This window comes from Thamnophis elegans, chromosome 1 (assembly GCF_009769535.1).
Source record: "Thamnophis elegans isolate rThaEle1 chromosome 1, rThaEle1.pri, whole genome shotgun sequence".
NCBI classification, from domain to species: domain Eukaryota; kingdom Metazoa; phylum Chordata; class Lepidosauria; order Squamata; family Colubridae; genus Thamnophis; species Thamnophis elegans.
Genome location: NC_045541.1, coordinates 32,920,523 through 33,133,794, shown reverse-complemented (window position 1 = coordinate 33,133,794; position 213,272 = coordinate 32,920,523). Strand labels below are relative to the sequence as shown.

The following is a 213,272-nucleotide window of genomic DNA, read 5'->3' as shown; positions in this document are numbered from 1 at the left end:
CGCCATTTATAATCTGTCAAATCTTCCAGGCATTTTTGCATGTATAATTTAAAGCCATCTGTTCTATGTGCTTTTAACTATTTCAACGTTTTCATCTACCTAAGATCCACATAACTGGCAGCCATTCAATTCAACCAAGCTTTCTGAAGTGGATTATTTTCAAAGAAATAAAGAAAAAAAAGGGCAGGCAAGAAAGGAAAAGACATATTAACATAAATAGTTTAATTTTGTAAACATGAAAGTATACTTCCAAACCAAGCACAAAAATACCCTAAAATCTGTCGTTCAGTTTTAATTGTATTGAAGAAAACAACTTCTTGACATACTAAAAAGGTTCCTTTTAATTTTCATTTAACAGTAGTAAATGGTAGGGTTTTTCTTTTCTTCTACCCACAAAAACAATGGAAATACACATTAAACACAAGGAATGTAGTGAGATGTTAATGTAGATGTTACTGAGATGTTAGAGTAAATAAAAACAAATGCAAGAAGCAGGAAAGTAGAAGCCCGCTTAATGATTTTATTATTTATGAAGTGCTCAATGTTTCATTAAGTTCTGCCCTATGATCAGAGTAACTTTATAAAATGAAAAGGGGTGTCTGTTGAGAAATAAATTCAATAATACTTTTTCTGGTCTCCCTTTTCACAAGCAAAGGCATCAAGGTGAGATGATGCAATTAAGATGTTTTATGCTCTAATCTTGTTAGGGAGCAATTGGGAACTTAGCATACTAATAGTATTTTGATAGCCTTAGCATCTGGGACACAATCCACAGGTCCTTTCCAAAATGGGGGCAAGTTATGGTATTGGTAAATGTAAGAATAACAATCCACAAACTTTTTAAAAATATGTAGCTGCAGCCTGATATACTTTTTGTGCCCTCAATTATGCCAGGAAGATTATTAAGCATTTTCCTCACATACGGTTCACGCACAAAAGTACAGTATTTTCAAATGAAAATACTTATTTTTCACTGGTCTTATCCTTTATGTAGTATTATCATTTAATCCTGGTAATTAACAAAAAAAAATCTATGGGTGAAAACTGAAACACCACAAAGAATATAGTCTGCCCTATAGAAAATCAATTCTTTCTCCACCTGTCCTAAAGATTCAGGCCCTACAACTCCTTCAGTGCATTTTATAAATGTAAATTACAACCTTCAATCGCATCTTAAAACTTGCTCGACCAGAAATCCTTTGAAAGAAAACAAACATCCAAGAACGCAACGTTGTAGTAGGGAAAAAGAGAGGGAGGGGGAAAAATCCCTTTTAAACTTTACATGACGTCACTCTCCGTCCTTGTAAGATTGCCTAAACTTTGTGGGTTATTCACCAGGACTTGAACCATTTCATCCTCTTATCCTTTAAAAGACACACACAGACACACACACGCAGACCCGGACTTGATTTTTTTTAAAGCCCAAGATGGCGAAAGGCTTGTTGTTTAGAGGGCAGAAAAATGGAGGATATTGTAATATACACAAAGGGATAAATTTCAACAACTCGGCTAAAGGCAGCAGCTGCGTCTCCGGCTTTATAAGGAAGCAACACACACAAAAGACCGGAGCGGGGGGGGTGGGGGAGAGGGGTTACTGGAGAAAAGAAAGAAGCAAATGCCCCGAGAAGCAGCGACGACTCCCGCCCGTCGTCCCCCCACATCCTTCTTAAGCTTTTACCCACACCCCGCTTTTTGCAAAGCGGCCGCAGCCTCGGATTCAACGCGTTTTAAAAAAAGAAAAAAAAGCATTGAGGGCGGGAGGGGGAGTTGACTGGGAAAGCGGAGGGGAGGGGAAAAAGAGACGGGCACGGCCGGGGACCTCGAGGCGGGCGACAGAGCCGCGGACTCCCCCGTGCCCTCCTTCCCCGGGGAGGAAGGGAAGGAGGGGGGTGCGCCTTCTCCCACTCTTTGGGGGTGGGTGGGAAGCCAGAGAGAGAGAGAGAGAGAGAGAGAGAGAGAGAGAGCAACCGCCCCATAGCCGAGGCTGGCTGTCACGCTCAAAGTCGCCCTCAGCAGACGGAGGAGGAGGAAGAAGAAGCGGTTCGAGCACCAGGCGGGCGAGGGGGGCACAAAAGCGCAGCGGCAGAGCTGAAGCAAGGAGGAAGGTCCCTGGTGGGCGGGCGGGCACTGAAAAAGCCTCCCGACTCAGAGACTTTTATTGCGAGCCACGGGGGTGGGCTGAGGGGTGTGTGTGGAAGGGTGTTGCAAATTTAAAAAAAAAGCCTGGCACCAAAGGTGTCGTCCCCCCCCCCGCGCCTCCAACCCCCCCCCCCTCCAGCCTGTGTGAATCCACCCGCCCCTCCTGCCTCTCGGGCACAAGGTCAGTTTCACTTCGCTCTACTAGTTGAGCCGCCGCTACGGCAGACGCACCGAGCCGGCGACTGGCAGTCCCTCCGTGTGTGTCTGTGTAGCGGTCTGTGAATGAACGTGCGAGGAGACCGAAAGATAGGACGGGCACCCAAGCGAACGCCCCTCGGATGCACAAGCCAGCAAGCGCCCCGGCAACAAAGAACGGCCACGGAGGACCGCCAGATACTTCCCAAGCTGCCTGGAGCTTCTCCCCACCCACCCCCCTCACCCAACGCCATCCTCCGTTTCTCTCCGTCCCTTTTTTTTCCCCTCTGCCGTTCCCCCGGCTTGGAAGCCCGAGCTCGGGGCGCCTCGGCCGGCAGCACAACTTGCGCTTCCCCCCCCTTTGGAAGCCACCTTTCCCCCCTCCTCCTGTGGAATCGATTCCAACTCACCTTTGCAACTGAGACGCGAAGCGAGGGCTTCCAACACACACGCGCGCGCACCGCTCCGCTTGTGTGTGATCTGGATGCTGGGAACGCTGCCTTCCTCCAAACAGGCTGGAGAAGGGAGTGAAGAAAGACCGGGCCGGGGAAGGAGGGGAAGGGGGGGGAGGTTGGAAGAGAGAGAGAGAGAAGGAGGGGGGTTGAATCTAACTAGAAGGATTCGTGGTAGATAACACGCCTCGTTCCCGCTCCGTCTCTGCTTCTTTTTAGTTCGTTCCAGCGGCGGCAGCTTGAAGCTGATTTCCCCTTCTCTCAAGGTTTATTCAGCTTCACTTCCACAGCGAAGGCTTCGCCGACCCAAAGTGACGTCAACCAACTCGCTCCTCTCTTTTCTAACAATGAAAGTTGCTGTTAAAGAGACCGGGTTTTTTGTGGGGGGGACAGAAGAGAGAGACAAAAAAGACAATTGTTTTATCTCATTTCAGCTCCGCCAATACATGACCTATCGGGCCAGAGAAGCCGCAACAGCAGGCTTTTTTAGGGGAGGGGGCGGACCCGTTGCTGCTCAAAGTTCGCCCTCTTGCTTTGCTCGCGTTTCGGACCCCTCGAGGAGCGTCCTCTCAAGTTTGAAAGAAAGTTGAGCCGCTTTATTTTGGGGGCAGGGGGCACCGCTCGGTCGCCCACTCCAAAAAGGCCAGACGCGGATCTCTCAGGCGGGGTCCCGAAGCGAATGCATCCTGGGCAGCACGCCGGAAAATGGTCACTAACATTTTTAGGGAAGTGTAAATTGGGGGGGGGGGTTGTAAACGATCGGCGCAGAAGGGAGGAGATCCTCCAATTCCCTCCGGAGTAGGAGTGTGCAGGCTACCCAGTGATGCAGGCACACTCGAAGTAAGAGGAAAGGGGGAGCTGGCCATTCCCCCCCCCCCCAACAAGCCGATAAATGTTAACTAACTTCCCTCGGCCAATAATCTCCTTTAAACGAAAGAATGTCAAAAAGATGCCCCAAACATTCTTTTAAATAGCCTTTTGCATCCTCATTAAGACCACAGCAAGATGGCAAAATGTGTTTTCAGTATCCAAATCATCAGCCCTTGGCCTTTTTTTCTATTTATAAACATATTCTAATAGATGGGGAAGTGGTAGTTATTGTAGGCGCAAATAATTACATCTTTCTCTATTGTTTTCCGGGAGGGGAGGGAGACAGAGAAATGCAAAATACTTCTTTAAAAATTAATCAGTTTTCTGTTTCAGTAGTTTCTAAAACCTCTCCTGGCATTGGATTAAACTCATGCTAAGTCAGGGTTAAAGTACACTGCAAGCAGAGCATTGCTTCCTGTAAACTATAAAATATATAACCTTAAACCTACAACGGAGAAAGATTTTGACTAGAAATAGCAAAGTGCAAGCGGATATTATTGGTTTTGGCACTCTGAAATTGGAGCATGTAAATTGCTAACAATTGTTTGCATTGAGTAGGACCCTCTAAAATCTGCAGGTTTTTTTAACATCAGTTCTGAACAAAAGCTGGTTGCAACATCAAAATGATATGCATATGTAGATACCATTGTCCTGGGTTTCCTCTCCAGACCCTGGCTGTGATTTTAATTGTGCTGGAGGATCTTCATTAGTATTAGCGCATAGAGAGATTTCACAAAGCTGCTTCATTAGGAGAAAAAAAAACAACTCTTGGCAGGCTAGGTCTTTTTGCATGCAATGAGAATGTCAGCCTTACCTCGGTCATTTGTAACATAATAAGTGCAAGCACAATGATTGCAATGCAAGAACCACTGGGGGAAGGGCTAAATATCCTGCCCATCTAACAAGGCTATCTGAAAAGCTCCTCATTACATAGGAAAATGTATTCCAAAAGGGGGAAAAATGTCGAAATAATGTCTTAGCAAGTTGATGACAAAATCTCAGTTAATGACCTACAATTTTAATTGTGCAATTGGTGGTAGTTTGTTTCATTCCTAGTATTCACTTTCAGCAGCAAAATTGTGCTAGCATTTATTGATTTTGTGTGTGTGTGTGCTACCACATTCCCTGAATACAGATTTTAATCATTTCACTATTCCACACTCAGTAATTTCATTAAAAAACTGGAGCCTTCCATCCTCAGAAAAGCATTTAATTTCAGTGACACACAATTTCTCTTAGCAGTGAACTGCCTGAACAGTAAAAGCTGGCCTATAGTTCAAATGCATAATTTAATCCTGAGTTTCTCCATGCTCTGCATTCCTTTGAAGCTATAATTTGAGTAACTACCTAATAACAGTAATAAGAACAATGATTTCCTTATAATATATTATTAACCCACATTTAATTAACTCAAAGGCCAAAGTCTGTACATGTTTGATTGGGTCACTAGTTCCATAACCTCAAAATTTACTAATAATATTCTTGGAGTTAAAATATGGCATAAGAATACTGTTATAAATATAGACAATCAGATATCTCACTTAGAAAGTTGTGGATTAAAAGCTAAAAGCTTTCTTAGAAGATCATTTTTTGCCTCTCCTTTAAAAGACAACTGGGTTTTAAAATACACAAAAGTAAACAAGGTATTTAGATAATGCACAGAGTAAATGGTAAGAGTTTTCAGACATTGTTGGAAGAAAAATCTCAGCTAATAATGTCAGGATAAAAACTGTCAACCACATGTAATAAAAGGGGTAAAGGAAAATCATTTTGTTGTATTGGATAGTACAGAATAAAATGTTTATAGTGCAGCAATCCTAAAAATTGCATTGTTGCAAATCTAACTATAGATAAAGGAACAACAACTGCCATCTTAGCCAGCATCAACATTTTTGGCATTGTTGAATTGTCATCTGGAACAAAACGCCTTGTCATCTTGATACACAGGAATAAAGTAGTTGCTAATAACTATCATATACCTGAGAATATCATAAAATGCCATCCCATCCAGAAGAACATTACAGGCAAGCCTCCATCTTTCTCAGGCTTTGCTTTTCCAAATGTTATATTTACAAGTCATTGAAATAATATTTGCTTCAATTCACTGGGTAACAGTACTGGAATTGGGGATGGAGGCTTCAATTTGCATTTTAAAATATAATAAAATCCACTAATGGTATTTGTAGTCAAAATCAAATGGAATTCCCAGACAAGAAGGGATAAGCATCTTTAGCTTTCAGTTCTTGGGGTCTCAGAACCAATGGTCCCCATGGAAAATTTTTGATTCATATCAAAATGTCTGTTATATGATATGATATCCATAATCCATAGGTTTCTTTGTTGTATATGACTGCATATGAGTATAACACACACAAACACACACACCATATTCCTAAATATCACTTCCTCATCATAATCTGGGCCTTATTTTTTTGCAAAAGTTGTGGGAAAGTATCTGGCGCGGATGAATTAAGTTTAAAATCATTTCCATCTTTCCAAATTTTCACCCTTTGTGAAAACACCACTGATGTGCCACTTCCTATTTTGGTCCCGTGTTCTTTGCTGTCTTTGCCTTCCTTCTCCAGGAGATGTTTTGACATGCTTCCGTCAATTTTCTGCCATCTACCTAACAGTTACTGACTGTATGGAAATAACTGGGAGAAGACACCTGCTGCAATCATAGAAAAGGAAATTCTTGGAATGTTACCTAGGCTTGGCATATGTAAATGAACCTGCTTTGGTATGTATTTGGGCTGTGCAAAGCATTCATAGCAAGATTGTTTTTTTCCATATTAAATATATTATTTAAGTTTTGTGTGCTGGCAAAATAATATTTAATTAATTAATTGTGGTGTAACTCTTAAAGACCATTGCTTTATTTGAAGTAAGGATCCCTCAAAATCAACATTACTATTTGGCACTGCTTATTTTTGCAGGAACATAATACGGAATTGAGCAGCTGACTCCGATGAGTCGTCTTGTCCATCATTATTAATTTTCTAGTTAAACTTCCAGGGAGCTAGACATTTTCTGGATGCCCGGTCTAAAAACAACAATGAATTCACTGGCTTTAGGAAACAAGAACCCCAAAGTGTGCAATTATGTCAACAGGCAAGGAGAGGCCTGTATCTGCAAGATTATTTCCAATTTGTGTGACCTGCTGCTGAAATCTGCCACATTTTGATGTGTTTTGCAATGCTCACAATGCTCATGGTGAGAGCAGTTGCATGATAACAATGAAGAAGCTATTGGAAAGTATATATTATGTGCAGTAGGGCTGCAAAGCGAGGCATAGTTACCCAGAGGTTAGATCCACTGAACTCAGCGGGGTTTATTTCTTATTAGACCCCTATGGGATTTCCCTGCGAGAACATAACATCAGGAAAAAAAATGCCTGCAAAGTGTGCATCGACCATGTTTCTAGTAAAAGATGGAAGCATTTGTAGGAAGGACGTGCTATGAATTGGAAAGAAAAAGCACTATAGTAGGTTTATTAAAAAAGCTAAATATTTCATTCAATTATGGTGCAATCTATGCCTTAAAATATTATACTTATAAGTAAGACCTCAGTGGAAAGCCCTAAAAGCATAACTTTTGTGCTCAGAAAATTTACTCTGGATTTAAGAGCTTTACTCTTATCTCAGATACTTGTTGGCACAGAAGAGCTTATGCTCTCTCAGGGCTATTTATACAGTTTAACATGCCTAAGTACTCCTGCCTTTATGCTGTTACACTCCCTGGTTTATGATGTCACCCTAGAGTAGTCAAATGAATGCGGAGCTACTTCATTTCCCTATAATCAGAGTACAGAAGGACAAGAAAGCTCGTGAATACGTAAAACACAACTTTAATAGCTTTGCAGCTAGATTGATCTGTTGTTGATCACCGTGACTTGCCTGTTCTGAAATAATTATCCTGCTAGAAATGAGCCTGAAAGAAATTCTACAGGAAAGTCAAGCCCCATAAACGGGTTTCGTGATTTACAGAACATGAAGGGTGGGCTTTTCAGAGGTGGGAGTGTAGAAATTGGATCCACATCTGAGAGACAAAATCAGCTTTTCTTTCCAAGGATTGCATTTTGAGCAGAGGCAATCTTTCATTGTGCCATTGTGGAAAAAGAGTACAAACATACCTTTAGGAGAATGAAATCAAGGCAAGGTTCATATCTTGCATAAATAAAATTGACAACAGTGTTGATACAATCCCTTTTTAGGTTTTAGACCTAATTTTTTAAAAAGGCTTTCTACACCACCAGTTGTGGGACTCTTCTGGTTAGATGATCTGAGTTGATTTTGGAAATACTACATTGTTATAGGAATGATTAATTCAAAACCCAGTACTTAAGAGAGAGTGGTTCTACCTAATGGTTCTACAAAGTTCAAATTTTTGAAGTACTTACATGAAACCAGGAAGTCGGGCTACCTGGAAATGTGGGTTAAAATTTCACTGATATAAGATGACATCTGTTCTGTTCATGTGGTCCAAATAAAGCAATGGATGGTCTGAGCAATTCTGCAGGAAGATAAATGAGCTAAAAGCCAATATACTGAAATTCCATGAGAAAAAGATGCTTGCTCTTCGAGAGAGAGGGTAGTGCCGAGGAAACTTCCACAACTCCAAAATGGGGCAGCAGGTGCTCACTCCATTATGATTTTATTACAGTATCTATGATCCATATTGGGTTCTGGTCCTTTCCCTGCCTAAATTCAAGCTACTGTTTTTCACTTTGGACGTCCCAATCGGTTTATGACCAATTACCTGAAGGAGTTTCTCTTCCTATTGCTGCCTTTGGGAGCCTCTACCAAATGAAGTACTGTAATGCAACTGGTTCCTAAAGAGTAGCTCTGGTAAATTAATCTGCAGTGCTTTTCCCGTCTGTCTGATGCTAAACGGGAGTCTTTTCAGTGCCATCCAAAAATCTTTTTTTTAAATTCTTCCAGGTTTCTCAAAAACAATACTTTGATATACACAGGTATACTATAAAAAAGGTATTTGCAGCATGACAGCATTGTCCTTGCTGCAATTCCTTGTTTTAGATTGCACCTTTTTTTCTTTTTTTAAAAAATGATGTATTTTACAGTTTAAACAGATTTACTAATTTGAACAAATATGTTAATCCTATCAAAACTTCAAAAGCCATAATGGGATGAGACTGGAAAATGGCACCCTTTTTAAGGAGCATCAGTGGAGTGTGGTTTTGAGACAGTACTAGTTTCTCTACCACAGAGATTGCACTTAAAAATAAGATGTCTGTACTTCCATTGCAGCTTAAAAACCACCATGATTTCTAAAAAGAGGCTTAGCTTAACAACTTCATTTCTCAAGAGGAGACTCCTGAGCCAGGTAGTCATTAAGGAATTGCCTACTATTTGTTGATTGACTGATTATTGAATTTATATAGAAAAATAGTTCCAGCAGTGAATTGCTGATGTGTATTATTTGTTAAATTTTTGAATTGGCCTTTTTTTATTCCTACAGAAAACCAAGATAGAGGCCTTGTCAATTTTTCTTTACACAATTCACTGTTAATTCAGACCACGCAGTTTGTTAGTAATTGTATAACAGTAATAGAAAATGTAATATTTCTATTAAATATTATAATAGAATAAAACATTAGTTACATATTAAAGATATTATTTCCTATTATTGTCACTACCAATGTTTTTAAAGGTAATAATGTAATAAAGTATACATGCACACAAACACAATATACTCGCTTTATTAAATTAACATTAAAATTATACATAATTAGAATAATATAAACTACAATATAATTATAATTAAAATATTATACATACACTCAAACTATAGAAGTATAAAAATACAGGTTGAATGTATTCCATCCACTACAGTAGTCTCTGGAAAAGAATTTGCATTGTTTCCTTATCCCATTTTCCCAAAGAGCAGGCAGCCATTCCTAGAGAGTGGAAACGCTAACATTGCGCTCTGTTAATCCACTACTCACCATCAAAGAAAGTAAGTGCACTTTTTTCCTGCAGTTTTCTATATTATATCACTTGGACAGATCTGCTCATTTGAAATGACACACTTCCATTTGTTGCAAGCTACACCAGCAATTCATTGACTATTTTGCAGAAAAAAGCACACTTGTATAACTGAGATACTGCTTACCATTACTTCTAGTATTTATTAGATTTCTCTTTTACCTTGAATATTAATAATAGCACAATGAGTATATTTGCCTTCCAAATAGAAGATTGCTGCATAATTTTTAAAACTATTTTCTTTCTGTAAACTGCCTACTTTTACCTCTACTTTCTTTAAAACAACTAAACAAAAGACTTCTGTAAAATTTGGGGTAAAATTCTTATACTTGAAGTAATTGGGAAAATGATGATACGATATATCATTGGAGCTTCATTTTAAAAGAAATCACACAGAAGAATAATAGGCTTGGGGAAAGAAAAAATAAACCTACATTTTTTTGCCACATTTTGAATGTAAATCTTATGTTTATCAAACAAGAATTATAGCTTTTGTGTTAAGTAGCACAAACACATCAGTGAGATTTTGCTACATGTAGAGATACCCACATGCACACAAATATACTGTATGTCTAAATCTGCCTGCAGGAAAGAAAGTGATTGGTTTCCTAAAACAAAAGATGGGAGAGTATAGCAGGAGTGGAATCATCCAATGGGAAGCTATGGTAACCTGCTAGCTTATTGAATACTTTACAATCTGTTGTTGAAATGTGACAATCCAGGGAAAACTTTACAATACAATACAATACAATACAATACAATACAATACAATACAATACAACAGCAGAGTTGGAAGGGACCTTGGAGGTCTTCTAGTCCAACCCCCTGCCTAGGCAGGAAACCCTATACTGTTTCAGACAAATGACTGAAATGGCTTTCTTAAACTGGCTTAGAGCATGAACACAGGACAGGAGAAGTATAAAAGATAAGCCCAATTATGATATTATTCCAACCTTATATAACATTACAAACTAAATAATAACATTTGGCATCACTGTAACCAAAGGTCTGTGAAACATCCTCAGAAATAGTTCCACCTACCGCATACAATGGTACAATGCAATAGACTAAGATTACAAAGGCATGCATCATCGTCATCAGGCTTTACTGGTTCAGAAAGGTATGAATTCCTCACTAAAGACGTCTTGAGAAAATAGGACCCACCACATTCAGGTTAATGTACGATACTCATTGTCTCTGCTGGCATCTGATTTCTGGGCAGACTTGTTTCATTATTTTCCCCTTCATTTTCTGAGGGAAAATTTCATCAGGCACCAGCCCAAGAATCAAATTTTTGCTATTTCTCTCATATCTGTTCCTGACCATCATAAACACTGAAGGTAGTATAATGCTCTGCATGCTCTGAAGACTTATGATTATTTTACAATGGGTCACAACTAAAATTCCATTTTAATCTGCTCATCTGCATCTATTCCACATTAGAATTTTGATCACATGAGCAGGGAGATGCTGCAACAGTCATAAGTCACTTTTTTCAGTGCCATTATAACTTTGAATGGTCATTAAATGAATGATTGTAAGTTAAGAACTATCTGTACTTAAGAGACCAGAAACAACCTGACAAAATAGAGAAGGCTGTATATGTACTGTAGTGCACTTCACAGTGATATAAAGTCAGTTTTGGACTTGACTTCCAGGATACTAAGCACAATAATTGGCCACTACTACTTCAGACAACATACATGAATTGTCTGAGCAGTTCTTATAATAGTCCTGCTATAATACTGGTAGATCAGTGGTGGGATTCAAAAATTTTTACTACCGGTTTTGTGGGCGTGGCTTGGTGGGCGTGGCAGGGGAAGGATACTGCAAAATCTCAGTGACCCGTCAAAAGCACATTCCACAAAAGCGCGGTTGACGAAATCGCGTATGTGACATCACAACGCGACGAAAAAGATCGAAAAATTGAAATAAAAATTAAATTACAGCAAGCCGATTCACATAAAGGTAAGGGTTAGGTTAAGGGTTAGGGTTAGGGTTAGGTTAAGGGTTAGGGTTAGAGCGTTAGCGTTACGTTTAGCGTTAGGTTAAGGGTTAGCGTTAGGTTTTTCGTTACGTTAAGGGTTAGGTTTAGGGTTAGGTTTAGGGTTAGTTAAGGGTTAGGTTTAGGGTTAGGTTTAGGGTTAGGTTTGGGGGAGTTAGGGGAAGGTTTTAGCTTTATTTTTACATTTTTCGATCTTTTTCGTCGTGCTGTGATGACGTCACATACGCGCTTTCGTCGACCGCGATTTTGTCGTCCGCGGTTTTGTGGTAGAACCCAAAATCTCTATTCCCTCCCCACTCCAGGGAAAGGTTACTGCAAAATCCCCATTTCCTCCTGATCATCTGGGACTCGGGAAGCAGAGAATAGATGGGGCGGGGCCAGTCACAGGTGGTATTTACTGGTTCTCCGAGCTACTCAAAATTTGTGCTACCGGTTCTCCAGAACTAGTCAGAACCTGCTGAATTCTACCTCTGTGGTAAATTAATACAAGTAGTTCTAAACTTATGACCACAATTGAGCTCAAAATTTCTGTTGTTAAGTAAAACATTTGTTAAGTGAATTTTGCCCCATTTTAAGACCTTTCTTGTCACAATTGTTAAATGAAACACCGCAGTTATTAAGATAGTAACAGAGTTGTTAAATGAATCTGGTTTCCCCACTGACGTTGCTTATCAGGAGGTCACAAAAGATGAACATAGGATCAGAGGACACTGTAACTGTCATAAACATCAGTTGCCAAGCATCTGAATTTTAATCACATGACCATGGGGATGCCGCAACAGTCATGTGTGAAAAACAGCCATAAGTCACGCTTTTCAGTGCCATTGCAACTTCAAACGGTCATAAACAAATGGTTGAAAATTGAAGATGACTTGCATTCTTATTTTAGGATTGCAGAAAGATTAATTCAAAAGTATCTTTCCACTCGGTCTTTCCTTAAGGTTTGTTTAAAGCCTCTGTAGCTAAGGAAAGCTTACACAAAAGACTTCCAGGCATTCATGGCTGCAACATCATTAGTGGTTTAAAAAAAAAAGCTTATGTTTGAATAATGTTCCAAATGGTATCATGCTTTGGCTCATGTTTCAGGTAAGATGACAAATGAAGATTATAAGAAGAGCAGCAAAGAGGCGCAGGATTATACACTTCTCCTTCTCATCTCCTTCCTTTCCCATGGAGTGAAAGACAAGGTTGCACATTTTCTTCACAGCAAATCATATTTTTCTTATTCCCTTCAATGAGGCAAACAATCCATGACTTGTGTTGACCGTACTGAACCACATCAAGAAGAAACCAGAGTATGACTCTAACCTCTTTTTTAAACTAAGCAATGGAGACAGGAAACGGGAATTGTAGCTTATAGTAGATCATGGCCAAGATGATAAATCCTAATTTGTTAATGTATCAGATATAAGCTTCCAATTTTTTGTTTCGGTACTTGAAGAGTCTAAATTAGGATTTCTCAACTTCAGCAACTTTAAAATGTGTGGACTTCAATTTCCAGAATTCCTCAGCCAGTACGGTTTATTTGTTTGCTTATATCCTGCCTTTATTATGTTTACAAATAACTCAAGGCAGCAAATGTATTCAACATACTTTATTTTTCCAATTTTCTCCACAACAACCCTGTGAGTTGATCTGAGATAGGGTAACTGGCCCAAAGTCACCGAAGCCAGTTTTCACGCCTAAGGTAGGACTTGTGCTCACAATCTCCTGCCTTCTAGCCTGAAATCTGCCCCTGAAGAGTGTCCGAAGACTACAGCTGGTCCAGAATGCAGCCGCGTGAGCGATAATGGGTGTACCGAGGTACACCCATGTTACACCTATCCTCCGCGAGCTGGACTGGCTTCCTATCGGTCTCTGGACTGGCTTCAAGGTGCTAGTCGTTACTTTTAAAGCCCTACATAGTGTCGGACCTGGCTACCTAAGAGACCGCCTCCTGCCATTTACCTCAAGAAGCAATGGGTGGAAACTAATCAAGGAGAGAAGCAACTTAGAACTAAGGAGAAATTGCTCCAACACTGGAAGTTTTTAAGAAGAGCATGGACAACCATTTGCCTGAAATGGTATAGGGTTCCTTGCCTGAGCAAGGGTTGGACTAGAAGACCTCCAAATACCATTCCAACTCTGTTATTCTATATTCTACATCCGTGAAGTTTTTCAGAATGTTTTCCAACTTCTTAGTCCAAGGCTGAATGCCAGCTGGGTGACTGACCTAAAGTCACCCTGCTGGCATTCATCACTATGGGATGCCTAGAACCTAAGTCTCTCTCCTCCTAGGCCAGCACATTTAAGCACTACACCAACTGACTCTCAGGATCTCAATATACAAGGAATAGCACTCCCTGGTGGCACAGTGGTTAGAATGCAATATTGCAGGCTAACTCTGCTGACTGCCAATAGTTTGATCATGACTAGCTCAAGCTTGACTTAGCCTTCCATCCTTCCAAGGTCAGTAAAATGAATAAGCAGATTATTGGAGGCAATTATTGGTGACTCACTTAACAACCATCTTGCTTAACAACAGAAATTCTGATCCCAATTGTGCTCCTAAGTCAAGAATCACCGATAACCAGTGGTGGGTTTCAAAAATTGTTTGAACCTACTCTGTGGGTGTGGCTTCCTTTGTGGGAGTGGCTTGCTGCCCATGTGACCGGATATGAAGATGCCAACGACACTTGTCAGAACCATTTTAAATTACCTCACACACAGCACTGGCATGCATAAGAATATGATGTAAACTTGTTTTTTAAAAGGCATCTTTGGTTTGCGTTAAAACAACTTCAACACACGCAATGTTCTGATTGCACCACAAACGCAGTAGTCATCCTTACCTTTCACAGAGGCACTGAGTTTTATAAATATGAGCATGATAGTCAGTGGTGGGTTTCAAAACATTTTGGAATCTCTTCTGTAGGTGTGGCCTGCTTTCCGTGTCCACTGGTGGAACCTCTTCTAACTGGTTCGGTAAATTTGACGAACCGGTTCTACCGAATAGGTGCCTATAACCAGATGTGATTCAATCAGTTCTGACAGATTCTGGAGAACCGGTAGCAGAAAATTTGAGAGTGGGGAGGGAATGGAGATTTTGCAGTATCCTTCCCCTGTCACGCCCACAAAGCAGAGGTGGGTTGCTCCCAGTTCGACCCGGTTTGGCTGAACGGGTAGTGGAATTCAGGCCTGGGTTGCAGAACTGGCAGCGACTCAGGCCTGCCACACCTCCGAACGTGTTCCCTCGCTGCCACTGGGCCACCGTCATTTTGGTTTTTAGTGACTGCATGTGCGCAGTTCACTATAAATTGTTCTGTGCATGCGCGAAGAACAATTTTAATTGAACAGTGCATGTGCGAAATTGTGCGCGGGTTGCGAACTAGTAGTAAAACTGGCAGCAACCCACCCCTGCCACAAAGCCACGCCCATAGAATCAGTAGTACAATTTTTTGAACACATATATTTTGAACACATATCCACAATTCCTCCTTGTCAGGGATTTAAAAGACCACCAACACTGCCAAAAACCTCTGATTAGATTTAGATATCGTTGAACATCTCAAAAAGCTATTTCCAGCAATGCCCTGGTAAAAGTAGCATATAATCTACACAGAGATTAGTTGTCCTGTCTGCATGCATGTCTTTTCTTTCCTCTTCATCTGATTCCCACAACTTCTTTTAATTAACTCCCCTTTGTTTCAAGTTGTATTTAAGCCACCTAAGTTCACTACTATCCACTAGAGAGAATTTTTGGCAAGACTCAGGGAAAGAAAAAAAAATGCCTAAAGCACTTTCTGGCATTGAGTAACAACTAATCTGTGACTGTGTGTGAAGTCACAGGAATCCTCACATGTGAGAAAATTTATGTTGTGCTTGAGCTTTATTGTGTGCATTATCTACATTGCCTTCTTGAAAATTACTTTGCTCCAATCCCAATGTTGGCTCCTTAAAAATCAAATAAAAATTAATCTTTCATAGAATAGTTGGACTGAAAGGAAATAAAGGCCTACCCCTGGGACTTGTGTAATAATTGTAATGCAATTATTAATAGAAACAAAGTAAGAAATGTATCCAAAAGGAAGTAAAAGCGGGAAAATCGTGTCTAAATTAAGCCATGTTCAATTGTAAAAAGAAAAGGATTATATAATTTGCAGTGGACAAAGTTAAATGTGGAAGCTGTGGACACCAAATGCAATGATGGCAACCATTTTAGACTGTTTTTAAAATTTAGGAGAAATCCAACATTTTAGAGGTTTCTTTGTGGACATGAGAGTATATGCTATCTAATTGTTAAGGCACAGGGTAGAAAGCAGGAGACTGAGTTTTAGTCCCTTACCGATGAAAGTTGACTGGGTGACCTTCAACCAGACTCTCTCTCAGCCCATTCTACCTCACAGGATTGTTGTTGTGGGGAAAATAGAAGGAGGAAACATACTGGATATGCCTGCCACTTTACATTATTTGTAAAAATAATTAATGCAAGATATAAATAAAATCTTCAGAATACAACATAGCGTATCCTAAATACTGGTTGCCAGGTAGCAACCATTAAAAAGTGCAGTTGCACCGGGAGCAACTCAAGGGCGCTGAAACAACCCCAAGACACTCTATTGCAGGGGTCACCCAGGCCACAGACCAGTACCAGTCCACAGCGCATTAGGAACCAGTCTGTGCAAGTGAGCAAAACTTCATCTGTGCATGCGCAGGATCTAGGTAGCATGCAAAACCACACATCCACGGTCCATGGAAAAATTGTTTCAACCACTGAAAAATGCAGTTGCACGGGGCGCACCCTTCCCAAAGTCACATGATCTTACTCTGGGTGCCTTGGCAACATGTGCAAACTTACAACCAGTTGCTAAATGCCCCACAATCAAGTGATCAGCATTTACAATATTCTCTGCCATCTCCCCAGTCAATGAGAAAGATGGCAGGGAAGTTTGCAATCTTCTGCCAACTGCCAAAGGATTTCCCCTCCCCTCCATATATGGGGAGGAGAGCTTGGAGGCAGAAGTCCTTATCAGGCTGCAGAAAGGAAGCTCTGATCTCTCTATCCCAGCGCAGGAATTTCCTTCCACACCAGAGGTGGGTTGCTCCTGGTTTGGCCCAGATCGGGCGAACCAATAGTGGCAGTGGTGGGAGGCTCCACCCACCCACCCAGCCGGATGCATCTGTGCATGCGCAGAAGGGTTGCGTGCACGAACAAGCACATGTGCAAGCACGCATGTGAGCACAAGCGAACCGGTAGCACTGGGATTTGCAACCCACCTCTGTTCCACACACAGAAAGGGGAGAATAATTCCTATACAAGGCTGGAGAGATGAAGTGGGGATCCTGAATATCATCTCTCCAGTCCATTAACGAGTTCCCTTCCTCACACAGTGGGGAGAGGAACTCCTACACTGAGCTGGAAAAACAAAACAGGGATCTTTGCAAGTTTTTTGCCTCTTTTCCGAAAGTATGCCCCTGATTTCTAATAATAATTGAAATGCTGGTGTTGACTCAGAACAAAGCTTCTTTTGAGTTCAGTTAGACTTACGCCAATGTAAATAAGTATAAGATTACAGGCCATATTATTTCTATTTCACAAATCTTTTTAATTGCTTCCAATCCCACTGTGCCAGTAAGGCTGGAAGCTATGCCCATCATTAGGATTATCATCTGCTTTTGCATTTTGACAAATATATCCAGCATATCAAACCAAGGAACAATAACATAGGAGCTATAACAGGGCAGATAAAATATACTTTTCTCAGGCTGTACAAGCATGTAACAGGAATACCATCTAACTCAAGGAAATCTTTAAACTAACACTTTAAACAGTGAAGTGACCATGGGGAAGACTTAAGTCTGATTTGGACTCCTGTGCCACTGCACGTCAGAGAACATATGTGTCAGAGAACATACGGAGATGGCTGCATAGCTGTTAACATTTATATTTCTGCAAATGTTAATTTCCTGGCTAGGGGGCACAGGAAAACTACTCTCACAGTTGCTTCCACTTTTCTTTGCGTCTGGATCTCCTTCCGCCGAACTATTTCCAATTTCCCTCCATGAATGGGCTGTTGCCTCCAGGGTTTTCTCATTTTTATCCATTACATCATACAAATGTTTATATCTCCTCAGTTTGCCAGCAAGTCTCTCCTCTAGCTGCTCCATTTTGTCATTTCAATGTGCCTTGCCTTCAGCCCGCCTCTCAACAGGAAGTCAGGTCAACCAATCAGCATGCAAGACACTCATATCCACACAATGCATAGCTGAGATTTGGGAGGTATATGCATTGATCCGTCTGTAACCACCTGCAAATACCCTACCCATCAACCCCTTCACAGCGTAGGTATCCGTCAATTCCCATGCGCAGTTGTGAACAAGTCTAAATCAAGTTTTAGCATCCAAGCATATGCAGGCCTTTCCACTAGTTTCAGTAGAAAGATCAGATGATCACGTACCAGAAACTGCCCTATAATCAGTAGTACAATAGATTACTTCAAGTAGGCCTTAGGGCCGCAATTCAGTGTCCCTCAACTAAAGGATCCCATAAAACAATACCCTATAACATTGATGCCAAACCTTTTGGGACCGAGTGTGCCCAAACCGGAATGTACGTACATGCGCTTCTGACTCCATACCTGAATGTATGTTGCATCCAGCTACAAGGAGAAAGTTGAACTTGTTGCTAACTCTGCCATTTCTTTGCAGCCAGGAGAGAACTTACTTAGTACAGTATTATTGATCATTCACTGCTTCCTATGCCTGAAACATTTGAGCTGGCCTATTTTTGAATACATGTTTACTTTTCTTTCATAAGAACACTAAATCCATGTTGAGAAATAGCCCAATGGACCAGTTTCATTCAGGTGTACCTCTGCATGTGCCATCTATTAATTGGGCAACCTACTGATTCATAAACACATCTACACACAGTTATCCATTCCCATCCCACCACACATTATGGGAAGTTATTGTTTTCCCCGTCGGTAAGCAACGCTTGTTAAAAGAAACAAAACCAGGGGAATTAATTCATTGGTTTGAAAAATGTGTCTTGCATGAAAACAATAAGCACACCTCACATAATTGAGACTAGTAAGTAAAATCTTTATTACGGTCAAAAACCAGTAATACACATTAGTTTTTACACTATATTAAAAAATACTAACATTAAAATATAATTAAAAAGTATTGACATTAAAAGTGGATAATAACATAATGGTCCAAAGATTGTTAGGGGTATGTCCAGATAATTGGTACAAGATGGTACTATACTTCTGCACGTTACTGAGACAGAATAGGGCTGAACAACTGTAGCTACACCAGCATACTCTTTTGTTGACTCTAAAACTGATGGATATCTCTTTAACTCAGCTGATTGCCTGTGCCTATCTTTTTCTGAGCTTGGGTGTTGATCCAATCTACTCAATAGCCATTGGGGCATCTTTTCAAGAGTCAAAGAACTGAGGCTTACACAAGGCTGAATTTTTGGGGTTGCAATATAAAAAAAGTACGTAGTATCATGTTCCTGTCATAGTTCTTATAGTAGAAGAGAATGAAGGAAAGGGTAGGAAAAACCAGTTCTGCCAGAAGCAACTGCAACAACATAAATAACAAACCTGAGCAAACAAGACAGAACTCTACAAGAAGTTAAAAAGCTTTCTTTATAATGCTTGTGCTATTTGCTTAGAAGCTGATCTCAGGTGTTCCTCTGGGCAATTCAAACAGGCAGGTGGAAGAGAGAGAGAGGCTGGATTCACACGGTATATATTATGCTTGATATAAAAAGAAAAACATACCAAATGGACAATTTATTCAATTGCCATTTCATTGTTACTAGTTGACTATTGGGCAAGGAATTAGTTTAGCATGATAATGAGGATTTAAGCCCAAAGCACAGGACTCACAGAGGGACTGAGACGCTTAATATTGTCACACATGTTTTAACTAGATTTTGGCCAAAGGCCACATTTAATTTTTGAATAAAAAGCTGGAGATCACATGCCAAGAAGGAATGGAGGCCAGGACAAAAGCTGTGATGAATTTAATTTAAATCAGTATAAATTGAAATTAAAGGCAATTGAAGTCAATATAAAACCTCCATTTATTCAATACTTTTTTTCTTCTGAGTGATTAAACACTGAGGCAACTTTTGGAATGGTTCTTAACCTGAGGCCAGTGACCCAAGGCACTGAGAAGGGCAGATTATTTGATGCTTCAGTCTAAGGAATGTCTGGCAGCCAAGATTACAAAAGTTCTTGCCATTATATAATGCAATACAGATTACACCGTACAAGGCTGCAATCAAATTTGCCAGCAAACCGTCACTTGGTAGAATTGTTATTTACCAACAGTGAGACCTCTAGGGGAAATTCTTGAAAATTCCTGACCATTTTCAGATCTAACCAGAAGAACTTTTCCTAAATTGCATAAACCTACCATTTTAATTATGTTGGACTTACTGTTTTAGTAACTGCTTCCAATCAAACTCAGCTTTTTCTGTACATCACCTCTTAAGAACAGACAAGGATTAATAGTCATGCCAGGAACAGGCCTTTCTTAGTTCCCCTCAATCTTTATTAAAAGAAGATTGAGGCTCAATCAAATTGAGTGGTCTGTTAGAAATATCTATGGAAATTCCCTTTGTTTTCTTACACAGTCTTTTAAGAAGTACACATTTTGCAAGCCTCATTTAATTTCCTAGGTCTCACTTCTCAATCCCCATCTTGGATTCCACCTCTGCCAAGGAGGAAGAACAAGAAACATGGTGACAGCTGGCCCTGTTTCCCTGTTGGGCTAAACAGTATCTTGATTGCAAATGCTGGGTTGAGATTAATGTTATTAAACTAATGGAAAACAGCTGCTACCTGTTATATGCTTTGCCTCTCAGCACAATCTGTGTCCTCAGGTGGGTCTGCCAGCCTTTTTTTGTCTTAGTTTCGGGCCTGATGCCCTTATTTTGGCCTTCCTTCCTAGGCACTGAAATGCTATCCTGTCTCTAGAAAGCATAGCACATTGCCTGCTGTATTGCTGTTATTGTGTAAAAGTATATCCCATCTTAGATCAAGGTAACACGCCTAATACTTCAGCCTCCAATTTATCCTCACAAGCACAGTTCTGTCAGGTAGACTGCCTATGAGAGTCCTGTCTGGCCAAAAGTCTCCCGGTGCGCTTCCATGCTTTAGAATGGATTTGAGCCTATTGCCGTAATCCAGTATTTTAACCTTTAGACGCCACTGACTCTGAAATAATAGAAAATATTTCTTTGAAATTAGTTTCTGAACATTTTATTACCAGACTAGGTAACATTATCAGCAGGATTTTCTTGAGCTATTCTCCTTAGCTTATATATGTCTTGTGTGCCAGTGTGGTCTCTGTACAACATTTTAGCCCATGAAATTTGTCTCCTCCATCCTTTTGGGTTGTGTTCCTATGTTTCCTCAGGCCATCTTGGTTTATTAGGGTAGCCTGGTCGATTAGCAGCATTTCCTGGTCTGCTGCCTGGTTGGGGCCTTGCTTCTGGAATTGGGACAGCAAGAGGTTCTAGAGGAAATCTCTGGAAAATGTAGTCCCCAGTAAAGAGAATTAAATCTGGGAGTAAAATAACAGATTCTAGCAGTTCAGAAAAAAAGAATGCGAAAAGCGAAAAGAATGAAGTGGCTGCAAGAAAAAGAGGTTGGACTTTTTGGAAAGAGAGAGAAATTATCCCCCTTCAAGGGAGAGAGGATGGCTATATCTCGGCCTGGCGACTGTATCCTATCTGTCACGGGAGGTGGGCTCCATAGAAGTGGTGGGATTCAAAAATTTTTACTACTGGTTCTGTGGGCATGGCTTGGTAGGCGTGGCTTGGTGGGTGTGGCAGGGAAGGATACTGCAAAATCCTCATTCCCTCCTGATCAGCTGGGATTCGGGAGGCAGAGAATAGATGGGGACAGGGCCAGTCAGAGGTGGTATTTACCGGTTCTCTGAACAACTCAAAATTTCCGCTACCGGTTCTCCAGAACTTCTCAGAACCTGCTGAATACCACCTCTGCTCCATTGGGTTCTCACTGGGTCTTCAGAGGACGTGTATATGGGGCAACAGGTTTGGTGAGGAGCCATTTTATGAAAAAGAAGAGTCTTTGGGATATTTTTATCTTTTTTTTTTTTATTAAATGTTTTTTAGTTTTAGTTTAAAACGGGTACAGCATCTTTCTTAATATATCAATCAATTACAGATAATACAAAAAAAAGACAAAAACAACAATCAGAAAAACAAAACACAGATGTCTATTATGAAAAAATAAGAAGTATATCAACTGGTTACAACATGTTTTGATGCTTCTCTTCCGTTAGCTCCTATTAATTCAGATATCTTAACTCGAATATTTACCATATCAACATCATTATACCTCCAGTTTTAATTATTATGGTTATTTAAACATCCTTCATCCTTAGCTATGCTAAGGAATTAGTCCATAACACATGCTGGCAGTTCATTTACTTATTTGAAAAATCCTCTATTATCATCAAATCCTCATATTCTATTTTAGCTAAACATCCATAATATTCAATTATATCATATATCATAACATTTTCCCAGTATTGATTAACATTTGATTGTATGGATTTTATTTAGTTTTTTAATAGTGCTAATTATTATAGTTAATACTCTTTATGTATAATCTAAAGGTATTTTCTCATATCCAATTGTTAGTTATCATATCAACTCCACATTATATACATTACTATCAATATCAATTATTATTCAGCAATATCTGTTACACGAAAAAGCAATTAGATTTAACTAGTTTTCAATTATATTCATCAATCTATCAGCCAGTTCCAAATTATATATATTGCTATCCATATCAGTCATTATTCAGCTATATCTATTACAAATTGAAGTAATCCGATCTAGCTAATTTTAAATTGTATTGTCCCATCTGTCAGCCTGTGTCCCTCCAACGAGATTTCCTCCGTCCGATAGCCATTCGTTGGATAAATTTACCAAATGTTTCCATAAGCAAATCCAAACAAAAATATTTCGGCACCTTTGGATTCTGAATGTCGGTGATGAAGTAATAACGTTGTCCTAGGCTTATAAAATTTCCCAAATTAACTTTAATTCTCAAGGGTGGATTCTCCATTCCTCCTGCACACTGTCTCTTTAAATGAATCGTCTTTATAGCTTCCCCCCTCCTTTCTTCCTCTGAGATAGACCAGACACCATTTCTCACATTTTCCATTTGTGTTTCAGGAACATTTAAGCATTCAACGATCTCAGTTTTAACTTCATATTTTAGAATCAATTGATCCAGTTTTCTTTCCAGTTTTTGGTAAGAATCAAAGAGTCCTCTACACGCAGAGAAAAGAGTCTGAAATGAAATCTTAGAGGTATTTTGGGACGCCATGATGTGTCGTAGTTAAAATAGAAGCTCTCTTTTTTTTCCTTACAGGCTTCGAAGCACTTTTTTTTTTAGTCTCTTACAGGCTGTCAATCTTATCTAGTTGTAAACAGAACTAGATAGTAAAGTAATAAAAATGTCGAATCGTGACGGGCTAATTAGTAGGAGATAAGTTTTACGATCCACTTAGGGAGATTCAGAGGGGGGAGGGTGTCGCGGAGTTTCTTGAAGCATTTAAAAAGTAAAGTAACCACCAGTCATAAATCCATTAGAAAGAGCCAATTCGCCGCTAAATCTTCCTGTTCTTTGGATTCAGTTAGCTTAATTTTTTAACACGAACAGTCTCTCTTGGATAATAAAATCAGCTTACCAGATGACATCACTTCTTCCATTCTTAGGGGCAACCTGCAGTTTCAGTTAGCACGCAGCTAATCCAAAAAGGAATTGGCACGAGGAGTTAATACCCCCCCCCCCGAGATTTGCGGATATCTCTGGGGTCCTGGGTCCCTCCCCACCTTCACTGTCGTCTCCGGGACAGCTAGGGTTCAAAGAACCCGTCCAAAAATCCTTTGGTATAGAGGAATTTCAGGAGTAGCCTAAAACTCCATCTTCTCACTGCTAAGCCCCGCCTTCTTCCTGGATATTTTTATCTTGAGCAACATTGCCCCTCATAAGATTTAATCTTTTATAATATAGGTTGTCCTCGACTTACAATAGTTCATTTAGTGACTATTCAACGCCACTGGGGGGGGGGAAGTGACATGACCATTTTTCACATTTACGACCGTTGCAGCATCCCCCATGGTCACATGATCAAAATTCAGATTCTTGGCAACTGTTTCACATGTATGACGTTTGCTGTGTCTTGGGGTCATATGATTGGTTTTTGCAACTTTCTGACAAGCAAAGTTAACGGGAAAGCCAGATTCACTTAACAACCCTGCTACTAACTTGAAATGATTCACTTAACAACAATGGTAAGAGAAGTTGTAAAATGAGGCAAAACTCACTTAATAAATGTTTCACTTAGTTTAGCAACCTAAGTTTTGAGGTCAATTGTGGTTGTAAATTGAGGAATACCAGTATTGTGTTGTTTGATTTTTATCTTAATGGCCATTATGTTGACCCTGAAGATGACATATGTGCAGCCATTTTTTATTGTAGCCTTTGACTATTCTTTTCTTAGATTTTCAGTTTTCTAGTAAAGGAATTTAGTATTACTTCAGGCTCGCTACTCTCTAACTATTGAAAGTGGGGTTATAGATATAAAGGGGAAATGTTATGTCTAGGTGGCATTCCTTCCTGTGAGAACAGAGAAGATGGCTGCAGCTGGAGGAAGGTGGAGTTTGGAGTCACTGGACTGATGGCCTGAGAATTGATTGGAGTTTGTGAGTCAGATGGTATGTTTTTGTCTTTTGCTTTTTATTGGGTGTAATTCTGGATTCGGGTTGTAAAATGGGCCAAAACAAATGTCTCACTTAACAACAGACATTCTGGGCTCAATTGTGACCGTAAGTTGAGGACTACCTGTATTACATTTATCTATTCTATTTTATATAACTAAGTACAGTACACATGGCGACTACACATCAATACTACTACTACAAACTGCAGTCAAAGATCAAATCAAAGTTGGAAATAAGTAACCTTTATATCAGGGGTGTCAAACTCGATTTCATTGAGGCCTGCAGCAGAGTTGTGTTTGACCTCAGGGGGCTGGGGTGAGCGTGGCCAGGCTGGGCATGGCCAGATGTACGTCACTTGTGTCAGGGGCGCCTGTGGTGGCCAGAGTGCTCTGCCAGCAAAATGGGCTCCCGAGCTCCATTTCCTGCTGCGAGGGCCTCCTGCCACCCTCTGCCAGTGAAAGTGGAGCTCACAAGGACTGCACACAGCCCTCCTGAGCTCCATTTTCACTGACAGAGGCATCTCAGGCCAGTCCTTCGCTGTTTCCAGGGTGACAGATCTAAGCACCTTGAAATTGACACCCCTGCTTTATACTAAAAGGCCCATAATATACAGTATCAATGTCTATGTGTTAATAGGTTTAAAACAAAAGTTAAATAATTAATGGAAAATATGCTTTTTTGATGCTTAATTAAACATTGGCTCAAACCCCAAATCTGAAAATTATTTACATGGGAGGAGAGTCAGTGAAGACAAGGTGCTCAGCAGTGACATGACTATTCTAAAACCTGGGAGAACTAGTTGACCTTGGCTGATAAACAGATCAAATATATCAAAGTATTGATTTATTTAACAAATTTATATGGCTGCCCAAAATGTGACTCTGGGTGTCATAGAATACATAAAAACAATATCATAGAATACTAAAATAGAAAAACAAAAAGATAAAAATTCAAATGATATTGTCTCTTCTGCTATCTTAATATTAAAGGACATTGTGCCAGCTTGTGATCCCTAAGATAGATGGAAAACTATGTCTTGAATGTTTTCTGAAAGGCAAGTAGAGGTGGGGCCAACATTGCCTCAAGAAGAATGATATTTCAGATAGTGTGGGCCATAGCAGAAAAGGCATACTGCTTGGGTACCACCAGATAGAAGTCCTTAGTAGAAAGGACACATGGCATACACCTACTGCTTGACCTGATGAGACAGGACGGGTAATCTGGAAGTAATCTCAAATAATCTGGTCTCATGCCCTATTCACAACTGATGAAACACACAGCAGGTCTTTCAAATGATCATATGCATATGGGTCACAAAGAGATCAAATTGTCCTGATCAAATGGTTGGATTAGGTTTACTGTGTGTATTGTGTACTAGGACCGTGGGCTATGGCCGGAATGACTGAGGCGGAGACAGGAATAAAGAGGCTAACAAGTTTATTCCTCAATGTAACAAGCTAACAGTGTGGAACCGGCTTCAGACAGGAACAGCGGCTTCTCATCTGACAGCTCCCTTTTTATACTCGGAGCTGTCAGATGGTAAGCCAATCAGCTGTCGAATAACTCCCGCTTAAACACAACTTTATTGAGCGTGCTCAGAATGTGACACTCCTCTCTCTTATGCTTGCGCAAGCATAGTCCTGGAGGTAGGCTGGACGCCGCCTAACGCGGCTGGAAGAGCAAGGCCCTCTGTCACCGCCTGGGGATGATGGCCGATCTTCCGAGGACTCTGCTTCGCAGGATGGCAATTGCACGGGCCGCAGAGGAACCCAGGACTGGGCTGGCCCACCAGGTAAGTCGCCGCTTCGGGCTTCGGCATCGACTTCCCGACCGGTTGCGGCAGCTGCGTTTCGGGGCTCTGCGGTGTCCTCCCTTGGTTGCAGGACAGGCTGGTCAGTTGGTTGGCTTCTCCTAGTCCGCAACTGGTTGCAATGGCGCTTCCAGGTCCTCCCGTCATCCAGGTTCACCCTGTAGGAACAGGGTCCGGTCTGGTCAGTCACAACACCCGGTAGCCACAAAGGATGCCCTACATAGTTCCTGGCATACACCGCCTCCCTCGTGGCGAAGGAACGGGCACCCCCATGTGAGTCAACAGGTGTCGGGGAAGTATAGTTGGGATGCAAACGGTCAAGTGGGGTCCGGATGCGGCAACCCATTAAGAGCTCCGTGGGGCTAGTGTTGGTCTCAGGGGATGGGGTGGCATGATGTGCCATCAGGAAAGCATCGATGCGCTCTTGCCAACTCAGGTGCCCCATTTTGGCAAGGGCTTCCTTGACGGAGCGCACCATGCACTCAGCCAGACCATTGCTGGCCGGGTGGAATGGGGAGATGAGGGCATGTCTGACCACCAACGAAGCTAGGTAAGCCTTGAACTTGGCGGACGTGAGCTGGGGTCCGTTGTCGGACACCAGCACGTTTGGAAGCCCATGGGTGGCGAACAGCTTCCTGAGAGCCCCTATGAGCGTGTCAGAGGTGGTGGTGGGCATTTTGACGACCTCCAGCCATTTGGAGAAGCCATCAACGACAATGAGGAACATTTGACTCTGAATCGGGGCCGTGAAGTCCACGTGCAACCGGGACCAAGGCGCGGAGGGCCGTTCCCAAACACGGGGCTCAGCCTTGGGGGGGATGTCTGGGCTCCCTGGCACTGAGGGCACCCGGCAAAATGGGCAGAGATGTCCTGATCTAGGCTAGGCCACCATGTAATGGCAAAACTACGCCCGAGCGCTTTCATCCGCACAATGCCGGGATGAGCGCTATGCAGCTGCCCCAAGACAGTAGTCCTCAGTGAGGCCGGAACAACAACGCAATGGCCCCACAAGAGGCAGCTGTGTTGCAGGGAGAGTTCCGTTAGCCGCGTTTTGTAAGGGAGGAACTCAGGTCCTACAGTGTCTTTGGGCCACCCCCATGTAACCCAATCTAAGACCCGGGAAATTACCTGATCCTTTGCGGACAGCCGGGCGATGTCAACAGCTGTGACTGGCAGGTTGAGGTCATCCACCAGGAACACAGGGGAGGCAGCAGCAGGGTCGTCCAGGGCCTCGGGCAGGGGGCACCGGCTGAGGGCATCTGTGTGGGCGATCTGCTTGCCGGGACAGTGGTTCAGAACATAGTCATAGGCAGCGAGGAAGACAAACCAGCGGGTCATGCGAGGGGACATGACCTGCGGAGCATGCCAGTCACCGGCCAGTAACCCAAGGAGCAGCTTGTGGTCGGTGACGATGAGGAACCGGCGGCCATAGACGTAGTGATGGAACCAGCGCACCCCGGCCACAATGGCGAGGGCCTCTTTGTCAATTTGCACATAGTTGCGTTCAGCAGGGGAAAGGGTGCAGGAGAAAAATGCCACTGGAACCTCTGCGCCGCTGGGCAGCTGTTGGCACAGGACAGCGCCAACCCCGTAGGAGGAAGCGTCGCAGGCCAGAACAAGAGGCAAATGTTCGCTGTACTGTGCAAGCATAGCATTGGAAACTAGCAAGTGCTTGACAGCTCAGAAGGCGGCAGCTTTACGGCGGCCTCACAGCCAGGGCGCATTAGTGTCCAAGAGTCGGTGGAGCGGCTCAGCCACGGAGGCTTTGTGGGGCAAGAAAAATGCATAAAAATTCAGGAGGAGCTGTAACTCAGCTCTGTTTTTCGGAGGAGGGGCCTCCACAATGGCTTTGGTTTTGGCAGCAGTTGGGGGGATACCTTGGGCATCGACCAGGAACCCCAGGAACTCCACCTGGCAGACGGCGACTTGGCACTTGTCTCTTTTGACCTTAAGGCCAACTTGCTGGAAACGGTGCAGGACAGCCCATAGCCGTGTCATCAGCTCTTTGTGGGTGGATGCAGAGATGAGGACATCGTCAAAGTAGGGGAAGACGGCTCGAAGTCCGTGGAGCAACCGCTCAACCATCAAGCTTTGAAATAGTCCTGGGGTGATGCTGACCCCAAATTGTAACCGGTGGCACTTGAAAGCATCCCGGTGTGTGATGATGGTTTGAGCTTCAGCCGCGGCATCATTGACTACTAGCTGCTGGTAGGCTTGGGCGAGGTCCAGCTTAGCGAAGATGGAGCCTTCGCCCAAGGTGTGGAGCAGGTGTTGGACCACTGGGTAGGCGTTGGCTGGCACGGCACGGTTGATGGAGCAGAGGTAGTCAGCGCAGATCCTGACGCTGCCATCCGGCTTGATGGGCAAGACGATGGAGGTTTCCCAATGCGCATGGTCCACTGGCTCCAGGACCCCTTGCGCCACGAGCTTGTCGAGCTCAGTGTCCACTTTTGGTTTGAGAGCGATTGGCACCCGCCGAGGCTTCATTCATACGGGCAGTACGAACGGGTTGAGGTTGAATGACACCGGTGTGCCAGTGTAGTGGCTCAGCTGGCCATCGAACACAGCAGAGAACTCGTTAACAAGGCAGTCCAGATCAGAGTTCCCAAGGTGATGGATGCCACTGATCTGCAGGTCAAGAGACTCAAACCAGTCCAGGCCAAGCAGACTGGGAAGATGTCCCTCAACAATGATGAGCGGCAGCTGGCCTTCAAACCCCTTGAACTGCACTTTAAACTTGCTAGTGCCGATCACAGGAATCAGATTGCCTTGATAGTCTCTAAGAGTCAAATTGCAACTGTAGACGGCGCTTAGAGAGATGTGGAATGAATCTTTTTATGGTGCTCCAAGACACAAGAGAAATCGCAGAGCCGGTATCTAATTCCATCTGGCATGGGCTGCCTTCAATGTGAACGGTTAGTTGAATCTTCTTGTGGAGGCTGTGGCAGGATTGCCAGTTGATCAGGTCACAGTTAGTTGGCTTCCGTATAATGGCATGGCAATCCACTCTCGGCTTCTTGGGACCGTCTTGCCTGCCACGGAATTGCCATGACCTGTCAGCCTGGGTCCCCGGAAGGGACATGGGTTGGGCAGCCCGGCACACTCTGGCAATGTGGCCCTTTCTGCTGCAACGCTGTCAGAGGGCTTGCCTAAATCTGCACTCAGCTCTTTCGTGGTTGCCTCCGCACCCATTACATGCAGATTTAGGGTCGCCTCTGCTTCTTGGGAAGCTCTTTTTGTTTGCCTCGTGAAGGCGGTTAATGTCCTCCACCCCGTTGGGATCTGAATCTTTGCTCTCCTCCCCTTGGGAAGTGGCAGCCATGTTAAAAGTCCCTGAGGGATGAGATGCCACAACAGCCTGGCTTTGAGTGATAGCGGCTAGGGAAGATGCAGCCAGTTCAGCGGCACGAGCTTCATCAAATGCGGATTGAAAAGACAGGTCAGCCTTTGCCAGAAGGCCTCTCTGAAGGCTTAGATAGCGAATGCCGCAGACCAAACGGTCGAGAAGGGCTTCGTCAAGGTCCCTAAACTCGCAATGAAGGGCTGCTGACCTCAGCACGGCTACATAGTTATTGGCGGATTCTCCTTCCTTCTGGTTCCACTGATGGAAAGCGTGCTGACGGGCAATTTTGGATGGCAATGGGGCGTAATGGCTCTTCAGCTTGGCCATCAGCGTCTGCCATGGAACCGCCTTGATGGGGTCAGGGGCTGTGAGAGCCCTGGCTGTGTGGAACACATCAGATCCACATACTGACAGGAAGAACACACATTGTGTGGAACACATCAGATCCATATACTGACAGGAAGAACGCACATTTCCGCTCATCTGTCAACTCGGTGAGGTCGTATGCGACCAGAAAACATTCAAAACAGCCCCTATAGGACTCCCATGTCTCAGAGCCCTGGCTGAAAGGCGCGAACATTAAGGTGGCCATTCCTGTCAGCTTGGTAGTGACGTCTTGTTGCGCCGGAGAAGCTCAGTTCCTAAGTGACTTCAGCTAGTGACTTCAGCAGTAGTGACCAGCTCACTCGCGCCTCAGTTTGACGATCCCACCTTCGTCGCCAGTATTGTGTACTAGGACCGTGGGCTATGGCCGGAATGACTGAGGCGGAGACAGGAATAAAGAGGCTAATGAGTTTATTCCTCAATGTAACAAGCTAACAGTGTGGAACTGGCTTCAGACAGGAACAGCGGCTTCTCATCTGACAGCTCCCTTTTTATTCTGGGAGCTGTCAGATGGTAAGCCAATCAGCTGTCGAATAACTCCCGCTTAAACACAATTTTATTGAGCATGCTCAGAACGTGACAGTATGCATATTTTTAATCTCATCACAACACTAAAAGTTTTTCCGTGCCTGGTTTATATCTTAACCTTAAGTGTGAATCTAGCCATTTTAGTTTATGTAACACAACCTGTTACAATAGTGATGTGTGAATCAGTGCAACATAAACAGTGAAAGTGTGAAGATGAGGAGAAAAGCATACAAAAGGGGAATTGTAGCATCCCCCCCATCCCCAGCATGAAACTGGGAAAGGATTAAACTAACCAATCAGATTGGAATTGAACTACCTAAGAGGAAACTCTTGGAAAACTTGAAATCCAAAAATGAGGAACTAGAGAACTACTGCCAAGAAGGAACATAGGATGTTATGCAAATCCATCTGCTTTCCAGAAAAAATTACCATGGCTGAACAAACTCATTCTCCCTGAATTCTCTTGCAACCCCAGTTTTGCTCTAGAGATCTGGGGAACCACACTGGGGCAGAAGGTAGAGGGCAACAGAAGGTCTTATTAGGTAAAATGAAGTCTGCTTGTGCAATTTATAGCAAGCTATGTATGCTAAACAAACCAATGAACCATTGCTTCTTCTCATTGAATATGGTTTAATATACAGAATTCTAACCAACTGTGCCTCCTCAAATTTCAGAAAGGGAGTTTAATCCAGATCTGGATGGAGGTATCTGGGATTAAATCTGAGGCTTGTTGCATACAAAAGAGGGGAATAGGCAATACATCTTAAGGGAACAAATATTAATTATGCAATGTGCACAGAAACTCCTCTTTGTCCTGAATCTCAATAACAAAAATTATTGTGGTGAAACTAATTATTTTTATTAAAATAGTATTAATTTATTCTTGTGTACTATTCCTTTTAAATACTTAGTGATCATTAGAAAGCATAATGTAATAACCAATGGCTACTAAATTCACTCAGAAAACATCAGCAAGGCCTTTTTCCAATTTTTCAAAAAATGTGCTACAATATTTGATTGGTTGATTCAATATGTGCCATGAATTTGGTACTGACTCTTAGTGACCACATAGAATTCTACCAGAGTATATATTTGTCCTGTTTTACAACCTAATCGGTGCACAAAATATCTTATAAAATAATGTAGCTATATAACCAAGAACAATTAATAAACACATTGAACAATAAAACAACACAATCAAAAATTATTTGTGTGTGTACTGTGCATTTACACAAACACTCATCAGTACATGTGTGTATGCAAAGAGAAAAGAGAAAGGGATTGTGTTCCAAATGTTCTTTAAAATTAAATTTTTTCATTATCTGAAAATTCAGTTTTTTGTATGAAATAAATTTTATATCCCTGGTGCTGGTACTGAACTGTTGTTAGTTAAAATGCTCCATAGTTGCAATGTTCTGTGATGCAATAGCACCAAATATTTGGGGATTATTTAAAGCAGCAGCCCCCAATCTTTTGGGCACCAGGGACCAGTTCTATGGAGAGAGGTTTTACCAAGGACCGGAGGGAAAGTGATTTCAGTGCTGCCTGCATCTCACGGATGGGGCTTCGCTTGTTTGTGCTGCCCAGTTTCTGGCATGCCGCAGCTTGGTGCCAGTCCACAAACCCCGGGTTGAAGACCCCTGATTTAAAGTATGCATAGGTTTATTTGGGAAGATTTTGGATCTCCATGATCTCTATATTTGCCCAGCTGATTAACAAGATTAATTAGTTTTTGATTTTCTGGTTTTTTCCTACATTTCCTTATGTAGTCAGATTATTTTATATTGGCTAATTTCAGCTTTATGGTAAGAAGGCTGATTTTAGGAAAAAGCTGAATAATGTAGGTCTGCTCTTTCAATCTTTGATATATAGCATAATAGCTGTAACTTTTTTAATTTTAGTTCATCAATTTGTTCTAGAAAGCATTTTCTCTTTATCTGTCAGTGTAGTTCAGGCACTTGAATTTTTCCAGGAAAGATTCACACAGATACTTCATTCAATTACTCTGCATCTCTTTCTCCTCTCAGAAATTATTTTGCACTTTTATCACTGAGCTTTCTTATATTATAGGTAGTGTCTAAACCCAGACATTTATCTGCTGTCAGTGAAGGATGTCAGCAACAGTTAAAAGAATGTTGGATTCTGTTGAAATAACAATGTAGACAAGGGCAAACTGTCAGCAGTTTGCCATTTTCACACCATTAGAACCATCTTCAAAGAACTAGATTCAGCAGATCTGTCTTTTGTTCAGTAGGGAAGACATTAGTAATCTGGAGCCAAGGACTAGGAGAATAAAGAAAACCTCAGACAGAGAAAAGAAACTAGCAGTTGTTACTGTAAGTACCTGTAGGGCACTGTTAGGAGACTCAAATTAGCAGATCGAAAAGAAATTGCTGTGGAGCTTCTGTTTTACCTTTGCACAGTCTTGTCAGTCAACAAGATTTTTGAACCAGTCTCTTCAAGTTATTTTTTTTTCACACCCCTTTTGTTTTGGAAAATGCATAATTAAAAAAAAAAACCAATGCATTCAGATTCTTGTGGCTGACAGTTTTCCAGAGTAACTTTAGATGTCAGTGGATAGATGTGGGCAGCTTTCAGAATCAGGAGCTTTTGATTTCCACAGTGATAAAGTATACAGAGGAAACATTTTTGTTACAAAAATGATCAAAATTCTAGAGTGTGTTTTACAGTTGAGAACTCTATTAAAGTTACCTGAATCATACTGTCCTATCTTTTTAAACCTACTGAAATCAGGGTGAGTGAAGAGGAAATGTAATAAATCAGCAGCTATAGTATTTTAAAAAGGAGATCAAAATGAATGATGAACATTTCTCAGTACTAAACATTCCTTTCTGATGGCTATATCTCAAAGGCTAGAAGGATTTCTGAATTCTAAACCCCAAGTTATCCAAGATCTATTTGTTGTAATGAACTGTCAAATTAGAAACCGACAAGTCATAGAACCCCTCCAAATTTTGTGCACCAGTTGAACACTGCGCATGCTAAAATTATATAGCCAACAGAATTGAGCTGTTCTTGCCTAGCAAGATAAGTAATTAGCAAGTAGGAATTGATAATTGATAATTTGATGCATTTGACAATGTAGCAAAAGTCAGTGCAAATAAGCTTTGATGGACCCCAGAATTGTTTGGAATCAGCTACACAGCTGCCCATTCTTTACACGATACTTGACAAATGATACACTTCAGGACACTACTCCCCCATTGCAGGGAGGTGGAACCGATTAAGTGGTTCCGCCCCAGGCGCCTGATGGACCCGATGGGATTTCAGAGGGAGCTTGGAGAGATACCTGACTCCCTTGCCCGCAATCCGACCGAATCCTTAGTCGCTGCCTGGAATGTTGCGGCGATTGAGGCACTGGATCGGATTGCGCCTTTGAGGCCTCCCCGCGGCAGTGGATCCAGGAGGGCACCTTGGTTTACCGAGGAACTCCGGGTGATGAAGCGCCAAAAGAGACGCCTAGAGCGACGTTGGAGGACTAGTAACTCCGAATCTGATTGAACACTATTAAGAGCCTTTATTAGGACTTACTTAGTGGCAATACGGGCGGCAAAATACACACATTTTTCCGCTCTTATTGCGTCCGCGAAATCTTGCCCAGCCGCCCTGTTTAGGGTGACCCACTCCCTTCTGAAAAGTGAGGAGGTAGGGGAACCCCTGCAGGGAAGAGCTGAGGAATTTGTTCAGTTTCTGTCGGATAAAATCACTCAGTTTCGGACAGACCTTGACTCCGCTTGGACAATACCAGCCGAGATGCCGAGGGTAAGTCAAAATCGGATTTCCTGGGATGAGTTCAAATTTGTCACCCCGAGGAAGTGGACAAGGCCATGGGAGCGATGAGCACCTCCACCTGTTTACTGGACCCGTGCCCCTCCTGGCTGGTTTCGACCAGCAGGGAGGTGACACGAGGCTGGCTCCAGGCGATTACCAACGCATCTTTGCAGGAGTGGTCTTTCTCGCAACCATTGAAGGAAGCGGTGGTGAGGCCCCTCCTCAAGAAGCCTTCCCTAGATCCAGCCGTCTTGAAAAATTACCATCCTGTCTCCAACCTTCCTTTTCTGGGGAAGGTTGTTGAGAAGGTGGTGGTGCTTCAACTCCGACGGACCTTGAATGAAGCAGATTATCTAGATTCCTTTCAGTCTGGTTTCAGGCCTGGGTACAGCACGGAAACCACTTTGGTCGCACTGATCGATGATCTCTGGTGGGCTAGGGATAGAGGGCATTCCTCTATCCTGGTGCTTCTTGAACTCTCAGCGGCTTTTGATACCATCGACCATGGTATCCTTCTGCGACGTCTGGAGGAGGTGGGAGTGAGAGGCACCGTTTTACGGTGGTTCTCCTCCTACCTCTCCGGCAGGTCGCAGTCAGTGTTGGTCGGGGGACAGAGGTCGACCCCTAGGCCCCTCAAATATGGGATGCTGCAGGGTTCGGTCCTGTCCCCCCTCCTATTTAACATCTACATGAAACCGCTGGGTGAGATCATACCACAGCACGGGATAAAGTACCATCAATATGCAGATGATACTCAACTGTATCTATCTGCCCCATGCCAGCTCAGTGTAGCGGCGGATGTGATGTGCCGATGCTTGGAAGCTGTCAGGATCTGAATGGGGATGAACAAATTGGTGCTCAATCCCGATAAGACCGAGTGGCTTTGGATGTTGCCCCCGAAAGACAGTACAGACAGTCCGTCCTTGATCCTGGGGGGGTGAAAACTTACACCTCTCAGAGAGGGCCCGCAATTTGGGGGTCCTCCTGGATTCTCAGCTGACACTGGAACACCATTTGTCAGCTGTGACCAGGGGGGCCTTTGCCCAGGTTCACCTGGTACACCAATTGTGACCCGATTTGGACCAGGGGGTACTTCAAACAGTCACTCACGCCCTGGTCACCTCAAGGCTGGATTATTGCAATGCGCTCTACATGGGGCTACCCTTGAAAAGCGTTCAGAGACTACAGCTAGTCCAGAATGCAGCCGCGTGAGCGATACTGGGTATACCGAGATACACCCATATTACACCTGTCCTCCGCGAGCTGCACTGGCTGCCAATTGGTCTCCGGACGCAATTCAAGGTGTTGGTTATTACCTTTAAAGCCCTACATGGCTTAGGACCAGCGTATCTGCAAGACCGCTTACTGCCACACACCTCCCAACAGCCGATAAGATCCCACAGATTGGGCCTCCTTCAGATGCCATCAGCCGGACAGTGTCGGCTGGCGGGCCCCCGGAGGAGAGCCTTCTCTGTGGCTGCTCCGACCCTGTGGAATCAGCTACCCCCAGAGGTCCAGACCTTACCCACTCTCATGGCCTTCAGGAAAGCTGTTAAAACCTGGCTGTTCCGGCAGGTCTGGGGCTGTTGACCTTATTGTTAAGGTCCAGCCCCGATCAGATCAAATGCGTGTTGTGAATTTTAAACTATTTTTTATTTTTATTTTCTTTTTCTTTCTCTTTGTAAGCCGCCCGGAGTCCTTCGGGATTGGGCGGCCTATAAATTCAATAAATAAATAAATAAATACAGGAAAAAAATATTAAGTAATGATGGGTTGGATAATAGCATACCTGTTTCTGATGTCACCCTGTTTGTAAATTTTATAGGAACCCATATATATTTCACTGTGGAAAACGGAGGTATTGAAGATGATGTAATGACTTATTATAATATAAATGAACCCATATTTAGAATACCTTGTTTAAAATGAAGAAATAATAGTGACAGTCAAACAAATGAAGTACTATAATAATAATGTATACAAATATACGATTGACAATATGTGACTTTATATAAAATTTAAGGGATGACTATGGAAAGGATGCACAAAAACCTTGTAACCAATCGACGCACTATACGGAATTGAAGATGTTTTTATGTTACGTGTTTTGTTTGTTTATGTTTGTTTAAAAAATAACAACATACATACATACATACATACATACATACATACATACATACATATATGTGTGTGTGTGTGTTTATTTATATATAAATATAACAAAAGGCAACAGTAATAATATTGGGTTTCTGTCGTGATGGACTCTTGTGACGAGCCGATTGACAGATGTTGGAAGCAGTTAGCTTCCTCCCATAATTGGGGCTTACCAGGGGTTGTGACACACACACACACACACAGACACACACACACACACACACAGACACACATATATACATACATACATACATACATACATACATACATACATACATACATATATATATATATATATATATATATATATAAAACGGAGGTACAAAATAGCACAATCTCAACCATGAGAACCTCATAAGGGCTCCTGAGTGCTAAATGGCTTGCCTGAAGGGACCAGTTCTAAAGATCTTATAGCCCCTTTCATTAATAACTGATGGAGTACCTTATTATATAAAAATGTGTATTCCATTAATACCCCCTCTCTAGTTTCCATCACTAGTCTAACTTCTAATTATGCCACTATTATATTTAAAAATATTCCCTTTCTATCCATTGTGCCTTGCCCATTTTAAAGCTTTAATTGTTCGTTTCTTAGCTTGCCTCCCATAGTCCTCTCTTGGATCTTTATCTCTATCTGCTTCCACATCTTGACCAATCATTTTCAATATTTCTCCCTTCTCTGCCCTATTCCATTGTCTAATTTTCAAAATATCTATCTTGCCCCTATCTCTCTTCCAAAAAAGTCTTTCTGCAACTCCAGTTCCTTTTTTAATTCCCTTAAAATACTCTCCCCTGGGCTTCTTTCATCAGTCATTATTATTTTTGTTGTTATCTCCTTCTTGTCATCTTGTTTTATTTGTTGGTTTATCTGTTCTGTTTTTTTCATCTATTCTTTCAATTGGTTCCTCCTCTTCCTGGGTGGTCTTGGTCACTCCTTGTCCTTTGTATCGTTTTCCAGCTCTCCATCTATGCTCTGCATTTTATTCATAATCCCCTTGTAGCTTCTTGTCAAAGTATCCATAATACTTTGAGTTATCAATGCTGTTTCTTCCACTTATTTCTTGCTGGTGGAGCATCTCATTTAGTTTTATTTTGTCCCTCTTTTGTCCAATAATCCAATAATCATATATTCAAACGTAAAGTCACCTCAAAAAGTTCAATATTCATGAATCTTTATATCCGAAAGCTAATAGACCTGTTCCTCTGGATAGCCCCTCCCCCCCAGAACCTTCTTAAATCCCTCTATAAATTAAGTCTTGTATTGTAGTCTTCAGGGGTCACTTTAATAATAATGTCTTTCTTATTCTCATGTTTAAATCTCCAATAGCCAAGTATTTCCAGGATTTGGGGAATGTATTATGCCTTCCTTTTGTCAGCATGTGGCATTCTTAACACAAATTTCAATATTACCCAGTTTTATCCAATGTTAATAGTTACAATCCAGAATATAAAGGTGATGTTAGTTTTTTTAAGTAAATAATTCCAGCATTTTGAAATCCCTATCCAAAACAACACATGTCCAATTTAGAAATCCAATTTTCAGTATTTTAAAAGATTTTTTGCCTTCTCCCTTTGATTCTTTTTTCTTCAATTTTGAAATTCTTCTCAAAATGTTAAATTGCTGCTTTTAAAAATAGCAGTGAGCCTTTCTTTTCCTGGATATTTTTTGGGGGTTGAGTTTTAAATAAAAAGAATTCTTCTCTCCCAGTTCCAGACACCATTCACTGACTCTGCACCAGTACAGTTCTTAGGTGCTTCTCGGCTGTCCCAGCTTTGTTTTTTTTATTGAAAATTTTTTAAAAGCTTTACAAATATTTACCTCCCCTCCCCCACCCTCCCCACCTGAACCCAACCCCCTCTTCCCTCCCCCAACTTCCCAGAGCAAATACAGGGTATAAATCTTTAACAAACATATTCTAAAATAAACTAAAAAAAAGTTAGTATCATCTTTCATTTGTGCTTTAACTCCTCTTTTGTTAGGCTAACTCTAAACAGATTTATATCATTCCTTGCTTTTTCAGTCATAAACTATCTGGAATTTCTTAGTCCCGTATTTATTTTGAATATAGTCAATCCATCTTCTCCACTCCAGTTTATATTTCTCATCTGAGTGATCCTTAAGATATGCTGATATTTTAGCCATCTCTGCTAAGTTTGTTACTTTTAATGTCCATTCTTGAATAGTAGGCAAATCTTCCTTCTTCCAGTATTGCGCCACCAACAGTCTTGCTGCCATTATTAAGTACAAAATCAAGTTAGTCTCTATAACAGTACAATCAGTAGTTATACTTAACAGGAATAACTGAGGGGTAAACTTTATCCTCTTTTTAAAAATATTTTGCATAATTCACCATATTTTTATCCAGAATGCTTTAACCTTTTTACAAGTCCACCATATATGGTAATATGTAGCATCAACACAATCACATCTCCAGCATTTAGGTTGTAAATTCGGATACATACAAACCAGTTTTTTAGGATTTAAATGCCATCTATAAAACATCTTATAAAAATTCTCTCTCAGATTTTGGGCTTGCGTGAATTTTACATTTCTTACCCATATCTTTTTCCATGTATCCAGCATTATTGGTTCTTCAAAATTTTGTGCCCACTTTATCATACAGTCTTTAACTAATTCTGTATCAGAGTCCATTTCTATTAGTACATTATATAACCTGTTTATATGCATTTGACTTTGATCCCTAATTTGTTTTAGTAGATTGTCCTCATTTTGCATAATACCAATTTTCTGATCTTTTTTCCCTCTGGCCTGTAACTGTCCATACTGAAACCATGTTTGGATTACCTTTTCCTCTTTTAGTACATTCAAGGTTTTTATCTGTAATACACCTTTTTCTATAGTAAGAAGCTGTCTATATGTAATTACATCCTGTTTTTGTGCTATACTTATGTTCTCTATTGCATGTCTGGGAAGTGTGGCAGCCATCTTTAGGCTGCCTCCTCTCCTCGCTGTGGCATAGAGGAAAAAAAAGCCCAGGGTTCAGCGGAAGAGTTGCAATCTTGCCTGCAACCTTTCAGGGTGCCCCTACTTAGCTTTGCCTCCCCTAAAAGGTGGTTTTGACTCCTCTCCGAGCCCACAAATATGGAGAACTCAGCACAGGGAATGCAGAAACCCGTTCTTGTGTCTGATATCGCCGCGACGTCAGCCACATCAGGTGAAGTAATAACAAGAGGGGAAATCAGAACTTGAACGATGGTATTATTAAGCATGCTTGAATAATATGTTGGTTGGCATAAAAATAGCATATTGAAATATTGAATAACTAAATAATGGAAGATTATAATTTAACATAAATATGGGTATTATTATTAGAACCATATAAGCATTTGAAATGTAACTAATATGATTATTAATATTTTATTTGTAGTAAAAGGAATGACACTCAGAATATGGTGATTGCCATAAAATAACATATTGAAATATTGAATAACTAAATAATGAAAGATTATAACTCAATAAAAATAGGTGTACTATTACCAGAATTATGTAAGCTTGTCAAATGTAGTAAATATGGTGAGTATTATTTTATTGGTACTAAAATGTAAGACACTCAGGCGCCACACTGTTCACACACATTGATATGTTTATAAAAAAATAAAAAATAAAAAACTTGGGAAAAAATTAATAGCTGAAGGAGCAGACCAGACACATTTATCTTTTTTCACTTTGGAATATTTCAAGGTTATCTAGTGCTTATGCTGATATAAAATAGATTTCAAATACCTCTTTATTCTCTTTTTTCTTTTATTTACTTTTTAAAAGAGCAAAGTGGTGTTTTTTTTACTGAATTTAATGGAACAGTGCACCAATATAAAACACTGCTTATGTTTTAAACAAACCTTAAATACAAGACTGTATAAATACAGTTTGCTTCTCTGGGAACTCACTGGAGGTGAATGTTGAATGGAAAAAAAGATATCCAATCTCCTTTGAAAAATAGATTTACAGTATTCTGGTTTTTTTTAGTGAAAATGTAAAAGATAAAAGTCATAGAAATAACAGCTAAATATATATGACTGTTAATGGAAGCCAGAATTGTTAGTTTTTGTTAAATTTAAGGAAGAAATAGAGTTCCCAGTTTTGACATAAAACTCCAGCAACTTGACCATATGACACAAATGAGTCACGATGGTGCAGTGGTTAGAGTATAGTACTGCAAGCTACGTCAGCTGACTGCAATTTGGCAGTTCAAATCTTACCAGGCTCAAGGTTGACTCAACTTTTCATCCTTCTGAGGTGGGTAAAATGAGGATCCAAATTGTTGGGGGCAATATGCTGACTCTGTAAACCGCTTAGAAAGGGCTGTAAAACACTGTAAAGTGGTATATAAGTCTAAGTACTATTGCTAATGCTGTATGATACTCCTTGATTTATGACTGCAATTGAGCATGCAATTACGGTCATAATTTGTCATGTCAAGTCATTAAGTGGGTCATCATGTGACCATGCTTGATTTTACAACCTTTTTTGACTTTACCAAGGGGGAAAACAGTTTATTGGGAATTCTATGAGAGAACAAAACAAGAAAACAAAATCGAACAAAACCTGGGAACATAAAAAGGAACTCTGTCTCATCTTAGGCTACAGAATGTTTCTTAACCTTTTGTTTGTATTTAAATCTGCTCTTTAGCTGCTACCCCAAAAGAGGAGGATATGCCAGATTTTCTTTTGGAGGTACAAGACTTTTCTTTTTAAAATATGTTTTTCTTTTCTCAAAAACAATATTTCTCTTAACTCTCTCTGTAGTCCAACTTTTCTGTCTTGAGAATTATTATGGAAACCTCATGGAACCTTTTTGGGATATTGTCTGATCCCAGAGCTGTTGATGTTGGGGTGTAAAACCTTTGAGGGGCAGGGAGAAAGAGGGAAGGGAGCAGTCTTGAGTGTTGACCAGATTGTCTTCTCCATTGATAGTCTTGGATCTGGTAGAAGTTCTATTATGTGCAGTGTATGACCATTTTTCAGATCTAAATATTGGTAAGTGGCTAAATATTTGGGAGGTGAGGATTGCATAGAAATTCATGATAGCTTCCCTGGCTGTAAACTGTTCGACATGATGGAGTACAGTAGGCAATCTGGGAAATTTGCCAGTAAGTAATGGATTATGTCTGATTTTTGGTTATCAACTGATTTACAAAGCAAGGATGATTCCACTGAATCAGAACTCTCTAGGGTGGTACCTGTAGATAGGTACTCTTAAATAAATCCATACCATGACACTTGAGGGAGATGGAGAAGGAGAGTGGATGGGTGGGAAGAGAGAGAGATATGAATTAGTGCATGGGTGTGGTAGAAGCAAGGATAGTTTGCAAAGATAAAAATGTATGAATATAGCAGATTCGATTTACTGTAGTTAATTTCCTTTTCTTTGCATTTATTGCCTGGCTTTGATTTCTTCAACTTACTATTTCATATTCCTTTTCTGTATTCTGTATATTGTGCCTTGATGTCCTTGAAGCTTGAACTGATATTGGGAAGCTGTGAGGATCTGAATTGGCTGATACAAATGCAGATAAAAACTTACCAGTACCTGCACAGAGTTGTTTGTGGTCAGCAGAAAATAGATATTCCAATAATAATTGTTCCCAATAGCTGCCATGCAGTGGCTCATGGGTTTCTGCTGGTCTCACAACTTTTGTTCAAGTCATAGGTAGAAGGCGCAGCTGGGAAGCCACTAGCCAGCTGTGGCTGGTGCAATTGTTATGACCTTACCTGGACCAGGATGGCTAGACTTCAATCATGCATGGCTGGATCCTATCTTAGCTGAACTACTGCAACAAGCTCTATGTGAGGCTGCCTTTGGAGCACAGAAGTTATAGCTGAATGTTGAGTTTATGTTTGCTTAGGATATAATAGGCAATGCTTTGTCAAAATTGAATCTGTCTATCTGGTCCTCTCAATATGACAAGCTATGGAACATGAGAGCGTTAAGGCATGGCAGACCTTCTTGGTAGTAGCCCGTACCCAATGAAATACTCCTCGCCTCAACACGCAGCCCTACTTTGCTACACTATCATAAGCAGTTTAAAACTGTTTTATTTCAATGAGTTTTTAATCCCAGCTGACTGGGACTATCCTGGGTTTTATTTGGGGTTTATCTTCAGTATCTGTGATTATTTTTATTTTGTTTTAATAGCTATTTGTTGTTTTCTTTTTGTTGGTATTGTACACCATCAGAATACGCTGGGATTCAGGTGAATTAGAGAAATTATAAATAAACAGTGCCTTTCTTCCAACAAGGGAAATAATGAGTATGTATGTATATATAGAATGTAGGTCAGTTAAATTCACATTGCTAACATTTTTGGTATGTAACCTATGTCGGACCAAAAATAGATGTAAGATTAATTTCGTTAATATCATTTGCATTTTGGGAAAAGGTGGGAGAAGAAATCCATGATCAGGTATTACTTTTATACCCTTTTGAGTTTTTCAGAATTCAATATATTACAATATATTGGCAATATATTACAAAAAGCAGGGGATGGAGAAAAAGCACAGAGAACCCAACATTAGGCTTATTAAATCAACTTTGAGATCTGTGGTATCCTATCAGTCTGAAAACAGAGATTGTATGTGGAATGTCACAGTGTTAATGGGCCCACCAACTGTTTGTTTGTTGTTGTGGAATGTGTTCCTTGTCAGAAAAAAAAGCTAATGTAGCCATCTCTATGATAATCTGATCCTATTTGGATGTAACTGGAAAAAAAATCTACTGGTTGTATAGAATTTGGGTTGGAATACCAAGTATATGTCCATTGTTCCCATAATTGGAATGATGGATTTGACAGGGGTTATTAAAACATTCCCTACCTTTTAGTTCAATTATAAGCTAATAATAGTGCCATCCCACTGTGGTTAATGTAAAATAAAGAGACAAAACTGGAGGGGAAAAATGAATATTAAAGCAAATGTACATTTATGTATATAAATAGCGTACTGGAGGCTAGTAAGACTTTGATTTATTTTCTACTTCTCTGCAATATTAGGGATCTTGGTGGGAAATTATGGGATTTATAGTTCATGCAAGCATCATGTCCTGTGCTGAAGAAAAGGTGGACTGGAGTTTTTCCATTAAATAGTTTACCTTACAAACAACTTTAAAACATATGGCTTGAAAGATCAGGTGCAGATCCGCCTTTCATTCAGATTATGGGTGCACATCTTATTCGGGTAAGGTGAAAGAGCAGGCTAGACCTGAATGCCAACAAATTGTTTCTTCAATTGACTCTTTCTTTCTATTTCTCTGATTATCAAGTAAATGTTTATCAGGGCATTCCCACAACTTCCTCTTAGAGAGAAATCAGATCAAAATAATAATTGTGCCATCGATAATGTGGAAAAATGTATCCCCCCCCCCCAGATCATAGTTTCAGTATTGGAAAATCCTGATGTGGACAGAGTAGAAATGTTGGGAAGCCATCTGGATTCTATACAGCAAATTTATGCATTTGTCATTAAATCAAAAGTCAAATCACATTTTAAAATGGAAATGTCATTTACTCTCAGCAATGATCTGTTCTATTCATATCTTTATTATTAGTGTTGACATTTTGAACATTTTATGGCCTTGAATTAGCCTACTAATGATATTGCTCTAATATGAATTGTAGAAATATTTTTTTGCATAACAGATTTTTGAGTAAACTATATACCATGCACCTGAAACTTCTTTTCAGGATAACAAGAAATAAGTAATGCATGAAAATGATTCACAAACTAGATAAATTTCTATGATGTACTTTAAAAAAAGGCCTTTGTGAATATCATAAATCTGTTGAGAGTTGACTATCAATAGATTTCCCAACCCAGATCAAAAGATTAAGGGCTTTTTAAAACAAGCTTGAAGTCCAGTAGCTCTCTAAGGTCACTATCCCAATTGACTTCAAGTGGATGAAAGGCCAACATTCACTTATTCACAAGGCTGAATGCTACAATACTATGAGACAAAAGTACCTGTTATAGCACCTGCACTTTGACTATTCACCTCCCTAGATGCACTGTCATTATATCTCTGATTCATCAATTTACATTTCTCTATTTCTTCCTTTTAAGCTTGTACTTTGTACAGCTACCCATAGTGACTGAAGTTATTATTCACTTCTTAACTAGGTGAACTCAGTACACAATAATTGGCAAATCTCGCACAAGCCATAAACCACAGTTTTCAATAAATAAAGATTGCGTTCACAAAGTGAAAACTAAAACACACCCATTCTCACATCTTATGGCATAGATGAATCAAATAATAATGTTTAAAGCAGTTGTTGGTTGTTATTCAGGAATGCATGCATTATACACTATATCTAGCTAAGCTTCACAGTCATCTTCAGCTATTATTTTGCTTATGCTAAAATATATTTGACCCAGGGTCTTAAACTTCACAGATAAGCAATAATCCACAATTTGATATAGCTGCACTTAAACATATAAAGATTTCTCCCCTTACTGTATAATACATTATTTAAATTCAGGACAAATATTCCTTGTTCAGCATTATGCTAAGTCTTCTATTACAACCTTAGCTGAGGAAGAGTGATGATCTTGAGTAAGAATCCATGGACAAGTGAAAAGCCTTGACGGATTTCAAACCTAGCAAGGGCCTAATTGATTAGGACCAAGCAGGGGTGGGGAGAGAATGTCACCCATTACAATTCTTGCTTAATACCAAGTATTTTTCTGAGCTGCAAAGACAATCTTCAACATTGGTGATGGCATACAAAATAATGAATCTGGTGTCCATGTTTTATATATGCAAGGCAATTTGGGAGGGGGGGATTGTGTATTGAGAGAAGAGACCATCTAGATTTATTAAAAGACGAAAGCCTGGACATTCAGGAAAGAAAGAGAGTCCCTTAACCCCAGAATATGTACTCAATCATTCAAGTGATGTAAAAAGTGACCTTGTTCTCCTTACATTACTCTGGGAAAGAATGCATAAATTACACAACACAGCAGTATGATATTTTTGCACAACAAAGCAATTTCTTAGCAAGGTACTTAAAGTCAGATTCAGATAACTAGAAATAGCTTGGTATGCTTTGTAGCTTGGTCAGCTCTTTTTTAGGTTAATGTGACATTAAAAAGAAAATACACAACATTGTGCATTTAGCTGTATGTGGAATGGGAACCCTCAGAATTAAGCTTTAGGGTAGGCAGACTAGTAAAATCTAGCACTCAAAGTATTAAAGTATTAAATGGTTTTCATTCATAGTTACCTGAAATTCCTGATATCCCTCATTGTTTTTCTCAGTCAAGTGTGGGCTGATATACCATTCAGGAAAAGGAGAAATACATCATCACAAGAAGAAAAAGAGTTATGAGACAGACAAAAAAGGAGAAGAATTAAAAGCCAAGGATGATAATGTAATCAGTTCAACTCTAAGAAAAAATAATTTATTACAATAAATATATTTTACAAAGAATAAGAATATTTTTAAACTATAAAAGCCACATTTGTGTATGACTGATTCTCCATTGTTTCCTTTCACATTTTTGGCAAAATGATGCAGCTTTAACAAAGCAAAGGAAAAGCAACAAGCACTATGTTGTTTACAACTCCACCTAGTGGTCTCCTATTTCGTGTTTTCAGAATAAGTCTAGGTGCTATTATGTATCTAAGCATATTTACACTTAATGTAACGATTAATGTTTTTAAAAATCGAGTCGTTTGGGTGCTGGGAGAAAAAAATTACTGATGCTGGGGATTAGGGATGTGGAGGCCAGGAAGCCAAAAAATAATAAAAAATAAATTTCCACCCGAATTCAAAAACGGATGCCAGGATAACATTCAGGGTGGAATTTCAGGCTTAAAAATGTTGCTGTTTCCTGTTTTTAAAAATCAAGAGTCTTTTGTGCCTGGGGAAGAAAATTCCTGATGCCCAGATCAGGACGCAGGTTACCAGGAGGCCAACAATATTTTTAACCCAAATGCAAAAAACAGATGCCAAAATTAGATTCCCGGTTGAATTTCATGCTTAAAAGTAATGTTGCTTTCTGTTTTTAAAAAATGAGTGTTTTTGGTTGCTGGGTAAAGGAAATTCATGATGCTGAGGTTGGGGTCACGGAGGTCTAGGAGGCAAAAATTATTTTCAGCATGAATGCAAAAAGGGACGCCAGGCCAAGATTCATGGTGGAATTTCATGCTTAAAAATGGTGCTATTTTTTTTTAAGTCTTTTGCGTGCCGGAAGAATATTTTTGATGCCAAGGTCAGGGCTGTGGGGGTCTGGGAGGGCAACATTTTTTCAACCCAAATGCCCAAAGGGATGTTGGGATGAGATTCAGAATGGAATTTCTTCTGGGGTGGGCTTCCAAAATTTTGAACTTCTGGTAGCCTCCTGGAGCTTCTGCACATCCCATACATTTACCTGCATCCAAAAAGGGCTGTGGGGGGATTTCTGGGAGGGGATGGGTGGGCGGGACAAGGCAGGAGTGAGATTTAGAAGTTCTCTGAAATGCACAGAATCTTAGCTAGAGGTTCTCCTGAACCCGTGCAAACCCTCAGCAGCCCACCCTTAAATTCCATGATTGAAAATGGTATTACTTGCTGTTTTTAAAAATCGAGGCTTTTCGGTGGACAGAAAGCAACTTTTTTTTCAAATCAAATGCAAAAATGGATACCAGTACTGGATTCTGGGTGAAATTACATCCTTGAAAATGATGGTACTTGCTGTTTTTAAAAATCAGGGCTTTTTGCTGCCTGGGGAAGAAAATGTGTGAGGCCACGGTCGGGAAAACCGGTGGCCAGGAAGCAATTTTTTCAAGCCAATTGCAAAAATGGATGCCAGTATGGGATTTGGGGTGCAATTCCATGCTTGAAAATGGTGTTACTTGCTGTTTTTAAAAAGCAAGGCTTTTTGGTGACTGTGGAAGAAAAGGCATGATGCAGCGGTCAGGAAAACCGGTGGCCAGGAAAGAAAAAAAAAATTGACCCAAATGCAAAAACGGATGCCAGTACGGGATTTGGGGTGCAATTCCATGCTTAAAAATGCTGTTATTTGCTGATTTTCAAAATTGAGGCTTTTTAGTGCCTGGACAAAGAAATCGTGTGATGCAATAGTCAGGAAAACTAGTGGCTTTTTTTCCCCAAGCCAAGTGCAAAAACAAATGCTGGCACGGGATTTGGGGTGGAATTCCATGCTTGAAAATGGTGTTGTTTGCTGTTTTAAAAAACCGAGGCCTTTTGGTGACTGGAAGAAAACACCGGATCCCGCAGTCAGGAAAACCGGTGGCCAGGAAAGAATTTTTTTTTTTGACCCAAATGCAAAAACGGATGCTTGTATGGGATTTAGTGTACAATTCCATGCTTGAAAATGGTGTTACTTGCTATTTTTAAAATCGAGGCTTTTTGGTGCCTGGGGAAAAAAACGTGTAATGCAGCGGTCAGAAAAAACGGTGACCAGAAAAGAAAAAAAATTCAACTTTTTAGCTTACAGGCAGGTATACTGTAAGTTATAATTATAGAGACATACGTTTAGCTTAGCCATATCATGAGCAGGTAGAATTTAAGATTTTGGAGTTTTCATGCTGGGGAGCTAGCCAAAAACTTTGTGAAGTTTTCATGCTGGAAAGCTGGCCAAAAGTAATATGATACAATATTGGAGGATAAATGTAGCAATGGATTGCTGATTTCTATGGTTTGTCAATTGGAATGCAGAGCCCTCTCTGCGGGCATGCCAATCGTCGTCCCAGCCCAGCTCCACCGCGCATGTGTGCATGCCTCCCACCAGCCAACTGTTCTTCAGGTCTATGCTGCACATGCACTCTGTGGGGGGGGGGCGCTCACATTGCATTTTGGGGGTACACATGTGTGCTCCCCCCACCCCATTTTGGGCCTGAGAATCCTCTTGCACCAACTTGGAAGCCAAAAATGGGCATGGGGAGCACATGCACGGGGAAGCGCATGCATGTGTGTGGTGTGCTCGCATTGCATTTTGGGGGGGTTGCGTGCACGCGTTTTGGGCACTCAACACCAAAAAGGTTAGCTATCACTGTCATCATACCTCATAAGCTTTTCCTAAGTCTGAATGAATTTCACAGAAAATATATTGAAAATAAAAAATTACAAATTGATATTACAAGCTCTTGATTACCCGATGGCTGCATCACACCATTTACATCAATAGTGGTAACTTTTAAGTTATAATACGTTAGCAATATTTTGTTTGCTTATTTAAAACAAGCTTTGCAATAGCAATGACTCGGCACATTTCCAAACAAAAATTGATTGTATTATTCCAACCAACTGCCAACGGACAAAAAGTGAACGGCTTCTGGTCTTCTTTTTTCAGTAGTTGACAGTAGTTGACTGGGTTTGTGATTCAATCCCATTGATATGCCAGTCTTTGTTAACAGCAGTAAATACTTCAGGGTTGCCAGGAATACCTTATTTTGAATGAGTCCTGCCTAGTCTTGGCAGTGCGGATTCCTTCTGTGCATAAAGAAAGTGAAAAATAATATATTGCAGTTTCTGGGGATCCTGCTCTCTGACCTTTTTCTGCATTTAACAACAGCTTAAATGCCACGTTTTCTCAGCAAAAGCAATCACACAAAAGTTGCTAAATAGCCAGCCCCCCTCTCCCCAAGAGGCTGCTATTCAGACCCTGAGCACTGGTCCCATTGTAAGCCTTTGCTTGTTGTAGGAATAAAGTGTTACAGCATCTCCAGCTTTATTCTATTGAAATTCTTGTTTCTCTTTCAGATCATTTAATGGGGGGGGGGGTACAAATGCAAGAAGCCTGTCCTACTTTTATTCTCTTGGCTATTTCCCCCCCAGTAAAGAAAGTCAGTTGTTTCAACAGCAACAATTTCTGCTTTACAAGTAGTCCTTAACTTACAACAGTTCATTTAGTCACCATTCAAAGCTACATCACAGAAAAAAAGTGATTTATGATTATTTTCCACACTTATGATCATTGCAGCATCCCCCCATTGTCACATGATCAAAATTCAGTTGGCAACTGACTCATATTTATGACGGTTGCAGTGTCCCGGGGATCACCTTATAACAGGCAATGTCCATGGGAAAAATCAGATTCACTTAACTATGTTAAGAACTTAGAAATTGCCATGATTCATGGCACAACTGTGACAAGAAAGGTCGTAAAGTTAACTATGTTAAGAACTTAGAAATTGCCATGATTCATGGAACAACTGTGACAAGAAAGGTCGTAAAGTTTAACAAATGTCTCGCTTTGCAACATAAATTTTGGGGTCAATTGTGGTCACAAGTCGAGGACTACCTGTATTTATAGCAAGAAGATTTTTAAGTGAGCATATGTGCACACATGTGTATTTAAACACACTGCTATAGATTATGATTTTACAAAATAAACTGAATATGTATAATATACCTTAAGCAGATTCTGGAGAAAGCAGTGAAATTAGCACTTGAACTACATGATTTACTCTAGAAATTACTGATATCTGATATTAAATTACTGATATCTGAAGTATTTTTTTTTAGCTAGTAAGTTTCAGAAATCCACTGGCTATTCCAGTGTTCTATTTAACACTTTAAAAACTCTTAAGGACTATGCTATTCATATGTAAATGTCAAAGACAACTGATCTTTAATGAAAGTACAAAGGTTATTCTTATTTCTACCTCCTGTCTTGAAAATTCTCTCCTGGTATTTATAAATGTTCTCTCCCACCTAATTGCTACATTACTCTAAATCAGGAAGTCTCTTCAATCTATGTCAGATACCCCCCATCTCAGGGGAGTTAAACTGGCGGCCCATATGCGTCATGCCCAGGCCACACCCACCCCACCTCCGTGAATGGGAAAGCATCACAAAACACATGACGGCAACGTGATGTGGCGAGTGACACCCATGCTCTATTTCATTGCCTCAAAAAAGTAAATCTTTGCTATCTCTCCCATACCCAACTGTTGTAGCATGAATTTGCACGAGGCAATACCATGTTCTGTTGATAGAATATTCTTGATTAAAAGCCCCAGCTTTTCACTAAATACAGGTAGCCCTCGACTTACAACACTTCGTTTAGTGACCGTTCAAAGTTACAATGGCACTGAAAAAGTTACTTATGACTGTTTTTCAGTGTTACGACCTTTGGAGCATCCCCATGATTAAAATGTGATCAAAATTCTGTTTTTGCCAACTGGTTCGTATTTATGATGGCCGCAGTGCCTCGGAGTCATGTGACCCCCTATTGCAACCTTCTGACAAGCAAAATCAATGGGTTAGCCAGATTCACTTAACAACCGGGTTAGTAATTTATCAGCTGCAATGATTCACTCAACAACTGAGGCAAGAAAGGTTGTAAAGTGGGGCAAAACTTATATAGCAAATGAAATTTTAGGTTCAATTGTGGTCTTAAGTCAAGAACTCCGTGTATGACACAGCAAAAAGTCTCATCTTTGTGCAGGAGTGTGTAAAAAATAATAATGGTGCTATTGCCAAGCGATAAAACTCAGTTCCTTGTTGCATAAGAAAGCTGAGGGGGGGGGGGGGAGAAGAAACAGGGATTAGCCAGCAAGAAAACAGAATGTGTGTTTTATTTTATTTTATTTTTATTTAATTTTTTTAAATTTCTATGCTGCCCATCATAGTAACACAGTGACTCCAGGCAGGTTACAATATAATGAAAAGTTAAAATGTGCTAAAAAAAATTCAAATTAGAATAAAAAAGATGAAACGTTAAGAAAAAGGTTGATGAGCAACTTGAGGTGAGATTCTGTCTGGGAAACAGCAGTTAGTCTAGACCGGTATCTCCTAACTTTGGAAACTTTGTGTGGACTTCAAGTCCCAGAATTCCCCAGCGGGCTTTCCATACCATCGGAAGATGCCATAATTAAAAAGATTTATGAGTGTGCAGAAATGGACAGAATGATGGGTTGGCTGAGGGGGAGGGACAAAGGAGAAATGGAACATTATCTTAGCTGGAACCTATGGTATATGTGAGCAACAAGGAGAACAGCAGGGACTTAAAACGGGGAAAGTTAAATAGCAGTTGTTAACAATGGGAACTAAAAGTGGGTTTTGTACTAGATCCTTGAACTTTGTAACAAAAAGATGCTGGTTAAAGACTAAACAATGAGGAAGAAGAAAAAAAAAGGCTGTGAATGACTGTCACCATGGGGGAGGGGGGTTTGTATGTTTAAAGTTGTATTTGTATGTCTTATTTTTAAAAAAATAATGTATAACCAATAAAGATTTTTTTTTTTTAAAAGTCCCAGAATTCCCCAGCGGGCTTTACTGCCTGGGGATTTCTGGGACTCAAAGTCCACACGTTTTAAAGTTCCCAAGGTTGAGAAACGCTGGCCTAGAACACGGTTGGGAAACTTGCAGGGCTGAATTAAGACCTGGTAAGGCCCCAAACTGGTGCTCTGAGGTCATTTGTCAGCCTTAGTGTGCAGCCTGCATCTCAGTTACAAACAGGAAAGTGTAGCTGGAAGCAGATCAGCACCTTACTGATTCCTCCCAAAGCTAACAAGAAAGCTTGTTAGGAATCTGAAATGCATTCACTGGGCAAGGATGGCTGCAGGGTAGCCACACCTCCCACCACATCACCATAACACCTTTTTGCTCTAAGATCTCCTGTCTTGCCAGACGGCTTTGGGAGAGCAAAGGAGTAAAGCCAGGATCCCATCCTTCCACAGAACTACATTTTCCCAATTAAAAACTAATTATCTAACAAAACCATTGATTTTGCAGACTTTGTTAGAAGAAATATCCATCTGGGTTTTTTTGGAAATGGTTCCTTTTAGAGCCGTATTTTTCTTGGACATGGAGGGGCCTTCCCCTATGTTGCACCCAGTTTATTGAACCCACTCCCTTGAGAATGGGACTTTTCATATTGACTCCAGGCTACAACACATCTCTTTTCTCGGGTTTTCAGTGGTTAGTTAAGGGGAGTGGTGAAATCTAATTTTTTTTCCTACCGTTCTGTGGGCGTGGCTTGGTGGTGGGGTCATGGGACTGGGTGGGTGTGGCTATGTAGTCATGTGACTGGGTGGGTCAAAAGACAAAAACTCACTTTAACAATGTCCTGCTGGAGCAGGGGGTTGAACTAGATGATCTCCAGGTCCCTTCCAGCCCTGGATTGCTGTGCTTTTTCAAGGTATCCTCTGAAGCTGCATCTAGTGCCAGGTTTGTGGTCCTCCCTCCCTCTCCTTTTTCCCTCCCTCCCTTTCTCTCTTTCGAAGCACCTCCCCCCCACCGCTTTTTAAAGCATTTTTTCCCTGCCTATTTGCCCAAACCGACAGGAAAAAAATACTTTAAAAAGCGGGGGAAAGCTTCCAACAATTGCACGGCTCACAGCTGAACCGTGCAATCCTCAAAAGCTTTTTTTTTTTTTTTTTTTTTTTTTACTACTGGTTCGCAGAACCAAGGACAATCATCCCTACCGGTTCCATCGGACTGGGAGGATTTCACCCCTGGTTAAGGGTTTACTTTAATGCAAATGTTACTTTTTATTAACTTGTAATATTCATTGTTCTTAAATCAATTAACCACTTTGTGTGCCCACCAAAGGTGCAGGGAGCAACTAAATGAATAAATAAGTACATTACAGCACATCATGATTGCTCTCACAAAAATAAATTCCAGGACACTCAAAATGAATATCATGTGAATTTGACTAATCATAGAGCCTTCCTTGACTACAAGGGAGTGCGTAACACAGGAATTTGTGTTGTGAGTGTATTCCTGACCTGATTTCATTGGCTACCTCTATGTATAGGTTACAATTAGGTGTCTGCTGACACAGCCTCACATTTCTGACTTTGGTATGTTTGGAAACACAGGTATTATATGAGGGAATAGAAGGGTAACTCATCAAATTTGCAAATGACACTAAGCTGGCAGGATAGCCAGTGGCGGATTAAGGGTTACTGGTACCCGAAGCACTGACAAATATGGGTGCCACCCTCCTTTGTACATGCTGTAAAAATCTTCATTGTTTTTACTTTCTTTCTCAACTTTGTGGTTCCTCCTTTGGGCCTGGTGCCCTACGCATGTACCTAGTCTGCTTAATGGTTAATACACCACTGGGAATAGCAAATAACACAAGAGACAAGCTCAGGAGCCAAAAAGATTTTGACAGACTTGAACAATGTGCCCTATCCAACAAATTGAAATTTAATGTGGAGAAAAGCAAGGTTTTACACCTGGGCAGGAAGAACCAAAGGTACAAGTTCAGATTAAGCAAAACCTGGGTCAAAAACAGTAACTATGAGAGGGAGCTTAGGGTCTTAAACATTAATCAGCAGTGTGTATTAGTACGTGAAGTATTAGTACCACTTTATAAAGCCTTAGTAAGACCACACCTGGAATACTGCATCCAGTTTTGGTTACCCCATTACAAAAAAGATGTTGAGGCTTTGGAAAAAATACAAAGAAGAGCAATTAAGACAATTAAAGGCCTGGAGACTAAAACATGAAAAACAGTTACAGGATTTGGGTCTGACTAGTCTAGAGAAAAGAAGGACTGGGAATGGGGGGATACTGATTGCAGTATTCTAGTTAGAGGTGGGTTCCTCCTGGTCCTGTCCGGTATGCCAGAAAAGGTAGTGAAAATCTGGTGTATCGGATAGGGCCAGTAGTAAAAATGGTGGCTTGGCCATGAACCTGTTCTCCCGTCAGAAGCTTTGTCAGAAGCTTTCTTAAAAAAAGATCCCCTGCCAATTCAGGCAAGGGGGAAAAAAGCTTTAAAAAGTAAGAGAGGGTGGGGGGAGGAAGGGAGAAAGAAAGAGAAAGAAAGAAAGAAAGAAAGAAAGAAAGAAAGAAAGAAAGAAAGAAAGAAAGAAAGAAAGAAGGAAGGAAGGAAGGAAACTCACAGGAGATTCCGCAAAGGAGAAAAACAAATGCTGTCACTTTAAATTGGAACTGAGCACACCTGTCTGTGGAATTCTGAGAGTTAAAGTCCACAAGTCTTAACGCTGCAACCTTTGGAATCCTGCTTTAAATGGAAAAACTGCTTGGGGTGCGGCGGGTTGCTTCCCACAGAGGAAAGGGAGAAAGGAAGGAAGGAAGGAAGGAAGGAAGGAAGGAAGGAAGGAAGGAATGAAGGAAGGAAGGAAGGAAGGAAGGAAGGAAAGAAAGAAAAACAGCACAGGGGCTTCCTGAAGGAAATCTTACATTGAAATCTTGCCTTTCAATTTGCTCAAAGACTGTAGAAAGCTATTACAGTTATAACCAGTAGGTGCAGAGACAATTTTTGCTTTTGGAAGAAGACCAACAATAGAAGTGGCAATCCAAATGGATTCCATTTCCACTTTTAATCCTCCCATGCAATAATAATCCCAAATTATGTAATTTTTTAGCAAAATATCTGAATGTTAACCCTAGACTTTGACTAGGGAAAGATTCTGGGAGATGAATTAAGAGGGAATTAAAAAGTCTTTCTCTTTTAATCTCAGACATTTTTTTTAAAAAAAGGATTATGAAAATCTGTCATTTTGTCACTGAATTCTCAGTGGCACCATCTCAGAGTTACTGGAGCTGCAGGCAGCTCAAAGGTTTGCCCTAAAGTGAGTGAAGTAGAATCAGTAACAAGATGGAATGGAATTCTTTTAAGTAATTGACTACATTAAAAAAAAAAACATACAATGAATACCTTGCCTGAGAACAAACAATTTGACCCACTGTATCTTTTAATACCCCCCCACCATGCCAATTTTCTGTCTGATGTGGTAAATCTCTTAATAGTTTTCATCATGGTAACTCCTCCTCCTCCTCCTGTACATTGATCAACAACCCAATAAGAAGATGGAATGTGAATTAGCAGAACAATTTTGAAGTAAAGAACATTTTAATTATTCCCCCAACTATACAGGAACAGCTAGTCTAATCTGTAGTAAACATGGTGTAGGTAAAAAGCTGGGAGTGCCAAAGATTTTTTTGAAACTTCAGTTCTTCTGTTCTCTATTAAACTTTAGCCAGATTTTTTGAGTCTTTCTAATATTGAGGATGCTGCAAGAAGAATACAGCAGTGGAAAAAGATGAAGGAGATGGTTCGGCAGTAGTTTTCTTTTTTCACTTTAATCTCAGAGGCAGAAAGATGAGCAATCTATTTTATAAATGTCTAAGGGGCCAAAGTATTAATTATTAACCACATTTTGAGGAGGCACATTAAAATCAAGGGTCAATTAAAAATGCTTAATTTAAGTCACAGTTCTAAATTGAATTGCTTTAAATATGATTAAATCTAGCTTTAACCACTGCCATTTAGCAGCTGAATATTTTCATGATTTAAAGAAATTTATGTGCACAAAGTTAATTTAACCAAATGAAGGAACGAGATCTGTCATTGAAGCCCACAGGTTATTGAGGGCATGCCAAAAACTTCAGGGATATATTTGGTTTCTGAAAATCTTGGATATAGATTATAGAGGCCTAAAAAAAAGGCAGATTTTGTTTTTTATGAAACAAATGACCATCAAAATATATTAACTATAATTTTAAATAAATGAAACTGTAAACAAAATTGAACTTTGTTGTCTTGGCCCCATTACTTGTGGACTGAGAAAATTTTCTACCCTAAAAATAGATGAAAATCTCCAAGAAAGGGAATAGCAAGGAAATTTCCTTGAACCAGCACCCACCAACTCATATAGTTTTATTTTTCCACTTCAATAGTCAGGATAATCATATTGTTATTTACAATGTACTTTGAGATTGCTCACCTATTTTAATTTCAAATTACAGTCAATTTTGTCTATTATAATATTACCTCAGGATAAGATGCCATTCTTTAGAATCTTGGTATTTAATATTAAAGTATATGTTGATATGCTGAAAAGCAGCAAGTGATCAGGGATACATCAGGATAGATTTTGAGTGAATGAATGAATGAATGACTGGAAAATGTTACTAAACCAGTATCTCAAAGATGTGAATTCAACTTCAAACAGTGTTGTGATATACTTAATAGAGGACTGTGTTAACCTGATTAGGAACCTTGAAATGAATTTGTATTAACTCAGAGTTTCTGTTGAATCAGTTGCCATGGAACTCAGTTCTAGAAAACTTAGTTTGGTAGTAGGACTAGAGAAAATATAAATAAAGGAGAAAAATATGGCTGATTGCTGTTATAATACAGAGTAGGTTTCTGAAATGAGAATTCTGGAATGAGAAAATATTCAATGTTATAAATATGATTCAGATGTTTTACATAATAGGATGCATTCCAAATATCTTGCTCCAGGAGGCTACCACTGGAAATTAAAACTAAAGTCATTACAGTTAGTCCTTGGCTTACAACCATTCATTTAGTGACTCGTCTAAGTTATAATGGCACTGACAAAAGTGACATAACTGTTTTTCACATTTATGACTGTTGCAGCATCCCCACAGTCACATGATCAAAATTCAGCCGCCTGGCAAATGGCATGTATTTGCAACAGTCACAGAAGATCTCAAGGTCATTGTGATTTTCATTGACAAACAGCCAATGAAAAAGCCAGGTTCACTTAACAACTGTGTTACTAACTCAACTCAGCGCTTCACTTAATTGTGACAAGAAAGATAGCAAAATGGGGCAAAACAACTATCTTCTTTAGCAATGGAAATTTTGGGCTCAACTGTGGTCATAAATCAAGGACAACCTGTACCAAATGGTTCCTGAGGAATTTATTATTAGCAGGGCTATTTTATGGAACACTGAGGCATGCCCTTTCATGTAAAGACATAGGCAGAGATATTTCTCTTATTGTCCCCAAGTTATATTTCAGTAGTTTAGACAATTTTATTTATCTGCATTGTGGTGAGATGGTAGTTTTTATACACTTTTTTTTTGGATTGCAGTAGGGGAAGGCTAGGAAAGTGGGTATGAAAAAGGCAGAAAGAAGTATTTTCATGATTAAAGTTGAACAGGATTCCATACATGGTCCTGTGACCTCCTCCTTTTACCCTAACCCACATCATGACCCATTTCACTTGGCATGGTTCCTAGCCCTGAAGGGATAATATTTGCATGGGAGTGGGATCAGAGAAGCAAGTAGTCCAGGGATCATGGAACTTAACCAACATCTTTCAAAATACCTGTTTAGATCCAAATCAATATAATTAGTAAATTATCACACAATTTTATTCAATAAAACAACAGTTTTTTGGCTTTATGCAACACTGCATCTTGCGGTTGCTTTAAAAGCAGAAACAAAAGTTTCTGATTTGATCTTAAGTGGTTCTGGAATGTAGATGAGACCAAATCTACCCCACATTAAAACTAAAACTATTTTTTAAAAAAAATTAAGATTCACTATGGTAAAAGAAACGTGCAAGTCTGACTATGCTTTATCTCCTTCCTCTTATACTGCTGTGAATTAGGGAAGTACTTACTGGAGACATTTTTGCATGTGTCTGCTGCATGACTTAGGCTTAAGCCATGTTTTCTGTCTTGCTGATTTGGTAAAGAATCTTGACTCTTTATGCAAAGGTCACTTTTTGTACTCCCTATACTATATCCTATAGTAGAGGACAAGAAGAGAGGGACATCTTTGATGATTTTCAAGAGTTGTTGGAACAGGTGGTCTGTTATTTTATCAGAAAGGGAAGTGAGGTTCTAGGATCTTTTAGAGTTAATCTTCTGCTGAAGTTGCATACTGTTTGCTGAGGTTAAAAGTCATGAAGCTACAGCAGCTAATGGAAGGTACAAAATAGAAGCCTGAAGAAATAAGCCTAGATTTAGAATTAACAGATACTCCTGTGCGCATGTATAATCCACAAATACACTTTCAGCACTGTATTATAGTAAGCTCAGTAAGCTCTGTTTCTTCAAGATATCTTCAACAGTCCAATTCAGGAGAAAAGAAATATATGACTTATTTTCAATTGTATTAAAAATTTGTATTTATGACCAATGCAGTATGATCATCTTTTGCAAACTTCTGAAAAGCAAAGTCAATGGTCATAAAGTGGGGCAAAACTCGCTTAACAAATATCTCGCTTAGCAACATAAATTTTGGGATCAATTGTGGTTGTAAGAACAACCTATGTATTACGATTTGAGGAATTTTAAATACAGATGTTAAAGCATCCATGGTCGAAAAGCCTTTCCTGTACATAGAACAGAAGATGAGAACCTCTGAAGATTCTTCCGGGATAGGACAAAGGTGTAAGTAATCCTGCTAATGCAATACTATAGATACAAATATGTTGTGGCCCAGCAGGAGCTGTTGGAGCTGCCGATGGACTCTGATAGCGAGGGACCCTATGAGTCTGCTATGGAAGATGTGGAGGACCCTGGGCAGGGTTCAGACTCCGAGCAGGGACCAGAGAGGCTGGTTGGTCACCAGGAGGCGCCTAAGGCATGGAGCAGTGGTGAAGATCAAAGGGAGGTTGTCCCTGACGCCAGGCAAAGAAGGGCAGAGAAACAGAGGCAACAGTTACGGAGACAGACTCATAAGAGATAATCAAGCCCAGGTGGTTGTGGCTTGGCTCCTCCCAAGAGAGCATGTAAGAAGAGACTTTGGGAGGAGACTTTTTGCAGGACACAACCGTTCATACCAAGCCGGAGAAGCTCTTGTTTGTCTTGTATCTCTTGTCTGTGGGAGTCTGGGTTGCTGCCAACGCCTTGCCAGTGAGTCATGTTGGGCTTTCAGCCAACAGGATGGTAATTGTGTAAGGAAAGAGTGGCAAATTACTAAGCCGGTGTCGGCGTAAATCACCGGATGGAGGGGAGTCAGAACACTATATATATTTATTTATGAGCACAAATACAACACAAATGTAACAAAGTCAACAGTAAAAATATTGGGTTTCTGTCTGGATGGTCTCTTGTGATGAGCCGATGGCAGAGAGTGGAAGCAGTGGGCTTCCTCCCATATTTGGGCATACCAGGGGTTGTAACACTTAATACATACCTATCTCCCTGGCTCAGCTGATAACGGAGAAGGACCTTGTGGTTTAGTGGTTAACACATCTGCCTAAGATGTAATACAGCACAAGTTCTAATCCCAGTAAGGGTATGGCTAGCTGATGAGAGCTAAATAACTTGAAATAGATCTATACTAGTCTCCCTTTATTTATCAGCACAAATACAACACACACAAACACACACACAGACACAGACATATATATATATATATATGTGTATGTGTGTGTGTGTGTGTCTGCCCGTGTGTCCGCAGATATATATATCTGCCATGTTTAATAAACTTACCAAGGAATATGCAACACTTCAGATTTGAAGCTGAAGTTGCTTTGCAGCAGGTGTAGCATGTGCTATACATCTGTCAGCATCTCATTAAAAAGCTGCCTCATCTCCTTGGCTCATAATGCCATCCTGGGGAAAATGCATTTGAATTAAGGCAACAAAAGCTTGCCCATTCCTGCTTTGAAGCACCTTCTTGCATCCGGTTGATGCTTACTTTATTCAAACATATACGGTATTTTTCTGGGATTGAATGGCTAGTTCAGGTTTACACCAAGAGTTTCCTCCTGCTTTATTCTCTGCTTCTGTACCTGCCACCCGTCATCCAGGCTGCTTTGGACGCTGGTTTAGTATTCTTTTGAAATAGTTCTTGACCCAGTTCAAAAATAGTTCAGCATAATAGTCACAAGCCAAGCATAGGCCACGGCCATGCCTGAAACATGTTTAGGACGACAATTTGACAGGCAGTTATACCTGCTATTCAAAATACCCAACTATGCTCACCTGGCTTCATTCTACTCCAAATTAAGTAACTGATTATTGTTTTACCCAGTGGCAGGTGACACTTCATGAGAAACAATGTCAAGGGAATGCACTTTCATTAAGGGGTTTTTTGCCTTTAAACCAAAACAACAGCAGTACCACTGGTTATAGCCTTCTTGATGAGACAGAAGGCTGAGCCATCACTGGCAGCCTGTTTTTGGGATTGATGGGTTGCAGATCAACACTTATATAGCATAGATTAACAGAGTTGGAAGGGACCTTGTAAATCATCTAGTCCACCCCCCCCAAGCAAGAGACCCTACACCACTACATCATAAATAAAGTAAACAAAGCTCATGAACACCGTTTGCAATTTCTTTTCGGATTGCAGCTTCTTTGATGCAATCAGTTCCTCTTGTGTAGTGTGAAGCGTACACGGGTAAGATCCCTAAATTTTGCAAAAAGGTCTCTTTCCCTTTATTCCCGGCCACGCCTGCACCTTTCCCTCTCTGAGAGCCCCGAGACTCCCCATCCACCGCACAATATGTAATGCCGCCCAGTGACGTAAGACATACGTCAGAAGCCACCGAAGACCAGCGCCAGGCGAGCTCAGAGCAACTAACGCAACTCCACCGCTTCCGCTTTCCCGGCAGCCTCCGGGTGAGCCGTTCGCCTCACCCCACGACGTCTTGTGGGGGAGAGGCCGAGATCCACACTTCCGTATAAAAGCTTCGGGCTGGGTTAGAGGGCCGGTCTTCTCGCGAGAGTTGAAGGGACGGGTTGTCCGTTGACTCCGCGGTGATTGGCAGGCGGCGCTGGGGTAGCTTCCTCCTCAGGACAGACCGTACGGTAGTCGGACGGCAGCCATTGTCGGCTCGGCGAGCGGTTGGGGAGGGGGGGGAGCCCGTGAAGGCGGCGAGCGGCGCTGGGGCAGACGGCGGCCAACGCAAGCAGGTGATGCCTTGCGGAGGAGGGAGAAAGCGAAGCCGAAGAGGCGGGCGGAGGCCCCTGACTTCGCGGGAGGGAAGTGCCACGGTTTTGGGAGCGGAGGAAGGTCTCCATTTTGTGGGGCTTTGGGGCGGCGAAGTTCTTGGCCCCGTTTCCTTCCCCTTCCCCGTTCGCCTTGTACGGTTCGGAAAGAGAGCTCTGACTCGGCAAACGGACCCAGGGCTTGCACGCCTGCTCTGGGCGCGTCCGCAGGAGGGACGAAGAGACGCCTTCCTCCATGGGGCTTTCGTTGTGCAATCGAATCCGGGAAAGAGAAACCTTCCGCTGTTCTTAATGTCGGCTAGCGTAGAAGGGGTTTTGGGGAGGAAAGCGGTTTTTTTATTCCGTGGTAATCCAGTTTCAGAGAGGTCAGGAGCCAACCTTCTCCATATATTCAGGTGGTTAAATTAATGTCGGAACCCGGGGTTGCCTGGTCTGTCTCCAGTATGAGGTCATTGGGGTGTTTATTATAGAGTGCTTAAGTCAGCTTGGCATTCAGGTTATATGACTAATCCTTTACAAGTCTCTTCCCCCCCCCCCCCAGCTTTTTAGGATGGCCTTTAAAAAAAAATCATCTGATTAAAAAGGAATGCCAATAACAGTTCGGTTTGCTGCTTCTCCCTTGGTGCTGCTTAGCTTCGATTTGAATTTCGTATTTAAATAGAATCAATTTGAATTTCTTATTCAAATAGAATCTATTTGAATTCAATGGTTCCCAACTCTTTTTTGGCCATCTAAGGATCTCTAAAATCTTGATGCCCCACCCTGTGATCACCCTGTGATTCTTACTTACTCAAAAAGTGAACTCTGTTTCCTCCAGCCTAAAAGGCCATTAACTTTGGTTTAAACAAGGTTCAAATTGCCCCCATTAAAAATCAAATTGCTTCCCTGTGGGGCCTGGGTCCCACTTTGGAAACCACTGAAATAGATGGATTGAGGTGGTTTTTTTTTTTTTTTTTTTTTAGTATTTAGAACAGACTGTTAAAAAAAAACCCCAGCAATTATTGCAGTTTTGAGAGTATCCGATTTTTAGAGGACTTGTTCATTTGCCTTCACTAACTGGGTATGATTTATCTCCAGTGAAAAATATTGTATTTAGTTGCAACCCTATGACCATATCAATATTATATTAGTTACTGATCAAGTAGGAAGTACTACATGGCCACTCCTGACTTTATTGGGTCTCTTCAAGGGATAAGTAAGTATCCCCCATACTACATAGTCTTTAGTTCTTTAAAGTCCATTATGGAGGATGCCTCCATCTGGAAACACTCAATAAGGACAAAACCAGTTGTGTAGTGCCTCCTACTGGTCACCAGCAAATACACGTAAGCCATATAAGACCCCTTTGAAAGGAAGCAATTTTGAGGCCTCTAGCATGAGGCCTAGACTAATATCACAACTAATTTGAGCATATGTGTATATGAGGCATATGTGTAACTTCTATAAATAAGAATTCTCTAGCTATGGTTTTTACAGTGAAATTGGCTATGTAGTAGATGGAGAACATGGAGGCTGGATGTTATCTATTGAATAACAAATGTGCTAACTTGCCCTAAATTGGATTTGTCTAAAACCTGTGAATTGATATATTGCTCTTTCTATATCAGCAGGAGTTTGATACAGCTAAATTCTGTGGATTGAATAGGACAAAGATGTTTATGTTTGCTGGTTCCTTCTGTCTTTGCCTTTGCTTGTATCCTTCCTCTTCATCTGCTTCAAAGATCTGAGAGACACTCTTCTGCCTATCCCAGAAGGTCTCAGACGAGCACAATGATTTTAACACATTACAATAGCCAATTCATTAGATTTTTATAACTATTTTCATATGTACCAACCCATTCTCCTTCCTCATGTCCCATTTTAATTTAAATCTGTTAACCATTCCATATATGTGTTAAAGTGAGCTACAATTCCTGAAAGTTTATATGTTTTAATAAAATTGTTAGTCTAAAAAATGCTACCAAACTCTAATTTCCTGGAACAGTTAAGAAAATAGTACTTAACTGCTTCTCTCTTCCTTCCTCTAATTGGGATGTTGTAAGCACAGCACCAGTCAGGAGCCCTCCTATTACTGAAATACACACCTGGAATGCATTTCCTTTTGTTTAATGCAGTTTTGCCATTTAAAACTAGTACTTAGAACAATCCAGTAAGACTTGTCTGGTTCATCTTAAAGTGACCTGGAGTTACAATATTTCAAATTCTGTGGCTGATCTTGAATCATATTTGAAATTTTCTGGACTATTTTATTTTTTTATAAAATAAGACTGGTAAATGACTAGCTGCTATAAAAATGTTGAGACATGGTACATGACTATTAACTCTTTTACAGAGACTTTATCTTCTATTTTAGTTTTGATTTTGCTGTGGCCAAAATAGTCAAAAGTAGGACAATAGGGCACAACTTTGATTATATTTGAATTCAGGCTGTGAGAAGAGTAGCAACATTAATAACATTCAAAGTAATTATATTGGCTGTTTTAGGTCTGGTTTGATATTGAATTTGCTAGCTTACAGGTGTGCAGAAATGAAACAATATATAGTACTTTGATTCATTCTCCTTTATCAATATAATTGGCTTGTATTGGATTTTAAAAAAAAATGCAATATGTTTTTGATAATGAAATCTAAGATCCTAAGGATTTAAGATATATAGATATCTAATATATAGGTATGCTTCCAGTATTGGTAAGAATGTATTTTTAGCTAACCATCCCATGATCTAAGTTATATTTTTCAATGTTTTAATATTCCAAAATCAATCCATATGTATAATAGTAGAAAACCAGAGATTGACAGAACAGGTTCTCACGCAAAATAATATTGAATACTTGATTAAATACAGAGATACATTATATGCATTAAAATAAGATAAAGTTCTATTTGCCTGCAAGACTTATGTTTACTTCTAGGCCATGTGTCTAAATAATTGTTTCTAAACCAGTGTTTAATGAATTGCATATTCTTTATATTCCACAGTCAGTTTTCGGGGGGGGGGACAATATGAATTGTAAAATAAGGTATAATAATATCTACTAAACTAAATTTTTAGAAGTGTATGAATGCTGTACTACAAATTTATTAAGAGTACATGATTGTGTAAAGATGCAATAAAAATTCATTGAAAAGTGATGTTTAATGGTGACTTTTGTCCAATTTGATTATAATGTAATGTAAATAATGTACATGTACGAGGTATCTATGCTTTACTCACACCTAATGCACATTTCATAAATGTTTAGCCAATTGATGTCCTTTCTTTAGATTTTATGGATTTGGGGTTTGCAGATTTTACAGATTAGTGGTCTCTAGAAAGTGATACTAGATTTTAGGTGGAATTGATGACATTTAAAGCTATGCAAAGGCCTTCCTAGCCACAGTTGCAACCTGCTTCTCAGGCAAGAACTGCAAGTTCAAGAAGACCCAGATTGTGCTCTCTGTCTGTCTGTCGCAGTGCTACCACATCAGAACCAAAAATGACAACTCTCTAGAATCAGATAGTCCAAAAAACTCAAAGCCCACTTGGTCTTGTTAGGTTGAATTCTGTTGTGTCCTATCCAGGTACTATCACATCCTCTAGGCACTGAGATTGAACCTCCATGGCATCTCTCAGGTGTCCTGGCACCCTAACCCTGGCTAAATATCATCAGCAACTTATAAGATTTATCTTTTTGATGCTTATATCTCATTTGTAGTATTTAAAATATTGATCAGTGGTTTAGTGTACAAACATAGGGGCAAAATTAACCACTGATTAGTATCTAAATTATAAACCTCTAGCTTTTCCTATATTTTAAACAGTTCATTAACTAGCAAAGTTGAATATTTGTTTTAATATAGTGCACACAAAATGGAATCAAAGCCATCAAGAATCCCACGGAGGTTATCTGTTCAGCCATCTGGTTCTCGAAGTGCTAGGATAGGAGCTGGAAGTGGTGGAACAAGTTTAACTGATTCATACCGTACGAGAGAGTCTTCAGTAAGACTTGATTCTGGACGCCAGGTAACTCTTATGATGGTATATTCTCCATCTTTCTCTAGTTGATGAGTTCAAATTGTTTGAGGTTTTTGGGCCAAAACGGGCATGTGGAGGCTGAAAATGGGGTGTGTGGAAGCGGTTATAGGCAACGAACCTGGCAGCCTGAAACAACTGATTGTTGGTATTCCAGGAAGCCGATCAAACCCCCAATCAGCTGCTTGTGCTAAATCAGGCTATGCTGAGACTGACCAGGCTGTTTGCTGTTTGCTAGAAGGAGTTCATGGAAGTGCATAACTTTATTTCCTATAATAAACATGAAGATACATCCCCCACCCTTCTCTTTCTATTGCTCTCTTCATTGTAATGATAACTGTATAGCTATTGAAAAAAACTTACAGAGAAAATATAACACTAGTATCTATTTGGGATTTAGTTTCAATTGGGATTTTGTTATATTTACTGCTATGTCCTAAGTATGATCACCTAGACAAGTATTGTTGACACCAACAGTGGCTTTTCAAGCAATTTTTTTCTAACATGACTGAAAATTATAGGTGTTGAGCCTGGGAATTCTGCATGTATTCTGCCACTTATTTTTGGCTGTTACCACAGTTCATTCTGCAGCCTACAGTATATGCTGCTTTATCCCTGGAAACAGGATTTGCTGGTACAGAATTAATTGATTATAAATTAATAAGAAATTATTTCTATTTTAGAAATATATACACTTCTGTTTTTTTTCTTTTCATTTCCACTTTTGTCTGTTTAGTACTTTATTTTCTTAAAACTAGTTAAATGTTCCCTTAAATAAGTAGACATGATTTGGTTTTGGCTAAAAGAAGTATATGAATAATTTGTGAGGTATGAGTTAATTTGTATTTTAGAGGGTTAGCAAAATTCAGTGCCTGAAAATAGAAAATCTTCACATGACTCCTTGCATTTGCTTCAAATGTTGCCAGTATAGCAGAATCTCAGTCGTTCTCTTCAGTGAGAATAGAATAGTAATGCTTGGTCCTACTTAGGAAATAATTTAATGGAAGCTGAATTTTTAACAAAGTAAGCCTTACAGTTATGACCCACTTAGGATGAGGTAAACTTATTTTTGAGATGGGATAGGAACAGTTGATTTATAGAAAATATTTAAATGTGATTATTTAAAAAGTGCAGATGTTATAGATTTTATTTTCTTGTGTGGAATGATGGCCCAAGCAAGGCATTAAGTAATAAACATATTTTTTGTAGGAATCTGGCAGGTTGCATAGTTCCAATAGAAACTGGTCTGTTGAAGAACGAGAAGCATATGAAAGTTCATGGAAGCTTCCAGCTTCTTCTCCAACTCACTACTCAGGAACACTTGATCGTCCCTGGTCTGGAAGATTTTTGGGAAGCAGAAATAGATTGGTAAGAATTGCATAGTTAATCTGTTGAAGATAAAATTGTGTCTTTATGTTATGTGTGTGTAAAAACATTTAGTTTATTGGAAAAAAATTAAAATACAAAATATATTAAAAAAAAAAACCTAAAGCAAACTCGATTGCTGAACTGAAACTGCTTTTCTTCTCTGCCTGTGTTTTGCCTGTAACTACTATCACTTCGGAAGAATCAGTTACTGGGATTGTACATCTACTCATGAGGTGTTATGTATATAAATAAATTAATGAATCCTGCTGAATCATTTATCTATGTGTGCTTTCTGAAAGCGATTTCTGCAACAAACTCTGACACATCTTGTTAGCCAGAGTCTATTTTCCCCTTTGGGTGTCTCTGTTTTTCTCTGTAATCTGATGTTGGCTCAAAGCAGGGAGGGAGCTGGGAGGCAGTGAAAGAGACAGGGAAGATATTTTCTGAGCATTTAATCCAAAATGTGGAACCTGCTTCCCCCACTGACTTTGCTTGTTGGAGTGTCTGCCCCCCCACCAAAAAAGAATGTCACAAATAGCAATCTTGGGACACTGTAACCATTGTAAATGTATGCTGGTTGGCAAGCACCCAATTTTGATAATGTGACTGCAGGGACTTTGCAAAAATTGTAAGTGAAAGGAATGGCCATTAGTCACTTTTTTCAGTGCTTTTGTAACTTCAAACTGTTGTTAAAAGAATGGTCATAAATCAAGGACTACCTGTATTTTGTAACACCTTATTTGGCAGAAATACCAGTTTCCAAATATTTTCTGTAGCCAACTAAAAGGTTTTTTTGTTTTTGCTTTTGGAATTTTTTCCACAATGCTCATTATGGAACTTGTTTAGCTCAGAAATATTCTTCAGTGTCTTTCCATGTACTGCACTTTTGAGGTTTCTTCCACAGATTTCAATAATACAAACATCTTATGATTGTGAATGCCATTTTAACCTTTTCTGTAAGTATTTTATGGTTGTTTAGAGATAAACCTCGATCCTACATCTTTTCAGCATCAGTTTTCACTGATTGTGGGAAATTAGCTTCCGGGATGTATCGATATGTCATTGAATCTCTCTCAATATTGGCTATGTATTGTTGCATGCACAAACATACACCACTTAATAGTTGGAATGGTATTTTTTATGCTTCATAGTTTTTCCCATAAATGTATTTTGTGTAGTTGGTGCTGGATAAGTTCATTTTTTGCTGAATGAGTCTCAATATTTTATTTCAGTGTTACAATCTGATTAAGGTTTTCTTTATGGATATCAGGCAATAATGTGTGATGAAGAAAGGGTTTTCTTCTGAGAATTCTCCAGGATTATTGATGTATAAGCAATGCTATAATGATCTAATCTTTTAAGCAGGTCATTTGCTGTGGCCTGTAAGTTTTGTTTTGCAAATCTGCCAAGTTTGGGGGCAATTCCAGCAGATATTTTTCTTGGTCTTTCAAATCTTGCCTTGACTTTAAATAGTTCCATGTAACTTCTATTTCTTAATAGTATTTCTAATAGTTTAAATTGCTATCTAGTAACAATTTAAAGAGGTTTTTTATTAGCTTTGCCTTGCTGGGAAAAGGGCAGACTCAGTGTGTTTTGGGGCCTTTCAATTGATCTATCAAGACCTAGGAAGCATGCATTCTCTGCATCCTGCCTACTCTTTGGAACATTATTCCCTAGAGATCCCTGGGACTTTCATCTTAATGATCTTGCAGAAATCTTTGAAAAGCTAACTGTTCTGTCTGGCCTTTAAGTGTACTATAAGATATTTATGGAACCTTGTTGATTATATTTTTTGTGTATTGGCTCTCTTACTGTTTTTTATTCTCCATATAGACTATGCAGAGTTGCATTGGAGTCAGAGTCTCCAAATTTTGTAAATTAAAGAAAATGTAAATAAATTAGTTTTAGTTTTTTAGATGTTCAGACAGTTACTGATATAGATCTAAATTTCATCACAGAGTACGAATGCAAGTTGTAAATAACATTATTATTTTAAACTTAAAAGTTTCTTTTAAAGTAATAGGTACTTCCAAATCATAATTATATGTAGTTGAATACTGTTTCAATTAAAAAAATATACTGCATAAATTTGTTCTTCCAACTGATTCTGTGCTTATTTTTTAATCAGACAGTAACATTATTATGAAAAATAATCAATGCTAAACTCTGTAATTTGCTTTACTATTGCTTGTAAAAATAAAAAGATATAGTAAACATAAAATCATACATTGAAAACACTCATGGCAAAATATCCTAAACCAATAATTTTAAAGCCCAGAAAAGTAAATGCACCACTAAAATTCCTCTGCTTTATTGGAATTAATATTGTCTCCGGTATTGGTACCTTTATTTAATCCCATACATTATTTTAATGGAGTTTGGGTAGGGCAATATATGGACAAAGATTTTGGGATAAACTTATGCAGATTACATTTTTGTGTTGGAATCCGCTTCTGTAAGATTGTGGGAATTATTTCTGAATTAGATAAAATGACTAGGATTACACTGTTGGAATTTTGAAGGTCAGGATAGATTTAGTCTGAAATAGAATTGGCAGCCAGTTCAAATTTTAAAAAAACGCAGGTATTGATACATTTCACATGCAGTTCCAACTGAGAAACTGCTATACAATTTATGCTAAGTTTCTCAACTATTTTCAAGACTGCCCTAACATGCAATTCAGTTAATTGAGCAGCTGCCTGAGTGTGGAAGATAAATTCTTGTGTAATATGAAAATAAATAGTGGGATAACAACTTTAAAGGATTGTACATATTTAAATGAGTTTTGCATGAAATCTGAGTAAAAAGAGAGCTTGCAAATATTCATATGAAACAAAACATTGATTTACATTTCAGACAGGTTTTCCAAATACTAAGAAAATACCATAATTAGAGTTTATAATGCTAAACTGTTTTGACAGAACTGTTCCAAAAAGAACAATTTTTACCTTGTTTCCAGGACTACGATGCATTGGTATATTATCTCTAGTGTAATGCAATTTGTTATTTTTAATACATTTATCATAATGTTTGAATAATAGCTTATTAGACTATTCTTTTAAAATTGTTCTCATTTACTGGTTCTCTTGGTTGTTTTATCCAAGCCTTTTCAGCATAATAGTTTTGGTTGAATCTTCTTCTTGTTTACTATTAAAGAACAAGTCATTTATCAGTATATTAATAACCTTCTCAAACCCCAATTGGTAGGTTACATCATCATCATCATCATCACTTCCTGCACCATCTTGGTTGAGTGAATCTGAAAGAACTCAGGGAGCATATTCTTCAAGACTGCATAGCCAACAACAAGATATTGATTCAAAAAGACCTAAACTTTCTTATACATCTACCTCTAGTATGAGAAGTAGTGGTTTAAGCACAGTTTCAGGTAAGTTGTATGTTAAATAGTAAAAAAATGTATAATAAGGCTTATTAGCACTCCAAACTGCCACTCCATTCTCCAAAGGGAAAATAAATAGAAGGTGTAAAAAACAAGAGTGCCATATTCAATCAAAATTAAAACACCAGTCCTCATCAGAGTAATAATGACATTCTTGTTACTTGTGGCCTGATGGCAAACTATATTTTAATTGATTTTCTAAAAACCATGAAGGATAGACCCTTTCTGATGTCCACGTCAAGCTATTTCAGAGAAGAGGAACAGCCATTGAAAGGGTATGGTTTTGAAGTTTCTGCAGATAGCAGTACCTAATAGGAAGTGGATTTGCCTTAAATGTAGAATTTCTAAAGCAAATAACGAGGCTGGAAAATAAAAATAGTTTTAACTTGTCTTTAGATTCCCAATGGAGGTACAGTGATGTGCCCAGATCTTCATCTATGGTACTTGGATCATTAACAACTGAACTTGTGAGAGAGAGAAGAGAGCTAGAAAGGACAGAGCCATCTGTTAGTTTTGTGGATTGTAGTCAAAGGAATGGTGATTTCCCTCCATCAGCATGTATGTATTGGAAAGCTGAGCATGTTTAGTTACATGTTGTTCCTTAAACTTGCCTGGGATATTTATATTGCTCTCGTAATGTCTGACTATTGATTAGTTGCTTCATATATACAACTTGCTGTCTACTAGCAAGTTAATTTTTAATTGTTTAAATATCTGTAGGACTCTACTGTGCCTTTTAAATAAAAATTATTTTGAAATATAAGGAACATGGTGGCTCACATAGTTAGGATGCTGCTTGACAAACAGCAGGCCCATGTTCAAGACTCAAGTGCTGCAGTGGGGCAGGTGAGCTCCTGTCCTTTGCTCCAGCTCCTGCCAGGGACATGAAAGCCCCCATTTGGGCGATTTTGAAATATGATATTTGGTCTAATTTTAATGAATAATTAAACTGTAATCACATAAAGTACTATTGATCAGTCTTTCCATTTACAGTATGTCAGTAACGAATTAGCTCAGAAGCTGATAACAAACACATTGGAAATTCAAGACCTTTGGTATATTTCCAATGCCAAAAAAGTAATGTGTTTGCTGTTCCCTTTGCTCAATGAATTGACATTTTTAGAGACAGAGTGTCCACGTTTTAATACATAATTCAGATGTACATTTATGCCTTTACACTGTATATAATATATATAGATAGATAGATAGAGATAGAGATAGAGATATTACTGTAGTCTTAGGAATTTTAAACTAAAATAAAACAATAGTGGCCCCATACCTTTTGAATAAATGTACATTATCCATTTTCAACATAAGTGAGGTTGACAGCCAAACATTTTAAACATGTTTTGAAATATCCAACAAATATGAAAAGTATCTTACATTTGTATGATTTATATTTATATTAAATTGTTTCATGGTAAAATAACATAATATTCTGTAAGATTCTTAGCCATTGATTTATTAATTGTAAATAACTACCATTTACCTTAGCAATATTCTTTAACAGTTTATAAAATACCGTAGATTTAGAACATTTAAAACTCATTTCAGTACTGATGATAATATGGGAAATGTAGATTCTGTTAATGCATCTGGACTACACAGTGAAATTAGGATATGTTTTGAATATTCTGCCATTTTCAAATCTTAGGCAATTCAAACTCCTCTTATAGTAGATTGTTTAAAAAATGTTTGGCAGTAAGTAGCTTTAAGGTATTAAGTCTCATGATTTGTTCCCATCCAAGAGATTTACTTGCAATTTTCAAATTTAAATTATTCCAGAGTGTAAATTTGTCATGCGAATAAGAGTAAAAATTACCACATCTTAGCTTTTCCAATTGTGCCTTTAATGCAGAAACTATAATAGACTTTGGCTGAAAATGGAATTGTCTTGCTATTATGTCAGCAAGGTCAAATTCTTTCTAACTCTGCCAACAATATGTTTGACTTTATCACTTACAATCCATAGGCACATTGAACTCAAAATATGTGTTCAGTGATAAAGCAGAGAATCAGGAAAGATAAACTTCCATTATCATATGATAGCTATAATTTAAATAAAGAAAATCCAGCAGTTTAGAAATATTACAGCACTAAATGGAAAGGACGTTCATGAAATTAGCAAGGAATATATCTTAAGTATATCAGCGTCGAAGTGATATGTATCTTTATGTTTATCTTCCCTTATATGCTTGATGGGATTTTAATGTCAACTTTATCTATTGTGTTAAAACATTTGAAATATTTATATACATATGTGAAGAAAGTTTCCTTGGAATGGTTGTTCCCAAATTTTCCAAATAATGTAATTAAAATCCATAGAAGTCTTTAAATTGTATATGAACTTCAGTCACAGCTGTTTGAAGCAAGCTATATGCTAAAAAGAAAGTAAGCAGTACAAATCTCATGATTTTAATTTTATTTTTTAATTTTAATTTTAAAGAGATCAAATTGTAAAAGTTCTTGATTTTGAGCTACACAAATAACAGCGATTACATGTACCTAAATTTGATTTTTTAAAATGGTTCAGTGTATCTCTTAATCTCATGGTACATAAAATAGCTTTGATATCCTTTCAACTTAAAATATTTAAATCTAGAAAAAATGGGGCAACTCTTTAAAATAATTGATATAAGTCAGGAACAGACCGATATGCATTTTTAAAAATGAAAAAAACAAAGCAAAGCACAACAAAAAGAGCACACAAGAACAAGTAATAAATGTACATGAAGAAAAAGTTTTTTAAAAAAATAAAAAGCCAGAAGTAAATACTGGAATAAAAACTAAAAGAAAGCTAAACCCACAAGTATTCCTAAATAGGATGTTCAGAAATTATAATACAGAAACTCCACCTCCAGGGCCCATTGTAAATAGTAGATTAAAAAAAAAAGTTATTTAAGTTTATTACCTGTTTAATTCACATCCTGAAATTTTTAAAAAGTTGGAAAAAGAAAAAATATTTAGTCTCTTTTTGTATACTAGATCATTTTCAGTTCTGAACCATCAGTGGAAGAATATCTGGATCTATCATCTTTTCATTCGGGGGTTTTACTTGGTGTAACAGATAAAGAATATAGTCCTGTATTGTAGATTTCAGATATCTCACAACAGTGAGATTTAGTTTTGGGGTCAAATAGAAATGAAAACCCATCCAATAAGCAGATTCAATTTCAAATGTATACATATCTGCCAGAATAAAATCCGATACAGATAGTCTTCGACTTACCACCACAATTGAGCCCAAAATTTTGATTGTTAAATGAGACATTTGTTAAGTGAGTTTTCCCTTTTTTTACAACCTTTCTTGCCACAGTTGTTAAATGAAGCACTGTTGTTGTTAAATTACTAATCCTTTAATAATTCAGTGAATCTGGCTTTCCCATTGACTTAGCTTGTCAGAAAGTTGCAAAAAAGGACACTGCAACCATCATAAATACCAACCAATTGCCAAGCATCTGAATTTTGATCACATGATGGTGGGGATACTGCAAAGGTTGTAACTCTGAAAAACAGTCATGACACTTTTTTCAGTGTGTCGTAACTGAATAGTCACTAAATGAGCTGTTACAAGTCAAGGACTGCCTGTATTATCATGAAATGTATTCTAGTCTGATCTTGCTCAGTAATATATGGAATGTTTAAAAATATACCTGGTTTCCTGTATGTAATGTAATATGCTTTGTTTATTCCTTTTTTTCTCTTTTTTTCCCTTGCTTCCTTTTATGTGGGTTTACCCTATTTTTCCTCATTTTTTATACATTAAAGCAGTTAGAAAAAACATATTGGACCAGTAATTTTCAATAGCCTTCATCACTCTTAGAACTAGTTTCACCTAATGAAAAGCAGTGTAACTACCAGAACATACTTGATCATTAAGTCAATTCAAACAGCCAAAAATGTCTCATTCTATGACACCTGGTGTTTTAATTGTTCTTCAAAGAATAATTACTGCTTTTAGCTAGCTTTACTATAGGATTGAAATTAACAATTTACATGATTCATAAATTCATTTAAAACTTTTTTCTTTTTCATTTTTATTTAAAGCCCAAATAGAGTAAAATCTGAATAAAAGTGTTAATGAATATACCTTGCTTCTTTGCCCCTGTAAACATTTAGGAAAGTTTAGCAATTGAAACGAAGATAAAACTGTAAAACATGAATTTAACATTACTGCAATTAAAATAAATTAACAATTGATGTTTGCAAAATAACATATTGTTTTCCTAAATACTGAGAAAATGAAGACCAAATCCATCTCCCTGTAGAATGTTGCAAGTCCATTGCCTGGGAACACCAGAAAAGACACTCTCCCACATACCAAAAAGCTGAGATTTCAGCAGCAGGGGCATCTTCAGAATAGTATCTCCTGCTGATCTGGGCAGGTTCATAGCAAGAGAAGTCTTCTGTGAAATAGATAGATCCTGAGTCACTTACAGCTTTAAAGATCAGATGTTAAATTGTGTTTACTCAGCAGTTGGGCCTATTTGGCAACTGAAAGCCAGCCTTGTCAGGTGCTAGGAATGGGGAAAGCTGAGTTTCTCTAGCCCTACCATAGATAGTCGGAGAACAAAATGTATGTAGCCTAACAACCAAGCTCAGAGATCACCAAGGACTCCTCAGATAGAGCTATGTTGTAAGAAGTATATTTCCTTAATTTGATTAAATCTGGAGATGGGGTCTAATTTTAATTTTCTTTTATTCTTCTTAGATTTGCAGGAAAGACCTGCTTCTTCATATGCACAGGGAGCTAGACCAAAGGAAAACTCATTGAGTTCTTTAAGGCTGAACACATCCATGAACCGCCAGTTGCCTTCTGAACATGAATCTTCATTTCTCTCTAGAGAGCATAGCTGGAATTCAAGATCTAACTATGTCCCAAGAGAAGTAGAGACTTCTGAAAGGAATATACAGCCAGAGTTTACCCAAGATACCATGAGAAGTGGGACCAGAACCTCAAACCTTTCTGAAGGAGTTTTGCCAACCCAAAGGTCATTAAGTGAGCCTTCTGCTGATACTGAAGGAAGGCGTTCAACAAGGCAGTTACTATCTCGCTTGGCATCTAGTATGTCATCCACCTTTTTCCCAAGAAGGTCTGGCCAAGACACTTTGTCGTCTTCAAGATCATTAGGTTCTAGAGATATAAGTGCTCTAAGAGCTCAAGCTCCTGCCCAGGCGACTTCTTCTAACCCACTTACAACTTCTGAAGGTACAGAAGCTCAAACACCTGATCCTGGTCCTCAGGGATTTAGCTTCCTTAGAAGACGCTGGGGTTTGGCAGGTATTTCACCAAATCCAAGTGCTGAGACAGAACCTGGAAATTACAGACATAATTCTGAAAGTAGAAATGCAGGTTCCTGGCTGTCATCATCTTTGAGGAACAGATGTACACCTTTGTTTTCAAGAAGGAGAAGAGAAGGAAGAGATGAAACTGCAAGAACTTCTGCCTCTGAAACATCTGCTAGGTCACTGCATCTTTTTAGGAGAAGAGAATCTGCTGGGGATGGACCTCTTGAGACACAAAGGGAGTCCCTCAGGCCGAGGCCATCGATACCTGCAGTACCCAGTGGTACTGTATCTGTTCCTTCAGGGTCAGAGTCAGTGCCTCCTAGAAGAAATTCAGGAATATCAGGAATGTTTCCCGGCTCTCTTTTTCGGTTTGCAATGCCGCCAACTTTGGAAAATAACTTGTCCGACAATGTTATGATAACTGTAGATATTATTCCATCGAATTGGAGTCAGTCTAATGGACAAGATAGTGACAAATCTAAAATATCTTCAAGAGATCCAGAAAAGCTTCAGAAAATTAAAGAGAGGTAAACAGCTATTTTTATCATTTGAATGATGTTTTAATTATAAATTTTGTTGGGCAAGTCCTATACTTATTGCAACAAATAATATCTTGGAAATGCTGATGTATCTGATTAATGTCATAATATGCAAACAATTTAATTCAACATCGTAAATTTTCTCATCTCTGTTCAGTCTTCTTTCAGAAGAAGAGGAAGAAGAGGAAGAAGACATATGTAGGATTTGTCAAATGTCCTCTACATCTGTCACTAATCTCTTAATCGAGCCATGTAAATGTGCTGGAAGTCTGCAGTATGTTCACCAGGAGTGTATGAAAAAGTGGCTACAATCCAAGATTAACTCAGGTAAGAATTTTTAAGATCACAATTCAGGAAAAATAGACTAATTTGAAAGTTGATCACAAAAGGGGATTGTTAAAGTGTAGTTGGAAAATGAATGAAACTGGCTGGATGCATGTAAGCGTGAGGGTCCTTGGTGCTCTCTGAGCTTGGTTGTTTTCTTGCAGATGTTTCATTATCCAAACTAGGCAACATCATCAATGCATGCAACATCATTGTCTGAAAGAAAACAACCAAGCTGAGAAAGCACCAAAGACCCCTCATTTCAACCCTGAGCTACAAATATTTTCCTTTATTGGTACAAGTAAGAGTCCATATTAGGAATTGCATCATGGCAATAAGAACAGCAAAACAACATTATTTTTTTGCTCTTAACAAATTCCCAGATGATTGCTCGGTAGGCCTATTTAAAGTGACCTGTTCCCTGCCAGGAAGGAACAACTTGCTGCCCCTCCAGTCTATTATGGGGAATACTGAAAGCATCTAGCACGGGGGTACCAACTCAAGGCCCGCAGAGTGCTTAAATCTGGCCCATGGGGCTGGCCTGGAAATATCAAAGGACTGGCCCATGGTGTCTCTACCAGCCAAAACTGGGCCCGTTTTTGTTCTCCACAGCCTCCTGCAGTGCTCTGCCAGCCAAAAATGGGCTGCGAGGGGCCCTGAGAAGCCCCCCCTCGCATCCTGTTTTGGCTGGCAAAGTACTGCAGGAGGCATCCATGCTGTCTTCCCCCTCTTCTCCTCCCCTCCCGCCAGCCCTGGCTATGATTATGACATCAAAGCACCACGGGGTTACCATTTGCAACCTTCTTTGCTGACTTCTGACAAGTGAATGAATGGGAAATCCAGTAGGAAGTCAGAAATAGCAACTATGTTTCAACATGAGTTTTATTCAAAAATATTTCAAAATTCATTTAGAATTTTACTCATTAGAAGAAACACACACACACACACATGCACTCACACACACACATACTGAGATTATATGTGGTTTGAAAAACCTGTGAAATTCATATTTTAATGCAAATCTTTTTTTGAAAAATAATGTATAGAAACAATAGAATGGACAGCTATAAAATGTTTAGCATTTTGATCTTAACTATCATAATAATAATATAGCCTTAATACATAATCTGTGAAAAGAATCAACAGGGACACTTGAATTTTAGATGATTGTCCTGATTTCTCTACTCTTACCTATTTCTCTTAGAATCACAGTTGTATATATAGTAGTGAATATAGTTTTCTGTTTAATGATGTACTTTTCTCAACATGATTGCTGACTGTTTCTGAATGTTTTCAATGCCAAGGCTAAATAAAATAAAAGGTATAACATCCCCCCCGCCAGGTTCTTCATTGGAAGATGTAACTACCTGTGAATTGTGTAAAGAGAAGCTTCAGCTCAATCTTGACAATTTTGATATCCATGAACTCCATAGAGCACATGCAAATGAACAAGTTAGTATATTTTGGCTAATTTGGTAAGTGTCAGTTTAGTGCTTGTGACTCAGGATAGGTTTTTTTTTCCAACTGTGGAAGAAATAATCTGTTTATGACAGACAATTTATGTTGCTTGTATTTTGTACTCTGTAAAATACTTCAAGAAACTTCATATACATAAAACACCTCCCTTTTTACAACCGTGTAATCCCTTAATTCTGGGTAGAGTCGGGGCGACTACATGGAGCTGAGCGCTTGATGGGCGGATGCCCTTCCTGATGCCGCATGGAGTTCACAGCATATATTTTTTCTTTGCGCCCTAGAAGAGAAACAGCTTTAGCTATCTAGGATTGAATTCTCAACATTCTGAGTGGGAGGCGAGCATATTTATCACTAGGACATCATACTGCTGAAACACCATATACATAGCAGCATAAAAATATTTTTTAAAAACTCCATATACATATAAGCATAAAAATAAAAGAACAAGCAGCAACAAATACCAATACCATATACCAACAAACATACCTCCTGGTCAAAGGGCACTCCTAAGCAAAATAGAACAGAATTGATTCTGAAATTCAAAGTTTTTCTGACACATAGGAGGGATGAGGCTGATAGAATTCCTATTAGGAGACAGTTTCAAAGAGTGGAAGCATCCATTGAGAATGCCTGTCTGCATCCTTTGCCCTTTTGGATAACAATTTCATAGGGACACCTTGTAAGAAGTATATATGATCTGGTTGGAGTAGGCAAGTAAATATGGAAAAAAGTGATCCTTCAGATAATCAGGTCTAGAGCCATCTAGGACCTCAATTCAGCACTTTGCATTGCACCTGGATTGGGTTTGGTAATTAGCACAACTTCTAAAGTTGTGTGGTCACATAAGAATATCAATATACAGGTGAAACTCAAAAAATTAGAATATCGTGCAAAAGTTCATTTATTTCAGTAATGCAACTTAAAAGGTGAAACTAATATATGAGATAAGACTCATTACATGCAAAGCAAGATAGTTCAAGCCGTGATTTGTCATAATTGTGATGATTATGGCGTACAGCTCATGAAAACCCCAAATCCACCATCTCAGAAAATTAGAATATGAAATCAATAAAACAAGGATTGTATATAGAACTATATCGGACCTCTGAAAAGTATAAGCATGCATATGTACTCAGTACTTGGTTTGGGCCCCTTTTGCAGCAATTACTGCCTCAATGCGGCGTGGCATGGAAGCTATCAGCCTGTGGCACTGCTGAGGTGTTATGGAAGACCAAGATGCTTCAATAGTGGCCTTCAGCTCTTCTGCATTGTTCGGTCTCATGTCTCTCATCTTTTTCTTGGCAATGCCCCATAGATTCTCTATGGGGTTCAGGTCAGGTGAGTTTGCTGGCCAATCAAGCACAGTAATCCAACAGTCATTGAACCAGGTTTTGGTGCTTTTGGCAGTGTGGGCAGCTGGAAAATGAAGTCAGCATCCCCATAAATCTTGTCTGCAGAAGCAAGCATGAAGTGCTCCAAAATCTCCTGGTAGACAGCTGCGTTGACCCTGGTCTTAATGAAGCACAGTGGTCCAAAGTCTTCTTTTCTGATGAGAGCAACTTTTGCATCTTATTTGGAACCAATAGCAATAGCAATAGCAGTAGACTTATATACCGCTTCATAGGCCTTTCAGGCCTCTCTAAGCGGTTTACAGAGAGTCAGCATATTGCCCCCAACAATCTGGGTCCTCATTTTACCCACCTCGGAAGGATGGAAGGCTGAGTCAACCCTGAGCCGGTGAGATTTGAACCGCTGACCTGCTGATCTAGCAGTAGCCTGCAGTGCTGCATTTAACCACTGCGCCACCTTGGCTCAAGAACTCAGAGTATGGAGGAAGAATGGAGAGGCCAATCAAGCGCAGTAATCCTATGGTCATTGAACCAGTTTTTGGTGCTTTTGGCAAAAGTTGCTCTTTTGAGAAGGATGAGAGACATGAGACCGAACAATGCAGAAGAGCTGAAGGCTGTTATTGAAGCATCCTGGTCTTCCATAACACCTCAGCAGTGCCACAGGCTGATAGCTTTCATGCCACGCTGCATTGAGGCAGTAATTTCTGCAAAAGGGGCCCAAACCAAGTATTGAGTACATATGCATGCTTATACTTTTCAGAGGTCCGATATTGTTCTATGTACAATCCTTGTTTTGTTGATTGCATGTAATATTCTAATTTTCTGAGATGGTGGATTTGGGGTTTTCATGAGCTGTACGCCATAATCATCACAATTATGACAAATGGCTTGAACTATCTTGCTTTGCATGTAATGAGTCATCTCATATATTAGCTTTTAAGTTGAATTACTGAAATAAATGAACTTTTGCACGATATTCTAATTTTTCGAGTTTCATCTGTATGCCTATCACTGCTTGGGCCACTGCATTCTGCATCTGCTGTAGCTTCTAGGATACTTCATAGTCAGCCCCATGTAGAGTGTGTATACACACACAAAAGCTGTAACTACAAATGTCTTCCTAGCTAAAGCTACTTGTTTCTCAAACAGGAACTCTTAAGTCTAGGAAGACTCTCAAATTGCAAAGTACAACCTGTTCAGAATAAAATATGGTGTATCCTTGATATTATTCAGGCCACAAACTCAAATCCATCTTGGAGGGGTTGAAATCTTTCATCCCAAGCCAGACCCTGATAATCTCTAGTCACCAGGTCAGCACTTCTATTGTATCAGGAATGGGGCATATATTTCAGTATGATCAGAATATGGATACCAAACCCACAGAAGACCACCTCCAATGATTTCATGTAAATGTTAAAAAGGAATGGAGAGTGCAGAGAGGCGCTCCACAAAACCTTCCCACAGACCTCTCCTACTAACCCAATTGGAACTGGGCTTTGTGGAAGGAGCAAACCATTCCAAAATAGGTCCTTCTATTCCAGTCCCTTGGAGATAGTTCCTGAATGCCATGGTCAGTAGTATCAAAGCTGCTGACCGATCAAGAAAGGGAGGAGGGTTGAATTCCCAAATCCCAGTCTCTTCAGAGATCATCTACAAGGACAACCAGTACCATTTCCGTGCTGTAACCCAGCTTGAATTCTGACTGCCAAGAGTCCAAACAATCTGCTCCCTCAGTCTAGGGTGTTTTTCATTTGTAGGTCACCACTTATTTTTAAGAAGAGGAAGGTTGGGAACAAGTTTATAATTGTCTATGTCAGTTGGATCAAATAAAGATATATTTTTTTTAAGTAAGGGCATCTTCAGAGATGTCAGTAACAGCCCCTCATTCAGAGAATTACTGATTACTCAGATTCAACCTTCTGCCATCTCACAGGAGGCTTTATTAAACTGAAGGAACCAACAAATGGAGAAATAATGGAACTAAATGCATAGGATCCTATCTACGTACTTGGGACTCAAAAACTTATGATTCCAGATCACAAGACGTCCAGTTATCTTCACTGGCAGACAACAATTCAGTTTGCATCTGAGCAGTTGGATCTGTCTTGCAAAGTTGAGTTGCTACTGAATAGCATGGGAAGCAGCCTACTCAACTGACCCCTCCAATCTACATGCACAAAGAAAGCATCCCTTTTGGTTTTCATGATTTAATAGACAGTTATGCTATTAATAGGTTTTAGAGTATCTGGGCTCCAAAGATCTGAACCCTGGCTCCTGCTAGGAGCCCTGGGAACTGGACAAGGGTTTTTGTATTCAATTTGTATACCATTTATTAGACTTTCTGTGGCTTTTTCTTGAGCATGTGTGAGAGAGTGACGGAGAATGAAGGACATCTTAGAATCTTGTAACTTGCTTGTGCTGTGTTATGTGTTCTCAAATTCATTTGCCTGGGGTTTTGGAAGACTAGAATTTGAAAATGATACAAGTAGGAAGTGAGAATGAACTTTAATAAACCCATTTCATTTGCTAATACTGCTGAAATAAGGATCCTTGGGATTAAGGATCATGCATAAATCTTTCAAGACACTGGGTTTCTTTGGCAGTGACAATTGGTTTTCCTTTCCAAAAAGTACTGCAGTGTAAACACACTTTACTAAATTTGAGCCTATACTATTTTGCCCAGTTGACCACTGGGAAAAGTCTGTAGGAGAATTGGAATCCAATGGTCTTTTTCTGATTGGTTCCCCAGATCTTTTCTTTTCTTAATTACTTTCTTATATACCAAAGATAGGGTTTTATTTCTCATAAATGCTAAACAGTATTAATTTTCCAATTAGAATAGTTGAAATGTACTGTCTAATATTTGGTTCTCAGTTTTTATAACTGTTTAAACTTGAACGTCAGATTGTGAACTTTGGGTATTAAAGGCATTGTTTGTTTAGCAACAAGGACTTCAAAACAGTTGATGTAAATTATATGGCTCTCAACCCTCCCCTTACTCAAAATGATTTGTCACAATAATTACTGGAATGGAGAGCTAGGCAGTAAATTGAAATGAAGAATCATCAGGAAGTGTGATTAGATGAGTTATTTCTTCAAATGTTCAAGAAAGTTCAGATCCAAGTCTGAAGTTGTACCCCTGCAATCAAGGGGAACATGATCATGAAAACACAGTATATATTTTGGAAAGCTTGAATATCTGACTTCTAATGCCTTCTTTTTCCAGGCAGACTATGAATTTATCAGTTCTGGGCTTTACCTTGTAGTATTGTTACATTTGTGTGAACAACGCTTTTCAGATATGCTGGGAACTACAAGTGAGGCCAACACACGTATCCGGGTAAGGGATATGACTTGTTTCTGTAATAGAACCAGTTTGTTACTACAATTAAAGCACATTAGATCTCTTTCAAATATTATATGTCCAGAACCAAAAGAGACTAATTTCAAATGTGTGCTTTTTGCTCTTCTTCCTGATGTTCTGTACAGCTCCCCAAAAGACATTCAAGAAGGTCAGGGGTTCCATTTAAAACCATAGAATGAAAGGAACGTGGCCAGAGAGTAGCTAGACGTACGCTGTGTTGATAACGCAGCCTTTCCGCTTTAGGGTTTACATAGCTAAGGTAACACCTGCTTTAAAAAGTATGCTGGGAAAGACAACAAAGCAGAATATATTTTGGGTATCTTACTATAATCTGGCAACTATCTTATTGGCTGATTTACTGGCCTTCTGAAAAGGAAAGGCTGCCTTCCATTAATTTGTTTTAGTCTTCATTTTCTAAGTCCATTTCCCAAAATGGGAACATCCTAGTTTTTCTTTGTAGGGAAAATACTTCAGTTGTCCAGTTAAGTCTTTGACTTAACAGTTCATTTAGTGACTGTTCAAAGTTACAACAGTACTGAAAAAAGTGACACGACCATTTCCCATACTTGTGACCATTGCATATTTATGATGGTTGCAATGTCCCAGGAACATGTGATCATTTTTTGAAAACTTCTGATAAGCAAAGACAATGAGGAAGCCAGATTCACTTAACTGCGTTATTATCGTAACCAGTATAGTGATTAATTTAACAGCTGTGGCAAAAAGATCATAAAATGAGGTAAAGCTCACTCAACAAATGTCTCACTTAGCAACAGAAATTGTGGTCGTAACTTACTGACTAATATTTTTACTGTCTTTCTCATTTTCTAGCTTATACATATCTATTTTGAACAAATCTTAAATATATTTTAGGAAAACGTTATGTGGGGATATTCTTTTATTTATATTCTGTTCTTTTTAATATAATGTATATCCCAATCTGCAACTAAATTGTTAAGCACTTAGTTGTATCAGAAATGATGAAATATGCAAGTGGATTTATACGTATATTTAACGGACTCTTCTTTGTAATGCTTTGGACTAATAGAACTGCAGCAGTTTAACAGCTTTCTTGAATTCTTGATAATTTAGAAAGTGCCCTTAATATTTAGACTCTGTTCTTAAATAGTTCTTTTTTATAAGGTGGAGATTTAAATACCCTATGTTTAACTGAATGGCAGTGTTGCTGATTTTGCCCATTCATCAGCTCAGGCTAAAACCTCCAGAATTTAAATTCAAAACATGCTCAAATCATGCACCATTTTTGCTTTTACATTCCAGCAGCATTGACTCAGTTGCATGCAGCCTTACGTTTCTTAACAGAAAAATGTAAAAAGTGAACCACTGGGTCACAGCCATTCTCATTGTTACATGCAATTTTCTCTACTTTAGAGGGTCTAAATGCATTTATAATCCACCAGTTCACATGTTTTTACGTAAGATGTGTTCCTGGAGACAGTAGGCACTTTTCACGTATATGAGAAATGAGGAATTCTTGAAAAATTTACTTGTGGTATTGGATTTTTAATGGTGTAAGGTCCTGTGGTGAGTTGCATTTTTAAAACTGCCTTTTTGCATTGCTTCTAGTTTATTAATCTTGCAAGAACTCTTCAGGCACACATGGATGATATTGAAAGTAGGTGATTTTACTACTAAGTTTAAAAAGGGATAAAGTACAGTCTATTCTTATATGTAATATTAAGTACCAAAATATCTGAGTTGATCTGCAGTTTTCAGATAGAATTAGAAGAAATTGTAAGGGCACCTGAAGAACTCAAATCTCAAAATCCGGTTCCTGAGGAAACACAATCTGTTTACTTGTTTCAAAGTCCCCTGCACTTTCTTCTCAGAGAAATTTTGAATGGCAAAAACTAAACTAAACTTGCCATAGTATGCATATACTTAACATTTATAATTGAAAGAAACAAAGTCCATCCACTGAAATTACTAGAACCTGGTTAGTCTTGATCAGTTTTTATATACCTAAGAAAGGCTGATCTTGCTGACTCAAACATGTGATCATAGACTTGCTTTCAGGTAGGCATTGGGAGGGTTCAGCTAAAGATCTTTGAAGAATAGTCTTTCTCTAATAGGACTCTAATTATCTTTTGGGGAATGTATACTTTTAATAAAACATCTTATGGGGTGATGTCTGTTTGAGGTAGTTCCATTTAAGATACGGTTGCTGATACAGCAGTTGTAATGAACCCTTGTTATTGCCAACCCATTTTTCTCCTGCATCTTTAGATCGTGTGTACATTTGATGTCTTTTTTCTATAGATCTCTATGCCTAAAGGCCCCACTTACATATCCTACCGTCCATTACATACAGGTGAAACTCAAAAAATTAGAATATCGTGCAAAAGTTCATTTATTTCAGTAATGCAACTTAAATATATGAGATAAGACTCATTACATGCAAAGCAAGATAGTTCAAGTCATGATTTGTCATAATTGTGAAGATTATGGCATACAGCTCATGAAAACCCCAAATCCACCATCTCAGAAAATTAGAATATTATATGCAATCAATAAAACAAACAACTTTTGCCAAAAGCACCAAAACCTGGTTCAATGACCATGGAATTACTGTGCTTGATTGGCCTCTCCATTCTTCCTCCATACTCTGGGTCCTTGGTTTCCAAATGAGATGAAAAAGTTGCTCTCATCAGAAAAGAGGACTTTGGACCACTGAGCAACAAGACTTTGGATCACTGTGCTTCATTAAGACCAGGGTCAATGCAGCTGTCTACCAGGAGATTTTGGAGCACTTCATGCTTCCTTCCGCATACGAGCTTTAAAGGGATGCTGACTTCATTTTCCTGCTTCCCACACTGCCAAAAGCACCAAAACCTGGTTCAGTAACCGTGGGATTACTGTGTTTGATTGGCCAGCAAACTCACCTGACCTGAACCCCATAGAGAATCTATGGGGCATTGCCAAGAGAAAGAAGAGAGACATGTGACTGAACAATGCAGAAGAGCTGAAGGCCGCTATTGAAGCATCCTGTCTTCCATAACATCCCAGCAGTGCCACAGGCTGATAGTCTCCATGCCATGCTGCATTGAGGCAGTAATTTCTGCAAAAGGGGCCCAAACCAAGTATTGAGTACATATGCATGCTTATACTTTTCAGAGGTCCAGTATTGTTCTATGTACAATCCTTGTTTTATTGATTGCATGTAATAATCTAATTTTCTGAGATGGTGGATTTGGGGTTTTCATGAGCTGTACGCCATAATCATCACAATCACGACAAATCACGGCTTGAACTATCTTGCTTTGCATGTAATGAGTCTTATCTCATATATTAGTTTTTAAGTTGCATTACTGAAATAAATGAACTTTTGCACGATATTCTAATTTTTCAAATTTCACCTGTAGGTTAGGGTGATGATAAAAGAAACTAAAATTATATTCTGTGAATGAATGTTATTTGTGTCCATAAAAGTTTTCCTTGTTCCCTGTTCATACATATATAGGTATTTAATACAAACCTCATTTATTTATTTGGTATTATTTACTTCATTTACAAATTTAGGCTTCCTGTTAAGGACATTTTGGATTTTGACCATTCATTTACGCTAGCTACATCTGGATTTTTGCTTTAAAAGGGCTTTTACTCCTTAACACATTTATTTCATAATAATCTTAACCATGTAATTTAATCATACTCTTTTTGGGAAAAGAAATCCTTTGTTAGTCTTTTTGGTATTTAAGATGCCTGCTAAAGTTCTGTACTTGCACATTAAAACCAAAGCAAAATCATATATGATGTGAAACACTTTATTGCATTGATAAAAATCTGGCCCTTTATCATTCTTAAATTGTCCAGCTGTAAAAAAACAAAACAAAACACCACAAACCATTCCTATAGGTTCCTAACATGTTAAATTGAAATGATGGGCAGAACAGTATTGTGAGAGTTGGCAAGTAAGTATCTACATTTTTATAGAATTATAGTTGTTAGAAAGTATACAAGAATTTCGTTAGTGGGCTCCCATTGAGAATTATTGAAATGGTACCTAAAGATAGTTGCTTTACATATTTTTACTAAATTTTCCAAATTTTATCCTTCTCCTTTCTCAAATTACTTTTTAAACAAAGTTTGATATCCTTTTACATTCATGTGCTTACTAAAAGCAATATACTTTAGCATAAGTATACATAGGTGCATTTTGATTTTTAGTTTCAGAGATGTTAAGTTAAAGTTGTACATAGATATTAATTTAGGGAAGCACTCCATTACGAAGCGCCAAGTTCAAACATACATAAATGTGTTACTAGATGTTCTATGTCACATTAAAAATAATGTCCTTGAAAAGTTTCTGATTATATTCTGTACTTCCAGCAGCTTCAGATGATGATGATTCTGAAGATGGTGATCTCGATAGGACCCTTGATGCTGCATAGATGGAGTGAAAGGGCTGAATGCTCAGCTGACACAAGTATCACCAGTGCACATTTATTTAGTAAACCATGCTGAATTCTATTAGATTTCTGAAGAACTGCTGAGTCAAGCAGAAAATCTGCTGTTGCACACTGGTATCCATAGATACTGGATATTGCTCATTCAGTCTGCAAGAGTATCTTTCTTTTTTCAGAGTATGACGATGTATGCCTTCTTCTCAAGGGTGTGATTTTTATCTGTAAGGAAGAGTTCTTTTTGTATAAACTTCTTACAGAAATCGGTTATAAATTCTGGGAAATGTTTCTCATGTTTTGCTCTTCTGCCGGCACTAAGTGGAACTGTTAAATGAGTTTGCAAGTTCAAGTCGCGGGGAGGGGATAATTCTTTGTTAACTTACCACTTAAAAATATCTATTGGGAAGTCTCATCATTTTGGTTCCAGTGTGAACAACCTAGATTGAATGAGGGAGTGAATGGGTTCTGTAATTAGTGTTAAGTTTCTCTACGTTTTTCTGGAGGAGTGTTTAACTCAAAGCAATAAACTTGCAAGGGGCTACTAATAAGTGTTAATTAAGGCTTTTATAAGTATTGATTTCAAAACTGCAGATTATATTTGATAATATTATGTACAAATTCCAATGAGGAATTACAGCAGTAAACACAAACATTTCAGCATTTCTGGAAGGAATAAAACTTATGGTTTAGAATCTTAACCAAGCTATTTATCTGAATGAACATTTTTTAGAACCCACATTCACTGATAAGGCACTGGTTATCAATGTGTTTTCTAGTGTTGTCACTTGTTTGTTAAATAAAAATTGCAATCCTATGGTTTGTCTATACCTCTTTAAAATAAGGTAACATTTAGAGTCTAAGCCATACCCACATAGGAATTTTGTTTGGTTTAAGAATGTCAGTGCTGATTGAATCTGTTGGGGTGAAACCATAATAGGGATATGTTTTCTGTGTTGCTCATAAGGCTAATGTCTCCTCCTAGGTCAGCTCTAGGATTTCAAGTTGCATCCATACAAGTTTCCTGGCAACCATTCAGAAACTACTTGCCATTTTTTCCAGGAAAGCACTTTCTGAGAATGATCCCTTTACAGAGAGCATCATTTTCCCCTTATATGAATGCAGGTAGTCCTCGACCTCCAAAAGTTTGTTTACTGACTATTCAAAGTTGCAATGGCATTGAAAAACGTGATCACCTTTTGCGACTTCTGATAAGCAAAGTCAATGGGGAAGCCAGATTTACTTAACAGTTGGACTAATTTAACAATTACAGTGATTCAGTGAACAACTGTGGCCAGAAAGATTGTAAAATGGGGCAAACTCACTTAACAAATGTTTCACTTAGCAACATAAATTTTGGGCTCAATTGTGGTCGTAAGTCAAGGAATACCTGTAGAACATAGTCTATTTACTCCAAATCAGCAGCGTCCATTTTAAACTTCAGAATATTGTCTTTGCAGATACATTCATATAAAATACATTCATATTGCTTAACTTATCCTTTTGACCACTTCAAAATGAGTTGCTTGAGATTCAAAGAGGGAGTGGGAGAAGGGGCAATGCAATCCAGGGTCCTGATCCAACTAAAGTCGTAAAGCTGTCATCCAAAGTACATTGTGCTACCTTGTTCCTTCCACATGATAATCCCACTTAGAATTAAGGATTCCCATTAGAGTTTCAGCTCACACAGAATTCTTTGCATCTAAAAAAACCTTTGTTGCACTCAAACAGTTGTTCCATATTACTTCTGTGTAGTTGAATATTTCTTCCTAACACAAAGTCCTTGACTTACAACCATTCATCTAGTGACCGTTTGAGGTTATGATGGCACTGAAAAAAGTGACAACCAGTCCTTGCATTTGCAACCATCATAGTATCTTTATAGTCATATAATCAAATTTGGGCATTTGGCAACTAATAGATATTTATGACATTTGGTCATATGATCGTCACTTGGGGCCTTCCTAGCCAGCTTCTGACAAGCAAAGTCAGTGGGGGAACCCGAATCACTTAACAACTGAAGTGATTTGTTTAACAATTGTGGCAAAAAGGTTGCAAAATCAAGCACGACTCATTTAACAACTGCCTTGCTTAGCAACAGAAATTCTGGTCCCAATTATGATAGTAAACCAAGGACTACCTCTATGAATCTTAGTTGATAGAACACAGCTGGATATTCATTGGTGGGCAACTTTGCCCAATTGTAAATAGAGCACAGGTGGTCCTTGTTTAGCGACTACATTAAGAACTGGCAACTTGTTAAATAAAGTGATTGCCGAATGAAACTGCAAGTCTGCTTCTGATCTTATTTCAGCTTTCCTTTGCTTTACAGAGCTGCAAAGATTGTATATACAAGGATTGGTTGAAAAGTTGTTTCTTCATAACACAATATGCCCTGTGCAATCATTAAGCAAGGACTGTCTATGTAGAGGTTCTATATTCTAAGATACCCTTAGCCCAATGGATCGCTACAGTACAGTTTTTGTAGGAAAACAGGTTTTTGTTTTACTTCAAGAAAGATTAACAGCCTGGCCAAAAATATCAACTTTTCCAAGTCCATATAGGGATTCTACACATATTCAATGCTTTAAAACTGCAGTCCAGAGTTTGTGTATCTTCTACTGTTAACTGCTGCTTTTTGAAATACTGGAATAGAGATATGAAGGCCAATCTTAAGGAAAAGTTAAAAAGGAGAGCAAGTAATGTAAAGAATTTTTTTACTTATTTTGAGTCTTCATATTTTGTTCTATAGAAAATTTTTGTATTTGCTGTTTCGAGCTGTAATCTGAAAAGTGCTGCCTATGAAGGCTAGTACCTCATTTTGGGGAAAAAGGCGATTAGAGAAAAAATAATAATTACAATGATATGAGCTACATTCTTCTAAATTATCTTCCCTTTTGTTTATGAAAAAATTGACTAAAATTAATTTAGGAGAGATGGGGGGATGGGACATTAGACCTGTTTAAAAAATATGGCCTTTTCTCTGGCACCAAGAGGCATGTAATTATCTAAATTATAAAAGTCAGCTAGTGTAGTAAAGATGTGATACACATATTCAACCATCCAAATGATTATTTTGATATAACGCTCATTCATACAGAAATGTATGTATATTTTAGCCTAATTGTGACCAATGCTAACATGAGGCAACCATTGAATAATGTTGTTTAAGCAATTTCTTATTCAGTCTCTGGTATGATAAGCTGTAATTCCCAAACACCATGTGCTTATCAGTAATTGATAGCCTAATTGTAAATACTGAATTGCTTTATGTATGCAATTCTAGACAGGGCCGTTTTAGTTATTGCTTTTATTCGAGCTCCAAAAACTGCAAATATTAATAATCAAATTTTTATTTCAAAGAACAGAGTATTAAAATAGACATATATAAAAAGATTGGGATTATGTTGAAGGTCCTTGCCATAGTTCCATATTTTGTTAATATTAAAAAAAAGTTGACATTCACTAGGAGAGTAAGCAGACTTCATGATAAAGATACAAGGTTTTAATAAATTGTCCTGTCCATTGTTCATAATTGCAGTTGCTCCACATTTCTTAAAGATAATATTTAAAGTCCTGCACTTTAAAATTTTGGTAATGATATAAAGAGTTTTTGATTGTTAGTCCACAATTGGAATTTTGAACTTCATAAACAAATGGGTGCTGTGAGACTATTGGCAATGTCTCACCAGAATAAATGTAGCATAATGTTGGTGAAGGGAGGAGCTTCTTCCTTCCAAAGGATCTTTGGGCGTTTTGGATAAAAATGATTTCTAAACTATGATATTATTAAAAGGGTATCAAGCATGTTGAAAAATGGACATTTAGATAGAAAATCATTTCATATGTAAAACAATTTAAGAAACATTATTTGCTTTATATTTCATTAGAATAGAGGATAGTGGTTTTGAAGATTGCTTTTGTGCCAGTGTCTCTTTCTATAACAGTATCTAAATGAAAACAGTTTAAGCAGAATATTCATCTTCATCTATGAAAAATGTTTCATTGTCACATGGAATTTGAGTGATGGAATTATGTATGCTACAACCTGGTCTGGAAGATATCCTTTGATAAAGAAACCAGAGAAATGCTGCAGAGATTGCCACAGTTATTGTTGATATTATGACTATGATGCTCATCCAAGCAGTTTCTGAAACGACAGAGATTACAAGAAAAGTACATAATCAGATATGTTGTTTTCTGCAACTGCAAATATTTTTCAGCTGTTTAACATTCTGATATTATTGGACCATTTCCCTGATTGGATTATGCACAGCTTTTTATTTACCCATTAAATCTTTTAAGATCTTTTAATTACTGAGAATCTCCAGAGACTTTTAAGATAGTACTAGCACTTAGACTTATATACCACTTCATAGTGCTTTACAGCTCTCTCTAAGCGGTTTAGAGTCAGCATACTGCCCCCAATCATCCAGGTCCTCATTTTACCCACCTCGGAAGGATGGAAGTCTGAGTCAACCTTGAGCCTGGTGAGATTCGACCTGCTTGCTGTCTGCAGAACTAGCCTGCAATACTTCATTCTAACTACTGTGACACCAAGGCTCTTAGATAGAGCAGATACAAGTCAATAGACCACAATCCTAGATCTCTAGGATGTGGGGAATTATCTGAGATAATAAACAGATCTAGAAATGTTTCCTTAATACTTTGATGTTACCATGTCACTTATTACTTTCTATATAGATAGTCCTCAACTTAAAAAAAGAGAAAGGTTTCCCTGTCCCATCGTGTCTGACACTAAGGGGCAGTGTTTATCTCTGTTTCTTAGCCAAGAGAGCCTGCATTGTCCAAAGATTACAATTCATTTAGTGATCATTTGAAATGACAGTGACACTGAACAAAGTGATTTATGATTGGTTTTTACAACTGTTGCAGCATCCACATAGTCATGTGATCAAAGTTTGAGTGTTTGGCAACCCAGTTTGGTTGGGTTGGCATGTACTTAAGACAGTTGCACTATCCCAGGGTCATGGGAGCACCATTTTGTACCCTTCCTAGGTAGCTTCTGACAAGCAAAGTCAATGGGGGAAGCCAGATTTGCTTAATGACTGCATGATTTACTTGACAACTGCAGTGATTCCCTTAACTGTGGCAAAAAAGGCCATAAAATGGAACATAACTCAGCTGTGTTATTTAACAATGAAAATTTTGCATTCAATTGTAAGTTAAGAACTACCTGTATTACTTGGTCTTATGTATGTGGTAAGTAACTTCTACCACTGAAGCATGTTTCATCATGCTGCTTCAAATACAAAACTATCTTCCTTATACTCACATTTTCCATTTTAGAATGCACCAAATATAATTTTATCATTTTCACCCTAACATTTAATTAGTCTAATAAGAATTTTAATAAGCTTGAAAAATGGTTGAGTTACTGCCTTTATGGAGTTCTGATTTTCCATGTCCTGACCGATACAGCTTCCAGTGGACCTGTCCTCATGATATAAAAAAATTCTCCAATATGTACCAGACAAATGGCAACAAAAATGTGGGGAATCAGTGACATTTAACAGTGAATGGATATCTTTAATATGGCTTCTTGCATATCCAAATAGAATACACAACAATAATTCCTTGCTTAGAAAAGGTCTATTAAAATCAGTGGGATGAATTAAATTAGTTATGGCTAAATTACATTGATGGACCTGCTGTTAATGATATCCACACATGGAACCAATCCATGATAACTCTGAATGTTATTTCCAGAAAAAAGGAAACTGAAATAAAAAGACACTATCTTAGCACTGTTTCATTACAATATAAAGAAAAAAAAGCAGATTACTCACCAAATAAGTGTGTCTTTTCATAAAGAACTAGCAACATGCAAAGGAAAAAATAAGAACATTAATTTGGATGTTATATCTATATCTATATCTATCTATCTATATATGTGTGTGTGTGTGTGTGTGTATGTATATATAGTTATATATATATAACTATCTCATAGAGAAGTAGTGAAAAATTACTATCCAATAGTTGGCAATAAGCCACTTACTGACCAAATAACAATAATCAATATAAAACCTGAAAAACCTGCTCATTCAAAAGTGTGTGTGTAAAATCCAGTTGAAGTAATTTCTCTGCGAGGACCTCCTTGGGATTGGAAATTCTGGATGTAAATTAGATGGGTATTCAAATGCAGGTACAGTACTGTTCATCCACAGGGGCCTACTGACTGTAGTTTGATTCTGGTGTTTATATTGGTCATAGATTGAACACCATAATAATGAATAAAGCATCCTCTAAAAATCTCACAAGCAAGAATCCTTCCCAAGTCATTTTTCTAAGAGAATGATTCTGCCCACAGAAAGGAAAAAACAGCATTGCACTGATAACCTGAGAGTATATCACCACCAATAAGAATTTTGATAGATAAGAAAGGCACAGTTCATTTTTATTGACCCAGTTAAAACTTTATAAACCCTAGAATGTGAATCTTGAAGTCTTGGAAGTCTATTCAGTTTCAGTGCTAGAATCAGGAGACCCACAAACCAAATTAATCTCTGGCAACTGCTTTTTAAAAAACAATGCTCATCCTAATTATGCTTGCAGTAGGAATAATCAAAAGAATTTGTTTCCTAAATCTGTTAATGGGAAAGACATTTAGCAATAACCCTACCAGAGTTGGGACTAAGCTCCTTAACAGGGAAGTATGTAGATAATTTTTCCTGTGTATTCTGCTATGTGAAAAGCCCAGTAGCAAGATAGCATATTGTTTCCAGTTTCTCTTGAAGAATTCATTTGCATCTAATTAATGTTATCATAATTACACTGCATATATGACCAGTACAGGAATAAAATGACACTGGGATTAAGTTTAATGACCGTGATGACTGGTAATTGATGAAGGGCCCCAGTGTGTTTTGAAGAGGAGGTAAATAACAGCAGGAGTTTTCTCTACTTGAAAGCCCTTCCACAGCCTGTGAAATTCCTCTCCTATAATAGAAAAACTTCAATACTGTAGCATTTTTGAAGCAATGCAGCATGGCTCTTACATACCAGTAGTTTCACATAGGATCTTAGTCAGTGGAAGGTGTTCACAGGAGACTTTTTTCCATCCACCTGAAGCTGTATGCATAGTAGCACAAGTGTTTAGAAGTTCATTGTTACTGTCTTCCTCTATCCAGTTTGTAAAATTTACTTTGGAATCATCATACCATTTGAAAATATCATCTGTAATAATAGAGCAGGTATCAATTTATTTTTGTTTGCTTCATAAACATGAGCCAAAGTAAAAACCTACATTGACTTGATTATTTGTTAATAAGTGGTTTTAATTTAATTTAATTTAAACAGTAGAATGCTTTAGGGAGGGATTTTTCCCCATTGCCTTAAATATATTAGTTCTGGTACAATGATGGCCAAGGACAGCCCTTTATGAATAGCAGTGATACCCTTGATCAATAGCAGATAAAACTTAGATTCCCTCCCGGTAAAAGTCTGTCATCCTATTTCACTTTTCTTGCACTCATTGAGGAGGCCTCAGTCACTATATTCATTCTGTACCCCTGGTGGTGATCCTCTAGGCTTTGCATTCACAATTCTCTCTGAATTCAATAAGGCCCATTTTTCAAACCCAGAACAAGAGACGTAAAGCTGCTTTTTCAAGAGGCAACTGGACTTTCTGTTTTTTCTTTGAAGACATTTCGCTTCTCATCCAAGAAGCTTCTTCAGCTCTGACTGAATGGCAGGGAAGAGTCAGTCAGAGCTGATGAAGCTTCTTGGGTGAGAAGCGAAACGACTTCAAAGAAAAACCAGAAAGTCCAGTTGCCTCTTGAAAAAGTACTTTTGGGACAACCATGACTTGGATGACTGAGAATCTCCATAGACCAGAACAAGAGAGTTCTTGAAATTACATCTAGAAAGCTTTTTTATCTTAAGAAAGGAAGGATAGTTCTTAATTCAAATGTAGTTCAAAAATCGAGAAAAAGTGGAGCCTATTTGGGACACTTGGGTGTCCTCCTGGACCCGCAGCTGACACTAGAACACCATTTGTCAGCTGTGACCAGGGGAGCTTTTGCCCAGGTTCACCTGGTGCACCAGTTGCGGCCCTACCTGGACCGGGATGCACTTCAAATGCTCACTTACGCCCTCGTCACCTCAAGACTTGACTACTGTAAAATGCTCTATATGGGGCTGCCCCTGAAAAGTGTTCAGAGACTACAACTGGTCCAGAATGCAGCCGCGCGAGCGATACTGGGTGTACCGATACACACCCATGTTACACCCATCCTCCGCGAGCTGCACTGGCTCCCAATCGGTCTCCGAACGCGCTTCAAGGTGCTGGTTATCACCTTTAAAGCCCTACATGGCTTAGGACCTGGATATCTACGAGACCGTCTTCTGCCACATACCTCCCAGCGTCCGATAAGATCTCACAGGATGGGCCTTCTCCGGATGCCGTCGACTAGACAATGTCGTCTGGCGGCTCCTCGGGGGAGGGCCTTCTCTGTAGCTGCCTCGGCCCTATGGAACGATCTACCCCCAGAGATCTGGACCCTCCCCACTCTCTCAGCCTTCCGAAAGTCTACCTGGCTGATCCGGCAGGCCTGGGGCTGTTGACCTCTTGAATGAGGTCCAGCCCCAGTAAGGTTGAGTGCATGTTGTGTCTTTTTAACTTGCCTTGTCTCTCTATTTTAAATTTTTTAGTATTCTTTTAAATTGTTTTTATGTAAGCCACCCGGAGTCTTTGGGGATTGGGCGGCATATAAATTTATTAAACTTTAACTTTATTTCTAACAGGATTTGTTCACTTACCATCTGTGTCAAAAAACATGCCAAGAGATATGTATTCTGGACCATGCCAATTTGAGTGAAAATTACTCTGAATAAAGATATTTTCATCTTTGCTGTTTATAGTAATAATATCCGCTCCAGAAGCTGCGTTTGGGAAATAAAAGACAAAACATTAAGGCTGAATGTCAGTTCCTGTGAATGGGAGTAAATGCTGTAGTTCATTTGGTATATTGTTAGCCTTGATCATCCTGGCTAGTGGTGGGATTCAATTTTTTTTACTACCGATTCTGTGGGCATGGCTTGGTGAGTGTAGTGTGGCTTGGTGGGCATGGCAGGGGAAGGATACTGTAAAATCCCCATTCCCTCCCAAGCAGCTGGGACTCGGGAGGCAGAGAATAGATGGGGGCAGGACCAGTCAGAGGTGGTATTTACTAGTTCTCCAAGCTACTCAAAATTTCCATTACCGGTTCTCCAGAACTGGTCAGAACCTGCTGAATACCACCTCTGATCCTGGCCATATGAAAAGGTGTACATGCATGCACCTGGTGAATATGAACTGAATAGGCAAGTTCAGTTCTTTTATTATACAGTCACTGGCCTGTTTTTGGCTTCCAAAAATACTCTCTGCAGTACTTAAGGGTGCATGTGCATGCATGTACACCCTTGTGCTGCATGGCAGACAATGCCAAAAGATTTTCCTAAAATAAACAGTCTGGAAAATTCTGCGATAGAAATCAGTGAAATAGCATTAGAAATGATTGACAGTATGCAAGCATGCTAGATCAATGCATTTGGGAAAGTCTGCATTCCCCAGAAACAGAATGAAATTGAATGGAATTAACCCTAGAAACCCAAAAGCTTACATTCAGCAGGTAGGTCTCTATCCTGAGGAAGTTATGTAACACGATCTGTTAACTACTGTGAGTACTAACATTCTTCAAAATGGCAAACAGACATTCAGATGTTGAAAGGACCCCCGGTTTCTGCTCATAGTAGGCTCAACTGATTGGTCTCAGTGCATCACACAAGGTTGGGATGAGACTGGACAGAGCAGAGCTGTCTTACCATTGCCTTGGCACAGCTCCCTGGCATCATCCATACCGTAGACCTCTGAGGAGCCCTGAAGTAGAGCATAGCAGCTCTTTTGGAATGGAATCCAAGCAATGGAAGGGCAGGCTACACAAGGAAGAGAACATGGGACCATCTGTTTCTGTTGTCAGTCACAGCTTCACAACATACAAATGAAGTGAAATGAGTTGCCCCAAATATTCATACAACATTCAAGACAAGTTAGACACAACCTAATCAGATTTGAAATAAATGAGATTAACAGCAATATTAAAAATTATGTTGTCCATTTTTTTTTGTGAAGAAGGATTAAGTGTGACATTCAGGCACTTATTTCTTTAGTAGAACAAATAGCTGCTAGAAGAAGGGAAGGGGTTGATTGCAAAAAAGTGACTCTTCCTTTCCCAGACTTAGCAATCCTAACCCAAGGCAACATTTACTTTTTAGCTTTAAAGAACAATCTAACTATAACTGTTTATTCTTGAGACTTTTCCCTTTGGATAAAATACACATAGCTTTTAACATTCACTGCAGCTATTTTGATGTAGGTGTGTTTTATTGCTGTTTTGGCCCATGTTTAATTGCAGCATACTTTTCACATTCATTTTGATTCTAGTTTTCAAATCTACTATTTTGTAATATTAATCTTGCTATTGAAAACTCTTTATGTTATTATATTTAGCATTTAGATACATCTATCTCCAGAATCACTTAGCAGATTTGGCTGATCTTGAAGAATAAAGCAGGATCAAACTGGATGGGAAACCATTAAGAAATCAGGTCCCAGTTGGCTCCAGTCATTAACAACAGAATCAGGATTATGGGGACTTTAACAAAAAATACCAGGTAGGTAAAGGGTAGGTCAAACATTAGAAGGCTAATTTTAACAGAATTAAAGGGACATGGCAGAGATCTGCCTAAAAAAATGGTAAGCCCTAAATTTTGAGGCCTAAAGAGCAATTTGTGAATGTTCTTCTGTCCTCTTTTAAAGATATCAGACACAACAGAGATTCTATCTGAGGAAAAAAGAAAATGGCTAAGAAATAGGTCATGAGCAGGATAAGGAAAATAAACACATATAATAGAAAGAGCAATACTCTGCCTAGCTAAATATCAGATTAATCCTACAACTCTGATAGCTGAAGATATGTGTGTATGTGCTTGGTTCATTCTATGTCACCAAAGTAAAAGGCTTCACCAAATCTTCAGAAAACATGCAGTCATATTTTATGACTTCTTGTCCTTGGAGTTTAGCACTATGCCTTCAAGGATGGGCTAGTAACTCAATAATAACCATGTTGTTCTTAGCATTTCAAGAGGGTACACCCCAGTTTATCAACCAGTTTCACACAGAAGTACAATCTGGGTGCTGGGACATACGAATCTGCTTCTGCAAAACAGGAGGGAGTTAGCACAAGCCAAAGTTCTCCTTAAACACAGATACAGATCTCTCGCTTAGAAAAGACTTGGTAGTGATGACTTTATTATCCTTATCACTATACAAATGATTATCGCAAGATGGTTTACATGGAGATGCCTCTGAAGATCAAGAAGTTTTGCTGGAAATGCCATGGCCAGGAGATTAAGAAAGGAGACCTGTTCTAGAGAAACATCTCTTTTGCCACTGTTGCACTGGCTGCCAATGGGCTTTTGGGCCAAATCCAAAGTCCTATTCAATACCTATACAACCCCTTGTGATGGTGGCAGGCGCAGCTCCAGAGTACATCAGGGATCACTTTATTCAGCACAACCCCCTCCCAGGATGTGGATTGATGAATTTTTATTGCGATATTTTTGTGCTATACACCACTACCCTGTCTTGCTAGAGGGCAGTACTAGCAACAAAGAGTAGTAAGGGCAGTAATAAAAAAGAATGAGGTGGATTGATAATGAACAGAAAAATGACAGTCCTGGGGCTGAAAATGATGTTTTTTAGCACTGAGAGGAGAAATATACCTGATTTGAAAAAAGTCTTTTTTTTTTTCTTTGGTAGCAGAAAAGACTCTGGCAAGTTCACTTCTCTCCACACCAGTGGTGAAATTCCAACTTGTTTTTTACTACCAGTTCTGTGGACATGGTTTGGTGGGCCTGACATGGGAAGGATACTGCAAAATGTCCATTCCCACCCCACTCTGGGACCAGCCAGATGTGGTATTTGCCAGTTCTCTGAGCTACTCAAAATTTCCGCTACTGGTTCTCCAGAACATGTCAGAACCTGCTGGATTTCACCCCTGCTCCACAGCCCTCTATTTCACAAACCGAGTATACAAATTTCAGTATAGTACACTGTTTCTGGATACGCCTCCTTATTACTAAAGTCATGTTGGATGTAACATGGCTCTAGTGGAAATTGAATAAAGATAGTGCCTAGGCAATTAAAACGAACAAAAAAAAAACACCTCCTTCCCTAGTAAATTTTCCCTCCCCCCTTGTTTTTCTTTCTTTCAAACATTGACTAATTTTCCTAAAGCATCCACTTCCACATAATCCAAGTCATCCTCTAATTTCGAAACTGGTTAATCAATCAGATTTTATGCTTAGTCACAACAGGATCTTACCAACCTTGGTTGACCTGGAAGAAGCCTAGTATGTTGAGCATATGCAGTGCTTAGATGGGAGACCATTAGGCTGCAGGCTAGTCCATGAAGTTAAGAGGGGAAAAAAACTTTCCAGAAGAAGACAATGGCGATCCACTTCTGTATTGTTAGGCAGGTCGAGGACCCACGCACAGGAGTCAAGCTCAATTGAACAGAGGCTTCGAATGGATTGAGTGCAGATTCAGCTACATAAATATTTATTTTAGGCCCTCTGGTCTGAAAGCCTTGCTTGCGTTGTTATGTTGCTCAATAACTGTACATCAGCCAAACTGCCTCCTAACCAAATGCAATTTTCTCATCATCTTAAGGACGAAACAGGACACTGTCATTTTACTGAATTAGATTTCTTGTGGCGAATGAAAAACAGGGGGAAGGACCTATTTTTTTCTCCTCTGCAAATCCTGAAGTTTCCCTCCAGTCCAAACAGATCAGCCAGATACTATGTCTATACCTCTCCCTTCCTTTCTCCTATCCCACAGAGTTGTGTGGCTTTTAAATAGGTCTCTAAAAACCATTAAAAAAAGGCCTCGCAGCAGCCCACCCATTTAGAGAACTGACATTGACCCAACGCCAAAAGAGGGGGGGGGGGGAAGCTTTGAGCGCCGGGGTATTTTTCAGACTGCCTTATAACGTTACAGGGGTCCCCAAACTTGGCAACTTTAAGCCTTGTGGTCTTCAACTCCCAGAATTCTCCAGCCAGCTGGCTGGAGAATTCTGGGAGTTGCAGTCCACAAGGCTTAAAGTTGCCAAGTTTGAAGACTTCTGGCATAGAGGAACCCTTCCCAGCGCCGCCCTGAGAGAAAGAGGGCGAGAAAACACAGCGGAAAGGCAGCGGCCGAAGCTCCCTCTCCTCCAGAGTTTCTGCCCGGTGCGCGCAGTTCACTCTGGTTGGCAAAGGCAGCGCCTCGCCCGTTTCCAAAAGGCGGCAGCTATAAGGAGCTTCAGGGCGGGGGATTCCCAAAGCAGCGTCTCGGCGCCGCCCCACCTTCTCTTACCGTCCGCTCCCAAGGAAGGCAAGGCGGCCGCCAGGAGAAAGCCGCCGAGAAAGCAGGCGGAGTAGGACGCGGGCGAAAGGGCGCCCATGGCCGGGCAAGGGAGCTCCTGCCCGACCCACTCGCGTCGCTCGCGGGGGTTTGGGGCCGCCCAGGCGCCGCCCACCCTTTGGGCCAGGACGAGGAAGAAGGGAGGGAAGCGGGAGGAAACGTCCTCCGTGCTCCTAAAGCGCTTTCCCTTCACCCGGAGCAGGCATGAGGCAGGCGTTGCACCGGTGCGGGGCTCCTAAGTCTCCCTTTTTTTGCGCGTCATTCTGCACTTTCAGCGGCGCTTCATCCGAAGAAACGGAAATCCTCCAGTTAAAACAACAGTGAATAAGACTTTGGGAAAGGTTTAAAAAAAACTGCGTTGGAAGAAACGTCCTTCTGGGTTCAGTTCCAAGTGGGGAAAAAGACCCTGGAAACATGGAGGCTGCTTGGAAAGATGGTTTTAATGGTGGACAGGATCACGTGGCTTGAGCTCCTGAACAGAAAAGGGGGATCGCATGCTTCAAGATATTGGGTGAAGAAGAAAAAGAGAGCGAGATGCTGAAAATCCCTGGTTTTATGCCCTCTCTGGGCTTTGAACCTGAGCTTGTATTCTCATTGGTTGTCAGACTCTCATTGGGGGCAACTTTCTAGGCTGTGTTTTGAGTCCAGGTTTGAGCATTGCTTCTTCCCAGGTGCCCTGTGGTAAGATGGGTAAAGGGCTAATACTATCATGCCTTAATCCCATCACCCTGGAGCTGAAGGGGTGGAGATCTTTGTTATGTTGAATAGACTGGCTGAGGCCTTTTAATGGCCCCTTGACAAAGGTGGGGGCTATTAAGAGTGAGTCTGTTTCCTGCCTAAAAACATGTTTCTCCATTTCTTATCCAGGGAAATATAATATTCTGCCTTTTCAATATTTCCCAGGATATTTCATTCTTCTAGGAGAGGTTTTTTTTTAACTTCCTACAATCGCCATTATTATTTTTTATAAATAACACAGAAGGTGGAGAACATACCTAATACTTCCCTGAACTCTGAAAGGCACTGACTTTTTAGCCCACTGCAGTGCATTTCCCACAGCAGCCTTGGAGGGAGGATATTTTTAAAAAATCCAAACCAGCCGAGACTGTCCCTGTGGACAAGGAGCTGTCGAAGCTACAGCTTACGGCCCTGTTATACTGTACCTAATACTGTATTAATACAGTAATACTATAATAATACAGTATAATAATACTATACTATAGCCTAATGCTGGGAAAGACTGAGGGCAAAAGAAGAAAGGGACGATAGAGAATGAGGTGGCTGGATGGAGTCACGGAAGCAGTAGGCGCGAGCTTAAATGGACTCCAGAGGATGTAGATGACAGGAAGGCCTGGTGGAACGTTGCCCATGGGGTCGCAAAGGGCCGGACACGGCTTTGCAACTAACAACAAAATACTATACCTTCCAGTGACGTGCGGTCAGCTTTAGGGCTGGTGAGGCACTTTTTAGACTTGTGGACTTCAACTCCCAGAATTCCACAGCCAGGCATGCTCAGTTCCGATTTAAAGCGACAGCATTTTTCCCCCTTGCAAAATAAGTTTTCCTATTCTTTTTCTTCTTCCTCCCCCTCCTTCCTCCCTCTCTCCCTCCCTCCCCCTTCTCTCAAACAGACACACGCACACAGAGAACTTGGATCCCTCTCATTCACTCACAAACACAAACACAGAAATTGGATTGGATATATTTTCCAAAGGCTTGTAAGCAGCTCCTCTACCATACCCCCCCTTCCCCTGTTGCCTTCCGATCAAACTTTTTGAATTCCTCCCCCCTCCCCACACACGCACCTTTTCCAGCTGTTTCAGAGATGATTTCAACTCTGCTTCTCCCTGCCCTGCCCTGCCCTGCCCTCATGAAAGGCCAGAGCTCTGTCAGACTGAGCTAGTTGCTCCCAGAGAACTCTAAAAAGCCTCTAAAAATGCCCTCTACAGGAGGCGAGAGAATACGTGCCTCATTTGCATAAGGAATTTTTTGCTTGTTAACCCTTGCTTAACTCTTAAAAGGTGAAAAATTCCTTATGCAAAAGAGGCCCCTAGTTCTCTGGCCTCCTCCTATGTTAACACAGTGCACAGCAACTACCTTGGCTTTAATTATTAAAAAAAAAATCTTTAAAATTCTTTCCTTTTCCTCATGACTGGTGAGGCCATGCCTCCCTTGCCTCTAGTGACTGCACGTCCCTGATACCTTCTATAAGGACTCATAACACCTCACCTGATACAATACCCAGGAAAGCCAATTTCACGTATAATTGCTGTTATTGGAGGAGTCTGATGTAGGGCTTTTTTTGCATGGTGCTAAATTTTGATATATCATCAGCAAAATTAGGCAGACTTTGCCCACTGACCATCCATCACTGTCATATACTCTCTTGCCTTTTTATTTTTTAATGCTTCATATTTGTAATGATTGTGATTGTAATAAAAATATTATTTATTACTCAATACTCCCCCCCCCCAATTTTCCCCACAACCAGCAGCACCCTGTGAGGTGGTTTGGACTGAGAGAAAGAATGCCACTTAGCCACTTTCATGGCTAAAATGGGACTTTAATCCAGGATCTCCAATTTTGTAGCCTGGTGCCTTAACCACCAGATCACATTGGCCTCACTGAAAAGTCATTATTGTACACAGCTTTTTAAAAAAGTCTAAACTAGGTTGAGGGTTGTCAGTTCACTTTACTATTTCATACTACTTCTTGAAGTCAAACTATACTCCTAATGCAGTGTTTCTCAACCTTGGCAACTTGAAGACGTCTGGACTTCAACTCTCCCTTGAAGACTTCAACTTCGCTGGCTGGGGAATTCTGGGAGTTGAAGTCCAGACGTCTTCAAGTTGCCAAGGTTGAGAAACACTGTTCTAATGCCTGTTGGGCCTGGAGCACTTTGATCTGCTCTCACATCTATCTATCTTCCCTCCTTCCCTCATCATCATCTATAATCATCTTACACTGTTGGCGTTCTTTTTTTTAAAAAAATCTGAAAATACAATTATTAAGTATTTTTCTCTTGGATCTTACTTGATTCGGAGTTATTGTTTTAAACAGTGCTTCTTCAATTAACAGGTATCTACAGTTTGACCAGCAGAGGGCATCAGACATTTTCTGGAATATAACTGAATATAGTTATTATAATAATTTAGCTCCTTTTTATTGTTCTACGGAAGTCAACAGGACTGGAAAGAGCTTGAATATTTCATGTTGGCCCTGATCCAAATGTAGTCATATTAAAAATGAAATTCTTCCTCACTAGTTTTGCATCTGGATCACATTTACAAAGAATTACACATTAAATGTGGTTTTTCTCTGAGGCTAACAAAAAGATTTGTAAAGGTATGACAACCCCAGAACCACCTGCCATGGATATGGTGAATAACGTCCATCAATATATTTCTGTGCAGTCTAGAATATAATTGTACAGGATGGTAGGGGAGACCCTTATTTTCTATTTATGAAGCATGCAACAGAACACTTTCGTCTCTTGATTCCTCCATCATTGGTTTCCTAATTAAGCTTAAACATGACTATTACATAGGAAAAAAATATTGCAGGATCCAATGCAGAGGTAGGTTTCGGCAGGCATTACTGCCGGTTCGCTCATGGGCGTGCTGCATGCTTGATGTGCGCAATGCCCGCATGCACGGTGCAATAAAAATTGTTCTGCGCATATGTAGAAGCAAAAAACAAGATGGTGGCCTCTATGGCAACACCTGGAGAACTGGTTCAGGGGCTTGGCAGGCCTAGGTCGCTGCCGATTCCAGTGACTCAGGCCACCAAATCATTACCGGTTCGGTCAAACCGGTAGGAACCCACCACTGATCCAATCTGGGTCAGTCACTGGGGCCAGAGGTTTAGTCTTCTGAGCTTTTGGATTTGTGCTGGATCCCATTTCAGGGAACTTCTCTACTGGAATATGTAGAGAATGTGTAGAAATACATATATATTTGCCTTCATTTGAGAGAAAAAAATGTGCCCATTTCCCCCCCTCATGTTTGAAATCACTAGTTTCCTCCACAATTGTAGAGGATTTGATGAAGACATCATTCTGCCACTCTCACATATTGTGGTCGCTTAATTTTGGGTGTTATGGCACTGAATACATTTTATTTACATGTAAATAGACAGGAACAGAAGTTATAGAGTACAATGCTTAGCTATGGTAGCATCATACTGTGTTTCATATCTGCTCCTGGTCATACTTAAATGGATGACTGCTTATAATAGAATTAACAAGTTTCTGAACTGTTGTGTAAAGGCATTAAATATGAACCTCAAATACAGCTTTGATGCTCTGTAGTTCACACTATATTGGCTCCTTCCAAGAGATAACTAGAAGATGGTCTGTCGTCATGCTACCTTAACTCAACCTGGGATAGGGTGATATGCAGAAAGTTGTGTGGTTATAGCTTTGTCAAACTGCCAGGCTCACACAAGCTTAGGGACATCCAGCGATCAGCTGCATATCTTCTGGTGGGCGAATCGACTCTGAACGTTCTTGTGAAGGGAGAATAATGAAATAGGTACAGATGTCTTTGCTTCTTGGACCCAAGTCCCCACGCCACCCTGAGTCCTTGGGAGAAGGGTGGCACCCTAATAAACCTAAACCTAAACCTTCTCATTACTTCTCTTTATCCACGTTCCCACGTAATACTTTTTGCTCTCCATTAGTGAAGTGGCTAATGCCTTGCTCATGAATGTTTAATGTGCATTGCATGGAGGGCTTTTTGCTTTAGACTAAAAGCAATACACTTCCTCCCAAGCTGCTTTTAGTGAGATACCACATGACTGTTCAATGGGATTGGAAGAGACAGCTTATGCTATCAACTCGGGGAAGTAGAATTATAAAATCTGCTCAAACTGAATTAGGTTTAGGAGCTAGTTCGTAGCTGTCTAATGCACAGAATTATACAATTTAAATGGACTTGCTTTCGGAAACGGCCTGATATTCACTGAACTGATGGGGCTACTTACATATTGCTCAAAAGCAAGCCTTTCCCCCAACTTTCTTCCTCACACTGTTCATTAATGGATTTAAATAGCTGAATATTTGCTTTACTGGCCCATGCATATCTTAATAGAAGAATCTCCAGCAAATCCACTGAGGGCTGCAATTTAGGACAGTGGAGAAAAAGATGAGACTTGTTTTTCAACAATATCGAGAACCATCAACAGATCAAGAAGCAGCAGAACAGACGCACTGCTACTATCCTGGTTCCATCACAGATCGTTTACAATCCTGAACGTTGCCTCCGTACTAAATCCCAATCTCAAAGTTTAACTGAAATGAATCCAGATTTCTCCAAGGTTCTCATCAGCTGCAAGCTGACGCCTAACAACTTTCCCCAGAAAGAGTAAAAATTGAGATTCATCAATAGTTATCAAACAGTTGGGTCCAAGGACAGCATCTTGAGAAAGGGGCACCTCACAATCTCTTTCAAGACAGGAAGCAAAACTTCACTAAAAAGGCTGATTTTACAGCATGGGCCCGTCTGTGGGTCATCCGAGGTGGCGCAGTGGCTAGGGTGCAGTACTGCAGGCCACTACAGCTGACTGTTATCTGCAGTTCGGCGGTTCAAATCTCACCGGCTCAAGGTTGACTCAGCCTTCCATCCTTCCGAGGTGGGTGAAATGAGGACCCAGACTGTGGGGGCGATATGCTGACTCTGTAAACCGCTTAGAGAGGGCTGAAAGCCCTATGAAGCGGTATATAAGTCTAACTGCTATTGCTATTGCTATCTCCCTATAACTGCATTCATGACCCAGGAGAGGCCCAGATCAGTGGTGGGTTGCCATTTTTTTTATTACCGGTTTGGGCGTGTGACACTTCTGCACATGTGCAGAAGCATCCTGGCAGGTGGGCGGAGTCTCCTGCTGCCGCTACTATCGATTTGCCCGATCCGGGCCGAACCAGGAGCAACCCACCTCTGGCCCACATCACATCAAAAGTTCATGTTCTGGGTATCTTACTCTAGGTTCGCCTGGCCAATTACAGTCCAAGGCTAGTGGATCTGAGTTACGTTATCTGCAGAGAGCCTGAATATACTCACAAGACCCCAATATTTGAGTGTATAAGGTCTCTGGACAGTTGTCAGTGAACACCATAAGGGAGAATCATTGATGTTTGCTGCCCTTATAGCCATGAGATACTCCCTTATATTTGATTTCACCCATGCCTGCCTGATCAGTCACTTGTGTTTTCCTCTTGATGGTATCCAAGCCTCATTCATGCTGACTTTCCTTAGAACATTAGAAGAAAAAGGAACCTAGTTCCATCAAACATCCTTTATTTTTTTATCTGAAAATATAAATATTATATCTAAGGGGAAAGGTAGCATTTGTGTAGGCAAATAGTCTCCTACCTTCTGAATAAAAATTGTAAAAATTTTGTCTTTGTGATCTGTTTAATGACAACTACCAGATTGGGATTGCACAAATCTGTTATCACCTCTAGATGACAGCAAACAAAAAGGGGAAACTCACACTTTGCTGCCATCTGAGGAGGATTTAGATTTTTGCAGTTCAGATGATAGCCCCAGCTTTAATGTCCTCTTCCCTCTATAAATAAAAACTCATTAATAATGACTTTTTAAACAGTTTTATTGACATAGATTTAAAAAAAAACAATGAAGCATAAAAAATATTTTAATAAGGAGAGAAGAACTCACTCAATGTAATTTTCTTACACTTCCAAATCTAGCAATTATTGAAGCTTTTTATAAATCTTCTGTTTCTTTTATCAACACCACAGGTAAGCTTCACTGCAAACTCCCTCCAAGAGAGCTAATTAGATACATTAAGGCATCTGTATTTGTTCACATATATTTTTCCATTTGTCCAAGTATATTTTTGTATTGAAAAAAAAAATCAAAATCAGAATTAAAACCATTTACAAAATAAGTTTTAGACTGTAAATCCTTTATAGAAACAGAGGAATATTTCGCTCATGTTTATTTCTATGCTGAATGATAGAATAGCCCCATTCTATGTATAGATTCACATTAAAATAGCCTGTGAGTGCAAAATAACCTTCTGTCAGTAGGGTTGCACAAACGTACTAGCAATAGCAATAGCAGTAGACTTATATACCGCTTCATAGGCCTTTCAGGCCTCTCTAAGCGGTTTACAGAGAGTCAGCATATTGCCCCCAACAATCTGGGTCCTCATTTTACCCACCTCGGAAGGATGGAAGGCTGAGTCAACCCTGAGCCGGTGAGATTTGAACCGCTGACCTGCTGATCTAGCAGTAGCCTGCAGTGCTGCATTTAACCACTGCGCCACCTTGGCTCTTGGCTAAACAGAACATCACATACATACACAAAATACTACTTGCTTTTAAACTCTTTATCTCGTACTCTTTATCTCTTGACCATGATAATCAAGCCTTGTGAAAATATGACCTTAACATACTGTTAAATGGCCTGCTTTTCTGTGATTTGCAAGGGTGTGTTATGGGGACTTTTTTTCAGTCCTGCTATTTAGTGGCTGACTGGTCTGACTGAGATGAGATTAACAACTACCTCCTTGGCAAGTTGTTTAAACACTATACAAAAGTAGTTATCAGCTATAAACTTTGATAAAGGCATTTTTTATTTTCTGAACAGGGCTTCCTTACATAGCCTAAGGGTGTCTTCCCCCCTCTGACTGTATCCAGGCTGAACTAGGCTGTTAATTTAAGAACTACATCACAGTCATTTCAGCACTTTTGGTTAGGATTTTCTTCAATGTGGTTCCTTAAAATGGCTCTTGTTGCAAAGTTACATCAATCCTCATGTCCTCAAGGTGCAATATTTGGCAGACTACTCATTCCTAGTTCAGCTAGCAGAAACTAGAAAAGCTCTCTGGAGTGCCCTTGGCACCAGGATAATGCATTATCTATCAGGCATTGCAACAAGAGCAGGGTCACTGGCCTATCTCTCCTTAATGCACTTCTCCTATATCTAGATTTAGGTTAGGGTTCTTGTCCCTTTGACTCCTGACACAGAGCATAAACAAGCATTCAGGCATTTCTTTACAAGTGGTATAAAAAAAATGAACAGCCATCACTTCTTCAGTGCAAACTACCTCTTTTCTTTATTAGGTCCTCACACACATTGTGGTGACATCCCTGGAAAGGTCATAGTAAAATATCCTCGTTGTTAAGTCAAGTGCAAAAATGAACATATAGAAAACAGTGCAATTAACTGCAGAAAAGTTGGCTTTCTGTCCAGATTTTAAAACATTTATATAACCACCCATCTTACAACCAAATCTGGGCTGCTCTCCATCAAGAATTAAAACAGTATCAGTAATAATAGAATAACAGAAAAACATATTAAAACTATAAACATTTAAAAAATTAAAAGCAAATGTTCACCTCTAGAGAAAAGGATATATTTACGTCCTAGTTTATAAAGACCACACAAAATGTCTTGAAAAAGAAGAATTGGAAAGTAAGTTAGTTGTAGGCTTGAGTTTATGTTTTGCTACAAGGCAAGGCAAAAACTGGGCTTATCTTTGTGCATAGAACTGTACATCCATTACATAGGAACCATAAAATATAGCATTCAAGGCACACAAAACATCCTTATTTTCATAAAGGGCACATGCAGCATTTGTTTAATAAATGCTATGGAGTGCATTTCCTCTTGTGTATGAAATAGGAAACATGCTTGATTTTTTAAAAAAAAGATCTGTATATATCACTAATTCCAGGGATGTATATTCACTATCTTTTAAAAGAGCTGACAGCAATAAAAGTGCTAACTTAGCAATAAACCAATATTTTTTCCTTGTAATCTCTGATGGCATTTCTCTGTGTTTTCAGAGGTTGATGCTAATTATCTCTCTGGTGCGTTTCATTAAAGGAAACATTTAAGAAATGCTACAAATCAAATAATAAAACTGAATGTGTTGGCACCTTAAAGGCTAACAAATCTTACTAGTCTTCCTAACGCCACGAAATGCTTTGGCTTTAAAATCAGCTGAACCACCTCTTTGGAAAGTCTATTGAAATCAGAAGGTTTTTATAATGTAACTTTTCTAAAATTTACAAAGGTCTGACAAAATGTCGTGTTTACTCTATGTTGAATTGTTCCATGTTACATGTACCATCAGAAAAAGCCATCCGCAGCAAAGAATGAGGAAGTTGATGGCATGAATGGATAGGAGAAATCACCAATACAGTGCTATGGAATCAGACAAGAACAAAACATTATGGATTTTCTAGTTTAAGCATGAGTAAAGCTTTCTGATCGTGAATAAAACTTTAGATTAATTTTGAATACAAATAAAGAAAATACTTAGTAGTACCTCTTTTGAAAAATATTAAGTTTAGCATAAATAATAAAAAACCACCAATGTGAAAACTTTTACATTACGCAACACGCTTCCATTCGTGAATCTGGGATAGTGAATGGACAGTAGGGTTCTGAAACTTTCATTTAGCCTTTGAACTGAGGTTAACCTGTTCCAGTGTATACGGCAAACTCAGGATAAAAATCTAAGAAACATAAAATCTGACAATAACTTGTTGCTATTCTTTTGTTGTAGCAACAGGAAATATGAGAGTCAAGCTTTAAAAGTTAATACAGTAAATGAATCCAAATCTAATTTGTAACTTTGATCAAAATGAAGAACTCTGGGATTTCCAATACAGCAAGCCAAGCCAATACCTGCAATATCTTTTACTCTGCGTGGATACAGGGGTACTTAGATGAGAGACCCAGACTGTCAAAATTCTCTCTGGAAGAAAGAGAGAGATGGGGATTGCCCATATGTATTTCAGTCAGCTGAATTCTATAGGAACCGTTGTTTTCGTAGCTGCTTGCAAGCAGCTGGGAGTTCTGGCTTCTACCCTCCTTTGAGCTTCAAATGAAACCTTAAGGACGCAAGGCTTGATCAAACCTCATGTTTTTAATCACACTGGAGTTTTACTGCCTCTTTTAAGATTGAAAATACTTCAGAACTACAAAGACTACTATGGTAGTTGCTGGGTAAATGTCCTTTCAGTCTGTTTAAAACCAACAATGATTTTTTTTTTCCAGCTTTGTAAGTCTTCTATTTTATTTTTTGGGGTATCTTTTTGCAATATATACTGAATGATTTTAGAGTTGGTTTGAAACAGTTTTAATGATTAAGGCTTTAAATTGATATAAGAGAGTGAGTTACTATACCTACACACACATACATACATATGTGTGTGTGCATGTGTGTGCTTTTATCTATTTAATATACTGTAATTTTTAATACATTTGTTTTAAAGATGGAAGGAATCTTTGAGAGATTTTATTGAAAATCAGAATGGCCCTAAAAGATCTGAAGGATAATAAAAAGTATCAGAACAGATGGCAATATCTCACTGACCTTGGCTGACCTCAGAAATGGTAAGCAAGTTTGGACCTGCTTATGCTTGGATGAGAAATCCCAGGTTTCCTCATTCTGTTACACATAGCAATCAAAAGCTGAGCTTGACTCAAAGTAATCTTTAACTTTGAAAATATAATGTTTTTAACACCATAAGCTATCACACATTTCATTTTAAATAAGTTATATTTCAAGTAATTCTCTGGCCCTCTGCTATCTTACTTCATTTGGGTAAATGATACAGGATATCCTAATGTCAGAATCGTTCCGTGCACCATACTTCAAACCACGTGCAAATCTCAGGTCACGAAAAGTGCAAAGTTTGATTGTTGTTAAAGATCCCTTTCTCCCCCTAAACTTGAAAAAAGGAAAGGTGTCAATAAACCCCAAGAATGGAAGTCAATAGCATCTTGGGAAGATGCTTCAGGTGCTGATTTGAAAATTGGTTTCAGTACACCAAGCAGAAAATGGTTATCAGTCATTATTTCTAGAAAACATAGAGTCAGTTTCATCGTCATGCATTCCCCTCTCATAGCGAACAGAGGTAAATCCAAATGAGTGTAGTCGCATCCGTCTATACAGGAAGTATGCTAACCCAACAAGGAGTGCTATAACCATTATAACACAAACTGCTATTGCCCCTCTTGAATGATGAGAGACTGTAAGAAAAAGAAGAAAAAGTTATTGAACTAGAGTACTTAAAATACAAGCCACATGTGGTTATGGTTGTTGTATGGTGGTGGTTGTTGTTTCTTCTTCTTCTTCTTCATCATCATCATCTTTTATTAATTAAACATGAAACTCAGTCAACTGAACATTTAAAAATGTGTGACAAACACCATTGGTTGGTGCTAATGGTTGATATGGGTTGCTGCCAGCATCCTAGGTATCATCATCATCATCATCTCTTTTATTCATTAAACATGAAACTCAGTCAACTGAACATTAAAAAACGCATCACAAATACCACTGACTGGTGCTAATGGTTGATAAGGTTTGCTGCCAGGGTCCTACGCATCAAGCAAGTACCTTCTTAAGATGTGCAATGTTCTGAGTAGCGCAGTTTTTTGCACTTCCACTGGTGTTATTGCAGGAAGCTACAATTTCTTGATGTGTTTTATAAAATTCTTGGACATGGTACCAAGTGCCCCGATGACAATGGGTATCACTATATTGTTGTTGTTGTTTTCATATCCTATCTTTTATCAAAGTCAGTCACAACATAAAAGTATTGAATGAACAAAGTAAGTAAGTATTAAAATATTTACCTACCCTTTTAAATCCAACTAAATACTATGAAGATTATCCTGTCATTTAAATGCATGACTTCCTCGCAGCAGCTGGCTGCTTTCTTAGCCACTAACATACTGAGGCTAGACATGAAGACTTTTGTTTCTCTCTAGGGCTCCGTCTCAATCATAGAGAAGAGAAGAGAAACCTTTCTATTGTCTGTCTACTTCTACTGTCAAGAAAAACAAGCAACCCTTCTACTGTATTATACTGCAGTGGCCCCCAATCTTTTGGGTGCTAGGTCCCCGTTATACTATACCATAAAAAGGCTACTCTATTGTGGAATAAACAATTCCCATCCTTGGTCACAGAAAAAGATGATGATGATGATGATGATGATGATATTTTTATTCCACCTTATCTTCAAGACATAGTCTAAAATATTTGAAATGGACCAGATAACTTATCTTCATCTGACTATATTAAATCATCATTTACATACCTTCAGGAGTTTTGCAAACAACTCTGCTTGGTTCATTGTTGCAGTCTGCTTTGGACCATGTCCCATTGGCTGAAAAGATAACACTGCACTGACCATTAGCCTTTTCACTTTCATTGGCCCAATTTGTATATTTAGCCTCAGAGCCATCAAGCCAATTCAAGGACTTAGCTGTAAATAAAAACATTTCTTCTTTAATTTATGAATAAAAATGTCTTTCACTTATTAACACACACACACACACACACACACACACACACACAGAGTTTATTCTACATTTGGCTATGAAGAGTTTGATGTATACTAAATAGTCAGAACTCTACTCTGGTTCAGTATCTAAAAGCTGTCTTAATACTTTATCGATTAGCAATTTGCCATGTTCACAATCCAAAGTAGTGTCAAATTGTTCCCCTAAGTTACAGGCCTTTATTAATAATGCCTTTATTAAATTAAAAACTAGGTCAGGCAAGGAGGAAAGAATCATACCAACCTTGTAAAAACACACTTTGTTTATTCCAGGAAACATCAAAATATCAGCCTGCATAGAGCTAAGTGCATATTCCCTGAGTTGCTTGTGTGGTTGGTGGTAGGAAATCTTAGGGGAAGATTTTCTGATTAGCAGCTGAGGCCAAACAACAGACACAACAAAACATGCCTTAAGAGGCCTCTTTCTGCAACTTCTGACATGGCTGCAATGCAAGGCCTGAGGAAAGCCCACATTACCATTATGATAAAGCAGGCTTGCCAGTGGTAGTTATTACCCAGGCCCCCAACAATTTTTAGGGTGCACTGCCCCAGAATAAAGAGGTTATCACTTAGTAGATGTAAGATTGTCTTTATCTATTAAAGTGATGTACTCTCTTAAAACGTTTCAAAGTTTTAGACCTCATGCAAGTAAAAGTGCTTCTCTGCCATTTGTTAAAGTATGCCTATTTTTTTCAGGCTTTCCCACAAGTCTGAAACTAGATACAACTGCTTTAATGAACTGAATAATTAAAGCAGCATGTCTTTAATTATTGCCTTATTTAATTGCAATAATTAGATTGAATTATTATTCAACAGGGTTCTTTCACACTTGTTTGTAAATGTGTGTGTGTATGGGGGAGTGTGTATTTTAATGAAATGCAGGGAGATGCTGTGCTTATTCTTACATAAGGCCCAGCACATTTCTTTCAAAAAATATTTCAAGTATACTCAACTCTATAGTGTAGTTACTTAACATTAGTCTGCCTGCTGTATTAGTTCATTTGCAAGTTGTTCTTCACAAGATTTCATAGGGCTATTATGAAACAAAAAGGAACTAAAGAGATTACCTTAGAGAAACTATGCAAGCACAACAGAGCATTACTTAAGTCCAAAAGAGGAAAAAACATTAGGAAAAAACTCAAACTACCTCCATCTTTCAAGAAAATGCTGTCAGGCTTTCAGGATTTTGCTACTATAGCCTAAATCAATAGAGTAGCAGGCTTACTTATGGGGTCTGCTCCCTGACCTTGGCCTACTCTAGAGGGCTGACAGAAACCTATTCTTCATCATTCATATTGTACCCATACTGATTGTCTTTGTATCTCTAGAGTAGTGATGGCGAACCTATGAAATGAGAGTCAAAGGTAACATGCTTTGACGTTTGGGGTGACACACCACTGTCCCCCAATACCCAACGACTATTCTTGAAAGCAAGGCCTGTCCTCACACAATTTTTGGAGGCCATGTGAGAATGGAATATGTCCCCCAGAAGAACAGGACATGCTTTTGTGCTGTTTTGCCATGGAAGAACATTTTCCAAAGTCACTTTGAAGGCTTTGTGTGACCTGGAAGCCAATCTCAGGAAGGCCACAGGGACAGAAAGAGAACACTAACTAAAAATGGAACGTGGCAGATCCTAGGAAGAATTGGGCTGTGGGATCAATTGTGTCCTGAGGACCTCTACTTCAGGCCATGCTGCTGTTCAAGGTGGCCTAATGGGAAGGGGGGGAGGTGGAGAATTGTTTGGGGTGTGTGACACCCCAGCAGAGTCAAGTTAGGAATTTTCAAATTTTTGACATGTTGATCCCAAAAGGTTTGTCATCATTGTTCTAGAACCTCTCTCTGATAGGGACTGAATGCTCCAATGGATAGAGCTGAATGTTTATGCAGACTTTGAAATATTTCCTCTTTTTTTTAAAAAAAAAAAACCAACCACTTCCTTATTTTAAGGCTTAATTACAGGTTTCATTCATTTTCCATGGCAAGCTGGAAGGAACTTTTGCTGCCCTTCTTCAGCGAACACTGTCAAGTGGATAGAGAAGTTCCAGGCAGCGCTGAAACCACAACTGTCTTCCTTAGCAGAGAGATAAGATGATTGATCTTTGGGGAGTCATTGGTTGAGCTGGTTTTATCATGTACAACAGGTGTGCGATGTCTGATCCTCCAAATGCTATTGGAACTTCAACTCTCCTCACTCCCCCTCACCACTGCCCATGTGTGTTGTGGTGAGCACGAGTTGGAATTCATGGAGCGACCACATATTGCCCATCCTACTATGAATCCATGCCAGCTGAACTTTATCCAGCAAATTCCTAAGATTCCCTGGATTGAGCTCCACAGGCCAAAAAGACTGGCTAAAGAAGCAGGCCATAAGGAGAGCAGACTCTAATAAGGGTAGTGCCTCAGGTGGGCATCATCTGGGTAGTGGCTTGCCTGGCTTCTTCACTGGCAAAAGCTGAGGACAACTTTTCAAGCCTCAGCTCTGCCATGTTTATCTTATTGGCGGCATGCCTTGAATTCTGAATTCCAAGTTCCCCTGAATTCCACTCCATCCTGTCTTGTGCAGGAAAGCACCAGAAGGGAGAACTGAATTTGAAACTATGGAAGGTAGGGAAAAGGACAATGGAAGGGGGGGGGGGGAATGAGACAAAGATGTTCAGGATGTGAAAAGGTTAAAATTAAAATACTGAATTAACTGGCCAAATATTTTGGCCTTCCATTTCTTTTAACTGCAGCTCTTATACTATGTGTGCTTAAATTTAAATGACTGGACATTTATCAAAAAATAAAAAGTATTACTGCTCTGAAGTCTATTCATTTTTTAAAATTTGCTATGCAGTTGTCCATTCCATGAACACACTGAGAAAAAAGTCAGCTTTATTGTAAGCCTATGCCCTTGTTTTCCATGAACACAAATATAATCTAGACATTTTTACCTAAAACCTGTTCACATACTGTATAATTTTTGTCATTTCCAAACGTTATTTAATATTACATCCAGCTTTTCCTTACCATTAAATTGCATCCCAAGCCATACTTTTCCAGTAATAAAATAATAATCTTTCAAGTGTGTGCTCACAAACTTATTTTCCTCTCCATCCTTGATAGTCAGAAGTTCTGCAGAAGGATCTAGTGAGAAAAAGTTTATCTTAAATGAGGAAAACCTAATTTATTTAAATGTCCAAAAGAAATTATTTAAGACATTGTCTAAAATAATACTGAAAAATAACTCTTTAACCAATAAAAGAAACGTATAATTTGGGCATACCAAGTTTCTTGCAAATTTTCCTAGCTTTGTCTGCAGTATATGTGGAATAATTATAAAATGCCATATCAAATGCGTAGCAATAATTTTTGTAGTAGAGCCATTGCGATGCTCCTTTAGGAGAGTCTGGACACTTTGATGATGTTTCGGTTTGCTTTAATTGCACTTCTGTGAGAACACAAATAGCATAATCAACTTTATTCAAATATCAACATTTTCTGCTCAATCAATTGACGGTTTTAGTGTTGTTGTAACTATTCAAAATATAAATAAAGCAAGGTTCTAAATATGTTTGCTAACAAGTAATCGCACATCTTGGAGCTTTTCCACCTATCATAGAAAAAGTGTTTTAATTCTTAGGAAACAGTAGCTATAGCGAGAAATGAAATGCCTGCATCAGTCCTGACCTTCCTCCCACTTTTTACAAGGCAGATGGTACTGCCCAGAATTGGTTTTTAACTCTTCGGGCTTTCACCCAAATGAATATGTTATATCTACACTCCCAAAGGGGGCGGAGGTCATACCAATAACCCAGAAAATCTTTTCTTAATAGCCATAGCAATAGCAGTTAGACTTATATACCGCTTCATAGGGCTTTCAGCCCTCTCTAAGCGGTTTACAGAGTCAGCATATTGCCCCCAACAACAATCATAAGAGTATTTTTTCCTAAGTGACTTAAAAACAGCAATTTAGGGAACAATCTAACTGGCAGTTAAGGCTGTGCAACCATTTTGACTTAATAAATGCCTGTCCTGAACCCATGAAGTGGATTTACCCAAAAATCTCTGCACAAAAAGGGAATGGAAATTACAACTAAATCTAGCCTGAATCCTTCATGCCTTGAATGTTTTGCATGGCTACAAAAGGCCAACCTGTGAAAATCATGGGAAGATTTGAAAAGATAAGCATTTTAGCAACAGCACTACAAACATTTCCATGAAATCAAATAAACTGTCATATACTTCATACTTAGGAAGAATATGTTGGTTAGTAAACCGACTCTAGGTTAAGCAAACATAGCTAATATGGAATTGCTATCAGGTAAAACTGGGTACTGGTTGTGGTGGTGGCCTACTTGCCAAAAAGGGCTAGAACGGTCCATGCCATTAGCAAGTAATCCTGCAAACAAATTTAACAGTGCCAATAGGCACCTTGGGTGTAATCCCAGAAACAACAGAAATGCTACTTTAACATCATTATCACTGACAAATTCACCACCAGCCAATTGAAAAAGGCAGTTTTACTCAGGCGAGCTTGTATTCTGTGACCATCCCGCTATCACAGGTGTGTCAAACTGGCAGCCCATGGGCTGGATGCGTCACATGCAGGCCACACCTACCCCAGCTCCCCAAAGGGGAAAAACGTCGTGAAATGTTATGTCACGACAACATGATGCCACGAGTTTGACACCTGTGCTCTAACACCACCAAACAACAACATCTGCCAATCTGATGTCCTTGGGAAAGAGTCGATCGGGGGATAAAAATGCCAAATCCAGTCTGAACACCTGGCTGACTGCAATGAACCATAACACCATGAAAACAATGTTACATGAAAGCCTCAGAGGTGACTTTGGAACCCCATCTCCGTACAGAGCACTGCAAGACCATCTCTGAGGAAGAGTAGCAAGAACACCACTATTAAGGAGGAGCAAAAGGAAGCAATTGTCCACTTGAACAATCCACCACCATTGGCAAGTCTCAATAAAAACTAAGTATTAAAGCCAATTATTCCCCCCCCCCCATTTTTAAAATTTTTGTGCCATGTTCTTTTTAGGCAGCCTGAAAACAAGAACCAGCTTATTTTTATTATGCTGTAGGCCACTTTGCAAGCTGAATACTATTATCTTGTTATGTTATCTGGTTAAGATCTGCTTGCCGCCAAGGAATTATATTCAGCACGGGATAGGAAAAGATGCCCATGCTTTTGTTTTATAGTTTCTTAGATGAAAAAGAATCAAGTGATATAGGAATATATGCTTACTTTTTGAAGAAGAGTAGCAGATAGCACCATCGCCTCGAGAGGTGCATTTCCTGCGATTCCAAATTCCTTTAGTGTCGATAGCAAAACAATTTCCAAAAGAATGAGAATGCTGATGTTCCCAAGGATGGTAGTCAAACTGGCTTCCATCAGACCACCCAAAATCAGAATCATTTCCCTAGGGAAGGTGCAACTTTGTTGATCAATACTGATAGTACGCTTGCTTTTAGCAAACACTAGAGAAACACTGGTTATGCGTTGACAAATTCAGACTCTTTTTAAACATTCTTTTCTAGTACACACTGTAACACATGAACTCAATTGTTCTTGGCTGTACTCTGAGAACCAAGATCTCAGGGGCTTAGTTTACTTGGCAATACTAGTGCAATTAGCAATTATGTTAATGAGTAGCATGGAGATTCAAGGTCCCAACCGACCTATATGGGCTGAAAAGCCAACTCATTGCTCTCCTTCCAAAGCAGACAGCAAATAGGAGATGCTTAGCTGAGCTATTGTCTTATGGAGTAGGGCAAAGAATTAACATTTCCTTATCTTACCGATTTAAGTCCTGGGTCAGAAAATGTTTTTTTCCTCCAATTTTTTAATCTCTGCAAAATGGCATAGTAGCTTGAGCAGAGGCATACAAACCTTAGCTTCTCTAGCAGAGATATGCACAGTAGCAAGATGTATTCATTTTAATCATAAAAGATTACAATAACTTTAACACAGCTGTCTATAAATTCTAAGAGTGCTCAAGCAGAATGCCATGTTTTTATGGGCAGAAAAAGTTCATAATGACCCCATTGAATATTAATGTAAGGTAGTATCTATCTTTACCAGCTCCAAGTTGACTCAGCCTTCCATCCTTCCGAAGTTTGTAAAATGATGACCCAGATTGTTGGGAGCAAAATGCTGACTCTGTAAACCGCTTAGAGAGGGCTGTGAAGCGGTATATAAGTCCAAGTGTATTGCTATTCCCTATTTTCTAATAATATCAATTGCTGATTATTCTGGTTTTGAGATTTTAAGTTTAATGACACTTTAAATGATTTTAATGCTATGAAGTCCTTTGAGGATGGATTACTACTATGACTTGTCAAGAGACCTGTGAAGTGAGGAGCATACAAATATTGTAAAATAATTAAGAAAAAAATATTTTCAAATATTGCAAGCCATAGTGAATATACTCCTTTCCAAATGTGGATCAGCGAGTAAAGCTTCCTTTGGAGAACTTACTAACTAGGCAACCCTGTATGGAAGAATTTCTCGGCATAGTCTCCATCTATCAGTCAGATTGATACTTCAGATACAGAACTAAGCAGGTATATATTATTCTCTTCTGATTAAATATACAAAGCCCATGCCATGATTTTTCATTTTTTGAAAAGCAGCAATGAGTTGTCTTCTGCTCATTTCTGTCCTCCCGAGTAAAGCACTCCCTCTCACATGGGTGTGTATCTGTGGGTTTGGATGTTTGTATATGTGTGTTGTCAAGACTGGTGTTGGCAAAGTTAACTCATCCTTCCCCAGATATGACTCCCCGCCCCAATCAGATATGGTTCACCAGAGTGTGGCAAATTTTTGAAAGCTCCCCATTGATCTCAATGGAAGGGGGCAGGTTTAGTAACTTTAATTAGCATATGGAAGAATACTCTTTACGTCAGTGATGGCTAACCTTTTCCTCCATGTGTGCCAAAATTGCACGCACGCACATGACAGTGCATGCGTGCCCACACCCTTAATGCAATGTGCCCTGATCCCCTGCGCATGTGCATGACACCCAGCACCCCGTTTTGGGCCTAGCAGGCCTCCCTGAAGCCTCCTAAAAACAAAAATGGGGCATGGGGGGGCACCACCCCCTCTGTGCTCCCCCCACCCATGTGTGCGCATCTCCTGCATGCACAGCAAAGACCTGAAAATCAGCTGGCTGGCAGGAGGCACATGCGTATCTGTGGAGCTCAGCTAGGCGATGGCTCGCATGCCCACAGAGAGGGCTCCGCATGCCACCTGTGGCAAGCGTGCCATAGGTTCGCCATCACAGCTCTAGGCTCTGGAACACAAATTGAAACTCGAGTTGCATGAGCATAGAATATTAGTTGTGAGAAAAAGTACAGTTTATGAAACATATGTGGGTAGTAACATGAAAAGGATTGGGTAACATTGAATAGATTGAAGCCTGAAGTCAAAATTATTTGGTGGTCTGATTCTATGATAAAAAACCAAATAGAGAAGAAGGAAGCATAAAAGATGGAAGTACAAAAACATAGAATACTATATTTATGCATATATGGTAAACAGATCTAAGACTCTGCCATATGTGAAAAATAAACTAGAAATCTGATTCAACTTACATTATGATTAGATAAGCCAATCCACAATGGAAATCCATCACGCTTTGCAATATTTTCCAGAAAGACTTGTTCGGGAATACTGTGAATGCTGGCTAAGTCGCTTCCTTTCTGTTTGCATTCTTTCCATGCATCATACCAATTGAGCTGTTGCTGAAGAATCCAGTAAACTTTATTTTTGTAGGGCATCTCTTTAGGAAGCGGAGGTTGGCTGATTTTGGGCTCTAAAGACAAGGAATAAATTACGTGTTGCTTTGCTGCACCTGCTACATAAAGAAGACTCAGTGGAATCTGAAATTCACTCCAAGGGATGTTTCTTACCCAGGTTTAGCTTGCAGACCAGGATGCTATGAAAACCAAACTGCCAATATAACCAGTTATTACGCGAATGATCGAAAATGTCCCAGAAGCCATCCTGGTTAACGCCAGCATGAAAGAATTTACTCCTGATGATAGGCCGTCCATTTCTCCAGTTGTTATATGACACGTATGTGCCATCACACCACTTCAGCTGGTTACTTGCAGACCGGCTGGAAAATATAGGTTCTGGAGGGGAAATAAGCAATAAGGGACATCAACTGCATTTGAAAGGGCTGACCCCCCCCCCAAAAAAAACCCCTTACCAACATAATACAACTTGAAAGGGCAAAGGGCAATAAAAATCAGGAGCCTAATCATTTACAGGTAGTCCTCATATTTAAATCATTTGCAGTGCAAGACCTATTTTGCCATCCATAATAACCATCTGTCAAATAGATTGGGCTGAGAGAGTGTACTAGGCCAAAGTCAGCCCCCTCTGACTAATGTGGCACTAGAACCATGATGGCAAGCCTATGACATGCAGAGCCCTCTCTTTGCATGCACTGTTGTGCCAGAAACCCAAAGACCAGCTGGCCAGTGTGCATGCGCGTGCCGGCCACCTAGTCTTTGGGTTTTCAGCGCACACGGGCATTCCAGTTTGGGCACTCGGTGCCGAAAAAGTTCGCCATCACCACACTAGAACCTGGATCTCCTAGTTAACCACTGGCTTAGTGTGAATGAAGGACATTTCTTATTACAGGGAATCCTCAACTTATGACCACAATTGAGCCCCAAAATTTATGTGACTAGGTGAAACATTTGTTTTGCTCCATTTTATGACCTTTTTGTCACAGTTGTTAAGTGAATCATTATGGTGGTTAAGTTAGTAACACTGTTGTTAAGGGAATCTGGCTTGCCCATTGACTTTTCTTGTCAGGTCACAAAAGCCAATCTCCTGACCCCAGGGCACTGCAACTGTTATAGATATGAATCAGTTACCGAGCATCTAAATTTTGATCATGTGACCAAGAGGATGCTACAATAGTCATAAGTGTGAAAAATAGTTGTAAGTCACTGCTGTTGTAACTTTGAACCATCACTAAATGAACTGTTGTAGATTGAGGACTACTCATATTAAGTGCATACTTGCTCAAGGATTTGGAAATAGAGTATTATTACATTTTTAAATTGCACTTCTAATACTCATAGGAATGTTAATTATTTTTAGAAATGCAACTTAATTACTATTTAACCCTAATCCTAACCCCTTTTAGGCCACTATTATAGCATGCAATCAATAAAATAGTCTTAAATAAGGGTAAAACATTTTAAAATAAGTTGATTTTGGAGAATCGTTCCATTCATTCCCAGTTGACAATTTAAACTAAAATAAAATTAACATTTTCTGAATACAATATAATAAAAGAAACACTAAAAAATCTTTTTACACCTCAATGTTCCGCAAATAATATAAAATGATTGTAGTCTCTCTGTAAATTCAGAAAGCAAAGAGGCAATAAACAACTTCCAACATACCATTGGTGTCATTAATCAAACCCAACCACATCCATTGAACGAGACCACTGAAAGACTCAAACTGTTCAAGAAGAAAATCATTTTCATCTTCATCCTTGATACTCAAAAGAGATGCATTTGAATCTGTTGAAACAATTAAAAAAATAAATCATGGGATGAATTTGGAGAGCTTTATAACACTATCTTTTTGGAGATTTAAGCAAAGGATCAGATCCTGAGGAGCACTGTCCATGAGAGAGTTCTTAAAGTCACTTTATTGTATGATGGGAATAGCAAATTCCATGTTAGACCAAGTTAAGAAACAATAACCAGGACTGTCAATATGGGTAACATAGATATGTACAGATGGAAAAGATGGAGACACCTGAGGTGTTTTACAAGAAACATCTGACTAAGAACTTTCCTAAGAAAAATAATAAAACTTCAAGCAATGATTAAAGAGGATTATATTTACAAAACACGAGAAGGAATGTGTTCTGTTCCCAACCTCCACAATTTAATAAAATTCAGTAGGCAAAGAATGGGAGCAACCTCTGTAAGTAATTAATATGTGGAATTCCATGCCAGAAGGTGGAGCAATAGTTCACAGACTTTTAAAAGGCCATTAAGGGGAAATTCACAGAAAAAAGCTGTCAACTTTATTCATTATAGGTAGATATTGCCTCCAGGTGAAAGAAGTGAATCCACAGCAGAGGTGCTGTTGAACTGTGCATAATTTGGCTGCAGGGATTGCCCTGCCAGTCTTGGAAACAGGATGTTGAATTAAATGATTATTCTTACAGTTCAGCAGTTTTGACTTCATTTTTAGTATACAAATATTAAGGTAAAGATAAAGGTTCCCCTCGCATATGTGTGCTAGTCATTCCCGACTCTAGGGGGACGGTGCTCCTCTCCGTTTCAAAGCCAAAGAGCCACAGAGACATCTTCGCTGTTTGAAGACGTCTCCGTGGTCACGTGGCCGGCATGACGAAATACGGACAGCACACAGAACACTGTTACCTTCCCCACCAAGGGTGGTTCTTATTTTTTCTACTTGCATTTTTACATGCTTTCGAACTCCTAGGTTGGCAGAAGCTGGGACAAGTAATGGGAGCTCACTCTGTTACATGGCACTAGGAATTCGAACTGCTGACCTTTCTGAGCGACAAGCTCAGCGTCTTAGCCACTGAGCCACTGTGTCCCCTGCAAATATTACATTTAATATTATAAATATTACATTTCATTAAATATTGCAACTTAGAAACTCTTTTTTAAGAAGTTTCTTTCTTTAGTGAGAGGAAAAATGGGTATTTAAGAAGTCATTTCTTTTAATCATAACCAGCAAGAAAAGGTCTTGATTGGGTTTAATGTTAACAAAATGTATAAGCTGATCAACAATTACTTTTATTATGTCAAAGGATGATCCAATTGGTCACAGGGTATTCTAATATTATACAAATGCATGTTCTCTAAACAGTTACATTAAAAAAATAATATGTATGTATTGCTGAGTTGAAATTGGATAGTTTTGCATGCAGCAAGTTACAAATACAGTAAAATTAAGGTGTCTCAAGTCCAAAAATGTTCTTCATAAAAGTCTTTGAACACAAAGAAATCAGAACTTTAAAGAGAAATAGCTTACTCATTTTTCTGCAGAAACCATTAGCTTCATCTAAATTCAATCCTTCCCATCTATTTTGTGGTACTACAAATGTGTAACAACTGTTTCGATATGCTATCCATGGCGTATTCTTAATCTTGTGTGGACATTTAATTGATTCATAATGTGTTTCTTGGATTTCAGTTTCATCTGAAAAATAAACTCTTTTAAAGGCAGTACTTCATATCTAAAATACATTCAGTATTTAATACTACAATACAACTTTCATCAGCTGAGAATTATTGGATGCTGGTCATTAATGATATCATTTTGTGGTCATGGAAAAAAAACCCAATAAACTTGGCTACAAGGAATATGAATGAGAAATACGAGGATCAGAATGTTAAAATTCATATTATAAAAAATAAAGGTACCATAATCAGTATTATTTACCCTTCTCCAATAGATGGAATGGCATTTGGGCAATGATATAAAAAAAACCAAGGGCATTTTGAGTTGAGACTCACAGATTACTAAATATGATGGTTTGAAAGGGATGAGAGATACACACACATTTTCTCTCCCCCCCCCCCTCACAAACACAAACTCTATCTAATCTCAGGCCAACCCACCTCACAAGACTGTTGTTGTGCGGAAAATAGAAGGAAGGAAATGTTATGTATATTTGTCACCGTGAGTTACTTATAAAGTAATAAGGGTGGGATTTAAAAAACTAATCTGATAAAATAAATCATCTTTACTAAATGTATTCTCATTCTTTTCTATATGTATCTATGGCTTTGCATTCCTCATGCACGGACCGGTCAAAGGAAGTCCACAATCAAGTGGGTGGTGACCAGTGGTGGGATTCAATTGGTTTTACTACCGGTTCTATGGGCATGACTTGGTGGGCGTGGCAGGGGAAGGATACTTAAAATTTCCATTCCCATCTTACTCCAGGAGATGGATACTGTAAAATCTCTATTCCTTCCCATTCCAGGGGAAGGTTACTGCAAAATTCCCATTCCCTCCCAATCAGCTGGGACTCGGGAGGCAGAGAATAGATGGGGATGGGGCCAGTCAGAGGTAGTATTTACCGGTTCTCCAAACTACTCAAAATTTCCGCTTCGGGTTCTCCAGAACTGATCAGAACCTGCTGAATACCACCTTGTGGTGGTGACACCATTGTGATAAAAGCCCAGCTCCTTTTTATGTTCATGTATAAAAGGATGAGCATTGATTGGGCTGCCTTAAGTGCCATCTTGACTTTTATGATATATGCCCAACACACCAAAAGCCACTGTTTTAGTATTTCTCAGGCTAGCTAGCTAGATTTGTTATTTGTTTTCTGCTGTATGCTCACAGACCAAAAGTTAACCCAGAAAGCAAAACAAGTAATTTAACAAAGGCAGGAATTTTAAGAAACAACCTGCCTTGATAAACCAGCATATCTGTCAACACTTAAATTTTTCTAAGCATAAATCAGAGCAAATATTTTCTAATAGCAAGGGCGAGGGTGTAAAATGTTACAACTTTGCCAGATTTTGCTAGACTGATCCCCTTTATAAAAAGCATTTAAGCCCAAACATCTGCTAATAAAGGGAAAGGTTAGTGTTTTGATGTAAATGTACTGGAATCTAACAGTTGGCCAGGTTGGACTTTTTGTATATATTGGAGGATGAGTTCTGTTCTTTTTAGGCATCTATAAAGAGTTAATTGATGTGAGTGGACAAGGGTGCCTGCCCTACTCAGGATTTAGTTTTAGGAGCTTTTGAATAAATCAAATCTCCATCCCCAACCATGGCATTTTGCTATTTCTCAGGTAGGCGATGAGTTTAAGTACATCCACAATTGAGGCCAGAGGCTAGACAGACACACACAGAGACAGACAGACAGACAGACACACAGCACCAGGAAGTGCTAAGCTTAGGTCTGATTCATTGGTCATTATATGAAGTGGCTCACAAATGTGTGTGACCAAGGTCACCAATAAGATCAACTTATCATTTCTGGAGCCTTTGCTTTGGGGTTGTGTGGGAGATGAGAATTGTTTTCCCTGGAACAGTTGCCTCCGCCTTTCGGTTTCCTCCTTCACAGGAGTCCTTTAGACTCCTTTTTAAGGCCTTTAGGGCCTTCTGAGAAGGTTAGAATCAGATTGGCCTTGGCTGGAACACACAGCAGATAAATTATAATCAGTTGTACTGGCTCCTCTTCTCCCCCAAAAGTACATTCTTCCTCTGAGCGTGAATATATTTACAACATGGAGCCTAAAGCTGATAGCAAGCTGAGCTAGTCTCAACACCTTTATCTTGGGAACAAGGAGGCCTGAGCAGAGATGACCTGGCTGGATGAGAGTACACCGTGTTCAAAATATTGAAAAATGATTCACCATTGCAACCCTATCTAACATTAATTCACACATAAACATATTTACAGCATTCAAGATTTTTGAGAAAACCCATGATAAAAAAAAAAAATTGGCAGAGAAGCGGAGTACAGATTTATTTTAGAGAGAGGAAGAAAGAGAAGGTAGATCCCTTAAAATTTATTCTACATTCAAAAGCCAAAAATTGAGTGGTTAGCAGTCACTAAGAATTATGAAAGCACTAGTGGGTAGCTGTGTAATTTTAAGTACAGGTAGTCCTCAACTTATAACCATTCATTTAGTGACCGTTCAAAGTTACAATGGCAGTGAAAAAAGTAAGGTTTCGGAAGCTTAGCAACTGGTTCATATCTATGACAGTTGCATTCTCCCAGGGTCATAAAACTGATCCCCTTTCACGACCTTCTGACAAGCAAGGTCAGACGGTCTTCCAGACTTAAAGACTGGAAGTCTTTAAGATGATGTTGGATAACCATTTGTCTGAAATGGTATAAGGTTTCCTGCCTAGGCAGGGGTTTGGACTAGAAGACCTCCAAGGTCCCTTCCAACTCTGCTATTGTATTGTAAAATCAACGGGAAGCCAGATTCACTTAACAACTGTTTTACCAACTTAATACCCGTAGTGATTCACTTAAGAAGGGAGACAAAAAAGGTCGTAAAATGGAGTAAAACTCACTTATGTTTTGCTTAGAAACAGAAATTTTGGGCTCAGTTGGGGTCGTAAGCCGAGGACTACCTATACATATATAATACATTGTATTTTATTTTCTGTATTTTTGCATAGCTAGATGTATATTTTCATTTCTACTTTAGGGTCCTAAAATATTTTCAAAACCATTTTCAATGCAAAACTGTAGACTCATGACATATAGTAATAAAAGAAATCCTACTTCCGGGTGAGTAGCAAATTGCTCCTGCTTTTTCTGTAAAACAGTCAGATGCTTTCCAAAATCCATCCGTGTCCAAATACACACAGTCACCAACCAAACCTTTGTCTTCTCCAAACCAACGGCTGAAACTAATGTGTTTTTTATCTGACCAGTGATAATGTGTTCCATCCTAGAAATATCAGAAAGCAGAAAGATTAGCTGCATAAAACAATTAACCTGATCCAGAAGCTATGACAAGAAATTATGAACTTAAAATTCAAGCAAGGGGTTTTCAAAATGGACACCAGGAAAAATATAACAAAAATATGGAGGTCAACTTTGCCAAATTGGCTGCTTAGTAAAACAAGTATTCAGGGGTTGTTGGATGCTGCAAACTTAGTAAGAGATTGATTGCTTTTGGAAGTTTTAAAATTTAAGCTGGAATACGATACTTCCTGCATTGTTCAACACACTTTCTCACATAAACTTTTACTGGATAATATGAAAACTGGTTATTTTTTTCCTCTTCCCTATGATCTCTGCCCTTAAAAAAAGGGAGAAATACTTCCAGTACTAAATTAAAACTCTCAAAGTGGTGCAGCATAAACTTTTCCATTTTTAATATAAATGTCTAAGAAGTTGAACATCCCTTTTATTTGCTATGCATTCTGCCCCCAAAAAGGAAGCATATGCAGGACTCTGGCGTTTCTCCATTTTATTCTTTGAGCAGATTTTGAACAGAATCTCAAAACAATTCAAATCAAATAGTGTTGCTTTTTTAAATTTGATTTAAATCCTCTACCACTATCCAATTTTGGAACAAAACCAGATTTTAGCTAATTTACATCTCCTTACTATATACACCACATTGTAATTATTGGTATTTATTTCCATTTAGGCAATGGCTGATATCAAACCAACTCACAGTAAAATATGCACTAAAAATGCAATACGAGACAAAACAAGTTTGGAATCCTGTCGTTTAATACAAAAAGTAGAGTGAAAAGCACATCTGATGACAAGGGTTCCACCAATCTTAACTCAAACCTGGAAGAAGTCTGCAAGAGCTTACAGATTATCAACAGGGTGGAACTCCAAATATTTTTGTGGGATCTCATTCCAGAGGGCAGGTATCACAACAGAGAAGGTGTACTTCCTGGGTCTCTATAGATGGCACTATTTAATCAAAGGAACCCGGAGTGGGCCAATACTGTTTTGGCATCCTGAAGCCAACATAAGAATATGATATTGCCAGGCATCCTTGCAACCATCACAATGCATGAAACAAAAGTATTAAATGGACATAACAAGACATGCCCATCACCGTCCATGCTGTTGCATTCTGGAAAAAGTGAAGCTTCTGAATAGTTTTTAATGGCAGCCCTCTACATAGTGCATTGCAGTAATCAAACCATGAGGTAACTGTCTAAAGGGATTCCTGATCCAGAATAATGAGCACAAGCGGAGTAGCAGTTTGAGCACCGGGGATCTGCTACTTCATTCAAGAGTATAAATAGGAAAGAGGCTTGAGTTTGAGTTTATTGGTCTTGTATGCCGCCCACTCCCGAAGGACTCCGGGCGGCTTACAATAAACAAGGGAAGGGGATAAATAAACAAAACAACACTTTAAAATACGCAACATTCAGTTACCGTGGGGCTGGATATTTCACAAGCCCCCCCGGCCTGCTGGAGCAGCCAGGACTTGGTGGCTTTGCGGAAGGCCGGGAGGGTAGTAAGGATCTCCACGGGGAGGTCATTCCAGAGGGCTGGAGCTGCAACAGAGAAGGCTCTCCCCCGGGGAGTCGCCAGCCGACATTGGCTGGCAGATGGAATCTGGAGGAGACCTAACCTGTGAGATCTAATCGGTCTATGGGAGGTAATCGGCAGGAGGCGGTCTCTCAGGTACCCAGGTCCGATGCCATGTAGGGCTTTATAGGTGACGACCAGCACCTTGAAGCGGGTCCGGAGACTAATGGGTAGCCAGTGCAGCTCGCGGAGGATAGGTGTGACGTGGGTATACCTGGGTGCACCCACAATCGCTCGCGCGGCTGTGTTCTGGACTAACTGAAGTCTTCGAACACTCTTCAAGGGCAGCCCCATGTAGAGCGCATTACAGTAATCCAGTCTTGAGGTCACAAGGGCGTGAGTGACTGTCTGAAGGGCCTCCCGATCCAGGTAGGGTCGCAATTGGTGCACCAGGCGAACCTGGGCAAAGGTCCCCCTGGTCACAGCCGACAAATGGTGTTCTAAAGTCAGCTGGGGATCCAGGAGGACTCCCAAATTGCGGACCCTCTCTGAGGGGCGTATAATTTCACCCCCCAGCCTGAGAGATGGAATACTTGGCCAATCTTTGGGAGGGAACATCAGAAGCCACTCGGTCTTGTCTGGATTGAGTGCTAACTTGTTTGCTCTAATATCCAAGCCATTCAGCCTGTAGGATTGAGTGGGGGGTTTTCTTCTTCCCATCCAGGCCTGAACAGCCTCCAAGCATTTGACATAGGATTCCAACAGTCTCAATTGGCTGATCTGGGGTTGAGGGAGATAACTGGGTACCATAAGCATATTAATGATATTGAACCCCAAACTGGCAGATAACCTCATCCAGCAGCTTCACATAGAAAGGTACACTTCTCTCTACCTGATTATTTATAGTAGTGCTGGATTTCAATCTCCACCCAGGAAGCATAGCCAACAGTTATGCTAGTTGGAAAGCTCAAAATATTAGGGCTTTATGGAGACTTGAGATATGAAGTATTTATTTGACTGGTACCGTTTTGGGTAAAATTGTTCTTGAGCAATGTGGACATTCCCATGATGCTGGATTTGAAAGTGTGTTCTTTTAAAAAACAAACAAACACGCTTTGTAGACACCATTTAAAGGAGCAAAAATAATTTAGTGCCATTGTTGAGACATTCTAAAAAGGTATTCATGAGACATGTATCTGCAACACATTTCAGCACTCTCAGTAGTCACAGTGCTCACATTTTTGCAGGCATTATTTAAAATATATTCAATCATTTTATCACATGTCCAATGTTTTTTATTTCAAGAATAAGTTTGAAAGGGAAAGCAGAACCTTACATCATAGCGAGAGAGCCCAATCCAGAGCTGGTGGTTATGGAGAGCCACCTGGACACCAAGAAAAGCCTGTTGATATTCTTCTGTAATGCTAACCAGACTCATATTGTTCTTCAGACATTCTTCCTGGGCATCAAACCACGTCAGGCTCTTCAAAATTATAGTATAGGTGACATTTAGGTATTTCATGGTGTGTTCAGGCACTTGTATTGTCTGGTTTTCTACATGATCTACAGAAGAAGAATAAACAGTAGAGAATCCTTATGGTTTTATTGATATTATTTCCTGATTTCTTATTTGTACCCTATGAATATCATTAAGTCTTGTACCTTATGTATCTTTTCATGTATTTTTATGTACACTGAGAGCATATGCACCAAAGACAAATTCCTTGTGTGTCCAATCACACTTGGCCAATAAAGAATTCTATTCTATTCTATTCTATTCTGTTCTATTTGGAATGAAGTAATATACAATAAAGAATTTTATTTTCAAAATCAGCATTTTTCCTTCAGGGAATAGATCTTTAACTTCCAAATACATTTTGAAGCACATTGTATTTTGGGCAACTTAATAAAAATGGTGTCTATGGAGATTTTCAGTCATCTAGTCATGGTTGTCCCAAAGGTGCAAAGGCAACTGGTCTTTGTTTTTCTTTGAAGACATTTTGCTTCTCATCCAAGAAGCTTCTTCACTTCTGACTGTAGACTGACTGAATTTTAGTAAGATTAGGACTGCAATGCTGAATCTTAACGAACCACTTAAATTAATCCAACTGATATCCAAAGCCAATGAACCAGATTAATCAATCTGATTTTCCTGGAAACTAATTTAAATACATGTAAAGGATATGTAATGACAAGCATATCCTAAAAAACATTCCTTTTGGGCATAAGAAGAATATTTCTCCTTTCTTCAAGAAGGTGACATTCAAGATTGTATTAGGAAGCTTTCAAAAGTAAAGCATTGTATAGAAAGGCAGTAGTACAGTGTTACATAATAGCTCTTAGCCAAGATAAAATTTAATTTGGGAATTACTTTTAAAGTAATTAAACCTTATCACAGAAAGTGAGCTATTTTTTAAAAAAAAAATTAGATCTTTACCATCCTGCTCCCTAATGCTGATCCAACAAGGTCAAGAGATTTACAAGTGGATCTTCTAATATTAAATATTTCATGTGCTGACTGTGCTCTCTGGTCCTCTAAAATGCCACAGTGAAAAGCTGGTATTTCAAACATGTATTTCTCCACTTCACGTACCTGGATTCCTCTGACATATGGCCAAAGGCAATGTATCAGCACAAGAAGTAAAATTCCAAGTTCCTAGATGAGCTCTGGGATTATTGAGCAAAATACCACACTGGTTACTCTCTTCCTCATTAAATCCCTGGGGGAAAAAGAAATATGACATTGTATTATTAGTGCTGGCATGTCCCATAAACAAATATGATTAAATCCTTGACACAATCATATTAAACAGTGATTTTTGGAGGAATTGCTAAATCATACATCTAGCTCTTGCATGAGTAATACAGGTTTACCTCCTCTAACATAGCTACTGGAATGAGATCAGGGTCTTGTTTTTTTTAAATATTTTAAAGTTATTGCAGTTCTTAATGTTCTACCAATGTTTTCAGTTTTTTTCAGTTGCAATAAATGGCTGTGAAGTTTGGACCATAAGAAAGGCTGAGCGCCAAAGAATTGAGGCCTTTGAACTATGGTGCTGGAGAAGACTCCTGCGAGTCCCTTGGACTGCAAGGTGATCAAACCGGTCAGTCCTAGAGGAGATCAACCCTGACTGCTCTTTAGAAGGCCAGATCCTGAATATGAAACTCAAATAATTTGGCCATCAAAAGAGAAGGAAGGACTCACTGGAGAAGAGCCTAATGCTGGGAAAGATTGAGGGCAAAAGAAGAATGGGACAACAGAGAAGGAGGTGGCTGGATGGAGTCCCCGAAGTAGTAGGCGTGAGCTTGAATGGACTCCAGAGGATGGTAGAGGACAGGAAGGCCTGGAGGAACATTGTCCATGGGGTCCCGATGGGTCGGACACGACTTTGCAACTAACAACAAAAAACAATGTTCTACCTAGTAGCAGTGTGGAAAATATGCTGAAATCAAAACGAACAGCAATTTTGAGTATTGTAAGTTTAAAATAACACATTCCATTTTTTAGAAATGTTCCATCTCCCATTCCATCATTACTGGACAATTTTAACTAATGAATGAAGTAGTATAATGACCTGCCTGCCTGCCTGCTATGGGCAACAATCAGGAAGGAAAAGTTTTGAAGGAGTGAGAATTGGCACCGTTTACCAACTGAAAACCTGAACGGATATGAAACATTGACTGTATAAACTGCATCCCAAGCAGCAAACAGCAGCCAGAGGCCTGGCTCCAACGTTTCTTTATCAAGCAAAAACATATAGCCCCTGCTTCCTCCCCCGGCTCCTTCTCAATGAGAAGAGTAGCATCCATGGTATGTTCTTACAAGCCAAGGGAAATAAGTGAGTACGCAAAAAGTTCCCCTTTTCGCTACACAATGCTACCCAACAATATGTCATGTGCCTGATAAACAGGGTCCCGCATGAGGTTTTGTCTACAACAGCTGATATGTTGGCATCCAGTTGTCCACACTGGACACTAACTTGGTAGAGCAACTGATTTCAAAATCGACTCTCCCACTGCTGGACTTTTCCAACCCAGCCATTGGAAGCTACCTGAAGACTAGCCCCTTTCATCATCCTTGAGATCCTTTAGCTGGCAAGCCCCTTTTGCCTATGAATTTCATTCATTAAAGATTCATTTATTAAAAATAATAATTATTGATTCCAAACCTTCCCTTTTACAATTTTGTTGTAGGGTAGATGGAATATAGCACTAGCGTGGACTATTGCTCCGTCCATTTTTGTGGCTCTGAAATAAAATGAGAGCACAAGAGACCTATTCGGCATTCTCCCACAATGCTACCTCTCAAAAAGTCCTGAGCTTAATTCTGACTTCAGAATAAATTTTTGTTTCCTTCTTGCACAGTTATGGGGTCTGAATCCAAACCTTCAGTCTTAACTCTAATTTACCGAAAGCATCCATCTGACACCATGATTTGTGAAGCTATCTTATCGCAAAAGACAAAAATAAAAATTGACCAGGTGATTTTGTTTGGATTTCAGTTAAACCAGAAATATGAAGTCATAGAAAAGAAATGACTGTTACTTTTGGTTTTTTAAGTTACATTTTCTTCCCTTTCATTATAATGAGATTAAAGTAAAAAGTTCTGATTAAAGGTCCACATGATAACTGGTGAGTATAGGAAAGGTCCACATTACTCTCTCAGTTAAAAATATGGGAGGTTGTGTCATCACCTTCTTTTTCTGATTTTCTTAGCTTAGTCTAATATTCTCTCATTCCACTCAGCAGGGCTGATCCTGGTTAGCTTTCCCAAGATCAGCACCGGTCGACTAGGTCAGTGGTCCCCAAACTTTTCAGCTTGGCGGATCAGTGGGGGGAGGGAGGATGGTTCTATATGAGTGGTGGGTGCATGTGCACATCTACTACTTGCACAAATAGAGCTTTGCATGTGTGCGCATTTGCCCACTGCTTGCGTGGCCCAGTTCCAAATGGGCCATGGCCCAATAATGGGCTGTGGGTTGGGGATCCTTGGACTAAGTGACGCTACCTACAGTGACTTATAATTAAACTTGTTACTAAAATCATATTCCTTATGCTGCTGTCACAATTATATCACATGCAATATTTAACGTAATATAAATGACCCAATCTTATACCTAAATTTCTGAAGAAGCCACCCAACTACAAACAATGTATTCAAAATGGATGGAATATACTATTTTCAACTTCCCATTTCTCCTCTATCTTAAATTAGTAAAAGCAAAACTTTTTTTCTGCTTTAAATAAATTACAGGGAAAACAACAGTGTAAAAATAGTATCAACAACTTACATTAAACTGAATTTCTCTTAGTCTTCCTTGAAGCAAAGGATGGAAATTGATATAATCTAATTCGTTGCCATCAGTCCACCTGCTTACTTGCATATGAATCTGGGAACGTAAACCAATCCAAATCTTTGGGGGCAGACCTGGGAGTAAGCTTGTTATAAAGTCTATTGGGAAGAAGATAAATATTTGCATATTAGGATTAAACAGGTAAAGGAATTCGCTTGCAGATAAGGGCAATCCATAAAGTCAAGACAGCAACAATAACTCAATAGAATATAAATTGGTTTTATTTGTAAATTATATTATTTTGTTTATTTCTAAACCTCCCACTAATATTCCAGGATTAATGCAATTGACAGAGGCATTCAATAAAATAGCAGGATGCTCTATTTATTGGTCCAAATTAGAATTGTTGCCAATTGGTGAAACTGGTGGTACCCAATCATATATCAGTTCAGCATTTGTACCAAATCCTTTCAATATCTAGGTAGGTGCATACCAAAAAATATAACCCAGTTAGTAACATATGATATAAATAAAGTATATAGATTTTCTTAAGATATCAATAGATGGGAATCATTAAATCTCAATCTTTGGAGAAAGGTAAATGCTCTCACAATGAGTATTATTCCCATATTTTGAGAGTTCCTGTTCAAAAATCTGGAAACTATTTTCAGAAAACCAATCCCTTATTTAGGTACTTTTATGGGGCTCTTTGATTACAAGAATTACATTCATAGAAAATGCAATTATCAATTCTTTAGGGAGGATTCAGTTTACCAAATCTGGAGCTATATCATCACACTTAATTATTGTCAAGTATTAAATACTGAAAGCCAACAATTGGTATTAATTTTCTGATTTGGGCAACTTTGGAATATAACATCTTGGTTGGATGTACAATTTTAGGATCAAATATACTAGAACTCTAGTGTCCATGAAAACAATTGTGTCAAGTTAGAAAGTTATGGAAAGTAATGTTGACTAAAAAAAAGATTTGATTTCTTTTTCCATGTTAAAATGACATTATGTGGAAACTCAACTTTAAAAATTGAGAAAAAGATGGATGAAAGCAGGGATATTGACTTTGAAACAATTGATAGATGATGAAGATGATTTTTTTTTTACATATGCTGTGTTAAGAGATAAATTATTTATTTTATGTATTTCCCACCCTTATTACCTTTTTATAAATACAAATATCATCTTTCAGATATAACTCAATGGCAATATTAATAGCTACATTTGTTAGCAATTTTATTGGACCAGCAACATTTTCAACTTCTGAGTCACCTGACATACTAGAACAACTTGTTAAAGTCTTTAAAACTAAATAACCTATTATGAATTTTAATAAACATTTCAATTTGTATTTGAAATTTAATTGTATCATTTCTATGATTTATAGATAAATCAATTTGATATGCAAATGCTAAGAAATTAGTTGAATAAAGAATTAGAGGTTTCTTTATTGCCTAGCGCCGCGTAACAGAGTGAGCTCCCGTTACTTGTCCCAGCTTCTGCCATCCTAGCAGTTTGAAAGCACATAAAAAATGCAAGTAGAAAAATAGGGACCACCTTTGGTGGGAAGGTAGCAGCGTTCCGTGCGCCTTCGGCGTTTAATTATGCCAGCCACATGGCCATGGAGACATCTTCGAACAGTGCTGGTTCTTTGGCTTTGAAACAGAGATGAGTACCGCCCCTAGAGTCAGGAACGACTAGCACATACGTGCGAGGGAAACCTTTACCTTTTATATTGCTTAGCCAATAGTATTAATAGTCTTTACTTCTATAGCAAAAGTGTCAATGGACCTTAAACTACAACTTAAACAACAAAAAATAATATTTAGAATATATTGGACTCTAGTACATTTGTACAGAAAAGGTGTATAAGACAGCATTTTATTGGAGTTGTAATAGAACACCTATTTTTATAATGTTCTACACTAACTAAATCTGGGGAAGTATTGGACTATATAAATATGATAGGCTGTCAAAAGTTAAATTTGTCAGAGTATGTAATTTTTCTCTTGAATTACATACCTACTATGTACATGGAATCTGAAAATTGGACAATGTAAATTGATTCTCTGTGCCAACACTATGGCCAAAAGACTGATATTGTAGTACTGGAAAATAAATGTATGGCCTCATTCACTCAATGTATTGAAAACCTGATTACATTTGCCACTAATGGGGCAACTGCCTATAGATGTATACTTTATATGGATTTTGTATAATGAATTATGGAACTCATTTATACAAATTACATTTATACAATATACAACCTACACTGAAAGTAAGTCCTACCTTGATTTTTACATGTGAGCCCAATATAAGTCCTACCCCCAAAACAGGCCCTAATTAAGACACCGCCCATTCCAGGATACACTGGTAAAAATTAAGCTAGGGTGGGGATGGGGGTGTGGAGCTGCCCTACTACTTGCCTTCAGATAGTTGCAACCAGGCCTCGCACACCTCAGCCCTTTTCTTCTGCTGGCAAGGCTTTCCTGATAACAGAGCTTTGGATCGATCCAAAGCTCTGTTATCGTCTGCAGAGATCTTCAGGAAAACCTTGCTGGCCTTGCCGGACAAAGAAGTTTCACTATTTCTCTGATAGCGAAAAAGAGGCTGGAGGTGATGTATGCAAGTGAGGTGAGTCAGTGGATGACACCCCACCCCCCAAATAAGACCTGGTGCCTTTTTTAGTGACAAAAAATGTATGACATTATTTTAAAAGCAGTTAAAAATAATTTTCAAGATGGAAATCACAACTGTGTAATTGAAGCCATACCCCCTTTAATATGTATCACAAGAAAAAAAAGGGGGGGCAGAGCTTTGACTGCATGATAGGGACCATCATCTTGATTTTTTCGGACCTCCCTCCGTAGCCCTGTGACATACATAACACAATGAATCTTTTGTTGTTGTTGTTGATGATGATTTCTTGATTTTATCAGTCTTCTCATAGACTACATCCTAAGGCTCACTAATGGAATATTAAAACAACATCCATGGAAGAGGACCAGCCAAGTTCCATAGGCTGAATTCACTTACTTGTAAACACTGTCAGTGACATCTGCAACTGCTTCACTTTCAGAAAACAGTCATTTCTATTCTCTCCCATAAAGATACCACTATCATGCTGTGTTTTTTATTTCCTTCAACTCAAAGGGTGCAAACGATTGCTTCCTTTGGTCGGACATTCAGAGATTAGTGCCCTTCTAGTGAGTTTGGGAGGGGAATGTTATTTATCACTGCTGTTCTTATTAGCTATGAAAATGAGGAAATACTCTGCTTTATAGGAATTTATATTGCTCTTGTTTTATTTATTCTAAACCACTTGGAGTCTGCTGTACAAATATTATAATTAATTCATAATTCACAATATTATCATAATAATATGAATTAATCATGATTAATTCATAAATAAGTAACACTAAGAAATACAATGCTTATATCCACATCCAGTTTATAATAATTCTGTTTTAAGTTTAAAAATGAAAACTTCATATGATTTTGAAAGAATAGAAATGATGCCAACTGTAAAATTACAGTGCATTCTTACATAATTAATGGTAATACTCACCATCCCTAATTTTTATCTAGAAAAGGTCTTTTCTACTACACCAAGAGGAAGGGTACATAAGGAGATATGCAAGAAGAGGGGTTTCAGCATAACAACCAGAATGCTCTGTCCCTTATGTTTGTACACGTGATGTTAAAACACATGTGCAAAAAGGGCAGATGCTGGTTTTATCCTTTGTCTTCCCCACAGGGCATGTCCACAAATTATTATCTCATACATAAAGCCTTTCTCAGGAGCAATGTTATTCAATTTGAAGGAATCAAATTAACCATATTTTTCGGGGTATAAGACGCTCCAAGATTTTGAAGAGGTACATTAAAAAAAAAAGTTTTTGCAGACCTCCCAAACCCTCTGCATGCCTAATATTTTGTGAAAAATGGGGCATGCAGAGTTTGAGAGGCCTGAAAAGTGCTCCTGGGGGCTGGGAAGGCAAAATAAGGGCATGCATAGCGTTTAGGAGGCTTGTAGAGTGCTTCTGGGAGCTGGGCACCAAAAAAATGAGCAAAAAACGGCCTTTTTTTTTTACTCGTTTTTGCCCTTCCCACGCCCCGAGAACTTTGCAACCCTCTCAAACCCTCTATATCTCCATTTTTGTGAAGGGGGTCGGGTTTTGGGAGGCCAAAAATGCTGTATTCAGTTTATAAGACACACGCAGATTTTTGCCCTCTTTTTGGGGGGGAAAAGTGCATCTTATACTCTGAAAAATACAGTACAACATGTACATATATATGAAAGAATCGTGTGATACACATCTATGTACGGAATAGCAATAGCACTTAGATTTATACACTGCTTTACAGCACTCTGAGAGGTTTACAATGTCAGCATATTGGCCCCAAAATCTGAGGCCTAATTTTACCGATCTCGGAAGGATGGAAGGCTGAGTCAACCTTGAACTGGTGATGCTAGAACTCCTAGCTGTGGGCAGAGTTAGCCTACACCACTGCATTCTAACCACTGCGCCACCACGGCTCATGTATTTTCTTACCTTGTTCAATCTGGCTTTTGATTGAAGGAAGGTTTCCTCCTAAAGATTGACAATGTTCATCTGCTTTATTAAATGTCATATTCTTAGGAGTCACCTTTTGATAACACTGTAAAAGATTTTTTTAAAAAATATATATAACCTCTGAGGTAGATATTTCACAAATGTTTTGAATTAAACTTTGTTTAAACTATGTTCATATAGTAGCCCAGGTTTGTTACAAATGAAGGTAAATATACATGTTTCAGGATAATGTTGCAGGATCCAATCTGGATCGGTCACCAGGATCAGAGATTTAGTCTTCCGAGCTTTAGGACTTGTGCTGGAGCCCATCTTCAAGGAACTTCTCTGTACCGGAATGTGTAGCATTCTCTCTACCAGAATGTATAGAGAGAAAACCAATATTCTGGTAGAGAGAAGGTCCCTTAGCAGAGGTGGTATTCAGCCAGTTCGGGCTGGTTCAGGTGAACCAGTAGTTCCAACAATCAGCTGTTCCTGCCCACCTGCACCCACCCTATCTTGTCCTTTATTTCCTGTTTTCTAGCTCATCTCAATTGCACAGTACAGCTGATTTCCCCCGCCCCTCGTTATTCTACTTACTGTTGCTGACTTGGAAGGTAAGCAGCTGAGCTTCTAAATGCTCTATTTTCAGTGCGCTGTGCAAGTGCTTTAAGCTTGCATTGCGCACGCTCATTGAACCGGTTGTTAAATTGGCAACATCCCACCACTGTCCCTGAGGATTGGTTCCAGCACGTCTGAAATCTCAAAAGACTAAATCTCTGGTCACAGAGACCGACCCAGATTAGATCCTTCAAGTTTGTTAGTTGCAAGTTATTTCAGATCTTTAAATGTTCATCAAACTAGTTTGATAACCATTTCAAGTCAGCTTCTGTGGACTGAAATATAATATTCAGAATCCAAAATTATTTATGCATTACCTTATTTAGGAAAAAAATCCATCTTTTAGGGCAGCTTTCCTGAGGTGATTTATAGCCTGGTTCTCTTGTCTCCAATAATGATGCATTGTATTTCTCACAAATGAAAGGCAGTTTTGCAGTGCAATCTAATGAATTGCCTGCAGAATAGAGAATAGAGAATTGTTATGCTTATACCCTCTTATGCAGACCTCTCACTAAGTTTAATGTAAGCAATACAATAGTTTTAATTGAAGATTGTTTTTAATACCTTTGGTTTCAAATTTAGTTTTATACTTTTAAACCAAGTATAGCAGTTAGTATAAGTGTAGTCTGAAAGAATATTTTAATTAATCAATAAAGGAGAATATTTGTAGCTCAGGATTGGTGCTCTCTGAGATTGGTTGTTTTCTTTCTGATGTTTCATTATCCAAACTAGGCAACAACATTAGTTTAGCACTGGTGATTTACCTACCATGTTTTCCCCAAAATAAGACAGAGTCTTATTTTCTTTTGACCCCCGAAATACACGCTTGCCCTTATTTTCGGGGAGGTCTTATTATTTTTGAGGTGCAGGAGGCAGCGTGGTCACCTCATGGCTGCTGCTGTGTTGCAATATTTTCGGGGTGGACTTATTTTTAGGAAGGGCTTACTTTAGCGCATGCGCTCAAAAGCCCAATTGGGCTTATTATCCAGGGAGGTCTTATTTTAGGGGAAACAGGGTAGTTTGGATAATGAAACATCTGCAAGAAAACAACCAACCTCAGAGAGCACCAAGAACCCCTCATATTAATGAATGAATGAATGATAAAAATGCCTTCTTGGTTCAAAAGCAAAGCCTATAGATTGTCCCAGATTCAACCAGAGGATTTTTAGTTAAAAGTACTTTAGATAATAGAGTTGGACTGAAAGTTTGAAGAGTTGATATTAATGTTGGACTAGTAAGTTCAATTATTTTATTTAGTTCTGAAACTGCAAGATCAGCAATAAAATGTACAAGAGAAGGATACTAAATATCAGAACAATGCAAATCTGCAGATCCAACAGGATGGAAACAGGGTGTCATGGAGAGGGGATGAACAATGGAAGCTGACAGAATTCCTATAGACCAGGGATGTGAAACTTGCATCCCGCAGGCCACATGCCTCATGTGCAGGCCATGCTCACCGCAGCTCTGCGAAGGGGGAAAAACGCTGCAATATGTCACGTGACGGCAACGTGATGCAGTGAGTGTGACACCCATGTTACAGACGGAAACAAACTTACAGTCTTAGAACAGTTATTTTGAGAATGCAAACTTTAAACTGTTTACCTCCTGTCAATTTCAATCAAGACAAGAATAGAAGCAAAAAGATCCATGAGGGTGAAGAGCAATCACGGACATTTTCTAACTTTGCTGCCTCGAGTTGGCAGAATTTAAGATTAAAAACCACAAAATAGGAAACAAGAATCCCACAAAAAGAAGCCTAAAGGAAAACTAATATACTCTTCTTATTTAGGAGAGAGTCTGAGAACATTTCTAAAACTATAGCTGATTAAAAAAGAAATAGAATTATTACCTCTTAACCAGGATCGATAAGAGATATGCCAACATTTTCTGGGGTAGTGGTCAAAATAGTGTGAAAAAAAGCTTAAGAAAAAACAAAGAGAATATTATTTTTTTATTTTTTTAAAGGAAACATGATCAATCACATTTTTATGCAAATGTTACAACTTACATCGAATATAGTTTTTGATGTAAGCTGTAACATGTATTTATAAAAGCAAATATATTTAAATAATATGAAATGCAAGTACATAATTGCAGTATTTACGGTAAGGTAATATGATAAGCTAATATGGTAAAATTAAGAGGAAGCAGCAGCATAGGTAATTTTTCTTGGCACCTCCTATGCAGAGAACTGCTCTTTCTGTCCATATGTACAAAATTTGAAAAAGAGGATTATGATCCTACAAGTAGTCTCCATTTACAAGTGTTTCTTTAATGATGGTTCAAAGTTAAAAATGACTTATGACCCGTCCTTGAAATTACAACTTTCGCATCACAGGAACATGATCACAATTCGGGTGTTTGGCAACCAGTTCAAGTTTACAGCAGTTGCGGATTCTTGCTATGTTCATTATTTGCAATCTTCCCAACTGGCTTCTGACAATCAGTCAACCAATTTGCTTAATGGCTGTGATTCCCTTAACAACCACATAATATGCTTAACAACCATGGCACTTCAATAAATACCATGGTAAAAATGATCATAAAATAGACCTATGACGACTTGCTCAACAATGTTGCTTTAGCAACCAAACTTCTGGTCCCAATTGTGAATGTAAATTGAGGATTACCTATGTTTCTACCATCTTTCCTCTCAAACTCACCCAGGTGAATGCTATTAGCAAAAAGGCCCAATCCAGGCTGAGACTGATGGGACGGATTAACCGATGCTCCAATTTTAATCCAGATAAAAAAACCGTACACCTTCCATTTTCATGAAATAACATTCCTCTAGACAAGACACTCTTAATTCAATCTATTTTGGAAGGTTTATTTTTGCAAGATATAGTATTACTTCTGGACTTGGAAAGCCTACATAGTTGGGCTTGGTTAGTATTTGAATGGGAGACTTCGGGAGTACCAGCACTGTAGGCTAGTTCTTGGAAAAAGACAATTACTTATTTTATTTATATAATTTCTATAGCTTCCTTCTAATTGCCATGAAAACTGTTCTTGAGGTCACAGAGGTTGAGTTGAACTCCAACAATATTTTACTTTTTATTTTTAAGGTACCAGAGAACCTGGGAGAAGGGGCGCAGTTACAAATATAATTATACTCATTTAGTTATAGATACAAAGACTAATATGATGAACTGCCCCATATAACTATATACACAAAACTTGCTTTAATGTTTTTTTTTCATTTGCATTTTAAAATAAAAATTGAACCTGGTGCAGAGATATGCTCCGACATATATTGAAGGGTTTTTATTAATGTAGCCAAAAAATTAAAAATAAAAATTCAAAGGCAAGCCTTCAAATGCCCAATTTTTTAAAAAAGTGTAAAACATGGGTACTAGTACAATTATTTACACAAAATCTTGCAAAATATTGCCCCCCCGCTAGCTCATATGCAACTGTGTATGGAACAGAGGTAGCAAACCTTTAAATCAATCCATTCTATTATTAAATTTACACTTAAGCCACTGTAAAAATATGTTTTAAGGACAAAATGTAGTGTTAAAATTCCCCGGCTTCCCAAGGTTTACCATTTTGGTATCTGACCTTTGGTCATAAGTGGTAGATTCAGCATTGTACTTTGCTAATAGTTGTCATAACATAAATAATCTTTAGAACAACACAGATGGATGTTTCTACTTACGGCAAACGGTAGTAAGTTGTTGGAATTTTGTATTTGAACCACCAGTTCTGATTCTCGTCCGATAACTGCCAAAAGCAGATTGTGTTAGCATGAAATGCAATATCCAATGTTAATCTCTTCCATGCAATACTGAAAAATGTTTCTCTGTTGCATGAGAGTGTAGCAATCTTTGAGAAAAGCTCAAAAACCCTCATGACAATTGATTTGTTAGAAGATGTTCTGCTCAATTCCTTTTTAGGAAACTCTAATGACCACTGTAAAAGCATTTCTACAACCATAATAATAAAGAAATGCTAAGCACGGTATTTGCAATCAACATTTTTAATACTGCTAGTGCTGTAATACAATGTATTACAATATATAAGAAACTAGTTGATAACCGGTGTTGCCTGGGTATTTATTTAAAGGGGGAAAATGTCCGGACCAAATGTAATTTGTAATGTTGGATTTTCCCCCTTACCAGAGGCAGCCCCCTTGTGGAGTACTGTGAAGCCATTACAATGGCAACTCTAGTGTGCTGTACAGTAGAAGCCATTTTACGGCAGTATAGTTGAAGCCATTTATCCAGGTATCTTATTAAGACTGGCTTTGTGGTAAATGTGATTCATGCTGACTTCACCTATAATTTGACCCATCTAAGAAACCATCTATAATTTCTCAAGTTCTGTAATCTTACTTGGATGATTTAAGTCATTTGCAGTGCAAGTCCTATTTTGCCAGCCATAATAACCATCTGTGAGATAGATTGGGCTGAGAGAATGTACTAGCCCAAAGTCAGCCCTTTGTGGCTAACTAGAACCTGGATCTCTCAGTTAACCACTGGCTCAGTGTGAATGAAGGACATTCTCTTAAGTACAGGTAGTCCTCGACTTATGACCACAATTGAATACAAAATTTCTGTGGCTAAGTGAGACAGTTGTTAAGTGAATTTTTGTCCCATTTTTACAATCTTTCTTGCCTCAGTTAAGTGAATCACTGCAGTTGTTTAGTTAGTTATACGGTCGTTAAGTGATTCTGGATCCCCAATGGACTTTGCTTGTCAGAAAGTTCCAAAAAGTTTGCAGGGACACTGCAGCCATCATAAATATGAGGCAGTTGCCAAGCATCTGAATTTTGATTATGTGACCACATGGATGCAGCAATAGTAGAAAACAATTATAAGTCACTTTTTTTAGTGCTGTTGTAGCTTTGAACGGTCACTTAAAGAATTATTGTAAGCCGAGGATGACCTGTATTCAGAAAAAAAAAAACTCCAGAGAAAGAAGTAGCCATAGTTTCCTTCAATTATGCTCACTGGTTTCATTCTCGGACTTCTTTCAAGTGAACTAAGCCAAATTCCCCATTAAAATATCTTAACAAGTCAATCCAAAATTAACTATTTATTTTTGTATCTATTCATGGATATAGCAGTAGAGGTGCACATGGAATGCCATAAGATGAAGTATGAGCAACCCAAGATTTCACATGATCTCCAAAGTCATCCAGATTTCAGAAGAATTTGAGCAACAAATTACTGAACAACAAATAGCAGCATGATTTCCTGCTCATTTTCATGGGAAAACTAAAGTGAATTAGTCTCTGATAGGTTTAATGTACCTCACTGCCTGCAACTTCTGCATTTCATTTCCTAATGATTTAATAATATCCTCCATCAAAATCCACAAAGAAAAGGGATGTTGGCAATCATTTCATTCAACAGAAATCACCCAAAATAGAAATTAATGCATTACTTTTAAAATTGTGTTTAGAATTCCATTCAGCGCAGTGAAGGAGGTCACATAAGCCAAGTCACTTCCATTCTCAGAACAATACAAGGAAGCTTCTTGATAGCTCAGATGCTTATTTGCCACAAACCAGAATTCTGACCCATCAATATTCACTGTTGCCCCATGAATTCCTTCTTCATCTACAAAGAAAGAAAATTACATATGAAGTTTACATTCAGTACAACCTAACACGAACCAGCAACTCCATGCAATCTGAACTATCATGTAACAGGGAAGCTGTGTGTATCAAAATAAAAAATGCTGGGCGTTTTTGATTTAGAACACAGTTGTGTGCCTACAATGTGGCTCCCACAGAGGCATGTGACATGGTCGGCCCCTCATGTGGCCCAATGGTGATTAGCCTGTGGTCCGGTAGTGCCATGGACCATAGGTTGGAGACCCCTGATTTAAGAGTAAAATGACTGAATTTGACTTCAATTCCTCCAAGTCTGATTTCAAGTAAAGACATTACAACTCATTTCATCACACAATCATTTTCCTGAAGTTAACAAGTTTATTAACGTTCTTTGAGAGTTAAAACAGACTAGTTTTTTTAGTAATTACATATTTTGAAGAACTTTCTAATGCAAGAAAGACTGGGTTACACCTAAAAACTATTTCATGAATGGTCATGTTTGGGAAGGTATTATCAGTCTGTAACTTCTGCATTTCATTTCCTTAGGACTTAATTATTTATAATCAACCCAAAATTGAATGAATAAATGAACAAAGACATCATTCTAGTGATTATGGGCATTTGTGTGGAATAAGAGAAAGTGACATACTGTATGTCTCATGCCGTCCACGTATAAATAATATGATTTATTTGCATCAGGCATCATGACATGAGCGCACCATTTATGCAATGACATCATGATGTGTCAACATTTTGATAGCACAGAATAAGAGTTGGAAGGATCTTTCATAGTTATTCCTGGATATAATTTATATAATTTCAATTATATAAATCTTATTTCAAGTTCAATCACACACACACACACACACACACACACACACACACACACACACACACAACGGAATGCTACTGTATGTTTAGAGTTTTATAAAATATATTATTTATGCAATGCACAAATTCCGGCTATCTGAAATACTTGAACTGGGATTAAGCTAACAATCCCATCTGTTTTACAGCCATGAGGCTGTGGAAAGAAAGGTTCCTGAACTGCAAAATGAAGTGTATGAAAAGTAAGAAATAATCTTACCTGGTTTGTACCATTCAGGTGTCTTTGGAGTACTACCTGTTGATAAAGGAAAAGCCTATCACTGGATGTACTAATATATCCTTGGTTAGAAAAAAGGCTAAGTGTCACCCTTTTTATTGGCAATTGGAAATGTATAACCTTCTAGTAAAAAGCAATGTCCAAACTTGAATTCAACAATAATTTAACATTTTCCATACATATAAAGTCTCTTGAGTCACTTTTAAAAACTGAATCTAACTGAGGCATGAATCCATGTTCTAAGGCAGTTTTCTTTGCTATTAATATTACACTTTCAAACTCAAGTGGTTTAAAAAAACCCCTAATATTTAACTGATCAAAAGTCCATAAAGAGTTCTTGGAAAGAGTTGTATAAAGATGTGATTATTATCATACTCCAAGAGGGTACTGCAAATAGCAGCAAAGGGAATGAAATAGATACGATTATTCAGAGAACAAGTACTTCATACAATGGAATTAATTTTATATCCAATAACAGCCAGAGAGAAAGCAAAGAAATTACCCTATTGCTCTATCAATTGCTATATTTCTCTGGTAAAATCTTGTTCCAAAACGTAAAAAGAATTTATGATTTGAAAACACTGTCTCCCAGCATTTAAGCACCTGAGTTAGGCTGTACTGCACCCCCCCCCCAATGTTTTGAGTCTTGAACCTTTGTGATATTTTTTAACCCTCGGGGAACCCCTGTACATGCAGCCTCAAATATAGACCAGACTTACAAAATTATTATATTCTTTTCATATGTAGGTACTGTGTTTGTAACAGTGTTCATAAACTAAAAATAAAGACATTTTTCCTCTTTCCCATGCTTCCTTCCCCTCACCCTGTCTTTGTGGGTGGCTGCTGCTAATACCTGGACCAGACCAGCCCCAGTGTCAGACCTGGCAGCCCTCTTTTAACATTGGGCCTTCAGGCCTGCCACATTTTCTGCTGTGGGAAAATGAAAAGGGGGGGGGAATTATATGGAGTGTGGGTGATATATAGTCAAAATAACATTCCCTTCTGAGAGAGTCAAGGCCACCTTGCCCTGCAGCTGCGATAGTGTGACTGGGAGGAATCTCCAGTTTTGGATGGTGCCTGATTGGACCCTGTGATGGACACGTGGATGGTGGGCAGGGAGGTGGACTTTCATTTGGGTGAGGAAAACCTGGAAACTTTCAGATTTTGGTTTTCCCAGATGTGTCAATATGACATCTCTAATAAAATGGAACTTTGAGGAAACTCAAGCCTTGGAGTCTTCTTTCATTAGGGGTGTTACTTGGAATCTTGACACACAGATCTCTTGCATCCGCCTGGAGATAGCTCCCCCACCTCCCCAGGCTGCTACACCTGGAGAAAGGCAGGCTGGTGAGCTGGCAAGTAGACCTCCTACAAGGAGTCCTCACTTGTAGGCTCATTCACCAACTGCTGCTTCTCCCTAATTGCTTACTCTTCAGCTGGGCTTTGCTCACCTACCAGCTTCCGTGTGTGTGTGTGTGTGTGTGTGTGTGTGTGTGTGTTTAATTCCTGCCTGAGGGGGCCAATCAGGGGTTGTATGGGTTTTGTTCAGTCTCTCCTTTAAAAAAACAACAAATCATGTTCCCCCAGGGAACTCTTAGTGACCTCTTTCAGAATGCTAGGATTCTGCAGAACTCCAACCTGGGGTGCACACGAAACGAAAACATAATCTTTGAATACCAAACTTGAGAGAGATTCATATTTTGCTATGCTTTTGTTTCGTTTAACAGCATTGTTGGCCCTTTAGTTAAATTGGATGGAAAGTCAAAAAGCAGTTTTAACATCTGGAAAGTATTCGATGTTGTGGCCCGACATCGGCCAGCGGAGCTGCCAGCAGATTCGGACAGTGAGGAGGTTGGGGAGGAACATGGGCCAGTCCTGGAGTCGGGGGAAGGCTCTGATGAGGGCTCTGTGCCAGAGGCAGAGAGGGGGCCATAGCCGTATGCCAGTTATCAGCTGCCTTCAGAGTCAGACATCAGTGAGGCAGATGAACAGCGGGAGCCTGTTCCCAGTGTGTGCATGTGCAGAGTTGCCAGATGAAGGGAACAGCTAAAGAACAGGGGTCAACTTGGGAGTAAGGCAACAGGTGTATGACCCCTCCCAGAGAAAATAAAAGAGGAACGAAAGGAGAATGGAGTTGCAGGAGACAATTAATTCACTTAATTGGCTTAATTGGCTTGTGACTCTCCGAGAATCCTTGCCAAGTTTTGCAGATATTGGCCTGGCAGCTCTTTACAGTCATAGACCTTATGCCAGATAAGGTCTATGACTGTAAATCCTCCCTTGAAAGACTTTGCTATATGTGAATGAGCAGAATTCACAGTAAATTAATAAAAGGGGTTTTAGTTAGGACCAGGAACTTGCTTCATGCTCTTGGGAAGTCTAGGTCAAAACATACGGTGGGCCCATGGTTCTCAGATCAAGAGTTGGCAATTAAGCACATATTCAATAATTGCCCTGCTCAAAGGCATCTTGTGAGTCTGTTGATTTGTAGGAAGAAAAAGCTATGGATCTGAACTACTACAAGAACGAGAGGCATCTGTACTTTTCCATCAATGTTTGTTTGGTTTTGTTGTTGCTGGCACTAAAGTTTCTTATTCAACCAAATCGGATCTGCCAAACTGACTTATGCCAAGCTTGGCCTAGGAAATAAGTTTACTCATGGAAAATCATGACGTCTGGGGGATACATTACCAAATCCTAGCTGGGGGATATGGATACTGGTTAACAGTAGGACAGAAAAAGAAAGAAAACACTTTTATGTAACACCCACATATTCTTGAAATAATGTATGGCAAATATGGACTTCAACATTTGATTCAACCCTTAGTCAGATGGAAACTAACTCAACAGTTGGTGGGGAGGGGCTGATAATATTTTCAGAACTCAGATTTTTTTAGAGTTACAGGAAATTGGCCAATCATAATGCTGGCATATTGAATAAAATGAAGGAAAAGACAATCCTAAATTTTAATGTTTTTATCCTGCAGACTTTTATATAGAATGAGCCATGCTGAATACAATAGATCTCCTTTCTAAACAACACCACCACAATTAAACAATATATGGTTGAAACCCAAATTTACCTTTAGGGATCTGGCATACCCATTCAAGTTTTACATCACAATGGAAAGGTTTTAAGTAGAAATCCTCTTCTCTATATTGATATAGGTAAATGTGCCACAGTGGCCGGCGTTTTCGTCCAAGGGTCTGTATAATTACAAAAGAAAAGCAGTGATAATATGCATTATATTTTTGTAGTAACTCTCAAGTAAGTAAGTGTCCGTAACTAAATTCTGTCAAAAAGATTTTCTCCCTTCTTATTAGTTTGTTTAATTATTAGAAATAAATCTCTGTGTTCAGTGGAATTTGCTTTTAAATATACAAGGGATTCTAGCCACAGGCTAAAAAAATAACAATACCAATTAAACTCATATGCCGCTTCACATTGCTTTATAGCAGTTTACAGAATCATCCTATTGTCCCCAACAATCTGGGTCCTTATTTTACTGATCTCGGAAGAATGGAAGGCTGAGTCAACCTTGACCTGGTAGTGGGCAGAGTTATCCTGCAATACTGCATTCTAACCACTGCACCGCCGCCACCACCACAGCAAATACTGTTGTTAACAGAAGTATACTTCTATATAAGTAAGGGCTAAATGCTCTTTTCCTTAGTTAAGAATAGTCCTATTAAAGCTACTGGGACTTACTTTTTACAGAATTAAACTACTTCCCATGCAATACTTACTCAGAACTGAAGTATGAAATTGCCGTGCTGTGCTTGATATGTTTATAAGGAAATACATTTGAAATATTTGTCAAACTACACATACCTACTTTAAAATAGGTTTTTTCTCCCCAACTAACCAAAACAACCTGCTACTATACTTTCCAAAATAAATTATATTACGGACATGATTGCATTCCAATGTAATATTTACAAACGTAACAGAGTTGAAAAGGGCAACCCTAACCAATTACCGGTAGATAGACAGAGAGATGAATAAGATGGACATGCCAGAGCATTTGCAAGAAGGTTGCAAGCATTCAGGAGATTTTAGTTGTGTCTATGTTCCTGCCAGAAATAAGATTAGGGTGTTCTGGGGATGAGACAGTAAAGCCACAAAAGCAACCTTGGATTCATTCTGTTTAAAAATTCCAGGACTGTTTCTAGCTCCATCTGGAACTGATATATAAATTTCCACCATTCAAAATCAAGGTGACCGTGTCTGAGAAAACAAGAAGGCTAAAATCACCAGAGTAATGCAAACTTGCCTCCTACATATCTCTCTGAGGTTGTTCAAACAGGCAGGCTGTGGAAGCAGTACAGTATTCCCTCACACACACACTTTTTTTTAAAGGATTGTACACTAAGACCTGGTTTCCTGCTAAATGTGATGAAGTAATTCCATAGGAAAAGTAAACAGAGCACAGGCTAAAAAAATCCCTAAGGGCAGTTTAACTGGCTAAATTGCAAAACTTATTGGCAAGCATTAGGTCAACAGAGTTATTTTACAAAAAATAGCACAGGTTCTTCCAGTATTTCCTTCTCCTTAGGAGTTAGTAATAAAAAATGTCACAATACACCTTGATAGCTGCACAATCTCGAAGATCATAGTCATCTTCTCTAAATTCCAGGGGCATAAAAACAGTCGAGACCTAGGGAGGAAGAATGGTTTTAAAGCTGTATGTTGTTCATTTTAATTAGTATGCTTTAGTAACAATAGCCGCAATATTGCAGTACTGTAGGAACACGAAGTTTGAGCAAAATAAAATGAGTACTTTCAATACTCATTAATAGTAAAGGTAAAGGTTCCCCTTGCACATATGTGCTAGTCGTTCCTGACTCTAGGGGGCGGTGCTCATCTCCGTTTCAAAGCCAAAGAGCCAGTGCTGGTCAAAGACATCACCGTGATCATGTGATTGGCATGACTAAATGGCAAAGGCGCATGAAACACTATTACTTCCCCACCAAAGGTGATTCCTATTTTTTCTACTTGCATTTTTGCATGCTTTCAAACTGCTAGGTTGGCAGAAGCTGGGACAAGTAACAGGCGCTCACTCCGTTATGCGTCACTAGGTATTCAAGCCGCCACCCTTTCTGATCAACAAGCTAGTGCCTTAGCCACTAAGCCACCACGTCCCTCATTAATAGATATACTGTATGTTTTTAGTAAACTGAACCAGATTATTTTCTGAAATTTCATTACAAAGCCTTTGCTAATTCCTTAAAGGTCATATTATGAGTTGGTTACTGATCATAATCCAGAACTTTATATTCATTCTATGAAAGCCTGAATTCTATATAGGTATTTCTCTTTTCTCCCTTCCTTCCCCCCCCCCCCCACGAAATGACCATAGGAATGTCCCTAAATGAGGACTTCCAGGTGTGTAATTGTGTTTAAATAAAGCAAATCCTACAGTAATTTTCATATAGAATAATAGTCTAATGGCATAGGTTTTGGTTTTCTAAAGATTTTCATAACCAATTTAAGCTACTGTACATTATTTAAAGTTATTATTTTAAGCCTTTTTTATTTTTCCTGTGCAAAATGTTCTTTAAAAGCTTTTCAATTTCAAAATTTCACCAATATTCTTCCAGCTACAATTGGATCATTTAGTATTCTAAGTATGGCCAGCTTAACTTACCGGCTTATCATCACTCCATTGCCATGAACCCAGAAAGTCAGGATTCCTCTTATTTAGCCCAATCCAGACCCATCTGTCATCGCTGTAAATAAAAAAGTAAAGCAATGTTCAACTTCATTTTTTTATTACTTTAGAGCATTTGGAGATCATTTTCATCATTTTAGACAACTGCTCTGTGAGATGCTCAAATCTGAAAGCATGTAGATGATTATTTTGCCAATCTGCTGTTCAGCGTTGCATATACTTTTCTTTATAAATATTCCCTTGAGAATCTGCACTTATAAAGCCTGTAACATAGGAGTGAAATTCAGCAGGTTCTGACAGGTTCTGGAGAACAGATAGTGTAAATTTTGAGTAGTTTGGAGAACTGGCAAATACCACCTTTGGCTGGCCCCAGAATGGGGTGGGAATGGAGATTTTGCAGTATCCTTCCCCTGCCACGCCCACCAAGCCACACCCATAGAACCAGTGGTAAAAAAAATTTGAATTTCACCACTGCTGTAACACATAATTGATTATAAGTTAGAAAATAAAGAAAGAAGAAATGGGCTTGGCTACTAGTCTGGAATCTGGATCCAGAGGTCACCAAGAAAAAAATAGAAGCAGACTGGTAATTATATAGTGGAAGGCAAAGCCCTTAGGGGGATATAAATGTCAGTAAATAAATAAATACTATATATACTTGCAAATAAATCCATCTGTAATAAACCAACCATGGAATTTTGAAGTAAAATACCATGAAAAATGTGCTAACTGCTGATAGACAACCTGCATTATTTTCATATTTTTAAAAACATTTTGTGGGTCTATTTATTTATAGATGGACTTATCCAGGAGAATATATGGGAATTAGGAATACTTTTTAAAAAGTATTATGTATATACAGAAAAGCCCAGCCTGATTTTTGGCATGTATTTTGACACCTACAATTTTTGGCTTACCCGAAGTATATACAGTAAATAGAAAATACAGTAACTCAGCAGCTCCTTTGGCAGTCACAAATTTTTTGTTTAGCAGATCAACTGCCCTTGAGTTGGGCTCAATAGAGACAAATGTCCTCTAGTTTGTCCGGCCTTGTGGAAACAACCTGCAACTCTTTCAGGGACATTCCAGAAATATCTCTAGTGTCAGGCCTGCAGCGGTTCCTTTAAGAATCTTTGGCCTGCCACACTCTTATTAAGGAGGGGATTTAGCAAAGGGTAGAATGTGTTGTTTTCAAAATAAAAAAATTCCTTTCTAGAAGCTCAAGGTCATCTTTTGTCTCCCAAACCTTTGCACCTGATCGGAAGCAGTTGGGCGTAGACGCCAGCGTGGAAGAAGAAGATTGGACCATGTGATGGACTGTGGGTGTTTGGGGGCAAGATCATGAACTTTTAACTGGGTGGGATTCTGATGTAACTTCCAGAGTCGGAATCCCATAGCACTATGCCAACATGCCTGCTTTATTAAATTGGAACTTTAAGCATAGTTTTGGCTTTGACTCTGATTTAATTTTACATGGTATTTGGAGCGCTTACATCATTCCTACTCTTTACATCTAGTTTTATTCATCAACATTGTTTTCCTCTATGCCCCAAAGTATATCAGTGTCTGCCTGATCTTCATTGTCTTTAACACTCTTTATTTCTTCTGGAAATAATCTCAAATACACACAGTCTCCTTATGCTGATCTTTGACTACATGAAAGATTTCATGATGGTAATGGTGACACACATACTCCTAATGGTAATCAGCATATAAAAGAGATGCTATATAAATGTTGGAAAGAATCAACTCTTGAGTGTTCCTTTAATTGATCCTTGAAACAGTTTTCTCTAGTTCTGTGATGGCGAACCTATAGAATGCATGGCCAAAGTGGCACGTGCAGCCATGTCGTCTGGCATGCGTGGCATTGCCCTTTCCTGTTCCGGGTTTCTGGCATGCATGCACACGTGATGATCAGTTGGCCTTTGCATGTGCAGCTGTGCCACAAACCAGAAGAGCTGGTATTCCATTTTCGCCGTAGGCATGCGCGCCACCAGCTGATTGGCATGTGTGCATGCTTGACAGTAAGTAGAGCACTTGGTGGCCGGCACGCATATGTACACTGGAAACTGTAAGTTCATTTTCCAGCACGTGCATGCCCCCCGGGCAGCTCCTCTTCCTGGTCACAGCCTAGACAAGCACATGTGCGCGAAGTGTTCCCTTTTCGGCACTTGCTTGCGTGCATGCTCCCTTTTCGGCACTCACTGCTCTAGTTTATAATAGAAGGATATGAAACCACACTGTTTTTAGGGGGAAATGAAGCAGAGGATCTTCTCCTTCACCCTGAGAGGAATTGCACAGAAACCATAAGCCTCCCTTACCTCAGTCTCAAGATGCCCCTAAGAGACTGGTTAAGATTGCTTGACTGTTCAAGTATTTTAAAAGCTATAATGGTACTTTATCACATCTGCTGTGGTAAAATACATGAAGATATATTTAGACAATAGTTGAATTCACTAAAATGCTAGACTCTTGAGGATGTTACCTGATGATCTCTCTCAGTATTGTATGGAGTTCCTTAATTTCTTCTGAGTTGCTGAAACTAGGAAGATGTCCTCCAAGAGCTTCACAAAATCTCTCAGCTTCTTCCCAAGTTCTGGTTCTCAGCACTCTTTCCTTATGAAAAAACTTTGTAAGAAAATAGAAAAAAAAATCAATTTTATCTCTGTACAATATTACTATTTTTTCTAAACGTATATGCCTATTACTTTTACAGATTAATGAACTTTCTAATCTAGTTATTACATTTCTGTTTTGCTTCATTTCAAATTTATCAAAATTTCATTTCTTTGGTTGGTTATCAACACCCAAGACTGCTATTCCATTCATTTGATGTTCTAACTGAAGGAAATGGTTTTTCATTTACTTCTTTTTTCCATGCAGCTCTCTGATCTCTGAAGAATCCAAAATAAGGTATGGGAAAGGCAGCTTCAGAAAAAATGGGAACTCCATAGATTTCCTTCAAGTTATGCCAACAGAACCACTCAGAGCATCTCAAAATAATTCAAGATTAAAGTTGCCCAAGGAATTCAACATGGATCTGTATTAGGCAAATTCACAACATTTGATGTAATAGATTTTGTTGCAGTAGAAAGGTTAGCAATGAATGAAGCCCACCAGCACCTATTTTCCTTCGGTCAAAGATCCATAAACACAAATTGATTCGCTTGCAGAAATATTTCTAAAAAAACCAAAACATATGTCCAAAAGTTGCATTCGGGGAAGCCTTCTTTTAAAAAAGCTTATTTTCGTGACTTTAAAATTTTTTAAATACTTTTAAAATCTTGCTTTGGGAAAATATGTAACAAATAATAGTATTTTTTTTAGAAAAACGTTTTAACTTGGGTAGTTAATATTAAAGTTTAGATAGTTTAGGGGATCACAAAATTGATCCCATGTCCAGCATATCTGCCCAACCAGTGAACATTATTCCATCTGAGACAGAGAGCGTGCAAGAGAAGAAAAGAAGGAAGGAAATATATATAATTTTGTTTAATATATAATGGAACTTATGATAGTCGAGGAGAGTACAAAAATATGTTTTCTTAACAACCGAGAGAATGTAATTCAATGGAAAGGATATAATAATTTAATAGACTTGATATAATACCTTATAACAAGCAAGACCTGATCCATTGGCCCACCCTTGTGGGCAAGGGTCAGTGATTTTCGGCAGTATCTTTGCTTCTTTCTTTGGTCCAATGTATTTCTTGCAAATAGAGTAAGCTTTAAAATTTTGGCAATTCTTGACTTTCCACATTCCAAGATAGCTTCCACTTGACATTGCCACACATCCTCCACGGAATTCTAAAAATTTGATGTTTCAATTACTTATGTGATATTTTAAGAAATTAGTTGCCCAAGGCTGTATTATGAAACAAGTATTAGCACTTCACTGTTCAATATTTTACCTGGTTGAAGGGAACCCCAATTTGTGTATGTTAGTAGGTCATTATTTCCATGCAAACTTCCCCATCTATACTCTCCTGTTGAGTTGATATCTTGCAAGCCAGTCCAGAAATACTTTTCTTCAACTTTATTATGCATTCTGATTAAATTATTTATAAATTCTTGTTCAAATCTGTAAAGGTCAGAGATTCAATACAAAGAATAATTGTACTTAGCTAGGATTAAAGAGAACATTTCTACAAGATATAGTACAATATTTTAAAATTTAAACAATTTTACATTCAAAGAATAACACTGCATAATACCTGTTTGCTATAGTAAGATTGCACACACTTCCAAAGAAGACTTCATTCTTGTCAATCCTATAGCAATAATCTCCATGTTTCTTCCATTCCTAATTTAAAGGATGATAATCATTTATTCAAAGGTAAGGGCAACATAATGTGATCACATTAATCATAAGATAGGAATGGCAAGCTAGTGTAAGCAGTCACTCTGCTTCTGTCCTCTTATTGTTCACAAACAGCTTGCTATTTACAGTATCTCATTTTAAGATCCTGTCATACAACCATATTAAGTTTTACTTAACAGTTTACTTAAAACAGAAACTAAATGTAAAATTAAAACACATAGACTATTATGCAGTCCAAATTTCAAGACAGATTTTCAGCTGGAACTTCCAGTGATACAATGTTTGTTCAAATATAGAAAGATAATTTGAAAAAATTGTCAGAGGATGATTTTTCTCCTAGCTTTTTTTTGGGGGGGGGCAGTATCAACATTGATTGATTGTGAATGGTAAAGTTGGTATCGACTCTGAGTGACCAGAAAGATAGATCTTCTCCCTGCTGATCTGCCCCTAATTTGATCCTTTAAGTCTTCCAGTGGTGGCATGGCCATTCCTGTATGTAATACCCATTTCCTGAACGCTCATGTGCATTTCTAAACTAGTGATAATACAAGGCAAAACATGAACACCTATAAAAAATAATGAGAGTAAAAAAAATCACAGAACCATGAAATACAATAAAATAGTTGTTGAAAATATTCCAAGGCTTTGGGGAAATCTCTACATATAAAATCAATGTTAAAAAAAAATACATGAGGTTTAATACAGAAAGAAAATAATTTCCTATGGGAGAATTTGCCTGCCAAATAATAGTTTCTCTGAAATATCTAAGTTGTATGTATAAGAGCCATGGTGTCGTAGTGATTAGAATGCAGTACTGCAGGCTACTTCTGCTGACTGCCGGCTGCCAGCAGTTTGCTTCTCGGCTGCTGAAGATTGACTCAGCCTTCCATCCTTCTGAGGTCTGCAAAATGAGGACACAGATTGTTGAGGACAATATGCTGACTCTGTAAATTGCTTTAGAGCAGAGGTTTCCAACCTGTGGTCCACAGTCCACTACCAGGACACAAGTTAATCACCCCTGGGCTGCATGAGGGGCTGGCCGGTATGAGTAGGCTGCTCATGCAGTCCAGTGATGATTAGCCCCCAGCCTACTATGGGCCCATGAATCAGAGGTTGGGGATCCCTGCTGTAAAGCATTGTGAAGTGGTATATAAGTCTAAGTGCTATTGCTATTTGACAGGAAATAATCAAGAAATATATCAAAATATTTATGTCAAATTATGGACAGAAATTAAAAGAAATCTTGAAAGGTGGAAAAACATAAAGCTTTCTTGGTTGTACAAGAATGGTAAAAAACTGTAAGTAAATTTTTATGGAGCAGAAAAACCCTAGAGTTTAATTTAATTGCTTACAAGATTCTAAAATAGAAGTGGTCTCACTTCCAAATGTTAAACTGTATTACATTGCAAAATATTTGTCATGGCTAACAGGGTGGATAAACTCTGCAAACTGTAGAACATTAGGAGCCTGTCTTCTGAACAGGCTTCATAAAAAGTTATGCTACAAGGTTATGAAAATTTAAAAGGACATAATATAAGATAAAGCTTGATAAAAATACAGAATCACCTCAAAGCGAGATGGATAACAAATCTAATAAATAAAATATTATGAGAAAAATAGTAAGTCCAACAATCTCAGTGTTGGTCTCTCCTTTGAATATTTTCTATTTTGGAGCTAAGTATAATACGAAAAGTGCATTTACAATACAATCCATTTAGATTCCATGAACAGACTAAAGACATACTAATAACTACTTGGCAAAGGCTGGAACATATCAAGGTTGATTTATGGTACTTGCAAATTGTTAGAAAGATAAAAATTGACAGCAAAAATGTTGTTCATTTTTCTAAGAAAAATGAAATAATTTGAAATGCTCATACAGAACCAATATCAACTACAAGGGCTTATATATAAAATTAGTTACCCAGAGACTGAACAAATAAAGAACTGCATGATAAAATGGATGCAAAAGTAAAGAAATAGTCAAAACACAGAAATGAGAATTATGGAACAAATCTACGAAATGTACTCTGAGTTATAACTTATTATTGAACTTGAAGCAGCAAGAATGTTGAATATACAAAATATATTTAATTAAAGTTTAGCTTTCATTTAGAACAGAAATTTTTCTGTCTTTACCTTACTTGGGGAACAGTCTTTATCAGATTTTTGTTCGTCTAAAACTTTCCCTTTTTTCATACACACAAACTTAAGTTTATTGTTACAAGGTAGGATGTTCCATCGGCCAAACTACAAAGAAAAGGAAATCAATAATTTTAGAATTCTCAAAGATATAATCATCCAAATGAATTGTTTTTCAATTGTTCATGTACTTTTGCACTTATTTTTCATAAGTTATAAAAATACATAGAAAAAAAATCTTATTTGCCTACTAAAATTCTTGAAATATAACTGTAGGATATATTTCTCATAGAACTTTGAATTAAAGTAAGATAGCATAAATGAGGTTAATATATAATTCAACTTAATTATTAGTTATTCCTCCTGTTACTCCTGTGAACAAGAGTTATAGAAAATTTCATCTCTTTTTCTGGACTGGGAAACAGCATCAAATTTAAATTTGCAATAATGAATGTTAAGTTCCATTGAAATGAGAGGGGTTTAATTCTGAGTAAACATGGCTAGGATTGCTAAACAGAAAAAAACCCTTCAGCTTTTAAACCAGTGGTGGGTTCCTACCGGTTCAGACTGGTTCAACCAAACTGGTAGTGGTTTGGCAGCCTGGGACACTGGAACAGGTAGCGACCCAGGTCTGCCACAACCCCGAACCGGTTCTCCTGGCGCTGCTGTAGGTACTGCGATCTTGTTTTTCTTTATTGTACTGCACATGCGTGCACGGGCGGCACGCCCACGAGCAAACTAGCAGTAGCGACTGCCAGAATCCACCCGTTTTAAACACTTTTCATTCAATCTCATAAAAGAGCGTTTGAAATTTCTTTCAAAGAAGTAAATCATTTTGGTGAAATTGCAGTAAGTGGAGAGTTGCATCATCACACTCGATTACAAATAACCAAAGAATATATGTGAATGATTTCAAGTTCCCCATCACATCCTCTTTTAGAACTCTGCAGCCTCCCTGTTTAATTAATTAATTGTCATTATTTAATTTTTCAGTGCGAAAGAAATACTAGATCTCTTTGATAAAACGAGTCATATACTTTGCCTTTTATGAAGTTTATAAAACACTTTTAAGTCAAGTCATTATAAAACATCCCAAAAGATCCTTACCTTTCCAGAATAGGAGACACAGTTTGGAAGGCTTTTGAAGGAAACCCTTGGCTCATTCTGATCCCAGTATGTAAATATAACTTTGGAATTATCTGACCATTTAAACAAGGCTGGACTGTCTTTATTTAGTAATCCTGTCCATATTTTGTCTTTTGTATCTACAATTAAAGCAGAAAATCAAGCAGTTCAAAAATCATGAGGCAAAAGTATTAGGCACAGACAACCAGATCCACATGTATAGAGTTCAATTAGCTGCTTTGTTGTTCATGCCTATTTCTTAGGAATCTTTCCAGACTGACAATCTGCACCTGGACCAGATTAGATAAGGTTCAACGCATTGAAGAAGGGAGCAGACCAAGAGTGAAATTCAGCAGGTTCTGCCAGATTCTGGAGAACTGGTAGTGGAAATTTTGAGTAGTTTGGAGAACCGGCAAATACCACTTCTGGCTGGCCCCAGAGTGGGGAGGCAATTGAGATTTTGCAGTATCCTTCCCCTGCCACACCCACCAAGCCACGGCCACAGAACTGGTAGTAAAAAAAAAAAGAATTTCGCCACTGGGGCAGACCTTGCCCTAAGGATTCCAAACTAATTCCTCACTTGACTCCTCCCCTTGAAACAGCCTCTCTCTGAAAAAAATAGAAACCATCTAACAAAAATTAGAACTTTTCCTATAGCCACTTTTCATTTGTGTTATAATAGTAATGGAATGAAAGGCTTGGCTAGCAGACAGACTTTTACCCAAATTAATAGCATATGCTGGTTTTTTGTTGCTGTATTTGCCACACGGAAGGGCAAATAAATACAGATAGTCCTCACTTAACAACTGCCTTATTTAACAATTGTTCAAAATTATGATTGCACTGAAACCTTTGGTTCTTTACATTTGCAACCATTGCAGTATCACTGCAATCACATAATAGCCATTTGATTCACAGCTGGCTTCTGACAAGCAGAGTAAATGGAGAAGATTCCATAAAACTGCAAATCAAAGTCATGTGAAGTCTTGCTTAATGACTGTGGTTGATTTGCTTAATGACTGTGGTGGAAGTGAGACTCTAAGTCTATCATGGTCATGGAATGTCTCTCTTAACAACCATGTTGCTCAGTCAGCGACTGAGTTGCTGATTCCAATTGTCATCATTAAGCAACAACTATCTGTAAGTTAATGAACATGTGGTTATAGATTTAGTAATACCAGAGATTTAGATTAACCTTTAATCAAATTATTTTTACTGTACATTCCAACCTCAAATTGAGAGTAATGTTTAAACAGAAAAAACAAGAGCAACTCCTATCCATGTTTATTCCAACTTACCATTATGGAGTTTTGTAATAATTAATTCAACATCTGCTAAGGAATGTATACTGATCAGGCTACTATTGAGTTCACTGCATAACTGATATGAATCATTCCATGAAGCAATGTTGTTCTTTAGCATATAGCAAAATCCATTGTTCGCATACCAGCCAGATTCACACTGAATCTCAACATTGTTCTGAATATCTAAAAAAAAAAAGATATTGAAAAGAATTTGCTAGAAAACATGGTAATTTGTAAAAGCAGAACTGATACCATAGGGAAAGAATCATAGTTCAAAGGGAACAAACTTTGGATGCAATAGATTTAAATTTTGGCATCTCTGATTTAAAAAAATAAAAAATAATTGGAGTTGTCACAGTACACAATACTGAATCAGATGGACCAAAAGGCTCAGCTGGTAGAAGATAAAATTAGCCTGCATAAATTATCCCTCTTAGAGCATTTGCTTTCAATATTTTTTTTAAAAAATGATGCAGAATAAATTCTATTAATGTCAGAATAGGTTTTATATTCTTGGTTTTTTCTGCAACTGTCCCTACTCACATTCAAGTCAGAAAAGAAACTGTAAGCACCATATTTACACAGGGAACAAGTTTTATTGAACCCTTAAAATAATTTTTTTCTGAGATCCTTTCGAATAGTAATCATAACACTTCACTGAAACCTTCTATGTGTAATTAAAGAAAATTATTATTTTTCTGCAAAACTTCATTTTTCTACCTGAAAAATAGGTAAATGTTCCCCTCGCACATATGTGCTAGTCATTCCTGACTCTAGGGGGTGGTGCTCATCTCCGTTTCAAAGCCAAAGAGCCAGCGCTGTCCAGAGGTCTCCGTAGACATGTGGCCGGCATGACTAAACGCCGAAAGCGCAAGGAACGTTGTTACCTTCCCAGCAAAGGTGGTGCCTATTTTTCTACTTGCATTTTTGCATGCTTTCGAACTGCTAGGTTGGCAGAAGTTGAGTCAAGTAATGGGAGCTCACTCCATTACATGGCACTAGGGATTTGAACCACTGAACTGCCGACCTTTCTGATCAACAAGCTCAGTGTCTTACCTGAAAAATAATTTGGTCCAAATTCTAGTACACATTACTCTCTATAAGCGTAAATACTTGTGTTCATACAGCATTATAAAAGGTATAGGCTACCCATCTTACCTCAAGGTAACATGGTCAGCTTTAAGTATTTAAATAAAAATGAATGGCTGACCCTATGCTGAACTTGTAATTTTAATCTGAGGAAAAAATTATATAAAATTTACAAACATTCTTAATTAGCTCTTATGCTTCAGAGTATAGTGTGAGTCCTAATAAAAAGATTCAATTTAGTAATCACTTTAAGTATGTTGGGTGAACATAACAGTAACTATTTGGAAAGTCAGGAATGGTTCTGCAGTAGCTACAATTTGCCATTATGTAAAGATTTGGCAGACCACAATTAAATTCACAATGCATTTTGGACTCACCTGGGAAATCTGGTTCACTGTCATTAACCTGTTTCTGGCAGACATAAGGAAGTGGAGTGTCACAGGGATAACTCTTCCAATCACCTGTGTCAGCACTCATAGCTGCACAATCATTTCCGTCTAGTGGAGTTATATCCTGCATCTCTGCAGAAGAGCAATGATTCATTATTAGGCTAATGATACATCATATCATGGATTATAATAGGTATTGGAATGCAAAAGATGAGATTACAATCATAGAATCGTATTCTTTTTATTAAAAAAAGTCAACACAGTCAGTTCCATTGTTTATTTTACACTGCATTCTAGACCAGGGGCCTGTTCAGAACTGAGCCGCAGAAATGACAGGCCAGCATTCACTTGTGTGTGAAGCGAATGGGTGAGCACACGTACAGTTCAATTTGTGCAAGAGGTGGGCACATGTGCCAACTGCTTGTGCAAATGGAGTTGTGTATGTGCCCTCCAGCCACTCACGTGGAACCATCTCCTCTGCCCCCCCCCCCCCCACTGGTTCACAAAGCTGGAGAAGTTAGAGACCATGGTTCTAGACCAGGGGTGTCAAACTCAAGGCCCAGGGGCCAGAGGTGGTCCACAGGGTGCTTAAAACTAGCTCGCCGTACTGGTCTGGAAATAACAAAAGACCCCTCCCTTCTCCCCCGCACCTCTTTTTTAGCCTGGACGGTCTCCTGCAGCACTCTGCCGGCCAAAACAGGGAGTGCCATACTGCAGGAAGCTTCTGTCCCCTCCTGCAAAGAACTACAATGCTGATCTGGCCGTCGAAGAAATCCAGTTTGACACCCCTGTTCTAGACTGTGCATTATAAACAAAATTTAAAAAATAGAAGGCCTTGAGAAGAAAGAGAAAAGATTTCCTGGACAGGACAACTAAAACTCTCTAGGAAGGGTGGACAAATGAACACCAGAGAGCAGAAGTGCTGTTGGTAGAAGCAAATACATGGAAGCCTGCCATCCCAACAAACAAGAGGACTGGAAGGTACTCTGTGCCAGAGGAGTCGTTCTTTCTTTAAGGGATAATTCTGAGCACCTGAGCAACCTGGCCATAGAGCACCAAGAGGGAAACCTGAACTCTTGGATTGAAAAACCTATTTTAAGAAAGAAGAAGTAGGTCATGGTGGTAAGTGATTCCCTGCAGAAAGGAACTGAGCTAGCTGTGTAGAGCTGATATGACACACTGTCATATGGGAGGTAGGTTCTCCTCCAGTGCCTATATCCATTGCCTGTCTGAACTGGTTTCAGTATTCCAAGTCATGGTTTGATTTGCCAATACAAACAAACGAACAAAAAAAAGAGCAAACCTGTTCACAGCAAACATAGCTACTGGTTACATTCACAAATAACTGTAGAGACCCATTGCTTGTTTGTTTGCTGTGAGTTACACAATAGCAATAGCACCTGGACTTAGATACTATTTCATAGTGCTTTTACAGCCTTCTCTAGGTGGTTTACAGAGTGCCATATTACCCCCAACCACCTGGGCACTCATTTTACCGACCTTGGAAGGATGAGTCAACCTTGAGCTGGTGGGAATTGAACTGTTGGGAAGTGAGCAGTGAGTTAACCTGCAATTCTGCATTCTAACCAGGGCACCACCACGGCTCATGGTAACTTCTTTTTCCTCTTATTCCAAGTGGGAGGAATCAAATAATGAGGTTATTGGAGTACAGAACGTTACATGGCTGCAGACTGTATATAAACATGTTGGTGGAAAGGGGTAAAATCACTACATGGACAGATATAAAAGAGAAACATCTACCTATTCCCCAGATAATAAGCCCAATCTGGCTTTTGAGTGTGTGTGCTAAAATAAGCCCTCCCCGAAAATAAGACCTCTCCAATAATATTGCAACACAGCAGCAGCCATGAGGCGACTACGCTCACCGCTTCCTGCACCTCAAAAATAATAAGACCTCCCCGAAAATAAGGCCAATAACTTATTTCAGGGGTCAAAAGAAAATAAGAGACTGTCTTATTTTCGGGGAAATATGGTAAACAGATGTCCAATGTCTATGCCAATATATCCAATGTCTCCAATCAAAGACAGTTTGAACTAAAGATATGAGTCAGGGATTTTGCCATCACTTATTTCTTCTTCTGTATCAGCTCCATCTTTTTCTGTCACTTCTTTGTTACAGTTTCCTTCCCTGCTTTGAAGTTAATCAAATATGAATTAATGAGAAGACCGCACAAGAGGAAAAATGCAATTACCTGAATTCCAGTTCACGAAGGTCAATGGAGTATGATCTGACCACTGCCAGCCTCCAGAAACATCCAACTGATTTAATCCAATCCAAAATATTTCTGCAATTCCATCTTTATCTAAAGAATTTTAAACAAAGATGACAATAGAACAGAACATTTTCAGGCCAATTAATTCATAGTTGGGATTTACCTACTACAGTAAAACCAAACAAAAACCAAACAAAACAAATCTTTATCCTTTGTCTCTGAGCCCATCTGCAGTATGCTGGCATTCAACCACAATATTATATTCCAAGACAACAACCTATATTTTTATTGTCTTGTGTATGGTATATGGAATGTGTTTGCACAAAACCACGAGCGTATAGGTGTCTATGAAAAAAGAACAAATGATAAAAAATGCCAGTCCTTTTTAAAAAATAAATAAATCTCTGAATTGTTTTGAATGTGAAGCTACGATATAATGCAGCTCATTTATTTTTGGCTTAGAATGGATATCTAAAATTGCAAATTACTTACTTAACAAACGAATGCTATTCGTGGGGTGGTTGGGGGGACCATGGACATGGGAGTGGGTCGGAGCATAGCGGTCGTGACAGGGAGAGGCAGATACGGCGGGGACCTTAGGGCTGGCCATTACCGGGGAAGGAGGGTTCGCTACATTACAGAGATCCCTCCTTCCGGCCCTAGGAGTCCCACTCCAAGACCAGATGGCGCGAGTAGTCAGGACCCTGGTCTCAGGCTGTTGTCGCTAAATGCCAGGTCTGTTGTTCACAAAGCTCCCCTCGTCCGGGACTTAATTGTTGACGAGAGGGCAGACCTGGCATGTATTACTGAAACCTGGCTGGGCACAGAAGGAGGAGTCCCCCTTGTAGAGATGTGCCCAGAGGGATTTCAGGTGCTTCATCAGCCGAGAGCCCAGGGAAGGGGTGGCGGTGTGGCTATTGTAATCCGGGAGTCTCTGTTACCTCGTAGGGTCCCTGCTCCGGAGCTTGTCGGGTGTGAGTCTCTGCTGATAAAGTTGGACCTCAAGGGTCAAGTGGGTTTGCTGCTAACGTACCTGCCTCCCAACTGCGTTGCAGCATCCCTCCCCTCGCTCCTCGAGTCAGTAGCCGAGCTGGCAGTTGAGTTCCCCAGGCTTATAGTTCTGGGGGATTTCAACTTGCCATCGCTCGGTGAACGCTCTGAAGGGGCGCAGGAGTTCATGGCTTCCATGACAGCCATGGGCTTGACCCAAGTAATTCGGGGCCCAACCCATGCAGCGGGTCACATGCTCGACCTCGTATTTCTCTCGGAGCAGTGGATGTGTGATCTTGGTCTGAGGGGTAATGAGATCATACCCCTGTCGTGGTCAGACCATTGCCTACTGAGGCTTGACTTCCGGAGGCCAAACCCCCACCGTAGGGAGGAGGAACCGACCAGGTGGTTCCGCCCCAGGCGACTTATGGACCCTTTGAGGTTCCAGACGGAGCTTGGGGTTATTCCTGATACCCTCGCCCACAGTTCGGCGGAGACTCTGGCTGCCGCCTGGTACTCGGCAGCGTCGGAGTCTCTCGACCGGATTGCGCCACTACGGCCCCTCCGGGTCAGTGGATCCCGGAGAGTTCCCTGGTTTACCGAGGAACTCCGGGAGAAGAAACGCCGGAGGAGATGCCTAGAGCACCAGTGGAGGTCCGATAGGTCCGAGGCAAACCGAGCACTCTTAACTACCTGCACCAAGGACTATGTCCGAGCATTAAGAACTGCAAAAAGATCATATATTTCTTCCTTGGTTGCGTCCGCCGAGTCACGCCCAGCCGCCCTGTTCAGGATAACCCGCTCCCTCCTTAATAGGAGGGATGCGGGAGACCCCTTGCAGGGTGGGGCTGAGGATTATGCTCAATTCTTGGCGGACAAAGTAGCTCGGTTTCGATCGGACTTGGACTCCACCGCAGTAGATCCAGCTGAGACACAGGAGGATCATTTGCCACATCAGTTCTGGGTTGAGTTCCAGGAAGTTGCCTCTGGGGATGTGGACAAGGCCATCCGAGCTGTAAGTGCCTCCACTTGTATTCTGGACCCGTGTCCCTCCTGGCTGGTGGCCAACAGCAGGGGGGTGACACATGGCTGGATCCAGGCGGTTGTCACCGCCTCCCTTCGGGAGGGGCACTTCCCCGCCGCGCTCAAAACGGCGGTGGTGAGACCCCTCCTAAAGAAACCATCGTTAGATCCAGCCATCTTAAACAACTTTCGTCCTGTCTCCAACCTTCCCTTTATCGGGAAGGTTGTTGAGAAGGTGGTGGCCTTTCAGCTTCGACGGGCCTTGGAGGAAGCTAGTTATCTTGACCCCTTCCAGTCCGGCTTCAGACCTGGTTACAGCACAGAAACCGCTTTGGTCGCATTGACCGATGATCTCTGGAGGGCCAGAGATGGAGGCTATGCGTCCATCCTGGTTCTCCTTGACCTCTCAGCGGCTTTCGATACCATCGACCATGGTATCCTTCTGCGACGACTGCGGGAGGTGGGAGTGGGAGGCACTGTTTTGCGGTGGTTCTCCTCCTACCTCTCGGACAGGTCGCAGTCGGTGTTAGTAGGGGGGCAGAGATCGTCCCTGAGGCCCCTAACATGTGGAGTACCTCAGGGTTCGGTCCTATCCCCCCTACTATTTAACATATACATGAAACCGCTGGGCGAGATCATTCGGAGGCACGGGATAAAATACCATCAATATGCGGACGATACGCAATTGTATCTGTCCGCCCCGTGCCAACTCAATGAAGCGGTGGACGTGATGAACCGGGGTCTGGAGGCCGTTAAGAGCTGGATGAGTGCTAACAAACTGGTGCTCAACCCGGATAAGACCGAGTGGCTGTTGTGTTTCCCCCCCAATAATTTGGCTAATACACCAACGCTTAGGCTGGGGGGTCAAATTTTATACCCCTCAGATAGGGTTCGCAACTTAGGAGTCCTCCTGGATCCACAGCTGACTTTTGACCATCAGCTGTCAGCTGTGACCAGGGGGGCATTTGCCCAGGTTCGCCTGGTCCGCCAGTTGCGGCCCTACCTAGATCGGGGGGCCCTCACAACAGTCACTCGAGCCCTTGTGATCTCTAGACTGGAATACTGCAATGGGCTCTACATGGGGTTGCCCCTGAAGTGCATCCGGCGACTACAGCTAGTCCAAAATGCAGCCGCGCGAGTGATAGTGGGCGCACCTCGGTTCGCCCACGTTACACCTGTCCTCCGCGAGCTGCACTGGCTGCCTGTTGGTCTCCGGGTGCGCTTCAGGATAATGATGACCATCTTTAAAGCACTCCATGGTAGTGGATCTGGGTACTTGAGAGACCGCCTTCTGCCGATTACCTCCCTAAATCGACCAATCAGATCGCACAGACTGGGCCTCCTCCGAATTCCATCTGCCAGTCAATGTCGACTGGCGACCACACGGAGGAGAGCCTTTTCTGTTGCTGCCCCGACCCTATGGAACGAGCTCCCCATGGAGATCCGCACCCTCACCACGATCCAGACCTTCCGCGCAGCCCTCAAGATCTGGCTCTCCCAGCAGGCCTGGGGATAGGCTTCCAATTACCCGCCCGAGTGTTTGATTGCTGAATGAAAGTTGTGTTTTATTATTTTTCTTTTGTTCACAAAGTGTTTGTTTTGACCTTGCACTTCCCCTCCCCTGTGGTTGTAAGCCGCCCTGAGTCCCCTCAGGGAAAAGGGCGGCATATAAATTCCAATAAAACCTCAAAAAAAAAAAAAAATAATCCTGGTTTAATGTTATATGGCAGTGATGGCAAACCTTTTCAGCACTGAGTGCCCAAACCAGAACGTGCACACATGCGTGCACAGGAAACCCGAAGACCAGCAGGCTGGGGCGCATCCGTGCCACAACCAGCTGCTCTTCTGGTTTCCGAGGCACACGTGTGCATTGGCCATCTGGTCTTCACGCAAGCCGGAAACATGAAGACCAGCTGGAGAGGGCACGCGTGCCCACAGAGAGGGCTCTGCGCCATCACGGTTATATGGTATGCAACCAATGTTAATTTTAATTTTATTTAAATATAATCAGTACCATGTACTTCTCCAGTGTAGTCTGAGTGGGGATTAATACCCAGTGGAAATACTAGAACTATAATGGCTCAGATATTACATCTTGAAGACTTATTTTAAATGACATTTTCTTCTTAGAATGCATTATTTCTTCAGAGAAAAGGGAACAATCAAGGAACTAGAAGCTATTGCTTATGAAGAGGGACCGGGAAAGATTGATCTTGCAGAGACCAGGGGGAAGGGAGATATAATAATATTTTTCAAATACCTCCAAGGCTATTATACAGTACAAGGTTATGATCATCTGTTTACCATTCCAGAGGGCAGAACATAGTATAATGGCACAGGAAGTTACAGGAAAACACATTCTAGGGGAATGTTATGAAAGAAATCTTCCTAATTGTGGAAGCAGTTTGGCAGAGATATGCTGGGCTTTGCTTCAGCAAATAGGTTCAAGCAGGGGTTGGACCGCCATTTGTCTTGAATGCTTTAATTAGGATTCATGGACTGATCACAGCTGGACTCAAATCTTAAATGGCCTCTTCCAACCCTGCATTTTGTGGATTTAATATCTACTCAACCTCTGCACTGCTGTTATTCTTCGCAAATTGCAGTTTGCCTAAATATCCTTTCTAAATAATGAAGTATGTGGTGTGGGACAGGAAATGTTTCAACAAGCTGCTTTTAATGTGTATTCCCCATTGTGTGCTAGCTTACTCTTGCAATCCCTTCCATCTGTCTGCTGTCCAAGGGAGGAGGGAAGAAAAAGAACAGGTCAGGCACAGAACAATGCATACGGACTAATGGTGATTAGTGGCATAGGGACACTGCAAAGGTCATAAATGTAGACCAGTGGTCATAAAGTTTTTTCAGTATTGTTGTAATTTTGAATGGTTGCTGAATTAGGCAGTCCATAAAGCAAGGATTATGTATTAGTGTTATTTTGATTGCATACTGTCTGGCTCTCAATGACTAGGCTGATTATTAATATTATGATTTCAGCCAAAGGTTTTTTTTAAATAATCACTCAACAACATATTGAGCATCAAATCTGGAAACCAGGAAAAATGTTCTGTCCTGTAAGCCATGAAATGTGGTAGCCTGATTCAATCTTGAAATATATCCACTTTTTTTTTTCATTTGCTTTCCTCTACAAATCAGTATAAAGTTGTAGATAATTTATTGACTATATCAAAATATAAAACAAAAATAAAATACAGGATAAAATTCCAGGGTAAAATATATAAAGAGAAAATATAGCAATGAAGTACATATGTGGTAAATAGAAAGAAACAGCATTCAGATAAACACATCTTTACATGATACTCCATCTGTTCAATGTAACAGGTTCTAATTGCCTTGAGATAGTCTATAAAACATTCTGCTCACAATATATACATTGGAGCCCAGGAGGGAAATAGGACAAGCAGTGATTCAAGTCCCAATGGGTTTTTCTTTCAAATGGGGATATAAAATATCTAAGCCTAAGAGGGACCCAGAGTTGACAAACACAACATGATCAATATCTTTGATGTATGTATGTATGTATGTATGTATGTATTACTCAAGAACAGGCTTCTTGAGAATTGGGCCAAACTTCCCTGACAAATATTTTTCAAACTGAAAAAGTTTTGTTTTTAACTAACAAACTTAAACATCTATTTACTGTCAAGAACTCCATATCAGTTTCAGCGCTGATATCTAGGACTCCCTGTTAAAAATCTCCCTTACGTAGGACACAGTTGAGAGTAAATATTGGGGAGAAAACCCAGCTGTGAAATAATGTTGGTAAATCGGCATGCACAGGAATTGGGCCGAACCATACTTGTCTGTTCCGCCAAAAGTATTTTCGATAGTCTATCAGGGTCCACTAAATGGATCCTCAGTCAATATGTGATAACTTTAATTATTAATAGGCTACATATGGTTTCTGTTCTGACTGAAGGAGCTGACACCTTATCAGTTCTCAGTATACTTCTTTAAAAATGTGTCTGAACTTGTTCAACTGAAGTAGCTTTTCTAAGACTCATAAGTCAGCATTGGGACCATTTTTCTCTCGAATAAGTAAAGGCGAAGGACTGTGGGAGTGCTTGCAGCAGGCACAACTTTGAAATGGATCACAAGCAGAGGTGGGTTGCTACGGTTTGCACCGGTTCGAGTGAACTGGTAGTGGAAATTGGGATTGGGTTGCCGAACTGGTAGGGAAGGCAGGCTGGCCACACCCATGAACTGGTTCCCCAATCCCCACTGCCGGCTTGTTTTTTAGTCATTTTTTCATGTACTGCGCACATGCGCACAGTGCACATCTGGTGTGCGTGTGAAGCGAGCGCAAAACAAACTGGCAGCAACCCACTCCTGATCACAAGTAATTTTTTTTGGGGGGTGGGAGAGGTCTGTTGTAACTTCAAATGGCTGCTAAGTGGTCAGTTGTTAAATAAGAAATCCCTGTAACTCAGTCTAAGGTCATCCAAGGTAGCCCACCAAGATTAGGCTTGCATCTTACTGCCTCTTGTCTGTCAGCCTCTATTTTATTTCTGTCACTTACAGTTTCTGTACAGTGTCATGTTTTATCAGAGAGAAGAGGGAGTAAGGTAGAAACACCAAGAAGGATTCTTTGTTGTTCTCTTCCACATCTATATCCCATGTTGAAATAGGGCATGAAGCAGCAGACAGTTTCTCAAAATAGGTATTATTTTCATGGGCACTTGGTGTGACCAGTTCTTTTGGAGGTTTAACAGCATTGCAGGGTCGTTGCTAATTCCCTCAGATCACCAAAGCTTTTTTACAATACCCACTTGTTCAGTATCTGACAGAGTACTGAAAGAGTTAATCAAATTTATCTCTAAGGCTTCTTCAGAAAACTGACTTGATATGGGAGGTTCAGATTATTTATTCAGGCTCTCTCTTCTCAAGGACTGTGATAAAACGTCCTTGGAGTTACCAACTTTTATGCTATAATTAAAACTTTAAAGTAGAAGCTCTCTTATTGCCAATATTACTTTAATGGGCCAACTCCCTCAGCGTGAAACACATATAATTGGAAGATCTCAAACCTCCTCAGAAAAGGGTTTATTTTGAACAACATGCTGGCAATTGTGGGGTGTTTGAATGAAAGCATTCAAAGACTCTGGTGGATAGGGGCCATTCAACTTTTGCAGATCAACCAACTGCTTTTCACAATAGAAGCTGACTGCACAGTCCTTTGGATACAGACTTAGATCTCTTAGCTTATTCCTCACTCTCTTTTTAGGTTCCAAATTAGGATCCACCTTTCTGGCACTATTATCTGCTTTTAAGTGGCAATTGTCTCTGCATGAGCTTGTTTTAACAGAGTTGGCAGCATCTATCTTGAAATCAATCCACTTACCGTATTTTCACCCATATAACCCGCCCACGCAAATAACCCGCCCACGTGAATAACCTGCAGATTTTCAAGATCGTGTAAAATGTTTCCCGTATACCCCGCCCACTTATATAACCCGCAACGAGTAAGCCGTCGGCAAACATTACATTAGCGCTATTCCATCGGACCTACCCATTAAAACCAATCGGAGGAGAAAGCCTGGGCGAGCTGGGGAGGGGTTGGAGGAACTCAACTCAAGGGAGAGATCTTGAAATTCAATAGAAAAAAAAATGCTTGGGTTTCGGGACGCCTTCGTGAAAACCCCACCCCTGGCTATGGGCGAAGCGACCAGGAAGAAGCAGGAGGTGGGAGGAAGCCCAGATTCTGCAGCCCCTCGCCTTCTCTGGGCTTGGAAGTCCGGCAGGAAGGGAAGGGGAGCAGGCGGCGCGGCTGTGGCTCCGTTTTCACAAACACACACACCCCTCCCTTCTTCTGCTTTGCTCTGTGAAAGGGCTTCACTGCCGAAGCATTTTGGTTTAAAAAAAAAACACCGTCCCTTTCTCTCTCCAGTTAACAGGGCCAACCCAAGTGGTGCATTTTATCTGGGAGACGCCACGCAACGAGGGAATTTCCTTTTGGGGGGGGTGTGAGACGCTGACAGAAAAAGGGCAAGCAGTGGCCGTGTGAGGCGGCCTTGAGAGCCCCCGGTGCTTCCTCAACCCCCCCACACTTTTTCCTCTTTGGTTCACCCCACCCCCGCCCTCAAGGGCCCGGGACTCTGGGAAAGTGTGCAGCTGGGGGGCTGGGGAGGCACACCGGGGTACGAAAGGAAGACGCCACCAAGCCGCTTCTCCCGGACGAGGCTGGGGAGACTGAAAGGTGGCAGCGGGGAGACGGAGGGGGGCAGGAAGAAGAAGGAAACTCCCGCATCCTTTCCCAGCTTTGCAGAATGGCGAGAAACTGCCCTGCTTTGCCCCCCCCAAAAGGAGATTCCCTCGTTGCGTGGCGTTTGTGGCAGCCGAGAGCGCGGAGGACGCCGCTCCTCCTGCCGCACGTGTCGTGTGTGTGTGTGTGTGTGTGTGTGTGTGTGTGTCGTCTCCCAGATAAAATGCACCACTTGGGTTGGCCCTGTTAACTGGAGAGAGAAAGGGACGGTGTTTTTTTTTGTAAACCAAAATGCTTCGGCAGTGAAGCCCTTTCACAGAGCAAAGCAGAAGAAGGGAGGGGTGTGTGTGTGTGTGAAAACGGAGCCACAGCCGCGCCGCCGCCTGCTCCCCTTCCCTTCCTGCCGGACTTCCAAGCCCAGAGAAGGCGAGGGGCTGCAGAATCCGGGCTTCCTCCCACCTCCTGCTTCTTCCTGGTCGCTTCGCCCATAGCCAGGGGTGGGGTTTTCACGAAGGCGTCCCGAAACCCAAGCAGGAAAAGGGAGAAAAGGAGCCCGAGCCAGAAAGCACCAGATCCTCCCCCCTTCACGAGAGGGAGAAAATATCCGTTTCTCGCTTCTTTTTTCGCTCCTTCCCTCCCTTCCGTGCCTGCCACAGTTTTTCGCAAGTTCACGCATCGTTTTAATGTCGGCGGAAGGCTGTCCCAAGAGAGGACGAGCTGTGGCTTAGGTGAAACGGTTAAACTTCTGGTACCTCTACGCGAGCCCATCTCCTGCCCGGAGTTTGTTCACGCTTCCCTTCTCTTTATAGGAAGAGTACGGTACATTGAAGGGAGGGAAGGAAGGAAGGACGCGGGAGAATCGGGATCGTTTGTAGGTGAAGCGTCGGATGCGGCTTTAACGAGGCGGGGGTCCCTTTTGCTCCGAGCGTTCCCCTCCGAGGAAGGGAAGGGGAGGCGGCAAAATAAATAAAGGCAAAACATGCCCTCAATTTACAGCAAGCCCGTGCAGCCCAGCAGCTTTAAGTTTGCCCACAAAGGATTCTTTTTATGTTTCAAAAACATTTTAACCTTTCTCTCCTCTCCCACACGACGACTAAGAGCCTCTCAGATACGGTGGGGCTCGAAGTGCCTCCCGTGAGGAACGGTAGACGCTCTCTCCTCCCCAGCCCCCCAGCTGCACACTTTCCCAGAGTCCCGGGCCCTTGAGGGCGGGGGTGGGGTGAACCAAAGAGGAAAAAGTGTGGGGGGGTTGAGGAAGCACCGGGGGCTCTGAGGGCGGAAAAAGGGGTTTCCCCGGAGCTTTCAACGGCCTTTAGAGAACTAACCTCGCCAGCCAGTACGGTAGGTCGTTTGGAGCTCTCAAGGCCGCCTCCCACGGCCACTGCTTGCCCTTTTTCTGTCAGCGTCTCACACCCCCCCCCCCAAAAGGAGATTCCCTCGTTGCGTGGCGTCTCCCAGATAAAATGCACCACTTGGGTTGGCCCTGTTAACTGGAGAGAGAAAGGGACGGTGTTTTTTTTTTTAAACCAAAATGCTTCGGCAGTGAAGCCCTTTCACAGAGCAAAGCAGAAGAAGGGAGGGGTGTGTGTGTGTGTGAAAACGGAGCCACAGCCGCGCCGCCTGCTCCCCTTCCCTTCCTGCCGGACTTCCAAGCCCAGAGAAGGCGAGGGGCTGCAGAATCCGGGCTTCCTCTCACCTCCTGCTTCTTCCTGGTCGCTTCGCCCATAGCCAGGGGTGGGGTTTTCACGAAGGCGTCCCGAAACCCAAGCAGGAAAAGGGAGAAAAGGAGCCCGAGCCGCCGAGCCAGCCCACTGCCGCGAGGAAAGTGGTGGTCCCAAGCTCTTCCTTTACCGGTAGTTAATCTGTGTAAAATATTTTACGTATACCCCGCCCACTTTTATACCCCGCAGGGGGCGCTGTGCATGTAAAAAACGCATATAACCCGCAGGTTATATGGGTGAAACTACGGTACTTCTCATTAGCCACCAACAGCTTTCCTCTAGAATGCATTATAAAGTTGTACTTACTTTGGATATCATGTAACTGGAATGCACTTGTGATGCTGACCAAATCACTCCCTTGCTTCTTACATGAGAGGTATGCTGCTTTCCAAGAAAGGGCAGCCTGTGTGTTTAACTGGTAACAATTTCTAGAATCTTTAGACTCTTCCCATGTATTTTGACAGCCATCCTCTGTGGAAGACAAGTATTCATATCTGAGATCTACAGGTACCATAACCATAATCTAGAACGTGTCAACATGTTGCCTTATCTACTTAATCTACTTAATATGAGAGTAAATATACATATACACGTATTATTTTAATCTTCAATATTGGCATTCAATTTCTATTCTCTGTGCCATACAGACTACAAATGAGATAGACTGGGATCTAGATCCAGCCTTCCAATTCCCCGCCTACCCCGCCCACGTTTCTTCTTGTGCTGTCTGCAACATGTTTGTAGAATGCATGAGAAAAACCAGGATCCACTAAAATTGTGAGGGCAAAAACTCACAAGGAAGAAGCATATATCAATTAGGTTCTAGGTTTAAGGTGAAACTACATTTTTTGAACATGTTTTTATAACACAAACTGGAACCTCAGGCAAATAATTTTAATACCTTAATTTATATAATTATGACTGCTTATAATGCAACAATGCTATTTAATCAATAGAAAGCTATTATTAGATGTGAAGCTCTGTTTATCCTTTTTCTCATGAAGTACCAAAATATATAATATGCATTAATACAACATTAATTTTTCAGGATACTATTTTAGGAAAGCGACTTGCCTCTTTTTAAGCAGAAGCCCCATTGTCCGTCTTGATTGAAGTAAGTAGTTGTGGAACACCAATTACCTTCTGGATTCTTCTCATTGTGAATGCAATCATGATACCATGTATTATTAAGTAAGAAAGGAAATGCACAAGGTTTTCCATAAGCATTCCCATCCCTGGTATAACTTTCTGCATCAAAGAAATCAAAACAGATTTTTTAAAATCTGAAAATTAGTGTATTTGGTGTAAAATAAACATATTTTTAAATTATTACTTTAAGACCTGTATGACTGCAGGAAGAATCATGTATTCACAGATCTTAAGTTACATTAGATAGAGCCAACAATACATGGAGCCAGAGGTAATCAATAGTAAAAAAAAAAAAAACCTAGTGTCAAAATCACAAGGTGATGATCTGAATATATACAACTTGAGGAACAATACAAATGGTATCTTCTGGAGACCAGCAGGCTTCCAGTTGAGTACCAGAGTGTTCACACAGGAGGCTTTCTCATGTTTTCCAAAGGAAACATTATTTTCTTCCTAAATTGCCTTGATTTAGCTTCAATTGGCTCAATAACAGGGTAGCAATATAGTGGTGGCTATACTGTGAAAACAGGACTTCAATGAACCATCAGTGGTCCATCTTTGATCTAGGACAGAGGTCTTCAGCCCATGGTCTATGGACTGGCACCGGTCCATGGCATGGCAGCAACCAATCCACACAAACAGGTGAACCCCATCCGCGGGATGCAGGCAGCATGCGAAGCCACACCCCCTCAGGTGAAACATTTTCCATAGAACTAGTTCCTGCTTCCCAAAAGGTTGGGGGCCACCGATCTAGGGTATGAAGCTTGGGTACATGATTTCTTGTCTTAGAAATATAGATTGACGTATATGTGTAAATTTCTACAGATGTTTGAATTGCTGGTTTTAAAAAGATCTTACTTCAAGTTTGTAGGAGAACTTTTATAACCGCCAATGCACAAGCTAATAGATTAACTTTGCAAGGAGACTATGCCTTATTCACAAGGGAAAGTTGAAAAAAAGGAACAGGCTTCAAAATTACTAGCAAAAGCAAGCCATCTCCACATTTTTAATGCCAAAGCAATATGTTGATGCAAACTTCTTGCCTCCTCAGCTTTCATAACTTACTTGCATACCAAGCTTTCAATACTGTTCTCATGCTAATTAGAATATACTGTTGTATTGTAAAGAGCTACCTGTTATTGCAATGAAAATTTTGTGCTGGAAATTCGTTTAAAAAAATGGAAATGAGGTCCCAGTCTAATGCTTGTTTGTTTTCAATATAGTCAATACTTTCGGATATATATTCATTTATCTTTTCTGTATCTTCTTTGCTCAAAGTAATATAAGTAAGAAGTAAAAACATGTAGCCATATTTCTTATCCATGCAGAAAGTGGGGAAACAATCTGCCCAAGAAAAAAAAAGTTTCAAAATCATAGCACTGGGGAGAGCAACCTGAGTCTCTTCAGATGTTGCTAAACTACAGTTCCCAGCAGCTGAAGCTAATTTAGCTACATCTTCATTGATTTGTGTATTATGTTCTTTCTTGTGTTCACTGCCTAGAGCTTCATTAGCAGATGGTATAAATCTGATCACTAGATAGTAGATAACATCTTGGAGGACTAGATAGCTAGGTAATACTATTGATATATAACCTGGTTACATCTGGAGGATCTGAAGTCCCCTTTGGGGTTCAACTTTTAAGGTTGACATGATGCACCAGATTGGCAAATGAGATTGTAACTTTCAGCAAAACAACTTTTGATGGATGCAATCAAAATAAAACGGATCATTGTTACAAGATTTGTTTGGCTATCCTTGCTGGCTTTCTAACAGAAGAAGGGCATTCTTCAGAATTATTAAATACAAAATATAGAAAATATATGATAATTCAGAATGATTTATCTTGAGTGGGGTGTTAGTATTTTAATTGTCCTGATTCTTTTGCTATTACTGTGGTGAATATCGAGCAGATACAGGGCAAACTTTCTGACTCTAAGGGCTGCACATGATACTGATGAAAGCTGTCTTTGTTGGGTTGGAGAACAGGCATCTCTTCATACCAGTCATGAAAAACTGTACAATATTCTCATGTGAAGTGAACGGACAGACCAAATCCCTGAGAAATTAAAGACTGTCCTCTGATAATCCCAGCAGAGATTACTAATTTGGCTTTGTTAATGGCCTAATCCACAAAGCCACAATACCACAGATAAATGTACCGTACCACATTTAATAAAGAAAAATAAAATAAATACATTACTCCACTGCCCTGCTGAAGAAGAAATTGGGGCTGGTTTTGAAAGCTCAGAAAGGAACCAGGAAGAACATTGTACTAAATAATTGTACCAGCAGGACTTCAGCCCCTGTAGATAAAAATAGCTTAAACTGGCTGAGGGTTAGGCTAGATCAGGATAAAAGGCCTGTGAATATGGGATCTCTGGTGACTTTGTTGTAATAATTATAATTGATTTGTACAGCTGTTTAAATCTATTTAGATCTGTTAAACTGAAATCTAAAAAAACCCAAGAATGTTCCTGCCCATGAGCTTATAATTTCATAAACTTTATAATAAAAGGTCTACAGGATGGGTGGAGGAAAGGAAAAAGAGAAAAACAAATACGTTCATTCATAGTTATGTAAACACAAATATGGCTAGAAACAACTGTGTGATACAAACTTCATCAACCAAGTAGCTCCACAGAACAAGGCAGAAATACAAAAGATCCCTTGAGGTAAATTTCCATTTGATTGTTTAGACATGCCCAGTGTTTAGTACAGCGAGAAGAAGACAGAGTGGTTTTGTATTCTAAAGACTAGTGGAGCTCCAAGTTTTCTGTGCAATACTCATAGAGAAAGGATAGCTAAAAATAAGTTTGTAGGACTTCCCCAGAGTTTCTTCAATTTGAAAATAATTTTATTGGCATTCAAATTAGATATAGCGAGAGCGGTGATTTCATTGTTATGGTAATCCCTCATTTCTTAAAAATGATTAAATTTAAAGCTTTATCCTCTGCAAAAGTGGGGGGGGGGGGTAATCAAAAGGGAAGTTCAGAAAATTTCACTTCCACTTTGGATTAACCCTGGTCTCTTACATCACCATTTCACCTGGTCAGTTAAAAAAAAAGAACTCCTACAATTCTGTTCTCCAGCCCAACACTTTTAGTGTTACATGAACTTGAAGGATCTTGAGAAGTAGAGAAATTGGGCAGGGGAGCACTTAAACCAGAGGTGGTATTCAGCAGGTCCTGACCAGTTCTGGAGAACTGGTAGCAGAAATTTTGAGTAGTTTGGAGAACTGGAAAATAGGCTGGCCCCGCACTCACTGCCTCCCAGCTGATCTTCTTTTGTTGCCCTGAACAGGAGAATGGGGATTTTGCAGTATTCTTCCCCTGCCACACCCACAAAGCCATGCCCCCAGAACCAGTACTAAAAAATTTTGAATTCCACCACGGAAGTTAGACCATGGACAGGAATGTCTGAATTCCAGTTCATCACATGAGTGTTAATTAAGATTACTGGTGCTTAGTCGTCATTTGATGCCACATTCAACTGGGGATACCCCCTTTCTTTTGAACGCCTTAGAAGTCAGCATTTAACCATATTCTGGTTAAAACCATTCTTTCCCTTTCTATAAATCAAAGAAAATACATACCGCTATATGGAAATTTACAAATTGTATCACTGGAATTGCTTCTTCTCCAAGCATCAGAAGAGTTTAGGTTTACAGTGAGGATTCCATTCTTCAATGTTAGTTTGTTCTGAGATGTTGAAAGGATGGAGTCACCAACACAGCGCCACCACAGATTGAGATCTGAGTCACAAGCAAACATTTTTAAGGTATTTGTAGACTTGACAGTTTTTAGTCCAAGGCACTTTTGGGATCCCAAATTAAAAAGGCGATGTTGAGAGACCCAGGTCCATAAGTTCTCATCTGTCTCCTCACAATCTCCTAATATTAGACTCTGGCTTTTAACTTGGATGCACTTATTAGAGTTTTCATGCCGGATGGTGAAAAGATTGTTTTCTGCATGGAGAAAAGAACATATTTCAATGATTTTTCTGTTCTAACTTTTAGTAGAAACAAAGATAATACTGAAAGATTATGTAGGAAATACATACACTGAAACGCACTATCAACATTCAGTTCCATAACAGAACATCTTAATAATTACTGAAAATACCTGTGTCTATTTATATACCTACAACAGCATTCTCTAAGCAGCAACAACATTGCGTATAGTTTTTGAAAGATTAAAAAAGCAACATGATCTCAGAAGCAAATAAAGCAATATTTAAAGATAGGCAACATCCATTTTAGTATCACTGTGTGCTCAATGTTTAGGAGGCCTGGAATAAAAACAACATCATCAACAACAAAGAGATTATAAGAAAAGTGTTAGCATCTCTGTGAAAGGTGGGATAACACCTCTGTCCTTTTCCCTTGGAAAAATTCAGATGATCAATAGATGGCAGTAAAGAGGCATCAAACATTTTAGTTGTTTGCCCACTAGATGTAACCTGGATATTTGAAAGCTAAAAGTGGTATAATCTTGTGTAATCTACCCACATATCTGTTGAAAGGAGCATTCAAAGAAGGCCTGTAAATATGACAAGATTTTTCTAATAGCTTAGTGGAAAATTGTTATGAAAACCAAAAAATGGAGTGGAAGCTAGTAAAGATGATAAAATAAAGCTAAGCAGGTGGTCCTCATTTAACAACCCCTCGTTCAATTGACTTTTCAAATTTGTAATTTTGCTGAACGAATAGTCACACCACCACAATCCAGACAATCAGTTTGCAATTATGACTTTGCAGTATCCTGTAATGATGTGATCTCCAGTTGTGGCTTTCTTTGGTGGCTTCCAAAAGTGAAGGGGAAGCTAGCAGGAGATCAAAAATGACAACCATGTGATGTCCTCAATGATTCCTTTAACAGTAGCAATTGAAAATGCTGGTCCAAACTGCTGACATTAAATGGAGACTATGTTCAGCTATGTTCTGGAGTTCTTTGGAAGACGTTCTCAGAAAAAACTCCATGTATAATATATTGTCTAATCCAAACAGAGTTCACATAATGATGTTTAGTGTATCAAGTCAAATAAAAGGAATGAGAGGACACTTGATGCTGTTAGCTTAATAAGACTCCCCAGTGGATTAACCTAGTCCTTTATACTTTAGGTGAATTCATGGCCATGTCCATTTGTTTTTCTTCATAGTAATGCTATGAAGAACTGGTGGACTTTTCTAGTTTAATGCGCAATTTTCTAATACACCCTTTTATTGCATTCCCAGTGTTGTTTAGATTAAACCAGTTTATTAGCCTTTATCCAATCTTTATGGGTGTAATCCTAAATATTTACACTTTAACCTATTAATTAGAAGCATGTTCCATTGAACCAACAGATATTATTGCTATGTAAATGTATCCTCAGTAGAAATATAAGATTTATTATACATCTGGTGCAAGCTTAATTAGTGCATAATTTATTAAAGAAATACTGGAATAAAATTATCTGTAAAATGAATTAAATTTCTGGTTTGAAATTATGATCTATGTTCATATATTTATATGCTAATATTTTTATGCATTTTAAAATTAGAACGCTTTTAAAAATAAATTGAATACTTTTTAGTTAATGAAAATTAGTAAGTTGCGGAATTCTCTATACCAGTTTTCTAGAGCTTAAACCAATTAAAACCTATTTGCTGGTATAGCAAGACCACTGCAGTCTAATCTGATTACTAAACCTGACATCATAAAGCTCTGATGAGAACAATTTTAGTTACTATTTGCATTTCACTTAGGCTAAAATTATATTTTTTTGTTGGAGAAAATAACCTGACATGGCACACTAAGACCACTGAATTGTGCAGAAATTATACAATTGCAGTGCTGTACTGTAGGTTTTCTCTGTAATAGTTATTACTCAGTTAAAATTTATTTTGCAGTGTACAAAATGTTTCTGCTTTATATTCTCCAATGATTAAATTAATAATAGATTTCCAAAAGTCAGAGCAGTGAATTAAGCACCCTGCAAATAGAATGCCCACAGAACTTTATTTGAAACCACCTAAAATATTCTGCTAATCTGGGATTTCAAATATTTATTTACAATTTACTAGCCTGAATACTAGTATGCAAAGCTTCTATCTAAAGTAAGTTTATGCACTTGCAGCCTGCTTGGGGCATTTCCTTGGAGTCATGCCTCAAGTGACCTATGGAAAGAAAACAATTGTGCTATGCTCAATGTATTTAACTGAAATGCACCTTGCAAATTCTGCTTGATTTTGAAAATGTGCCCCATGCATGGGGAAGATTGTTAAGCAATCTGATGAATAAATAAAGGTATTCCCTCAACAATAATCTTGGGGAGGAGTGTTAATAGTGATTCATCTAATGGACATATTTATTGGCACAATGTTCAGGTTTTTAATCAGCAATGCAGTATCTTGGTAATACGTTTCATGTATTATTTCATGCTTTATAAACTTTTTATTATAATTAAACTGAGCCACAATGCTTTAACACAACAAAAACCTTCTGGGATAAATTCCTCTTAATATATGCATTTCTAAAATAGGCAAAAGTTGATTAAAATTTTATCCCTGACATTACATACAACATAAGCTTGCTTTATTAACAGTAAAGAAAAATGCTAAACAAATAAACAAACAAGATAAAATACCCCTCATAGTAATTACAATTTTTGAGCTTAGCAAATGCATCCTGAAAAAATGTTATTGAAAAACAATAAAATGACATTGCAAGATTTACAGGTAGTTCTCCACTTACAACCACAATTGAGCCCAAAATTTATGTTGCTAAGTGAGAAATGTGTTAAGTGAGTTCACGTGATGTTTCACGGTTTTTCTCCTGGGGTGGGCATGGCCTACACATGACGCATCTGGCTCATAGGCTGCCAGTTTGACCCCCTTGTTATAGAGCAACAGTCAGTAAAATCCCAAGCTCTCTGAGACAACTCTGTTGATGTGGTATGCATTGCTTATTGTTCCAAAGCTGATCGGCACTCGCAGGGGTCCTACTGTTATCACCAGCATGGAACAAGAGGTAAGCACTGGGCACCATGCATGGACCTGTGACATAAGCCACAGTGAAGCAAGGCCTGGGATATAAAGCACACGAGCCCAATGTTAAGGACTAATATTCCAGGCCAGGAGCAGGAGATGGAGGACCCCAAAGGGCTCCTCCACCATCTGAGAAAGATGTCCCTCTCCTTCAACCATCTACAACATTCTAAAAACCACCAACTAACAATGGCCACTCTGCTAATACAACCAGCCTTGGTGCCATGTGTGTGTGAGTGGGAGGAGTACATTCATGCAAGATGACATATGTAAAGAATGGGTGGGACCTATGTTGTGACAATCCAACACGTATAATTTTCTCCCCTTACCACCAACCCCTTCACAGATGCCTTATTCCAAGTCAAACGTTAAAAATGTTTAAATATACCAACAATCGCAATAAATTCTAAAACTCTAGGTGTTTAAAGGTTCTGAGAAAAACCTCACCAAAGAAAAGTTGTAGCAGAATGAGGCAACAGATAGATTGTTCCTTTTATGCATTTGATAACTGGTTGCTAGAAGTAAAATGTGAACTAAACCAATAATTTTCCCAATAAATCAATACAACATCGCACAAATATGAATTATAAATTTTGTGGTGCAAGTTATTCACAACTGATCTAGATAAGAAAGACAGAAATACCTGTAGTGAATTTCACTAGCAAGTACACTTCTAAAGATTCTGGAAATGCACACACTGTACCATGTACCAGCCTTTTGAGGAAGATCAGATCAGGAAACAAAACTAAATTTTCCTTAAATATCTTCAATTTGATCACAATAATTAAAGTAGGGTTTGACTGATCCAAATCAAAGTGAAACCATTATTTCTCATAAATTGAAAACCATGCTATTGATGCAGCTTAAAATAATGTTTGCCTGAATATGAGTCAGCAATGACTCATATTTCTGACTCAGTTTGTAATCAATAATTCTAAAATCTTTTTTCACAAGTACAATGGTTAATCCAAGTATGCCCTGTGCTGTGTCTGTACATTTGGTTTTTATTTGCATTTCTATTAAAATGGTATTTTGTTTTAGTAATGGTTAAATTGCTTTAATTTCTTAAAGCAAGAAAAGAGGTTGAATTTTTTCTCTCTCTACAAGGGAATCCCACCAAATTCCATGCACCCATTATGCACACTTTGATAACTGGATGATTCATTCCATGACTTCTTACAAATCATAAATAAAATGCTGGAAAGTAAAGGGTCCAAAAAACCTTATAAAAAAAACAACTGAAAATCTCATTCCTTTCCACGGATGGCTTTCAGGATAGCTTTTTACCCATTTAATACTCCTGTGATCCAGGTTTCTAATCAGAATATCCTGTCAAATGCTTTCTAAAATTACTGCATATGCTTGTAGCTTACCCACAAGCTATTAAGAAAACTATGAATAAAAGAAATGAAATTAAGTTAATCTGGAATGATTTGTTCTTGAGAAATCCATACTGACTTCTGGTAATTGACATATTGTTTTCAAACTATTTATAGATCAGTAACTTGAATAACTGCTGTAAAATCTTAAATTTCAGTATCTGGTTCCTAGAATCATCCTTTTGCCCCTTTCTGAAAATAGAAACAATAATAGTGAGCCTCCAGTTTAGCATTTCATTCATTCCAGTGATGTGCGGGGAGGTTTATGGCTGCTGAGGCAGTCCTCTCCCCCCGACACCCACTGACTAAAGCACTTTCTTTCGCTCTTCTGTGCTTGCAGCAGAGCTCAGGCGGGCTGCCGCGAGCACAGGCGGGTGAAAGAAAATGCTTTAGTCAGTGGGGTGTCGCAAGAGAGGAGAGAATGCCTAAGCATTGCATTTATTAAAGAAAAAAGAAAAAAAGGAAATTTGCAGGAAAAGAGGGAGTGTGGGGTGGGGGGCATCAGAAACGGAGAAAGAGAGGAAGAGTGAGTGCGACGCTGCAGCTTTAAACAGAATGACAGAGTTGAAGCCTCTAAAAAATGTGCCCTCTACTATGAGGCAGGAGAAATGCATGCCTCAACTACCTCGGGATTTTTTAGGCTTTTAACCCTTGCTTAACTCTGCTCAAGCGCCTAAAAAGTCAGACTAGATGAGGAATGCAGTTCTCCTGCATGCCTCATCTAGGGCACTTTTTAGAGGCGTTTTTTAAACAGGCAGTCATTCACGGTGTGGCAGGAGCTAGCTAGCCTAACCTCAGCACTCACCTTTTCCTGTTTACATTTCTTTTCCTTTTCATGATTGACAGTGGTGAGGCTGTGCCTCCCCTGATTGCACGTCACTGATTCATTCACCAGAATCCTTCATGCCCTATCTTAGGATCCTTCATCACTATCCAAGGAGGCCACTTTTTCAGAGGAAATAGGAAATACCTATCAATCTTAACTTTAATTTTGTGCTTTCATCTTACATTTCATAATTGTCTGGAAGCATACATACCCTCTTACTGGAAAACACTAAGTGAAAATAAGTGTAAGTAGTTTTGCTGATTATTATATTAAAGTTTTGCCACCTCAAACAAGTGTTTACTAAATAGGTAGTTCTCAATCTATGACCATTCAGTCACTGGCCATTTTAAGTTACAATGATGCTGAACAAATTATGCCTTCACCAAAGCCCAATGTACAATCTCTCCTGCAGCCTAAGCCTGAGAACAGTGCCCAGTGATCAATACAATAGCAACCATGAACAAAAGATTAAAATTGATAGAAGCAAAAGAAAGGAGTGTAAAATTGGCTTGATTAATTAGGGCTAAAATATGAATTTAAAAAAAAAACTTCTGGAAACCATTTATGGACTTTTGGCCAATATGTAGATACAAATGACAATAAGTTTTGGATTTGTGAATGGATAAGGGGAAAAGCTTATGATAAGAAGTAAACTTTGTATGTAATCTGATAAGGGATAGAGAACTATTGCTTATACCAGTAATCCTTGACTTATGACCCCAATTGAGCTCAAAATTTATGTTATGCTAGGGAGACAGTTGTTACATTTTGCTCCATTTTGCAACCTTTCTTGCCATGGTTGTTAAGTGAATTACTGCACTTGTTAAATTAGTAACATGGTTAGTAAGTGAATCTGGATTCCCATTGACTTTGCTTGTCAGAAAATCATAAAAGGTGATCGCATGATCCTGGGATACTGCAAACATCATAAATATGAGTTGGTTGCCAACAGTCTGAATTTTTATCACATGAGCATAAGGATGCTGTGTTGGTTATAGATGTGGAAAACAGTCATGTCTTTTTTTTAATGATGTTACTTTGAACAGTCATTAAATTAACTGTTGTAAGTCCAGGACTATCTGTATTTCTAACAAGAAATATCTAGATTTACTTCTTTAAATGTTATTTCTATTACTTTTCATTTATTCTTTTTTTGCACTTAGCATTTATTTTTTCTATTTTTTATTTTGATTTCAGTTTGTATTTCCTGTTAGCACTGTAAAAGTATTTTGTTTAAAAATGGACAGAAGCAGAGGTGGGTTGCTCCCAGTTCGACCCGGTTCAGCTGAACCAGTAGTGGAATTCAGCCTGGGTCGCAGAACCGTCAGCAAACCAGACCTGCCACGCCCCCAAACTGATTCGCTTGCTGCTGCCATTTTGATTTTTAGTGACTACGCATGAGCAGTTCACTGTAAATTGTTCTGCACATGCATGAAGAATAATTTACATTGAACAGTATATGCAAATGGGGGTTGCGAACCAGTAGTAAAACCGGCAGCAACCCACCCCTGGACAGAAGGGATCCTAAAAAGTCCTAAATGTTGTGGTAGAGCTGTCTTAGCCTTAGTTAAGATTGCCATTTTCTGCCCTTTCATTTGCCAAACTACCAAATAAAGTGTGGTAGTAGCTTCAGGAAAGACACTAGGGGCAACAGAATGAATGAAGGCATTCCACAGACCGTAGATGCTATTGCAAAGAGCAGAAGAAAACTGAAGTCTAATTAGGGAGACTTCTTTTTATGTATAGGGTTTAACTTCAGTTCAACAGCAACATTTATCACATGGCTCAATCTTTCAACACGGATGTGGGATGTGTCTTAAGATACGTTTTCTCTGGTTTGGTTCTGCAACCAAACAAGACAGATACAGACTTCAACGGATAATTAGAACTGCAGAAAAAACAATTGCTACCAATCTGACTTCTATTGAGGACCTGTATACTGCACTCAAAAAGAGGGCTGTGAAAATATCTACAGACCCCTCACATCCTGGAGATAAATTGTTTTAACTTCTACCCTCAAACCAACGGTATAGGTATAGGGCATTGCACACCAGAACAACTAGACACAAGGACAGTTTTCCTCACATGCCATCACTCTGCTAATTCCCACAACACTGTCAAACTATTGTAATCAAGGCTGTATTACTATTCTTCTCATCTTTCCTATTACCTATCACTTTTTCTACTTATGACTATAACTTTGTTGCTTGTATCTTTACGATTTATATTGTTTTATTTACTTTCCTAGTATGATTTATGTGGATTGCTTATTTAGTATCCTATGACTATCACTGATAGTCTTATGATTTATGATGAATGTATTTTTATGATGATTCTGATCATGATTTATCATTTACAGCTTTTATATACAGCGAAAGCTTATGCACCAAAAAATTCCTTGTGTGTCTTGTCACACTTGGTCAATAAAGAATTCTATTCTATTCTCTATTCTAATTCTAATTCTTATTATTATTCTTATTACATTCCATTCCAGTATTCTGCAAATGTGGGAATCAATTCTAGCCAAAATAAATTTTCTGAGGGTGAAATGTATAAGTTTTAATTTCAAGCTTCTGTGTATCCTAACACATACTGTATATAAGATGCTACATATCTTTTTAAGGTTTACTTTTGTACAACTGTGTATCAAGCTTTAAAAAAAATAAAAATAAAAATAGAAACCTCCTCTCACCATTGTTGACTTTCAAAGTCTTCCAATACTACTTCCAATATTAATTTCTGAGCTTCAAATATCTGGCCGACACCTAGATCAGGGATCCCACAACCCCCAGTCCATGAAACAGCACCAGTCTGCAGCATGCCAGCAACTGGGCTGCGCAAACAAGCAAAGTCCCATCCCCGGGATACAGGCAGCATGCAAAACCACGCATCCATCAATCTGTAGAAAAATCTTTTTTCATGGAACCGGTCCCTGGTGCCCAAAAGATTGAGGGCCATTGCAATACATGACACTTTAAAAAACAGGAAAAAAATGCTTTACTGCAATTCAGCGGATTATCCGTTCCTTCCAAGTTGCACCTGTTTGACCACACTGTATCTATTATATCCTGGTAAAAGAAATGCACAGTCACTCAGCTTGTTTCTTACAAGTCTGTGGTTGAGGACTCTGGTTCTAACCTGTAGAAAACATCTACAGGTTCTTCTACAGGCTAGAAGTACAAGTGGAAGATGGAACTACTTAACCATTGTAGCACATTGGCTCATTGTTATTATTCTTTAATATAAAGATTTTTTAAGCATTCTAGCCTGCAGCACATTCAGAAAGTTTTCAGAACTCCTTCAATTATAATATAATGTATGAGAAAGAAAACTATTTTTTCACTTTGTCATTATTGGGTACTGAGTGTAGATTAATGAGAAAAAAAATGAATTTCAACAACTATATTATCAGGTTGCAGCATAACAAAATTGACAAAGGTGAAGGGAGTCTGAATACTTTCTGAATGCACCATACATCCATTGCATCTGTCACCCATCTAGAACATGCAGATTGGACATAATTTATTATACAGTATATTTTTAAAAAAATAAATCAGGCATTTTTCCAGGATTAAGAGACCTGCTCTTCAGATAACCAAATCCTATGCATATTTCCTCCGTCTGCCTGTCTGTGAATTAGGCCTCTGCCAACCAATTCAAATTATTTCCAAGTAAGTATAATAAAGATCACAGTTTTAAATTCTCAACTCCAAAATGATTTACCAATAAGGATAGGAATAAAAGTTTGGCTTACAGCAAACGTATCTACTCTTACAAGTCTCATAAGACACATTTACCGGTTGTTAGAATTACAATGTGTGGATATAAAGATATTAATGTTATCCCATCATTTCAAATAGCTTTCATGCAGCCCCTCCAAATGGGTCTTAAAGCAGAGATATCACTCTGCAAGAAAGTAATAGCTGGAATTTCAGCCTATTCAAACATTTATTCCCTTTTGTGGTCTGTGCCATTTTTGTGTGTTTTTCCTGCAATGCCAATTATTATAAAATTCTGCTAATATCCTATCCAACAAGTCAGGTGGCCTTTTCAGTTCCCTACTTTAGTCCTTGACTTACAACAGTTTATTTAGTGACCATTCAACAGCACTGAAAAAAATGACTTATGAGCGTTTTTTCACATTCAACCGTGGTCACATGATCAAAATTCAGACACTTGGCAACTGAGTCATATTTATGACATTTGCAGTGTTTTGAGGTCATGTGATCTGCTTGTGTAACCTTCTGATAAGCAAAGTCAATGTAGGAAACCAGATTCATTTAACAACCAAGTGATTAACCTATCAACCGCAGTGATTCACTTAACAATTGTGGCAAGAGAGTCATGGAATGGGGCAAAATTCACTTAAGAAATGTCTCACTTAACAACAGAAATTCTGGGCTCAATTTTGGTTGTAAGTCGAAGACTGCTTGTAGTTACATCTCTGATTTTCTGGGTTGTATCTTTAACTGAGGTGAGACAGAACCAGCCCAATCATCTTGCAATTTGGCAAATGTTGCTACCGTTCTGGTGTGTTATGACCACACTCTTTGGCTTCATCCATTTGACTGTCCTTAGGCATGGCTCTGTGAGCCAAGATATCAGCTTCGTAACATTGCCATTTGGTCTCCAGCAATATCAAAGTAATCCCCTAAAACAGAATTGTTTTTCTACCAGGAAAAAAAAAGGGGGAGACATTACTAATTTTTCTTCCAGAGCATCTTACTCCAATTTATATTAATGGGTTGGTTGCAGTCTTTGTTCCTTCAATTTACGAGCACTGACTTTGCCAGTCCATGGCTTCTCTTTCATTAAAAACCCAATGAAATCATCCTATAACAGTGATGGCTAACCTTTTCCGGACAGAGTGCCCAAAGCGTGTGCCCAAACCCCAAAATGCAATGTGTGCGCAGCCCTGCACATGCACCCCCCGTGCATGCACCCCCTTCCATGTGCACGCAGCCCTCCTCGCATGCACCTACACATGCGTGGCAGAGACCCAAAGAACAGCTGGCTGGTAGGAGGCATGAGCACATGTGCAGCGGAGCTGAACTGGGGCGGTGGCTTGTGTGCCCAGAGAGGGCAATGCATGTCACTTCTGGCACATGTACCATAGGTTTGCCATCACGGTCCTATAACTCTCATCATGGTGGGTCAGCCAAAAAATATGGCACTTTCATAGTATCCAGTTAAATAGCATTTCCCCAAATCTCTATAAAGAGAAAGCCACTGCAGGTACCCATTTATGGATAGGATAAAGTTACATTTCAGGTGTGAAATGTGTGTGTGTGTATGTATCTCATTTAGACATTGACCATCTCACTTGCAGAGCAACTCTGGGTGGGGTACAATTAAAAAATTGGAGGAAGCTCTTTAGTTCAAGTGGTCCATAATTATCTACCAGCACCTTATCTGTCAGAACTAGATCACAGGGTGATTGTACAGAATAATTCAGGAAAGCCAAAGAAATGATGCCCATGCAAATGAATTATAATCATTTGGCTAATCTTTCCTGCTTTCAATTACTTCTCATAAGTCTGCATCCCTTAACCTCAGACATTCGGCATTCTGCTTCAAAATAAACTGTTGGAGCCTAGGTAGTCCTTGATTTACAACCACAACCAAGTGCAAAATTTCCATTGCTAAGCAAGGCAGTCGTTAAGTGAGTTTTGCCCCATTTTACGACCTTTTGATACAGTTGGTAAGTAAATTTGCAGTTGTTAAATGAGTCATGTGGTCATTAAGCGAATCTTGTCTCCACCATCGACTTTGCTTGTGGGAAGCCAGTTGGGAAGGTTACAAATGATGATCACACAAGACCTTGGGACAATGCAATATCATAAATACATACCAGTTAGCAAACATCCAAATTCTGATCATGCGACTGACCATGGGGATGTTTCAACTGTCCTATGTATGAAAAATAGTCATGACACATTTTTTAAAGCCATTGAATGTTTCGTTTCTCATCCAAGAAACTTCTTCAGTTCAGTTTAAAATGTAACTGAATAGAAATAGAACTTAATAGATGTGAGATTCAAAACCCCTCAGAGAAACACCAGGAGACTCAATTGAACAATAAAATAGCTGTTTATTATTGCTTTTGCAAAAGGGTTTCACCCTGCTCTATTGTAAGAGACAGGAGAGAGCAATTAATACATATGAATATGAGATTTAAATACATTTTCAAAGTGAAAAACAACTACCCCTTTAATGACCCACATTATTATTGGTCAGCTTACGTCAGATACGTTTTTTGTTATTTTGCAGCAGTTTCCTGAACAAGAAAACTCCCTCCCACATTTGCCACATAATTGCCACATTTCTTCATAATATTTCTTCATAAATCTCCATAAACAATTAGCAAGAAAAATAATAAACTACAGGGAGTCCTCAAGTTACAAATGCCTGCCAATGACATTTGTAACTCGAGGATCCATTGGAGTAAATCACATAAAATGAGCACCTCGTGGGCACTCCCTGCTTTCGCCCATGCATTCGATAATCAAATGTATGGGTCATATAAGTGCACATGACATATCTCAGGATGGGAAAAGTTGGGGGGGGATAGTGATGGAACAGGCCACCTGCTTAAGACCACCCGAGGCCTCCTCCAAACCAATAAGATGCCTCATGCTTCCCACAATTGCTTAGCCCCCTCCTCCTGCAACGTTGGGTCACTTACCTTGTGAAGGTCTAGTGAGTTATCTCCAGCCTGTCTCCCGTGAAAAATCATGGTCCATAGAAACTTCCAGTTTCGGCGTGCAAACTTTTGGGCAGCGTGAAGCATCCCATCGGCTTGCAAACAGTTTGGATGCCGAGACTGGAAGCTTCTGAGGGGTGTGATCGCACGTAACTTCAGGCACTCCTTCCATGCAAAAACGGATGAGTGCCTGAAGTCACGCAAGATCACAGCCCCCATAGGCTTCTAGTCTTGGAGCCCAAACTGTTTGCAAGCCAATAGGAGGATTCGGGGCAGCGAAGTTGCCCTGTGTCAAAGCGTCCCATCGGCTTGCAAACACTTTTGGTCACTCATGCTCTCGTCATCTCTAGGCTTGATTACTGCAATGCGCTTTACTTGGGGGTTCCCCTGAAGAGTTCGGAGACTACAATGGGTCCAGAATGTGGCCGCGCAAGCAATATCAGGTGTACCTAGGTACACCCATGTTACACCTATCCTCCGCGAGCTGCACTGGCTTCCCATCGGTCTCCGAATGCGCTTCAAGGTGCTGGTCATTACCTTTAAAGCCCTACATGGCTTGGGACCTGGATATCTGCGGGACTGCCTCCTGCCACATACCTCCCAACGACCCATAAGATCTCACAGGCTGGGCCTCCTCCGGGTGCCGTCGACCGGGCAATGCCGGTTGGCGACTACTCGGGGGAGGTCTTTCTCTGTAGTTGCCCCGGGCCTGTGGAATGATCTACCCGCAGAGATCCGGACTCTTCCCACTCTCTCGGCCTTCCGGAAAGCCATTAAAACCTGGTTGTTCCAGCAGGTCTGGGGCTGTTGACCCCAAAATACGGTCCAGCCCCATTCAGAATAGAGTACATGATGTGCTGTATTTTATATCTATTTTTCTTCTTTGTATCTGATTTTATTTTCTTTTTTAATTATTGTTGTATTGTAAGCCGCCCGGAGTCCCACAGGATCGGGTGGCATATAAATGTTATTAAACTCTAAACTCTGGACAGCCTTTGCTTTCCAAAACAGAGCCGGAAGGGATGTTGGTGTTGGTCCCTGTCAGGCCAGCAAAGGCTTTTGGCAAAGCCTTGCCAAAGCCTACAGGAAGATTGTGTCCCTTTAGGTTCAGGTTGTCTTTGCAAAAAGCCTTTGTTGGCAAGAAAGGGAGAGGGCTATGTTGCAACTTCAAACAGTCACTAAGTGAACTGTCATAACTCAAGGATTACCTATAGTTAAAAAAGTCCTTTCTACATAATATAAACCTACATATTACACACACATACACACAATCTCTCTCACACAAGTAGCAATCATAATATATGTGAATTAATGTTAGATAAATCCTAGTTACACTGTTTACACAAAAGAGGGTGGGGAACTGTCATGCTTGAAAGTATTTACATATATTCCAGTAAAATGGTATACAGGAAAGTTTTAGAATAATTGCATTAGCAACGGAAATAATAATCTTAGAAGCTCTTTCTAAATAATGTAAGACTGCACTATATACACAGACTCACACACAATCTCTCATAAACAATTATAGCATAATGTATGTGAAAAAATGTTAGGTAAACCTTAGTTACACTGTTTACACATAAAAGGGCTTGGGTACTATTGAACTGTCATGCTTGAAAGTATTTACATGTGAAAATGATAAGCAAGAGTTTTAAAACATTTGCATATAGCAATTTAATCCATATGAAATTACAATTTAATTTTTCCCTTCACAAAGCCCAAAGACTTTGTGATACACTATATTGCCAAAAGTATTCGCTCACCTGCCTTTACTCGCATATGAACTTACTGTAAGTGACATCCCATTCCTAATCCATTGGGTTCAATATGACATCGGTCCACCCTTTGCAGCTATAACAGCTTCAACTCTTCTGGGAAGCTGTTCACAAGGTTTAGGAGTGTGTTTATGGGAATTTTTGACCATTCTTCCAGAAGCGCATTTGTGAGGTCCCAAACTGATGTTGGACGAGTTTACGTGGCCTACCACTTCGTGGCTGAGTTGCTGTCATTCCCAAACACTTCCATGTTCTTATAATACAGCTGACAGTTGATTGTGGAATATTTAGGAGCGAGGAAATTTCATGACTGGATTTGTTGCACAGGTGGCATCCTATCACAGTTCCACGCTGGAATTCACTGAGCTCCTGAGAGCGACCCATTCTTTCACAAATGTTTGTACAGTCTGCATACCTAGGTATTTGATTTTATACACCTGTGGCCATGGAAGTGATTGGAACACCTGATTCTGATTATTTGGATGGGTGAGCGAATACTTTTGGCAATATAGTGTATTTATACAGTAATGTAGAATTAACGGTAGGTTCAAATTTCAACTCACAATCTCTTTAAAGCAATTTAAAAAACGTTAAGAAAAACACCAGCCAATGCTTATCAGCGGAACACAGATCTGCAAAATACCTTAATAGTCTTAAAGATTTTCCAGTGAAATCAAACTGAAACTTCAATTCATCAGAATGATTTGGTTGCTACGGTTTTTTTTTCCTGCCAGAACTTCAACACTTGTCATTATTGCACATGCGCAAACACACACAACTTATAAAGTGCACTAGTCCATCAATTGAATAATTTGGAAAAGAACAGAGAATTATAGGGGAGGAGTTGAATTAAAAGGCAATGTAAATGTAAATGTAAAAGCAAGATAAAAATAGATTTAAAATGATGTAACCGTTAAATATAATGAGACAAAGATTGTACCCAGATGACACACTGTAAGATTAATGATGTAAAAGTGATTATATAAAAATAAAATAAAAACTTTCCAAAAAAGAAAAAAAAAAGTCCACCAGTCAAATGTAGCATTGGAAAGAACCCCCCCACCCCCGTCTTGAAGTGAAAACCAAAAGTCTCCTTGAATCCAATTTGGTTCTCCACCTAGCTTCAAAAGCCCCGCGTTCTTTTTTGCTTTTACACCGAAGAGTAAGCCAAGTTTTTAACTCCTAAAAAAAATCAAAGCACGCAAGGAATCTCTGGCAAACCCTCTAAATAACTCTGGGAAAGAAAGCAAAAGGAGCCTGGAGGAAGCCGTGGTCTCTGCCTCCGACGCCCATTCCCAAACCCCCACTGCAAACGGCATAGCTAAGTCGTCGTCGTCGGCGATATTCTGAAGTTACTCCTGCTACGACGTTCAGGTTAAAAAGCCTCTGGGACAACCACCAGAGTGCCAGAGGCTCAAAACACAAGCACCCCCACAACAACAACAACAAAACTGTCAAGTCACGGCTCTAAATGCGCGGCCTTGGCGCAAACCGGAGACTTGGAGAGCTCTCTCGCGCGCGCGCAATGCTGGAAGGGCGAGAGCAAGCTCGAGAGGCGCTTGCAGCGCAGTTCCCGGCGCTCGCTAGAGACTACCTGCCCCAGGGGCAGCAGCCCCATCCCACCTATCCATCCACCCCCGGAGAAGCAAGCGAGGGGTGTGGGAGTATCCTCCACGCGTCTCCAAAGGCACCCCCTCACCTTCAGCCCTACGCCTTTAAACGGGGATTTCCTACTTCCCTAACCAACACCTTCTCTCCCTCTGGGGGAGAGCCCCCCCCCCCCTCGGCTTGCGCAGCGGAGGGTCGGCCGTCAGACTTAGTTGTTCCTTCTTCGGCCTCCAGCCAGCCGCTTTCCTGCGTGGGGACTGATTAGAGAGCTAGTCGGGGGTGGGATGGGGTACAGCGCCCTACAGGGTTGCTTACCTAAAGAAGCTGCTCTTTTAGCGCAGCAGTAACACAGGATGGCAACCGTCAGAATCGCCCTGCAGGTGGGCACGGAGCCTGAGAGCAGCCCCCTCATCCTAAGAAGGGCAGGTGGCCAAAGCGCACAGGCGGACGAAAGGCGGCAGCAGCTACTTTCGCTTCTCCCGGGAAAAGTCTCCCCCGCGGGCGCTTCCTCGAGCTCTGAGTTACATTCCCCCGCTGGGTGAGCTTCTGGGTCGTAGGGCGATGATTGGCGGAGGCGAAAGGCCAATCCCGTCTTTTTCCGCCTCTTGAAGCAATCCGTTCTGGTTGGGAGAAAAGCAGGCGCGGGCTGGAAAATCCCCGGGAAAACGGGTGCGAAGAGCGAGAGAAATCGAAAGAGAAAGCTACTCGACGGGGCTGCGACCTTTTGCAGCGGGGGACTTTTTTTTTTTCTTCCGAAGTAGGATTCCTCCCCCCGTATTTTCGGAATGAATCACGCCTGGTATTTCTGATTGGAAGAAAGAGGAAACTGCACTCCACGGAAGCTTAGGTTACAATTCCTCTTTAAGGTGCGGTAAGAAAAGCACCTTTGCAACCGGGCCGGAAATTTTTAACACAGGAAGGAAACGTCGATCTAGTTAGAACGACGTTTCTCGACCTCAGCCACTTTTGAGGTGTGTGACATTCAGTGGCATATTAAGGCTCACTGGCAGGGGTGAAATTCAGCAGTTTCTGGAGAAATGGTAGCAGAAATTTTGAGTAGTTCAGAGAACCAGTAAATAACCACATCTAGCTGGCCCCAGAGTGGGGAGTGAATAGACATTTTGCAGTATCCTTCCCCTGCCACACCCACCAAGCCACTCCCACAGAACCGGTAGTAAAAATGAATTTTATCACTGCTCACTGGTGTCCTAAGCACTGACAAATCTTGGTGCCCCCCCCCCCTTGTACATACTGTATAAATCTTCATTGGTTTTTTTTTCTTTCTCAACTTTGTATCTCCTTGGCAGTGGTGAAATTCAATGTTTTTTACTACCGGTTCTGTGGGCATGGCAGGGGAAGGATACTGCAAAATCTCCATTCCCGCCACACTGTGGGGCTAGGCAGAGGTGGTATTTGCCAGTTCTCGAACTACTCAAAATTTCCGTTACCGGTTCTCCAGAATCTGCTTAATTTCATCCCCTGCTCCTTGGGTCTGATGCCCTAAGCGTGTGCTTAGTCTGCTTAATGGTTAATACACCACTGCTTCCACTCCCACAATTCCCTGGTCAGCTGTAGTCCACATATCATAAAAGTTGCTCAACACTGAGTTGGGAGAGTTCTGCATAACCATGGGGGATGGGGGTGGGTGGGAACCAAACCTTTTAACACCCTGTAGGCGGTTTGCAGGGATTTAATGAAAATGGAGAAAGAACGCCCTTCAGGTTTTCCGTAAAGCCATTAAGACCTGGCTGTTCCGGCAGGCCTGGGGCTGTTGAGTTCCATCCCCACTTGAATTGTTGTGTTTGTTGAGACCTTTTAAACTGGTTTTGTATTGTGGTTTGTCTTGTTTTTTTCCTTTTGTATTGTTCCCTTCCCTTCGGGAATAGGGCGGCATACAAGTTGAATAAAACCTAAACCTAAATAGTATAAAGTGCCTGGGACCCATAAGCTGGGGGGGGGGGAACCTGAGGAAAAGCAATACAATAATAATAGCCCCACAGTCCAATTGCAAGCTCCAGAAATCAGTTTCGTTGGATAGGTTCCAATTGGCAAACGCAATTTAGAAGCAGCTCTTATAAAAAGCAAAGGGATGATCTTTTTCCAGATTTATTATTTAGATTTACCTTCAAATTGGTGCAAGACGTGGGATGGTTTGTTAAAATAATGAAATTATTGAAATATCAATGGAAAAGTGAGCTAGCAACAGAGACAATATGAAGAATCAAGCATTGACATATCTAAAAACCTCATAAAAACAATTTTTTGAATAATCTATTCCCCAGTAAATATAATTTGAATCTCACTGGACACCAGGATTGAAAATAATCTGTTTAGTAGCAACCAGCTTCTCAGAGGAAGGGGAGGAGGCATTCAACTGAGACGAGCCTTCGAAGATGATTGTCATCAGTGAAGTTTAAAGTGATTGAAACATTATATTAATGAAAGGCCACAATAAAAAAAATTGTGCATAGTATAGTTCAGTGTTGGTGAACCTTTTCGGCACCAAAATGGGAGCAAACGGGTGCCGGAAACCGGAAGAGCAGCCACCTATTGCGCGTGCCTGCACTGGGAAAATGATCTGTCGGCTTCCAGTGCGCACATGTGTAACAGCCAGCTGGTCTTCCTGTTTCTGGCGTGCATGTGCATGTGAAGACCAGCTAGCACCGGAAGATAATCTTCCAGGTGCACACATGCACACTCAGTGGCTGCTCTTCCGGTTTCTGGTGTTCCTGTACATGTGAAGACCAGCTGGTCAGCACGTCGGAACCCGGAAGAGCAACGGGTGATGGTTCGCATGCCAGGAAAGATGGCTCTGCGTGCCAATTCTGGCATGTGTGCCATAGGTTCGCCATCACATATATAGTTTATCATGTTTAGTAAACTTTTATATTAGACATAAAAGTGGGTTTAAAATCAATGTGATCATTTTTTAACTATGTCCAGAAACAAATTCAGATCAAAATGGATTTCTACCAAAGAGACAAATTAAAGACAATATGAGAATAATTCTAGGCACTTTGGAATACTATGAGGCACACCCCAAAAAGCAAATGTCTCTGATGTTCTTAGACGCACAGAAAGCATTTGACAATGTGAATTGGCATTTTATGCTGTTGCAACTGGAACAGATGGGTTTTGGCAAAAAATTTACACAAACAATACAAACTATTTACCACAAGCAATCAGCAAATATAATGATAAATGGAGAGCTGACAGATCCTATTGAAATAAAGAAAGGGACGAGACAAGGTTGTCCATTATCACCCCTACTTTTTGTCTTAACATTAGAAGTCTTAAACAGAAATATTAGAGAAAAAAAGGAAATAAAAGGAATGAAAATTAAAAAGGAAGAATACAAATTACAAGCATTTGCAGAGGACTTCATTTTCATTCTAGAAGATCCATTGGAAACAGCTCCCAAACTAATAGAAAAAATAGAGAAATATGGGAAAATAGCCGGATTGAAAATAAACAAAGATAAAATGAAGATCTTGACAAAGAATATATCAACAAGACGAAAGGAAGAATTAGCAGAAATCTTGGAGATGCAAGTCACAAACAAGGTTAAATACTTGTGGATATATTTAACAGCAAGATGTAGTGCACTTAAAGAGACCAATTATTATAAACTTAAACAAGAGATTGCAAATGATTTGAAGAAATGGGAAAATTTACAACTATCAATGATAGGGAGAATATCTACAATCAAAACATTCTACCCAGAATCCTATATTTGTTCCAGACAATACAAATCAGATTAGGGAACGAATACTTTGATGATTTAAACAAAATAGTGCTGAAATACATTTGGCAGGGGAAAAAAGCAAGAATAAAATTAAAATCACTACAAGATGCAAGAACAAGAGGAGAAACAAGAGGCCCAATTGGGAATTATATTACCAGGCAGCAAGTTTGATGTGGTTTAAAGAATGTGTAACACTAAGGAATTCTAGACTAATGACTGTAGAAGGTCATGACTTATTGTTGGGTTGGCATGCTTTTTTATGGTATAAGGGAACTAAAACACAGAGGTATTTCAGATGACATTACTTAAGGGAGGCGTTGCTATTAAATTGGGCAAAGATCAAAAAGCAATATTATTTAAAAATTCCAGTCTGGCTATCAACTATTGAAGCCTTTTCATACCCAATAATATACAAAAAGGAACAACCAGTTAGATATGGTGAAATATTGAATGCAGAGGGTGAACTTAAATCTAAGCAAAGTTGGAACAAGACGGGAATTGGTTTTCATATGTGCAAATACAATCTAGATATGACAAAGATAGTAAAGAGGAAGGTTTTTATGACAAAATGACTGAATTAGTTAAATTTTAACAGGTACTGATGAAAAAGTAATTTAAAAATTATATGGACATTTACTAGAGGTTAAGCTAGAAGAAGAACAAGTTAAAGAACCTATGATAGCGTGGGGCACGGGATTGAATTAGAAAAGTGGCAGAAATTGTGGTCTCAGAATTATAAAATGACAATGTCAACAGCATATAAGGAAAAATTGTATAAGATGTTTTACAGGTGGCATCTACCCCCAACGAGAATAGCATGTATAGTATGTTCAAGAATAAATCAGAAAAGTGTTGGAAATGTCTTCAGACACCGGGTTCATATTACCACATGTGGTGGACTTGCACAGAATCTAAAAGATATTGGACTAAAATTCACAGGTGGTTGGAGAAAATGACACAAAAACATATAGACTTTAAACCAGAGACTTTTTTTATTGGGAATCATACCAGAAATATATAATAGAGACTTGAAATATTTGATTGTAAATGTTTTAACAGCAGCCAGAATCGTATTTGCAAAACACTGGAAAAATGAGAAAATACCAATGCAGGAGGAAATTATTCAAAAAATTATGGAATGTGCGGAAATGAGTTAATTGACATTTGAAATTAGAGAACAAGAAGATGAACAATTCTACAAAGTTTGGGATTTGTTTTATCAATGGTTAGATAAAAAATCATGGTAATGGAAAAAGTGGGAGAATTTTTTTTTATATTCTAAGAATAGTGGAATGCTATATGCAATACCATAAGGATTTAGCACTGTTAAACAGATTAGAACGAAGTAATGGAATGATGTATGTATGATTTCAATATATAGAATATTTTGTTTAAAATGTAGGAATAATAACAGGAGTCGAACTATTGATGAAAAATGATGTTGTGTGAATGGATTTAATATCCAGAATATCTTGTTTAAAATTAAGGATTAATAATTACAGTTGAAAAATTGATATATAACAATAATGCATTTATGTTTACCTAATGAACAATTTGTGATTCGATATATAACTGTAAGTGGTGACCATGGAAAAGACGCACAAAATCTTGTAACCAAATGACACGCTATATGAAATGGAAGAAAGTTGTATGTGTTTTATGTTTTTGTCTATTTTTGTTTGTTTAAAAATAAAAAAATATTTAAAAAAACAAATTGCTCACTTTTTTTTTACAAGAGGATGAGATTTTTAAAATGGGATAGTTACTCCCATTCAGTTCAACCCACCTCAAAGGGTGGTTGTTATGAGCAGACTAGGAGACCCATTGTGGTCCATCCCACTGGACCATTATGTATGCTGCCTGGAGTTATACAAATTAAATATGGAGGTACTCCTCAACTTACAACAGTTCATTTAGTGACCAAAATTTAAACAGCATTAAAGTGACATGACCATTTTTCACATTTACAAATATGGCAGCATCTTCATAGTCACGTGATCAAAATTCAGGTGCTTAGCAACTAACTCATTTATGACGGGTTCAGTGTCATGTGATCATCTTTTACGACAGAATCACTTAACCATGTTATTAACAACTGCAGTGATTCACTCAACAACTGTGACAACAAAGATCATAATATGGGGCAAAACTCATAAATGTTTCACTTAGAAACATAAATTTTGGGCTCAATTGTGGTCGTAAGTTGAGGATGACCTGTAATGAAATCAAAACTGTAATAACACAATATTATAATACCCCAATTAAGAAACTTCCAAGCAAGTCAAATAAGCCAAAGCACCTCTTAAGATCTCCCCCATTAACACTGATAGGACAAGCCACTAGAATATAAACTGGGGAAACCCCACTCCCTACTAGCACCAATGATATTACCTAATTTGAGTAATGAAATGTCTGCAAGAAAACAACCAAGTTCAGAGAGCATCAAAGACCCCTCATTTCAACCCTGAGCTACAAATATTCTCCTTTATTGATGCTACAGTAATTGAATTAAAACTATAAAGATTTGCCATTGCTATCAATAAATTTTTATGCAGTCATTCTCTAGCAAATAAAGCACTAGAGTTGCTTCTGTACTGCGAGATGGGCAGCAGTATAAATGGATTAAAATAAATTAACACATTTGATGAACAAATTATAATAATTACCTTAATATACAATATGTTGGATTAAAGTTTAACAAGGTGGCTCTAACCTAGCATGCCTAAACTTCCGAACATTTAATGCTCCTTAAGCAGTCTTGTAATATAATATTCAGAATAAAATGGTTTCTTTGTGAGATAGAAAATAAAATCTAATCATGAGCTCTATATGCACAAGAGGACAAACATTTTACTCTTTATGGAGTTCTTAATATGAGAGAAACTCAAAAACAGCTATTTGCTGTGATACACAATTACATTAGGAGGTGCTGTGAATCAGAAGTCTTGTTTACAAAATGCAAGAAAAAGCCAAAGTGACATTTTTCAATGCAACAACCATTTTCCATCGCAATTCCTCTATAAATCAGTAGGTTATTGCAGTGCAGTCAAGAGAAAAAAAATTGAAAGTAAGGATGTCCTTGGATAATCTGTATTCCGGAAACCCTTGCTGAGAAACCTGGAGGGGATTTAATGCAATAAATCTGGATTCTTTATACTTCTTTAGCCCAGGTGTTGGGCACTATCTCTTCATCTAAGCCACCTTTCAAGGTTGTTATGGAGATGAGAATGGAGAAGGGTGGATGTTCTTTGAGGCTTTTGTAGGAAGGACAGGATAAAAACACTTTTGTTAGTTGCATCAGCTGGCAATGCCCAATGGATCTTAGCTCACCTCAGGAAAAAAGAAGTCCAGCAAAGTTGGACCTGATATTAGTACTTGAATGGGAAACCACTAAGAGATCCACGGCAGTAAATTATTCTAGGTAGTCAAACAAAAATTTCTGGAAAAGTCTGGACGAACTGTGTCCCTATTGTGGAAAAATTTCCAGTTGCAAGAATATAATGGGATGTGAAGTGGGGGTCATCAAGAGCTGAGCTGAACATTAAGGCTTTTATAGTAGCAATAGCACTCTAGAAATAGCATTTAGACTTATATACAGCCCTCTCTAAATGGTTTACAGAGTCAGCATATTGCCCCCAACAGTATGGATCCTCATTTTTGCCGACCTCACAATGATGGAAGGCTGAGTCAACCTTGAACTGATGAGAATCAAACTGCCAAATTGCAAGCAGCCTGCGGTCAGCAGAAGTAGCCTGCAGTACTGCACTCTAACCACTACGCCACCATGGCTCTTGGTATTCATTTCTATCTCCCTTAATAATGGTAAATATTTCATTCCACTTGTTGAATTTCTTTATTTTGCATTTCTTTGTCATTCCACAGATTCAGAATGCTTCTGTCAGATCAGTCCTAAACTATGTGGTTCATTTCACTTGGTGCGAGGTAGCTCAAATAATCACACAAAGATGGATGGGAACATCTTGAAAACTTTATATTTCTGCATTGTTACAAGTAGTCCTCAACTTAGGACCACAATCGAGCCCAAAATTTTGGTAGCTAAGCAAGACAGTGAAGTGAGTTTTGCCCTCTTTTACAACTTCTTTTAGCATAGTCCTTAAGTGAATCACTACAGTTGCTATGTCAGTAACAGGATTATTAAGAGAATCTGGCTTTCCCATTGACTTTGTCAGAAGGTCACAAAAGGTGATCACAGGGCACTGCAATTTTTCATAAATATGAACCAGTTGCTAAACTTCCAAATTCTGATCACGTGACCTCAGAGATGCTGCAGCGGTGATGAGTAAGAAATTTATAATAAATTCACTTTCTTTCAGTTATAACTTTTCAGTTATAACTTGAACAATCACTAAATGAAAAGTTGTAAGTCAAGGACTACCTGTATTTACGTGCAGGATTAATGTCTCAAAGCAAGCATGCCACATCTCACAACAGATATCTAGCCAGATCATACATTGCATTAGCAATTCTCTTTGGTTCACTAAATTTATCTTGTTACACACCTTATCTTTTGGTGGGCTTATTAAAAAAAAAATCCTTAATTCCCTCATGGGGGCAACTTCTGTAACTTTTTTTTCCTTCTAAGAACTTCTAGCATCCCCTGGTGGTTTCATCCCTTCCAAACAAAATTTTATTCAGTCATCTTAGTTTTTTTCATGAAACCCTCTTATCACAGCTGTGCTAACATGCTATCAAACCTGCAATCGAGTTGACAGAATAGTATGCTAAATAGGACAGTCCCCATTTGTGTTCTGAATACGAGACATGTTTTTCAAGAGTCAGGTTTATTTGTCCGCAGAAGCAGTTAAGGCATCATATTCCAAAACTGTCAGCCAAAGCGGTTGATCTGAAAGAAACAATCAAGGTTCATAGGGTCTATCAGAGATGCCAGTCTATTACACCACACCTGTATGACAGACTGAGTAATGTTTATATGTAGGTAATCCTAAACTTACACAACAGTTTGTTTAGCAATCATTCAAAGTTACGATGGCACTGAACGAATTGACCTATGACCAGTCCTCCCATTTTATGACTCTTGCAATATTTGCACAATCACTTGATCAAAATTCAGGCTCTAGGCAACCCGACATGCGTTTATGACTGTTGCAGCACCTCAGGGTCATGGGATAAACATCTGCGGCCTTCCCAGCTGGCTTCTGACAAGCGAAGACACTGAAGGAAGCTGGATCTGCTGAACTACCATGATTCACTTAACAACTGTAGTGATTCACTTAGCAACCATGGCAAAAAAGATTGTAAAATTTGGGCCTGGCTCACTTAACCACTCTGCCTAATGACAGAAATTCTGATCCAGTATATAAAGTAAATTCTGATCAAGTATATAAGACCCGTATATAATTTATATATAATATAAAATTAATTAAGTAATACAAAATAGAAATATAAAAATAAATGTACTCTCAGTATGTGCGTTGGTATGTATTCCAGAAGAAAGTACACATCAAGCACCTGAAAGTTTGTTATGTGACTATAGAGATGCTATAACGGTTGTAACCACAAGGGCTGGCTGTAAGTTATTTTTTTCAATGTCATTCTCTAAATCAGGGGTGTCAAACTCACGACAACACGTCATCACATGACTTTTTCCCCCTTCGCTGAGGGTGGGCGTTGTCAGTGTGTGATGCATCCAGCCCATAGCCCGTGATTTTGATACCCTTGCTCTAAATAAATGATTGTAAGTCGAGCATTACTTGGCAAACTCCTTGCTGTGAGGACTCTAGTACATCAAGACATGTAATCATCCAGTGAACTTTCTTTCCTTCTCTGCAAGCTCTGGAGCAAATAAATAATTTCAATAAAGTTTATCCTCCATGTCAGGGGAACCTCTTAAAATCACAAGAACTGGTTGTCTATCAGGAACTTACTCTATTTCATATATTTGTTATTCCCTTCAGAGATATGAACTACTACTAGAGCCCATTATTAGACCTCAATTGGAAAGTTTTCTTTTATATGGAATTTTTGCTTACACAGCCAAGAAATGGAAAGGTTGATTATGGTTATTCTTCTGAGGAAAAAAGTGAGCACTCTCGATACAGTACGCTTAATAGTCCTTTTTTGTGATTACTTCAGATGAAATAAGTGAGTAGCAGCATTTATTTAAATTGTTCAGGTCTTTATTTATGTACACATAAATAAAGGAGGGCACATAAATACAACTCATAGAACAACCCAAAGCATGTATTCCAATAGAGAGAAGTTCCCTGAGGATGGGATTCAGCACAAGTCCCAAAGCTCGGAAGAGTAAACCTCTAGTCCTAGTGACCGACCCAGATTGGATCTTGTTCAACTCCTGTGCATGACATTTAAAATGAGAAGCCAGTTCTATTTTGCATTAAGTCTTGTTTAATTTTTGTTCTGCAGAGCTTCATTTAACCTCCATCTGCAGCACAAACCATGTTATTAGATTACTGGAGTGATATGGTTATGATAGGCCTTGTGAGTGCAGAGTGGGAGACAAAAAGCATTTCCTTATTATGCCTGCAATTGCTCCATTCTGTCATTCCTGTTAGTTGATGCTAGACATTACTGAGGAATAAAACAGACACAGAGCTAACAAGGACAGTCTGGATGTGTAGATAGATATGAAAATGATGCTATTTCCAAACTACCAAGCCTGGGCAGGTCTTCTCTCCTGTTGGATATTTATCAAAACTCTTGCCTCAACTGGCTATGTACAGGGTGGATTGAGAAAATGGAAAGAGGTAATAGATAAACTGCTTTATGGGTTTCCTCTGTATTATGACATTTATTGTTGCATTTAATTTAATTCAGTATATATATTTCAGCCATTGGTCATAAACTTCAAAAATGGCATTTAGGCTTGTGTCTACTAAAGTCATAAACACAAACCAGATAAACAATAATTATTTATTCCAAGCAAACAGAGATATTGTGCAAAAAATAAAGGGTATACCAGTAATTTCCTCTACCCCATTAAATTATAGAGCACAAAATCAATTCTGAATGAACCCATTTGTTTGAAACACTGAGTTTATTTAAATTACAACTGATAATGTTTTTTCTAACAAGAGCGGCAAATGAATGATCTGATAGAACTATAGTTTTTACAATCTAAGCCAATACAATCAGTCACCTAATATCTATATATTATATTGTCCAAATTAAAGGATATTTGCTCATAATTTTAAAGTTGAGCAATAGATGACAGTAGGTAATTACAATTGTATTTTGTTTTGTAGAAACACTTCTAGAAATAAGTTCTTCAGCTGACTGTGACTGTATTTTCTCCATTTATTGTAACCATCATAGGTATTTCTAAAAAAATTCTGAACCACAACCTAACTGTGTCTTAGTTGCTGCTTACAATATGGAATGAATGTGTCATCCAGAGTTAAACAATCCAGTCTTTTGATTTAAAGAGCTGAAGTGCCATCATCCTTTGTAATGTCATTAAGACTCATTAGGAACAAAAGCTTTAAACAAATCATTTAATTTGGCAGAAGTTTTCTGAGGCACCCTTGTGAATTTAACACAAAGCCAAGCTTTCTTATATTACATGAAAATGTATTATCACAATGATGGCATGATGGATTTTTATGGAAATCATTAGCATCTCTGCACTGACATACAGAAATGAATATCAAATGAATTCACTCTAATTTGAAAATCAGAATTAACAGATGCTGCTCAGGACAATAATTGTCTAGGTATCCTCTCACTTGTTTCCAAATGGACTGAGGCAACCATAAGAGCTTGCTGAAAATGCAAACACAGAAAGTTTAACCAGTTCGCTAAGAAAAGGTTAGATATAAGACATCGAAAACAACCTAATTAAATTGAGTACTAAACATTTATTTTTCCCCACTTTCAGAGTCATTATCACAAATATAGATAAATTAAACATGCAAGCCAACAACAGTATATTCTAAGAAAAAATTCAATTGAACTCAGTCTAGAATTTAATTCCAAAGAGCTGTGCATACAATATGGCATTCTAATAGATCTCTAAAGTTCCCTAGCCCTGTAGTTGTTTTTTTAAATCACAGGCTGCAGAACAGTTTTCTTGTTATTGTACTTCTTCTCTGTTTTCTTCTTTTAGTTCCTACATCAAGGATCCCTGGAGGAGAAAGGAAGGCAAGGCAAGTGCTGCCTCTACTCCAAGAGATCAGAAGAGACTGAAACCTGTCCAAAGATGAGCAATCAAAATTATTGTTTTACAAGTCAGAATGATGCCTACAGAATGATGATTTACCAATGATTTGCCCGAAAAGTATAGTTACACTAGCTTTTTACTCCCTCCCTTCCAACAAGATGCCAATTAAAAATCAGTATTATATAAAAGAAGACAGCTCTCATGATGTTGATAGACAGTTGCTGCTACTGCACAAATCATCTGTATACACATTTCCTTTGTGAAGTAATCAGAGTCTGCAGTTGTACAAACAGGATAGTACATTCCATACAATTTCAAGAAGGTGGAAAATAATTAACAAAAGAAATTAGTTGCATTTTTCCATGAGCAGGAAGCAAATTCATGTATTATCATAACCAAATTAAGATTAACACCAAGAAAAGGGAGATTCAGCATCATGGAAATGTTAGGTAGGAAATAGAAAGGACAAGGACAGGTAAAAAAAAACATGTTGGTAGCAGGTGAACTGAACTGAATGCAAGGTAAATATCTGGGTGAGAACCTAGTATACACCTTTCACTCAACTTTGCCATCATGCTTCTCTAGATCTTACATCCAGGAATAGCAATGCAAGAGATTCTTATGGTTCTACCAGGTCCTAATAAATTTATTATTTATCTCTCTTATTTAATAACCAGGTACTTAAGATCTCCCATTTTATATTTAAGGCACTTAAAAGAGCCATATCCTTTTCTCACAGTTTATCTTTTTATGTTTTTCTTGTTATGTTTGCCTTTTTTCTTCAGTACTTAAAGTTTAAAGTCATTACTTCAAGAGCCTCAACATCAGTGGTAGGTTTCAAAATTTTTTAGAACCTCTTCTGTGTGGCCTGCTTTATGGAAGTGGCTTGCCAGCCATGTGACTCGTGGGAGTGGGTTGCCAGCCATGTGACTGAGTGGGAGTGGCTTGGCATTCATGTGACTGGGTGGGCAGGGCAAACTTGTAAAATGTGGTGAAACTCACTTAACAATGCTCTTGCTCAGCAACCAAAATGTTGGCTCAGAAACTGGAATTTGAAGCATGCAAGTCTTAAAGCTGTCAAGTTACAAGACCTTGCACCCCTAACCCTTTAGGGAAAAAACCCCAGGGGTGTTGAAACTTGACAGCTTTAAGACTTGTGGACTTCAACCAGAATTCCTCCTCCAGTCATGTTGGCTCAGGAACTCTGGCATTGAAGTGTGCAAGTCTTAAAGCTGTCAAATTACAAGACCCTTGCACCTCTAACCCCTTAGGAAAAAACCCCAGGGGTGTTCAAACTTGACAGCTTTAAGACTTGTGGACTTCTACTCCCAGAATTCCTCCTCTCGCTCTTCATCTTGATGATGTGCGGACGGGTGGGGGGAGGGAGCTGGAACCGGTTCTAAATGGCACTATAGATTTGTGGCAGGAACCCACCCCTGCTCAACATGTTGATGAAGATTTATAAGTGATGGAATGTATTTGTGTTATTTATTATAACACAAACCTCAGCTTCTTGAAACAAGGAAGTGTTGCCATTCTTAACACTGTGTAATGTTTTGCACATTCCTATTCTGTCCACGTCAGCATTGTGAAATTTTCAGCGTGGTAACACAGAATGCTTAATGAAGCATACTAGCATCACGCTGTTTGAAACAAACAATGAAGCAAACATCAGAGAAACCTGAATGTAAGGGACGCTGCCTACAGACACTGCTTCCCTTTTCTTTTTCTTTATGCTTCACAAAGCCAGATACCATTCTTTAATATCTTTGTAATGGATTCCCATTTGAGTTGAAATTCAACAAAGCTCCATTATCCTTTCAAAGTTTTATCGGAATTGGTCATATTCGTTCCAGATGGGAATGTCAAGGTTCCGACTGACGAACCCAACCAAAGCAAGTACCATCAAGACGATCCAATCTCTCTATGCAAGACTTTATTGAGTAGTTCACTTTGGCACAATTGAAGGCAAAACAAGATCTAGATTTTTCCTGCGCCAAACCCCATAGTTAAAGTTCACATTCTTACACACATACTAATTAACTCAGATCTCATTGTCTAATACATTATCCAGATATTGTTGTGGGAAAGTCCCTCTGGCTTTTTTAAACACCACTGAAGTGTCCTTGGTTCTCAGACAGACATCTTGATGTCTGGGTAGTGTCCTATCTCCAGCTCCCTCCCCCCATAGTTCATTGGTAAGCTGAGGTGTGGTAATAATGGTAACAACAAAATGTCTTTGAAGCTTAACAGGAAATTTCCAGATACTGTACTAGCAAAATGAGTGAGATTCCTCTTATCTTAAAAAACATCTTTTAAAGTACTCATGTTTCCTAAACTTCACAAAACCTAGCAGCTAAAACTATCTGCCAGGCAAATGTACAGAATCTGGTAAAGGTCCAATGGCTGTCTATAAGGGCCTGTGATATGGGACTAATTGTATACTAGTATGAGGAGAGAACATTTTGGACATCTTCTAAAACTGCAGAGAAACCTGGAATAAGGGAGAAAATGCTGCTGCTGTGATAAAAGTATTATACATTTTTTGTATACTTTTCAAAGTATTTTAGGTGTTTAACATATGCTATTGTAGCTTTAAAAAAATAATTGATGTATTAATTTATTTCTGTAGTAGTAGGAGCATTACAGTTAGTACTGTGTCTTAATTGCAGAATTAAAATATTGGTCTCTTTGGTGATGATGGTGGGTTTTTTTTAAAATTATTTCCAAGCACTTTCTATGGGTTATTAATCATAATGGATTAGTTTTTCAATTCTGGAAATGTAAGCAGAACATAAAGTGGCTCTCTTGGGCTTTTTCTTTTCTTGGGCATTAGGTTAGTAAGAACCAGGATGCTGAACTGGCTAGGCTTTTCATATGATCTAGGCCTACTTTTTTATATAATACGACAAATAGTCATGGAGGGAAGAATAACCACTCTATTTTATAGAGATTATCTTTGATTCTCTGTGTTCTTTCTGTGAACTGAAAAGAACAATTTGCTTCAAATGTCATGTTCATTCACCCAGCCCTTGTTTTTCAATTAGCAGTAGTGATTTTTAAAAAAAATACTGTAGCTTTTTGTTATTCCAGTGTCTTCCTGATTAAAGGGCAACAAAATTCTAATCCATGTTAAAAGGAAGAAACTCTTGGATTAAACAATCCTAAATGTCCAGGGAAGAGGTTAATTGTAGCAGTTAGTGCTAAGTGGTCCCTTATTAGTTGTGAAGTTCTGGAAGCTTCTCTTAACATTATTTGTTGCCTATGTTATTGTTCCTTTCTTTTCTCTCATGGTACAATCATATAGAATAGTGTTTTTTTCTCCTATTTCTTGGTGAACATTGATATTATTTGTTTTGTAAATAAAATAAATAGAATAACAGAATCGGAAAGCATGTTGGAGCTCCCTTCTAGTCCAACCCCCTGCTGTAGCAGGAAACCCTATACCATTTCAGACAAATGGTTGTCCAATCTCTTCTTAAAAACTCTCAGTTTGGAGCTCCCACAACTTTTGGAGGCAAGTCCTTCCGATGATTAATTGTTATAACTGTCAGGAAACTTCTCCTTATTTCTAGTTTGGTTCTCTCCTTTAATTTCCATCCATTGCTTCTTGTCCTGCCTTCAGGTGCTTTGGAGAATAGGTTGACCCCCTTTTTTTTTGTGGCAGCCCCTTGTATATTTTCAACACTACTATGTTACCCTTAGTCCTTCTTTTCATTAAACTATACATACCTAATTCCTGCAACCATTCTTCATGTGTTCTAGCCTTCTATCCCCTAATCATCTTCGTTGCTCTTCTCTGTACTTTTCCTAGAGTCTCAACATCTTTCTAAAATTGGGGCAACAGATCTGTTTATATGATTATGGTGAAACACTTTAAGAAGTGAGGGAGAAAGCAAGAAAAAAGCAGCTCTGACCCAGATTCAAAATAATCACAAAATGGTCCGCTTTTTTTTAGTCTTCACACTCTTCCAGCACAGAGTACTGTACAACAGAAACCCCATCACCACCATTATTATTAATTTTTATTGTTTCTGGTGAACTCAGTCTTAGTATAACAAGATCTTGGCTGCAGAGTTACATGCCAAGGGATTTCAAGAACTACGGATATTTAGACATTTAATTGAAAGATGTGACATGTTTATTGAATTTCAAGAAATGTCACACAGATGCTTTAGTTCTTGGAAACAGACCTGCATCTGTCTGTGATTTTGTACTGGCCATTCCAAATTGCCTTATCAAATGGCTATTCCAAAGATTTTCTTGAAAACCAATCAGCATCAGTTTCATACATTGGATAATTCATTTTTTTTTTTCATTTCATGGCAAGTGAATAGGACCTATAGTGTGGAAGTTTCTGGAAGCACATTCAAAAGAAAGATCAGACATTTTAGGTGCATGTTTAAAACATTTTCACTAAATATTTTCTTACACACACACACACACACACACACACACACACACACACACACACTCCAGGTTAACTAAGTGGTTATTCTTGAAAAACCAAATGCAAAGTATTTTTTCTGGCCTTCAATATTAAATACTTCCTGCAATCAACTAATTACTACCTTCCTAGGTAGATTATTGATTCTCTTTCATTTGTTTATAAATCTATGTCAGCATTTGAAGGTCTTAGAACTACCAATACTATAGCATATTTTTTGTACAGATTTTGGGTTAAATGAATCTGGAATATCTTATGTAGATAGTCTGCTGGCAAAACCCAATATATTTTAAGTGCCGTGTTGTCAGAAACTAGATAGAAAAGTGCAGGCCAGATAGCTCTTCTGGATCCACCCAATTGCATTCCTGTCTTTCCTGCTTGTTTTTGTCCAGATGCTGGTAGGGGAATGCTTGTTTGCTATTAATTTATTGTGCACCGAATTATTCTGTGTGCTCATTCACATTACTCAATACCTGCACGAAACTGCTGCTGGGTGGGGGTGGGGGAACAGTTTTGAAACTTTGGTGTGAAGTGCAATCAGTTTGCTGATGGCACCCAGCCTATTACTCTTTCCCATCCTTGCCTGAATGCTGCTGAAATTTGATAGTATACAGGATGAGAGAAACAAGCTGAAATTAAATCCAGGTCCTGTGGTAAGTGGAAAAGGATTTAGCCTGATTTGATGAGAGTGCACTCTTCTTGAAAAATATCTGCTTTCTGAAAAATGTACCTTGACGATCAGCTATTAAGAATTGGATACTCTGGCAAGGATATATTGTGGAATGGGTGGACATACTTATCAAATATATGTACAAAGTACTCCTGCTTTGTGGAATGCCACAGGGCTTGAGTCTCCCCAATCCAATTTAACATCTACATGAAACCATTGGGTGAAGTTATCAATCAGCAAAACTCTAAGTATCATTGATAATGACCTATGACCTATTATTTTTTATTTATATGTACATTGTGAGCTTCCGCACCAAAGACAAATTCCTTGTGTGTTCAATCACACTTGGCCAATAAACCTATTCTATTCTATTCTATTCTAATTCTTCATTGGAATACTTCCAAGAGATACTATTTGCCTGGAAGCAAGAACTTATGGGACCACAGAGTAGACAAAATAGAAAATGAATAAGCTAAGGTACTCTGGGACTTTATAATTTAAATAGACAAGTACCTGCCACCTAACACCCCGGAATTAACTGGCAGTGCCTGGAGACAGCAGATTAGACAGAAAGAACTGGATAAAATCACAAAGACCTGCAAATAAAAGTATAATAATTCTGGCAAAAGAAAGCAAGGATAGTATCAATAGTAACAGGAGCCTTGGGTGCAATCCCAAAAATCTGGTGCCCCATTTAAATGCCATTGGCATTGACAAAACCTCCACCAGTCAATTGCAAAAGGCAGCTTTACTTGGAACAGCTGACATCATGTGACAAATACTTCTGACAATATCACACTACATCTGCATATCCCAGGTCCTTAGGATAAAGGACCACCTTGATAGGTGGATAAAAATGCCAAATCCAGTCTAGATGAATGTGCAACCAACTATAATTTTAAAATTTATATGTTACCCAACTCCTGGTGATTCTGGGATAGCAAGTCATACAAATTTGATTGATGAATTAACTGTACAATTAAAGTTAGTGAAATGTGACCCTCAACTGGTCAAATAATAGTTATCCTTAGCTACACAGCATCTTCTTGAATGTTGCAATATTCTCTAAGCACATATTAAAATTGTCCAGAACGTATAGTAAATACAAAATGAAAATAAGACTGTTAACATAACATGGAATTACAAGATGCCTGTATTAATCTGAATTGGCTGCCAGTGGCATTCTGAACACAGTGTAAAATGTAAGTATTAACTTTTAAAAACGACGTGGTTTATAAGAGATTAGCCTGTGCAGCCGTTAAAATTTCCAAGAAAGGTCTTTTTGAAGAGCCATTATTTCTAAAATACTGGAGTATGCCATCTGTTCTGCTATGGAATAAAAATACCCAGGAATTGTATGTACCCCTTCCTAAGCAATAAGAAGAGGTATAAAGATGATTTTTTTAAAAAAAAGTTGCCTTGACTGTTTGCATAGAAAGATGGGGTGAAAATAAAATTTAAACATTCAAATGTAAAATGAACAATATAAAACAATGAAATGTTTCAAAGCATTTTTATTGAACACAGCAACAGTCCTTTTTTTAAAAGAGTGCTTTAGGTATGAAGGGGTAAATCAACTTGCATATAGTATCATTAATGGTACAAATCCGATTTAAAAGTATTTTCAGTTGGTAACATTAGAAAAAATAGAGGAAAAGATGTCATTTCATAATTCAAAGAAGAACAAGGTGAAAACAAAATTAATTATAAAATGTAAAAGTACGAGTTTTCACTGAATTCTAACAATCCCAAAATTGTGCATAAAGAAAATAAACACTATAGTACATGCTAAGGAGATTAAAGATCTATATGTGCACAAAATGCTGTTCTGTTTTAACCATTTCCTTAAAAGCTAGACTAACTCAGCTAAGAACATAAATTCAGTCTTTATTACACATACATATATACAGTAAAATTACTTCTCCGTGGAAATATTAAATTATGCATTTCAGTAGATCATATTTGATGCCCATCAGTACTGTATTATCATTAGTCTT

The 213,272-nt window shown here is 39.2% G+C and overlaps 3 protein-coding genes across 11 annotated transcripts; 1 reads left to right on the top strand and 2 right to left on the bottom strand.

Annotated features, from left to right (window-relative positions):
- Window positions 1-60,862: 60,862 nt before the first annotated feature.
- Window positions 60,863-87,418, top strand: MARCHF7 (membrane associated ring-CH-type finger 7). 9 transcript variants are annotated; one of them, XM_032210899.1, is made up of 11 exons: window positions 60,864-61,023; window positions 64,900-65,062; window positions 66,281-66,439; window positions 69,647-69,827; window positions 70,236-70,397; window positions 74,551-75,655; window positions 75,825-75,994; window positions 77,334-77,443; window positions 82,043-82,156; window positions 83,768-83,816; window positions 86,534-87,418. In XM_032210899.1, exons 2-11 carry the CDS (start codon window positions 64,910-64,912, stop codon window positions 86,590-86,592), a joined length of 2,262 nt encoding a protein of 753 aa, XP_032066790.1. In that variant the 5' UTR covers window positions 60,864-61,023; window positions 64,900-64,909; the 3' UTR covers window positions 86,593-87,418. The 9 variants fall into 9 exon arrangements, 7 of the variants coding, with proteins under 7 accessions (XP_032066822.1, XP_032066790.1, XP_032066782.1 ...); XM_032210891.1 differs by having other exon boundaries at window positions 86,531-87,418; XR_004254768.1 differs by lacking the exon at window positions 83,768-83,816 and having other exon boundaries at window positions 77,334-77,466; window positions 86,531-86,614.
- CD302 (CD302 molecule) lies at window positions 86,690-100,174 on the bottom strand. Its single transcript, XM_032210943.1, has 5 exons — window positions 100,022-100,174; window positions 96,427-96,537; window positions 95,383-95,505; window positions 93,625-93,798; window positions 86,690-86,826 (listed from the first exon to the last, which is right to left on the bottom strand). The coding sequence occupies exons 1-5, from the start codon at window positions 100,107-100,109 to the stop codon at window positions 86,780-86,782; spliced, it is 543 nt and encodes a 180-aa protein (XP_032066834.1). The 5' UTR covers window positions 100,110-100,174; the 3' UTR covers window positions 86,690-86,779.
- An 8,997-nt stretch (window positions 100,175-109,171) lies between these two features.
- LOC116504042 (lymphocyte antigen 75-like) lies at window positions 109,172-194,991 on the bottom strand. Its single transcript, XM_032210864.1, has 35 exons — window positions 194,571-194,991; window positions 178,530-178,901; window positions 174,862-175,035; window positions 174,094-174,258; window positions 163,813-163,923; window positions 161,588-161,731; window positions 160,116-160,304; window positions 158,800-158,957; window positions 157,690-157,800; window positions 155,444-155,532; window positions 155,141-155,310; window positions 154,840-155,036; window positions 153,715-153,857; window positions 151,206-151,287; window positions 150,144-150,215; window positions 148,641-148,764; window positions 145,540-145,575; window positions 144,281-144,456; window positions 142,551-142,615; window positions 140,739-140,809; window positions 139,204-139,340; window positions 138,269-138,374; window positions 133,695-133,855; window positions 130,997-131,123; window positions 129,740-129,966; window positions 126,679-126,847; window positions 123,448-123,615; window positions 121,827-121,949; window positions 120,312-120,536; window positions 119,994-120,214; window positions 117,646-117,820; window positions 115,666-115,830; window positions 115,410-115,526; window positions 112,155-112,322; window positions 109,172-111,081 (listed from the first exon to the last, which is right to left on the bottom strand). Exons 1-35 carry the CDS (start codon window positions 194,665-194,667, stop codon window positions 110,897-110,899), a joined length of 5,220 nt encoding a protein of 1,739 aa, XP_032066755.1. The 5' UTR covers window positions 194,668-194,991; the 3' UTR covers window positions 109,172-110,896.
- Between the last annotated feature and the right edge of the window lie 18,281 nt (window positions 194,992-213,272).

Coding starts and splice junctions, on each gene's coding strand:
- LOC116504042 (XM_032210864.1), bottom strand. CDS start 194,667: ATGAGGGGGCTGCTCTCAGGCTCCGTGCCCACCTGCAGGGCGATTCTG. Junction 178,902..194,570: donor TAAAAGAGCAGCTTCTTTAG/GTAAGCAACCCT, acceptor TTCTCCATGCAG/AAAACAATCTTTTCACCATC. Junction 145,576..148,640: donor GGTATGCCAGATCCCTAAAG/GTAAATTTGGGT, acceptor CTTTATCAACAG/GTAGTACTCCAAAGACACCT.
- MARCHF7 (XM_032210875.1), top strand. CDS start 64,910: ATGGAATCAAAGCCATCAAGAATCCCACGGAGGTTATCTGTTCAGCCA. Junction 65,063..66,280: donor GACTTGATTCTGGACGCCAG/GTAACTCTTATG, acceptor TATTTTTTGTAG/GAATCTGGCAGGTTGCATAG. Junction 77,444..82,042: donor GAGCACATGCAAATGAACAA/GTTAGTATATTT, acceptor TTCTTTTTCCAG/GCAGACTATGAATTTATCAG.
- CD302 (XM_032210943.1), bottom strand. CDS start 100,109: ATGGGCGCCCTTTCGCCCGCGTCCTACTCCGCCTGCTTTCTCGGCGGC. Junction 96,538..100,021: donor GCCTTCCTTGGGAGCGGACG/GTAAGAGAAGGT, acceptor TTCCTTGTGTAG/CCTGCCCTTCCATTGCTTGG. Junction 93,799..95,382: donor CATGTTTTTTGACACAGATG/GTAAGTGAACAA, acceptor CTATTATTACAG/ATGATATTTTCAAATGGTAT.